Source organism: Pleurodeles waltl, chromosome 5, assembly GCF_031143425.1.
Source record: "Pleurodeles waltl isolate 20211129_DDA chromosome 5, aPleWal1.hap1.20221129, whole genome shotgun sequence".
NCBI classification, from domain to species: domain Eukaryota; kingdom Metazoa; phylum Chordata; class Amphibia; order Caudata; family Salamandridae; genus Pleurodeles; species Pleurodeles waltl.
Genome location: NC_090444.1, coordinates 568,864,160 through 569,152,517, shown reverse-complemented (window position 1 = coordinate 569,152,517; position 288,358 = coordinate 568,864,160). Strand labels below are relative to the sequence as shown.

The following is a 288,358-nucleotide window of genomic DNA, read 5'->3' as shown; positions in this document are numbered from 1 at the left end:
CACACATACATAGTATCCCTGGCGCTATAGGGATTCTGCCCCCCTTGGGGACAGAAAGGCCTAAAAAATAGGCATATCTGCCCCCTAGGGGGGCAGAACTGCCCAAAAATACATGTGGGCCCCTGGGGGCGACCCTTGCCCAAGGGGCCACCCCCCAACACAAAAAATAAAAATCAACAATAAAATCCCTGGTGTCTAGTGGCTTTCTGCCCCCCTTGGGGGCAGATCGGCCTAAAAATAGGGCCAATCTGCCCCCAAGGGGGGCAGAAACGACAATAAATACATTGCGCCCCTGGGGGGAGCGACCCTTGCCCAAGGGGCCACCCCCCAACACAAAGCACACATACATACATACTATTTCTGGCGCTATTGGGATTCTGCCCCCCTTGGGGGCAGAAAGGCCTAAAAAAAATAGGCCTCTCTGCCCCCAAGGGGGGCAGAACTGCCCAAAAATACATGAGGGCCCCTGGGGGCGACCCTTGCCCAAGGGGCCGCCCCCCAACACAAAAAATACACATCAACAATAAAATCCCTGGTGTCTAGTGGCTTTCTGCCCCCCTTGGGGGCAGATCGGCCTAAAAATAGGGCCAATCTGCCCCCAAGGGGGGCAGAAACGACAATAAATACATTGCGCCCCTGGGGGGAGCGACCCTTGCCCAAGGGGCCACCCCCCAACACAAAGCACACATACATACATACTATTTCTGGCGCTATTGGGATTCTGCCCCCCTTGGGGGCATAAAGGCCTAAAAAAAATAGGCCTCTCTGCCCCCAAGGGGGGCAGAACTGCCCAAAAATACATGAGGGCCCCTGGGGGCGACCCTTGCCCAAGGGGCCGCCCCCCAACACAAAAAATACACATCAACAATAAAATCCCTGGTGTCTAGTGGCTTTCTGCCCCACTTGGGGGCAGATCGGCCTAAAAATAGGGCCAATCTGCCCCAAGGGGGGGCAGAAACGACGTAAAATACATTTGCCCCCAAAGGGGAGCGACCCTTGCCCAAGGGGCCGCCCCCCAACACAAAAAATACAAATCAACAATAAAATCCCTGGTGTCTAGTGGCTTTCTGCCCCCATTGGGGGCAGATCGGCCTAAAAATAGGGCCAATCTGCCCCCAGGGGGGGCAGAAACGACGTAAAATACATGTGCCCCCAAAGGGGAGCGACCCTTGCCCAAGGGGCCGCCCCCCAACACAAAAAATACACAGCAACAATAAAATCCCTGGTGTCTAGTGGCTTTCTGCCCCCCTTGGGGGCAGATCAGCCTAAAAATAGGGCCAATCTGCCCCCAGGGGGGGCAGAAACGACGTAAAAAGCATGTGCCCCCAAAGGGGAGCGACCCTTGCCCAAGGGGTCGCTCCCCTACACTAATATTCACTCACACACACACACATACAGAAATCCCTGGTGTCTAGTGGCCATTCCTGCTGCCCGATCGCATCGCGATCGGGCAGCAGGAATGCTCAAAGAGACATCGAGGGAAAGGAAAACCCTTTCCTTTCCCTCGATGCCTCTCTGAGAGCACCCCCACCCCGCACGAAGGTGAAATACTCACCTTCTCCCTTGACGCGCTGGAAGCAAATGGCTTCCAGCGCGTCATTCCCCGTTTCCATGAAATCAGCGCGCGATCGCGCGCTGACGTCATGAGGGGGGGGGGGCGGGGGGGGGTGGGCGTGAAAGGGGAAGGGATTCCCCTTTCAGCCCTGGCCTGGGGGTGTTGGGGGGCGGCCCTCGGGGGAAGCGCTAGCGCTTCCCCCGACTGCCAGTCCCTGGACGTAATGGTTACGTCCATGGCGCCACACGGGCGCTGCCATGGACGTAACCATTACGTCCGTGGCGGGGAAGGGGTTAATAAGAAAGATAGGGCATGTTTGCAAACATGAAGATTAAAAATAGAACCTTTGGTGCAAAATTAAACACATCAAAAACCTATCAGATATTTGTTGCAAAAAGATATTAGAAACAGTTCAATATAAGTCAGTCTAAAAAAGGCTACAGTAGTTCAGAACCATTCAGAACCATTCTAACTTTTCTATAATTATCTAAGAAATGCAAACAAATAGTTATATTCTTTCTGCTAGTCACTTTAAGGAAGAAAAAATGGAGGTGAAGAAAACAAAGCAAAGCAACATTTCATTTTTGTTGCTTCTTGACCAAAGAAAATACTGGTTCAGGCAGAAAGCATTACGGCACCGACACTCAACTGTACTAACTTACTATAGTTGAGTTCTGGCATCTTTTCCTTATAATTGTCGACTGTGTGTGTCTCAAGTTGCCAAATATGTATGGGATAAAGTACCCGCGCTATGCATTATAAGGATATTGCAAGTCACCAAAAAGTTCCATGACCATATAAAGGAACGAGGCTGAAGGTTCCTATATAAGGTTAGGGAACTCTGAGGTGATTTACAAAATCCTTATGATGTATGACAGGGGGTACTTTATTCCTTATAATAAATGGTCATGCAATCATCGTTCCCACAAACCACTGAAATCCTTGGCGTGTAACTCCTTCATAGAAGAAAATTCATGTTTGCAAACATGAAGATTAAAAATTGAATCATAGAGTCTCTAGTGCAAAAAAAGAAAAATACAGAAATATTCTAACTTTTGTATACCTACCTAAGGAGTGTAAAAAATAAATATGTTCACATAATTTTCCCTTTTTTGATTGTCACTGTAAACTAGAAAAACAGAGCAGAAGAAAGAACAGTAACTCTAAGCAGCTGCTTTAATTATGCGCTGTGACCTGTCCTGCTTTTTACCTTGGCTGCAGGCCCTCGCAGCAGTTATCGGGACCTCAGAACTCACCTGAAGTTATTACAGTTGACTTCTGACGTGATTTCTTTATAATCGGAGTGTGTCACAAGTCGCCACTTATAAAGGAACTAGAGACAGACTTTTAATACAGGGGTTGCAGAATCCCATGTATTATAATGAAATTAGAGATATGACTTTATAAAGAGATTGCAGAATCTCATGGATTTTACACGCATACACACACACACACACACACACACACATATGTTGAGGGGTTTTGGGTCAGCATTCATCATCCATTGGTGTTTCAACAGCAATTTACATATTGATTCCACCCACCTAGGCCTACACCATGGGACAAACTTCAACCCAATTCAGCCATTGGATCTCTTGCACTATGGGTTACAACATGTGACCTGATTACATGTGCCACCTGCCTAAAAGAAAGTGCACTTCAGTGCCAGGACTGATGGACAATACTTTTCTTTGCCAATGTCTTTCTCTTACCATTCACTGTCCTTTTAATTATTTTCTACCTCTCCTCGAGTGTTTAAATAACGGGACCTATTCAGAAAGGTGAGTTTACATGTGAGTAAACCTTCAAGAGCAAGTTTACTCTCACACTTTGTAGTCATTTTTGGCTAATCACCATTTCTGAGTGTAAACTTACTACAAAATGTACTTTTACATGTATCCATGCCACGAATTTGCAAAATGCCAAGGCCAAGTGTTGAACTGTTAGCATTATAGCTATAGCTGTCTGTAGTCAGATGATAAAAGCAGGTGCTTGTTTTTAAGTCTGAAGTTAGCCAAGACCTTTTATTTTTTTAATAAACATATGTATGCCAGGCATACCTATAGGGGCTTTCAAGTCACCCAGTTTTATCCATTGGTCTGCCATTCACAATTAGCGTTTCACTGATCAGAGCATCCAGCATAGAACAGAGGGCAGCCCACTTTAGCCATCTGCTTATCTGACTGTGAGAAATGAAATTTTCCTCTTGCACATCATGCAGATCTGTACAATAGTCTCATTCAGTGCGAACGCTACTAGTGCAATGTGTGCTTTTACATAAAAATATACATATTGTATTTTAGACAATGCTTGTTTTCATGCAATGCATGCTTTCATACAAAAAACCTTCACAAACAAAGTAAGCATTGGCAAAGTTAAAATGGTGGAAGTCAACACTACACCGATTGGCTTTGCAACGGTTCTTGTTATTCAATAGGGTTTTACAAAGAAGGGTCATTTAAGGCGGGGCTTCTATACAGAGGAATTTGTATGGTTGCCTTTCGACTGTTACATTGCAACTGGCATCTCCCCAAACCTATTGCAATTGTGTGGTATCACAAGGAACTTCTTCGCTTCCTTTCATGTTTGAGCTCTGGTACAGTCTGCAGAGCAATGGAGTCTTTGTTTTATCTAAGAGCATTTGATGTTTTTGCATCTAACTGCTCGAGAGGCTTGCATTTGTGGAATAGAACATAATAAAGATCTTATTTTTTAAGGGTACATCATTGTAAAACAGATTGTGAATTGGGCTGTTAACTAATCGTGACTTTGAAAGCAATAACAAGTGGAGATTTTATACGAAGTTTACGTGTTGGCTTTATTCCAGCTAGTGTTTGTGCTTTTAGCCACAGGGCATACTGGCGATGAAATTTGCAATAGACAGTTGCTGTGCAAACAAACCATGTGATTTAATACTGTGTAGCCTGACTGGCCGGATGTGCCCTGTTAAATCATTCTTCAAGTTTCCTTTACTATTAAGGAAACTTTTGTGCCTGATTACTCTCTATAGACATGAATGGACATTTAAGGGGAATCGTCTTAAATTTCATCTCTTTGAGTACCATTTCTTTATCTATCTGTAGAGATGTGTATCATTACAAAGTTCCTAAACTTTGTCAAGTTTTAACTAAACGTTTGTTTATGTCATAATGGCTGAGAAGTTTACAAATAAATTGCGTGACAAACTTGTCACAAAATTAAATTTGGCAAAACACAACTTTGAAAAACAAGTTTTATAGAAAAAAATCCTCTAGAAAAAAATTTTTTGCATCCAAATTCTTACTCGTTTTTTTGGCAGAGAAGTTTTGCGAAGTTAACAGAACTTCACGCACACTAAGAATTTTGGAGTTTGTAAACTCATTTAAAAGTTAACTGCAGTGTAGAATTGTAAATTATAGCAAACTAAGACAGGAAACATGTGCATCTTAAACAAAACTGGATAAAAGAAATGCTACAAAAGGCTATATTGGAAATAAGAACATTTATCTTTTGAAGACTCGATTGAAGACAAGGGAGGGGCAAAAGGTCCCCTGTGGCTGACACATGCCTTCTGCACCAAGGTTCGAAACATTAAAAAGAAACTTTAACTTGTGATTAAATAAAAGAAACAAGCATTGGCAAACTGATTCAACAGTTATTGTTTTATTTTTTATTGAACGGGTGCCCCAAAAATAAACATATAAAATAAGAGATGCCTCCTCCTGCGTGTGGCTGCCATAAGCTTGCAATAAAAAAAATTATATTAAAAAGTACTGATGCAGCTGTTTTACCAGCAATTATTTTAAAGAATAAGACTTGAAGTTATGCCATACGTTTTATTATTATAATTAAGGGTCAATAATAAATCACAGTCTAACCAAGAATTAAAATCTCAGGCAGCTACAAAGTCAAGAAATACTTTAGAACAACAAAATCACCATCTAGCTGGACACTTGAATTGCAGGCAAAATAGGTAGCTGGTACTTAAAGTGAATAAAAACATGAAACCTACATTTTAAACTACCCCTCTCACTGTGGAAATAAAGAACAACATTTTTTAGGTGGATGTGAAGTATGTGCTCATCCTTTGGGAAGTCTCTCAAAGTGATGAGAGACAAGTGGAAACATGGGCTGACCCATTGCCCTATACTGTATGTGGTGGTGGGTGGAAGCAAAATGTGAATGACAGTTTAACAGGCCAGCAGAAGAAGCTGCAGACCAAAAGCCCTTCCAGATGTGTAAGTTTTGTGTTATTTTCTTTTAAAAAAAGAATACTCTGATGAGTCAGAAAAAGCGGCCTCAAACACAAGACATAAAAATGAGTGCTTTTTGTATGCGTAAAATCTATGAGATATATATTTTAATGTGTGATGATTCAGAGTATTTTTTAAAATCTAAAGTGCTTGCCCCTTTGCATTGCAAGGCAATCATTCCTTAAAATGCAGCACTATATTAACAGAAGCAGAACACTGTTCAGACAGAGCAATTCCTCACTCCACAGAAAAGTGCAATACAATCAACCTCTTCTTCAGTGAAAAGGTGTAGAACATCTGACAGTATATTGAGGACACAAAGGCTGTTTCACCTCTTTTATACCCAAACCCTTCCAAAGAATCCATCAATGGCCACCAGACTTCAGAGCCCTATTTCTAACAATCCCACTAACATACTCAACTCCCTCAATTCCACTTTTTATGAAGATGATGTCTTACCATTGTCCATCATCAAGCTGTCTCTGGGGACTCTCTCTTACTCCTGCTCATTATTGTCAATGCCTCTCTAACTCATGGCAAATTACCAGATGCTCTCAAGACAGGCCAGATTTAACCACTCCAACACAAACCTGAGCTAGACCCTGATGACCTAAATCCACACCACTTAAGAAACTACTCACAAACTGCACTTTGAAGTATATATAGTAGTAGGACAAAAGCATCACTCATGTACTACAAAATATTATTCATAAACCCACATATTGAAGTCTACGCCTCTCTCATCTTTTCACTGCAGAAGTCTCTGCCCCGTTTGTGGAGTTCTCAATAAAGTATGCCGCACTTAAAGCATGGATCTAAAGTTATGGGACTCGACCCCCTGAACTGAGAGGGTGGAGAAATGTAAGTCTATATCTAGGAGTAACTATACACTTAGAAATGGTGAATAGCAAAAGCAGTAAAGTTAATCTCTGGTGTAAGATAACATTTACAAACTAGTACATTTACGCATATATTTATCTTCCTGAATAGAGCCCGCTATCTAGTGGCAGCATAGCCTGCTGTAATCTGAAATGAGTCAAACTGTTCATACTTTATAATCCGTCAAGATAACCAAATACATAGCCACATCGGTGGTCATTATGACCCCGGCGGTGAGGACCGTCACATTATGAATGTGGCAGGTTGGCCGCTGCCAACCCGCCACCTCACCACCCATACAGCCATGGTGGTATGAATAGCCAGGCCAGAGATGTTCATCTCTGACCCAGCGATTCACAGAGGACTGCCAGCGGTATTAGAGCCGGTCAACCACCATGGTTTCCGCAGCCGTAGCACTGCCATGAAAACCATGGCAGTAGGGCTACCGGTGACAGGGAATACATTCCCTGTCATGGATAGATGGCTCCCCCCAGCAAGCACCTGACCTGCCCACCCCTGACAGTCACAGCGCCCCACCCCACCTACTCACATACATGCACACAGACACCCACACGCACCACGCATACACCCACTCACTCATATCCAGACATGCATCCACTCACATTCACCCATACACACATTCACTCACACACATCCATCCACGCATTCACTTACACATAATCATACGCATTCAGGCACGCATACTCACAAACATCCAAACATGCATCCTCACACGCATACACAGTGACAAACAGACATGCACTCATTTCAACATTCATACACGCATTCACTCACACGTATTCAACCACGCATACACCACAACACACACAGTCACATTCACACATGCACACACGCATGCACACACACATGCAGACACCACACACTCAGACTTGAACACACAACACCTCCCACCGTCCCACCCCTTCCCCTGTCGGACACCCGACTTACCTTGTCCGGCGAGGAGGTCGTCTGACAGGAAAGGGGCGCTACTACCGCGAGCAGCGCCTTGCCATCAGTACACCACCAGGCCATATTAATGGTCTTAATACAGCTGGCGGCGTCCTTCTGGCGGGTCAGTGCAGGTGGTAGCAACACCAGTGCGCCACCGCCCGCCAGCATAGTTACTGCTGGATATCCACCCAAAGTGTGGCGGAAATCCAGCAGCACCCATTAAATGGCGGGCGGAAGACTGCCAGCACTGGCGGTCTTCAGGCACCTGTAGCTTAGGTGGTCTCGCTTAGAGACCGCCAAAGTCATAATGAAGGCCATAGTCTTAAATTTGGTTATTCTCAAACTCACGGCCAATAATCTGTTAAACCTAACTACAAGTCACTGCTGAAGTTTAAATCTCATGATTTATTTATCAATGTATTTCCAAATGGGAACCCAAACACCCTACTTGTTACAAATAATTTTATTATGTACCATTAAAATCTACAGTGATTAAAAACATTTACTTCATTAAATTCACCACAAACAATTATAAAAACAACCTTTATACAAAAATATATAGCATGTAAGCAATCTAAAATTACCCACCTCAACGATAAATATCACAGATTGGATGTTTCACGGAAAGCAAACTCACATCATACTGGCATCAGTGCTTAATTTGTGAAAGAAAGAGTGCTGGTGCCTGAAGCTCTTCTCAGACGCAGGTGGCCAGTACAATTAGACATCAGCTAGCTGAATACCAAGGCTGGTAATCTTTAATTCACTCCCAGACACTCCCTGTCCCTTTTCCTCTCTTTTGCAGGTTCCTGTTTTCTCTCTTTGTCACAGTTTTGCTGTCTTCTCTTCCTCCATCTTTCTGATCTGTGTAACTATACCTTTCTTGCACTTGGTAAATATCTGATGGGAGAAATAAGTGTCAGTGCCCAAAAATAAGTGCAGACGCTTCCCTCTGGCAAATACTGGCTCAAATTAAGCACAGACAGGCATATTGATGTACAAACCCAAAATTAGCAGAATGTGAAGAACAGCATCCATTCTGTGTGATGTTCAGTTGTCATCAATGATTCAGCATGAGCATTGTTGTTGGCCAGGAAAGTCCTATTTGAGTAAACAAAAAAGTAAGTAATAGCTGGCACGCTTTGAAATCTAAAAAAGGCACATGCAAGGAACCTCAGATTGTTACATTTACATAAGTTAATAAACAAGGGCAAAGTGAATGCATCTGGGTTGCCCTGTTCTAAGATCTTTGAGGAGGGTTACATGGGGAGAGGCACCTTCAGAGAGAGTTGGCTGGGTGAGTGTCAACAGTGAACATCTGAGCCTCTCGTCTGAAGTTTCTGCCAGGAACAAAGAAGCTGTTTCTTCCGCTGAAAGATCTGCACAGGCAATGCATGCAGTAACAAACTATTTTGTCAACTTTGTCACATTGTGAAAGCCATAATGAAGTCAATGGCACAGTGTAACTATTTGCAAAATCCAAGGCCCTATCTGGACCATGTTAGCACTCACACCAGACAGCTGTAGCTGTCTATAAGCAGATTCTAGAAACAGATGTTTTATTTTAGGTCTGAAGCTACCCAAGACTTTTGTTTAAATAAAAATATGTATACCCTACGTAGTTACAAGGATTTTCAGTCAGCCCTCTTCATCCATTGGTCTTCCAGTTACATTATGCTTCTGCCCACCAGGGCACAAAGCATGGCATACAGGGTCACCCTATTTCAGTCATTGGTTTGTCTGACTGTGACTGATGGAATTCTTCTCCTGCACAACCTGCCGATCTGTACAATATGTACTCCCCTTTGGTTCCAGGAATTCCTGGCGCACTGCGCATGTTTACTTAAAAAATATACATATATTGGCTCTTAGAAAATGCTCATTTTCATCCAGTGTGCCTTCATACTAAAACCATTCACAAACCAGATAAGCATTGGCAAAGTCTAAAGTGCAGACACCAATGCCAGATCATTTAGCTTTGCCATTGCTTGTTTTTTTCCAATATGAAATTACAAAGAGGGGGCATTTGAGGTGGGCATGCTATATAAAGGAATCCTTATAGCTGCATCTGGGTTGTTGCATTGCACCTGGCATCTCCCCAAGTCCATTCCAGTTATGTGAGATCACGGGGAAGCACATCACTCCCTTTAATGTTTGAGCTCTGGTACAGACTGCAGAACAATGGTGTCATTGTTTTATCAGACCTTTTAATGTTGTAACATTGAACCATTGGAGAGTTTTGTGTTTGGTAAATAGTATTGAATAAATATCTTGTTTGTAAGGGTAGATCCTTGTAAAACAGATTGCCGAATTGGACTGTTAACTAACCAGGGGTGGCTCCTCCGCTAGGGCGGAGGAGCGTCACCCCCTCACCAGCAGCAGGAGCTGCAAACCTTTTATAGTAAAAACATAATAAACATAGTTTATTATGTTTTTACTATAAAAGTGGGTGGGGCCACAGGCATGACGGGGACGGGGGGACTGCACAGCACTCCCCCTCAGTGCGCATGTATTTTTAGCCAGCCGTCTCGGGCCGGCCAAACATACATGCGCACTGTGGTCTCTCAAGCCCGGCACTGTGTTGCTGGGCTGGAGAGAGCAGGCACAGGCTCCCAGCTTTGAGCAGCGTCAGGCTTGGCCGTAGGCAGGCTGGGAGCCTGTGCCTGTAGCGACAGAGCAGGGAGGATGGAGCGGTGCAGGAAAACTGTAAGTTTTATTTTTTATTTTTTGGGGTATGCCACGCGCCGCCCTGCCCCTTTTCCCTCCCGCGAGCCACACCAGTAACTCACTAACACTTGGAAAGTAATGACACATGGAGATTTTATGCAAAGTTTACATTCTAGCTTCTTTCCAGCTAGTATGTGTTTTTATAGCCACTGGTCATATTTGCAATGAAATATGCCATAGGCGGTTGATGTGCAAACAAGCCATGTGACTCATAGCCTGACTAGCGGGATGTGCCCTTTCAGATATTTCTTCCAGTTGTCTTTACTATAAAGGAAATGTTTGCAGCTGAGCGCACTCTACAAACATAAGTAGACACTGCAGGCGACTCTTCTTAAATTTCATTCCCCTGAATACAGTTTTTGTGAATGTCTGTAGGGGTGTGTGAAGTTGCAATGTTAGCTAAACTTTGTGAAATTTTAGCCAATTTTTAGCATTCTTCTAAAGGGTGCGACGTTTAAAAATAAATTGTACAACACATTTGCCACAAACTCAGGTTTGGCAAAGAAAAACCTTTAAAAAATAAGTTATATTAGAAGAATACTGTTGCAAAAAAAGTTTTGCGGCACAAATATTTCCCATTTTTGCAGAAAAGTCTAGGGACATTGACAGATCTTTGCAACCTTTGAGAATTTTGAAGTTTGTAAAGTAATTTGGAAATTAACTGCAATGTAGATCTGCAAATTGTACAAATTAGGACGAGTGTCCCATTGTATGCAAAACTGGAGAATAGAAATGCTACAAATGCTACATTGGAAATTAGAAAATTGGGCTGTTGAGGATTCCATTTAAGACGTTGGAGAGGAAGAAGGTCAGTATTGGCTCGTACCTACAGGCCTTCTGCTCCAAGGTTCAACTGATTTTCTTATTATGTTGCCCTGTCCTTCAATTTATAACATTCTACCATCATTGGGTGGACTGACTAACAGACTTATAGACCTTATCCCTATGGGTGTACTGTTCTAAAATGTCTTTTTTTCTGTTGTAGACCCTTAGCAAAAGGGAAATTAATAACTGGTAAAGGATTTGGCAGTGTGCTATGAGGCTATAATGATATTTAATTAGCAAATCATTGTCTGTTTGTTGTGATGGGGGGATGTGGCTAAGCCAATTAAGGAATAGCCTCTATTGCTGCGCTGTCCCTCAGCTCGCAGCCCCAAACTCTCACATGTTGTACATGAAATGACTCTTGGGTGGCCTTCGTAGGGTCCCCTTCCAATGTGGAGGTGAGTGCTACAGATGTACCCTGTGGTTCCAGGTGGTTTCTGGGGAGCCGGCGTCATTGTTTTGTTCCCGGGAAGTGCAAAGATGAGGCAAGATGGAGATAACAGGAACTATGCGACTGCACTGAGACCATTGGAAGAGAGGAGCCTGGTGCAGAGATACTTGGGGGCCCTGTAGAGTAGCTTCTGCCCAGCTTTGGAGCTCCTCAGTGGGGTTCAGAGAGCCTAGCTTGATGGTGAAACCCAAGACCCCGAAGCCACATACTGCCAAGGACCCAAACATGTCTTCCCCCCAGAAACAGTACTCTGCACTTCTTCTTTATTAGAAGTTGTGTCCAAGCTGAAGGAACATTCTTCCAAACTCGACCAAATCCTGTGAGAAATACTCAACATGAAAGGCATGCTAGAAACAAAAGTGATGCAGTATCCATCAACATAATCCTTCTGAGAGAAGGTCACAAGAAATTGAAGGTGACAGCAACATTACTGTAAGTCTCTCCAATTATTACTAATTTACAAAAGACAGTTACAGAGGAACAGAAAGAGATTCTATATCATGAAGCTCAAGCGAAGGATGCTGAAAATCCCTAATGATGCCACAATATTCTCATTGTTAACCTTCAAGAGGGAATAGGGGGCCCAGCTCGGAACTCTTTTTGGAAGACTGGTTGATCACCAGCATTTATGACAGCAAACTTGCCAAAATGCTATCCATTGAGAGAGTTCATTGGGTCTCTGATTAGGAGACACCACTGAGGGACCCTCTGAGGGCCATGGTTGCCACCTGGTCAACTACAGAAACAGAGATCGAATATTACATACTGCCTGAAAACATGTACCATGAAAGATTGGGGCGGAAAATGGTCTGCACATCTTTTGCAACTACACTACGGATGTTCAGAGGTTAACTGTAACTTCCATATGGCCCTTTGTTTCCTGCAAGGTTGCAGGTGGTACGAGATCATGCAACTCATTTCTTTGTCACACCAGAAGAGGTATGGAAATGGTTAGAGGCGAAAGGTATTTCATATGACAAGCCCACATTGACGAAAGATGGCAGAACACTTTTAATGAAGATCCTTTCCTTATTAGTTACCCAGGTGATTGTTGTCCTGATAAGACCCTGATACTCTCTGGTAGGGTCAAAATGTAATCGGCAGTCTAATTAGACAGACCTCCTTTGCTGTGTTGTGACTGATAAATCAGTGTATGGACAAATGTACTCAGTAATCCAACAAGAGGCTGTCTTGTTGAGATACACTAAGAATTACAGAAATACAAGCGATCCTTTTATTGCCTTTTGTTGTGCTGTCTCTTGTTCACTTGAGGCACACTTCCTTACTACTTCTCAACACAGTCTGATTACATAAAGGATACTTCATGTCATGGTAATATTTCTTTCATACTAATAAACTTGTGTTGTTACATATGTTTGGGTACTGGCTTTAGTGGACCAATTTGAGATGTTTATGACAGATGATGTTCGTCTTTATTCAAGAATTGTGGAGCGATTAAGTCAGTAGCAAGAAATTTCTGCTACAATATAAAAATGTATTGAAAGTGAGTTTCATGTGAATTTGTTTTATGTGAGAAAGACGGAGAGAGCCACCGTATGAACAGAAAATTGGCAAAAGCCCATATTTGAATAAATGATGACCGTGCACAGGTGATCATAGAGATGGGGATCCTCTTGGGGTTCTCCAGGAACCAGTGGATCTGCCTTCTCCAGCAAAGGGAGGCCCTGCATGAGATTAAGGAGGACATTCTGGATGCTGGGCCGACTGTCACCCAAATGTCCTTTGATGCTGTCTAAAGTGCTGAGAATGTTTTGCAGCACTGTGTTATAATATGTGGTACTGTGACACGGGGAAGGGTGATGTGTTCGGTCCTGTGTTTTTAAATGGTTCTGGAACATACAGTCGGGGCACTCTAAAAGTTAGACCAACTTTTCATTAGGTAATGGAAGTGATAATGAACCCTGGTGTGACAGAGTTCATAGTGCCCTCCAGATAGTGCAGTGTGCCCAAAAGTGCTACTCTAGGTGATTATGCTGTTGGTGTTTCTAGTACCTCAATCAATACTCTTTCTATCGTTAGCCAGTATTTTTGAATTTAAGTGCACTTCCAGGCCACGTGGAAAATATCAGCATTTTGATATGTGCAGCAGAAACAGGATGAGGTAGCAAGCCTGTTTGTGTGCCACGATCATCAGGGTTTGAAGTATGCAGCATGCAAGTATTTCAACTGAACTTGGTTGGAATAGCAATTTCGCAGGTAGTCATCCTGGCCATCCTCCAGTAAGTGTCATGAAGGGGACCAATCCATTTGGCCCATTTCTCTTTCGGTGTTCGAAATCTCTCTGGGCCATTGATCACTAAAGAATGGTAAATCTGTGATATTCTCCCTTCCAGAATGGTCAGATCAGGGTTTTAGCCTCCCGTGGACTATATTCTGGAAGATCAGATAGGGCAGCCTGGTGACCAGTGAGGGCATAATAGAACTGTAGAAGTTAACAGAATTTAGTTTTATTTAATGCAAAGTGTGTTTGGAGTTCTTAGAATGCTCTCATATGCAACCCATACCAGACATGCTCCAAGTTAGTGATGCCTATCATATCCCTTCTACTAAAACCCTGCAACTGAGTAGTGTGTCCAACCATCTTTCCAGCCATAGCAGAGTTTGCTATATCAATTTTCAGTCCCACCCAGTCAAGCGCCAATTCAAGAATACCAAGTTAGTTATTTCTGGCAGGTGTTGGGGTATGGGACTACTATACAGAATACCCATAATGTTGTTTGTGTCCATCAGGGACAGTTCTGAGTGGAAGGCTGGGTCATCCAATCCTCACATAGCCAGTCATTGATTACCAAAATTTGTGCTGCCCAGTAGTACAGCCCTAGACCAGCCATGCCCATCCCTCCATCATAAACTGACTGTCGACATTTGTCAGATGCAATGGGAGGAAGGCTACTTGCCCAGAAAAAGGAGTGAATTATAAACACAAGGTTTTCACCATTGGTTTAGGATTATCAGAAGAAAGCTCTGCAGGACATAAAGAAATCACTGCAGGATCATCATTTTAAAAATCGCTGCTCTTCCTAAAATATGCAGTGGGAGTTTGGTCCATTTCTGGAGATTCCTCTTCATTTTAGTCAGCAAAGGGGAGAAGTTAAAACTCCATGTCAGGCTAGGTTCTACGGCTATGTGGATACCAAGATATTGAAAGCTCAAACATGTTATTGGATGGGAGTTCTGCCAGTTTATGGTTTCATTATCACCTTTAGTGGAAGTAAGATGGGCTTAGATGGATTTAGTACAGTTGGCTTTCAGCCCAGAGGCCTCTTTGTAGATGTGCAAAATTTAAATGAGGTGAGGTCCTGACAGTTGGGGACTGGTCAAAAAATGCAGCACGTAGCCAGAATGTAGCTTTATCTGAACCTCGGTCCCACCTCCCATCGGCAGCCCCATGCTTGTGAGACACATCGAATCCAACATGCCAGGGGGTCTATTGCCAGGGCAAAAAGGAGTTGGTACAGTGGTACAGTGGACAGCCCTGCTTGGTCCCCCTGTGGATCAAGAACAGCTTTGTAACACAGCCATTCAATTGCACCTCTGAATACAGGATCTTAATGTATTTGCTAAATCCCAGTCTGAAATTTTCCAAAAAGGACCAATCAAGAGAGTTGAACACATTCTCAAAATCACTGAGTAAGAATGTACAGGGTCTTAAAGTTGATAGAGTTTGGCCAGTACCACATGCACCCAGTGGATACAGTATCAGGTACTGCAGTTAGACATACATCTGTATGATCTGGATGAATCAGTAATGTTAGAACTTGCAGGAGTCTGTTTATCAGGGCTGTGGCAAATATCTTGACCTCTGTGTTTATCAGAGAAATGGGTGGATACAGGGGAAAGTTGACCCTCTTTGTGAATGACCACCATAATGGTCAAGTCTACATCTGGGTTAAAGGAGCCTTTTTTCCACCTCATTATAGAGATGCAGCAATCAGTTTTATCTCCTCACTCATAGACCCTTCTGGTGGAATCATCCAGTACTGGCAGGCCTCTTCCAAGGAAATCTACTCAACAGTAGCTCTATTAAGTTTAAGTTGGCAGTGGTGGGAAGACAAAGCTTCCACAAGACATCAGCATTCCAGAGCCAGGTTCTTGGACTCTAGCTTGAATATTTGATGGGATGATGGAACTGAGCCTTGGTTTCTATCAAACTAGGATTGCAGCTCTACTGACAGGAATTCTGAACATTTATCATCCACCAGGTACCCTAAGTTGCCATATTGGGCATTGGTCAGTGGTGGAAACTACCAGTTGACCAGTGACCACAGAGTGGTGAGAAATACCGCTAAGAAGAATATTTGCCTATGTCATGTAAATAATATCAGGGGTGGGAAGGAGCAAAAGACCTATGCGGGATAACGTTTTATGTGCAGTAGAAGCATGGGTGTAGATGATATACATTCAAAGGCATTACAAAGTCCGAGTAAGGTCAATCAATTCTCCAGTGATTTAGCTCTCACTATTTTCCCTGTTGTGAAAACTCCAGTGAAGATTTGTCTGGATATGGGAGACATTGAAGTCATGTCCTGTAATAGAGATGCCCTGCAAGAAATATAGTACTAATGTTTCAACTGCTTCAAGTGTAGGCTTGGGAAGGTAGGGCAGCACATAAAAGCTTAGAAAGTTCTAATGTATTCCTTCAAGGTGGCCCTGCAGCCCATGTATCTCCCATGAGAATCCTGGTAATTTGTGAGACCCCTAGAGAAAGCTCCTATGGTGGAGTATCGCCACCCACCTAGATCCTTTAACAGACTCCCAATGGACACCCTATCATGCCCATCAGATGTGTTTCTTGTAACATGAGGATAACAGGTGCATTACTTTTTGTGTATCGGAGAACTGTGGACCTCTTGATGGGTCATTCAGGCCAGTAACATTCCAGGACATGACTAGAAATTCAGTCAAGGGCAGGGCCACTGGAATTATGGACAGGGGAGTTCAAAATTATGCGGCATGGTTCAATAAAATATGAGACAAGAAAAGGCAAATTATGTGGCATAATGTGGCACATCTTGTGATAGTACTAGGTCATTATTTTGACATTTTTAAACCGTCTGGGTATTGGTTGCACTTCAATAGTACCAGTTTAAAACCCAAATGAAGCAATAAACAATAGAAAGTTTACCAGTCAACCTTTTCATTGAGCCTTCCACTTCCCAGTAACACTTGTCACTGAATTTTAGTAACTTTTGAACCATTTGAGCTAAAAACATTTTTTTTTTGTTAAAATCTGCAGATGATGGATTATGTGGCAAATGCAGCAAATCTATAATCATGCAAAAAATGCCACAGCAGCACAATCGCAAAATTTCAGTGGCCCTGGTCATGGGGTTATGAAACCCAGTTGGACTTCCTGTCAATGGGCAAACACAAATTCTTCATTTGTAGATGCTTTGATGAACGAATCCAGCTGCACAATTTGAGCATAAACACTCACAATTTCCCAATCCCCAACTGCCCCACCACATTCTTCCACCCAGAAGCATCTGTCACCTTTGAAAAACTTAACAAACACACCATTATATTCAGCTATATAAGGCATTAGCAATGTACCTCCACCGACTGAGGATTTCTTAAGTAGGATATATGTAACCAATACATATGTGGGACCAACATTGGTCCCTGCAAATAACAAGATAAGACTGTTAGGAACATAAAAGATCCTTCCTCTACCCCTATTCCCTACCCAACCCCACCAGGAAGCACAAGCATTAGTGTGTCAGGGGGGCCGTTGGACATTGTTTGTGCTTCTTCTGAGTCTTAGCCAGGTTGGGGAACTTTATTGGGCCCACTGACAACGGCTACATTGTTACATTATTTACAAGCAGAAGTCCTGAATCTGATCTCCTTTTAATTAATTTGCCACTGAAAATATGTAAGCCCCCAGTGGATGACTTTTGAGATTTCCCCATCTCCCACAAACAACAAAATATGCATTTCAACACCCTGCTTACAACAAAATGACATAGAACATTAGGTGCTTAGGCACTCCCCGTAAGAGGCACCGAGTTTCCTCCTTCTCGAAATGCAGGAGTGTGCATGTAGGCTATTTACAAGAAACGCACCTGATTGCACATGAGCTCTTGAAATTGAAGAACAGAGGGCAGGGACAAGTGAATCGTACACCATACTCTGTATAGTCACAGGGCACATTAATCTGGGTAGCACCAAGTATACCCTTAATAGTCCAAGCCACTCACAGATGTGGAAGGGAGATACACAGTGCTAGATGCAATTTTAGATGGTGTTTTGGCCAGCATTTATGCCTCTAATACGTGGTAGCCATTGTACTCGGACTCCTTTGAATCCAGTACTTCTAAATTATCTACTTGCCCCGCACTTATAGAAGTGTAGCTATAATATGGTGCTGGAATGTGTGATGGAGAGATAACACCCCTTTTTACTTGGGTAAAAGCCTAGGTTGATGGCCCCTAAATGTAAATGATGGATTCTGTAGAGGCAGAAGCTTGGTATTTGGCGCAGTCTACACCAACTAGACTGTGAATAGTCATCTTATTGTGCTTTTTTCTCCCTTTTCCGCCTATTTCTCTCTCTCTGGGACAAGATCTCATGATGAAAAATGAGTCCCGGTCCCCAAAGATGAGCGCTGGTGCCCACCACTGATAACCATCAGCACCAGTGAAGCACTGTCTATTCCTCCCAACATCCAGACTTCTTTCTAAAGCAGAGCCATACCCATTTTTACACAGAACAACATGTACAAAGTCCTATAAACAAAAATGTGTTTCCTAAATGCATTTATTGATCACTGGCATTTCTTTGGACAATCGTACTTTACTTTATTGTATGTCAACTACATGGAAGTACATTTAAAATGGGGGATAATAAGTAGTGGGACATTTGACAAGGCAAATATGAAATGTAGACTGTATTTATGTAATAGCTCTAGTCTTAGGGGTTAGAGTGGCGAAGGTATCAAAATTGTGGTAAGGGGGTACACGGGTATTGAGGCTTATCTGTTAACATTCTTGATACCCAGATGGTGGATTCTGGGTCAGAGAGGGCTAGGGAGGGCAACATGAAGACACTGAGAAAATCCAAGGGTCAAAGCCTTGGCGACACACAGGGTGGCTTTACAACTGTGAGAAGAATGTGTTTATCAGGGCGTAGACTATGAGCTGGCATGCGACCTGTCAGGAGAGGATGAAGAAAGGCGGTTGATGTAGTTTTGCGCCCTTTGTGAGAAGTCTGCATTGGGCCTGGTGTCTGGCCGAAAGCCAGCATGTTGGAAGTTCCTAGAATGAAGTGGGTGGATGCCTGAGGAACTTGAAAAGTGTCTCTGTAGAGAAAATGGTGATGTCGCGGCAGGAGGTAATCATAACAGGGACAGATCAGTTTAGAAGAACTCATTATTCATCAACCCAAGAGGTGTTCTGAGGACATGTGAAGTTAATCTGGCACACAAACAGATATTTTGGTGAGAACCCGACAGTGAAACATCCCCTGTGTCACAGAATACACTTGTGCGGATTGCGGCACAACCTGTTGAGCCTGACTCCCTCCTGACTGATGAGTTTGTACATGGTCTGATGCCCGGACCACGCCCACAGATCGGTGCTTTCCTGCAGAGTGATGGAGAAGCAGGGGGCATTGTTAGGAGGGCCATAAGTGTCCCAGAAGTATATATTTAGCAGTAGAAACCTAGGGGCATGTAAAGTAGTTGTTACATCAGCAAAAATCTATGATATGCCTAATGAGCACCCTTCACAAAGGTTGCAACGCTACCCAGTTTACCTCTCCCCCCAAAAATATTTTCCATAAAGAATAACATGATCATTTTCATAATAATTGGATCCATTGAAACTGGAAAGTATCTGTAGAATGTGTCTGTGCAAATGTATTTATTGTAAACTGTCCTATGCAATTTGCAAAAGTACACAGAATTTGTTTGTAAAGATTTTCTTAGTACAAGGGCATAGTTAGGGAAAAGAACAATAAGAGCGTTATTCAGAGCCACATGTTATTTTGAGAGGTAATACCGCTCACAGTAAACGCCGATGTTGCTAGGTATGTGAAGCGCAGCATTAATGCCCAAATCGGAGTTGTGCCCCTGCGGGTAGAGGCTAATACAGTGATGCAAAGTTTTCTGTTTTTCGCTGTTGCAAAAGTCTAAATATGGAGCATTTTGGCCACACAGATTCCGCGAGTTTTTGTGTAGTGAAACATGCCCAAAGAAGTGCAATATAACTTCAATAGCTCTTATATCCTTTAAGGTGAAAACCCCTGTGCACTCAAAAATTGGGATTACTGGCCCTTCTTGACCAAGAACCTATTCTCTGCAATATTTGTCTTATGGACAACCATTTTCCTAGTGTTTTTTAACCCTCTTTATTTAGTTTTTGCATAAAGAAACAAACAGCTTAATACACACCCCAACGTTCGAGGACATGCAGGTAAAATACACAATTAGTACTACAGTTAGTCGCCCAAGGACTAGGCTGGAACAGGACAGCATCACGGCCGATGGTGCCTTTCCCAGGGTAGTGATCACAGCATGTGTGGGCTCCTTCTTTTTCAACCTATGGTTGATGCACAGTCATGCACAGTCCTCCCTTTGTCAGGGAAAGCACCCTTTGTCCTTCCCTAGCCAATCTCCTCTCACCTCTTTCCAGGGGCCCCAGATCTTTTTCAAATTTGTGTGGGAATCCTCTTGCTTGGTAAACTAGTTTTTCTGCTCCCCGGCACCAGTTTAAACCTTCCTCCCATTGCCTAATTATTACACCCTGCAGTGTATCAGAATATCCCTGCTGGCCAACATCAAAGCCAAGTTGCAGAATAGTAGAGCATAGTGGTCCAGAGTTTGTTCGCCCCAGATTCCCAATGTGACCAGTGGAGGGTAAGTTTCACTTCATCGCCCAGGGTCTATCCTATTGCCTACCTCCTTCCAGTAGGCCCCTATCGTCTGGCATTTCCAGAGCATGTGAATTAGGGTGCCTGTCATGTGGCAGCCCCTTATCCATCGATCATCAAATGCCTGACCCATTCTAAACAAATGGGTCCAGGTGTAGTATTCCCTATGCAGTATCTTCAGTTGGATCAGTTGGAAACCCACCAAGATCACAATTACTGTAGGGTACCCACACACCTGACTCCAAGCATCCTCCAGTATGACCACATCTCTCTCCCACCTTTGCTTCAGGGAGTCTAGTGTGGGAAGACAATTGTTTAAGTCTGTGGAGTAAATCTGGGACACTGCATGGTTTGTCATGGGGGAACCCAACACCCTGCACTCCAAAGGGGATTCCTCCTCTGTCTCAGCCAGCAGTACCCCGCATTTTCTGAGTAGAAACCTAATCTGTTGTGTCCTCAAAAATTGACTCCCTGACAGTTTTCATCAGTTTGTAGGTCATTAAAAGGAATTATTGTTCCTTCTCTCCAGACGTCTCCCAATTGGGAAATCCCCAGCAAATCCAGTTTTGGATGACCCTCTATGTTCCTTAGGCCATGAAGAAGGTCCGAGTCCCAAAGGAGGGGGTAAGAGGGGGTCTGCAGTGTCATCCTATCCAGCCATCCCAGTACATGTGTCGCCCTCAGGCGGAGGGGAAGCCCTCCTCCATAGAGTTGATGAAGGTATGCCTCTGGGGCCATGGCATTACGATCAGCTCTGAGAGAGGTTTCTGCTGGGATGAAAAGGCCCTTTCATCAACAGTCAGTAGTTGTGAGACCAGTATTAGAGTCTGGTGTTCGGGAAGGCAATGCCTCCCATTTGGCGTCTAGTCAGTAGTGAAAGGGCTATCCTTTGATTTCCACCATCCCAAAGCAACACTCTTGTCACATTGTTCAACCTGCGAAAGAAGGTATCGGGGACCGGATAAGGGGTATTCTGTAAGACGTACAGGAATTTGGGCAGGCAAATCATCTTATAAAGGGCTGCTCGACAGAAGAGGGAAAGTTGTAACTTCCTTCATGTCTCCACGTCCCTATAGTAGGACTCTAGAACCCTCTCCAGGTTTACCAGCTAGTATAATTCTTGGTTAGGTGTTACAAAATACCCAGATACCAGAACCCCTCAGTTACCCACGGAAAGGGGCAGTCCCCTACTGCTGCCGAAGCACCCACTCCCACAGGAAAGGCTACTGACTTATGCCAGTTAATACCAAATCCCACGTAGGACCCAAAATTTGTCAAAATGTCCAGGAGCCTCTGCACTGAGCATGGGGGGTCCACAAAGTAGAGAAGGATGTCTTCAGCATATAATGAGACAACATCCTCCCGCCCGGGTCCCACCGGAGGCCCCTGCTTTGTACATGTATCCTGACCCACAACACCAAAGGTTTAAGAGTGATTGCAAAGAGTAGGGGTGAGAGCGGCCAGCCCAGCCTGGCACCCAGGAACAGTCCAAAGCAATCTGTAAGGACCGTATTAAACCAGACTCTCGCCACCAGGCCTTTATATAGTAGGCTAATCCAGAATTTAAAAAATGGGCCAAAGCCCATCTTCTGAATGATGGCCATCACGTAGGACCACTCTAGAAAGTCAAAGGCCTTCTCGGTGTCCAAGGCCTTGAGGTTCCCAGGTCTCCGCAGGCATCCATTACATGCCAAGCAACCCGTCAACCTCCTCAGATTATGCCTCGTGGCCCTGTATGGCATGAAGCTGGACTGGTCAGGATCAACAAGGGAGTCAGTCACCTGTATCAGGCAGTTTTCTAGAATCTGGGCCAGGATTTTCGTTTCAGTATTGATCAGGGAGATCGGTTTATAAGAGTCACAGTCTCCAGCTGTCTTTCCCTCCTTATGGATCAGGACAATTGTGGCTTCCAAGATGTTGTGACACATATGTAGAATTCTACTGGGAAGCCATTGGGACTGAGAGTGTTTCCTTTGTTCAACGGTGAGATAGCCTCAGTCACATTGCCCTCTGTGATCTTCTCTTCCAGTGCCTCAACCTGATACGGATCCAGGCGGGGGCTGGAAGGTCCCTCATGAAGGCCTCCAAGTCTCCCCGATCAGAAGTAACCCGATTCTGATAGCCCTATTCTAGATAGTGTGCTAATTTCCTTACAATTACCCAGGGTGCCTCCCTTAGCTCTATCTGGATTCCTCTGACCCAGAGCTGACCCTCCTCCTTTTCAGCCAACCATGCAAGGAGCTTGCCTGCCTTGTTGCCCACCTCATATATCAGACCCTGAATGGCTTGAAATTGAGCACTCGCCTCCAGTTGCACCAGAGCAACATATTCCCACCTGACGTTTTCAATGTTATGGGCCTGATATCCATTGGGGGCAGCCATGTATTCTGCCTCAAGCTGCAGTAGTTTCTCTGACACTTCCGACACTCCTCTTCTCTGTCCCTTCTCAGGCCCACCATCAATACAATCAACTGACCCCTCAAGACCACCTTATATTCCTCCCACAGATCAGCTGTGGACTGGAATGAGCCCTCATTCTCTGCAAAATAACTGGCTGTTGCCGTAGCCACCATTGTTTTGGTTTCCCTTCCTTTCAGTGTCCAGTTTGGTATGCCCAGATGAACCATAGTGAGCAGTGATGAATGGTCTGAGATGCCCTGGAAAAGGAAGGTAGTTTTGGAGTGTCCCAGCTGGTGCAGAGGTACAGGAAATAGTCTGGTCGGGACATAGTCCCCTGTGATATGGCAGCATGTGAGTATTGACGTATATCAACTTGGTATCTCCTATGGCTGCCAGTGTTGCTGCTTTGTGGGCCTGCAGCCCCTCACCTGGCACAGGACGGGCAGGCATTAGAGCAATTTCCTGGTCAATCTGCCCAGCATGTGGTGGGCCTGGCCGTGATTGTTTGTTGTGCACCACCTTGCTTGCGGGGTCTGTATCTGGTGCTCTCAGGAGAGTTATTTGTGATGGCAAAGAGCATGGGGACTGCCTTGCGCCTGAGTCTGCTATCACCCCAAAAGAGTTGGTTGCCAACTACCCCAGCCCCTCCCCCCACCAACAGAACCAACACCTTATCCCAAGGGGGGGGCACCCAAGCCGCAACGCCAACCGAACCCCTCAAAGAGGCCGACCGCATCCCCTATCTGACACACGCGCACCTCAAAGCTTGTTGCCACTGGCAAAAATGACATCTGCAGTGGAGTGGCCAGCTCTGGACAGTGCCCGACTGTCTATCGTAGTCTACAGCCGCTCTCCTCCTCTCACGTAGGGCCAGCAGGCTCACCAACCCCTGGCATATCAGTCCAGCATCTTGCCTTCAGGAGGCCAGGGTGAGGCGGGGATCACACCTCACCCAGTCCAGTCCACATGTTCAGGGACCATAAGCCAGTGCCCCCGCTTCTGACTGCAGGGCTGAGTGAGCCACAGTTTCTCAGGGGGGTGGGTGGCAGGCAGCTTGGGGGTATGTGAGGGCACCAATTCCAGGCATGATGCCCCTGTTTGTTTAGGCAGGGGCCCTTCCTGGTCTCAGCAGTACATAAGCCATGGCAAGCGGGCTCCACTATAAGCACAGTGAATTTAGCCCATATGTAGTTTGGGCCCCTGACCTGCATTCCCTGGGAGCAACCCACCTGCTGCCATAGTGGGTCTCCCCCACTACATAGGGCTGCTTCGGCAGTCAGCCCACCAGACACAGGCACCAGCAGGCTAAGTTCATATGACTGGACTCCTTTGGGCCCCCGGTCAGGCCTCCCACCGCACTACCTCTATCATGGGCTGCCAACATTTTGCTACAGACCAGTGTGGAGGGCCCGCCGACTGGGGAGAGAGAGTAAGAAATGGGGGGTCCTCCCCCAGTAAGCACTCTGTCAAGCTCCACATGCCGTCCCTCTTTGCCACTTTTGAGGTGGGTAAACCTTCACCTTTGCTTCCCAGGTCTCAGCCATGGGCAGCGGTCCCCTCACCTCAGGAGCCGCCCTCTGGGAGAGATGCACAGAAGCACCGAGTGCAGGATACTCGGGGTCGATCCGGCACCAGGTGACTCACGGGGTCCATTGGGTGTCCTGGAGCCCCTGTATCATGTCCACCCAGGTCCTGTGCATCATGATTGCCACCTCTAGGAGGGCCTGTGATGCAGAGCTTCACAGGCTTGTGTCCAGCGCCATCTTAGATTGGTCACGTGCCCCCATATTGCTAGAGTTAAGGATGTGTGACAAAAACTGTATCAAAAGTCATAATTTTCATACAAAAGTTCCAAATAGAAAGACTTGCTGGCATTCACGGTTTTTGTGAAACGTTGCACGAATAATTGTGATGTTACAAAATAAAAACCCTTGCATCTTCGCATTGGAGGGGCCCGCAGAGATGAGACGCACTCTAGTCTCCGCTGGCATATTCGGGACTGGGGAAGTGACATAGGGGAGTCAGGACAGGATATGGGTAAGCGGGGGAGGGTCTAGGTATAGGGATAAAAGGGGCGCGGGGATGAATCGGCCTCTTTCCGCACCAGACGAGCAGAGGTGCGGAATTTGGCCGAAGGGTGTTTTTTCTGTAGCGGGACTGGTGTAGCGGTAAGAGGAGCGCTCTGCAAGCATGTCTTGCAGGCTCCTGGTGCTTTATATTTGGTAAAGTTTTCAGCGGCTTTACCGCTAGCGCGTCAGCGCCATGGCAACGAGCCATGACGCTGAGGCCGTCAAGGCCACGCTTCACCTGCTCAGCGAAGCCGGCCGTTCCGATCTCCTCAGGCCTGGTGTGCTTGACCAGGTCTGGGTCGGCATGGTGCGGCTGACGCGAGTGGCGTCGAGCCGGGTAGCGGCTGTAGTTGCCGCATGTGTATCGCCAGGGATATCCCCAGAGAGGGGAGGGGGGGGCAAACGGTTTAAAAAAGCAGCGGGAGGGTGGGCGCGAAGCACATCCAGCCCGTCCCAAAGGCAGGAAGACGAGGATAGTGAGCAGCCAGAAGATGAGGCTGCCAAAAAAGCGGAGTCAGTGTTTGTTGAGGAGCAGGCCCCTGGGGACCCACAGGAATTTTTTAATATTGCAGGGCCTGTTCTGGATCTGGACAAAGGGGACCAGATACTGCCCGGGCCCAGTCATGATTGGGCTCCTTTGGACCTTTCCTGTCAAAAAGGGGGGGCAGCACACAATATGGGCCCGGGCGCCTAATTAAAAAAGGGGGCAAGGTTAACGGCAAGGCGAAAGGGGGACAGAGTAAGGCAATAATTAGGGGCAAGCAGGCCAAGAAGGCTAAGGCAGGGGGCAGGCGTGGGCTAGCAGGGCAGGGGCAAAAGGGAGGGTTCAGACAGGCCAGGTGGGACCAGAGTGAAGTGGATGATTTAGAGGCCACGATTAAAGAGCAGCAACGCGTTGTGGCAGAGACAGAGGAACTGTGAGCCCAATTGTGTAGGGACAGGGAGGAGGTAAGGCTACGAGGCAGGCAATGGGGGGGGCAGCTGAAGTTGCGGAGGGGATGGGCCACCCACCTACTGGTATGGGGCCCGGCAGTTGGGTCTGGGTGCCCCAGGTAGAGAAAAGGAGGGGTCAGGAGGCTTGTCCGGCCGGAGGGCGTTCTAGCGTGGAAAGTCCCAGTGGCGCACACGGTCACGTTGGGCAAGGACATTCAATGCCAGTGGCAGAGGCTGGAGGAAAGAAGGTGACACCAACGGAGCGCAACACGGCCCTAGCACATTGGTTCGAAGCACTAGAGGGGTCTTCGGTGGCCTTCTCTACATCGCAGGAGCGAGGGGCATGCAGAGGTGGTAAGCGCCATGAGGGCCAGGAAGAAGTTTTGGCGAATAAGATGCGTAAGAAGGGGAGTGCGGGCATTGTAAGGGAGATGACTGAAGATGAGGTGCTTGACCTCGATTACGAGGAGGAAATGGATGAATGGGAAGAGAGAGAGATACGTGAAGCGGAGGTGAGCAGTGTACAGGGGAGGGGGCAGGGGCGCAAGTGCGGCGCAACCCCTTCTTCTGCTTTTGCTTTGCAGGATCTCATGTCCGTTGGCAGGCCGCTGGAGGTGCGGCACGGCCCAACACGAGGTCCTGGGGCAAAGAAAGTGGCACGGCCCCTGGCGGGCCAGGACAGAGGTAAGGGGCAATGGTGGACAGTTTGGGGAAAAAATTCTGGTAATGGTGGGACAGGTACGAGCAAATCCATAGGGTTAGGGGATTTTTCAGTACATGACACAGCTACCGAGGCAGGGATACACAGGGGTGAAGCGGGTCAGGCTAAAGCAACTCCGACAACGAAGGACACAGGTAATCAGATGGCAGGGGAAGCTACTGGGTCGGAGGACAAGGAAGGGGGGGGACACAAGAAGCGGCTCCCGTACATGGGTCTTGCCATGCCCTTGGGTTCGCACATAGCGGAAAAAACTAAAGCCAGGATCTGGAAACATGAATGCGTGGATGTGTTTAAGCTGTTACATAGATACATACAGGCTAAACAGGGTTCCAAGGAGGAACTAGCGCGCAGACCTAGGGTGCCGATCACGATGGACAACTGGACATCAGCCTTTTTGATTTTCGCTAGTATATATTGCGAGAAGTTCCCGGACAGGGCCATAGCGCTTTTCAAGTATATGGATATTATAAGGAAAGCCCAGATGCATTTTGGGGGGTTCGCCTGGCTGAGCTATGATGAAGAATTCAGGGCTAGGTTGAGCGTCAATCCTGACAAACCCTGGGGGGATGTAGACCCTGAATTGTGGATGCAGTGGATGGCATCAGCACAGTCCACTGCACCTACGCACACCGCAAGTGGTTTGCTTGGAACCTATAAGCCTTTTCAGGCACGTCATGCCCAGGGAGGGGGGGGGGGGGTCAGCGGACCCCGGTGTCCACAACAGGAGCATGTTGGAACTTTAATAAAGGTTTCTGTTCCAGACAGCCCTGCAAATTCAAACATGACTGCTCCAAGTGCGGGGGTCGTCATCCAGTCACACAATGCTTTACTCTCTCCAGCCCAGCCGAACAATGAAGAGCGTCCAAAGGGCGAGGCATGCAGGGCACTTCTGCACCAAAGGGCTCCTACGCCAATTAGGTTGGGGACCCTTCTGCCCTGGTTACGCAGCTATCCGGATAGGGACACAGCTTGCAAGTTGGAGTGGGGTTTTAGAGAAGGTTTTCGGGTGGGTTACCAAGGCCCGCGAATAAGTAGATGGGCGGACAACCTGCGGTCCGCCAAGGAAATGCCACAAGTGGTGCGAGAAAAGGTAGACAAGGAGGTGTCGCTGGGCAGAATTGCAGGGCCTTACTATGAGTGGCCAAGTGCGCTATTGATGATATCACCTTTGGGGGTAGTGCCTAAAAAGGCCCCTGGGGAATTTCACTTGATTCATCATCTTTCCTGGCCAGAGGGTACCTCGGTTAACGACTTCATTGCACCCAAGGGCACTAGGGTGGTTTATGCATCTGTAGATGATGCCATCAAGCTGGTCAGTGGGTGCGGCAACCATGCCGAGCTGGCAAAGTGCGACATTCAATCGGCTTTCGGGCTGCTGCAAATACACCCGGATGATTTCGATTTGCTAGGGATGCAGTTCGAGGGTGCAATTTATGTTGACAGGGTGCTTCCCATGGGCTGCGCCATGTCATGCGCACTTTGCGAAGCTTTCAGTACCTTCCTCCAGTGGGTTTTTGTCAAGCTGAGTGGTCATCGGACGGTGACACACTATTTAGATGATTTCCTTTTCGCGGTGAACGTCTCTTCTGGAGACCGCGGAAGAACACTGACGTTGTTTCAGGATCTAGCCCAGAATTTTGGGGTGCCTTTGGCTCCAGAAAAGACAGAAGGGCCACAGTCAGTTTTAACCTTTTTAGGCATAGAACTGGACACAAACACCATGGTGGCTAGATTGCAGGACCTAAGGTGAAAGAGATGCTGGATTTCTTGGGCACAGTTAGGGTACTCCGCAAGATTGATCTGGGGTCAGAACAGAAGCTTTTAGGCTACCTAAATTTCACGTGCAGGGTCGTAAGGGGAGGTAGGACTTTCTGTAGGCGTTTAGGGCTAGCTATGTCGGGAGCTGTGCTGCCACACCATAGGATACGTGTTTCAGTAGGTATGAGGGAGGATATCAAGGTGTGGGAAACATTTTTGGCAGAATTCAATGGTGTGTCCATGTTTTTCTGCGAAGCCAATACTGTTTGGCAAGTGCAATTTTTTTCTGATGCAGCAGGAGCCGCAGGTTTCGGACTTTTCTGGGACGGGAGATGGTGTGCTGAAACATGGCCACCACGGTGGCTGCAGCAAGGGAGGAGCATTGCGTTCCTTGAGTTTTTTCCCCTATTGGTGGCATTGGCAGTGTGGGGGTATGAGTTAGCAACAGGACAGTGATTTTTCATGTGGACAACATGACAGTAGTTAACCTAGTTAACAGACAGAGAGCGAGGGATCTCAGGGTTTTGCGCTTGTTGCGCCAATTTATGCTTCATTGTCTATCATTGAATGTTATTTTCAAAGCTGCACACATACCTGGGGTGTACAATGAGATTGCAGATTCCCTGTCTCGTTCACAGTGGCAACGTTTTTGCACTTTGGCGCCAGGAGCGGAGCAGAACAAGACCACGGTCCTGGCAGACATTTGGGAGAGGGGGGCGTGATGATCACTGGGCTGGTGGAGATGTCCTTAGCGGAATCCACTGGGCGGAGTTACAGGCTGGCATGGTTGGATTTTCAATCCTTTGAGTCCTGTCAGGGCAAATTTTGGTCGCAGGGAACTGAGGCGTTAGAGTTAAGCGTGTTGCGCTTTGTGCTATTCCTGATTGGGAAAGGTTTGTCGCTCGCAACCATTGGTGGCAAGCTGGCAGGGGTATCCTTTTACGGGAACCTCTTTTTTGGCTGTGACCCAGCACGCAATGACTTGCTAGGAAAGATGCTGAAAGGCTGGGGCAGGGTTAGGTCGAGTTCAGCGAGGTCAGTTAGAGAGCCCATCACTTTTGAATTGTTACTGGAGCTTTTGCATGTGTTGCCAGTCTGCTGCGTTGACGAATGGGAGTTGGCTTTATTTCGGTTGTGCATGGTATGGATGTTCTTTGGGGCTTTTCGGGTATCAGAATTGTTAGGTGTTGGGAAAGGTGTTGGGTTAAGGGTTAATGAAGTTTGCCTGCATGGGTATCGTTTAGGGATTTGGCTCCGGCGCTCAAAGACAGATCAGTTGGGGAAAGGGAAATGGGTTTGGCTGGACAGAGGTGGTAATGAGGCGGCGTGTCCGGCAGTAGAATGGACAAGCTTTCAAAGGGTGAGGTGCTTGGCAGGGGAGAGCGGAGTTTTTGTGCACAAGTCAGGGGCAAAGCTTACTAGTTTTCAGTTGCTACAGGTTTTACGTATGGCTTTGAGGCGAACGGGGTGCCAAGTCTTAGATTTTGGCACTCAACTCCTTTAGGATTGGGGCAGCCACTGCTGCTGTGCATTTGGGTTGGGACTGGATGAATATTAAGGCTATAGGGAGATGGAAGTCTAGATGCTGCAACGTTATGTGAGGCCATAGCAAGCTGTAGGAGGCAGGTTCCATGGAGGATAGCCAATTTCCGGCAGTGGTTTGGGGTTTTTAGGTTCAAAGGTAGAGATCGTTGTTACAGTTCTTTTTCTTTGCAGGATATGTATATGGACCACAGAAGGACAAGACAACCACATGGCTGGTCGGCCATTCTTTTATCCATTGGGTGGCAAAGTTTGCAGAAAAGCAGATTTACGGACGAGCTTTGGGACTCCCTGGCGATCAACACGAAGTCCTCTGTTGGCGTAAAAGTGGCATGAGGTGGGGAAACCTGCTTCCATTTATTACTTCGAGCATGCCGAACTGGGGCTGTCCGGACTTATTGTTGATTCACCGTGGGGAAAATGACCTTGTGAAACTGTCAGGCCTCACATTGCTGCAACACATGCAGAGAGATCTGGAACTCCTTAAGCAGAAGTTACATGGTACTTGTTTGGTTTGGATTGAATTTGTGCCTCAGCAAACATGGAGAGGGGCAGTTAGACACGGAGCCATAGAGCGGGCTCGCAAAAAACTCAATAGGGCTATGAGGGTTTTCTGCTGGTCACAAGGGATAAAAGTTTGAAAACATGAGGATATTAAGGAACAGGATGAGGCACTTTTCCGGGCAGATGGGGTGCACCTGTCGCAGTTGGGGAATGCATACTATTTGACAGAGTTGAGGCTGTTGGTAGGAGATTTGTAGGGAGAGAGGATGTGGCTCAGAGAGCAAGTGTGATGGAATAACAGTGCAACAACATTTCTAAAAAAAAGAAAAGTGGGTTTATGCTGGTTGGCAGTAGATAAGGGAGGGTGGAGAGTCAGATGCGGGTTTGGCCACCCTTCCAGGAGAAAAATAAGCAGGTGAAGGATCACAGCGTGGGGGATGCACGAAGCAAGTAGGGCATGAAAGGAAAAGGGGAGTGTTAGCGGAAAAGGCCGGGTTTTTGAAGTAAAAAGATGAGCGGGGAAATGTTAAAGGGTGGGATCTGTAGAAGTTGGGGTGTATGCGTTTAAAGTTAAAACATGTATTATTGTTACAATCCTGTCCTAATAAATGACCTTTTACACTAACGACTGGTGTCACTGAGGTATGTCCTGAAGACTTTTAAAACCATTACACTATTGCAATTGGCGAAGATGTCACAAAAATGCAACCACTGATATTTCAAGTAATATAGGGCAGGCATTCAGCATTTTTTTTATATTTTGCAGAAACAAACCCACAAAGCAGGGGGTTATTTGTACTAAACAAACAATCACTGACCTTGTATGTTTTTCCTCAGCGTCCACGGCATGAGGTAATTTCTTTTGAATCCCTGGTTGTCTTGAACAGGAAAACTATTTGTCAAATGGACAATCCTCAATAGGGTGGACCTTCTGACATACACTGACTTATGGACCCATGGTGGACTGGATGTCAGTCAAAGGTTTCCATCGGCAGAGCCAGCTAAGTCTCTGGATGTGGAAACCTGACTTTTAAGTTCGCAGTATGTGCGGACAGTGCTTCGACTGTTTCTGATGGATGTCCCGCATCCTACCAACTGTATGGGCCTGATTATGAGTGGCTCTGTTTATTTGACCCCTTCATAAAACCATGTTTAGGCACGGGTCAGAATTGCCTTTGAAAGCTATTTAACGTATCCAATAATTATCAAATCCCTTAAGTACCTAAAGCTTCGTTAAATTTCGGCAAGTGAAAACTGCCGAAATGTAACTGCTGAAATTCGACAGGGGAAATGTGTATTGTATTTACCACACCATGCAGATTTTCGTGTGTTAAACATCAAAATCTACATGTTATTCCCCTACAAACTTGTAATAGGTGCTATATATCGCACCCATAAAAACATACCCCGTCCTATTGTTATGAGGTGCACTAAATAGTGCCCACACTTGTAATGGTGGCCTAAATAACCCACTTGTCTTTGGAAATTGTAATCAAGCGAATAAGCGAAGGAGAATTTCCCAGAAGTCCATTCCTTCTTACCCAGGCATCGAAAACAGACAGGGTGCAGTGAAAACACACAGCAAAAAGCTTAATACAAAAACAGGCATTTGCATTTTATAGAGAAAGTTGTCACGATAAACGAAATAAACAATGACTGCAGATCAAGCAAAGAATGCTTGCACAGAGAAAGCGCAACCTGAGATTTCTACTGGAGTGAATTAGAATAACAAGTTCACCATTGACAGGCTATCATGGCAAAAGTAATAACATGAAAATGCGCATTTCATATTTGTCTGGGAGGTTTAGAAACGCAGGCCTTTTTTAGATTGATTTCCCATATAAGGCAATTTAAAGCAGAAAATGTGCTGAGTCACAAATATGACTGTCACTCGTATTATCAGGGTTGGTTTTAGCAATATGGTTTCCATTGTGTTTAACAAAACATGCCTTCATTGGCCTAGTTGGCCCATCACTGTACTATATTGGTGAAGCAAGTACTTTAATACCAAGAGAAATAGCAATTTTGATGAAAAATAATGTAGGAAGGGAAAGTGATGGAGCAGCTGTATACAGAATGCATAATTACATCTGTCCTGTATAGAGTTTTAGCTGTCTGTCTTCGAAGCCTATTAAAAGAAATACACTTGGCACTCTATTGGTCACATCTTTCTCTTAAATTGATGGCTTTCTTTACTATCTCATTTCCCTGCTTGTTATTTGATGGGTTTCCACTCTATTATTTGTCTGTTGCTGTTTTACATATTTTTATTTTTTTACCCCCAAAAATCGTGGCTGCGTCATGCACACATATATGTCATCATGCAGTGCTTGCCGTAAAATCATTAAGCATTGGTGCACATGTGTGATGACGTATGTACGCATACACATCCCGTATATTTTTTCTCTCTTTTTGCTGATGCTAAACATCATCAGCAGAAAAAATGGCAAAATCAATAGGTCTGCCTTGGAAAAGCCAAAATGAGAAAATAATAGCCATTCCTAATGCTATTTTTTTCAAAATACCGGGCCAGATGTATCAAAAAAATGTGCACTCGCAAACGGCAAAATCGGCCGTTTGCGAGTGCAAAATAGTGGTCTGCAATGCATCAAAGGCACTCGCAGACCACAAAATAGAAATCGCAAAAATTGAGATTTTTTGCGTTGCGACCTGGATTTTGCGGATCGCAATTTGCGATTCGCAAAATCCAGGTCGCAACGCAATTCTGCAAAAAATCACAAATTGCGATTTTTCGCAGAATGGTATTTTGCACATGCAAAATACCATGGTCTGCAACCAGGTGGTAACCTGGTGCAAAAATTAAAAATGCAGTAAAACTGCATTTTTAAATGTAACATGTAAAGCACACATGCCCTTTTGGAATGTGTGTACTTTACATGTTAAAAAAAAAAAAGGGGTGCAGGAGAGGGGGCCTTAGGCCCCCAGCACCCTGCCCTTTTGCATTTCCAAAATTGTGATTTCTGGTTCAGAAATCGCTATTTTGGAAATGCAAAAAATTCGCAGCTATGGGCCAAGAGGCCCATAGCTGCGAATGGGGCCAGTATCGCAATTTGCGATTCGGTAATTGCATTTGCGATTTTTAAGAAATCGCTATTACCGATTCGCAAATGTGATACATGGCCCTTTGCGAGTCGGTAATAGCGATTTCTTAAAAATCGCAATTACCGAATCGCAATGGGCCAGAATCATACATCTGGCCCACCATTCTCAGTTGCTCACTGTTGACCTCACTGACCTTATACCAAAGAGCAACGGTTTGATAATAAAGGCCGTGCTATCCAGCCTGGGTGACACTGGCTGGAGCGGAACCTGAAAGCCACATGTTCAACACGCTGTGGGCCAGCTCCACTTTTCATCACACTAAGATTGCTAAAATGATCACCCCTGCAAACTATGCCAACTGCTAATTGGCAAGGCAAGAGATAGTTCACTTTGTGGTGTGCCTATGAAAGGTCAGGCATATCTGCCATGTGACATCAACCAAAGAGGCAGAGTTGCCAATAAATGACTGGTCTGTGGTGTGCCTAAGAACTCTGAATGATGATGCATAGTTGATAATGAACACCCCTTTCAGATGATGCCATTTTATATTTGATAGCTTTGTCTATTGGCAATGTTTTCTATTTATTATTATGTTACATTTTAAACGTGTTTACAGAAGCAATTCATAACACTTTGCTGTCAGTGACTTTGCATCATTTACAATAGAGGTGAGCAAGCAAGAGAGTCAAGAGTCTAGATGGGTACTAAGAGCTCAGCCCTGAAGATACCTGGAATGTAAATCATGCAACAAACATCATGTGAAAATATGAGAGTCTCTTAAAAACAGAAAAAGATGTTTGCTTAACATGCAGAAGTGTTTCATTTTCAAACATCAGATTTTTTTTGTTCTGCTCATACTATGAACTCACGTATCCTATATGTGATCACAGAGAAAAAGGAGGCTCTCTAAAATAAATTATTTGCACCCAATTTGGTCAAATGGAGACGCCAAGATTGGGCCCAGGCTTTGTGGTTTCACATCATGCAATTCCCCCACGAGATGCTACCGCTTCATCTCCTTTTTAACACCAAGCATTTATGCATTGTTTTTAATTCTATGCCCATGATGGCAGAGTATGGGTGGCAGGCAGAAGCCACGTAAAAGCTTGGCTTGTTTTGGGCTCGAGGGTCCAGAGGACCTCGAGCTGAGTCAGAGTCAGGTCTCTGGCTCAATCCTTGCTTCAGTCTTAATGATTTGCCCACCTTTAATTGAGAAGGCCAACCACACCAGCAACTTGGACTATTCCTCCAAACAGCCCTCCCTCACTATCTTCAGAATCACATGCAGCTTAAAAATGATAAAATAGCCTCAAAACACAGAAAAAACACTCTGAGAAAACAGGCTTTTTACTGCCAGGCCTTGAACATCTGGAATTCACTTCCTTTCTGTCTGCAACTGCCCCCATGCTTTGTCCTTCAGAAAGGAGTTAAAGGCAGGGCAGGAGTGGGATAGAAAATAGGCCTGGACATAAAAATAAAAGTGGCCCTCATCATAGAATCAGATAGCTGAAAAAACAAAACACATTGGCAAAATGGGTGTTTATTTTCAAAGCTGTGCTCTCAGAACCCAGCTAGAGTCTTGGCTTTGGCTTAACTCTCCCTGTTAATTTGTTGGCTTGTCCACCTCTACTGTAAATGATGCAAAGCCAGTGGGGGGCGAGGGGCTGCATGCATTTTTCATTACTGCATGTAATGTATGTGGTAATATCAGGGAAATCAACAGTACCAATGACCATAAAACAGACCCACACATAGCCAAAAAGGAGGACCTCATATGACAGGCCAGACCAGCCCTTCTGGCATACAGGCTAGTCCGGCCCAGACTAAAAACCTGCTCTTCTCTGATACTCCCAGATTTGGCCTTTGGGTGAAAACAAAGTTTATGTCCCCTCCCTCCTGTGGTCTTCAATTGTTGGTGTGTTGGAAAAATGGGAAGGATATAGGGGAAGGTGAGTGGGGCAAGGTTAGTAGAGCCAAATGATAAAAAACACACACAAATGTAGACAGGGGTACTAGCAGCCTTCATAAACAATGGTTAAAACACTTTTCTTTACCGCCAGGTCAGAGGGATACTAAGGCAGGCAGCCTATGCGCGCCTCTGAAAGTCAGCACCCTAAGCATTGGCCCAGCTCACCTGTGCTATAGGCCAGGCCTGGATACTTTCTATAGCTGATCTGCGCCACTCCTCCTTTCTGACTCCATTTTCTCAGTCCTTCTTTTCGCTACCCACTCCCTGACTCTGTGTGCTGAATTAGTTTGAATCCTAAGCCTGCAATGTTATTTTTCACCTTGTTATGTTGTAAACACCCTATGTATAATTCTGCAAAACACACACACCTACACCCACACACACATATACAAATACACATTACGTAACGCTTGTGTATGTAAAGAGCTCTGCTGGTCCACTGATTAAGTTTGTGCTATAGTAATAACTTACATTAAAATACAAATACAATAAGTGTACATGAAGCAGTTTAAGGTGGAAATTTGCATAAAACATAACCAAATGGTTGCTCCTGTCTCCCGCTTTGCAATGGCATTTCTCATTCCAGTGCAAAGCGTGTTCACGTAGGGTAGAGTAGGTGTGCCTCACAATGGTTAGGTGTATGTGGGTCTCATGTTGGCAGTGTCAGTTTGACTCCCAGTGAGCAGTTCAGGGGTGTCAAGCGCAGTGATGGGGCAGAGAAGTGCGTTACATGGTGCAGTTTAAGTGTGTCTCTTGCAGGGACAGTATAGGCAGGGCCACTGGAATTATGCGACATTAGAGGGACAAATTATACAGCAGGGTTTAGTAAATTATCTGACAGGAAAAGGCAAATTATGCTGCATAATGCAACACATTTTGTAATAATATTACTGAATTATTTCAACATTTTTAAACTTGATTACACTCTCTGAGCATTGGTTGCACCTCTTTAGTACAATATTAATACCCAAATGTAGCAATAAGCAACAAAAATGTGACCAGTTCAGTTTTGCGAGGGGCCTTTCACTGAGCGGCAACATATGTTGCTGCACTTTTAGTAACTTTTGATCTGTTTGAGCAAGGAACACATTTTTTTGATTATGCAGCAGATGATGGATTATGTGGCAAATGTGGCAAATCTGCAATTATACTAAAATCGCTGCACAATCGCATAATTCCAGTGGCCCAGAGTATAGGTAAGACGATCCAACATCCCGGGTTTGCTCAGACAGTCCTGTTTTTAAAAGATTTATCCTGGCATCCAGAATCTTTTTGTTCACATAAATATATGTCCCAGTTTTTGAAAAAGAGTCCGGTGAACAGGCACATTGATCACGGTTGTGCAGTTTTCATGTTTCCACTGGGCTTCACAATGAATCAGGAACAGAAGTTCACTTGTTTTGAGCTGCCTGCTGTGTTGCCTTGCCTCATTCATGCAGCATTGCAGGAATTAGTGTAAACCTAGGGAGCCCATTACCCAAGGCCTGGATCATTAGCAGCCTGCCCCTGGAGTTCATCACTACAACATTTAGTGGGGTGGGTATTATGACATTTAAATCCAACTGAGAATAGATACATATGAATAAAGAAATATGTACAGGGCCACTGGAATTATGCAATTTTGTGGCTGTGGCATTTTTTGCATAATTATGGATGTTCTGCACTTGCCACATAATCAATCAACTGCGGCATATTCTGCAGATTTTAACAAAAAATGTGTTTCAAGCTCAAATTGTTCAAAGTTACATGTGTTGCTGCGCACTGAAAGTCCTTTGCAAAGGATGACTGGTCACCTTTCTGTTGCTTATTGCTATGTTTGAGTGCTAAACTGGGTAGCAACCTATGCACATTGTTAACAAGTGTAAAGTGTACAAATGACAAAATAATAAGGCAATACTATAAGAAAATGTGCAGTATTATGAAATGTAATTTGCCTGTTCTTGCTGCATAATTTAGTCAACCCTGCAGCATAATTTTGCCACCTTCTGCCACATAACTCTAGTGGCTCTGAATATATATATATAATTCACTGAAAAAAACAAAGGTTACAGGGACGTTATAGTTAGGTTCTGAATTTACCTGTACAAAACCATAGAAATTCAGCAGTTATAGTTAGAGTTCTTTCAAGTAACTAAAACTCGCATCCTAAGGTAACTATAATTTGTGCCCTCACCATGCACAATTGTCTCATCAATAACTTTATTGCAGATGTTGCAGTGAGAATATGAAAGATGGCATAGAATATGTCATCAACGATATAACATGTGGAGTAATTAGCAGTGCAGTAAAGGTCCTGTTATCAAAATGATATAACATGTGGAGTAATTAGCAGTGCATTAAAGGTCCTGTTGTCAAACAGCAGAGTGTTTGCTGTGGCTTGGTTTGGCTGCAGCACTGCAGCCAAGCCACAGCAAACAGCTATATTCTGGGGGTCGGCCCCCTCAACATTACAGGAGCCAGCAGTGGGGGATGACAGTCCCCAGGGCAATCAGTGGCTCCAAGATGGGGGCAGTGCGGCCCCCTTTGATTAGGACATAGCCCCGAGGGGGTGCTGGTCCCTGGAGCACGGTTGTCCCAATGGGATCCCCTTTCTTTCTTTAAATATTTGACGCAGGGGTTGTGGTCCACGGGGCAGTGGGGGTCGCTTGTCTCCTGCAAATTCATTAAGGAATGCCCTGGGGATGTGGCGCCCCCCAGGGCAGTGGGGAGGGGGCAGGCCTCCTCCCCACATATTTTAAAATGAAAGCCATGGGGAAGTGGCGGGGGGGTCCCAGGGCTCCCCCACATATTTTAAAATGAAAGCCCTGGGGAGGTGGCTGCCCTGCCAGCATGTTCATTAAGGAATGACCTTGGGAGGTGGTGGTCCCCAGGGTAGCAGAGGGCTGCAGCTCCCCCGCATATTTAAAAATGAAGGCCCTGGGGAGGTGGTGTTCCCCAGGGCAGCAGGGGGCACCACGGGGCACATAAAAAGGAAAGCCCTGGGGAAGTGGCAGTCCCCAGGGCAGGGGGGGCGGGGTCACCAGCCCCTGCGCATATTCAAAAATGAAAGCACCAGGGAGGTGGTGGTTTCTGGAGCTTTGGGGGGGCTTAGAGGCCCCCACACAAAATTTTAAATGCCCCCATGACCTGGCTTTCCCGGGGGCCTATAAAAAACACAAGTGCTGGAGCCTGCGCTTTTTTTTTTTTTTTTAATTTTATTCCCGCAAATTCAGGAATATCGCAAACTTGCTGCAAAAAATAATTTACAAAAATGTTTTTTTGCTCTGGGGTGGTCCCTCTGGGAACCCCCACCAGTGCTAAGGGGTCAGGGTAACTCTGCCCTGGCCCCTTCTATTTTACTTTTAGTGTTATTTATGGAACTTGGTGTCCCAAGATGGCTGCCAGTACTTCCTGGTTTTAAGTGTTGGCAGCCAATCAGAGCTGTGCTTTTCCCTGCAGGAGCTCGTCTTTGTTTGCAAATACTTTGTGGCCAGAGATTTACAAATTTGACTTTCCCTACATTTCTCACAAACTACTGAGTAGATTTACTCCAAAAAAGGGAATATGTACCGACAGCTAGTTTTCTGCCAAATGTGGTGTAATTCACTCCAGTGGTTCGGACCGTAGTGATGTCTAAAGAATCCTATGGGAATTAACATGGGAAAAGCAATATTTTTTTAACTTCCTTTTTCAAGGCTCCCACTTGACGGATCACCCCCAAACTTTACATGTGCAACAAGAATCACTGTGACACTTTTTTTTGGAAGATTTGTCAAAGTGTGCCACAGATATAGGCAAGTCAAAAAACACTTTTTCTATGGAAACATGGTCCTAACTATAACTCCGTAGTGGTGACTGCCACTAGGTGAAAAAAAATAATTATATATATATATATATATATATATTGTCCGTATCTGTCCCTGTTTTTGATTCTGAAACTCTGGTCACCCTAAGTATGGGTAAAAGTTTCATGCAGCAGTTAAGGTATGTCTCACTGAGGGGCACTGCAGATTTGTCTGTTGCAGGGTGGTAGGTGTGATTCTCGCACAGAGGCAGGGTAGGCATGTCTCTTTCTAGGACACCACAGGTGTATTTTGCATAGTCTACCGTAGATGGGCCTCATGTGGGATCAAGGAAGGCGTGTCTCACACATGAAATGTAGGTGTGTTTCAAGCACGGGTCAGTATAGGTGTGTCTGAAACAGGAACAGTGTAGGTGTGCTTCATGAGGGGTGTATAGCCGTGTCTCACAAAGGGGGGTGAAATTGTTTCATACAAGGCCAGTGAAGATTTGTGTCACGCAAGGGTGGTATAGGCTTGTCTTATGCAGAAGTGGGCGAGCTACAGAAAGCCTTAGCCAGGCTCAAGCCACAATGCCTATCTCTGGCTCAGCTCGATGTCCGCTTGGACCCTTGAGGCCAAAAAAAGTTGCGCCTTCAGATGGCTTCTGTTTTCCCTGCCGCCCACTCCCAACTCATTGAAGAAACCTGCCCTGCCAACTCCCTTCTCCTATTACTGTTGCTACAGAGGGTCTGCCCCCGTCTACCTCCGGGCGTAATTCAAAATGAAGGACAAGCACTGCCATGAAAGTCTAATGGCTGAATTGCACATACTGAATCCAGGAAACTTGTGATCTATCCGGGCTTCCTCATCTCACTTTAACAAACTGTATGATACTAGACAAATATTTTATTTCATTGTACCTCCTTGTCCTTTTGGCATTTGACAGCAACTTAAACTGCATCAGTTCAGGATGTGCGCTGTACAAAATAGACCTTTGTACATGAGTTACATATAGGAGGCAGATGACACGTGACATGCCAAATGGTTTTCTACTGGCATCATCATCAGGGAGGGAGGGGTGGTGGCATGAATGTTTCTAAGTTAATCTTAAGAAATGATAACTTCTGGCAAATGACTCAGTTCAGCTATATAAACTAATGTACTAAAGCGAAATGCTTCCACGTTATGAAACAAAATGGAAATGTGGAACTTCTTTGTTCGGTGTTTGGATAAAGTTTGTTGCACAATTTACTTGCCAAATATTTTGCTGGCCAGGTCGTGCAGGGGCTGTTAGAGCCCAGTCTGACCTCTGGTTCGGCTCTCCCTGATAAGATGCTGGCTTGCCGGCCTATAGCGTTCTGTGGGGGGGGTTGTTGAGGAGGGTGTGTATGTGTGTTTGTGTGTGTGTGTGGGGGGGCGAGTTCTCTCTCGCACAGGGTCAGTGCAAATGTGTCTCATGTGGACAGGGTAGGTGTGCTTTAAACAGACACATTGAAAAGGTGTGTCATGCAGAGCTTAGGCATGTCACAAGCAGGAGTGTTGTAGATGTGTCTCATATTGGGTCAGTGCAGGTGTATCACAGAGGACCAGAGTGTAAATGTCTAAACCAGGCACAATGTAGGTTTTTCTGGCTCAGGGTAGTGTATGTGGGTATCAAGCAGGGCAGACTAGTTGTGTCTCACAAAGTAGTACTTACTGTATGTGTATATCAAGCAGAGCAAGGTAGGTGTGTTTAACACACGGGCCCTGTAAATGTGTCTTATGTGAGGTCAGTGTAGGTGTGAAAGCCACTGAAGAACAATCCAGTTCATTACAGCAACAAAAGCAGCTAAATCTATATGCTGTTTACTTTATTCATTAAAGTTGTAAGAAAAGCACTCTCCCACCTATGAAAGTTCATCTTCTCTACAGGGGATAAAAGCCTAGGAAACAGAGCTGCAAATAAAAGAATAGGCAGCTATAATTGTAGAAATGTTCTGAATAAGTTACAAACTTTTATTCATAGCATGTCAATCAATCAATCAATCAGTTTTTGTAAAGTGCGGCTACTCACCCATGAGGGTCTCAAGGTGGAGGGGGGGACTTCATCCGAAAAGCCACGTCTTGAGGAGTAGTAGTAAAAACAAGTTTATTCGTTAATTAAAACCATAAAACTTTTCCTTCCACGTAAACATTTAACAGAACAATTTTAGTGCAAAAAGACAATTACAGTTCTTTGGCTTAGGGTGAAATGGTAAGTAAAATTTCCTTCCACATAAAAAATTTAAGAAAAAAAACATACTAGTGCTAAAAGGCATTAATAATAGGGCAACAGAACAAACTTATTGAAGGTAAGAAAAATACAACGCCAAATAAAATCTTGTGTTTAAAATGAAATAATATATAAAGTTTCCTTCCACAAAGAAATATAAAGAAAACAGTAACAGCCCAATGAGGTATTGGTAAAAATGGGACAAAGTGGGAAGAGGCCTTCTATCGATTTTATTTACCCCTACTTAAGTCTGGTTGTTGGTACCAGACTTTATTATGACACAAGCTAAACAACCCAATGGACTACCTAGGAGCCTTCCCTTCTTTAAGATGTTTAAAGTGGGTTATAGGGATTTCGCTATCGTTTCCGCCCTCCCTCAGAGTTGGTTATTTCAAGAGGCTGTGGTTTTTAGAGTGAAAATTTCCAAAAATTGAACCAGCCTAATGTTCAATATTGTATTTCGAGGGTTAAAGGCTGCAATTAATGCTTGTCTGCATGATCTAATAGTTAAACCGTTAAATTCTTTTTTTAGTAGGAGTCTCCTTTCGGCCGCCAGGGCTGGGCAAATGCAGACCACATGCATCAAGTTTTCATCTGCTAGATGACAGAGACGGGACTCCCGGGAGCCTACTTGTCGCTCCTTCTTCCATTTTGGCATGAGGTCTAAAGTAGGGACTTCACCCAGCCTAAGTCTGAGAAAGGATTGCTTGATTTTCCGTGAGTAGGAGCCAGCCATCTGTGGTGATTCTTTAAATGTTTTGTAGGAGTTAAGGATCAACCAACTATGCTCCCTTTTGGCCAATGAGATCTTATCTTCTAACAAGCTCTGTAATTTACTTGCTTTATTCACTGCTTTATTGAAAACGGGGATGGGTAGAGACCCGTTCCATACCTCATCTAAGCTCAAAAGATTCTTACTTTTTTCTAGATACCTTATGTAGTTGGGGTTCCCTCTTTCTAGGATAATTTCCTGCCAGACTAGATTGGCTAAAGACCCTTTTGAAGCGCGGCTCAGTTTGTAGCAGCATTTAATGTATGCTGCCGGTCGGGCTAACGACTGTTTGACTAGCATAAATTCCAGTCTGACCTGGGCTGGCGATGCACGTCCGGGCAGCCGAAAAACGTGCTTATATGTTTTTATCAGAAGCTTATCCAGAAGACCTACTTCCATCCCCCTCATTATTCCGGTCCCATAGGTGATAGTTGGAAGTAGCTTCGCTCTCATTACTGCTGTTAATGGGTTCAGAGCATGACCACAGATTGAATTTGCTAGCTTGCAAAAGGCGTAAGTAAGGGCCTGCGTCTTGTTTTTTATAGCCTCTTTTTGTGGCATGTAATTACCTCTAGCATCCACCACCAATCCTAGGTATCTGTATGATGTTACTTCCTCTAGGGTTTTCCCATTCATATGCCGTTTACCTTGGGTGGTTGGCCTGCGGTTTAAGGTAATCATTTTAGATTTTTAAGAGATTAATTTCTAAATCATTAGAACCTGAGTATTCTTCTAATGCCTTTAACAATTTCTGCATGCCTATTCTGGTATTACTGATTAGTAGTAGGTCATCTGCATATAGTAGGTTGGATACTTGTTGACCGCCCAGTGATGGAGAGTGGGATGAGTGACCATTTAACTTGGCGGGGAGATCTGCTATGTACAGGTTGAAGAGTGTTGGAGCCAATACACAGCCTTGCTTCACCCCCACTGTTGTTTTGACTGCCCTAGATACGTGAGAGCCTTCCCCCAATTTAACCTTTACCCAAGTATCAGAGTATATCATTTTGATGGCATTTAAAATAGAGTGTGGCAGCCCCCACTGTAGTAATTTGGCCCACATTTTGCCGCGGGAGACACAGTCAAAAGCAGCTTTAACGTCAACAAAACATAAATAAGTTGGAGTCCCCTTTGCTTTTGCTCTGTTTATGATCAAGCCTAGCCCCATAAGATTTGTTAATGTTCCTTGGTGCTTGGTGAACCCGGTTTGATTAAAGGGTAGAATATTGTTCTCTGTAATCCAGGCTTCTAGATGTTTTAGCACACAGCAGGAAAAGTACTTGAGGTCAACGTCTAAAAGAGCGATTAGTCTGTAGTTGCTTGGGGAGAGCACGCTCCCACCCTTATACAGTATATGGGGTGGATTATTGAGCCTTTCCAGGATGCCGGGACAATGCCTGTTGTGATCACGTCATTAAACGTTGCTGCCAGGAAATTGGCCCATCTTTCCGTGTCTTGTTTAAATAGTGCTTGCAGTAAGCCATTGGGGCCAGGGGCACAGTCCATTCGTGACTTTCCAATGATTTTTAATAGTTCTGGTGCCGTAAATTTCAAAGGTTCAGGAATGTTGGGATCCCCACCAATCATATGTGACTGCATTTGGGGGCCTTCTTCGATGGTCAATTCTTTTAGATGTGACTTTAAATGGGATACCCATACTTCCTCTGTTATGTTTGCGTTATTGCCTGCTTTTTCACCATTGTCTATTGTATTGATGATTTTCCAGAATCTTTTGGAGTCAGATGTTTTGGTCGCAAAGTGTAGTTTGGCCCACAGGGCCTCCTGTTGGCCTTTTTTAAAGGTCCATAGATCCCTTTTATACAATTTCCTTTGCTCTCTAAGGGCGGTCAATATTGATCCATTATCTGGGCATTTACGCAGTGACCTTAATAATTTACCTACTGATGCTTTCCTTTTGTGCACTGGCAGCGGTAAAAGTGAACTTTGGCGGTGATTCAGTTGTGCTCCCTTTCTCGTGTTACTTAAGGAATCTTTTTTTATGAGGTTGAGCGCAAAGTTCTCCCAGACTGTTGTCAACTTTGCCCCACTTGTGATAGTTGATTCTAGCTTCCGTAGGGCCTCTTCTGCCTGCCTTTCAATGGTGTCAGAGGACCATTTGAGTCGCTTTAGATTTTCGGTGCCTAGTGTCCCGTTTAGGGCTGCCACTTTCTCCGGTTTTTGTGGTGATGCACAGATCCCAAAAACCTGTGGTTTGTGGTCGCTTTCCGTGCGGTCCATGATGGTAAAGGTGTTTACTAATTTATATAAAGCAGGGGACACCAAAGTGTAGTCTAGATAGGAGACCGACTTCCCGGAGAATCTTGTCCATGCCGGTGGAATTTCCGGGCACTTCCGTCCGTTTAGCGCGAAGAGGCCTACTAATTCACAGGTGCGTATGAAACTCTCCCCAATTTTGTCTTTCTTACGTTTTTTGGGGAGGGTTTGGCTGGGCATTCTTACAACTGTTTGGATGTGATCCTCACTGGGGTTGTGGAATAAGCCGAGATTGAAATCGCCGGACATTAACCAGAATGCTGATTTTATTGTACCTTTTATCCTTAATAGTTGAGTTAAAAGTTTGTTTGCTTCAATTTTTTGATTTTTAGGATTGATGTATGTGTTGACCAGAATCAATGGCTCCTGAGTGTTTTTCCCCCAATCGTCTAGCTGGAGGAATTGGAAAGGTTGGTCTTCCTCCTTATACTCAGAGATTTTTACCAAAAGGCTGGTGCTAACGTAAATGGCAAGGCCTCACTTTGGCCTTCCAAGCCTATTTGTTTTCGTTGCTGGGCTAAGATATTCCATTAATCCGATTATCGGTATTGATTCCATTGCCCAGGATTCCTGTATGAGTAAAATGTCGAAGGAGCTGAAAAAATTTATTACTGCAGGATCCTCCAGTTTTGACCGTAGGCCACCGACGTTCCAGGAGCAAATGGATAAAATGCCATGTGCGGGTTGATCCTTACCAATTCAATTGTTGCCCATCAGTCTTGGGGGTAAAACCGTCGCTACCCGTTCCCTTTCTGGATACTTTTGTTGCCCCAAGACCACTCTTTCCCTCCCTTCTTCTCTCCATACTTGGACTGTCAGCGGGTGCTTAGGTGGATTCTCCTCACTACACCTTTCTTCAATGGGTCTGCCGGCCTGATGTACTCCTTTCAGAACCGACCATGTGCCTTTGGGAGTTCCCAGGTATTGTGAGGCTAGTAACGGAGTTGGGTAGCGGTCTCCTTTGTAGGTGGTTACCTCAATGCCCAGGCTTTCAATAGGTCCTTTCTTTTCAAGATCCGCTTTGGGATATCTGGTGCCGAGAAGATGGTGAGTGTTGGATCCGTGTGTTGGTTGCCTCTTGCTTGGATAAATTTTATAGCTGCCAGGTCCTCCGAGGCTACAAACTGAAGATCCGGTAAGGCTTTTATGATTCTTAAGATCGAAGAGCGATTAAGAACATCTGTGGGGGACCTGGAGGTGAATTCTGGAATCCAGAGTAACTGGAGGGTATTCGTGTCTGTTATACGTGACTGATTTTGCTCTATGCGCGGGTCTTGCTCCATATAGCCATCTTCCCTCTGACTAATGGCAGACTTGCTGCCCATATTGACCAGTGTTAGTTGGGGAGCCAGCGCAGGCGTAATGGGTTTTGGTTTTGTGCTCTGCTGGTCCCTTGTGGGGCTTGGTCTTAAGTTCGTTATAGTGCCAACTGCTTCGGGAGGTCTCAGGGGGACCTTGTTGAGTGGGTGATGTCTGCTGTGGCGGGGAGTGTTGTCACATCTATTATTGTGTTAGAGCTTGTACTTGTGTGGGTAGTAATGTCTCTCTTGAGGAAGATAGTGAGCGACGGGCTTTGTCTGAGGTGCAAGGGGAGGTTGTTTCAGTTTTTAGCTGCAACGTAGGTGAAGGATCGTCCTCTGGCTGTGTTTTTTTTGCCGGATGCGAGGGATGGTGGCCAGGGTCACTTGGGCGGAGTGGAGGGATCTGGCGGAGGTGTGGAAGGAGATGCAGTGGTTCAGGTAGGCTAGTCCTGCATTGTGTATGGCCTTGTACGTGTGGGTGAGTAGCTTGAAGGTGATTCACTTCTCGACTGGTAGTCAGTGGAGGGTCCTCAGGTGGTGGGAGATGTGTTCTCAGTGTGGGTGGTCCACAATGAGTCTGGTGCGGGCGTTCTGGATGATTTGTTGTTTTTTGATGTATCTAGTTGAGGTGCCAGTGTAGAGGGCGTTGCTGTACTCAAGCTTGCTTGTGACTAAGGCGTGGGTGACTGTCCTGCCACAGTCTGCTGGGATCCATCTGAAGATCTTCCGAAGTTTGCAGAGTGTGTGCCAGCAGGAGGAGGCGACTAAGTTAACCTGGTGGGTCATGGATAGGGAGAAGTCGAGGATAATGCCTAGGTTGCGGGTGTGCTCAGTCGGTACGGGGGGCGCTGAGTGATGTGGGGCACCAGGAGTCGTCCCAAGCTCCAGTGGCATTTCCGAAGATGATGTGCTCAGTCTTGTCGGAGTTGAGCTTGAGGCACCTTTCTCTCATCCAGCTGGCGATGGCTTCCCTTCCTGAGTGGAAGTTCCTTTTGGCAGTGTCCATGTTTTCGGTGAGGGAAATGATGAGTTGTGTGTCATTGGCATATAACACAATGTTCATACCGTGGCCTCTGACGATGGCTGTGTATACGTTGAAAAAGTATGGGGCTCAGTGAGGATCCTTGGGGGACTCCGCAGTTGACTCCTGTGGGTCTGGATGTGCAGGGTGGGAGTCTGACCCTCTGCGTCCTCTCAGAAGAAGGAGTGGATCCATTCTAGGGTTCTTCCGTGGATTCCTAAGTTGTGGAGTCTGGTGTGCAGGATGCTGTGGGAGACCGTGTCAAAAGCTGCTGAGAGGTCGAGGAGTATGAGAGCTGTGGTGTGGCCACAGTCTAGGAGTAATCAGATGTTGTTGGTGGCTGCCAGGAGGGCTGTCTCTGTGCTGTGGTTGCTGTAGAAGCCGGACTGGGAGCTGTCCAGAGAGTTGTTTGCCTCGATGAAATTACGTAGTTGTATGTTGATTGCTTTCTCCAGTACTTTGGCGGGGTAGAGTAGCAGTGAAATGGGACGGAAATTCTTTAGTTATGATGGGTCAGCAGAAGGTTTCTTTAGGAGAGGACGTATTTCGGGTGTTTCAGGTCCTCAGGAAAGGTGCCAGTGTTGATGGAGCAGTTGATTGTGTTTTCCGGAGCTCGGGCGATAAATGCGCTGGCTCTGATGTATATGTAGTGCGGTCAGGGGTCTGTGGGGGCTCCGGAGTGGGTGCTGTTCATGATGCTGACTGTTTGATCTGTGGAAAGCGTTGACCACCTGTGGCCGGTGCCAGGATTTCCCGTGAGGAAGCTGTTGTAGATGTCTGAGATCTTGTGGTGGAGAAATGTGGCGAGTTTGTCACGGAGGTCCTGTGACGGGGGATGCTGGTGGCTTCGGAGGGGGGATCTGTGAACTTGTTGATGACTGAGAAGAGATCCTTAGAGTTGTGTACGGAGGAGTTGATGCACTCCCAGAGTGCGTCCTTCCTAATGTTCTTGATTTTTCGGCAGTGGGCAGTGGTAGCGGCTCTGAATGAGGAGAGGTCTTCGCTGGTTTGGCTGTTCCTCCATTTTTTCTCTAAACGTCTGTGGGTACGCTTTGATTCTTGGAGTTTGATGGTGAACCAGCTGGCTTTCTTAGGTACGTGTTTGGCTGATGTCAGCCGGAGGGGGGCTAGAGTGTCGGTGCATTCGTTGATCCATGTGCTGAGATTGTGCACTGCTGTGTTGGCATCATCTGAGGGACTAGGGAGGGATTTGGCAAGCGATGAGGTTAGTTGCTCGTTGGTGATTTTGTTCCATTTCCAGTGGGGGGCCCTGGGGGTGCGGGTGCGGCTGCTGGGTGTGGTGACTGTGAAGTGTATTCAGCGTCGTCAGTCCAGTCTGGGGTGGAGATAGTCTTGATGGTGATCGGGTTGCTTGAGGTGAAGATGGGGTCCAGTGTGTGTCCTGCGATGTGAGCGCAGAAACAAGCTGTCTGAGGCCGAGGGTGGCGAGGTTGTTCAGTAGAGCAGTGGTGTTTGGATTGGTGCGGTCCTCGAGGTGGAAATTCAGGTCGCAGAGGAGGAGGTAGTGTTCTGATGCCAGAGCCTGGGGTGTAGCAATGTCTACAATGTCATTTATGAAAGCTGGGCAGGGGCCGGGAGGCCTGTACACCAGGGTGCTGTGGATGGATGTTTGGAGTGGATCGGGAAGTGAAGGTGTTCCATGGTAGAGCATTGTTCTTCTGGGACAACCTTGACAAGTAGTGAGGACTTGTGTACGATGCGAGTCTTCCGCCCAGCTGAGAGGTCTGGTCCCTCTTTAGGCTGCTGTATCCATCAGGAATGGCCATGGCGATGTCTGGTCCAGGTCTCAGTAAGGAAGACGATGTCCGGTCGGGCAGTGTCAATCAAATCACAGAGTTCTGTGGCGTGCTTGTGGTGAGAGCGGATATTCAAGATCAGGCAGTTGATGGGGTTGTGGAGGTTGTTGGTATCTCTGTGTGTGGAGAGTGCCTTCAGCTTGTTGAGGATAGGGCTGAAGTTGCAGTTCCTGCAGGTGAAAGGTCCATGGGTGTCCTTGGGGGAGATTATGCAGCATTTGCTGAGTTGTCTGGTGTTGAAGCTGAGGAGGGTCTTGGTGTCGTAACGGATGCAGGTCAGGGGGTGGTTTAACAGAGATCCAGGGTTCCTAGTGCCAGGGCGCGGTCCGGGCGCAGACAGGTGCAGCCACCATTAAGAAGGGTAGGGAGGCAGGGGGAGCGGTCAGCTGGGAGGCAAAAGGAGGGCGGAAAAAGGAGCTTTGTGGGGGAGGGGGCAGAGAAAAGGAGGGGATAACGGAAAACAAAAAGGAAAAACTAGTGAAAAAGAAGAGGAAAAACGAGTGAAAAAAGGCAGAAAAAGCAAGGGTGAAAGAGCAACAGACAGAAATACTTACTTGTGAAGGCCACTAGACCATCAGGGATGAGGCGCAGGGATGAGCCTGCGGGTAGAGGAGGGCCTCGAACTGAGAGTCAGGAGGCTCTCAGTTCGTCCCACTCAAAAGGCAGAGGCAGCAGCAGCCAGAGGAGCTGGGGAGCGCAGCAGACGCTGACCAGGAAGTCAGTGCAGTTGCCGTCTTACAGTTCTGCGGCCACAATTAAGAAAGGGAGAGGGGCAGGTGAGCAGTCAGCTGGGAAGCGGAAGGGCAGGAAAATGAGCTTTGAGGGGGGAGGGGGCAGAGGAAAGGATGGGAGAAGGGAAAAGAAAAAGTAAAAACAAGTGAAAAAGAAGAGGAAAAACAAGTGAAAAAATGCAGAAAAAGCAAGAGTGAAAGAGCGACAGAGAGAAATACTTACTTGTGATGTCCACTAGACCACCAGGGATGAGGCGAAGGGACGAGCCTGCGGGTAGAGGAGGGCCTCGAACTGAGAGTCAGAAGGCTCTCAGTTGGTCCCAGTCAAAAGGCAGAGGCAGCAGCAGCCGCAGCCAGAGGAGCTGGGGGGGGCAGCAGACGCTGACCAGGAGGTCAGTGCAGTTGTCCTCTCACAGCGCTGTGGCCGCCATTAAGAAGGGGAGGGGGCGGGGGGAGCGGTCAGCTGGGAGGCAGGAGGGTGGAAAAAGGAGCTTTGCGGAGTGGTGGGGGGCAGAGCAAAGAAGGGGAGAAGGGAAATGAAAATGGAAAAACAAGTGAAATAGAAGAAGAAAAACAAGTGATAAAAGGCAGGAAAAGCAAGAGTGAAAGAGCGACAGAGAGAAATACTTACTTGCAATGACCACTAGACCACCAGGGATGAGGCTCAAGGACGGACCTGCGGGTGGAGGAGGGCCTTGAACTGAGAGTCAGGAGACTCTCTGTTCGTTTCAGTCAAAAGGTGGAGACAGCAGCAGCCAGAGGAGCTGGCAAGGGCAGCAGGCGCTGACCAGGAAGTCAGTGCAGAGACATCACTTTGGTGTGCCCAAGTAGGGCAAAATGTGCCTGTGATTGGTGTCCATTTTTTAGATGTCTGCCATTGGTTGACAAAGTCATATCTGTAATAGTTCTGCCTTGAGGTCAGGAGATGATATCAGTGTTTTAGTTGCAGCCAAGAATTAGAAAACAAAAAGCTTTGCATGGTGAAAATCTACATACCCAAAGCTTATGCAAGAACTTTGATTCAGGCTGCTGAATGGTGAGGCCCTGTGGTGTGTGGGTTTTCGAGAAGAATACTGTGCACGAGTGGCAGGGACCCTCAGCATCAGTCCCCTCCACAGCATCACTAGTTGGGAAAGTGTGCTACCAATTAAGGGATCAGGGGAGACAGGGGCCGTCCGCATGCTCCTGTGGCAGCAGCCTAGGGAATAATAGGAAAATGATGCAGAACAGGCAAATGACAAAGTGCTGAGTGCTGATTTATGGCAGAAGCCTCTGGTCATTTCCATATATTGAAATGCGCCCAAGCGGCCAGCCACTCAATTTCCTTTGAGCTGCTGCTGCCCGTGGGCTGCCCACGTGACCTGTCCGTCTCTCCCCTTTCTATTAATCTCTTTTCACCCCTCCCCCACAACGCCCCCCTTTCCTGTACTGCTTTACAGTTTCTCCGTCTGTCTGACTGTCTCACGCTCGCTGACCTACCTTCCTTCCTCCCTCCCTCACACTTTTAAATCATTTCATTCGTTCTGAGCCTCCTTTCCCCTCGCTTTCTTTCCTCCGCCTCCCGCCCTGTCCACCAGGCTTCATCACCTCTGCTCTCCGCGCTACATTATACACACTTCCCCCACTCATGCTTCTTGCTCCGCCCATTCCCTTTATTGGAATCAACTATATGCAGCTATGTAAAGCCAATACAACGCATACAAGGAACAGAGACGTGGGGGTGGGGGGAGATAGAGTGGGTTATGTCTTATGGTCAGACCCCCGTCCCCCCTCCAGCCCCCATGCGTAGAATGATGGCCCTGGCAACAGTGAGGAATGCTTAAATGTCAATACAATACAGATAACGTCCTCGATAGAACAAGCCGAGAAGGAAGTACCAAAGCCATTGGTAGCACATACAGCGCCAAATAAATTTGCATTTCTAGCACCCAGAAACGTAAGCAGGCAGCTCGTAGCACTATAAACATCACAGTACTAGAATCAAAATTTTTGTAAATATATTCATCTCTCGAAAATACTTGATTGCATTGTCCGTCGTTTGGCATTTTCTTCCCTGAATTATTTCATCTGAAGAAATTGACCATGCCCGGTCTTCCCATAACAGCCAACCCAAGCAGTGTGTCAAACCATTCCTTATAAGGCGCAACTATGCTGAAGGGACGGGGTATGTGTGTGGGTGCACGTGCGTTTGCAAACCTGTGATTGGTTCTTGGTATGTGTGTGCATGTATATGTACATACGAGGGTATGCATCTAGTGAGAAAATGTATATGTGCAGGCGTATGTGTGTGGTGTGTGGGTGTGGGTGATGTATTCTGATGCATAGGGAAGTGTGTCAGTGTGTTTGCAAGGGTTTGTTTGAACTGTATGTGTCTGTTTAAGTGTGGGTAGATTAGGTGTGTGTAGACGTACCTGGTGTGTAGGTGTATGTGTGAACCATGGCTGTGGGCGTTTCCTTAAGTTTTCTACTGAGTGTCTACTTAGGTGCATGTGCTTTTATACCTTTGTTTGTTTATAGATGTGATGTGTAGGGGTATAAGGTGTGTGATTATTTTGGCCGTGTATTTGTGGAGTGTATGCGCGTGTCTTTGTGGATGCCAGGGATGTTTGTCAGTATGTGAGTGGACATTGGGCAGGTTTTTGTTTGCGCGTGCGGGTGTAAGTTGTGCAGGTGTGTATATAGTATGTATGAGTATGCATGTTTTTGCATTGCCATGTATGATTCTGTATTGGTCTGTAAATCGTTGTGTGTGTAGCTAAAGCATGTTTTGGGCAGATTTATGAGCTATCTAGGTGTATGTGCGCGAGACAATTGACGTGCGTGTTTTAGCCCAACGTTTCGAAATGACTATGTCCCTATGTCCCTAGGTATGTGAGCCTGTGCAGATTTGCGTACTTTGGTGCACCTGATTTTATGTGCATCTGCATTTTGTCCACGCTTCTATGCCGTTGGTCTCACCTCCCGCCTGAAGGCGGTATGGCTGAAGGTGAAGACATGAAATGGCAGCCTTCTGCACGCAGATCTCTGGCTGCCTTAGAGGCTGGACGTATTTCCATATATTGAAATGGGCTGCCGGGCCCGGCTGCCCTGGGAAGAGAGTGATCAATGCGCCGAGCCGGCAGGGGGAGGGGGAGGTGGGGACTAACAGGCTGGCACCAGATGGAGCAGGGGCTCGGCCAGGGTCAAGGTCAGGAAAGGCCGCCATTGCCTGGGCCGTGGCCTCCCGGAGCGCGCGCTAGCTCCCGGCACCCACCGGGGCCGCCGTCTCGCGGCTAATGGAACAGGCAGCCTGGGAGCCGGCCGCCTCACTGAATGCTGAAACTATGATTAGGGACATTATGGGCATATCATGCACGTGATGCAAATTACCAAAAAGAAGGCGGCTTGACTGTCTTTGAAGTCAGAGCTATGACTGCCCCCTTCGTGTACAGTACAAACCTGAATGCCCAAGTTTTACACGAGGCGTATTTTCATTTTTAAACCTACTGCCAAACGCCTCGATTCTTCAAGATAAGAGCGCCGAACTTAAATCGATTTGCACAGGGTTACAGAGTTTACACAAGCAAGGATTGAAAGGTAAGTCTTTTTTCTGCACAAATAGTAAAGCATTCGTCACACACATCTCATGTAGTGTGGGCGCACATGAGCCAAGGACTTGATCTTCCCTCAAACTGCACATGGACTAATCAGTGCATCTGTCTTTTTGCTAAGGATAAACAAATAACCAAAAACACAAAAAATCTTGCCGATTTCCCCATGGTGGTCAACAGTCTTGGTGGGTCTTGATCTAAATGTGAAAGTAGCATTAATTATGGTGCCACAGACGGGCATAACAGTGTTATGTATTGTGCACTATTATGTGAGGCATGCACTTCTTATGTGCACGCATGCGTTCATAATTACATACGCAGATACTTTGAATTATTAGAAAGGGACATAAAGGACTATAGGAAACTCCAAAACACATCAATTAATTATTATAATGAGAAATAGTTTGCCCACGGAGAAACAAAAAATAGAAAATGTGGGTTTACACAGGGCATCTTTTTTCCTCTGTGGGAGTTCTCTGCTATGGAAATCTCCACACAACAGGAATAGGATCCTGCTGGGAATGTTAGATGATTATCACAGGAATGGTCATCGGAACATAAACCTGCCACTGATTTCCATGAATATTAGTGGGAATTACTGTAAATTCCAGAATGTTGTTAATCTGCGCTTGCACCTAGGAGTAAATCGGCAATTACAGATTTAAGACTTTCTTTGTAAATGAGGCCTACTGTGAATCAGCGAGCAACAGATACTGAAAGGGCAAGGAGTCCCTGACTACAGAAGTCATTATCGGAAACGCGAACGCTAAAACATATTTCAGTCCAGTTCTATGCTACATTTTCTATAGCATGCATCCCAGTACATTAAGGGGCATGCATAACAGTTCCACAAATAAAACATTTCCCAAGATCTCCTATAACATTTTTAGGTGTGACTTAAAAGCATTACTGTCTAAAAGACATACTATTACCAGTGCCTTAAAATATACATAGAGTGAGCCTTGGCTCCATCCAGAGGAGTATTTCACTCTGACCTCATACTATTGACTAGTGTATTAGTCTCCCTTCCAGGTGGGCCTTCAGTTGAGCTGCACAAGGAGCTATTTTACATCTGAAAGTTCGCACACACCACGCTGTCACCTTCAATTCTCTATCATTTATATGCATTCTACACAGAAAGCAATACATTTTTTTGCTACTTTTTCCCAGCATGGGTAAAGGCAATAGGGTAGACCTTCAAATGATAAACAGCATTTGTGCATGCAATACATGAGGATAGCATTTGAGAACATCCCTGTTATATATGTGCAACATTAAAGTCAGACCTATTGGCTTTACCAATGCTTGTTTTATCTATCTTTGAATAACAGTGTGTGAAATCTTTCTCTCAGAAAACATAGATATGCCAATTCATGCATCGACTAGATAGAATACATGCTGATACTTTTTTATATGTGTAGGGATGTTGCAGGGTTTTAGTAACAGGGTTTGATTTAGATATGGGGTTTATGGAAAATCAACAGATTTTGCAGTAAGTGCTAAATCGTGAGGAAAATCCAACATAAACATTTCCTCTACCAAAGAGAAAGTATGTTGGAGAATAATTCCCTTGATGATTCTCCCCTACACCACTTGTTTCCCACGAAATCGGAGTTTGCCAATATCGCCAAGTCACCAATCAGACCCTTATTCTTCACCTATTTAAAGTCCTGACAATAGCATTTCAAAGTAAATACAACGTAAATCAAAACACAAGGAGTTGTCTAATTCACTGATCAGGCAATTTCTCTTGTATATCTTTGAACATGATGCTGTTGTGCCTTTAGGTGTTATTTCTGCAAAGTGCATAGTTGGTGTTGCTGGGAGACCTTTGGCAGGGGATCTAGTGAGACCTTTGGCAGGGGATCTGGTGAGACTACTGACACATTTTTGCCAGAAGTAAATTAAGACAACGAGGTTCCACTTCGAGGCCCATTTTAATCACGTTGTTCCCCATTTGGGGAGCTTTAAGTCCATAGGTCTCAAGTCTCCACTCCTCTACAACCAACAGGTACATACATACACCTGCACCCCCATCTGAGAGACACTCAACGCACAAACACACGAAGAATGATCAGTGGCTGCATTAAAATGTGTAATTACTATTTTAACTCCACACGCACCCAGATTATGAGGTAAATTAATGAAAGGACATGTTCACTTTTTTAAACACTCCCCGTGTGCTATCTATTAATACCAGAGAAACACACACACACAAAGTCTCTCTCACACACATACATTCACACACACACACACACACACAGTCTCTCTCTCTCACACACACAATCACACGCCCGCTGTGTCTCTCTCTCTCTCTCGCTCGCTCTCTCACTCACACACACACACACGGAGTCTCACACACACACACACACACACACACATTCACACATAGTCACACTCTCTAGCTCGTCCTCTGAGTAGGTTTAATGAGTCTCTTTATCTACTGCAGATGTTTGTGTATAGGCGTGCTCGTTGAAGCAGGGTGCCGCTGTGCGTACTTTTCTGGGCATTTGCATAAATAAATATATTTAATAATGGCTGCTTAATATACATCGCTACCGCGTCTTAAGACTGAATTAGGTCTTGTAAAACTAACGCTGGCCACACTAGATTAAACACGATGACTGCACTCCAAGGGTTAATAAATGTAGAATGAACAGATCAGCGCAGCTCGATAGAGCTTCTACAGATGATTTAATATGCAGCAGAAACGAGTTGGCAGTCAGCTCAGAGACGCAGATAAGATTGGACGGCCTCTCGACTCACTGCATGAGGTGGCTAGGGCGAGAGTGTGGGAGGTAAGGTTAGTGTGCAAAGAGCGGGACTGATTGGCACACAGAAGCTCCCTCCCACCTCCAATGGTGTGCAGGGACTGGCACAGATAGGCTAATACTAGAAGGAGTAGGCAGAGCCTGGCACAAAGGATCCCACGCCAAGGGGTGTGCAGGGCCTTGGCACAGAATCCCCACTGCCAGAGGAGTGCTGGGCCTGGCACCCATTCCAGTAGATGTCCGGGGAGTGTCGCAAAGAGGTACCCATTGAAAAGGGTGTTCTGGGTCTGCATTTAGGGACTGTCACCCCAATGAGTGTGCAAGGCACGGAACACAGAGTCTGGCACGGCTAGGGAGGTGCAGAGCCTGACACACAGCCATCTCACCCTAAGAAGTGTGCTGGAACAGATACACAAACGGGCCAACTTCGAAGGAGATGCAGAGCCTTGTGCACAGAGGCTTCCACTCCAAGAGGTGTGCCGGTCCTTGCATCCAGAGGTAGCCACTCGAAGGTGTCCAGGGCATGGCACACACTTCATACAGTATGCAGGGCCTGGCACACAGAAGCAGCATCTCCAATTGCTATGCAGTGCCCAGCACACTAAGGTACAGAAGAAAGGCACACAGTATGGGTAATTGGTGCTCCACTGGAAATGATATGTAGTGCCTGGCACACAGAAGCTCTCACTCACCAGGACGGTCACACCACACAGGAGCTCTCACTATAAGGCCTGTGTGCAGGTGTGGCACACAGGGGCTCACACTGCATGTGGATGTTCTGGCACATCGAGGCGTGTGCTTAGTCCGACACTCAGAGGCTCCCACTCAAATGGATCCTCAGGCCTGGCACACAAGGGTTCCTGCTCCAAGGAGTGCAAGGGGTGTATGCAGTGCGTGGCACACACATGTTCGTACTTCCAGGGTGTGAATGGATTGGGACACTGAGGGTCCCATGTCAAGGCTTGTGCTTGGGCTGGCAAACAGCAGCTCCCACTTCAAGGGGGTGAATTGGCTGGCACACAGAGGGTCTCACTCTAAGGGCTGTACAGAGTCTGGCACATAGAAGCTCCCAATTCATAGAATGCACAGGGCAAGGAACACATAGGTACCAATGTCAGGGATGTACAGGGCGTGGCACAAAGATGCTATCACTCCAAACAAGCACAGAGGGCTTGACACACAGGGGTCTTCAGTTGAAGAGCCATTATTGCATATTTTCCTGGAAACGACCTCTTTATTGAACTAAAATCATAGGTTTCTGGATGCAGGTTTTGGATAGCACCAAATAAGAATGCTTCCAGATATAATAAGTAATATGTTGCAGTCACCTGACTTAGGTCATGAATTCTCAGAAAACAATGTCACTATCACAAATCAATTAATGTACCACTTATTAATTTACTCAGTGCCAACAGATCGGTTAATCTACCTGCCAATATCCATGGGGCTGTCTCCTATATGTGCGTGCATGTGTGTGCGCGCATGAAGGTTTGCATATATATGTGGCACATTGATGAGCACTGCTCTGCTAGACTACCTGCATGGCTGAAAGTCATTATGCCAGTGAGGCTTTGTCCTTCCTTGTTTTACTGTATCAATGAAGATAGTTTCTTATTTACCTTACATGTCATAGAATTGTTCATCAGGGAAAGTAAGTATTATACAAATGCTATTATAGGACAATACACTTTGGCTGCTCTTGTGACATTTGCAGCATATGGAAAGAAGGTTTTTTTGTGGTCGAAGGCCCACGGTCCTAGGGAACTGCAGACAAACCGGCTAGCTCTCTGTAGAACACCAAATACTGGGTTTATCAAGTGTGCGCACCCAACTAGGAGAAACGCTAGAAAGGACGGGGAAACATTCAGCATAGATGTGCTTAATTTGTAAATAAAAACGTGCCCAAGGCCCTCTTCTTAAACATGCGGCTGCTGCAATTGAATGTGCGAGCACAGGATACTGAGGCAGCGTAATCCTGAAGCCACCTCGAGCCTCTTCAGTCCATTTACAGCCACTCCCTGCAGCCTTAGCTCACTCCTGCAGCTTTCTGCTTTCTCCCACCGTGACACTTTTTTGTTTTTCTCTTCCTCTGTCTTTCCCATATGTGTCTTTTGCTTGCAGTAAATACTTGAGGCAGAAAAATAAGTGCCGGCCCTCAAAAATAAGTGCCGGTGCTCCACACCGGAAACAACAAGCACAAATTAAGAACTGCAGCATAGATGTTGTGCTCTTGGGGGTAGCACATATCTGTGAGATATTAATAGGGATTCTAGCCAACCTTTAGACCTTTTCAAGTCTATTGTACTTCTGAATATCAAGGACATTGTGGACAAATATCAAAGACCAAACTATCGAAATGTAAGTGCAAATTGAGGAAGTATAGATTTACTTTTCCTAACTTCACATCTCTATATACCTTGAAATACATATATATCATCAAGGTAAATATATGTGGAGTCAGGTATGGAAAATCTCTACTTGCCTTTTAATATGTTGGATTCAATATTTTGGCCTCAATATTGTTATACTTTGATATGTCATCTTCGATATTCAGTGGGAATGCCATTCTAGTCATGGCTTCATGATTGTTAATTCACCACAATTGCAGAGAAGGCATAAATGACATCAGACATGCATTTTTCCCTGAAACCATCACAGGTTTGATCCCTTGTCCTTTCTTTTGGCACTCAACAACTGCAGATAAGCAGCTTTGGGCTAGTGTCAGGGAAAAGAAAGAAAATTACAGATCTCTCTTTTCCTGCCTTCTAGACACCTGAGACCAAGAGTAGCACGACCAATGGTAGAGTCACCAAAGGGCAAACTAGGGGTAGCAGCCGCAATTCTACCTATCCCTATTTGACGTCTGTGCTTAGTTTGCCTCACCCCACTGGATGCTGTCCCAAGGCCCTCACTGCCACACCCAGTTTTTAGGAGGGCTGCGTTTAGGGTCGAGCGCAAAGCGCTCTGTCCATGATGTAATCTCTCTATGAGCTTTTAACCACACCCATCAGTTTGATTGGTTTGTGTGCTTGCTTTTTACAATTCGCTTCATTTAATTAGTGAAAGGCATGCATACGTCATGCCTTTTCTGGTGTTTAGCCCCCCTAGAGCGCACCAACCAACTACTGAAAACATACGAGGCTCCATGTTTTCCGTGTGGTTTCTGGACTACTTTTTCTGTTTATTTCGCAGGCAGCACATTCTCGTTGGGTAATAGTCAAGCGCTTTGCATGACATCGACCATGTTACATGGCTAATCGCACTTTTGCCGGTTACATGGCTAAATGCACTTTTGCCGGTTATGTGGATAATTGCACTTTTGCCGATACGTTTCCCTGCAAGCGAACTTCTGTTTCCTTTTGTGTGTTTCCATCACGCTTCATGGTGGCCGTGGGCTTGCTTATGTGAAACTGTTTTACTTTTCAGTATATGTGGCAAGAAAAGTCTGGTAAGGAGTTTAAAACGTGAATAGTTCTAACTCGAGCAAACGTGAGACCCGTTGAACTGCAAATGCTTGTTGTATTTGTTATTATAGTTATTTCATTAGCTGCATAGTATAAATGAACTGAAGAGATGATAATTGGGAAAAACGTTTAGGGCCTCAACTTTTTTGAGGGCCACCTGTGGCTTAAGCTACTTGAAGTAGGTTCCACTCTGCTCAAGTGGATGAAAAAATATACCCTTGGGGCTGAATTATGTTCTTGGTATCGGTGCTGGTGAAAAAGTGTACCGCCCTTTGGACTAACCAGTGGTTCAGTATTTGCGTTTGCACTAGTCAGTATGAAAATGTATTTTTGCATTTGTGAGGTTAAAATGTTGAAGCATAATTGAACTGGGAACACTGTATGCTCAAATGTTATTGCAAAATTGCAGTGATAAAAGAACAGTGTATGCAATATGCCCCTAATATGAGAATCTGTACCACTCAGAGCCAGGTTACATAAACTGGCAGGGTGGTGCTAATTTGTTTGGAGGTGCAATTTAGCACCGCGTTACACATTGCTAGAGAGTTTTATTTGTGATATTTCTTTTCGGAGCAAGGTAACACACTTTTACAGTACGAATTATTGGGGCATAATAGCACCTGTGTACAAATTAGCACCACCTGGGAAATTTATGTAATCCAACTCCTATTAGCTAACTATCGAGAGGTTGAGATGTGCACAGTATATGTGGTCCATGTCATTTGTTATTATATATCGATAATGGTCACTGACAAGTTAAGTGAACTTGACCAGATGCTTCTTCAGACTATGAAATCTGATAAACATTAGTTAGAGGAAAGCCAAGCACAGCGAATGATTTTCTTCCATGTTGATAAGATTGTTAATAAAGTATCACAACTACAGTAAATGAGATACAGTAAACGCAATCAATGTGATTGTTGAATATAGTTTCGTCTGATCTTTTATTGTTGTAATTGCTCCTATTTCTGGAGGTAAGATGTTCACAAGACCAGCACCGGTACAATAAAGGGCTAGCCGTCCAAGAAAAAGTCCGAGCTCTGCCCCTGTGTGTGCATACCGATGCTTTTTAAAGCCAGTGGTCAAGAAACCGTAACTATCCGGGGGAGGGGCTGGGTGGAGACAACAGCGGCTGCAATACTGCAGTGTAGTTAGGGATCTGGGCATATGGCCAAGTGTGATATTAGAAATATGTCAATTGTGGCAAAAGAGGACGTAAAAGTTCAAATTTTAGAGCTGAATTGTGACGACACAATACAATACAATGCAATACAACATTTATTTCCGTTTCTCCGTACAAACGGTGCATACCAAACATTTCCTTACATATGAACCATTTTTTCTCACCAATATATCCTGCAACTTCACCAGTTTTATGCCTCGCAACATTGCTCCTCCCTCTGAGACATTTCTCACAGCTCATATTTTACAGCAGAACTCTTCCACAACCCCTCTGCCTACCCATTCCAAAATGACTGCCATACTGGTAGGCCCAAGGAGCCCATCTACTCATTCTAGACTAACCCTTTAGTGTCACAATCCAGATTGCATAAATTAAACCTCAAATGCAATTTTATGTCTTGTATCAGGGTACCGTCTCTTTTGCCACATTGATGTGGTTCTAATTTCACCCCTGGCCATATCCCTTACTAAGTTACAAATATCTGTAAACTATTTATGCCACCTTCAAACAGTTATGAAGTCAAGGCACAAAACAATTAAAATCTAAAACGTATTTAAAAATACAGTAAACTTTAATAAATGAAATAATATAAAAACAACAAAAATCCAATTAGTAGAACCATAGTTATGAAAACTTTAAGGTTAAAAATGTATCCAAAAAACATTAAATACCAAAAGTGGTTATCTGGTTGCACTTAACAGGGACAACAATAAGGTTTAATGCCGACCGCAATAGAGTGCAGGTTGGATATAGGGACCATGTTTGTCCTGGTGAAAAGTTTTAGCTTCGGATTTAGGAAAATAAGTAAAAAATCCTCAACAGGGCAAGTGTCAGCAGCACACAGACCTGCTCTAACCTGTGTTTCTGAGCCAGCAGACACGATGGATGAATACAGTATGTCCTCTCCCCCCAATGCTGTTCCAAGGAAACAGTAAAACTGCTCACTAGGTAAGTCACCCAAGGGAATAGAGCTATGGATAAAATAACATAAGGCAGCCGGCTGATAATTCGCGTACTGGATTGGATTCTCCTTAGATTCACCACCAAGATTCACCTTGTGCAGAAGCAACTTTGGACTGGTAGGAACAAGAGAGGATTACCCTTTATATTCTTGCTCAACAAAGGACAGCATTAATAGCTTTCACATAAGCAACACTCCCACTCCAATGCTGAGCATGGGTTAATATTTTGTCAAGTCACAGAATCTTTATGGTTGTTGACAGTGATTAATTGGTAAAACAAATTATGTGCTGGTGCTCAAGACACTTCACAGGAGTCCACTCCAGCTGGCACCACCAACAACCCTGCCACTACTGCTAAATGTCAGCACCAGCATTACATATACTTTAGTTTTACCACTGATAAATTCAGCAGAAGTTTAGACATACAGCGTCCTTTTGTGATGTAATCCCATGATAAGTGTCAGTACCAGTGCTGGAAAACACCAGCACAAATTAAGTAGTGGTTGTTCAGGTTTGTAGCAATTTTAGTAATATGAAGCTCTGCAGTTTTCATGGGTTAGAGCTCAGCAACATTTCTTCTAGTGGATTGGAACTTTTGCGTAATTTAACCTATTCACTTTGGCTCTGTTTATTCTAGTTTGCAACAATGTAAAAGTGAATAAGAATTCGTTATCCAATCATGATGCTTCCTGTGTAATTGCTGCAATTGCCAGCTTGTGCACTAGCCCCGTGATGGCAGCCCAAGGACAAAACTCTAGTAATCATTTAGTCATGAACATGCATTCTTTTACAGGCTTTTGCACTTAAATTTGACTTTCTTCTTTTCAGGGTTGACCATAAGCAGCCGCTGAGTAGGAGATTTGTGGAGGTGTGGCGCACTGCTGCTTCATCAGAAACATTAAGGTAAGTTGAATCATTGGATTAGCCTGGTAGTTTCTGAAGAGATGCGATGGACCGTCTTTAGGAGGAGTCACACGGAACCCTCAGTGTCACAGAGAGTCAACAGGAGCAGAGGCAGCCCCCACAGGAGTCTAATAGGACTGGGACATAGGAGGCGCAGAAGAGGCTTATGCAGCACTACAAAAGAGGATCCTACACCGCTGGAGAACCACGCAGAAGTTTGGGCTTTGCAGGAAGGAGTGCTGGAGCCACACATTGCTTGAAGATCCCTTGGAGGAGATGCAAACAAGCCTTGGCAGCGGCAAGAGGTGTGGTGCACGGGGTACTGTCCTGCATGGAAAGGCAAGGGCTTACCTTTGCCAAAGTTGGACAGCTGGCAGAGAGGACCAAGAGGACTACTCCGTACCACCACTCATGATGCAGGATCCACGCAGCACAAGATGAGAGGAGATCCAAGCAGCCGGTTGTCGCTTGCTGTAGGTGCCTGCAGTTGCAGGGGAGTGACTCCCTCACTCCAAGGGAGATTCCTTCTTCTTCTTGTGCAGGCTGAGGAGTTGCAGTCTTCTGAGGATGCACAGCGAGGGAAATGTTGCAAAGCTGGCAGGAGTCCTGGAAACAATGTTGCAGAAGACTCCTTTCTTCTTGGAGGCAGCTTGTCGGGTCCTGGAGGTTCCAGTCGCAGTTCTGGAAGCCAGAAGTCAAAGCAGAGGTTGCAGAGGAGTCCTGCTGGAATCTTGCAAGCTGAATCTGATGACCACCCGAGAGAGACCCTAAATAGCCCTGAAAGGGGGATTGGTCACCTAACAGGTAAGCACCTATCAGGAGGGGGCTCTGACGTCACCTCTCTGGCCTGGCCACCCAGATGCTCCCAGAGTTCCCTGAGAACCTTGGAAACAAGATGGCAGAACCCAGGGACCCTCTGGAGGAGCTCTGGGCACCACCCTTGGGGTGGTGATGGACAGGGGAGTGGTCATTTCCTTTTCCATTGTCCAGTTTCGTGCCAGAGCAGGGACTGGGGGTCCCTGAACTGGTGTGGACTGGCTTATGCACAGAAGGCACCAAATGTGCCCTTTAAAGCAAACGAGTGGCTTGGGGAGGCTACCCCTCCCAAGCCAGTCAAACCTATTTCCGAAGGGAGAGGGTGTTACATTCCTCTCCTAAAGGAAATACTTTGTTCTGCCTTCCTGGGCTTAATCAGATCAAGCAGCAGGAGGGCATAAACCTGTCTGAGGGGTGGCAACAGCTGGACTGGTTGGAAAACCCTGTAAGACTGATGGTAGCAATGCTGGGGGTCCTCTAAGGAGCCCCAAGAGTGCATGGATTCATACTTTCAATACTTGCAACAGTATTGGGGTATGATTCCGACATGTTTGATACCAAACATGCCCAGGTTCGGTGTTACCATTATGTAGCTGGACATAGGTAGTGACCTATGTCCAGTACACACATAAAATGACATATTGCACTCACAAAGTCCAGGAAAATGGATCTGGAGTTTATGAAGGGAACCTCTGCTAGTACAGGGGTGCCCTCACACACAGTTACCTGCACCCTGCCCTCAGGGCTGGGAGGGCCTACCATAGGGTGACCTGTAGTGAAAACAGGTGCATGCACCTGTTTCACTCAGGCTGCAATGACAGGCCTGCAGAACCCTTTGCATTGGCTCCCAATGGGTGGCAGAATAACTGCTGCAGCCTATAGGGATCCCCTGGAACCCCAATGCCCTGGGTACCTAGGTACCATATACTAGGGACTTACATGGGGGGACCAGTATGTCAATTGAGGGAAGAAAAAGGTACAATTTAGAGGAGAGAGCAAAACTACTGGGGTCCTGGTTAGCAGGAACCCAGTAGACACAGTCAAACATACTGACAACAGGCAGAAAATAGGGGTAACCATGCCAAGAAAGAGGGTACTTTCCTAAAGGGGTAAAGAGCAGAGAGTCGTATGGCTAGCAAAAACTGTCGAAACAAAAATCTATGGCTACACCACACACAGATGGTAATTTCCAACATTCTTTATTAGAATCACATACTAGCCACATTTCCTTATAATAATGTAATTTGACGGGGAGGTCTGAATCAAAACTTTAAAAAGCTTAAATTCTCAAGCTCTATGGAAATAAAAAACATGATAACGCACTACGTCTGGCTTTATAGATGGTGCCACAGAAGAAATTGCAATTTATGTAATTAATGATACCACAGTCACTTTCTTTCAACTCACTTCTCCCTGTCTTCTCGCAGTCTACTGGTCCATTTTTTTATTGATTGGACAGCATGCGACTTATGAAATGAGTCTGATTCTGCAACTCAACAGTCAATACCCAGTTTTTTTTCTAGATCTATCATGATCAATCCCTGAAACTCACTAGCTTCTCTCCCTAACTCTCAATCATTAAGTTAATTTTACATTAGACCCCACCATAGCCCCCATACCACACATCAACAATGTGTCTTAATCTGCAAACATATTTGTCCACTTCCTCAAGAAAGTTAAACACAGTCAAGGGTATTCACAAAGGTAACTCACACTTGTGAGTAATTTACATGTATATGTTTACTCTTACACTTTTGAGTAACTTTACTACTTTTGGCTATTCACAAAATCTGACTGTAAAATTACTCAAAAGTGCACTTACATGTCTCCACTCCCTAAAAAGGGGTGGAGCCAAGTTCCAAGTGTATTTTATTACTGTCGGAAACAAACAGAAGTTAGTCCAGCACCACATATAATTGAACACTGATACTGCAACACCTTCCCATAGAAAACAATGAAGACAAGGACTTGAACTAAAACCCCATAAGAAACAATGTTCATTATTTTAATTTTTTTAAATAGTTTAGAAATATAAATAAACATAATTTAATGGCTTAAAAACATCTAACAATATAATATAGTTACTATGTAAGTATAACTTTTTTAACCACGTTTTGGGATTGATACATGAATGTAATATTACTTTTTAATAAAATATATTTGAACTACTTTTAATTATTTCTATTTATCACTTTTATTGATTATTAATGCATAATAAAAACATATTTTTTCACTATAGGTGTGTAAGGAAATGCCTCCTTGGCATGGTTGCCCCCTGACTTTTTTGCCTTTGCTGATGCTATGTTTACAATTGAAAGTGTGCTGAGGCCTGCTAACCAGGCCCCAGCACCAGTGTTCTTTCCCTAACCTGTACTTTTGTATCCACAATTGGCAGACCCTGGCATCCAGATAAGTCCCTTGTAACTGGTACTTCTAGTACCAAGGGCCCTGATGCCAAGGAAGGTCTCTAAGGGCTGCAGCATGTCTTATGCCACCCTGGAGACCCCTCACTCAGCACAGACACACTGCTTGCCAGCTTGTGTGTGCTAGTGAGGACAAAACGAGTAAGTCGACATGGCACTCCCCTCAGGGTGCCATGCCAGCCTCTCACTGCCTATGCAGTATAGGTAAGACACCCCTCTAGCAGGCCTTACAGCCCTAAGGCAGGGTGCACTATACCATAGGTGAGGGTACCAGTGCATGAGCATGGTACCCCTACAGTGTCTAAACAAAACCTTAGACATTGTAAGTGCAGGGTAGCCATAAGAGTATATGGTCTGGGAGTCTGTCAAACACGAACTCCACAGCACCATAATGGCTACACTGAAAACTGGGAAGTTTGGTATCAAACTTCTCAGCACAATAAATGCACACTGATGCCAGTGTACATTTTATTGTAAAATACACCACAGAGGGCACCTTAGAGGTGCCCCCTGAAACTTAACCAACTATCTGTGTAGGCTGACTGGTTCCAGCAGCCTGCCACACTAGAGACATGTTGCTGGCCCCATGGGGAGAGTGCCTTTGTCACTCTGAGGCCAGTAACAAAGCCTGCACTGGGTGGAGATGCTAACACCTCCCCCAGGCAGGAGCTGTAACACCTGGCGGTGAGCCTCAAAGGCTCACCCCTTTGTCACAGCCCAGCAGGGCACTCCAGCTTAGTGGAGTTGCCCGCCCCCTCCGGCCACGGCCCCCACTTTTGGCGGCAAGGCTGGAGGGAACAAAGAAAGCAACAAGGAGGAGTCACTGGCCAGTCAGGACAGCCCCTAAGGTGTCCTGAGCTGAAGTGACTCTAACTTTTAGAAATCCTCCATCTTGCAGATGGAGGATTCCCCCAATAGGGTTAGGATTGTGACCCCCTCCCCTTGGGAGGAGGCACAAAGAGGGTGTACCCACCCTCAGGGCTAGTAGCCATTGGCTACTAACCCCCCAGACCTAAACACGCCCTTAAATTTAGTATTTAAGGGCTACCCTGAACCCTAGAAAATTAGATTCCTGCAACTACAAGAAGAAGGACTGCCTAGCTGAAAACCCCTGCAGAGGAAGACCAGAAGACGACAACTGCCTTGGCTCCAGAAACTCACCGGCCTGTCTCCTGCCTTCCAAAGATCCTGCTCCAGCGACGCCTTCCAAAGGGACCAGCGACCTCGACATCCTCTGAGGACTGCCCCTGCTTCGAAAAGACAAGAAACTCCCGAGGACAGCGGACCTGCTCCAAGAAAAGCTGCAACTTCGTTTCCAGCAGCTTTAAAGAACCCTGCAAGCTCCCCGCAAGAAGCGTGAGACTTGCAACACTGCACCCGGCGACCCCGACTCGGCTGGTGGAGATCCGACACCTCAGGAGGGACCCCAGGACTACTCTGATACTGTGAGTACCAAAACCTGTCCCCCCTGAGCCCCCACAGCGCCGCCTGCAGAGGGAATCCCGAGGCTTCCCCTGACCGCGACTCTTTGAACCTAAAGTCCCGACGCCTGGGAGAGACCCTGCACCCGCAGCCCCCAGGACCTGAAGGACCGGACTTTCACTGGAGAAGTGACCCCCAGGAGTCCCTCTCCCTTGCCCAAGTGGAGGTTTCCCCGAGGAATCCCCCCCTTGCCTGCCTGCAGCGCTGAAGAGATCCCGAGATCTCTCATAGACTAACATTGCGAACCCGACGCCTGTTCCTACACTGCACCCGGCCGCCCCCGCGCTGCTGAGGGTGAAATTTCTGTGTGGACTTGTGTCCCCCCCGGTGCCCTACAAAACCCCCCTGGTCTGCCCTCCGAAGACGCGGGTACTTACCTGCAAGCAGACCGGAACCGGGGCACCCCCTTCTCTCCATTCTAGCCTATGTGTTTTGGGCACCACTTTGAACTCTGCACCTGACCGGCCCTGAGCTGCTGGTGTGGTGACTTTGGGGTTGCTCTGAACCCCCAACGGTGGGCTACCTTGGACCAAGAACTAAGCCCTGTAAGTGTCTTACTTACCTGGTTAACCTAACAAATACTTACCTCCCCTAGGAACTGTGAAAATTGCACTAAGTGTCCACTTTTAAAACAGCTATTTGTGAATAACTTGAAAAGTATACATGCAATTTTGATGATTTGAAGTTCCTAAAGTACTTACCTGCAATACCTTTCGAATGAGATATTACATGTAGAATTTGAACCTGTGGTTCGTAAAATAAACTAAGAAAAGATATTTTTCTATATAAAAACCTATTGGCTGGATTTGTCTCTGAGTGTGTGTACCTCATTTATTGTCTATGTGTATGTACAACAAATGCTTAACACTACTCCTTGGATAAGCCTACTGCTCGACCACACTACCACAAAATAGAGCATTAGTATTATCTATTTTTACCACTATTTTACCTCTAAGGGGAACCCTTGGACTCTGTGCATGCTATTCCTTACTTTGAAATAGCACATACAGAGCCAACTTCCTACATTGGTGGATCAGCGGTGGGGTACAAGACTTTGCATTTGCTGGACTACTCAGCCAATACCTGATCACACGACAAATTCCAAAATTGTCATTAGAAATTGATTTTTGCAATTTGAAAAGTTTTCTAAATTCTTAAAAGACCTGCTAGGGCCTTGTGTTAGATCCTGTTTAGCATTTCTTTTAGAGTTTAAAAGTTTGTAAAAGTTTGAATTAGATTCTAGAACCAGTTGTAGATTCTTAAAAAGTATTCCAACTTTTAGAAGCAAAATGTCTAGCACAGATGTGACTGTGGTGGAACTCGACACCACACCTTACCTCCATCTTAAGATGAGGGAGCTAAGGTCACTCTGTAAAATAAAGAAAATAACAATGGGCCCCAAACCTACCAAAATACAGCTCCAGGAGCTTTTGGCAGAGTTTGAAAAGGCCAACCCCTCTGAGGGTGGCAACTCAGAGGAAGAGGATAGTGACTTGGAGGACAATTCCCCCCTACCAGTCCTATCTAGGGAGAACAGGGTCCCTCAAACCCTGACTCCTAAAATAATAGTCAGAGATGCTGGTTCCCTCACAGGAGAGACCAACACCTCTGAAATCACTGAGGATAGCCCCAGTGAAGAGGACATCCAGTTAGCCAGGATGGCCAAAAGATTGGCTTTGGAAAGACAGATCCTAGCCATAGAGAGGGAAAGACAAGAGATGGGCCTAGGACCCATCAATGGTGGCAGCAACATAAATAGGGTCAGAGATTCTCCTGACATGTTGAAAATCCCTAAAGGGATTGTAACTAAATATGAAGATGGTGATGACATCACCAAATGGTTCACAGCTTTTGAGAGGGCTTGTGTAACCAGAAAAGTGAACAGATCTCACTGGGGTGCTCTCCTTTGGGAAATGTTCACAGGAAAGTGTAGGGATAGACTCCTCACACTCTCTGGACAAGATGCAGAATCTTATGACCTCATGAAGGGTACCCTGATTGAGGGCTTTGGATTCTCCACTGAGGAGTATAGGATTAGATTCAGGGGGGCTCAAAAATCCTCGAGCCAGACCTGGGTTGACTTTGTAGACTACTCAGTGAAAACACTAGATGGTTGGATTCAAGGCAGTGGTGTAAGTAATTATGATGGGCTGTACAATTTATTTGTGAAAGAACACCTGTTAAGTAATTGTTTCAATGATAAACTGCATCAGCATCTGGTAGACCTAGGACCAATTTCTCCCCAAGAATTGGGAAAGAAGGCGGACCATTGGGTCAAGACAAGGGTGTCCAAGACTTCAACAGGGGGTGACCAAAAGAAAGGGGTCACAAAGACTCCCCAGGGGAAGGGTGATGAGACAACCAAAACTAAAAATAGTAAAGAGTCTTCTACAGGCCCCCAAAAACCTGCACAGGAGGGTGGGCCCAGAGCCTCTTCACAAAACAATGGGTACAAGGGTAAAAACTTTGATCCCAAAAAGGCCTGGTGTCATAGCTGTAAACAGCATGGACACCAAACTGGAGACAAGGCCTGTCCCAAGAAAGGTTCCACTCCAAACTCCCATCCAGGTAACACTGGTATGGCTAGTCTCCAAGTGGGATCAACAGTGTGCCCAGAGCAAATCAGGGTCCACACTGAAGCTACTCTAGTTTCTGAGGGCGGGGTGGATTTAGCCACACTAGCTGTCTGGCCGCCTAACATGCAAAAATACAGACAGCAACTCTTAATTAATGGGACTAGAATAGAGGGCCTGAGGGATACAGGTGCCAGTGTCACCATGGTGACAGAGAAACTGGTTTCCCCTGGCCAATACCTGACTGGAAAAACTTACACAGTCACCAACGCTGACAATCAGAGAAAAGTACATCCCATGGCAATGGTTACTTTAGAATGGGGAGGGGTCAATGGCCTGAAACAGGTGGTGGTCTCCTCAAATATCCCAGTGGACTGTCTGCTTGGAAATGACCTGGAGTCCTCAGCATGGGCTGAGGTAGAGCTAAAAACCCATGCAGCAATGCTGGGTATCCCTGAACTGGTGTGTGTGAAAACAAGAGCACAATGCAAGGCACAGGGTGAAAAAGTAGAGCTGGAGTCTGGAAAAATGGCCCAGCCTACCAAGAGAACAGGAAAGTCAGTTGGGAAGCCAACTGCAACACAGCAAAAGAAAGGGAACCTCTCTTCTCAGGAAGAAGTTCTGCCCTCTGAGGGAACTGAGCCTTTGGAGCTTGAACCTTATCAGGTTGAGCTCTTAGGCCCAGGGGGACCCTCAAGGGAGGAGCTGTGTAAGGGACAAGAAACCTGTCCCTCTCTTGAAGGCCTTAGGCAGCAAGCTGCTGAAGAGTCCAAAGGCAAGAAAAATGGAACGCATAGGGTCTATTGGGAAGATGGACTCCTGTACACTGAGGCCAGAGACCCCAAACCTGGTGCCACTAGGAGAGTGGTAGTGCCTCAGCTGTTCAGGAAGTTCATCCTAACATTGGCCCATGACATTCCCCTTGCTGGACATTTGGGACAAACCAAGACGTGGGAGAGGTTAGTCAACCACTTCTACTGGCCCAATATGTCCAACATGGTTAAGGAGTTTTGCCTCTCCTGCCCCACCTGTCAAGCCAGTGGTAAGACAGGTGGGCATCCAAAGGCCCCCCTCATTCCACTTCCAGTGGTGGGGGTGCCCTTTGAAAGAGTGGGTGTGGACATAGTTGGTCCACTAGAACCTCCCACAGCCTCAGGAAATATGTATATCCTGGTAGTAGTGGATCATGCTACCAGGTATCCTGAAGCTATTCCCCTTAGGTCGACTACTGCCCCTGCAGTAGCCAAGGCCCTCATTGGTATCTTTACCAGAGTGGGTTTCCCTAAGGAGGTGGTGTCTGACAGAGGTACCAACTTCATGTCAGCATACCTAAAGCACATGTGGAATGAGTGTGGAGTGACTTATAAATTCACTACACCATACCATCCACAAACTAATGGCTTGGTTGAGAGATTCAACAAGACATTAAAAGGCATGATCATGGGGCTCCCAGAAAAACTCAAAAGGAGATGGGATGTCCTCTTGCCATGTCTGCTTTTCGCTTACAGAGAGGTGCCACAGAAGGGAGTAGGATTCTCACCCTTTGAACTTCTGTTTGGTCATCCTGTAAGGGGACCACTTGCCCTTGTTAAAGAAGGCTGGGAGAGACCTCTCCATGAGCCTAAACAGGACATAGTGGACTATGTACTTGGCCTTCGCTCTAGAATGGCAGAGTACATGGAAAAGGCAACCAAAAACCTTGAGGCCAGCCAACAGCTCCAGAAGTTTTGGTATGACCAAAAGGCTGCACTGGTTGAGTTCCAACCAGGGCAGAAAGTCTGGGTTCTGGAGCCTGTGGCTCCCAGGGCACTCCAGGACAAATGGAGTGGCCCTTACCCAGTACTAGAAAGGAAGAGTCAGGTCACCTACCTGGTGGACCTGGGCACAAGCAGGAGCCCCAAGAGGGTGATCCATGTAAACCGCCTTAAGCTCTTCCACGACAGGGCTGATGTCAATCTGTTGATGGTAACAGATGAGGATCAGGAGGCAGAGAGTGAACCTCTCCCTGATCTTCTGTCATCAGACCCAAAAGATGGCACAGTAGATGGAGTGATCTACTCAGACACCCTCTCTGGCCAACAGCAAGCTGATTGTAGGAGAGTCCTACAACAGTTTCCTGAACTCTTCTCCTTAACCCCTGGTCAGACACACCTGTGTACCCATGATGTGGACACAGGAGACAGCATGCCTGTCAAGAACAAAATCTTTAGACAATCTGACCATGTTAAAGAAAGCATCAAGGTGGAAGTCCACAAGATGCTGGAATTGGGAGTAATTGAGCGCTCTGACAGCCCCTGGGCTAGCCCAGTGGTCTTAGTCCCCAAACCTCACACCAAAGATGGAAAGAAAGAGATGAGGTTTTGTGTGGACTACAGAGGGCTCAATTCTGTCACCAAGACAGATGCTCATCCAATTCCAAGAGCTGATGAGCTCATAGACAAATTAGGTGCTGCCAAATTCTTAAGTACCTTTGACTTGACAGCAGGGTACTGGCAAATAAAAATGGCACCTGGAGCAAAAGAGAAAACAGCATTCTCCACACCTGATGGGCATTATCAGTTTACTGTTATGCCCTTTGGTTTAAAGAATGCCCCTGCCACCTTCCAAAGGTTGGTGAATCAAGTCCTTGCTGGCTTGGAGTCCTTTAGCACAGCTTATCTTGATGATATTGCTGTCTTTAGCTCCACCTGGCAGGATCACCTGGTCCACCTGAAGAAGGTTTTGAAGGCTCTGCAATCTGCAGGCCTCTCTATCAAGGCATCCAAATGCCAGATAGGGCAGGGAACTGTGGTTTACTTGGGCCACCTTGTAGGTGGAGGCCAAGTTCAGCCACTCCAACCCAAGATCCAGACTATTCTGGACTGGGTAGCTCCAAAAACCCAGACTCAAGTCAGGGCATTCCTTGGCTTGACTGGGTATTACAGGAGGTTTGTGAAGGGATATGGATCCATTGTGACAGCCCTCACTGAACTCACCTCCAAGAAAATGCCCAAGAAAGTGAACTGGACTGTGGAATGCCAACAGGCCTTTGACACCCTGAAACAAGCAATGTGCTCAGCACCAGTTCTAAAAGCTCCAGATTATTCTAAGCAGTTCATTGTGCAGACTGATGCCTCTGAACATGGGATAGGGGCAGTTTTGTCCCAAACAAATGATGATGGCCTTGACCAGCCTGTTGCTTTCATTAGCAGGAGGTTACTCCCCAGGGAGCAGCGTTGGAGTGCCATTGAGAGGGAGGCCTTTGCTGTGGTTTGGTCCCTGAAGAAGCTGAGACCATACCTCTTTGGGACTCACTTCCTAGTTCAAACTGACCACAGACCTCTCAAATGGCTGATGCAAATGAAAGGTGAAAATCCTAAACTGTTGAGGTGGTCCATCTCCCTACAGGGAATGGACTTTATAGTGGAACACAGACCTGGGACTGCCCATGCCAATGCAGATGGCCTTTCCAGGTTCTTCCACTTAGAAAATGAAGACTCTCTTGGGAAAGGTTAGTCTCATCCTCTTTCGTTTGGGGGGGGGTTGTGTAAGGAAATGCCTCCTTGGCATGGTTGCCCCCTGACTTTTTTGCCTTTGCTGATGCTATGTTTACAATTGAAAGTGTGCTGAGGCCTGCTAACCAGGCCCCAGCACCAGTGTTCTTTCCCTAACCTGTACTTTTGTATCCACAATTGGCAGACCCTGGCATCCAGATAAGTCCCTTGTAACTGGTACTTCTAGTACCAAGGGCCCTGATGCCAAGGAAGGTCTCTAAGGGCTGCAGCATGTCTTATGCCACCCTGGAGACCCCTCACTCAGCACAGACACACTGCTTGCCAGCTTGTGTGTGCTAGTGAGGACAAAACGAGTAAGTCGACATGGCACTCCCCTCAGGGTGCCATGCCAGCCTCTCACTGCCTATGCAGTATAGGTAAGACACCCCTCTAGCAGGCCTTACAGCCCTAAGGCAGGGTGCACTATACCATAGGTGAGGGTACCAGTGCATGAGCATGGTACCCCTACAGTGTCTAAACAAAACCTTAGACATTGTAAGTGCAGGGTAGCCATAAGAGTATATGGTCTGGGAGTCTGTCAAACACGAACTCCACAGCACCATAATGGCTACACTGAAAACTGGGAAGTTTGGTATCAAACTTCTCAGCACAATAAATGCACACTGATGCCAGTGTACATTTTATTGTAAAATACACCACAGAGGGCACCTTAGAGGTGCCCCCTGAAACTTAACCAACTATCTGTGTAGGCTGACTGGTTCCAGCAGCCTGCCACACTAGAGACATGTTGCTGGCCCCATGGGGAGAGTGCCTTTGTCACTCTGAGGCCAGTAACAAAGCCTGCACTGGGTGGAGATGCTAACACCTCCCCCAGGCAGGAGCTGTAACACCTGGCGGTGAGCCTCAAAGGCTCACCCCTTTGTCACAGCCCAGCAGGGCACTCCAGCTTAGTGGAGTTGCCCGCCCCCTCCGGCCACGGCCCCCACTTTTGGCGGCAAGGCTGGAGGGAACAAAGAAAGCAACAAGGAGGAGTCACTGGCCAGTCAGGACAGCCCCTAAGGTGTCCTGAGCTGAAGTGACTCTAACTTTTAGAAATCCTCCATCTTGCAGATGGAGGATTCCCCCAATAGGGTTAGGATTGTGACCCCCTCCCCTTGGGAGGAGGCACAAAGAGGGTGTACCCACCCTCAGGGCTAGTAGCCATTGGCTACTAACCCCCCAGACCTAAACACGCCCTTAAATTTAGTATTTAAGGGCTACCCTGAACCCTAGAAAATTAGATTCCTGCAACTACAAGAAGAAGGACTGCCTAGCTGAAAACCCCTGCAGAGGAAGACCAGAAGACGACAACTGCCTTGGCTCCAGAAACTCACCGGCCTGTCTCCTGCCTTCCAAAGATCCTGCTCCAGCGACGCCTTCCAAAGGGACCAGCGACCTCGACATCCTCTGAGGACTGCCCCTGCTTCGAAAAGACAAGAAACTCCCGAGGACAGCGGACCTGCTCCAAGAAAAGCTGCAACTTCGTTTCCAGCAGCTTTAAAGAACCCTGCAAGCTCCCCGCAAGAAGCGTGAGACTTGCAACACTGCACCCGGCGACCCCGACTCGGCTGGTGGAGATCCGACACCTCAGGAGGGACCCCAGGACTACTCTGATACTGTGAGTACCAAAACCTGTCCCCCCTGAGCCCCCACAGCGCCGCCTGCAGAGGGAATCCCGAGGCTTCCCCTGACCGCGACTCTTTGAACCTAAAGTCCCGACGCCTGGGAGAGACCCTGCACCCGCAGCCCCCAGGACCTGAAGGACCGGACTTTCACTGGAGAAGTGACCCCCAGGAGTCCCTCTCCCTTGCCCAAGTGGAGGTTTCCCCGAGGAATCCCCCCCTTGCCTGCCTGCAGCGCTGAAGAGATCCCGAGATCTCTCATAGACTAACATTGCGAACCCGACGCCTGTTCCTACACTGCACCCGGCCGCCCCCGCGCTGCTGAGGGTGAAATTTCTGTGTGGACTTGTGTCCCCCCCGGTGCCCTACAAAACCCCCCTGGTCTGCCCTCCGAAGACGCGGGTACTTACCTGCAAGCAGACCGGAACCGGGGCACCCCCTTCTCTCCATTCTAGCCTATGTGTTTTGGGCACCACTTTGAACTCTGCACCTGACCGGCCCTGAGCTGCTGGTGTGGTGACTTTGGGGTTGCTCTGAACCCCCAACGGTGGGCTACCTTGGACCAAGAACTAAGCCCTGTAAGTGTCTTACTTACCTGGTTAACCTAACAAATACTTACCTCCCCTAGGAACTGTGAAAATTGCACTAAGTGTCCACTTTTAAAACAGCTATTTGTGAATAACTTGAAAAGTATACATGCAATTTTGATGATTTGAAGTTCCTAAAGTACTTACCTGCAATACCTTTCGAATGAGATATTACATGTAGAATTTGAACCTGTGGTTCGTAAAATAAACTAAGAAAAGATATTTTTCTATATAAAAACCTATTGGCTGGATTTGTCTCTGAGTGTGTGTACCTCATTTATTGTCTATGTGTATGTACAACAAATGCTTAACACTACTCCTTGGATAAGCCTACTGCTCGACCACACTACCACAAAATAGAGCATTAGTATTATCTATTTTTACCACTATTTTACCTCTAAGGGGAACCCTTGGACTCTGTGCATGCTATTCCTTACTTTGAAATAGCACATACAGAGCCAACTTCCTACAAGGTGCAAATTATTTTTTTAAATGTTGAACAAATCAAACAAAGTACTGTTCTGTGACTATTTGCTGTGTTGGGACTGAAAAGTCCTTTACGTGGCAACAGGTAGGCACTTCTGCCCTAAGTGCTGCAGCTTCAAAAATATCTGGATTTCTGGTGATGATTTTAAGTCATGGGTGAACATGGATCATGTGGGTGCAACATTTCCTAGGCCTATCTTTTTGGACCAGGAGGGGAGACCAAATCGCTATCCTCATAAGTGGTAAAGGGGAACTGTCCTTACCAACGAGCTAAGTAGCATGCATTCAGTGGTGGCAACACACCGTGTTTTTGTAATAGCAATCAGTGAACAGGCCTCTTTACCTGTGTCACTGGAGTGAAGTCTACCAGCCCACTGATGCTGTGTGCTTAGCTCACCCTTGGCCTACATAGTGTTAGCACATAGTGCTGTGCACTGCACATGTGTTCATGTGCATGCTGTGATGTATTTGTGCCTTTGAGTGATATAATTCATGGAGGCTTGTGGTTTCCATTTTTTGCATTTCGCAAGCAAGTGATCTTGAGAAATGTATGTGGAGAATATTTGCTTCACTAGTCAGTGGGTCATGGGCATCTATCAGGTAGGAGATGGGTTGGTACTGGAAGTATAAAGAATAGGACTGAGGGCCTTTGTAACCTGTTGATTGGCATTTATCAGTGATGCTGAGATCTAGATGTGATCCTCTAGTTGCTCCTATGGCCTCAGTTGTGAGGCTTCGAGAGTGGAACCCCTCCTGCTGTGACAGACTCCTTCCTGGACAAAGAACAGGACAGAGGAGTGGGCACTTCAAAGTAGGCAGCCTCCACATCATGAACTTCAAAGACTAAGATATTAAATCGCATCTGTGGCTGGAAATGGATTATAAAGAGGATTAAAAGGGGAGCTTGAGCCTCCCAAATCAGCATTGAGACGGTCAGCACGCCTTCTAGCTGTTGTGACCACGACTTGAGACAGGTCTGCTAGTCTCCCTGCCGGATGAGGGAACATCACTCAGGGGAATCAAGAACACTTGCCCTGGAACCTGGAGCATCCGTATCTGCCTGCAGATATCAGAGGACCCAGTGAGTAGGATGAGAGTGCCTGGAGAAAGCAAGCCCCCCTGGGGACCCTGATGTGTGGATCTCTGAAGCAGAGTGTGAGGTTTGGGTCAGCAATGAGGGCTATTGCATGGATCAATCTGCCCAAGTGCCGCTGCTTGTGACGCCTGTATGCCAGATGGGGACCATGGTGACAATAAGGGTTGCCACCCTGGTCCAACGCTGCAACAAGAAAAGAGCTGTCACTCTCTGTAGTGCTTTGACCCTAAGGAGTGTCGCCTTTTGTGTGCTGTTTGTGACCCCCAAATACCAGGTGAGGGTTGCAGTGAAGATACGGGCTGTCGACCTGGTGCAGTGAAGTGACAAGAAGAGGCCTGTCACCCCTTACAGTGTTGTGACTTAAAAGGGTCATTGCCTTGTGTGTGCTGTTCACAGTCCCTGGATGCCCGGTGGGTCATCTGTAAAAAATGCGTACCGTTGCCCTGATGTAGCAGAGCAACAAGAAAAGGGCTCTTGAGTTGTACTGTGTTGTGCTGCAAAAGGGCAGTCACCTAATGTGTGCTGTTCACCACCCCCTGTATGCCAGGGGGCTGTGGGGAAGATAAAATAAGGGCTGTCACCCTGGTGAATTGCTGTGACAAGAAGTGGGCCATCACCCTGTGCAAGGTCGTGACCTGGAGGGCTGTCAATGTAAGAGCAGTGTTTACGACCCCCGTAGGCCAGGAGGGAGCCATGGTGAAGACAGATGGCCTTCTCCATGGAATAGGGTGCCATAGTGAAGTGTGAGCCATGGTAGAAGAGCATTGATTCAATCATCTGAACTCACAAGTACCCTGGACTGACCACCACACTGAGGAAGACTTACAGCGCAAAGTAAGCATCCAGACCTTTGCTCACTGCCAGGCCATTGACAAATGCCCGGCCTGCCGAACCGCAGCTTCATCGAGAGCAGGTAAGACTGATTGCCAGGCAACCAATCCTCTGAGGGGGCTTCCTCTGACTAAAAGTGCTACGGCACTGAGACACTTTGACTTTTAAGATATAATCGTGGAACTTCTAGGACTTCTACCTGAACGTTGCCTCACATAAATGGGAAATATCCATTGTCCACAGGCTTGGAGTGGGAGTCAGGGAATTACCCAGATAACTCTAGAGTGCAAGCCTTACAAAGACTGTGCATGTTATTTGTTGTGTGCTGTATTTCACTTTGTGTTCATAAATGAATACTACTTTATTTTGTGAAAACATGAATCTGGGTGGACATCCATTTTTTGGGTCTGCTCTGCATGTTTTTGAGTTGCGAGTTTGTGTACAAATTGCACCTACCTCTCCCCTGGGAAGTCTTAGACTGGTCAACCCGCACTGCCACTGAGAGTCAAGTGCTGAAGGGGTAGTTCTTTACCCTGCTACTCAGGGCCCATCGTAGGTTGGCCATGGAACATCAGGAGAAAGAGTCCACAACCAACACCATTAAACCCAGTAGTTCCTGCTTGCACTATGGCCCTCTGAAAGGAGGCCTGGCAGGCAGGAACTCCGTTTTTCTAATTTTCAGAACTTGTCTCTCTCTCCTTACATTCAGGAAACATTTAAACAGTTATCTGTTCTGCCTTTTTTTGCTGGACCAACAAGGATGCTTCCTCCAAATAACCTTCAGTGAGCATCCATTAAAAATGCTAGTTTGTACTCTATCCTGGACTAACATGTTTGGACCCCTTCCAGAACTTCTTTTCTCACAATATATGATGCTGTCTCCTGTATGTGATGCTATTAGTCTCCCACGCTGGTAGATCATCTCTGAATGTCATGTTGCTGCTCTTCCTTGTTCTTACTGCAGTTGTAACTTAGTGCCTAACCCGCTGAGTCTTCCTTGGTTGTCCATATATGGGTTCTGCTTCTTTTTTGGCCTAGTGTTAGCCAAGACGTTTTGGTTTTAATAAAACTTGTTTACTATAAATACTTACAGAGGCTTCCACCGGTTTGCTGTAGTGTAATTCACATTTTGCCTCTGCCTACACAGCATACAGCAGGGGGCACAGTGTCAGCCTACTTCACGATTGGCTGACCTCACTGTTGAGTGATGCTTTCTGCTCTTGGACAGTGGGCAAATACACACAATAAGTAGTCCACTTCAGTGGAAGCTCCTTCAGCAGCAAATCTTGCTTTGCTGGAATTCTCCTTAACCTGTTGGCAATCCTGGATCCACTCTCATTCTGAGCTGAGTTCCTGGTATTCTTCTTCCTAGGATCTTGATACTGGCATTGTTATCTCCTTTATCTAGCCACACAGATGTAAATAGGTAAATCTCTCCCAAATGCAAAGAGAGCAGAATTGTCATGATTTCCAGTTTCTTCAGCGCTTTATGGAAACCCATTCATGTTTCTCTAGCTGTTCTGTAGCTCAAAGTTATGTCAAAAGCTGCTAGGGCTTCCTAGAGTTTTATTAGGTATGGTCAAGGTACAGATCTCTGACCATTTCACATCCTTGTTATATCCATATTGTCATTGCAATATCCTTTTGGTTGCTTTTTGAAAAGGCTGCAGCACAATAGTTGCATGTTGTATGCCTTTACATATCTCTGCCACCTGTCATATGGCATATGGATAGTGCATTGGCACATGACTGCCTATCATCAATAGTTCTCCCAATTCCTGAAGGTTCTTTTCCCAGTTAGAGCCTTCAGTTACCTATCAAGGCACGTGCTGTTATTGGACAGCCACATATAATTTGTGGTCTGGTAGTCCCATTCCATCCCCTGCAACAGCCTTTTTTAGTGTCTCCAGTGCTGTGTTTTCCAACCCTGCTAATGATACCAGTAAGCCCTGGGGTTTCATTGGTTGCAGGATTTTTTTCTCCATGGGGCATTGTTTTTCTTGGCGCCAACTTATAGGCCGGCACTCTGATATAAATCCCTCTCTCTTTTTCAGCTATGCTCAAATTAAAAAGTTTTTTGCAGGGTATAGGGAAGGTAAAAAAACAATAGCGGATGAAATTGGTCAATCTTATTTTATTTCCTCGATTCAGGATATCGAGAATTGGTACAGAGAATTGTTTGCAGCAAAGAATACAACACCGTAAGTGGATGGCAAATGCCACAGGCTGTCATATCAATTACAAGCTATGGCAATTCTATAATCAGATTAGTTGTAAGGCAGTCATAGCGGCCAATTTGAGGAGAATTGCACTATTCAGTAAGTGGATGACATACTTTACCCCAGAAAAGCTCCATAGTATCTACTCTTCGGTGTCTCCACTATGTTTCAGGTGTGGCCAGGGTACAGGAGACTGGCTGCACATGATCTTTACATGCCCTCTACTGAAAGAATTTGGGGAGGATATTTTTTGCGAATTAGAACATAAACGTCAGTTAACTCTTGTTCCCAATGTCCAGATTACACTATTTAGCTAGGCAAAGGTTACTTTGGGGTTGACTATTGGACAACAGCAGCAAGTCTTCGTTGCAGCCTTAGTGACTAGATCGTTGGTTCTAGGCAATTGGAAATCGATCAAAATTCGGTCAGCTTCGGATTGGCAAACAAAAATGAATAGAGTGCACTTTTGAGAAACACTGTATGCCAAGAGATTGGGATCAGTGATTAGATTTAATAGAATTTGAAGGGATTGGCTCAATTAAGTAATTGATCAGACTGGGGAGAACAGGAGATGCTATACAGCCTAGAACAAGGTTGGTCCACCGGGACTTTGGATGTACTGTATGTGATCTTCTCTTTTTCATTCTTTATGAGCTACACATCAAGAGAAATTATTAATTGTTTTGCTTTATCTTGTTTTTTTCCTTTTCCTTTTTTAATGAACATATTTATGAATATTTATGTACATTTTTGTATCATTGCTAATAAAAAAAGAAATCATACATTGAAGATATTATTTGTTGAATGTAACTGTTCAGTTTATACTGGACTTATAAGTATGCTGTTTTTTTCCTATTTTCCAGTTTTTTTGGTAGGGGGAGCAAAAACTACACACAGGTGGCTCCACACACAGTCCTGATGAAGAACCATACAGATGTTGTTGTTTATTAACCACAATACTGGAGAGTCAAACTTTGACGATGTAATGACATTGTCGGTACTGAATTTCTTTTCTGGTGGCCGTCAAAACAGAAATAATCATTGCCCTCTCATATGTGACTTGAAATAGCAAAGACCTGGACAGACTGATTATAATTTGTGAATGATTTTGTTGTGAAATTCAACTTGTTTTTGGTTTATTCACATAGTAGTCATCTGTTACGGAATGCACTGCATGAGCACCTGCACGTTGCCCATATGAAGCATCCATCCTGTAAATTGATGTACTTAATAATTCATTGAATATATGAAAGGTTACAAGCTCAAGCCAACCTGTGCTTTGTTTTGTTTGTTCTATTGTTTTAGTGTTTTCTCTATGGTGATTCAAGACCTGCGTATGCAGCTTTTTAGCAAATTTATACATATTAGTTGCTTTGCTGCTACACACCCATTTGGTTTTGGCGGGATTTGGAGGCTGAACACAGCCCCACTGACACCTAAATAGCCTGTGCTCTGCCTTCACACATAGGGCCTAAAGACCCTGCATTGTCACTTCAACCAGCTTGGATCCAGGGCAGCGGAGGAAATTCCATGAACTTCAAAGCCACTGTCTAAAAGCTGTCTAAAAGCTTCTCCCACCTTTCAGAACCGGGGCACCAAGGTATAAAAGAAGGACCGCAGACACCAGTTTTTCAGTACTTTGCTGGACCTCTGTATACACTGCCAGGATGAAGGACTGCTGTGCTACTACACGGCCTGTCACTCTGCTGGACTGCTGTTCTAAAGGAACTGCTGACCTTCTGTGCTGACCTGATGCTCTCTTACCTGGAAAAAGAGCTGGACCTGCAACTTCATCTTGAACCCAGGACCCCAGAGTGACTCAAAGGGCTAGTCTGCTGGCCTCCTGATCTGAGCCTCAGGGACAGAAAAGGCTCCCCTAACAGCTTCTGGACCCTGTTGCTGCAAATTTCTGACCCCCAAGTGGTGCCTCTCAGGTCCTGGACCCTTGGTGTGGCTCGTAGGCTCTTGAAATCAAGCTTTCGAGCTCTTCATGACCGAAACTTCTTTGTACAGGAACAGCGCCGCTCACACAGAAATTCATTGCGAGCTGTTGACATCTCATCTCTGGCATGATGTCCAGGTTGTGTTAACATTTGTGCTATAAACATGTTTTGTGAAATCTCCAAATTACAATAGTTATGTGGTGAATGGTGTGGCAAGTGCAGGAAATTTATAATTATGCAGTAAACACTGTAGCCACAGATCCTCATAAATTGACTAGCCCTCAACTTTCTCTATTCTTTTACGAAAAATGTATTCATGCAAGGCACACAATACCAAAGAAAACATTATAATTCCAATCAAAGTCCACTGTTGGGGGCACTTTTAAGAAAACAACCTTTTCAAGCTAACAACCCCAAAATAATAAACCCCAAATGTTGTGAAAAATACATGACATGTAACGTTCATGGTGTGGGCCTATTGCCATCTCACGGTTTTGTGACATTTATAAACCACTGGGCCTTCGACCTTGTGGGTTATTAATATCCCCAGAAACCCTCAGGAGCAATATTGGACCACATTAAACAGTTACTTGTTACGTTTCCCCTCTCTCTAGATGTGTGTGTGTGTGTGTGTTTTTGTTCACGATCCTATCTAGGGAATACCGTTCCGCCTGTAGAAACCGCATTCTTTTCTCGCCCAAGTAAATAATGAAAGGTGTTGGCCCTCCTGGCCCTGCTGTGAAGATTTTGTTGTAATCTTGTCACTTTTATCCAGCTGCCCCTTTAGCCCGTTCGCCTCCGGATCACAGGAATCCGCCATCCAGCGCTGGCAGGGCCTGTACTGAGCTCGCCTTCTGAGGGTATTTGTTGACCACGTTCACGTCCCGAGCCCTGGAGCTAAAAGCACTTTACACCATAAAATAAAAGCACTGTCTTTTTTTCTCAAAGGTTACGTCTGGAGGCCACGCGGCTCATACTTCACACGGAAAACTACCGAAAGGGCTGTGAAGTCCTGCGTGATTTACGCCCTCTCGGTGCATTAGGATATAGATCTCTTCGACTCTAAAAATACCGTCGAGTTCCACTGCAACGTGAATATAGATGCGCTTTATTTCAGAAAGTAGGTTGGAAAAACTTGTCAAGACATTATAAAACATCCAGCAGGAGGGGCTGGGGCTTAAATGCTGAGCTCGGAAAGAGTCCACACAGCTGGGAGGACTGTAGAGAGAGAGCGTGCAATACAGGTTCAGGAAGGTCGGATCCATGCCATATTTTCATGATAGCCAGTCAGCATGTAATTGTTTGCTGTTGAAATTAAGTGAAGGTAAATCGGTCTTATTTGTACAATATGAAAATACGACATGTATCTGGCTGTACTAGATTCCTTAGTGGAACATCCCAACACTGGGTGCAATGTGGCGGCGGGACAGTGTCACCTGTGACACCCAACTCTGAGTGGTGCTTGCAAAGTTGAGGCAGGCAGAGGACACCAGGGGAAGTGGGTACGCAGAGTGGGGTGGATGGGCCCAGACTTGCTTGTGTAATGACATTTTATCACACAGCACCGGCGGGCCGTAGATTTGCGGGAGGTGGGGGGTGGGGGGGCCTTTGGGATGTTGATGTATCTTCTGGCAAATAATCGGGTACTGGTGCTTCCAGTCGGGTATGGTGAGGTCGGATTTCACCCGGAATTCTTACATAAACACAGACAAAAACGCACACACACTCCCCTTTCTGCTTTGAAAGTCTTCAAAAATGTTACTTATTTTACAGAATATTGTGTTCTCTCTCACTCACTACCCCTGCCAATCCACGCTGTCTCCCTCTCCGCTGCCCCTGTAGACCCTCTTATGTGCCCTGCTGGTCCTATGTGTTAGAAAATCTGAAGCTCGCGCCCCACAAGTTTTACTGCCTAAGCTACGCTCCTGGGCAGAGGTAGCCCCTGGAGCTCAGGCTTTGTTACTTTGGGACTCTTTGATAGGACAGTCAGCAGCACTGACAACTCATGACATTCTCAGCCACTCACCCATCTCCTGATCGATGCCTTATTCATCATCTCTACTTGATGCTGAGTGTTACTCTCTTCAGTATTAAAACCTCCACCCTCTTATCACCCTTTCCATGAAAACAGTGTATTAATGATGCATTTAAGCTTTCTCCCAGTTCACTCTCAAACCCGGCAATCTTAAAGTACAAAAATGGCTATAAATCCATCTACAGCTTCCAAATAAAATGTTATAAATTGTTGGTGTGTTACAAAGTCTACAAATGCTGGGCAAGGAATGTGTAAATATTACAGATCGAGAGGTGAAGAAGGTGGATGAGATACTTCATTCATATACAAATGCATCGAAAGCTTTACTCTAAATAGATTCTTGCTTGATTGCAGCATACATTATAAAGGCCGATTAAACCATTTATAAAACAAAAACTCATTCCAATATCGGTAGTGATGTTATTCACGTCCTGCTGTTTAAAACCATCCAGAATGTCCGATCTCAAGTTTTCTACATAGCGTGATACATTTTTGTCTCAAAGACAAAGAATACTTAATATCAAATTTACTAAAAATGTAATGGACATGTTTACATGGACATCAGTAAAAAAAAATATTGGCAACATTGTTTCAGCGTAGTTTCCAACATCTTTCTCTGGGACTTTTTATATTGTCTTAAAATCACACATTACAAAACCCATATGAAGATAATTTAGCCTGAAGCATTTCAACTGGATAGTCAGATTTGAATTCTCCAACCAGATATGTACAATCTAGAAAAGAAGAGGCAAACGTTGTTAATTTTCTGTTGGTTGTTGATCATCAGATTTGGCACAAGCACATTTGAACTGAAATAGATATAATCTCATGGTCAGGACATCAGCATCCTGCAGCGAAATTTTCAATTACAATATTTCTCAATAGTTAGTTGCTCCTTGAATATTCTGCTAGCCACATATGGGTTCTAGTGAAATGTTTGCTTTGTTTTGTTGGCGTATAAGTACCTGTCTTCCATTTGTAGGATGTCCGTACCTTTCTTTGGCAGTCTCAATCGAGGACCACCATTTCCAGGAATAGTTTGTTTAATTAAAAAGGCTTTGTAAGACCTGCCCCTTTCAGCAGGGTCACCCTAGGTATTTTTCCTTCCTCTGCTTTCCTTTGCTGAACCTGTTTTGTTGGCTTTTAGGACTGTGCACTTTTTCCAAGATAACCAATGGTAACTGGCTTGTGCTTGCTCCCTAAAACACAGTAACATTGGCTTACATTTGAATGGTACATTTAATTTACTTCTACGTCCCTAGTATATGGCACTACATGTACCCAGGGCCTGTAAATTGAATACAACTATTGGGCTGCAGAACTTATTGTGCCACCCACTCACAAAGCCTTTAAAAGAAGTCTCAGGCCTGCCACTGCAGCTTGTGCTGCCTTTCTGACCTGGCAAAGTAAATCTTTTGCCAGACCTCAACCTTTCTTTTTATCAATTTTTATAATTCATCCCTAAGGTAGGCCCTAATCACCCCTAGGACAGAGTGTATGGTATTTACAAAGTAGGACATGTTGGCTTAAGGTTTACATGTCATGGCAGTGAAAAACTCCTAAAGTCATTTTTCATTGCTGTAAGGCTATCACTCCCATAGACACTGGGTTACCTTATTACACTTAGTAAATGCTAACTTCAGATTAGGAATAAATAGAGAAATTTCAGTACGGCTATGCAGAGCCAGAAGCTACCTTCACTTTACATCTTTTGAGAGGGGATTTCTCATGATTTTAGAGCAAGGTATGAGCCCCTTACTTGGAACTTGTTTCACTGCAATTTTGCTCTTACCCACGTAACCTTATTTATGCGTTTTGCCTTTAGGTCTAGGCGTACCATGGCCATCCTTCTCTCCAGTAAATTATTAACTTTCGAACGACATTAATGCAGAATTCTGACAACGTATTCACTTCTCCGGTATTCACTTGCAGTCCTTTTTGGGGGTCTTTGGGTTATCTTCACTCTATTCCGGATTCTTCCACAACCATACTCCTTTCACCCTTTATGTGCACACCTGTTTACTATGATTTTAAGGGTTCCACACTTTGTTTCCTGCTTGATCACTGTGTTGGACATTCCTAGTTAACCTTGAATGCACAATATATGGTGCAATGGCATGTCTCCTGGTGTTTAATTGCAGCACTGTTGGTGTTGATATTTGGCACACCTTGTAGGTAGGTGTTTTTTTTCTATGATGATGACACTATTAGTGTCGTAACCTGGTTATTCTTTTGAATGGGAAACTAGCTCAACTTTTTAAACACTGTGTAAAAGTAGGGTGTGGTTTGGTATGGTATATATATATATATATATTTATATATACACATACATATATATATATATATATATATATATATATATATATATATAAATCAATCAAAAAATGTATAGAGCGCGCTACTCACCCATGAGGCTCTCAAGGCGCTTGTGGCAGGGGGTGAGGGGGGGTTACTGTTCGAACAACCATGTCTTGAGGTTTTTTCTGAAGTTTAGGAGGTCTTTGGCTTTGCGGAGGTTGGTGGGGAGGGAGTTCCAGGTTGTGGGGGCGAGGTAAGAGAAGGCCCTGCCTCCTGTGGTAGTTCGTTGGATGCAGGGGACTGTGGCTAGTGCAAGGTCGGCTGATCGGAGGTTGCGGGTGGGAGTGTGGAAGTTCACTCTTTCGTTGAGGTAGGTCGGGCCGGTGTTGTGGAGGGATTTGTGCGCGTGGATGAGGATCTTGAAAGTGATTCTCTTGTCTATGGGGAGCCAGTGAAGGGATTTGAGGTGTGGTGAGATTCGTTTGTGGCGGGGAGGCCAAGGATGAGGCGTATGGCTGTGTTCTGGATTCTCTGGAGTTTGCAGTTGAGTTTGAGTGTGATGCCGGCGTAGAGGGCGTTACCGTAGTCTAGTCTGCTGCTGATGAGTGCATGGGTGACTGTCTTCCTGGTCTCTGGGGGAATCCATTTGAAGGATTTTTTTAGAGTGCGGAGTGTGTGGAAGCAGGAGGAGGTTAGTGCATTGATTTGCTGTGTCATGGAGAGGGAGAGGTCCAGGATGATGCCGAAGTTGCGTGCATGGTTTGCGGGGGTGGGTGCGGGGCCTAGGGCGGTGGGCCACCAGGAGTTGTCCCAAATGGTTATATATGGTGTTTACTTTTGTTGTTTGACATTGGGAGCTATGTATTTACATGGGTTATTGTATATACATTTTGCAGCCTTGAAAACGTCCATGTGATGAAACATGTGTTGACTGCTGCATTGAGAGGATGTTATCATCACTTACTCTTCTCCTAAGGATAAACCAGCACGTCAAAGAAAAGAACATGATTGTCTGACTTTGGACTCAATACAGATATTTTCAGTGTATTATGGGACCTTTGGATATTGGCTCGCCATTGTAGTATCCAGGCTGGGCCGTTTTCACCCACGGTGGCAGGGTGATTTGTATCCAGTAGCACCTGCTAGTTATTACTATAGGACATTACAGGACTCTTTCGTGTTTATACTTAACCCCCTTATAGGAGGCCTTTGTTTGATGTGCAGGTTTTCAGCATTGTCACTGATTCTTTGTATAGAGAAATTATGTCTGCACTCAAATGAATTGTAATTTTAAATCCCCCTTTACAGTAAAGTCAGATTTCAAGTCACAGTTTTGAAAATGCCACTTTTAGAAAGTTGGCATTTTTCTGCCCAAAACAACTATGCCTTCCTGCCCGTGTCCTGGGTCACATGACTGTGAATGGCTCTGTTGTTGTGGTTTGTGTATTGCTTTCAGACAGTGAGATAAAGGAGCTGTACTCTGCCCTGATTGCACTTTCGTGCAGCACACACAAAGGAACCTGACACCAGGCCTGCCCTTGCCTTTGTTCCTCTAGAAAGTGTGGAGCCAGGACCCGGGCAGGGAAAAAACGGACCAGGACCATGTTTGGGTGTAGTCCAGGGAATTCCCCCACACAATGGCTGGCACTAGGTATAAAAGAGGGTCCTTCCAAACCTCTCATGAGAACATCCTGGACCTGTGGAAGATTCAGAAAAAGGTCTGCCCTGCTGTCTGAGGAAGAGACACTGCCATGCTGACTGATGAAGAAATATTTGACCCATCTTCCTTGAATTCATGGTATCCAGAGTGACTCCAAGAGTCATCTGGTTCGGCCTCCTGTGTGAGCTACAGGGACTCCACAAGTTTCTATAGGGATCCCTTCTACTGTGCAGATGGCCAGCACCAACTTGATCTGCTTGAGTCCTCCTGCTGGCCTCTGCTGGGATCAGTCGTGTTTCCCAAAATTTGTCCCCCAGATCCTAGACCCGTGGCTGGCACCAGTGAGAAGTCCTCTTGAAGGAAAGGTGAAGTTACAGAACTTTTGGGCTCCTTGTGACAATGACCACCAATGCAAAGCTCCAGTAGCATCTGCTCTTTGCGCTAACAGTGACCACCGTGGCAACCAGAAATGTAAGATCTGCACATTGTGCCAACAGCAACCGTCTGTGATGATCAACCAACACAAGGCTCAAGTGACGACCGGCTCTTTGTGCTACACTGACAACTGTCTGTGACGCTCAACATGCTCATCACTCCGACAGCCTCCTCCTCGCGGCCCCTGCTAACACAAACTGCACCCTTTGCTCTGGACTACAGAAGAAAACTCTTCTGCTTGACTAATCTGGTCCCTATCTCCGATCTGCACTCTATTGTGATCAGCCTGAACTTGTGACTTTCCCGTGGTCCATCACAACCAGATAACTGCAAGTGTCACTTCTTCCTGGCAATATTTTCGCCAAAAACATCAAAAACTCTTATCTCCAGTTCTGATTGGATTTTTACCATTTTTATGTCATTTTGCTTATTAAAAACGACTCTATTTTTCTAAGTTGGTTTAGGATTTTTCTTGTTTGGTGCTGTCACTGTAATAATGTTTGAGTGCGGCATAAATACTTTACACATTGTCTCTAAGTTAAGCCTGACTGCTTTGGTGCCAAGGTACCAGAGGGTTGAGCATGGGTCCATTTAGCGACTTTTGTGGCTCGCCCTGACAAGAACTGTATTTATGATATGAGTGGTGCTTCCACCCCTCTTGACTAATAACCCAATTTCCTTCAGGCTTCTTATGTTGAGTTTTTTGCCAATAGAAAATGGCTTTAGAAGCAATAGGCCTGATACAAAACTGGTCTTGCATATGTGTTGGGCACAAACTTGTAGTTCCTCTGCCTAAAGAGAAGCAAGTACTGCGGTATCACTTAACACTTTTGGCCTGGCTCTCCATGCATAAAAAGCAGAGGGAGCACACCTGTTGCTCTGTTTTCCATTGTCCCCACTGATCTACATACATGGGCATGGTGATGGACACCTGCAGTTATCTCATCTGTCTACCCACATTAAACAGCTGTATTGACAGATGTAGGCCTTAAATAACACGTACATATGAGTATTTCCATTTACTTATCTACCTCCCCAAGATGCCTAGAACTGTAAATCTGCACTCCATCATACTTATATTTCTTGTGCAATGGAGCACAATGGTCCCTGTTTTGCAAAGCAAACTTGACATTTCTGCCCTCTTCTTACATTTGACCTTCCCCAGTGGCAGCCCTGCCCTAGGTTAGAAGTGCATTAGTGGAATGAGAGGTGCTTCAGGCAGAGATTCATGTGCATTTCTCTGTAAGTGAAAACTATGCTGGAATGCATGCCTGCCACTTTCCAGCATGCCCCTAACACGCAATTTGTGCAGTAACAAGCTGCCTATACTCTACTCACATGTGTCTTATTTTGTGCACGCACAAATTCTATTTTTTATGCATTTAATTGCTAATTAGGGAATTGTTGGAGACAAAGAGGGCATAGTAAAAGTCTACATTGAAATACAAGAACCGGGCATGTTTAGAGAGTAGCACAGTCAAATGTGCAAATGTCCACATCTTAAATGCAGGCCTGTCACTTAGGAAAGGCCCACCCTAACAGCACACCTTTTGAGTCAGAAATATTAATACAAATATTTAATTTGATAGTGTTGCCAAACATAATAATCATAACTGGAGGGCTTTAAGTGGGTCAGGATCTGCCAGGTCTGAGCACTGATAGTTTAAATAACTGTTTGTTGAGATGGCTCCCTTTCGGACCTTCTTTCATAGCCACCCTCAGAGTAAACCAAAATTAGATTAGAAAAAATAAAAAAAGAAACCAGTTTCACCTCAGAAGCAGGAAATGCTGTTCTTTAGCACTATATGGCTGCTGCTGCTCTGCTGACTTATTACTGCAGCTGAGAGGTGCAATGCCCATTGGACAAAAAAGGCTTTCAAATACCCTGACCACCCATTTTGGGTCTTAGCCCAGACTGACTCAGCTTCCACCAAGACACACACAATTCTTTGGCTGATGTGTGCTACACTACACTGAAGATGGGGCTTCATTGATAGTCCCTTGCACAGTATTGCACAGGTCATCCAGAGGTTGAAAATAAACTGAAGCATAAGTTATCCGTGGGAAGTGCATTTATATGTGTATTTTAGCAGGCAATCACAGAACTAAATGATGATAGGTGCATTGGGGAATAGAGGCATGTGTATTTATAGTGGTACGAGGTCCCAGCATGTGACAAGAGGCACTGTGACTATCCTAGCCATTATTTTAAAATTCTATTACACACAGTATAAGATAGGCTGTCACAAAATGCGCAAAGTGGTTTAGTGTTTAAGATAAAACAAGTGCATTAAAACTATGCATTTTTAGTAATATAAACACGCATTCAGACTGTACCTAGTGCAAGTTTCCATTAGAAGGACACATTCGAAATCTGAGCTGATAATATCCTTACATTATCTCTCAAAAATAATAAATCTTTGTCACCATAAAGCCTTGAATGATTCCATCAATTAAAAACATATGCTGGCTTCAAAGCAGCATTTAGATTTGCTGATTAACCAATTGCACACATTGACATTTCTTTGCAATAGCAGGCACTCTAGTGAGAAGGTTTGTTTCTTCCTTTTGATGTCTGCCTTTGCCTTGGATTCACAAAATAGGGATCCCCTTCTCTTTCAGCCAGAAACACTAGAAGGTTGGCATTACCTGTTCTGGAAAAGAATGTTGTTCCTAACAGATACAGCATAATTCAACCATCAGAGTCATACAAAAGACTTTTACAGCTAGAAAAAGGTGCATTTGTTTTTTCATGACTTCTTATGCTTCACGGTGTCATGCCATCTCTGCCTAATAAGCCCACTTGCAGTTACGCATAGAAGATATAGACCCTCATTAGGAACTGTGTGGAGCAACGTTCTAGTGTAGAATTCCATTCTGCACAATTATAAGAGGTCCAGAGTTCCTGCATGTGGATTTAATGGCTGCTGGAACAATGAACCCAATTGTACGTGCCAGAAACTCCAACAGGTAAACTATCTATGGCAAAGCGCTGCATTGTAGCCTGGACCCCTTCTGTGACTCTGACTTGACCTCAGACATGGCAAGGGGTCAATATGACATGCTGGCCCCTGCAGCCAAAATTCTTCACTTTTTCCTTCACCCTTCTCACCCCCTCCCTCCACTCCCACCTTACAACATCCACCTGCACACATGTACCAACTGCTTAGGGGAGGTGGTAAATGTAAAAGGAAATTTAATGCAGAATACCACCTGGTAAATCCGAGTCTTCAAAGTAATCCCCTGTTTCCTGGGGTTTAACTTGAAATAGATGGTACTAGTGGGTTGTTACAACACATTGCTGGTAATTACTTGTGTGGAATTTCAATCACACTTGTACCTTGCAGCTTGTAACCAGGGCCGTGGTGGGCTAGTCAAAGTATCTGAGGCTAGATCGACAGGGATGGAAGATCCAGTTAATTACATCCCACCGTATCTACAAATACATAGCATATATACTAAACCACACTTTAACTTCAACAAAAGGCAGTGAATGCATGATACCATCAGAATGTAATAGTGCTATTGTATACTGTTATCATTAGCATTTTCCTAAATTCTGAGGGGCCCAAAGCGCAGATCTGGCAGAAAAGTTACTTTGTTTTATTTTCTTAATTCTTTGATGTCATTCATAATATATTGCACTGTTTAAGCAGAAACTGAAAGAACTATGATATATTCTGTTGTCAGGTTTAGGAATGATTGTAATGAATGTGCCAGCCTTCCAAAGCCTGCCTGCTTTCCTGGTCTCAGGTAATTGTTGCCTTAAGCAAAGTGTATTGTGGGTTCAGTTAGACCTACTGTACTGAGAAGTTCATATGGCTCTTTCCTTACACACAGGGTGTTTTGGGGTGAATTGGATGCACTCTTGGGACTTATAATTGCCAGAATTCCTGAATTTGGATCTCACAAGGGTATCTTCCATCATCTCTGTGCACTCTCTCAGCCTCATAATCTACTTATTTTGAACTGTTTATACACAGACCATTCTACAGATGTCAGGTATTGGTTTGTGCGACCATGTCTTTCTTCATACTTCTCTACTACACCCATGAGTAAGTACAGATATATGCTTGTTCACTACATAATTTCAGCATATCAACACACCAAAACACTTCAGACATAAGCCAGACTACACTCACACACCTTTGTCCATCAATTAGAATAGAATGCTTAAGCAATTTAATTCACACTCATTTTCTCTTTAAATTCACACAGAGGTGTGGTAACAAAATGTATTAAGAGCATAACTGTAGTCCTGGTCATAATATAGAAAACTCCCTACATGACAAACACTCACTACAAGCAAGCACTATTCCATACAGGCACTGCACGGGATAGAGTGCTTCCCCTTGGAAATGCGGTTGGTACCTCCTTAGAAGTATGAAGTTCTCTGTAAATACAACTACAATAAAATACATCATACTGGAATCCTACAGTACTAAAGGGCCACAACAATGGCAATACAGTGCTAGCAAATCTCTATTGACATTACTATTTCTACCTTCTATAAAAATAGACTTTACTGATTCAAAGTTGTATTTAAAATTTCGAATCATGCACAAATGGATGTTTGCACACAAATTGGAATTATGAGTTTTACTTTAATTACCACATTCTGTAGTGCTCTACTGACAGATTTTATCGGTAGACGTCTGAGGAAATCTATCAGTATAAAATGCTAAGCAAAATACAAAACATGCAACAATTGGTGTGGAAAACACTTTTCCCAATACAGACCACAGATGGCCTGGCATGCAGGGAGCTTTTCCCATGCATGTGATGACTATAAGAAAATGATCTTTTTCACATCGTCATCCCCATTTTTTGCTAAATTGGTTTGCTGTTTTTTGACTCTGCACACTGCAACACAGCTGTCCAGTGCCCACTGCATGTGCTATGACTCTTAAAACATGTCCCAATTGGCTGTACTCCTAATTAGCAAGTTTAACTAACCTATATGCCCCTAGTTTATGGTATAGAGTGTACCCAGGCCTGTAAGTTAAATGTCAGTAGTGGAATGTAGCACATATTTGCCCACCACTTAAGTGACAATGCAAAACATGACTGCAGGCCTCCTACCACTAACCTTGCTGTGCAGGTTTAAACTACAAATTCCACCTGTCAAAATAACCTCTTTTCACAGGCCTAAGCCCTCCTTTTAAATATTACTAAATGACCCCTAATGTTAGCCTTAAGTACTCATTAGACAAAACATATGGTATTTACGAGTAGGGCATGTAAAGGTTTAAAGTAAAACGTCCTTACAGTGAAGATGCTTGAAAAGCTATTTTCACTGTAGCAGGGTTAGCTAGTCCACAGGAAAGCATTCAAAATTAATGTTAAAATGAAATTATATTATCTCCACCTAGAAACCATGTAAAAAAGTTACTTCTTGGACTTTATAAACTATTTGTTACAAATTCAATTCATTGGTAAAGTCAGACTTATAACAAATATTTTATAAAAGGTCAATTAAAAAAGTTACCTTTAGTCTGAATAAAGCTTTTAGAAGCCATTAAAAAAACTTCCAACTGTCACACAGGAGCTGAATATGTCCTTGATTATGTGTAAATTGGCTCTAGACCTGAGAAAGAGGCCTTGGGTGTGGTGAGAAGTTGACCTGCTGTTGACAATATGGCCTGTGCCTAGCCCTAGCATATCTATAAAGGATACCCATGTTGTCAGTGGCAAATGTAGCTCACAACTGGGCTTGCCTCCTTTTTGTCTACCTAGCCAGTCAGGCCCCCAATACCAGTAGGAGAGGAGCTTCCCCTAGAACTGGTTTGGACTCACCACTAGAGAGAGTTTGCTCATTTCCCTGGTCATACCTCTACAATGGGCCCAGAAGCTCTGCACAAGGGTAAAAGGTTCTACCATTTTGATTTTAGGTAGAGAGGGGCACTGTGTGTTTGCCTGGAGTAGGCCACACAGGAATATAAACTAGAGAGGTTTACCCCATGAAACATTTTACCTATTAGTCATGTAGGAGCCACAAGTCACCCCTACCCACAGGCTCATGCTAAGTATAAAAGTGGCATCCCTAGCACCCTCTTCAGAACCCTACTGGACCTGTGGAAGACAGGAGAAGGACTGCACCTGCTGTTGTAACCACTGAGGAAAAACCTAAGGGCTGAACCTGCTCCCATTTGTACCCAGGACTAATATGTAGGCTCCAAAAGTAGGTTTGCTGACCTCCTGTTAAGCTGCAGGGACACAAAAGCTTCAAAAAGCCCACTTTCCTGGAAGCTGGACCTGCCCTGGACCATGCTGGTGACTTCTGTTTGAAGTGAGGCCTGACCCCAAGTACTATTCCTGAAGTCCTAGAGCTCTTGGCTGTTTTCAGAGTGTACCTCTCCTTCCTAACCCTAAAAACTGGGACTTAAAAGATTTTTCATGGTGTTTTGCCTAAAAAACTGAAAGAAGACCATGACAAACCTGCTAAGTCAATCCAAGAAAGGTGTGTTGCAGATGGACTTCCACTTGCAGCTTTTCTGCAGCAGCAAACTCATTTCAGCGGGACATCACGGAGAAGGTATCTGGGCTTGTGGAGCCCCGTCTGGCATTCAGCTTTCACCCTTGCCCCAGTAGAGGCATCTGAGCTCCAAATAAGTGACAAAGGGGCCGAGTATGAGTTTGGAGGTCCGAGGAACATATCTTGGGTGATGTAATATGTGAGCAGTGCATGGTGAGGGCATGAGTTATGGTTACTTTAGGTAACATGTTGACGTGTGGGCCTGGTGCCCAACCCCCATAGTGGCACACAATTGAATATAAAACATATCATTTTAAGTAAGACAGACCTGCCGACTTTGTCAAAGGCTCAGAGCATCAAAATAGAAAAAGTGGCCCTTTGGCTTTTATGAAGGCTTAAGGACATCAACATATGTGAAGCACATGTATTGTCTTTATCAAAAAATCACAAATACTTATAACTATATATTGCATTAATTTACACAGTGCAATGTTTAATAAAAGTGATTATCATAAAAATAAGATAACGTTTTATTTAAAAAAAAATTAAAAGCACAAACATGCCTTTGAGTCTTTTATAACATTTTTCAAGCTACAAACTGCAGCCATAAAACTAACCACTAGGGCCTCTGCACTCCAGCTGAAGGGCATAGAGTTCCAGCCAGGAATAAATATGGTAAGCTCCCATAGAGTCATAGATTTAATGACCCAAGCGACTTACTGTTTCTTTTAATAATGTTGGGGGGTGGTGCACTGATAGCAGCCCCCACAATGTTGAATAGAAAAGCTTGGTAGTACCACTGTCTCTTCTAGGGACACCACCAGACTCCAAAATATATGTTTAAAAAACTCTCACAGGGTATTATTTTTTTTTTTGGGGGGGGGGCTCATAGCACAGACAAGTGAGTAAATGATGAATGATTGACTTCTGACCCTTTTTTTATTCACTTATTTATTTTTTGGGTGTCCAGGTGCTCACTCAGGGCACCCCACACTATTATTTTTGTTAGGGGCCAAAGAGTTAACCACAGGACCCTCACGACCCCGCCGAGTCCCTGCTACAGCATAGAGAGAGAGAGAGAGAGAGAGAGAGAGAGAGAGAGAGAGAGAGAGATATTCATTAAAAAAAACAAAGGTGTGATAACAAGTTGTGCTTTTGTTTAAAAAATAAACTTAGAAATTTACTAAAAAACAAATGTTGAAGTAACATTGTAGTTAGGTGAATTTGTCACTGGCAACATTAATGTTTTGAACTGAAAAAAACACAGAACTTCACCATGCACTGCTTATGAACTCACTTATTGCATCATTCATGGCATGTTCCATGAAATAATTTATGACATCACTGATGACAGCTCAAATACATAACTGATGACATAACTGTACCTATCCCCCAGGGCTGTTTTTCAAGATTGAAGGGTAGAGGGCTGCATGGGTCCCTTCCCTGAGCCTTATTAGGCCCTGGGGACCCCAACCACCAGGCCATTTTTTTAAAGAAAGGAGATGGCCCCCCTCCCCGAGCCTTGTTAGGCATGGGGGCCTCACCCCCCAGGAGGATTTATTTAAATAAAGGGGACAAGGCTGCAAGCCCTCCCCTCGAGCCGTTATCAGCCCTGAGGATCACATTCCTCGGGGTCCTCAGTACTTAAAGGTGGACACCCAGGTGTCTACCTGGGACACCCACCATATAAATGTAGAAGGCCGCAGGGGGAAGCCCCAAGGCCTCCCTGGCCCTAGCCGGCTCCCTACATATAGTGCTCTTCCCTCCCTGGAGGAAGCATTACTAATGCTGCTGATCTCTGGGTGGGAGCAATATTTTGATCTGCTTCCCTAACCCCATCAGTGCAGGCAGGGAAACAGATCAAAAGTCTGCCCCCAGAGGGTGGGAGCATTTCTAAAGCTGTTTGCTCCTGCTTGGCGGGACATGAAAAAATGCTCCTGCCAAGCAGGAGCAAACACATGTTCCAGTGCAAGCAGGGAAACTGCTATGTCCTGGGGGTTGGCTCCCGGGGATATAGCATATAAGATGGCCCCAGGTCATGGGGTCCCTGTACCCATTAATGGCTCCTGGAAGGGCCAATAATACACACAGTTACATACCCCTTCTATTCAGTAATCGAGCCAGTAAGCAACTCATACAGCCGCTTACATACTCATTTAGAGACCCATAGAGTTACTAAAAGAGCCAGTCATATACCGGCATATTTACTTCAACATCTGGTGACACACCTATAGAAGGACCAATGCACTCATTCAGATATGTACTCAAGTACAGAGAGAACTTAGACACCCATCCAGACAAGTAGTCCTTTAAATATGGCTTGGGCCTAGTATTGCAGAGCCTGTGTGTGCAGTTTTAAATGCTAGGTCGGTGGCATTTAAAAACCCTTTGCCAAGCCGTAAACTCTTCTTTTACTACATATAAGTCACCACTAAAGTAGGCTGTATGTAGGTCATAGGGCAGGGTGCTACATCCTTAGAAGGTAAGACTTGCACTTTGAAGTTTCAGTGAGTCAGATGTACACTTTCAGACCAAAATGCCCCGCTAAACATCCAGGGTCCAATGTATAGTGCAACTCACATACGTATTTGTAAAAGCATAGAGGCACTCACTCACTCAGTCAGACAGAGACAGAAGCTCTTTCACATTCAGTCACATCTCAATACAGCACTTCTGTATCCAGCGGTGACAGAGCCAGTTACAAACACAGTTAAAAACCCAGTACTCAGTACTACAGCACCTAAGTAATCCATACAGCCAGTAACATACACAACGGCATCATAGTCATTTACATATCCAGGGTCATATCCAGAGAGAGACTAAAAATGTATTTAGATATGTACTGAAGTACTGATAGTACTATTCACCAATGCAGACAATTAGCCCAATAAAAATGTTTTGGGCCTGCTGATGCACACGCTATGTGTGCAAATTTACTGTTTAGGCTGAGTCGGCATTTGAAATCCCTTGTTAAGCCATAACCTCTGTTTTTTTCTAAGTATAAGTCACTTCTAAGATAGGCTGTAGGTAGACTTACACTGATGTATAGACTAACACACTCAGATACACTCTAATATACATATTAGCACACCCAGGCACACAATGATGTATAACCAAAAAGACTGAATCACACACTCATGCATAAACTAACACACTCTTCACAAACTGATGTATACAGTAAGACATGCAGGAATACAGCTATGCATACACTGAAACGCCCAGATACATACTGATGCGCACAGCGAGACACAAAGGCATACACCTATGCATATAGTAACACACCCAGGTACAGATACAGACTGAAGCATAGACTGTTACATCCTAGAACACAATTATACGTACACTAACACACCCAGGTACACTAAGAGGCATATAGTGACACAACCACATATATACTTATGAATACACTGGCACACCCAGGCACACACTGATGCACCCACTAACACACCCAGTCTAACACTGACCAATATAATAAGACACCCAGGCACACATTGAAACATACATTGACACGTCCAGACACACACTCATCTATACATTAATACACCCAGGTACACACTTATGCACACAGTGACACAGTCAGACAGACAGTGACAATTACACTAATACACCCAGGCACACACTTAAGCATACACCAGGACACCCAGTTACACTCTGATATATATAGTGACACAACTACAGATACACTAAAGCATACACTGAGACCCCTAGGGATGCACTGATGCACACATTACCACACCTAGTCAAACAGTGACCCATACAATTAGACACCCAGGCACACACTGATTCATACACTGACACACCCAGACACACACTGATCCATACGCTGATACCCAGGCACAAATTGATACATATGCTTACGGACCCATGTACAATCTGATGGGTAGAGTAGCACACCCATGCACACACTGATATAGATACATGCACAACCAAGCAGACAGTGATGAAGACACCGACATATGCAGGTACATACTCATGCATACACTAACACACCACATGATACTTATGCATATACTGAAAGACTCAGTCACTCTTCTCCATACAGTATCACACCAAAACAGTCATTTATGCATACTGTGAGACACCCTAACACACACTGACACATATGCCTGGACACCCAGGAACAGAGCTATACATATAGTAGCATACCCAGGCAAAAACTGTAGCATACACTAACACAGGCAGAGACACACAGATATAAACATGAAAATTAATACAGTAAGAGTGGCTATAATACAGTAACATAACAGTTTATGTCAGCAGGTAAATACTTAAAATATGTAATTTAATAGTATGTAATGGAAAGCTAAATGTAGTCATATGTTTTTTCTTTCCAGACATCTACTTCTACTTAAATACAGACCGTTACAAAGCCTTCAAAAAACAAAAGATAAAATAAACAGAAACAAGGATTCTATCTCCTCTCAACTGAGAAACAAAAGGGGCAATATGCAGAGAGTGTGGTGAAAGAGAAAAAAGCTACTGGTAAGAAAACAAAGAGGTTTCTTAAAATAGAATGTGTGAAACTGCAAAGTGAGCAAAATCAGGTAAATAAAAGCACAGTTGCATATCAACTATGAAAGAACAAAAAGTACATGACATTAAGAGTAAAAAATCGAAAAATAAAGCAGATACTTTAGGCAGAAAACAGAGGCAGTTTAAGGAAATAAGAGTGAGAATTTTTTATAGTAGGGTAATTCAGAATCTCATAAGAACTATGAAGCAGTATAAAAGGAGAAGAGAAGCAGTCAAGCAAAAAGAATGTGTTGAGGCTGTAGTTGATAAGGCCTTTGCCCTCAAGAGGAATCTATTTATCTTGATTCTGAGCAGAATGAGAACACTGGATAAAATAGTGTTGTCTATGAGGAAAAGAAGCCAAAAGAAAAGACTTATGAATCGAGGTAAATTTTGCAAAATTTTCAGTGGCAAATGGAAGCATACTTCCAGTACTTTAATGAGGCTACTTCCAAGAGAACACATTAGTGCATGCAGTTGAAACAACTGGACATTGTTATGAGATGAAGGATGGGACTCTCATTCCAAAAGAGGTGATGGTTTCTAGGAATGTTGAATAAATTATAGTTGAAGAGGTATAGAGAAGGTGTAGACAGCTCCCTGTATACAAATGGAACTGTAGCAGTAGCAGTATTTGTAGTGTTTTGGCAGGAAACAATTGAAATATTCAGAATTTTCCTACTTAACTTTACATGCAAAAGTGTGAACCAAAAAAATGTTCTTTTGCAAGGATTATATCCATGCAAAGTAAGGAAGTATACTAATTTACAGGAACATTCACTAGCATGTCTATCGAAGAAAGTGTCCCAAAGCACTTTTCATCACTTTAGAATGTTAGCTGTACACCACTCTAAAATGTGAAAGTTAAGAGAATTTATTATGTCAAAACTCCTGCCCTGTGTTCAGTAGAAATGACTAGAGCTCTATTGCATGGTACACTAGCATAGGTAGAAAACTTTTGTGAAGATGTTTAGCAAACAATGAGGAGTTGGTATGTGCAGGTGTAGAGGAACAGGACACAGGTATTAGTGTTGAGAACTTTACAGAAGAGATTAGGATGTTTAACATACTTTCTTCAGAGAAACCAAACTATATTTGTATATCATGTTCATGCACTCACTACAAAAGTCAAACTCGTAATGTAGTGGGTATTTAAAAACTGAAGAAGAGAGCAGGGATAAGTGCAAGAATTTGCTGCTTGCTTATTTGTGGAGTAACGGTTTGATTTGTCAACATGGCAAATTATATGTGAGTACTGCTTTGATAAGTTAGAGGATAGTAAAATGGCAGGAGAGCAGTACATAACAAGTTAGAATTAGTTTCAATTCCACAAGAATTTTGAGATTTAAATGTTTATGAATCAATTCTCATGCAATGTATACATCATTTTCAAGCTATAGTTCGCATGGAACCAAAGACCGGGAATATCCTCTAAGAGAGCTACAGAAAGGTCTTACAGGTAGCATTGTGTACTTGCTATTAGATTTCAAAAAGAATATTGAAACTATAGGGGTACAGAGATATTTTATGACCAACTTATTATTCTAGTAAATGGTGCCCCTACGAAGAACAAAAAAATATGGCACAAGTTAGTGGATGTTAATAAAGTAAAAAATCAAAATTATACCAGGCAGAAAATAATAATTAATTATAAAAATGCTGATGTTGTTCAAGATATAAAACATATGTAGGATGAAACATTACCTTTAAGTTGTCAGACTGAAAAGGTGGATCGATTGAAATCGGAAGAACTGTATTAACACTACATTATCCATCCTCTGCATTCTAAAGATGTTATTTGTGATGTTATTGATCTGTTTCAAACGAAACAAGAAAAAGGTGCTCCCATGAGTTTTGGGAGAAAAGGTTAGAAGCTTGCTGTTTTCTACAACTGTTTCCCACTGTAGCAGGTGGACACAATGTTGACCACCCTGTAGAGATACCAGCAGCTGAATACTGTTCACCCAGATTAGATTCAGAGGATCCTAGATTTCGCCCATGTATTCCATACATATTCCATCCTCTGTTTGAGAGTGACTTATCTGGATTTTCATATGCTGTAAACCATATACTAAAGTCAGAGGTTAATCTTCCAAACCTCTCTGCAAAGGAATTTGTTGACAAACTTCATGGAAACAATGAAAAGTTAGAATACAACTTGATTAATTTGATGGCGTGCCAACGTGGTCCCAACGAGTATTGGTATTGTTGTCATTGTGAGCTGAAATGTATGTTAAGAAACCTAGGTGCACTTACTTAGTTTCTGACACTCAGATGTGCTGAGTATGTGTGGGATGACCTACTTGAATTTTTGAGAGAAGCAATCTCAAACATTAAGGACATCAAAGTGAAGCTATCCAGAGAACTTTGCTCCTTGGATCCTGCTAATATTTGGACATATTTTAATCACATGTTGCAAACTATGATGACTTTCATCTGAAACAAAACAAATCCTCTTCTTGGTGAAGTAACTGATTTATTTTGGCGTAGAGTACCAAGCAAGAGGTGCTCCTCATATTCACATGCTTTTCTGGATAAAGGATGCACTGAAATTTGGAACAGACAGTGATATGTGTGTCCTCTCTTTCATAGAAGAGTATGTGACATGCGCCATCCCAAAAGACGGTGGTGAAGAAGGCCTGAGACAACATGTTCTGCCCTTTGAAACTCATAGATGTGGGAAGCACTGTCATTGAAAATACAGATTCAAAGGAAAATGTTACACAAGATGTTGTTTTGGATCCCGATGACCTGTCATTTCACAAGAAAGAGTAAACAGCTTCTTATTTGCAGGCAGACATACACTAACATGAATATCACTGAAAAACACATACAACCTGAGAACAAAGGGCTTCAAGTATAATAATGACTATAATCCAGTCACTCCGAAAATGTGGAATGCAAACATGGACATACAAATTGTTGCAGGCAACTCCATCGCTGAGGCATGCTGAATCAGAATTACTTGGAGACTATGACGTCTATGAAGACTTTTTCAACACTGTGAAAGACAGCATTCAGTGTTCACACTTTCCAAACTCCTTGCAAATGTTGAAAGATTTGATAGAACAGGAAGAACCCATTGCGGCTGAGATAGCTAAGGAGATTTCAGAAAGCAGGCAAAGTTCTAGACCACTGAGTCAAGATCCTCTTGGACAACCAGTTATTCAAATGAAGCAGCCATAGCCATGAATGAGGTGAAGACTGCAATGCAGCAAGTATGAGAGGAAAGTGTTGAACACTTAGTTGCACAACTGAACGATGAACAGAACGAAATTTAAATTGAAGTAATGAGAAGAAATAATGTAATGCTCCTCGTTTAAGCCAATACTATTATACATCAGTGGTCACGTTGGCACTGGGAAAAGCTTTCTAATCGAAGTTCTCACTGCTTACCTACAGAGGACTACTGAATCAAATTTATCATGTGTATTAACAGCGCCAACTGGAGTAGTTGCACACATTAAAGGTATTACTTTACTACTTATGCTACCTGTTGAACATGGCAATAAACTGGAATACCAGATGTTACCTGGTGAAGCTTGTCATGAAGTGTCAAGAGTATTGAAGAAACTGAAGCTTTTAATCATCGATGAGGGGAGCATGGCTTCAAGCTTAATGCTAGCCTTCGATTTAAGAATGCAGAAGATTTTTAAAGGAGATTATGGTGTGCTGTTTGGAGGAAAGCCTTTAATTGTCTTTGGTGACCCACTGCAACTTACCCACGTCAAAGAACAGCTTGTTTTCAAGACACTTCTTCATAATGAAACAAGACATTCTTTGGGAAGTGTTGGTAATATAAACATCTGGTTAACCTTCCATTACAAGGAGCAAGTGAAGAATATGCATCAAGCATCCGATATGGAATATGGAAATATTCTGAAGGATATCAGAGTAGGAATTCTGACAAAGGAGAGGAAATGTGCTTTGGAAAGTCCACTTATCAAGAAACTATTTTCATCTAACAACACAGCAGTAGAACAAATGTACAATTTCATTGAAGATGACAGACCCATTGTCTGTTTAATGTCTACGCTTCAGGAGTGCTCAAACTTTAACAAACAATTCCTGAAACTGGAGAAAGAAGATATTTTGAAAATTACGATAACGTGGAGCAACAGGGAGTAACAATAATGCTAACTGAAAAACTACAAGCAAAATTAGACTCTTTGGAGAAGTCTGTATCCAGGACTGCAGGATTAGATTACACATGTGCAAAAACTGTCGAGTAACTTTGTGGTGTAATTTAAATGCTGAAGAAGAGTTATTGGTGGCCTACCTCCCTAGGAACCGCACCCACACCCACCATTCAAGCACGCAACCTAGGATTCATCCTGGACTCAGCACTCAGCAGTCAGCATGACTCAGCAGCTCAATGCAATCTCTTCTTCCTTCTACAACACCTTCTGCATGCTCCGCAAGATCTTCAAATGGATTCCCGTTGAAACCAGGAAAACAGTCACCCATGCTCTTATCAGCAGCCAATTAGACTACGGAAACGTACTCTACGCGGGAACCACGGCCAAACTCCAAACGAAAAGGCAACGAATCCAAAACGCATCCGCCCGCCTCATCTTCCAAGTCCCACGCCGCGACCACATCTCATCCCGCCTCAGAGACCTACACTGGCTACCCGTAACGAAGAGGATCACCTTCAAACGCCTCACCCACACACACAACGCCCTCCACAACACTGGTCCGGCCTACCTCAACGACAGACTCACCTTCCACACTCCCACCCGCCATCTCCGCTCAGCCAGCCTCGCCCTCGCCTCCGTCCCCCGCATCTGCCGCACCGCTGCCAGAGGAAGATCCTTCTCTCACATCCCCGCCAAGACCTGGAACTCCCTACCACTCCACCTGCGCCAGACCCAGGACCTCCTGACATTCAGGAAACGCCTCAAAACATGGCTATTCGATCAGTAACTTCATCCCCCCAGTGCCTTGAGACCCTGACCGGTAAGTAGCATGCTTTATAAATTGCTTGATTGATTGATTGATTAATAAATGGTGCTATGGGTAAAGTTATTGATTTAATTAATATTCCAAATAGGGATGAGGTTGAATATTTGGCTATAAAATTTGATCAGATTGATGGCATGAAGCACACTGTACATTTTATGCTTATAAAGGACTTATATGTCCGGCAGTGGCAAGAAGCAGATTGTCTGATCTATTGTATGTTTTTGCTTGTAAAGGACTTATATGTCTGGCAGCAGCAGTTCCCACTGTCTCCTATGTATGCTGTAACTATCAATAAATCTCAAGGTTTAACTGTAGATGGAAGCACAGTATTTAAAGAAGGTATGTCATCTGAAGCATTATCTTAACTTAGAACATTGTCCGGTTTGTTTTTGGTTGAATTTGAAGATATGAAAGTTAGTGCTGACGCAAACTGTATAAGAGAGTACAATCTGATAAGAAGTCTCTATACTCCTCATTTTGGTCAGTACCCTATTTATAAGCAATTGGTAATCTGTTTGAAGCGAAAGCTTACAAAAGAGTCAACGGATGTTCAAGAAAAGAAAGAAAACATGAACAAGTTTGAAGGCGTTAAAAAAAAAGTGGAAAATGAGGGAGACATTGCAGGTTACCAGTTGGAAAACAGTGTCAGTGTCAACTGCTATGCAAATGTTGCTCTCAATGTACTCTTTAATTTACCACATCTTATAAGTGAAATTCAACAAAAAACAAATAACAGATTGTGTTCGGCACTGTATCATTTGCTCCAACATTTACTCAGTGATACAACTCTAATACATTCTGCTTGAGGCATTCAACACCTTGTAGATACATGTAGTGGATCTTTAGTATTTATTTGGCGAACAAGATTCACAAGAATTTATAATGGTCATCCTTGGAGTTTTAGAAAAAGAAGAAGTAAATATTTATGAGTTATTTGCACTGAGTTACAAATGGAACCATGACTGTGAAGATTTCTCTTTTACTTCCGCCACGCAAATAAATTCTGAGCGATCTCAGTACTTAACAGTACCGGATTGCAAAACTGTGCCTTTTCACAGATTGATTAAGAATGCAAAACAAAATATGATCTGTCCAAATTGTAGATCAGATGTTATGTCTATGTTCTATCTACAATGAACTGGAAGTGCCTTATATTAATGTTACAACAATGCAGAGCAGATGGATCTAAATTGGAAACTGAAATTACAAACTTCAAAGCTGGACAAATATCAGTTTCTGGAAGAACTTATACTACTTTAGTTTTTATCTTTCACAGAGTTAATATAACATCTGGACACTACGTTGTCTAAAGAGTGATACTGAATAGACGGAATGCAATGACAACAACCTTCAATTCAAAGAAAAACTATGAAATTCTTACCCTTTGTTTCTTCAACCAAAGTTTTAAGGAATATTTCTGGAAAAAGTAATATAAGGTGTTATTGCTACGTGGATCGTCAGTGTTTTAGATATAATTTGGCCTACCAGGGGTGATGTCTTCAAAAATGTCTCCAAAATTCAAGTGTCCTTTTATCTTTCACAAAGGAGTTAATGTAACATCCAGACCCTACACTGTCTAATCAAGGAGTGAAATTAGATGGACACAATGCAATCATATCTAAACTGCCTTTCAGACTACAAAATGTTTACCTTTTGCTTCTTCAACTAAATTTCTATGTAGGATCCCTGGAAACAAAGTAAAGTATGGGATTTCATCTACATGGATCATCAGTGTTTTAAACATAATTCGGCCTATCAGGGGTGACGTCTTGAAAATAGGTCTCCAAAATACAAATGTCCTTTATATCTATCAGTGCTAATAAATAATAAAATAAAAAAATATTAATTTTTGGCACATGCATGTTTAGATTAGCTTAGTAGCTGTTGGTAAAACAATTAATTAAGTAATTGCAGTGAGTGCAATGCATAGTGTCACTTCTTTGTAGTGATATACTGTGCAGTTTTTGTTTTTTTCTACAATCTATGTTATTGTTTTCCTCACTGTTCGATGATGATTCTTTATACAGTACAACATTTATGTTGTACAAGTATAAAAGCTGAGAACAGAAAAGAAGGGAAAATGAAATGTTTTACTATAATATTGTATACTGTAACAGCATAAGTAATGCACACTGTTTTGTTTTTGGAATTTTGTAAATGTAATACTAACCTACATGTATGATATTTTTCCTTTTTAACAGTGTTTGGAATGATATATCTTCAGGTGTGTCAACATACTTGTAGTGCCACACAAGTATTTGTTTGTGGTACTCCTGGAGAGGGTCTTCTCACACTTCACATGCTTTGCCACTACTTTCTATTGTCTGGAAAGGATGATGAAAAACTCCTATGCAATGTATTGCTGCTTTGCTGGGGGTTGTTACTCAAAAGAACCGTGTTCAACAGGGTATGGCAACTGATCCTCACTGCAACCAAAACCCATTTTATTGGCAAATGCAGGAAAAAGCACACACATTTAATTTAGAAAAATAAAAGAGCAGGTGCAGAATTGACAACAGTTTTTTTTTTACAATCTTTATGATTGTTTTTCCACACTGTTCAAGGAAAAAACCTTATGCAGTACATTCATTATAGTGTACAAGTACAAAAGCTAAGAACAGTAAAAACAGGAAAGGGAATGCTTTAGTATAGTGTGAAATACTATTTCAGCATAATAAATGTTTACTGCTTGGTTTAAGTATGAACTTATGCATTGCAGAAACAAAACAAAAAATCATGGAATTTTGCAAAAGTAATACTAATTTATATTTATGTTTTTCTTCTTTTTAAACAGATGAATGATACCATCTATGTGATTAAAGTAATTTCCTAATTACTTCTTTTGCAGTAGTTCTACTAGCTAAAAATGTAAAGATATACACCAAGGTACAGTTTCATACAGCCACTCAGACATCCAGACACACACTGATAGAGCCACTCATACACCCAGTCACTCACCCATTTCACCACTAACACACCCACTCAGTCACTGATGTAGTCAGTAACATATTCAATCACTTATGAGTACATCTACTACTATATGCACTCTCTTACCCATACAGATACTCACACATTCACTGACTAGTGAATTCAGGTACCAACACATGCACTCACTCACTCACATAACCACTCACTCACACATACAATCAGTAACACGCCCAGCTGCCCTCCAATGCAACTACTGATACACTCAATCACTGACCTATACATCTAGAAAGACATCCACTCACTCCTCTAAACAGTCATGTGTACACTCACTCACTTACGCAGTTACTAACACAGCCAGTTAGTCACTTATACAGCTAGTGTCATACCTACTCAGTATTACATACAGGCATTAACTTAGTTACTCACTCACCTCTATAGACACCCACTCATAGAGCCACTTACTCACTGTTACAGACACAAACACACCCTCTTACTCACCCTTATAGATACTCACATGTCAATTAACTCACCCATATACTCACTCATGTACCCCTTCATTCACCATTATAACCACTAACACAGCCACTCACTTACAAATACAGATACTCACACGCTTATTCACACATTGATACAGACACAGACACACCCATGCAGATATTCATGCACACACTGACATACCCAGGCACACACTAATAAATACATTGTCACTCCCAGGCACACACTCATACAGACACTTTGACGCAGGCACACGCTCATGGATACACTAACATATTCAGGCATACACTGATCCTTGCGACTAACACAGGCAGGCATAAACTGAGCCATACACTGACAGAACTAGGGATATACTCTTCATTACATGAAGACACTCAGGCACACAGTTATGCATACAATAACACACCCTAGTACACACTGATCCATATAATAACACAGCCAGGCAGACACTGAGGCAAACACTGACAGAACCAGGGAGACATTTGAGGATACCCTAACACACTCAGGCACATACTGATACATACACTTACAGATCCAGAAACACACTTAAGCATATTCTAACACAGTCAGGTGCACAATGATGCATGCATTGACACATCCATGCACACTCTCATGAATACACTGATGCAGCCACTCACTAACCCATACAGCTCCTCACACAAACACCCATATAGACACTCACACAGTTACTTAATCACCCATACAGTCACTGACACAACCACTCACTCACCCATACACCTACATATTCTCTTACCTATACAGTCACTCATGCACCCACTGACTCACCCATACAGATATGCATGCAGTCTTACTTACCCATACAACCATCCACACACTCTCACTCACCCATACAGCCACTAACACACCCACTCACTCAGCCTTATAGCCACTTACACACCCACTGAATTATTCAGTTGTTCACACAGTATCTTAACAATACACCCACTTACACAGTCACTCACTTACTCATACAGGCACTCACAGAGCCACTTGATCACTTTTACAACCACACACACTCACTCCCACAGAGCCACTCACACCCAGCGTCTCACACATACAGCCACTCACTCACCCATTCACTCACTCATACAGCCACTAACACAGCCAGTCAGTCACCCATACAGGCACTCACTCACCCAGTATGTTATTTATACAGCTGCTCACATTCCCAGTCAGTCACTCATACAGCCACTCACACAGCCACTCACTCATTCATACAGCCACTCACACACCCACTCAATCACTGATACAGCCACTCGCACACCCACTCACTCACCCATACAGCCACTCACAGTCACTCAATTCATACTGCCACTCACACACCCAGTCACCCATACAGCCATTCACACACCCAATAACTCACTTATATAGACACTCACCCACCCAGTCACTCAGACATACAGCCAGTAACACAGCCACCCAGTCACCCACACAGGCACTCACACATCCAGTAACTCACTCATACAGCTGCTCATGCTCCCAGTCACTCACTAACACAATGTCTCACACAGCCAGTCACTCACTCATACAGCCACTCACACAGCCACTCAATCACTGACACTGGCACTCACACACCCACTCACTCAACCATGGAGCCACTCACACGCCCAGTCACTCACTCATACAGCCACTCACACACCCAGTTAATCACCCATTCAGACACTCCCATACCCAGTCACACACTCATACAGCCACTCACCCACCTAGTCACTCACTTATACAGCCACTAACACAGCCACTCAATCACTCATACAGGCACTCACACATCCAGTATCTCACTTATACAGCTGCTCACACCCCTAGTAGTTCACTCACGCAGCCACTCACATAGCCAGTCACTCACTCCTACAGCCACTCATCCATGTAGTCACTCACTGATACAGCCACTCACACACTCACACATCCACTCACACACCCACTTATTCACCAATACAGCTTCTTATTGACCCACTGACATGCCCATACAAAAACTCACACATTCATTGGAGAAAATATGCATGCACTGTTACACCCATTCATTCGCCTTCGTACCCTCTCACTCAAACACTTACACATCCACTTACTCAATCATGCACCAACTCACTCACTTTTACACAAACTCACTCACTCATACTCTTTCTTATACATACGCACACATACAGTTTTTGTAACCAAGAAAGGTGGTTCTTTTTTCTTATTTTTTTGAACTTTTTTTTGTTTTTTTTACCATTTTGTATTTTTTTTTTCACAAATAAAATGGCAACTGGAAAACTTTTAACTGAAGAAACTCAAAAATGGGGTACCAAGTGTTATGTACAGAGAAAATGAAGACAAAATTAACATGTGGGTTCTTTGCTGCTTCTAGAACTGCGGCAACCAATTGTTCCCTCACTGTGAGGACTTTTTTGCAGTCCAAACAAAATGACTAAAATCTTCTCAACTCTGGGGACTTTCCTGGGAGATTTTTCTGTACTTGGGTGGGAATTGGCTCTCCTAGTGTAAGCGGTGTTGCAGTTGAAGTAGATGGTTCTGCACTGCGCTCTCTCTCCGCTCTAGGCAAGTGTATGCTGTGGTATGTCTTCAGGTGGGTCAACATACTTGTAGTCCCACATGAGTATTTTTTAGATGTCCCCCTGGACAGAGTGTTCTTGCACAATGAGCAATTCACATGCTAGACCACTGCTTTCCTTCTGCAGAAGGAGGATGGTAAAACAATCCCAGGCAATAGGTTCTAACTCATCAGAAGAATTGCCCTCTTCAGGGTGTGGCTCCTGCTGTTCACTGCCACCAGGTGCTATTGTTTTCAAAAAATGAAACAAAAGAAAAGCAGAAAAAATAATTAACAAAATAGTAAGCAAAACACTAAATACACTTCTCAGGTACACAGCTGAAAGGGACCTGAGACCACTAGCGTAGGTAAGAATGACTCCCATGGGTAGAAGTGGTTGCAGTGAACAGCATTACAGGGCAATGACGTGGGTATATATCTTGATAGCGTTTTTAATATCTTTAACATTTTTTTAAACATTTTATAGCACCCTATTTTTTATTGTAAGTAATGCAAGTGTAAGATAATGAATTAGATAGTAACAGGGATGTCTGTCACAAAATGAAATATTTTAGTACTAAACATACAGAAGTCACTATTTTCAAATGTTGCAATTATAATTCGACTCTATGGCTCTCTGATGACAGACACAGACATCTGCAGTGCATTAACTAATAAGGGAGTAATAAAAGGAGATTATAAAAAATAAACAAATTCCCTAAAAAAACAAAGATTCATAGGGACATTATAGTTAGGAAATAAAATATTTAAAAAAAACAGAAATTCGCTGAAAAAAGGTTACAGGGAAGCTATAGTCAGGAAATAGAATGTAAAAAAGCTTAGAAATTCACTGAAAAAACACAAAGGTTATGAGCACCACGAAATAGTATTAAAAAACCCTAGAACTTCACTGAAAAAGCAAAGGTTACAGGGACATTAGAGTTACGCTCAGATTTCCCTTGTACACAACCATAGACATTCAGCAGTTATAGTTAGCAGACCTAACTATAACTTACCCCAGCAATGCACTGCTTATGACTTCACATATTACATCACTGATGACATCTCAAATTACAACACTGATGACATAATTCACCTAACGACTCACACCCTGAGTCAATCCCCCACATGCAACCTCTCTTACACCTACTGACACACACCCACACAACCATCCACATACTCATTCTCAGACCCATACAAGTACCCCCACTCCCTCATTCTTACAGGCACTCACACACCCATTCACTCACCAATAGAGCCGTTCACAAACCACTCACTCGCCCATGCAATTATTAACACACTGACTTATACAACCACAGAGCCATTCATATAGCCACACACTCACCCATACAGCTGTTATTAACCTCACTTATTCTCCTATGCAGCAACTGGCAGAGCCACTCACACACCTATACACCCACTCACCAATACATCCACTCAAACCCAATCATAAAGACAGACAGCCACTCAGACAGTGAATCACTCACCCAGGTAGCTACTTACACACCCACTCACTCACCCATACAACCACTACCACAACCACTCACTTACCCACACAGCTACTCACACATCCACTCACTTAGTCATACAGATACTAACACATGTACTCACTCACCTATACAAACACTGACACAAGTGCACACTCACCCACACTGTCAATGACACTCACTAACTCACCCATACCGTCACTGACACACTCACTCATCTATACAGAGATTCACACATTCTCTCACACACCCATACAGCCACTCACACACCCACTCACTCATCCAGCCACTCATACACTCACTCATTCATCAGTACATCAACTCACACAACCACTCACTCACACATAAAGCTACTCACACATCCTCTTGTTCACCCATACAGCCACACACAAACCCACTCAATCACTAGAGCAGCTACTGACACAGCCCACACAGCTATACAGTCACTCACACAGCCACTCACACACAAATTCAAACACTCACACATCCACTCAGATGACATACTTATCATTGATTAGTAGTACTGCAAGAATACTAATTTAACTTATGCAGTAACTTTAGTATCTATCTTTAACTCTCATATACATTTATGAAACATACTGGCTGAATTATGTCATCAGTGATGTCATTTGAGATGTCATCAGTGATGGCACTGACCATGTCATGATTGATGTAATTTGTGAGCTCACAAGCAGTGCATTACAGAAGCATAAGTTATAGTTATGTCGGGTAACTATAACTGCCGAATTGCTATGGTTTTGTACGAGTGAAATCTGAGCCTAACTATAACGTCCCTGTAATCTTTGTTTTTTTTAAGTGAATGTCTATGTTTTATTAGTTCTATTTCCTAACTACAACGTCCCAGTCACTTTTGGTATTTTTCAGTGATTTTTTTTATGTATAGTAATTTTCATTACTATACGTTAATCCAATCATTGCTGTGCATGGCCTTTGGCCATGCAAAGTGGGGGTTGGCCTTAGAGCCTGGCTGTAGGCACCCAACCTTTCACCATGCATGGCCTTGCTCCGTGTACGACCCAAGCACCCAACCTTGCACCATGCACAGCCTTTGCCTGTGCACAGAGGAAGTTGTCTACAAGATCTGGCCTGCTGCCAAACCCTGTGGCCAACCCCCCTAACCACCCAACCCAATGGGTGCGTAACTGTCTGAGTTGGTCTGTGAGTGGGTGCATGAGGGTCTGACTGGGGCTGTGTGTGTGTGCATGAGGGGCTGAGTGATTCTGTGAGTGGATGTGTAAGTGTCTGAGTGGGTATGTGAGTGGGTGCATAAGGGTCTGAGTGTGTTTGTGAGTGGGAGAAAAAGAATGAAAGAGAGAGAGAAAAAGAGCAAGAGGGAGAGAGATTTTTTTTAGGTTTTGATGAATGATCTACTTAGAAGGAGATATTTCTGTAGAATTTAAAACAAAAATGTATCTGTCATTTTTACAAAATAAAATAATTTGTAATTTTAAAAAAAAGGAAGCAAGTCTGTCTCGACTCAAGCCTTGAGTGCTCTGTGTGAAGGTCTGTAACCTTCACATTGACGTATTGTTTTCTCTTTTCTTAACCCTTTGAGGACTATCTGTGACCACTAGGAAGCCCGCAAGGGCTCTCCCGTGGCCCCTCCTTATTTATTCATTCATTCTTTTTATTTTTTACTTTTTTAAATGCCCTTTACGGGCTATCTAGCACCTCACGGTGCCATTGCTTCCGCAAGCAGGGAGCTGCTTCTCTGTGCTTGCTGAAGCATTTCATCTCTGCCCCTGCACACACGCAGGGAGATGAAAGTTTCGGATTTTGCCAGGGGGACCTGCTTTACAGGTCCCACTGTCAAAACCTGAAGTGTTTGCTGTGGCTTGGCTGCAGCTGCAGAGCTACAGCCAAGCCACAGCAAACAGCTATGTCCCGGGGTGGGAACTCCAGGACATAGTAGGAGCAAGCCCTGGGGGGTGGCGGTCCCCACAGTCATCTGTGGCTCCACAAGGGGGGGGGCACGTGGCCCCCCTCCAATAGGCACACAGCCAAAGGGAGGTGGTGGTCCCCAGGGCTAATGGGGTCCTAAAATGGACCCCTCTTACATTATTGATTATGTGACCCAGGGGGTGGTTATCCCTGGGGATGGGGGTGCCTTGCAGCCCCCCCACAAATAATTCAGTGTAGACCTAGGGAGGTGGCGGTAACCGGGGCTGTTGGGGAGGTTATCGGGCCTCCCCCACATATCATTAAAAAAAAAATCCCCGGAGGTGGTGGTCCCCAGATCGTGGGGATCGCATGGCCCCTGGCTCATAATTCAGTGTAGCCCCAGGGAGGTGGTGGTCTCCGTGGCTATGGGAAAGGCCATTGGGCCTCACCCATTTAGTTAAAGCATTTTGCCCAAGGGGTGGTGGTCCTTGGGGCATGGGGGCTGTGTGGCCCCGCTCATATTTTACAATTCGCCCATGGGAGGTGGTGGTTCCCGGGGCAGCGGAAGGGGGCTGGGTGCCCGGGCATATTTAATTATAATAATTACATCACTGGGCAGGTGTTGATCCCCAGGGCAGAGGGGAGCACACGCCCCCCTGCACATGAATCATAAGCCCCGGGCAGGTGGTGGTCCCCGGGGCGCAGAAAGGGGCCAGGAGACACCCCCTGCGTTTTTAAACAAATGCTGCCGGGACTTGGCCCACCCACGGGCTTTATAATAATGAAGTGTGGGAGCCTGCGCTTCATTTTCTTTTTTTTTTCTTTTACTTTTTTACTGCGGAATCGCAGATCCATTGTGACTCTATCCGCACAATAAAAAAATGTTTTTTAGCCCTGGGGGAGTCCCTTTGGGAACCCAGCACCAGAGCTAAGAGGTCAGGGTGTCCGTACCCTGGCCACTTTTGTATTCTTTATTCTTTTTTTCTGGGAGTCGGCTGAAGTCCCAACATGTCTGCCAACACTTCCTTGTTGAAGTGTTGGCAGCCAATCAGATCTCAGCACTAGAGCGGTGGGGGATCGCGAATCCTGTGTCTCCCTACATACACAAATTGATATTTCCTTTAATTTTTCTAAAACTACTGAACGGATTTACACTAAATAACAAAGATGGCTCTTTCTGGACCAAGAGCTATCTTTCTACCCAATTTGATGCAATTCAGTCCATTAATTTTTACACTATTGCTGTTCGATTTTTCCTATGGGAATTAACATTAGAAATGCTCTAAATTTCATCCCCCCTTGATCTCGACCCCCACTTGACAGATCACCCTGAAAATTTCAAGACAATATTTCACTTGTCAATTTTTTTTTGAAACATTTTATGAAGATTCACCAAGCGGCGCCAAAGATATAGGCAAACAAAAAATCTGCTTTTTCTATAGAAACTAGGTCCTATGTATAACTACCTAGTAGTGACCACCACTAGGTAATATATATATATCATACAGAGAAATTCACCAGTTATAGTTTGTGAATAAAACATGGATGGATATATATATATATATTTTTTAAAGTGACAGCTCTCGTGAAACGCTTGCAGGAGCCGGATGCACAATTCCCTGTATGAACTCTGAGGGGGCTTTTCTTGTTGTTTTGCTCTCATGACCCACTTGGGAGATCTTACTTTTAGAATTAAGTTATTTATAGTGTTTTACTGTAATTTTGTATCAAAATAGAACAATACCGTGGGTGTGGAATTTAATAAAAAATCTACTTGTCCAAGGGACAGGTTGCTTCTTTAATTTACTTGTCCTCTAAAAAAATCTACTTTTCCCTTTGGTGCCATGTAATGTGGTGACAAATTATGGCAGCAATCTCATTAGGTAAGAGCTCTAATAATAGCCTCTATGATTATGCCAGGGCTACTACCACAGTAGGGCTTGAATACTTGCAATTTCAATCCCTTCTATAGCAATTTCCTTATTTTGCCACCTTTCCGCAGATCTACATACTGGGGCTGGAGGAAGCAGTAAGCATTAGTTTCAGGGCTGTAATGCCTTTGAGTCTGCAAACCTACTAACTTACATGTTTTAAGTATTTTCACCAGCTCTTCACTAATCTCTTCCCATAATGAGAATGTCAGAAAGGTTGAAAATGTACTCCTGACAATGGCAGAAGTAGAAGTTCTTCCAGGGTTGGGGGAAAAGTGGTTGGAGAAAAAGTGAAATTTCAAATGCTCAACAGATTTTCCAATTAGCAAATCTGCACATGTATATTTGCTTGTGCTAAAATACAGTTCACATATATTTTCTAGGAGTATGATTTCCTGGACTACTTCTGTAAGCTCGTTTTAATTCATGAAATCCACTAATTCAAAGAGTATACCATGGGTGCACTTTTATGACTTTCTTTAAGAATTGGGTCCCTAATTAGGTCTGGCATTAACAAAGACATTTTGTTTTTATTAATCTTCTATTTCTCTCACTATCGACTGGCTTTACTGTGAGTGTTTGTATTCTGCTCTTCCATAAGGAGCATAATGGCACACAAAATAGTTTTGTTCAGTGCCAGGAACTATTTTGGCAATCAGTGGTGTAATGAAACTGGAGGATCACCCTGCAAAGAACACAGAGGGCTCCCACCTCCAGACTCACTCAGGGCCCCACTAGAGGGGTGGCTGCAGGGCCTTTGTTACATCACTGGTGGCAATGTGTGCTTTATGAGATAAAAAAACTTTTTTTTTCTTTTTGCTAATGTTTGTTACAGTGGTGAGAGCCTGGCAGCTCCCTTACAAATAAAGTGTTACAAAAGCCATGTCAAAACAAGACACGCATTGACAAGACCAAAAGACTCAAAAAAATGTCGGATTGGTTGGCTTTGTCGGTGCTTATTTATTTTCATGCTTCCCATAATCTTGTTGAAAATGGTTACACTGATTTTTCATTAGGACTATAAAAACTAACACGCACAATCACATTTTAATAAATGACGCTTCAAAGAAATAGCACCTAAAATGTAATTGTAGCGAAGCGTTTTTTTCATTCTTGCATTTTTTCTGAACATTTTATTTTGAAAATAAAGAATCATCACTCTTTCTTACAAGCTTCTGCAAGCATTTGCATCTAATCAGAGAGCATTCTGGGAGCATTATACTTAGCCTCATATTATTAAACTTTTCAAATGTGTGTACACTTCTTTCTTTTACTGGAACCACTGTCAGTATGGCAGTGTGACCTAAAAATGTTTATTTACAGCGCTCACCCTTGTATTGAAGGCTTTTTATTAGTGAACCAAAAATAGAAGATCAAACAGCATTAGCATATAGACACACATATTACCTCGACTGCACACAGTTCCCTTCTTTGTAAACTGTCAGCTAAAGGCTTTGTACTGAAAGGGGTTGGGTGTACTTGCCCTATCATGGACACTTGTTGCCCTTGACTCTAAACAATATGTCCCAGGTGTCGGGCTACAGGAATTCCACATCCCTGAATACACATGTTGTTTAAGGTAGAAAAATGATTTGTGTACTGTTCTATAGAAGATATAAAGGAATTCATTTTTATGGTCTCACAAGACGCCCGCAAGACAATTGTGAGCGGTCCACAAAAGAAAACACACTGTAAGGAAGAATTCTGATTGGTTCATATGAATGTCTTTATTTAAAAGAAGATTCTATCCTTTTTGCTTTAGACACACACCCACACACTTCTATGCAAATTCCCCCTGCACAATAAGAGTAGGTGCTGAGCTGTGTATATTCAATTTGTCAACTGCAGAATTCCGCAGCTTTAGTTATCTCAAGTAACTATAACCTGTGCCCTAAAGTTACCTATAACTATAACTTGCCCCCTCCATGCATAGATAGATTTTAAGCAAATGCCACTGCTTTGTAATGAAAGGCAGTATAAAAAATTAATCTGTATTGCAAGATGTAGTGTTTTTAATCCGTTTCACCACCTGGCACACTTAGTGGCTGTGGTGGTGGGACACAAGAGAGGGAAGGAAACATCGAACTGGTGCACAGACCCCATCTTGCCCAACTCCAGAGGCTCAGCTGTCATAAACCAAAATGACAGTGGTGCGAGGTACTATGAGTGTGAAGAATGAACTTCACAGCATCAACTTAGACCCCCCCAAAGGCAACACAGTTTCAAATGGCGTGACAGCCTCCTAAATGCTGGACACTGCCAAGGGATCATCTCCAGTGGAAAGCCATTAGGTTTTGGCTTAGATAACAAGATGAACATGGATCAGCATATGAAAACAATGGCAAAATGTGTCATTTCACATTGCAACAATCCCAATTCATGAAGCTTTTTATACCCTGATATTACGTAATGTTCTGTGTATATCCAAGCTGGAACGATGAATCACTCTTTTGAGCAATCTTCCTGCAAAATCACTGGCTCCTGTCACATTGGTTCTACAAAGGAAGCCAGTCTTAATTCCAACTACAGGAAGAGTAATTGTTTAGCATCAATACTCAGATCACTAAAATAGTTACAACTATAATTCTATTCGTTCCTGAGATATGTCTGTGCCACCTTTAGAGCTCTGAAGCTAAACATTATCAACTACTTGATGGACAACTTCAAAATCTCTGTGGCCACAAAATATTGCACTGGAAATGTTTTCTCTGTCTGGACTTTCTGTGATATAAAAGAAAGTAAATCCTGCCTCGTTCCTTACCTGGCTTTGAACCAAGTATTTGGAATGATATTCCCAGAGAAATCAGCCAAGTTCCCTCCATATTGGTGTTCAAAAACAGACTAAATTAATACCCCTCCCTATAATACAACCTCTCTGCATTATCCTTACCTCAATCCCTTTCACTTCACTTCCCCATGCCTTCCCTCCCCACCTCTTCTTATCTTTTTTTGCTCACATTTTTATATAAGACTACTCTCACCCCTTATAATCCTCTGCTGAATCATCCCCATGCCCCACACTGGTGGTCTCTGTATCCTCTAAATGTTACTCTGACGTGCCACAGTCAATTCATATAGTGACAATATATCAGCATATGTGCTAATCTGGGAGTTGTTCTGTGTATATAACGCCTCTGGTTTTACGTATATACATTTAAGATCTGCCCTGCTGAGTGTGCTAAATGTTATTTTTCAATGCATATTACTGTTTGCCCACTGTGTACCTCGTTTCTGGCTTATAAAGTGTTTTGAAGTCTGCTTAGACCATATTTGCACTATATACAAAAATAGAAAAAAAATAAAAGTTAGGCAGTACAAGTCAGCATGGTACATAAGAGAAATTGAGAGGATTAGTGTGAAATAAAATTATGCAAATAAGTAGAAAGCCATCTAATCGCTCAACTCCTCGCTAAATCACTGAGGATAATGTCATATTATGTTTTGTCCTTATCTAAGTCATCACTGATTAATTACCAAACCACTATCCTTTCTACATATATGTGCACCCATTTTATCATACCTGCACCACTATCAGTATTCCTTTTCCTATCAATCATTTTGGTTGAGAGAACAGAGCAATGTATTGATTTGAGCAATTGTTTATTTCTACAAGGAACATCGCATATAAGCAATAAAACAACAATTGTATGTAGTTAAAATGCATATATGTTGTGTCCCGGAAAATGATCTGCTTATTCTGGATCACGTTCCAAAACGCGTTAGCTCCTTGAAAAGAAAGCACTTTAACACTCCTGCACAAAATAAGCACAAAAACGGCTACTCTGCATCATATGCCACCATGAACAATACGTAGGATACCATCCTCGCTATCAAAAGAACAGGATCTGTTGGAAAATACAACTCTCTTATAACTTTGGGGGGAATTAATCGTGATCCGGGCACACTGGGAGTAGAAAAATTCTAAGCACTAAAAAGTGCCTGCAAAAAAATATAAAAGCACTACAATAAAAGCATCCTTTACCGAGCACATAAGGGTATATCCTCCTGCGTTTGAAGCGTGTGGTGTAATAAACACAGACCCAGTTGAAACTCTTTGCTTCGGTGCAGGTGTAACCATACACGGTGAATGACGGACACCGTGCATGGCGTGTGCCTAAGAGCACACGGCGAGGGAGAGGGATGACTGGGTCCTCATCGCTTGCTATAAGGCTGTTTCCGAATAGCAGTCGAACAGTGTGTGTGCAGCATTTCTGATACACACTCTTAGCAAATAAATACCTGCAAACGCAAATAAATATATAATTGTCTCCTACGAATCTAAACACAGACTTTGTACGGGAGACAGGCGAGGAGGGGCTGCTGTAAACATTTAATTAAGTAGCAAGAGGGGAGGTGTACGACCTGCGCGGATTAATGCTGGAAAGCCATCATAAGGACGCCGGCAAATGAACCATTTGACGATTTTACGGGGTTCGGGGACATGTTCAGCTGTCAGATTTACAATGCAGAAAGCGTATGAGTAATGTTCCTTCCTGTTTCACAGACACGCGGAAATAACAGCGTTTTATTGGGGGCGGAAGCACAGACCACGTTTGGCGACTGAGAGAATAAGAAGTCAGTTTCATTAGCGTATAGCACTGAAGTACGGGGTGTTGTGAACACCTGCAGCCTTATATGATCGCCTTCATTTTAAGAAAATTCGTTGTGCGGGCAGTGAGGGGCACAGCCCCTAGCCCGCACCATGCAGCTCCCTCCCCCCGCCCTCCTCCAAATCAAGGTGCAGTTGACAGCGCCCCGGTCTGTGATTAACGAGGCTCGGGGGTGTCGGGCACCTGAAGTCCTGTATTCGTGGCAGGTTTTTATTGCAGAGCAAGTTACCGCTTTCAAGTGTCCTGGTGCTGAAATATCCCCCCGAGCGACCCTGCGGGGCACTTCAGAACTCGCATACCACAAGGTCTGCAAACAGTAAGATTCCTACAGAGAAAACATCGTTTTAATCTAGTCGAATGTTCATGTAAAAAGGTGTTCGTAGCCAAGACAGGATGAACATGCTATAACAGGTAGCCGGTAAGGTATAGTAGGAATCAAGCACTTTTTCCTTCACTTCACTGTGTGTGCTGTTCGGTGTTATAAAATGTACAGGAGGTTTTCAAAGTAACGTGCTTCGCTGGCAGTGTGGGTCCTCTGCCTTTGTGGGCACACAAGCCTAAATGTACAGTCACCTGGACACCTGTGAGCACCACGTGTGTGCCACCACTTAAGACGAATCCATCTTTCTATCTATCTACCTATCTGTCTATCGCGAGAGGGGGGACGCTTCCCCTCCCACCTGGCTCTAGGTGTGTGCAGCGCGCCGCGCCCTCGCATGCTCCTGCCCCTCCCGGTTGCTGTTTCCTGGTTGCCTTTCGCAGCGGTTCTCTCCATCCGTGTTTACATTTGCATTAGAAGCTGTCACTCATCTTTAGACCGCGGTCCTTCCCTGAAAGGGGGAGATAGGGGAGGAGATGGCATGGAGACCCACTCTCTCTTTTCGTTGGGATGCCCCCGAGTCTCTCCCCATGAAGGGGTATTTTCACACGTCTATTCCGCGCACTTGTGCTCGGCACCCTCTCCCATGATGTAAAGGAGGGGGTTTCCTCTCTCGCAGCACCCTGCTCTCCTCGGATAACTCCCTCCTCTTAGACTTACAGTAGCACACTCCTGTACAGTGCTTCCACCCTCACCTCATACTCCTTCTCATGCTCCCTTGCTGTTTCTCCTTTTTTTCATTGTCGCTCCCCTTCCAGGTTCCCTTTAACTTTAGTTTCTTTTCTCATCTACTTTACCTTTCTCGTGTCTACCTCCGTTTGCCCCGTTAGGGTAATCTTCGTTAGTTCTCTATCTCTCTGTCTCTAAGCCTTTCTTCGCATTGCCTGTGGCTACTTCCTTCTTCTTTGGTCGCCCTTCCTGGACACCTTCCCACACCTTCCAGCGTGCCCCTGCCTGTGCTGCTTCAGCCCCTCTTCTCTTCCTCAGCCGTGCTCCGGGCTGCACTGGCACTTTCCCATCTCCAAGCCCTTCCCTCTCCTCACTTTCCTCCCCCCTCCTCCATCTCTCACAGCTCCTCTGCCTCCGCGCCCAGTTCGTCCTCTCTTGCGCGTGAGCTTCCCTCCTGGGTCTCTTCTCCACTCATCTCCTTGCAGCCTGCAAGGCTCCGCTTCCTGTCCTTCTGCCTCCCCTTTGCTCTACTCTCTCCAGCTCTGGCTCTCTGCCCACGGACACTTGTGCCCTCCCTGCACACCTGAGGCTGTCCCTCCCCGTGTCTTCCTCGCTCATGATGGCTCTGCCCTCCCCGGCGCCTCCGGCCCCTTCCAACCACAGGGGCTGCCTGGCACCCCCCACCCACTCCCTGGCGTGGCTGCCAACCCCTGGTCACCCCTCAGCCCCGCGCCCCTCTCCTGGGCAGGCCGGCTCATCTCTCCCCGTGCATGTGTGTGTGCGCTCCGCCCCGCCCCTGCCTCCTCCCCTATGCCGTCCATTGGTTTCCCAGGCCCTGGCTCCCCGTCCGGCCCCCGGCGGCTGTCCATTGGCGCTGCGGCCCCTCCTCTCCCTCCTGTGCCCCCACCCTCCTGCCTGCCCGGCCCTCCCCCGGCCCCCTCCCGGCCCGCTCCCCCCGGGTCTGTCCTCTCAGCCCAGGCTGACGTTCAAGTTCGCGCTGGCGGCGGCGGGCGGGCACGTCACGTCCGCACTTGAACTTGCAGCTCAGGGGGCTTTTGCCATTTTTTCCACCTCCCTCTCTCGCTTCCTCCCTCTCTGCTCCCTCTGCCTCTCATTCCTCCGCCGACCCTGGGAGAGAGGTAAAGGCACACCGACAGATCCCGGGAGCGGGGGATGGCGCTGCCCCGCCACCCGCGCCATCTTTGTCTTATTTCTGGTTTATTCGGAGGCGGGAGGCTGGGATGAGGCTGCCGCCCCGAGCCGCCCGGGAGAGCGCCCCCGCCGCCCCCGACCCCGTGTGAGCAGCGCCCCAGACCGCCCGCGCCCAGGACAGCCGCAGCCGGGGCTCCAGTCATGTCTCGCCGCAAGCAGGGCAAGCCCCAGCACCTGAGCAAACGGGAGTTCACACGTGAGTACGCGCGCTGTGGGCACCTCGGGCACCGTGCCCCTGTCCGTGCCTCTGTGTATGGTGCGGTGCTCCCTGCATCTGTCAGCGCACTTCCCGGTCTTCCTCTGTACCTTTGTAGTGTGCCTGTCTCTCTGCCACTCATTGCACCCTTGTTGCTGTACTTTTTGCAACCTATCTCCGAATCCTTGCCACCTCACTTTAATCTTTGTAACTAACTGTGCTAAAGTGCTTTTTTCTCCACTTCTTTTTGACTGTTCCTTTTCCACTGTGTCTTTGTTTCTGTCTTGTGTCCTTCTGTCAGTGTACATCCTTTTCTGTCGTTCCGTGACTGTCTGTACCTTTGCATCCGTAGTATACTTTTGTTACTTCCAACACTTTAACTTTCACCCTCTACCATTCTTTACATCTCTGTTGTTGTGCCGTTTTTAGCTCTGGCACGTATATGTCTGTCAGCGTGGCTACGCGTACCGATAACCCTGCATCTCTCTCTTTTCTACCCTCTGCGGCTCAGAGAACAGACCTCGATTTACCTCATCGCATCCTAAGTGACTACCCCACTCGCTGTACCGCGTGGCATTCCTCGCAGTGCTCCAGTGCCCACTCTGTATCACGATCCGCTCTGTGCCTCATTGCATTGCACCCCTCGATGTAGTACGGCTCCCTCGGCCCCCATCCCTGCGCCACTAGCGCTAGCATCGCCCCTGTGCGCTCTTTGGAGCGTGCACACTGCACGTACCTTGTCTTTCTTTTGTAAGGCGGAAAGAGAAACCTGACTTTCTTTTGAACTAAGTTGTTTACTTTCCCCTCGCATCCTTCGGCTCTTCTGTCTGTATTCTTCCTTATACTACTTAGCACGATGGTTCTCTTCTGCTCCGGTGCCCTTTGCTCCGCGGCCATGCTCACGGACAGCCAAGGAGCGGCCGTGGCACTCGCGGTGACCCCGGCATAGTCAGCCTCCTCCGGGCTTCTCACAAGGCGCTGCAGCCGGGCAGAATGTCAGAGCCCGGGTGCTATTTACACACGGCAGCTTCCCTTACGTTGCACATTTCATGTACAGAATCAGTGCAACGCACCTTCCGTTCACTCAAAATACAAAACACGCACCTTCCTTTAACGTATTTTTACACTGCATCTCGCCTATGGGTGTATTGTGCACGGCCATTTTCAGTAGCTCAGCTATTTATTGTTTAACTTTACAAGCACATATATTTACACGCTTTCCTTGAGATTTATTTGCAGCATGCACCTCCACTCACAGATATTATGGAATGAGCATCTTTCCTTCAGACCATTAGAAAATATATACGCTCTTTTGGTACAGTTTGCACCGTGCATCTTTATTCGCTCTATTACTTCCATTCATTGCACATCATATGCTTTGCACTGTGCACATTTACTTGGCTACTTTTTTTGCTGGGATAAAATTGCACCGCTCATCATAACTTGGCTACATTTTGCACCACGCACTTTATGTGGCACAATTAACCTATTTCCCCTGGATACATGTTGCACTGCTTTGTTTTTTGTAGCAAGCGTCTTCGCTTGGGTGCCTTTTGTAATCTTAATTTCCCCCTTAAATATTTTGCACAGTGCAATTTTAGCAACATGCATTTGGCACCACATACACCTTTCATGTGAGTATTTTGCATTGTTCACCTTTGCTGGGATAGTGTTTGCAGCGTTTCTTTCGTCGGAAATAGGTTTGCACAGTGCAGTCTATCTTTGACATGTGTGGCTTTCCGCAAACCGAATTGGACACAGTATGCAGAGTGCATTCATGGCGGAGATTGTATTTGCTCTGTGTCCTTCTTTACCTGTTGTAGCATTACCTCGGTGGTATGTGGCACACGTCCTCAACCCCCTTCTCTCCCATGCCTTTGCACGCGAGATGTTTCAGAGAGGGTTCTGGTGCTGGGTGGAACTGGGCAGAAAGCGTGCCAGGCCCATCAGCGAGAAACACATCAAATGTGTTCATTATTGTTGCATAGAATCACTTCGAGGAAAACACGGGCCCCGAAAACGCTTTCCTGGAGCAGGCTCTGCCGTCGCTGCCCGCGGAGGGCTTCCCTCCCCCTCTTTACTATTTTTTGGAAGAATTTCAAAAAAGCGAGGAAGCGGGTTTTGATTGGGAAAACTCCGGCGTGTGGATGTTTACAAGCACCGCGTGCGCGCGGCGGAGCCTCCACAACAGGCGGGGGAGAGCGCCCCCTCCCGCTCCGAGGCTAGCTCCCTGCCGGGGAGGCGGGTGCACGCAGGGGCCGCCCGTGTTTACCTGCCGGGGATTGAACCGTTCCACGGCCTCGTCCTGCCTGTACACGAGCAAAAACAAAGGCGACGTAGAAAGGCTGCTCTGACGGGAGCCCCCACTCCCCCTTCAAACGCACCGGGCGAGGCGAGCATTCACGGAGCTGGGCGCCCCCCGACTAAAGTGTGCAGTCACCCCTGGAGTCATTTCACTGGGTCTGCTTGCAGAAAGTGTTTTCAGAGGGGGTGTCGCATTTCTCCCTGCGCCCTCGTATTGGTAATTTTCTCTCTTCGCGGTTTGTGATGTCCCTTGCTATCTCCAGAATGGACTCCTGCATGCACTCTGCATGTTGTGTGCACTGCTTGTCACACGGATCACTTCGGGGCGCTTATTTACTTACACTGAAGACCTCTACGAAGGATTCCGATGCCTGTGGTTTGACAGCGCTTTACAAACAACGCGGAAGCGCCCTAGAATGGCTTAATCTGGGCACATCTGCCCCACGAGGCGCGCACCGCAGCCACCCTCTTTTTGCCTTTCCCTGTTTGTGTTTGCACGGCCCTCTTCCTCGTTCTCGGCTCCCCGTGCCCTCCGGTCTGCAGCCGGCCCTTGCTGTCAGCGCCAGGGCGCAGCGGCCACTCTCAGCCCGTCGGCCGCTAGGAGGCACACGGAGATCAACAAACGCAGGCGAACTTGAACCTGGTTTCGCCTCCTGAGCGCGCCTTCATTTTCATAATTTCCCCATCTGAAGGGGCTCGGCTGCTGATGCTCCCCATCCCCCACCCCTTTGTTCTTAATTTTTTGACTTAAGGGAGAAGAAAAAAAACTTTTCTAAGAGCACGGTCCGAGACTTCCCTGTCCCACGTTGGTGGATAGTAGAAACTCTCTTGTTGTCCTCTGTGTCCCCTGCCCGTGTTAAGTAGGTTTAGCGCAATGTCTTGCCGAGGAGGCACATTTAGTAAAACACACATCATACAGGGCGGGTGCCCAATCAAATCTAAATCAAATCCATTGAAAAAACCATTCGATTGTTTCTGGCCCAGTAGTGATCATAGGGGCGCGCTATTTGTATATATTTGCACTGCAGAGGGCTGTGAAACACGCACAGTGCTTTCTTAAACACGACAAATACCCGCCTGCGCAAAGTGGCAAAAAGGGTTCGAGCCTCTGTTTACTTCCATGCCTGCAATTATGGTTACATATTTTTTGCTCTCGAAACCTGAAGTTCCAGTGTGTTTCTTTATGTTGAAAGGAATGAGTCGATTTATCCACGGAAGATGAAAAATAAGGTTTCTATTAAACAGAGGCTTTCTGTTGCCAGCCTGACATGCCTGCTTTTCGTTGCACGTGTTTAAGAAGTCACAGTGAAGGGTACCAGAACCCCCCCCCGTCCCTGCCCCCTCACTCTCCCCCTAAGAAGTATTGGGAGTAAAACAGAAGAAACAGGCATTCGGTCAATATGCCCTTACGTAATGCAGTGCGGACCATGGCAGTGCGAGGGGATGGTTCCGTATGGTGGAGACCGCAAATCCGAGTCGAAGCTGGAGCTGTTTACGCAATCATAACGTCTGAGTTTTATAGTTTAGAATCTGACGTAGTTTATCTGAGAATAAAATATACATTCAAATATATATGTGTATAGGCATAAACTGCTACATATTATGCATGTGGATAAAATAACGTGGTCCACATGTCTCAATTCACGTTTATACATTTCCCTGTTTTACGAGCATTTTCTGTAGGGGCATACATGCCTGCATATCAGTGTCCTCTCCCATTCATCCTACGTGGGAGAGTACAAATATTTTAAGACCGTTGTTTAAGTGGGGAAATCAGTTTGCCCAATAGTTATACATGCTTGAAATACTCGCCCGTTCTGGCCACTCATGAATAGTAGGAACTTCAAAAAAAATTGTAATTTTAAGAGCATCTGCCTGTTTATCTCTTTGTCTGTCTGTCTGATTGTCGGCTTCCTGTAAATTCTCTGTTTCTTAACACTCACATCTTCAAGGTGTCATTCATGTCAATTAGGAATATTACAGTAAGAGTCTTGAAAACGCTAGGGTTACGGGTATTGCTTCTGTGCATCTGATCTCCTTGTTATTTTCAAGAACTTTGCCTCCTGTAAAATTAATTGGATGAACTGTTGGAGGTGTGGCTGTCAGTCTCAGAATTGCCACTTGGTTTTCGTTGTAAATCACGCAGTCATTACATGCAGTAGGTTTTGCCTCGATATTGGTGTGTTGTCTTGCATATTAACCCCTGCATGCCTGCTTGTAACAAGAGTAGTCCTGTTTGTCCACTGCTGCTTCCCAGTTGATCCACAGAACGACATGCTACGTTGATTTGGGGAGTGTCTGAAATAAGACGATTTAAATAGAAGTTTTATAATTTTAAAGACTGATATTTTAATTCACAGCAGCGTTCCTTTTTGAATTTTACAAACCCATGTGTGCCCTGTGTAGTCATAAGTATAGGTGTTTATATGTATCTCTATATACACATTCATAAACATCTATCTATCTATCTATCTATCTATCTCTCTCTACACCAACATACAGCTGTGTGTGCGTATATATATATATACATATATATATATATATGTATATATATATAAATACATATATGTATATATAATATCTTGATGTCAAAATTTGAAAGTAGACAGTATGTGTTTACAAATAAGAAAAGCTGTGAAATCCAATTGGCGTTTAGTATTTTATTAAAAGAGGACAGTGGCTTTCAAAGCAATAATTAATGAAGCAAGCCAATCCAGTGCTCTCCTAATTTCTGCCAGAGGCGGGCCGAGAACTAGTTGGCCAGTAAGTCGGCAAGCCCGGTCCGTTTCACCCTTATGCTGAAGAGGATAGTTTTGTTACCTCATCTTCCTTGGCATGACCTTAATATTAAGTGGAGGGTAGTACTGGAGGCAAGAGAGGATGAAAAGCCTGCACCTGCTCAAGTTGAATCTCTGGTACAGTGAACTGGGGGCTCCTTCCATGTTATTTTACCCTGCACATCTGGGAGATCTCCCATAATACCCCTCCCTTCCCTTCAATACTCAGCCCGTTTAGACGCTTTTAACCTGGGTTTACCAGATATTTGCAGTGTATCAGGAGTCATTCCAATATTCGCCCTGTCAAATTAAAATCTATTTTTTGATTCTCTGTGGCTTTAAGTTCATTAAATTGCGAAATTGCCAGCCTCTTAAAGAAGGTCAGGCTGATTAAATGTTGCCTAGGTCTCCACCGCCACACCGTCCTTCACAAGAGGTGTCCTTGATGTAGTTTAAAGTTTTTTTAAGACCATCACCATTTTATGATCATCTTTTTTTAGAATGAAGGTAGAGCTGAAGTCAGAATATTTTTTTTGAAAAATGTAAAATGAAGGCTCCCACCAATGAATGCCAAAGTACAGTAAATTCAGTCTGGGTATATAAACGTATCCAGCAGGAAATCAAGGTGTAGCATGCTCTGGTGCTAATTTTCAGTCATTGCGTACAGATAGCATTTCTCAGTTAGGGATTTTTGGCTCAGGAATGAAAAGTTGCAATCGAGTTGCAGCTTTGTCTGGGAAGGTGTTCAGAGCTCAGAGAAGGCTCTTTCTTTTTCTGGTGTAGAGTTGCAGTTCCCAGAAGGCCTATTCTGATGCCTGTGTACCAGTGCTGACATGTTTGGAAGAGTTGAGGCATTCCTGAGTGAGAACTAAATAACAAATTGCCTTTCCTTTCCAAGTACTCTCCTTCAGTGTCAAATTTTCAGAGCAATCTGAATGTCAGACTAAACTTACCTCTGCACAATAATATAACCCTGTATTTCTGTGCCACACATGATGGTAGCTAAGCACACATTTCCCTGTGCAACATAAGTGCTTTTACATTTCGGTTCCCATCGCCATGATAACGGAAGAAAGAAAAAAATGGTGCAGTGGTCTAAGCAGCACAACAATGCCCGTTCAGAGAATCTCTTTTTTAAATATGCCAGCACGATAGTTCTGATCTTCCTGAATTTGTATCCATGGTTTTCTGAGCTACTTCAGTTTTTTCCCTTTGCATAGATCAAGGCCTTGCATAACTCAACTGTAATATCTTTCTCGTTAAAACTTAAAAAAATAAATAAAAGTGTTCTGCTGAGGACTGATGCGCTTTCCTTGAAATTCTGAACATTAGTATTTTTTATTTACATGTGTTGTGCGATTCTTTCCTACCTTGATGAATCGGTTTGGCCATCTCAAATTGTGAAATATCATAAAAAATCACTTCAGTAATCCGTCAAGTATGACTGTGTTTGTGTGTCTATCACATGAGCGCACTGGCAGAGACCACAAGACACACAGTTTAATAGAGCTTACTTTGACCTGTTTTTTTTCTTTTTCACATAAGGGTTCTGATGATTCTTCTGTATGCTTTCTTCCTACTGCAGCTGAGCCTCTCGAAGCCATTCTCGCTGATGACGAACCTGAGCACGGCACACTGGGAGCGCCCGAAGGGGACCAGGACCTACTCACTTGCGGCCAGTGCCAGATGAACTTTCCACTGGGCGACATCCTTATTTTTATTGAGCACAAACGGAAACAATGCAGCGCCAGCCTCTGCCTTGAGAAGTCTGTGGATAAGCCACCGTCGCCCTCACCCAGTGAGCCCAAACGGGTGGCCCAGCCTGTGGAAGTTGGCATCCAAGTCACGCCGGAGGACGACGACTGCTTGTCGACATCGTCCAGAGAAATCTGCCCCAAACAAGAGCATGTGCCAGGTAAAATGAAGCCCGCAAACGCCTTTGCATTCCTCCATTAAGTGGTCTTAATGCCTTTTGATGATGGGTCCACTCTAAGTGCCTTGACAGCCAAACAATGCTGCATGTTGTCATGTCCTGAGATAGCTTCCCAGCAGTGAAGGAGGTGGACCCTACAAGCAGGTGCCTGGCCTAGGAGTGTTTTCAGCCTTATTTGACGTGTATTAGCCATAGTAGGCCACTGTGGACCCTTTTAACATGACTGAAGCACGGTCCCCCTGTAGGCCATGCAAATTGTGCACGTTACAAAGTATATACCTTTGTTGACACTTGCTATATCTGCCTGAAGAACAAGTATTTTCCAAACTATGCCAAGAAGGGGTTAAGAGAGCTTTCCCCTCCTCAGCCTTAGATCCATACTGTCTGTCAGCAGCATGGACTGTAATTAAACAAAGCCCTGTGGCAAAGTGACACCACCGACCTTGACTTTAAGATGCCATTTTCGGATAGCCAGGCCAGAGTCGAGAGGGCAGCCGCTGAAGCGCACAGACATGCTCAGTCGAAAAGTTTAAGGGCATGTTGGAAATTTTCAAAGGTTGGTGTGACAGGAAGGGCTGTTTGCTGCAGCCGGACTTTTCACCCACATGATAAATGTGACTCTCTCTTTCACATGCTTCTGATGTGGTCGTGACAGATGCATCTTGATTTTATTTGTGGTTTGCAGAGAACATCTCTTGCGCGTGAAAGTGGCCAGGGTTCACAAGTTATCATCTACAGCCACCAGAAATTAGCAACATTTATTAATGTATTTGTGCAATGCATCTCTTGAGTCAGACAATCCGAAGTGAAGCTAAAGATTGGAGCTTGTGGGTATATAGGCAATAACGTTTCAATACGTTTGTCTTCCAATCATTGTGGGAAGGCATTGTCTAAATAGCAAAACCCTTTAATACACAAGAAAATGGCTCTAAATGCCAAAATGCAAATTCCATTTCCATTCATTTGCATGATTTGTCACAAATGCTTCTTCAGTGTTGATGAAACTTTCCACTAAGGCGGAACACAAAAGCCCCACAAATGTCTATTCAGGCCTTAGCTGTTGCCAATATAGCTTATATGCTTGTACTGTCTTTTAGGTTGCTAGAATATGGAACGGGTTTCCTACAGACAGCCAGATCAAGAAGATGTACCATAGTTTCTATTTCTCTAAATCGAGGTACAACCTTTACCTGCCAGAGTGTGAGTGCAGATGTAACGTGGCAATCAGCCACTAAAATTAAAGTAGCTATTTAAAGTTCCTGCACATATTTCTAGCCACTTAATTTAGATAACCTAGTTTTTTAGTTTAAAGATTTGGGATGCTCAAACGGGGTCACTAAATGGTGGGTTCTGTTTAAAAGCAGATAGTAAGTCGCTTTGCACGTCACCATTCTGTAGTATGTAGGTTAGAGGCGGTTTTTACTCTCGATTTTCAGAGTGGTGCATGGCAGTGACCATTTCCATGTGCTTTCTGTGATTTGAAGGAACATGAACAAGAGTGTAGGGCATGATTAATGAAGTCAGTGCCTGGCAGGAGGGATTTGAGGCCCTCAGAGATCCGAAAGCCCTTCTAAATCACCTAATATGGAGTAGCACTCGGGTGATGTAACATCGTATTTACATATTGGACAGCTCTGTTTAAACAACATAACACAGTGCTGTCAAGCAAGAATTGGAAGCATGCTTCTTGCCACGGTCCCAAATAGGTCATGTGCCTGGGACGCAAGACTGTGAAAGAGTTATGCAAGGGCGGAAATGTGTTCAGGTCCATTGTTGAGTTTAGTTGTGCAGATTATTGGTTCTCGATGCAGAGCATGTTGGAGCAGCGTGGTAAGAAGGTGATCTGCTGTGCTCTTGTGTCTTGAAATATGTGTTAGGAGTATGTTTTTTTTATTTATAACTTGCTGTTAAAATATTCACACTGTCCAGTGGTTACCAGTATTATTTTAAGAGTACCCTTTTCATTGAGTGGACGGTCAAAGTCCTGCAGAGAAAAGAACCCTGCTAATTTTTTACTCTGTTAATTATTGGGTTATTTTTCTTTCGGGGTCTAGTATTTTGTCACATTTTTTCCCTGGCCTCCAGTGGAATCAAATAGGCGCCTTTGTCACATTACTGAAAGGCGTGCTTGGCACAGAAGGCAAACCTTTTGATCCTTGCCAGCAATGAATGTTCCGGGTCCTCTGGGACGTTAGTCGCTGCACATGGTTTCTGTGATTTGTTGTTGGGTGTATTACTACTCCCTGAAGTGAACCGGCGCCAATTTATTTGCGGCACTTTTTAAATTCATCCATATTTGTTCTGCTTAATGTACTTGCAGGGACCATCGGAGAAAACATTTCTTTAAGTCTTGTAATGTCGTTTTATGCTTTCCTTCGTGAAATGTGTGTGTATTTGGACACACACACTCACATTTATGTTTGATATAGTGTATTGTTAAAAGCAGCAGATAAAAATCTGTGCAATGTGTAGTCTGAGAAATTAATTTACCACCAGAAATATCCGTCGTTGCAGAAATCCGTTTACCACTGGACATATGTGGAGGTTGTGGAGTCAGTGAAACAGACTTGCAAAAACAGAGCAAGAGGTAAAGAGAGAAAAGAGATATAAACATCTGGCGTGTGACTAAGCTAGTTGCCTTATACCGCAACACAAGATCTATTTGTAAAGATCAAGTAGTACAGAGAACTGATGCAGAACTTCCGGTTTAAACTGATTTTATGAAACCAGACCAACATCTTTTTCTTTTAATGTGCGAGACAGACAGTGTTCATGCTTAAAAGATCCAATAGCTATTCCCTGTACCTGGGTGTAAATGTGTTCATTTTCAGACCTCTGGGTTGCTTATGAGTATCCTTGAAGATTTAACAAAATATACATGAATTAACACAGAATATATCTATAGCTTGCTATTGGTAATCACAGTGTTCACACAGTCAGTTGATCTGTGGAACAAGGGCTCATCGCATTCATGCAAAAACACTGAAAATCCTGTGAAACCTGGTCTTTGCTGTACCCAGTACTGTTTTCTAACTCGGTAATCAGCTTAGGTGTCATGTAGGGCTCAGAACAAACTCTTGCCTTTACACACGCAGTCCTTCGAATTTTGTGTTTCCCATCAAAAAGCGCATTAGTGGTCCACTTAAACATGAAAAATTCAACCCACATTCTAAGCAAATAATATTTAAAGAAACATTCCTGCACATTGGGTTATCAGCCCTTTCTGACAAGCTACCAATACTTTTAATTGAAGGAAGCTGACTGCATTATATTTCTGCATATATTTTTAACTGTCTTGTGTAGATGGGCAGGGTGAATTATCAAAGCTTACATTATTAAAATATATATCTGTACTCGCACACACACACACACACAAACACCCCCAGCCAAACATATTTGTCTTCAAAAAATGAAGACGTGCTACACTCGAGGCAGGATTGAAGATAAGTATTATTTTTCTTGCCCACTTGATTATACTCCCTATGTCATACATTTTAAAATGATGCTAGAGGACCTTTGTGTGGTCTTTACAGTTATGATTTGAGATTGAAAATAACCGTGAGATGCTTTGTGGGATGAGCAAGCCAGAATTGATTGGTGATATTGCCGACACCACAAGGCACCAGCAGCCTGTACAATGATTGCCATGGCAGAAACATTATTTATGGGACAGCTAGCAAATTCATTCTTTACCCATAAGGAGAAGTGGGGTTTGGGTGCTATGCAATAACACTTCGTGACAAAGGTGTAATGGAAATGAACATACCTGTGCATGGAACAGAAATCAGTGGAATGCAAACAACAATGGAAGCCTTAGAAGATCCCTGAGCTGACAGACTGGCACCACACCCAGTTTAGACGGATCTGAGCCAGGAGGGAGTCCCATCCGCTGCTGCCGCACCGAAAAGGGCAGAGACAGTCCGTGAGGCCATTGTGCCGGCACTAATTTTATAACATCTATTGGGCAAGGACATGCTTCACCCTCAATTGAAATGGGCCACTGACACAAAATGCATCTTCATGAACAGCAGATGCCAAGGCATAAAATTATAGTTGCTTAATTTCATGGTGGCAAAGGATCGCCAATCCTGGGCGCAACCGCTCCCTTTTGTTCCCGCTCCTGTCACACAGACAAGGTCTTTAGTAGAGATGCAAATATTTTTCAAAAGTATCTATTTAAACTGTCAGATGCTAACAGCTAATCATTCAGTTGTTAACACAATCTACTCCACCTATTTATTTTCTTAATCAGGTGCACTACTACCCATAAGAACAGGCAGCCTTAGATATAAAGTTTTCTTTGCAACGACCTATTCCTTTGCACAGTTTCTTCGCAGAGCAAAATTGTTACATAATAATGTGAGACTGTAGTAACGATTGCCAGCAATCTGTTTAACATTTATTTGCAATACGTTGAAAAGTAAGGCTACTCATGTTTGGTGTTGGATTTAAACAATCTGACAGAATGTGAGACTCCATCGGGGACAAAATATTTTTTTCAATCCATGGTATATGCATGCAGGAGCCTTGGAGGAAGAGGGTGATTTGCATGTCGCTTACTTGTGTGCATTTTTTTTTATTGTATGCTTTGAAACAGTTTCAGAGCACTGTAGCACATTACACCCTATCTACATATATACACACAGAACACACACATATATACAGTTCAGCAATAGGCAACACCGGCATCTTTCAGTTATTTAGATGTGGTAGACCACGGAGAAAAATGGTCTTATTCAGTCCTCAACTGCATCCTTGACCCTACCCCCAGCTGAACTCCCACTCCATTGTTAGTATTGCCCAACAAACAGGTTTGACTCTCAAGCACTATCAAAATGTAGGGAAAACAAATACTGAAACAGCCTTGTATGTAGTCCATTCGTAAAAGCAGTCCAAACTAGAGTATGGTGTACAATGGTCAAACGTATGTGCAGTTTTGATTAGTATAGATAATTCTACTTTATTACTCCAGGGTCCATCATCAGTAGACTGCGCTTAAATAAAAAAGTGCACCCTGGGAATTAGCTCCTTGTATGTTCTGCGCATGTCTCCGTGTGTCCGTTCCATCATGTTTTGGAGCATTTCCGTTTTGTTCTGAGATTTGAATGATTGATTATCGCTCATGAATAGCAAAGGCATGAGGCAGTAATTTAATCATTCACTGCGGAAAAACATGCCGATAACACTCTGAAGCAATGGCTTCATGCTATTGTATGAATGTGCAATTAGGAGGCGATCGAGGGCTGAAGGCGCGCTCCTGTTTTCTGAGCGTGAAGACGCTCACCTGTCCCTTTTAGAATAGTCTCAATTCATTCTCTCCCTTATTGTTGGGGTGCATAAACTACACCCTTGTTTCCAATAGATATATTTGACATATAAATTAAATACCAAATTTTTATTTGTGAAACAGTTGCCTGTATGTATGTTTAAATATACATATTACGAAAGGCTGCATACATGTGGATACTGTACTATCTCATATAATTGCTGGGTCAATGTTGGGAGCCACTAATGAGTCATGCATTCCCCCCTCTTCTAAACGATAAAATACATGCATGTGCTGCTCATATTGTATATGGCTTGTTTTTCGTCATGGTAAAAAATGTAGTCATGTGATTTATCACAGTCTTTCATCCTTATTTACGTTGGTGTGTCAATGATTAGCAATATAGGCGTATCAATGATAGGATGCTGTATAAAGTATGACAATATTACCGAAACTTAGATTCGACATTATAAGGACATAAAGCAATTAACAATGTTGTATGTTTTATATAACACAATGTAAGTTTTTTTGTTTATATTTACCCACTTTGATTACTGGCTTTAATGTCACTGCTAAACATTAAATATCCTAGTTATTTGATTTTTTTAATATATAGATTTCTTAGTCTTTTGGCTTTCTGTTTATCCAGGGTAAATTGTGAGTACCATGTTAATGGAATGCTGTAGAGTGTGTTCAAAGAAAAAAAAATGATGAATGCTTTATTGAGGCAAAAATGCTTGTGATATTCTCTGAAGGTTATATAGATACGAAAGTTAGAGAACTTTCAATAAAATTTAACTGTCTTATTTTTTTCTCTTTATAAGTTTTCAAATAATGTTCTTTTTTCATAAAATGACTGCTACACACTGGAAAATATATATGACATAAAGTTTTTCTGTCTAGTTACACATAAAATGTGTATTTATTGAAAGAAATTGATGCAGTAATGTGCCAACAGACAGTTACAGGGGCGTGTCAACCTATTTCATCATTCTGGAGTAATACAGGCCATCGATATCTGTGGGAGAAGGGCAAATGATCTAGCGCTTAGATGGAGTGTAGTCTAGGCTTAGAGTTCTCCGTGTGATCTTAAGTTTGCGAATAATGCAATGGACGGATGGACAGCATGGGTAATTTTATGAAATACACAATCTTGTCTTAGAAAAATTATAAGTAAAATGGGTACTGTGGATGTTGATGCTGCAGAAGGACTGTCAGTAGTTTCCATTGTTTGGACTTTTCAAACCTAATGAAGCATGGGGGGAGGGTTGTGGCTTATAAATTTACTCCTAAAAAGAAAAATGCTAAAAAAACACATTGGGGGAAAGAAGTTGTGTGTCAGTAGACTAATTATAATAATTTGTAGCCTATGCCACTGTGTTCTTGTTACTTGTGTTCAGGTTCGCCTTAGTAAGCCAGCAGGCTGCATCAGTGGGTTGGATGTTTGTAGCAGACATCTGCGGATAATGTGCAGTTCCGAGATTGGAATCATGGCTTCCACCCTTTTATGATTGATTGGGTCATAATGATAAATGGTATTTAAGTGCAAAGAATCATTTCCGATTGGGCCAAATAGTATCAGTGGTCTAAATATTACATCTGCTGGCAGTGTCCCATGAGGACTGTGGTTGTCTGAGGCGGTGCAGGTCCTCCTTTCTGCCGCAAAGCTATTTCTTAAAAATAAGCCTAGCATCTGTACATTTGCCACAGAGCACTGTCCACATAACCCAGGAAAATATTTTGAAAACAAAAATCTGATTTTTGGCAATTACTGTAAAGATTTCCTGATTCCTGAGAAGGTGCCATTAATCAGGTTATGTTTGTTCTGTCCATATATCTGGTTGGCGGTACGTTCTCCAGAATGAGTCAATTGACTCTGTCCATGCCGTGCATTCCTTGTACACAGATGTAACTTAAATAGTGTAAAACAGTGGCAATTCGGTCTATCGAGGCCTGGAGTTGAAGGCAAGCGAAGAATGTCTGTGATAAGGCTGGCCTTATTTTACTGGATCCGCGATATAGGCACGAAGCAAGAGAAGCCCTTTGATAACTAGCTAGCCACATGATACCAAGTCACTAGCATCGTGTGCATTGTCTGTGTTGCACACATGCACAACCCTTGCAAATGTGGAGGGCGGCAAAGCGTGTTTATACTTGTGAGCAATGTGTCGAAATGTAAGAGCCGGCTGCTCGCTAACGTTGCAGCGTAAACTATTCAACTGCAGAAATTATATAGCAAGCCTTACACTGAAAAAGTAAGTTGTATTTTAACATGAGAGGCCAAATGAAATGCAGCAGACTATCCTCTACCAGATGCATTTTCTCCTGGTGCCCTTCTGGTTTCCGGTGCGGTGCCACCAGCATTATGTAAAAGCCGTTGGCATGAAGACGGACAAAGCTTGGCGCCCTGCCACCCTTTTAGCATGAATTAAGCACTCAGAATCTTTTGTTTCCTATGCCTCTGTATCTTGTATGTGTGCCAGGGACATGCGAAGAAAGTCCAGTTTGTGTTATTTTTCCCAGAATGACACGTGGAACGCGGTGCCCGGGACAGGCTTGTGTGCATATGGTACACATATGTGAGCGCCCTTGCGTTGAAAGGAGGGTCCGATAACTGCTCAACAGCAGGCCTTGATTGATGGAGCCCAGTATTCATATCACCTCAGCCAGCCTCCATTTCTGCGCAAATGTATTTTCTCATTAACTCTCACGCGTGACCCGCGCGCGACAGGCCGTTCCTCGGCTACATGTGCCACCGTGTTTGCCATGTGATAGTTCTGGCAGGCCTTCGGGCAGCTGCTTATGGTTCTGTTGCAGACCCCGACCCGGTGCCGAGTTCCGAGGGTGGGTCTCAGAAATGTACAGGCCCTTTCTCCCGGGGTCCAGCGGTAAAGGGGCCAGAGCACCTCGGGGTGCGGCGAGCGGCGTCAGTGAGGCCGGGCTGCTAAACATTCGTGGTGCGGGGCGGCCGCGAGCACGTCCTGGCGTCGAGGAGGCCGGGGGTGCGGGGTGTGGTGAGGTCGGGCCTGGTCCCAGCAGGGGCCTTGTGTTCTTCATTTGCCTGTACATTCGGCGCGCGGCGGCTGCACCTCGGAGCAGCCCCCAGGTGCGAGCGCAGACGGGCGCATGTAAATGTCCTGTCAGGCACAACAGCAGAATATTAATGCCTCTCCAGCGCCGCTGCCGCACTGTAATAAAGCTGTACACTGAAAGCTTAATGTGCAGCCAGGCTTTGGGAATTGCAGAAAACTCCGGTAACCTGGTGTGAATGACAGCGGTGTGTAAATGTTCAATATGCCTCAGTATCCGTCCCCGTCCACCTCTCGTCTGATGCGCGGAGTGAACGCTGGTCTCCTTATTTCCTTCACCCGGGCCCTGTTGGCTCGCGAGCCGATTCATTCTGACATCAGTGGTAGCGAGCAGGGCGCGCAACCAATCCATTTGGCAGCGCTGTGTGCAGGAAACGCGCCAGGCTCGCACCCGTGTCATTTAAGACTCTTTAGCAGAGCGTGGTCCGAAGAATCGAAGTAAAAGTGTTTACGGAAAGCTGGAAAATCGGAGCTAACAATCCCATGCGCACCGCCCTGGGTTTGCTTGTACCCACATTTATTTATCTGGCTTACCATTTAAACTCCTGTTACTATTAAGCTTTTCCATGGGCATGTTGGAGAGTTTGTCGGGGGACCACGTGGCCTGTTCATCTAAGAGAATCAACAGCTGTCAGAAGCGGTTGTAGTAAAATTCACACAATAAGCAAGGACACGGCGTGCATGCTTCCTGAAAAGACGCACACGACTGAAGTTTGCTGCCAATTGCTGCTGGATTAAAAGGGCTGCTGACAGTGCACACCACAGTTTCTCTTCTTTGGCGCAGCTCACAATCCCTCCCAGCCAACTCTACCTCTGAGCAGAGCCTAGCCGATGCTGCAGTCTTCCTCCTTGCAACCCTGAGGGGACTCGAACCAGTCCGCTGCCCCTCTGCATTTATAAAGGAACTGCTTTGTACTAAGTCTTTGCCTGACAAGACCTCAGCTCCCCGGCACATACCGTTTTGGAGCCAGTTAGAGACGTTGGTTAGCCACAAAACCTTATCATAGGTTATTTGAAAAGAAGAACACATCAGTGCGAGTCATTCACAGCATCATAATATGTAAAAAAACAAATCCCCTCATCTCAGTCACACACACAGTGACCTAAATACCAGCATTTGAAACAAGACAAAGTATGGGCACCAGAAAAGAGTGGCCCTGAATCCATGTGACAGTCACTTGCATGTGCTCATAGGACTCGGAGGCCGCCATAGGGGCCTTACCCCAACACCGGTCATACACCAACCGACAAGACAGTTTTTGTTTGATGGAAGAAGTATTTATTTTAAATATACTTTCATAGAAATTCATAAACACAATTCATGTAAGTCATCATATGCACCTTACTCACTAAAACATTTCACTGCAAACTTTAATATATATAAACTGCTATAGTCGCTACTTTGTAACCATATTTTATTTTGACAGGATCCCTTCCTGTCCTGAACCTCCTTTGGACCACACAGGGACTGATTGTCACCTGTATCCTTAGGGGGGCGGTATCCCTGCTTCCTCTGTTCCTTGCCCCCATGTTCAGGGTTCCGCCCCCTCTCCAAACACCAATCAACCAAGGGGTGTACCAGGGCGGCCCAGGGCATGAGCCCCGTGACCACCCCAGTGATCTGGGCTCCCTACCCCCAAACAGGTGTGTCCATCCGCAGGTTGGTCCAGGACTTCAGGATCCTATCTCTCTTGTTATACCGGGGCCCCCCCCTTGGGGTCCCCTCTGTTGCTTCCGGTTACTTTATTCTTTCTTTCTGCGCCCTTCCTCCAAGCCTAATAATAAGGAGAGGGTGGGTGGGAATCGCCAACAGGTCTGCCCGTCCCCGGCCGCCGCGCACGAAGTAAGAAGGCCGAGCCTTCTGGGGGGGGCGCTTTTATGCCCCCCCACCAGTGCGCGGCGGCCCAAACCGGTCCAGCCCTGCCCCGTCCACCGACGCTCTCCCAGCGTCGAACTTCCGCCCGCGCGTCTCGCGAGACGCGCGAGCGGAAGCCCATGGCCAGCCTGCGCACAACTAGTGCGAGGCTCGGCCCCGGCGTCCCCGATCCCTAAGGGGCCGCGCCCCCCCATGTTGGGGGGGGCGCTCTTCCAAAGTCTTTGCCATCTAGACTGCAGAGACTAATACCGATTGATATTATTGCCTACTTTGTTCTGGGTGGATCACATCGGAAAAAGACTAGAGATTGATGCAGTTTCATGGTCTCAAAACACTATTGCATTAGTCCAGCAGTGACCATTCAAGCAGATGAAACAAGGAAGCTGATCACTGGTAGTAGTAACAGGAACAAATACAAAACCAAGGGACCATTTCTGGTAATGTGTAGCTTCACAAAGTTTTCCACTGACAAATCTTCCTACCTACATCGCCTTACATGAGGGATGTTCAAACCATATGCCCTCTCCTGCGTGAACACACCTTCCGGGCACTTATAAGTGCAGATGCATTATTTTTCTTACGTTACAATACATATTGTTATAGTGAATCTATGGCTGAATAGCTGAAGCCTTGGCTGGGTGGGGTCAGCTTGATATTTGTTTTCTGGTGCAAAAGGTTTGAATGGCAAACTTCAATCCGCTTGCCTGGTCTGCATTCTATGAAGCTTAGGTAGGCCTCATGGTGTAATAGCAGAGGCAGGAGGAGAACATGCTGGGACTAGCCCCACTTTTAGGCTTCTTCTCTGCACATACGGTTTAAGAAGAGCTTTAGAAAAAGAGTTAAGGAGCTGCCATGCAAGATCAGTGTCAGTTCCTCGGTGATATGCTTACACCTATGAATGGCTGCTTTTTTTGTTAAATATGTTTATTGTATTTTGCATGTGTAGAAAATCCACAAATCACTTACAGCACCAACATCCTGTGAATGACTGCTTAGTAGGTACCTGAGCGGGGTAGCCAGGGAAAAGGGGCTCCACATTGGACTGCATTTTAGTGTAAACTAGTTTCAGATTATTGACTTGTTGCCACAGCGGTGAGAGGGGGGCAAGAATGAACTCTTTCCAGAAAGCACGACTGCCGCCCCACACATGAGGGAGCTTGACCTTCATGTGGTAAAAGCACATCAGTGAGATGGATGCTAGATTTTTATAAACCATCTCATTGTATCTACGCCTGCCCCCATTAGGAGATTTCAGTATGCCTCCCAAAGGCCCGGAGAAAGGCTGAGCAGTGAGAAATTGTAGATTGCTAATAAATGCTCAATGCATGATAGTGCCTGGAAAATGAATGATTGAGTTCACATACAATGTAATTCCTTGGCTTCCAGTTTGGGGTCACAATGACTTGCTGCTTCCACTGATAATGCAACTCCACTTTCGACAGTACGCATCTGTGCAGACTATAATTAATGCTCATTCTTGAACTCCACACCTCAACACAGTGCCTTGGATAGTTCACCCCTGGCATAACTGCACATAAACAAACTGTAACCGAATGTTAGTGATGTTTCACACTTCATCATACTGTAGCTGTTAGCGTGATACCGGCAGTTCTCGCTGAACGGTTGACTTTAGCTCATGCTCACACATTTTACAACTCTCTTCTGTAAACTCACATCAGCTGAGGGTATTCAGTATAACAGTACTTCCTTCCATTTGATAAGCGGGGTTGCTGTCACCTTTAAAGGATGATAGGTCTCTCGAAAAGTGCTTGATGCCACAGAAGACAGAAGTGCAGGCGCAGTGAGACCCGTCCCTGCTGCCCAGTGAATTCACTGCATGTATTCAGTGGTAGCCCGGCACCATATACAAACTTGTCGGACATCACACATTTTATTGGTGAAAATGCCTGCAGAAAAGTGGTAGGTAGTCAGGGTACAATGGCACCCTCCTCTTGATGAAGAGACAGTGAAAACAACAGGCCCTCCTATTTCCAATATACGTGCAGGTAAGATGGGTTGTCACTGAATAGTTTCGCATTTGTGTCACCCTCTCCTCTTATTGTAGTTAATGAACAATTATACAGATGACTTGAGTTTGGCTTTGAGTGAGAGCATCCTTCATTAGGGACAAAAGAAGCAGGATATGTCTTCCACTGTGTGTAAGCGCCTGAGACAACGAAGACCTCCCTTTGTCATGCCTACTTGTGAAAACTGTAAAAGGAGAGATTCTGAGTCTTGTATGAAATGAGGCCTATTATCGGTCGTTATGTTAATAAGTAGTTAAATACAACGCACAAACCTACCTCCTGGTGCCATGTACCATTAACTAAGCAGAGATAACGATTTGCTTGGATACACTGTTCAGCTCATAACTGGTACATCAGATGCTGGCTATCCTCTTTGGGAGGCTTGCTTTTTTCGGCCATTAAGTTTATTTGTTCTTGGAAAAATGACAGACCTGGGGCTTTGCACTTAAGCCAGTTTTTGCTCAACATGCATGATTTATTTGCAGATTTAAATTTAATGACGATTAGCGTTTGACTCTCAGGGTTGCCCTTCACAATTTTGCAAGGTTCCTTGGCAATAGAAAGTAGGAAAATGAAAACGGGATTAAACATCTGGGGCACGTTTAAACTCTAGAAGAGCGTACACATTTCTTTATGCTTTTCATTTGAAATAATTATTTGTAGACTTTTTTGTTTTTCTTTGCTTGAGTTTTTATAAGCATTTATGTGTTTTCTTTTGATATGTTAGGGCAAAAAATATCAATGAAGGGGGAGCGAGGGGGGTGGGGAATTAAACCCTGATAAAGATATTCTTGGATCTTTGAAAATAACTGCTAGCCTTTTAACTAAAACATTTGAGCGTCTTCAAAGCGTTCGAGTTTCTTCTGATCTTAGAGCTGTGCGGCTGGTAGCTGCAGAAAGAAAAACCTTATTCTACACACAAGTGGATTGCTTAACAAGTCTGCGCAGGCACACACTTGTTTGTACAATGGAGATAAAAATTCTTGTATAAAAATAATTCGGTGGCTTGACAGCAGGCATTGTGTGGGGCTGCCGCCTTTGTGCAAGACGTGGGGCTGGGATCACGACTCCTGTTTTCTATGCAAAGCGGTTTGTCCCAGTTGCTGGCCAAAGTCTGGCTATGGTACAATTGTCCCCTCCCTTATTTTTAGCCATGTTCAGGAACATATCCCCCACACATGCATGCTTTTTCTGCATATGTCCCTGTACGTTAGAGCAACATCTCTGTGAATGTTACTTGTTTCTTCTGTTAACCGGAGTGTATTGTTATTCAGCCGTAAGCAGTGTGGCCCATTTAAGGGGTCTTTGTTTGTCTATGTATTCATTCCCACGTACAATGTATGTGTTTGACAGCCGACTGAATTATAGGGTTTGCAACTCAAAATAGCAGCTTAATTTGCCACATGGTGTGGGAAAAAAGCATTTAATCAACCAAAACATTTAATACTTGACATTCAGGAGCACTGGAAATGGAGAAGCCACCATTCCAGTAGACTTTTCTTCACCTTCTATAACTTTCTTTTGTGTACATGTTGTCTTAATGCTTTTTTATGTACCACTCTTCCCCCCACAAATCTGCTAGTGTTCACCCCCACCCGAATAGGACTGACAGCCTACCACTTGATGCAATATTTTAAAGTGCATACTACGACAACCAAAGGACATCATACTTGCCTTGTGGTTGTTTGCAACAACAGAACTGCTTTGTGCTGTGACGATATTGTCCAACAAGGGGTGCAGATCCTGCCCTCATAAGTATACTAGTGTGTTATGACCACCTACCAACAAATTTCCATACATGTTCTTCAGTATGTCAGCCTGTTGCATTTGGTTCATTTTTTTGATTAACAATAACCACATTATTGTGAAAGTTGACACAAGAAACAAGGCCAGTGAGCAGGCCTGGCCTTGACGTGAGCTCATTTTTGTGTTGTTTCATTTGAGCTTCTGCTTCTTTCTGTGAGGATTTGAACATATATTAGGCATGTGCCCACCTCTCATTGTGAGCACTGGCACTGTGGAAATGTAGCATGAATGACTTTCACTCTTTGGATGGCAAAGAGGTTGTTAGTAGTGTCAACCAAATGGACAGGTCTACGATGTACAGCAGTGGATCTGTATGACTGGCTGCTGTCAGGTCAGGTGCGTCCACAGACAGGATTGCACCTCCAGCTATGAATGGAAATACCGCTGTTCGCACACATCGATCAATTTCATGGTCCAGGAAGAGGCGTCTACTAGAAAAGTGGTTCTTTGTCCACAACGAAGATGGCACTACTCCTGAATTGCAAAATATATGAGCAGTTTTAAGGATAAAGTATGAACAAAGTGTCTCTAATGAAATATTATAAGAAGTAGATCAACTTTCAGGCAGTGAGGCTTATTGCAAGTAGCAGAGGTGTACATTTTCAAATATGAACCGTATACTGACTGCCCAAGCAAAATCTATTTCTTACCTTGTTATGGCTGATAAGGGTATGGACATATTTGGGTTCAGATAATTTTAGGCCAGTACAAATCAGTTTGTATTGAGGAATTTGCCCTAAGTGAAATATACATACATATATGTGTGTTGTTGAAACTTGGGGTCTGTGCGGCTCACTCCACAACATGTAGTTACATCTCCACAAGAGAATCTGGGCTGCTTTCCATAAATTACCCTTTGCACATAGAGACTGGCATCTTCAGCTTGCTTCCTTTTTTCCTTTTTTTGCACAAGCCCAATACAATGGTGTCTGTGGCTACTTTGCCTCCAGCACACTGTGGCCCAGCAGAAAGCCTTCTGCTGGTAGGATAAAATATAGAAGAAATGAAAATGTGGCATATATAAAGGAAACCTTAGCAAGAAAAACCCAGTGCTTTTGGATGAATCTTACTGATAATTTGCTGAAGCTCATTTGAATTTTAAGCACTTCTTTAATCTTCAAAGGCTAAATTGCTTTATGAATATGCATAGTGTGGGCAGACTTTAGTTCATTACCTAGTTGTAAATTCTAATGACCATTAGGTCCTTGCAGTAATTGCGAATTGTTTTGCATTTTTGATTGGCCTATTAACATGTGCATTCGGCACACATCAGGCCAGCTTGTCAGGCAGCTGAAGGAGAAAAAAAAGGTGAAAATTGTTTATAGCACCGAGATTTCTTACATTTTCGATCTTGGAAAATTGATGATGTAAAAAAATAATAAAGCAGAGTTTTTTTTTCTCCCCAAGATTGAAAGTTCACCAAGAGATTTGACATATTTAATTTACATGATGACTTTGCACTCCTTCATTAATGCAATTTGCATATGAAGCTGTTGTTAATCACTTTTGATCATGTTTTGTGTATTAGCTGCCTCAGTGGTTCCCTCTCCCGGCCTCCCCCTCTCTCTGTCTCTCTCAGGAGTGAGAGAGAGAGGGAAACCGGGCCTATTCTCTACCTGCCTTCTGCAGACGAGCACAGGGTTCTACCCTACAGGGTTTAGCAGTGATTGGTCACATTTTTCTTTAATTGTGAATTATGAGGACGTGAAAAACATAAGCATTTTTCTGTCTGCGGCTAAAGGATCTTGTAAAACAGTATGCCAGTTTGCATTCTGTAATTTTCCTTTCCAACTTGGTCCAGTTTTTATACAGTACGTAAATCTTGGGTAAGGTTCCTTAGAGGTGTTCATCATTTCTGCTGATGAGGGGACTGACTATGTTGGTGGCAAAAGGTTCGCCCAGGAATCCATAGTTTTGGTTGGTTGGAAAATCTCAGACAGCACTATAGTCAAAAGATCACATTTCTTCTCTTGATTTAACTTAACCTTGCTATGTTTTGAAGTCAATAACTTTCGTGCTGGCCCGCTGCTCCCAAAGCTCTTTTTTACATCCTACCTAGCGGCATAGACTATGCTGCCAAAATCACATAGAAAACTGCAGCGTAGAAAAAAATACCGTAAGACTCACGACTTGTGTGGGGCAGTAAAGGTAGTAAGTCTGTTTCAGAGGAGCACAGAGCATCTTATTGATTGGTACGTTTCTGCTCCTAAAGTTCAGAATCACAATATAATTTACCATGTAGGAGGGTCATGTGTCCAAGGTATCTGGGACTCTTTTTGCGACCACCACCCATTCCCCCTTTAATTACCACCAAATGCCTACAGCCAGCAGGTAGAGTACGTCATGTTCCTTGCTGCGGCTGATTCCCACCAAAACCTTGCTGCGCCACCAAAATAAGTTAGGCAACGGTCACATCCTGCACATGCTGTCCTTGCGTATTACGAAGAAAACCAAAGTGCTCTCAAGAGTTTGTTTCCTTCCTTCAGTGATATGTTCTTGGGCATCCTGAAATCTGGCATGTGCCTTCCTTCTTGTGTGCCCTTGTGTCATAACGGATGCTTGCATTTCTGTTTACCAGACTTTCCTGACCTTAACATGTGGCCAGGGTATGCAGAAACTGATACCCCAATTAAAAAGGATATCTAACTAAGGAAAATAAATGGCGGTCGTAGAGTGGGGGAGGGTGGGGAGATCATGTACGAAACATTAGTATGTTTTTAACCTTGCGGGGACCTGGTGTGCCCTCCTGTGACTCCGCCAGCTCTGGCTGGAAGCGTACCCGCAGTTCAGCATTGTTAATATTCAGCTGGGAAACACTATCCAGAACACAAATAAATTATTAAGTGCATGAACTTTTTAGGCAGTAAGATGAACTGATGGGGTCCATCTGTGAGATCCAGGGGCTTTTTATTTGTGTGTGTGTGTCGAGCGGTTCTGCCCTCTCCGACTTCATAGCCTTTGGTCTCTGGCCAAGTGCATGCATAATTGATTGCACGCGCACTATCATTTTCTTGGTGTAATTGCTTTAGTAAGATATGAAGAAATCTAATGGATGATTCACCATTTGGGAAATTGGCAAAAAAAAAGCTAATTTCCAGGCTATGTGTTGGGTCAGTGGGGAAGCGTGGCTTACCGCTAACAGACAAAGAGCTGTTATAGAAAGAGGCGAGGCGCCCCTCTTCACCCAGGAATTTACAGATTCAAGCCAGTGGCAACTTTACTGCAGCCTAGTTTATACCCACTGTCATTTTGTTGTTGTATTTTTACCACGGTCCAGTGGGAGATCTCTCCATCGTGCATTTACAGGGAAGGATTGGACAGTGCAGGGGTTGCCTCTCTTTCACCCACCATCTATTTGCAGAGGGTTGCCAAATAGATGTTTTAGGAATGCAAGCATCGTCTCGTTTTGGAAACAACAGCAATGAAAACACTGTGAGTGTATAAATAAAAAGAAATCCGTCCTAGAATAACCCCACAATGGTTAAGAAAACCCCGACTGAAAGATTTGAGATGAAGGTCATTAATGCCATGATCTTATAGTTGTGTAGGGAGGACAGTTCCAAGTGCTGTGAAAGTGCCTTTACAGTCAGTTTAGTTTTTTTGCCTGAATTGCCGGTTATACCAAGCCTGTCCTGTAACAAGTTCTATGGGACAGACGGGCACAAGCGGGCAGAGGGCTTTGACGTGGTCGGCATTGTGCTTATGAAACGCGCGCCTGATTGGCACTGGTCTGTTCACAGGTTTTGGCTACACCATCTGCATTTGTTGTTTCAAAATCAACATTTATACACAGAGAAAGAACTAAAGGAGCCGGTACACGTCAGGCGCACGTGAATAGGTTATATTGGGCACGCACTTCTTAACCTGCATCAAACAAAGTGGTGCGTCCATAAGGGAGACCGGGAAGCATTTGTATTTGCACTAGTGCAGGTCCCTTGTGCTCGGATTTAAAATGGCTCCGCGGTGATTTTGAAACCGAGTAAAACAGGAAAGCTGTTGCTGTCCCGTGTGCAGAACTGTCTGAAGCCACCCCCGCGCACGCGCCCGGTTGTACTAGTGAGTAGCTGCTGGTGTGTAATACGATCGGCAGAGGTGATCTTGTGCCAGCGAATATGTGCCATTCACAGACCCGCATTCTGTCAATGAGTTAAAAGCCGCGAGGGAGCTCTCGGTGGCGCCAGCGTTTGGAGGGCCTGCACCAGAGGCCGACCTGCACCATGGCGCCCCCCCAAGAACACATGACCGCAACATGCTAGCTCACCGTTGTATACACGCATTGTGCCTCGAAGGTATCACTGCGAACAAGAAATACTCATGCAAGGAAATAACACATGGGGATCCTTAGATGAGTTTAATACTACTTAACAAAATATATTTACACCTTGTTAGATGTTTTGCCTTTACAGCCCCCCTCTGGTATTATTTGTGTATATATACACATGCTCACATTTGTTTGTATCCATGTGTGGGGTAGAATGAAGAATACATGTGTGTGGATGTTAATACTTGTATTCGGTTGGTTTCACGGTTTCAGGATGCACCGGGGAGATGAAGTTGATTTTTTACAATTTTTTCGGAGGAGCAAGATGGGGATTAGAACTCGGGTCTCTTTGTTCAAAGTAAAAGATAGCGCCTCCAAGAATCAAAACAAGCACTACACTACAGAAGAACAATAGCGCTGCCTGTAGTAAATGTGCTAGAAGCTGATGGTAATAGAAAACACATTTCTCCTTACAGAATCACACGTCACTATAGAACCTGCCTTACTTTGAATTCTTCCGGGCAAACCAGGCTCTTACCATTCTCTGGCACTTTGTTGCTTTGGTGAGTTGCCAACATTCTTCTCATTGCTGGGGAGGGGGTGTCAGTTGTTTCTCAAACGTGCCACAGCTGCCAGAAGACGGTTTCAGGAGCATTGCACACTCGTCCACAGTGAGGTGTTTCATAACACTACAGGTTTTGTTTTATCTGCATGTGCGAGTACTGTGCAAGCGAATGCAGACCGTGTGATATCACATTCAATTACCCACTGAGAGAAAAGTATTCATGCTTCACGAGACTTGTGGGTCTGAGTAAGGTTTTTGACCATTGCAGCACAATGACTTTCCTTCCTATGCTCTTTCTAATAATTTTTTATACATTGTAACAAAAACAGTGGCCAGATTTATCATAATAAATTGCTCCCATTCAAGCACTTTTTCTCTCACCATAATTGCTGCGTTACATTGTTTCTCTTTATCTGCCAGTCAAGCCTTTTCTATATCTGTCTAACTTCTTGTCTACCCGTTTGTCCTCAGGTCTCGCTGCATTATAGGTCTTATCGTTGAATTGTCTGTCCACCTAGACATATTTCCCTCTGGCCATCTCTTTTTTATTGACAACAAATAGAGTAATGTTGAGCTTAGGACACAATGTTTAAATAAATATTTTGTGGGTTGCTACCCCTAAAAGTGAGCATCGCTGCCTTTAGTGGTAGCATGACATATCAACCTTCTGTATACTCCTCCACCTTGTTGTGTGCACTGATACAATGGTATGGATGTGCAATATTGGACCAGGATGCCTGGACCCATACTAGAATTTCAGAATAAGCATTATGTAAATTAATTCCATTTCATATCATTTTACTTTAATGTATCTTATGCGGATATGATTGACAAATCCCTAACACCTTACTTTGACATATTTAGGACTTATTATAAATGAACATTTAAGTAGTTTTAATAGCATATCTTATTAGCAAGGTTAAAGAAAATACCGAGTACATTGGCCTCTCCTACCCCTCCCCCAGAAGTTGCATAAGGTTGCATTTGTTGTTCAAAATTGTAATGGCCAGTGAATATGAAACCTGAGGGCAGGTTTTTTTCAGAGCGTTTCTCTGCACAATCTTGCCTCAAGGAACCTTAAAGTAGTATAGGTTGTGTTCAATTTTAGATATGGTTCAGCGCACTGTATTAGAATGATAATGGAGCTGATGTTTCTACAGTGTAGGCCTAATGTTGTTGTGCAGTGGAAACTCATCTTTTAAGTTACTTTTCTCAAATCCTGATGCACTCTTCACAGCATTTTAACGAAACACACTTCAACACATTCGCCTCCTGTTGTCTGTGAAATTTGGTGCGAAATGGAGCAGCTGTGTTGTTACATTGCATGCGAGCAGACTTGTGCCACTGAGAAAGGATTCACAGTGATTTGGCTAGATTTATTTAGGGCAGAAATGGGTCTTTTAGAGAGTCAGTTCTCTCATTGTACATAACAACCACTGTGATATGTTTAACCTAGAAAATAATGCCCGAAGTTTCTACACTCTTGACTCCCAATTCCGAAAGAGCTGAATTTGTGAATTAAAAAAATTGCAGTGTCATTCTCCCATTAGCAATGTTAGTTGATTCTGGAACCCTACATTTTACATAGCCTATTCCAGCTCTCACTGTTACATTTATTATGTATACACACACTCACATGCATGCAGTCACACATCCATGCGCAACATACTGGAACATGCATGCAGTCACACATCCATGCGCAACATACTGGAATCCATTGAAAAAATATATGATGCTGAGCTTGTTCGTGATCTTACCAAAGGCCACAATGAAGGTACGAGTCAAATCTTACAAACGGGGCAGATTTGAACATAGTGCCTGGTCGGTGCCCCTAGTGTGAATGAAAGTGATATTTTGCTACAAAATCATCAGCAATTGTTACTGTAATGTTCTCGCTTATGGAGGCATCACAGACTCACAAACACAGGCACAGAACTAAGCTGCTTAAATTGAATCAGTGACAGACATCAGCAGATCATTTTTGAAGCAGGATTGCTAACTTGCAGTAATTGTTGGGGTTCAGTGAGTATCTAAAAAATAGAGCATGCTGCACGTGCTGCAGTAATGTTGCTATGTGTTGTGGATGAACCTATAGGTAAAGGTCATGGCTTGCATCGTTACTTTATGACATTGAGGGCAATCCGTGTCCATGTTGGCCATGTGCACTTTAAAGAGTTGCCTCAGGAGGAGTTGATATTTGTTCTACTCTTGGTAACTGGTGGCTGCATCAGCCTGTCAGGCCTCTTTACTCCACTCACACCCTCCCTGCCTTAATTGACATATTGGGTTATATAAAACAAATCTCTCCGTTGTAAAGGGCATTGGTAATAGGTTTGTGAAGAAGTTGGTGTGCATATTTGCTAAAAGAACTGAGTACGTATATGAAAATCCATCTGCGTCTATATCTGTGCAATGTGCAGCCGTTCAGGTGCTACAAGCTTGAAATCAGGCAACATTTTCATTTTGATAGGCCTTTTAAAAAACTTTTAAATCCGAAATTTAACCTGGCAAAGGCCAAAGACAAGTTGCATCCCTAATTTATTGAAGATAAGTGAAGAATTCAAAAGCAGTGAGAGAAGAAATGTTTTAATGGTCGTAAAGTTATAAATTAATATTCCTTTGAAATGTTTTTTGAATAATACAATATGTAATTTGAGGACATTGCATCTCCTGCCAAAATATGTGTGCAGCCCGCTGATTCCAGGTCCCTTTTCACATGTGGATACTTACTAATATACTGAGTACTGTTGAGTTCACGGTAACAGCTATGATGTAGTGAAATAACCTGTTTTAGGCAGACCGATAACGTCCATTGCCATGTTTAATTCAGAACCTGCTGCCTGCCTTGTCCTTCCAGTGAAATATACACTGGTACAGCATCACACCCCTTATATTATCCTTCTATATTTTCATTTAATTTCAGAATCCTCATTTTTTATTAATATTCATTGCTCGTTGTCTGTGTAGTTTCGCAGCAGATGGCGCCAAATATAATCCTACAGAGTAACCAACCTAATTGGCCAGCTGCACCCACACAACCGGCCCCTGTCGACAGTAGGAACTTACTGCACATATAAAATTTAGATGTGAAGTATTTGGAAATTTCTGCACAGTTGTGTAATTTGGGTGGAGAACTTTTGAGGTAGTCCAGTTGAAGGCCTACTAATGGGCTTGGATTTTTACAGTTTTTGGTTCACACAACTTGTTCTATCATAACATACGTAGTGTCATAGCATTGCAACATAACTTCACAGCATAACGAAAAGCAGTATTACGTAGTACCACCTTTGAATTCTTGTGCTCATCCGCAGTGGTTTTGCGACCGGTACCCTGGCTCGTTGTAAGGAGTGGTAGGTGGGTTTTACATCTCTTCTCCCGTATGTGTAAGAAAGGTGTAAAGGAAAGCAAGAGAAGGAGGGGTCTGGGCCTGAAGTTTTCAGACCCAAGGGGTTTTATGCCCTTTCCCCAGCGTGCGTTGTAGGATGTGCTGTTTCTCCTAATTTATACAGTTTTGGCTGCGAAAATTTTAATTGCAAGTCAGAATGAATTAGTACTGTTGGCATGGCCTACCAGGGAAGATTTCTGCGCTAAATTCGAACAATTTGAAGTAGAATGAAAAAAACACAGCTATTGTTTCTGGATGTGCGGTTTCAGGCAGAGCATGAGGCTCATTTCTCTTCCATTCTCTAATGCCTGTAGTTGCTTTCATTCAAACAAATGAAAGAAAAAACTGGTCAAGCTAGGAGGGTCTTGAGCAATGTGGTCAGACTCATCTGAGGGAGGGGGCCCAGGAGGTGGTAAAAGAAAAGATAATTGTGGAAGAGGACAGCAGCACAATGGTAAAATTGTACACTGCAGGCTGTAGACTATGCAGTGTGACCAGACTGGTTTAGCAGACAGCTTGATAGATTGTTTTGTCCAGGGTCCCAGGGTGTGCCCTGAACTTGCAGCACTCGGTTTATCTTGAATAGGGAAGGCAACGACGCACAGCCATAATTGATGTCTCATTTTTTGGAACGAGGAAGATATAGGGGTGGATGGTGGGGCTGGTTTGGAGGAGGAGGCGGGGGAGCGACGAAGTTCATTCTGGAGTGAGGGGGAGGGCTAGAGGGGTAAAGAATAGTGAACAGAAACTGTGTCGATGAGCAAGGAGAGAGAGGAGTGGCTAGACCAGGAGAGGGTGCCTCTTAAAAGATGAACTTGGCTCAAGTCCAAATTTTGAGTGAGTGTCACACAGCACTGGAGTAGGATAGCATTTCCTGTTTCTGTGTATTTTTTCCCTGCTGCCTGCCTATCTAAAGTTCACAGTTTAAGTTAAGACAAGAATACAAAGAATAAAGACAGCGCTTTTTTGTTAGAACCAGTTGAGGCTGGTATTTTGGCCACGCAGGCACGTCTCTAGTGTTTTCTGGTATGCTCCTGGAGGAGAGACTGAGGCTATGATAGCTCTAGTAATCCAGAGGCATCTAGAGAAAAGAAAAAAGCGGGGTAAAGCTGTTAAAAGCAGTATCTCAGACAAGAGAGGCACAAAAAGAGAGTGCAGATGAAGGGCAGGCTTGGGATGTGAGGCAGAAGAAAACCTTTCATGTAGCAACACACACTGCACGAGAAAGTGTTTGGAGGATGAAAAGGGCGTGTGTGTACACGCATAGCCAAGGGCCCTAGTCATAAGACTGATTTTTCCCAGAGGAAGTGTGATTTTTTCTAAGAAATTCAGAGGTAAGCCAACCCTAAGTGTGGAGTCAAGCTAAACTACTCACGGAAGAACGGCCTGTGAATCGGATCATTCAGCCTTGATTTTAATGAGAAGAGGACGAGAAGTGAAGGAGCCTTCCCCGTGTAAATAGAAGGAAAGGGTAGTTGTGCTTGTGTTTGTGAAACTTGATCTTTCTAACAGTGAGTAATGTGGTCCATTGTTTGTGCATGGGAAAGACCCATCTCTGTGTGTATCTTTCTATATGCTTGTAGGCGCTTAAGGGCGTTTGCAAGAGTGTACGTCTGTGTGCGTGCTTGTGTGTTTTTTTAGGGTGCTTGCCTCTCTGTGAATGTGTGTGGGTGCTTTTATGTGCTGCAAGTTTGAGGTGCATGTATTGTCAATACATGTGTTCATGTTTGGATGGCGATGTGCTTGTGCGTTTGAGAGATTAAGTGACCGCACGATGGATAGGCTTAGTGGTAAGACTGAAAGAAGGGAGTTTTTAGAGCCATATCTGAGAACGCAGGTCCATAAATTATTTGAATCAAATCCTTTGCAAATGCCGACGTGGAATGGCCACTTATAAAGTACAGAGAACACAGTAATTATTCCTTGTGGCAGAATCCGTAAACTATACGCACACAAGGTAATTTTTTCACTCGTTTCTGTTAGTTATCTAGCCCTGGCAGACTTAGATTTCTTTCTTTTTTATTGTGGGATTAATCAACCTCGTGCAACTCCTAGCAAGAGGTTCAGCCCCTAGTACACAGATATGTTTGTGCCTTTCTCTGACTGCTGTTTGGGGAATTAAACATGCCAGTTTTGATTTCTCAAAATAATATTAGTAAAACCCTGGACCAAAATCCATGGTGTCACAGCCTCCTTCGATCAGTGCTGCTGCGCTCCATAAGAAAATCTTCCAAGAGAACTCAGCAGGTGACCATCTCCGTAGCCCTCATCAATAAATTGATTGTGCTCTTGATCTTCTGATGACATGCCAGTAACGTAGAATTTCAGGATAGCAATAATGTGTGCTGCACTTTATAATCCAGTTGGATGTGCGGTTCAGGATATACCTTCCCACTTCTTATCAGAAAGAGCATGGGACGGGAGACAGAGCTTGTACTAATCCATATCAAGAGGGGACCTTGCTCGCCTCTTGATGGTTGGTTGTTCGGGTTCCTTCTAATAGGGAGCTGTATGCTACTGGTTGGATTCAGAGTCCTTTCTAGTTGTATGCCTGGCTCTTGCTCTCCCATTTTTCTTAATATATTTGTAGTGAACAGGCTTTGACTCCAATCCCTTGTCTTTGTCTGGGCCTGATCGTAGGTGATCATCACAATGTAAAGTTTGCAGAGTAGACTGTTATCTGCTGGTTTTCTCAAGAGTTATAAGACAATGTTGCTTAGGTTCTTTATAGAAGCAGAATCTCGTATGTTGGTTGTGTGAATAAACAAACTCTGTCCCTGGCCCATGCAAAGTGTGTTGCTTTGATCACACCCCGTTGCCAGTGGTGACTGCAGGAGCGTGTGTGACCCCGTTGCCCGTGGCTGCAGGCGCTTGTGTGAATGTCAAGCTTGTGAAAGGTGGTGGGTATAGAGGTGAGTACAGAGAAGGGAATGTTGGGGCATGGAATGTGTGTCCTCCCCTCGCTGCCTGCATGCCGGGATGACTACTTCCTGGTAAAGGCAGAGAGTTGTCATTCACGCACCTTAATCTCTAAAATATTGGATTCTCAAGAAGTTTCCAACTGTGCATCCATTTTTTGTGGAGATGCCTGCCTTCTAGGAAATGGATCATGACCACTAACACAATTTACATAGGAGGGCAATAAAGCTGGCAAATAGCAATAGATTCTGTGTGTTCACGACCAAAGTGGAATCAAGCCAGGGATCTAGACATAAAAGGCTTAGCCCAATTATTAGTGTGCACAGCATGTGCGGAAGGAGAGAGATAATGATCCTCATTTTCACTGTAATCTCTCTACAACTCTAGAAGATGGCTCATGCCTGATGATATGTGCCACACAGATGGGACACTGCTCATTATTAGCTAAGGTATTTAAAAAACAAAAGGTTAGGGTTGACGGCCTGTAAAAAAATGTAAACACAGCTTAAACCCGAAGTAGAAAATGAAATGTTCCTACAATAATCTACACATCCGGCAGCCCTCTAATTCCTAAATTCTGGTCCAGGCAGGAGGATGGGTACGGCGATTTTTAATGGAATCATCTCCATTTAATATCATGATTTGAAGCAAAAACTGTGTATGAGGGTGTTTGTCAACCATACAGTTAAAATTGTGACTCGCTCAAATCTTTTGGCACTGAATCAGCCAGAAACGTGGTAAGTTAGGGTCCTCCCTGTACCCTGTCAGAGACAGGCAACAGTTGACTTTCCAACACCGTTTATGTGGTAGATAATGCATCAGGTCAGGTCGAAGGCACAGCTGCATTCAGAAACAGTTCAGTCGAAGATCCACAGACACTCTCATTGCAACATCCTCTCTAGGCCCCTGTTAGCACTGAAGGTAGTTTGTGCTTTTCCTACCACAGCAAATACCCAGCAAAGAACACACTGAAAACCTTACAGGGAGATCCTCTCTTCAAAGGAGAAAGATGAAACAGAGTAGGCAATGTGTGAAGACCTTTGTTAGCATAGATCGTACGAGAGAGCGAGCACTATGCTTTTTGAAAATTGTTTCAAAATGGCAGTGGTGTGCCTTTATTAGCGTTTGGCTGCATCTTATTTTATAAGTAGTAGGACGAAGAAGAAAGGGACTTGAAATAATGATGATTATCAATAAATATAGGAGTTTATCTTAATCATAGCTTGAATGAAACAAGGAAAACCCAAACACTGTAACAAGCAGGAGAAAAGATTCCACTGAGAGTCCCCTCGCAACATAACCTCCTTGCTGCTTTTTATTGTGGTACTTTGCATAGGAATTAAAGGATCCATCCAGCTAAAGGAAAAAAAAAAATCTCTTTAACCAGTCCTGAGTTTCCCCCAGAATAAGCATTCTAGTGTGTTGCTTTTATTTATTTATAAAGCTGGGATTTTGAGATGTATTGTGGGATCATTCTTTGCATGATCACTTTAAGATGTGAACAGAAAAAACTAGCTTTGTGTACATTCTCACTAATCCAACGTCCAATTTTAGCGTCTGACGTCTATTCTTCGAGTTGAAGCTGGTGGTTTTCCCATTTCACACCTGTCACCATGACGATCATTTAGGGGTCGCCAGGGGTCGCAGCTGGCACTGTCTCTGTGATCCCTGGCCCCAGAGGTGGCAAAATCAGTGCCAGGAACACAGGGGAAACTCGTTCTCATGGACGTTGGTTGGGGCTCCACTTCCTTGTTTTCAGTTCGTTGTTTATTACACTATAGTGAATAGTGAATATTAGATTGTTCACTGTTAATGTTATAAAACATTAGAGTACAGTCCGCTGGAATATGAACCTACTTGGTAGCTGAGGTAAGTAAAAACACCTTTAAATTTATGATGTGTGCGTGCTCGTGGGTGAGTTTGTTTATGTAAAAAGGGTGTGTGTATGAGTGAATGTGTGTTTGTGTAAGCACGAGTGTTTGAGTGAAAGTAAAGATGAAATGGAGTGTGATGTCACTTCCGCTACCCCTGGCATTTAGGTGATTGACGTCCATGGACGCTGTTGGTGCCTTAGGTTCATATTTATGGAAATTCCCTCCGTCCCTGTTGAAGAAGGGCATTATTTCAGTGTGCATTACGTTGTGTGCATGGAGATAGCAAAGACGTGCTAAGAACAATGCTAATCGTTACAGGTTTAGATGAATGTTGTTTCTTTCTGCTGTCTGTTTTTGCTTGTTGCAATGAACCTCTGAAACCCGTCCTTGAGAGATGTAATGGTTCTTATGCGAGTTCTTTCACTAAAATGCCTGCAGCATTTTTGCATGATTAACTAGAGCTCTGTCATTGATAATTCAATAGTTAATCAATGCCAAAGGCTTTGGTGGACTCCAGCCATCCTGGCTCGGAATGTGGGGCTCGGAGCAACAAAGCGAGGGTTGCTAATGGGCAGATTTCACCTTCTCCGAGATGGCAAGCTCTGTGGTCCTCTTCATTAGCGACCACTCCCGTAAAGTGAATTAAAATTCTAGTTCACCAAATTTTATCCTTCTTGTTTTCCGGGGACTGCTATTTCATGAAATGTATTCCACCAGTCTGTCCACAAGATCAGAGAATACAATTGTAATGGTTATTTATATAGCACTTTCCATAGTCCTTGTGAGGCCGAATTTGATTTCCCAATGAGAAGTTTTAGTCGTTTGCATCATAGTACTACTTATAAACAAGAACTGTATATTTACTTATCATAGTGCATTCGGCAGGTCTATAAAATCTTAACAGCAAAAACAGAAAACGACATACACTTGTTGTTTGTCCTTCTTCTGCTGTAATTTAGAAAGCAGTGGTATTTTTGTGATGTGGCTGGTGTCTACTAGTGAATGCTGCCTAATTTGCATTGCAGCATATTTCAGTGAAGTTGACGACTTAGTGGTGTATATTTACATTGCTGAAGGGCTACAGAGTTTAAAGGAGCTGTAAGTAATCAAAATTAAGGCTCCAAGTTTTTCTGTTTTTACTTCTTTTTTCAGATAAATATAGACAGAAACCATCGAGTTCTTTGTATGTTTTTTTAAATAAGGAAGATAGGTTTTCTTTAAGTAATCTCCGAAGTTGTCAGTCATGGTTGCACCCTCATTAGTTGTGCAAACTGACACAAGGGGATTAAAAAACAGGACAAGTTTTTCTAATGAAACGTTAAACAGTTACAAGTGTACTAAAATGGTAATGCCATATGAGTGTACTACATATGAGTAAGGCGTTATAGATGGCCCCCTGCAACACTAAAACCCATGTAATTGTACCTTTATTGGTTAATTAAATACGGAAGTACGCTAGTTTCAGATTTATATTTTTCGCAAAACATAACGTACATATGAATATGCCTAGTTAAAAAGAGCAAAACATAAATAATGGGCAATTTCCAACGGAAATGTCTAAAAGGTAAATACTATGATACTTGGTGCCTAAATCGAAATGTACAGTGGGCGTTTCAGTCTGCCTGCCTTCTCCCTGTTTGTCATTTATCTATCTAAAATTAAACTTTTGATCATAAAATAACCTCCTCAGCACCTGGCCAGGATTATTTAAATTAATATTGACTATTAAGTATTAAAAAAAAAAAATAGCACACATGCATGTATATAATGCATATATGTGTTATGTACATGTATGTATATATTTATCTGTATTTATTTTAGCGTCACGACTTCAGTTTACTACTACATTTTCTTTTTACTTTTTGGAAAAGTGTGGGGTAGGCATTTGAATAACCTACAGTTAATGTTATATTCAACTTACTCTAATACATGACTCATCTGTAAATTGCCGCCACTTGTGAGCCATATCCCGCACCAGATGTGTACTGGCAAATTACCCATGTTACAACAAAAGAAGTGTATGTTATCTTCTCTCTGCTCCCCTTTCTTAATGTGCATATGTGTTTATATTTATGTGATATATGTGCACCAATATATGTTATCAAAAGTATTTAATTTCTCAGAGAGTACAAGGTAATGGCTGTGTTCTAAACCTTGAAGTCCTTCACTTCGTACATATGCATATACATATAGGTAAAATGTTTTAAATTAGACTTAAAAGACCACATTTGCAGACTGCAGTTAAAAAAAGATGTTTCAGAAGTACTGGAATACGTAAGGCAATGTGCTTTTAAAACTCACAGATCTATAAAAAAAAACATAACTCACCCTAAAAATGTACTGCCATGTTTTGTGTTGTTGTGTCGAGTTGAGTTAGGATTTTTGGGATTAGTCCCAGGATTTTGTTTTTGTTTCCTTTGAACATTTTAATTGGTGTGTGCAGTGCATCTGAGAAATGTCCTTTAAGTATTGTATCATGGACCTGTTTATTGTGGTGTCTTTGTTTTATGTGCTTTTTGTATAGATTTTATTGTTTTGCACTTTTGCCTGCACCTTGGAACTGTACTCTGCATGTCGTCCTTAACACCTTAGAAACTGATTTTGTGAAACTAGTGCACAATGTGGAGGTGCCTAGATCAAATATGAAGTTTTCCCCTTTCCTATGTAGGTGCAAATGTGCATGGCCAATATCCCCTGGCCAAATGGACTGTTTCGTTCAGTTCATGCATGTTTACTTGGCTCCTGTGTATGTAAACTTGTGGCAAGTACTGTACAATAGTATTTCTGGAAATCTAAAGTTGATGGACTGAATGTGCATTTGTCGGTGTTCAGTTCTGTTTGCTCCTAATGGATATGAAAGAGATATGGTAGGGGTTTTTGTACTGGCTTACAGCAGTTTGTGGACTGTTGTTCCTGAAAATGTTCCGATACCCTCCAAATATGACCCACGTCCTCACTGAATTGTAAATAAAACTTGATCGTGTTTAAAGTATTTTACTTGAAACTGTCTCGGGTTACTTTTCTCCATTTTTTAAGTGAATACTTGTTCCGAGTAGATTGTATGTCTTTTCTTTTTATATAGATGCCCACATCTGAAAAAAAATGTGAAAACTTGCTTGAAAAAAAGGTGTTCTGATTTATCAAATTGATATTTTACAATTGATAATCAAATTTCACGTTGTGTGGCCAATCCTACTAAACGATTGGTGATCCTGAGTCAAAGAGTTCTAAGATTATGGCTAAAAAGATGATTTTGAATTCCCTAAGGAACGTGTGTGTACCATTATCTATAATAATGACTGTTGTACCACTGTTATATCTTCTAGGCCCCAGGACCAGCACTGTCTTTTCCATTTTTTTTTACGTCATATATACATTTTGTGTTATTACATAATAATGCTTGCCTATCCCAATGTAAATGCCCATCTCTGCTCCTCGAAAGTGACCACCCAGTTCTGTGCTCAAGCCCCATGTCCCAGGCTGGGAGACAGACGCAGCACTCAAGTGCAATTTAGGCCTCCATTTAAAGACTGCATATGCGGGACATCTGCCAAAATGTGATAGCCTTTAAGGGTGTATAGCAGTGTATACACTCTAAATAGGGCAGACAGGACATTTGTGTGGTCCCGAGGTCTTCTGGGTTATGGCCTTGGGTCTGGTGACACACTGGGAGCGGCACCCCAGCCGCCAAAGAGAGGTAAAACACCAGATCTACAACTAAGTGACTGACTGGCAAGGAAGCGGCTGCATGAGGCATGCAGGATTTCTACACCAGAGTGATTGAAACGCCGACTTAAAAAGGGAAGAAATCAATGATGTTGACTAGCGAAAATTTACAGCGCTCACGGTGCTAAATAGTTCCCTGTTTCGTAGGTATGAGTGCTGAGGCTGGGGATGCCACATTAGGAGAGGGCGGGCCAGCCTCTCTTTCATTTGCTTCATCATGACTTCCACACTGTTGTCACGTAATTTATGGCAAGCTTTCAGGTTGTCAAACACTTTCTCGTCAGCTCCATCGTCGCGCACACCGCTGACACAAACACGCCAGTGTAAAGGCAATGTATTGTTTCATAATGCCGGGGGAGGGAGGGGCCATAAAGCAGCAAATTGCAGTATCTTCAGGCCAATTTAAATGCGCTGCAGATTGGAATCGGTGCCGGTTTGTCCCTGATGCAAATTATTAAGTTCTAATTATAAATATCCATTTAATTACCTCATACATTTTTATTTCGCAGACCCTTTTCGGCAGTTCAGCAGGAGATGGATGCCTGCTGTAATTAATTGTGCATTTACCGTTGTATACGAGACACCATTGTAATAGAACGCATGTGCTTTTTTTTTATTAAAGCCTTGCATCATACTTCTAATAAAGACAGAACATGAGCACATTAGGGCTCCTCGTGGTTAGCTCTGGTCCTCCTGATTAAAGGTAAACGTTTGTTTTTGCAGTTAAGGGAAACCGAGGCACAAGGCCCTAAAATTTTTTTTCCGCAATCACCTTAATTGTTGGCCGTTTTCAAAAGAAAGCATTAAAATTGAGCCCCCGTGGTTCTGAGGTGCCACGACCCCTTCTCCCACTGATGTATCTTGCTGTGTCCTTAGCGGTTGAGGGCAAGGATTCAGGTTGATTGCCATCTTTTACTCTCCCATTTGTCAGTTCAGTTCTCCTGGACCTTTCAGCTCAGGGCAGGGAAACAATCCTAATAACCAGCTTTGCTGCTGTCCCTGGGAATGTTGAAAGCAGATAATACTGCAAATTCCCTGAAATCCCAAGTGCCTACTTTCTGAGGTTTGATTTTCAGGTGGTGGGTTGGTTGAAATTAAAATCTGAAGGCTTACTCTTGGAGGTTAATGTGGGGATACATCTCATCCAGGTAGCATATGCACCACTCACTATAAATAGGTTGTCCAAGCAGTGGTATGATTTTGATAGAAAGCAATACATGTATTTCCAAGTACTGTACTTTTATGGGGAATCAGTGGTTGCAGTGTGCAGTCTTCTTTCCGGCAGCCCCATCTCCATGGTAACTGTTTGGGGGGAATGTGTTGCCTTGTCTTTTGTGTTTTCAAATTAGATCGTTTGTGCTCTAACCACAGAGCACAAAATGATGGGGTGGGCCATTAGCTAGTTCTTTTTTCTCTGATGTGTGCCTAATTTTAACCAACCCCCCAGGCCAAAATCTAAGTATTGCCTACTTTCTGGTAAGACCTTGACTTACTAGAAATGGTTCATTTTCTGTCAAAGCACCAATGGTCCTTGCTGGGATTGCAAATTGGAAGCCAGAGAGTACACTTGGCTTTACAATGAATTTCAGTGGGAGCAGAAAACTGCAGGAGGAGTGCAGAGTGACATGCGGGAAATGAGAACAGCAGTTTCTGTGTAACCCCAACCTTTAGTAGCACCGTACACCTTTTTTTAATGACCACATTTTATTGTTTTAAAATGACAAATACACCAACCCTATGCCTTCAAGGGTTTCATGCATAGAGGGGGCACTCCAACCTTAGGATCCCTCTCACATTCATGCTGAATATCTACTCTCTGGGAGTGGGGGTCCAGTTATGTCCTACTACAGAGGTTTGCTAAGGAGTTGCAGTATAAAATACCCTCGGTGTCAGGTAAAGAGAGAGTGTACATGGCTTCTGGAATCAGCCGCCGTCAACTATTACTAAAGTCATAAGTTAGGAATGAAGGCATTGGGTGGACACCAAAACCCTACTAGAAGCACAGGTTGTGATCTGCGCATTGTGCCAGGGTCTTTGACCATACACCTTGAATTGCAGTTAACATTCCTTTGTGAAAATATATCTGCACCAACTGATAGGAAATAAATAAGTAAATGGTGGAATTCACCTTTTAGTAAGCACTTTACAGCTATAATCCATGCATAGGGAGCCACTATTTTCTAAACTGAATTGGTAAGATCCCTAGTGTATTCCCTTGAAGTTGCAATATTTTTCTAAAATTCTTCCTGAATGGTTGTGACCTACTTAGTTGTCTCCAGGAAGGACTTTGTGTTTTTTATTTATAACATGATTTGCCAAAAGTTTCCATAAAGTTCTTTTTAATCTCCAAAACTTAATTATTTGAGTGAGAAGAGACTTGAGCTCAGTAATCCAGGCATCTCCCTTCACGTGTGGTAAATATGATGCTGGAAACAAGACTGAAGATGCAAGGGTGTCTCCTGTAGAGGAGGGTATTCTTACATTTATCGTAATGTTATGCTTTTATTTCTGCCCCTGGCGAAAGCTTCCATTGAAGAGGATGGAGCTGTGTTATCGCTCTAAGCTGGGACACATTTGCAATACTCCTAAAGTTGCTCTTGCTTGAAGGCATGTGGAATTAGTACTGCTTAATATCCTAAGCAAAATAATACGGCCTTTGTTTTTTGTCTGTCAGGAGGTACTGGTAAGAAGCTTCTGCACTAGACACTCTGCTCGGAGCAGCTTTGAATTAAGAGACACATCAACATTTTCCTTGCTGAGGTTGCCAAGATGCCAACATATGGTGAATGCCATTTCGGCCCAAATGAAGTCTGGTAAAACTGATTCTGTGCAACTTTTCCCTTTGAACAATTTTCCGTAAACTTTTCACAATTAATGCGTTTTAGAAGGCTCGCATACCCAACTTTGTGAAAATTCTTGGTGAAAAGTTATGTTCTGCAGGTTTGTTTTTCCTCAGCTTCTCATCGGCATGGTGAATTTTGTTTCTTTTTCATGTGTTAGCTACGCCCCTCTGATTAGCACCCTTCATTTTCACGCTGTGTCCCCAGTTTGTAATGGCCTTTTTTCATGGAGTAACCTACCTCCCTCCACGAACCATGTTGGCACATCCTTATTTTATGTTTTTTCTTACTTAGGCTCCCCCTTCACTCTGCCCTCTACAGTTTCTTGAGGGGGGTAGGGTGCTTCCTCATCATCCTTCCCTCCAGTATGCACTCCATAAAATCTGTTTTTCAGTTACATGGATTCACCCATTCTTTATTTCTCAAAATTATTATTCACCAATCCCACATACTACATTGAACAATATTAGAAGTGCCAAATGCATGTAAAATGCCTTTCGCATTATGACACTGTGACACTAACACATATGGTGTTCAAGAGAATTTCTTTTTTGGATCAGGTGGTACACGCAGTTAACCTTCTTGCAGTTCACGTTTAGAGGGCTGAGTGTTCCTTAGTAACTGAGGATGGAGTCAGTGTAACCCAGATCTGTACCTCATAATTCTGAAGAATGAACCTAAGCAGATTGAGCTGAAGTTTTTAACGTAGGTTTGTTTTTGACTCGTCCTGTTTCAAGGTGCATCTACTGTAGTAGGACAGTCTGGGTTCTGATATGGCATCATTAACATGAAACATAGAACCATTTGCTTGCATTCGTGTCACTTGCCCATAGATTTGGAACCAACTTAATCAAATGCTTGATGCCAACTTATCTAACACTGTCACGTTCACATCTATAGCCTCCGATGCACGGCCTTCTCCCCCTTCTCATGCACGCCCTTGGATATCATTATCAGCCATCTTTAACTGAAAAAACACACAGACTGAAGACTGTTGTCAGCTGTTAGCACCACACAGCCCTTACTCTCCCTTGGAATGTTCTACCATTTTCGACATTCAGTCTTTTCTTCCTTCGCACTGTACGTGTGAGAAGGACAAATCATGAGTAACTCAAGTACAACTGGACAACAGAGTGTGGCATCAGCTCTCTTGTCTCATGAGCTTGCTGAAGGCTTAGAAACCTTGACTAGGCCAGAAGGTGATCAGCCAGAAAGTGTTGCTATTTAGAACTGAAGAATGGCAACATGATAGATAGTGATCATAAGAGGTACAACAAAGTGTCACCCAGAGCGCTCTTTGCCTCGGGCTTTTATAAAATCGCAGATCACTCGTGAGGTTTCTCACTCCTAGGTGTTGCTTTCAGGTGCACTTGCCATTTATTCGGCTCTTCCACCTGCAAGAAGACTCAAGAAGACTCAGTAGTGCAAGTTAAATCCTGAGGTCAGCATTCAAAGCTTCCAATCAATACAACAACTTGAAACTGAATGGGGAGGATTCAAAACAATTAAATATTTATGAAAACAAAATGTCCGCAGATGAAAGAAAACTTGTCTCCTCGAAGGACGCCCCTTCATTATTCTCTTAAGGTGCCGTGGAATTGTACGTAATACGCTTGTGAAGCCAATATGGGCACAACCTTGACTGTAGGAATTCCGGTTTCCTCTACATTGGGGTTTAGATGATGCTAATGTGACTGTGTTCCGGCTTGTGGACCCAGGTGACTGTGTGTCATGCTGTAACCAGATTCAGACTGAGCTGAACTCTGTTAACTCAGATGTGCTTCTGGTGTTAGTGCATCTTTTGCAAACATAGTGCTTGCTTTATTAAACAGGAGATGTACCTTGTGTGCATTTAATTGACTGAGCCTCATGTGAGCCTCTTTTCAAATGTAAACGTATGTTTTTATTGAACCCAGCAAGCTCCATTTCAAACACAGAATACAAAAAATCACCTGCAGTGGCAAGAAGTGACTAATGTGCCTGACATTTAGGAGGGCTCAGCTTTTTCTGATTTTTAGGACATTGGTATTAATTTTTATTGACAAAGAAAGCCGATTAGCTTGAAAAGCAGAACAATTTTCAGAAAATGTATTGGTTCCCCCTGCCACCTAGGGATAGTTAATACCTGGGTACCATTCTAAATTCCTAGGCGGCATTTCGTGACAGTATTGTAGATGGCATAGGAATATTTTACATGCAGTTACCTCTGTCAATAGAGTATACATTTTAAAAAATGCCAACAAACCCCTGTGCAGTTGCAAGCGAACAACACTTACCAAGCGATTTCACATCTAGTGTTGGTCACTGGCCTCCTGCGTTAAAGGTTCAGGTTCTCATGCCAGACATTCTTAACCCTGGAAGATCCTGTGGTTTACAGAGTTATTTTCTGTAAGTGTGGCTCTCTCCAGACCTATGTGTTTCTCCATGTGCCACTTAAGTGCTTTGCTCTGGTTCTTCGACTCTTTTACCCATTCCTCAGCCTCTTGCCACTTCATCACATTTTTGTTTATTTGTTTCTTTATTTTTCTCCGGGACTATAGATTGAGCTCTCTAATTATATTAGATGTGCATCAGCTTTGCTAAAATAAAAATAAAAAACACACAACTGTACTGAAAAAGGCTCTTGTAACTAACTGGCGTACCAGCTTTCATTATATGATTTTAAATAATTAAATTCACTTGAGTTTTTTTGCACCATTCCCTTTTGTGTTGTTCATCTCTCCTAATTACAGCACTAGAGTAAATACATTAAAACACAGCTAAAGTGAAGTTCAGTGAAAATATTCAGTGCACATTAACCAATCACATGTGGCCACTAATCACCAACAGCCATCTTTGCTGCTTAAGGCTGTCTGATTGGGGTGTGACATTTTTCACAGTGTGGCCTTTTTAATGTTTTTATGTCCCGATACCTGTAGTGAGACATTCGCTAGTAAAAACCTTTGTTTGTGGTGGGAGAATGAGTTGGCATAATGCAAGCTGTTTGCAAGAGTTAAGCAGTGACCCTGCTGGTATCTGAGTTTACCCTGAGCATGCCCAGCCAGGAGGCCACATTTTAGCGAGGCTCTGGTCCGGTGGGGCGGCGACAACACTTTCGCATCCCTACTTGAGTTTTTGCCACACTCCTTATCAAGGTACACACGTGTGCGGCTGTCTGGTCACTCCCTTCCTGCTGGACAGATAGCTTACCCGACGGGTTCTGGCACATTTCCTTCAATGGCACCAGCTCTTCCTGAGCTATCTGACATTAACCTATGGAAATTCTAAAACTACTTACTCTTTCCTGATAGCTTAATTGATCAGGAACCCTTTTTTCATGTAAAAACTCACAGCCTTCTGGGGCATGCATTTCTTTCACCCATTTATTTTCTTATGCCTAGGTTTCTTTTAAACCAGTCGCTTATTTCTGTGCTTTGACTGCAGTCTCTCTGGGTTTACAAGCATTCACAACCCATGAAATCGCTTTTGCAGAAAATCGTTCAAAGAAGTTAAAGCCACGACACTTCAGTATTGGCCACATCTCAGACCAACAATAGATTCATATGTCTTTACTAGAAAATGTGTTGAAACAAGAGACCTAACTATTGTATACATCTGTAAATAGCCTTTGTATGTCACCTTCCTAATCCTTAACCACGTGCATTTGTATCACACTTGCTCTCCAAATAACAAAACTCATTTAATATAATATTATCTGTTTTTCTTCTGAAGTGGAACACTGTATTTCATTTATAAACGGTATGTTAAAGTTCATTCCCATGCTATGGACATTGCAGTCATGCACAGCAGAGGCCCTCGCTGAAGCCAGAACTGGCCACTTTGAAGATTGTGCACATTATACACAACTAGATTATATTTTTTAGGGGGTCAAGATTAGATATCCTGGAGGGTGATGGGTACATGCAAAACCCCCAATTTTCATCTGTGGTAGCCCCCAGCCCATAGATTTAGTTGTAATCAATGAGCGAGATTTAGATCCAATTAAATTTTTTCCTGGTGTATACTGCGGCAGTTGAAGAGGGAAAAATCCTACTGAAGCTACATGTCCAGCCTCAGACTGGGTAGTTTTCTAATTGAAGAATATTTCTGTTATATTTTTAAAGACAGGTACCTTTTCTCGCTTAGGGCGGAGCCTTTTTGCAGGTCTCTCATCTGGACTTGTACCTTTGGCCGGCTTCACAGGTCACAGCAGGGTTCTTTTATCGCATCTCTGAGATTCTGCATCCCTTCCTAACATTGTGAAGAAATCTCATCTGCTTCTCAGGCACCCCCGCAGATAAGGGCTACGCGTGGTCTACAAATGCTGCTGTTCCTCACTCGGTTCTTTCCCATGTTCAATGGGAAGCAGATCAGATAGCGTTCTGCAGAGTGGAGATGCTTGAATACTCAGGGACTGTATGCCTTTATTAGCAAATAGTGGCAAATTTAATTTATGTTCTGATGTTGCACACTGATCTTTTCGCCTGTTCCTGTTAAATAGGACATTCTGATTGGGCAGCCTTTGCCTGCAAACAGGGCTCCACATGTCCTTGAAAAGTTTACAAACTTCTTATTTCAGCATGTATTCTATGTGGGTATGGCTGTAATTTTGAAAGAAGGAGATGGACTAAGTTAACAAACAGTTTTGTTCAACTTCCTGCTGATCACAACTTCCAACCCAGGTGTAAACTCAGTAGTAAGCCCGTACACCTACTTCTGAATTGTACAGTGACGATTACAAGTTGTGTGGCGGACAATTCTAATGTGAAATTCTGCCTTGCCCAATTTTAAGTGGGTTGGTATTCTGAAAATGTGTGTGTGCAGGAGCACATGATTTGATTTTACCGTCCGGAAATTCCAGACAGAAAATTTGCTTTTGGAACAAGCAGCATTGCAGTCTGTACCTTTTCCCTGTTCCTCACACAAACCTCATCTAAGATGGAGGGGCAAATGTAAGTCTCACGCCTGCCAGACGTCTTTCTCTTTTTCCCTTTCTTGCCCTCCATAAACTCCTCCCTGCACAGGAGTCACTTGTAGTGGGTGGTAAATGTCTGCATTAAAACCCCGGGAATCTGAAATTCTGTAAGGAATTCTGCCCCATAATTCCTGGTCTGCATGGTTATTTCCCATTTCAAGCAGTGTAAATTATAAATTATAAATGGAGGAATTCTGTGTGGAGTTCCTGGCAGATACGAGCAATGAAATCTCTATGCACAGAATCCCTTCTTACTTGTAATTGGGGCCTGCATCACATGAACGCATGTGTTGGACCCAGAAAACAGTTATGTGCTGAGGAGAGTACCAGTGTTGGCTGATAAACTGCACATGGAGAGATCATCTTCTCCTTCCATTCCCGCCTTTTTTTTCTCTTCTGCCTTAGAAAGGTATTGGTTGACCCCTGTGGACAAGTGTCACTGTGCACATTTCAGATCATAAATGCACTTTGCCCCACAAAAATATTGGCCCTGCAATAACAGTTGATTACTTATTCATCTCTGCGACGATAATCATTAAACTTCATGAGATTGTTTATGGCAGGCGTGTGATCCTGGTAGGTAGGCAATAGAAGCCGAAAGCAAGGCCTCCTGGTGTCGTCCACGTAAGAAACTGCTCAAAGGCCCTTCCACTAGCCTCAAGCTGTCGTGCACATTTGTACTTCTGAAAGGGATGCTTGGTGCACCTCTCTGCCATTATTTTCACAAAATACCAGTCTTAAAATCTTCTGCCCATCCCATTTCCTCCCTCTTTTGAGAATATACTTTTGTGTATTGTGTGCATATCTTCTCTGCCATGGTTTGGCGTAAAGAATTATGTAAATTTACTTTTAGCGTTTTTATAGCTTTAAGTTTCACTAAACATGAGCCTGTTATTGGAAATAAGATGCAAATGGCTGAAAATAATTTAAATAAATCCAAGGTGATACACTTCATCTAAAAGTTAAATGTCTGTAGTGCCCAGGGGCTTCTTAGTTTATTTGGCCATACAATGAGGTAATTCATGCATCTGTATTAGCCTTAACAAACTGCAGGAACTTGAGAAATGTAAGTAAGACACAGGCACCAAAATACCTAAAAACTTGAAGTGCCTTTCTGGGGCTCTGATCTTCATACTGCAGTTTGTCCTTTCTCAGATGGCATTTTCCTGGTTCAGTCAGACAGTTCCATAACTGTGTGGACCAGTCTAGCTCCCAAAATATGTTTGATTCGCATGTACGCCCACACACACATGTGCATATATACACATACACGCAGTCACCCCCGCCAACATCTAAGAATGCCTGCTCAGCATCTAGTTGAATCAAACAATGAATGCTTAAAAATCGAAACCCCATAGTGATGCTTATGGATCAGATAACACAGTAAAACTAGAAATCACTTAACCCATATCCCAGAGGCTCCTGTTGTAAATTGTATTTTTTGTGTCTGGTGTGTGTCTACGTGCATATATATTTATTGTAGTCCTTTGGTTATTCAAACCCACACAGTCCAGGTAGCACAGATGTAAATATATGTTACCAATTCTTTAAAAGTACACAAAAAGGGCTTTGGCTCTACCCAGTAGAGTAGTTGTAACTCATTTCATGCAATGGGCTGTTTGGTGTATCATTACGCCCCCTGTCTAGTGCTTGCATTGTAATGCACTAGGGACTAATTGACATCAAAAGGTGCAGTCAGTCATCACACATTGAATGTAATATCTACAGAAATGGATTGCACAGAGAGAAATGTTTTTTATTTGTTTTTTCACTGCAGTAGGCTTTTAAAAAAAAGATTTTATTCAAGATTGAAAATGCTAAATCGTTTTGCCAGTGCTTTTTTTAATGTGACGTTCCTTGGAAGGTTTTGTTTGTTAAGTAGTGGTGCTTAGCAAGAACCTATCTTGCAGATTACCAACCACGGTCAGAACTTTAAAACCTATTATGTGACGTTAAGTGAGGCAAGGGATACATGATCACGTTTCCTACCCCCTTTTTTGTCTCATGTGTTCCTCTTTAGAGATCCATAAGCTTCAGTGGCCAGTCTCCTAAACCTTTTAAAAATATGTTGAGGAAATTAAACATTGGCATCCCATGCCCAGGTGCTCCCCAGCACAGGTCTCCTTGCAGGCAGCAGTGTATTATTATTCTCGGATTCTTCCTTCCTGTGAGCAAAAAAGTAACATAAAACCTTTCTGGATTCTGTGAGCATGATGATTGAGCACTCGACTTGCTTCTTGAGTTTGTTAGTGCTGAGATTATTTCGTCTTTGGTGTGATATCCTTGTACTATTAAATGCAATTTAGCACCCCACTCTAATGTCCAAGCATCTCAATAGAGTTAACAATTGTGTGCACTTAATCAAGGCTTGTGACTAAGTCACTTGAAGCATGGTTATTCTATCGCTTGTTTCCGATTTTGCATCCTTCGTAACTCTGAAGAAATCTCATCTGCTTCTCAAACACCCGCGCGGGTAAGGACTAACCCTGTACCTGGTGTACAAATGCTGCTGTTCCTCGCTCAGTTGTTTCCCATGTTCGATGGGTAAGAGATCCGATAGTGTTCTGCATAGTGGAGATGCTTGAATACTCAGGGACTCCTATGCCTTTATTGACAAACAGTGGCAAATTTAATTTACGTTCTGATATAGCACACTATGTTTTCAGCTGTTCTTGTTTAATGGGATATTCTGATTGGCCAGCCTTTGCCCGCAATGTGGTGCCACATGTCCACAAACTTCTTATTTCAGCATTCATTCTTTTTGGGTATGCCTGTACAATTGGAAGAAGGTGATGGACACATTTATCAAACAGTTTTGTTCAACTTCCTGCCGATGTCAACTTCCAAACCAGTTGTAGACTCAGTAGTAAGCCCATACATCTACTGCTGAATTGTGCAGTGCCGATTACAAGTTTTTCAAGCCTCTGTGGTTCCTCTGAGTAATTCTTCTGAGTTTTTTGTCACTTGCTTCTGTTTGATGGCTTTCGATCCAGTCATATAAACAGTGCACAGATGTTCTGCATGGCGGTTTTCTAGTCAGTGGATCCGGTGACCAGATCTTGGACATACTAAGGCTGCTTCAGTGGTTGTAACCCACTTTTACGTGGTGCCTGTTCTCTTCGGTCACAGAAGTGGGATCCAAGACACACAAAAAACCCTTAAGTGTAGCATCCAAACCTCCAGTCCCTTAATTTGGGAACTGTGATCATGAATAGAAAAAAACAGCAGCTCAGCATAAACCAAAGATACAGTTAATTCTACCCGGAAGCTGTACAGCCAATAGTTGTACTTTTCAACATTAAAAAATGCTCTGTGTCCCCAGAGGCTTTAATAGCCTCCCCCCCGTGTACTCATGTTACATCACATGACACAAATGAAATAATGTAGTGCATTCCCTCAAAGAAACATATCGAGATAAAAATCAAGGCTGGAATGTGCTTGTGGGCAGAAATAACTTAGAGACTGTCAGATTTACAACCTTTCATCTCAAAGGGCATTGATGTGTTCTGTGGTCAGATTGCTCTTGTTTGATGAAAGTGTGACAGTATTTTTGGGTGAAAGTTCCATATGAGTAAGACTTTTTTGTGACATTCAGCATCACAGAATAACTGCAAGTCCTCAGTTGTTGCTGTGAAGACTAGAGGTGGATCTATCATTGAGGCAGTTACGTATCCAGTAGAAGTCCCATATGCTTGAAAGACTTCAGATGACCTAGTCTTCTTGAAGATACCCCACCTCACCAAACATTAAACGTCTTTTCAGCACCGTTAGAGTATTTTGTCACAGAATTATGTTCCTTATATGTGACTTAAGTGTGTTATTTAACTCCTTTTTCTTCCTTCTCAATATTATACACATAAAGGTTATATAAGGTTTGCATGATATGAGGACAATTTTATTTGATTATATGAAATCAAGAGAAGGAAGGGCAGAGTATCCAGGATAAGCAATGTGATGTTTTTTTATTTACATATAGAGGGCATTTGTTAATATTTAAAATTGTCTTTCTGGGTGTGGAGACTGGGGAGCTACAGCAGAAGGAAGAGATGAGACAGCTGGAATTATGGCAGCTAAAGACTGTGTAGTAGTGAAGGCAGAGAACATGATATTATAGTTTAAGCCTGCCTGCCCTCATTTGCCAGCATATTCTCTCTTTTTGTATCCTCTCCTCTGTTAATGTGTACAGCAGTAAGACAATTTCACTTTAGCACACTAATGCATTTGCATAGGTCCCTTAAGCACTCAAAAAATAACATACAACAACCATTAGCAATGCAATGGGTCTGACGTTTGCTCGAGTTAGAGCTGTTAGAGTTGTAAATTTATTACTGGACTTTTCTTTCCACTTAAATTGAAAATGAAAAGTAAAACAGTTGACATAAGCGAGCCAATTCAAAGCACCATGGCCACCATGAGCATGAGCGCGAAGGAGAGACACAAAAAGAAGACGAAGTTTGATTGCAGTCAAACGTATCAGCAATCATGCAGTTATCCATGTAACAGGGTCGATGTCCAAGGAGATAACCAAACCACGCCAAGGAGGCAAAAAAGGTTGAAAATTTACCAATGATAACAACGGATTTTTGAAAGACAAGCCCACGAATGACTGATAGTGATGGGCGTGCAGTGGGCGTGGTTAAAAGCCCACAGATAGATTACTACAGGTCAGAGCGCTCGACCTAAAAATGAAATATGTTGCATGGAACAACACAGGCTGATTGTTTTATTCAGATTTGGGGAATCCTTTGGTGACAAGTTGATACTGAAAGGTTGAATGAATGAATTTGCATTGCGCTACATAGTTCTTTCTACAAACTGGATCTCTTGAAGGTGCTTTTTCATCTGAAGGTGGTTTTGGGCTTTTTTGTGAAGGAGTTATGGTTTATCTCTGTCGGCACACGGATATTTATTGAGAGTTGTTTCAGGTCTGAGGTCTTTTGTCTGCAAATCATTACTGCAGCTTGCTAAGGGGACACTGGACAGCGTTGTTTGGAAGAACAACTAGCGTACAAATGCGCTGTGGGGTTCTGGTGGTTGCATTTTTCGGTTAGTCAGAGGCCTCTGGATTGGCGGACAGGAATGCCAAGGAAGTGACCTCCAGGTTGCGGAAGTTGAGTCACGCAGCATCATTTCATTCACTAATCTGGTTTAAATTTCTACCGACGCAGTAAATACTTATATTTAGGAATCCCATTTAAACTTTCGAAAATACAGTATACTGCAGCAAACTCTCAGCAAGAGGCGACATTTAGTTGCCTTTCCAGCATGTGTGTGTTTTGGCGGCCTGTTGCTCGTCAGCGTGATGACGCTTCAGCCACACGCTGGTGTTTGTTATTTATTCCTGCGGCACGCCTCGCCTCGCCTGCGTCTGGCCGGATGGGCTGCCGTAATCCACACGCAGCGACTGCGTATTTTATCTCCTGAAAGACGTTAAGACCAATACACGCTCAGCTAGAGTGTCCGAGGAGGAAGCGGCCAGGCAATTGTTTTGCTTCAATCTAGGAGTCTCACCGAAACACTAGATCCAGAGGCTGATCGATAGATTTTATTGTAGCCCTCGCGGTCTCCGAGGGCTCCATGACCTTATGCCGGCTAAAAATAGTCTTGCTCTTGCAGCCGACAGAACCTTGACCCGCGGAAACCCATTTGGAGCCTATCTGACACATCCAGTCGGCTGAACATCCCAGACACGCTCCGGGCGGGGATTCACTGGAGCCCTCCGGCTGCGCCAGGGCACTTTCTGGGCAGGGGAGCACTACATGAGCTGTTGCTATTCGGAGTGACGATAGGCGGGCGTCTACCCCACATGCCTATCTCTCCTCAGTCTGCCGTCATTTTTCTGCAGGGATCTTCGAGAATTTGGTAGTTTGTTGATAAACGAGCGTCTTATATACTTTTAACCCGATCTCCATTTTCCAGCTGTTTTCTCGTCAGAGAATACAATCCTCTTTTCTCTGACAGCTGCATGCAGAGGTTTTGCCTCGCGACTGCTTTTGCATCTTTTACGCGTTCTCTGATTCCCAAACAATAACACAAAGAAAAACACATTAAATTTTTTACTGCTTATAACTGGAAGTAATGGATCTTGGTCACACGTTGTATACAACCCTGATTGTTCACAAATACAAATATATACATGGTATTAATTGAATTTAAACTTGAAAAGGTACACCCGAGTCACTAACACACAGCAAATATGCCTGGGGACTGGAGTCAGAGTTCTTACAGGACGCGATCAATGGGCGTTTTGTTGCATCCAGTCCGGACCAATGTAGAAGTACACCCTGGCAAATGATAGATGAACTTTTTATCTATCTAGCTGGCTGCTAAATGCAAATAACGCTCACCTGCGAGATGTAACCTGGCAACATGCAACACGGTGTGCATCCACCTTAATGCAAGCACATGTGGTCAGTGCTTCATTAAGGGAATGGCCCAGTACTAGGCTCCGTGTATTCTTTGGATATAAAGGATGGGATGCGCCAGCTTAAGTGCCAGTTCAAAACTAGGCAGGGCAGACTCCTCCTTTCATGCTTCCGAGGTCAGTACTTTTGAGTGGGGCACTAATAGCATCTATGATATACGCACTGATAGGCAACTGAGCCTGTGCACCCTTCCACATAAATGGCTAATATTAGTATCACCAAACTCTGCTCGGAAGGAGTCAGCATCGCACGAGTTTTTGATGTATCAAGGATGGAAAAAAAATGTTTTACAGAACAGACCCCTTTTATTGGGGTCTGTTCTGGGAGACAATGACCCAAAGATGGCCTCTTGCGGCAGCCTGACCTGTTCCTTTGTTTGGCTTCAAGGGAATCTCTGCAGCGTGGGAAGAACTCATCTGCAAAATATCAGCCTCGGACAGGAACACCTGGCCAAAGGATGGTCTCTTTTTTTGCCACGAATTTCAGCAGATCTTTTCCGTGAGCAAATGGAAGGTGAAACTGGTGAAAAGCCAAGTGGTGCTCTTTGTCACGAGTTTGGTGCAAGTCCCTTGGAAGATGAAAAGAGAGATAGGACTGCGGTGCTGTGAGAGGTGGCGTTTGTTCCCCCTTTGCAAAAGCCGTTGTTGCCTCCACGCTTGAAGGTCGCTGGCGGTATTAGCGTAGCTAATCACATAGGAGCCAGGGTGGGCTCGGCCTGCACGCTGCTCCCCTCGCCCCAGGACCTGGGACTGGCCACGCCGCTCAGTTCCCATACACTGCCCCCTCTTTGGTTACAGAAAATGTCCGCCCTTGCCCTCTTAATGCCGGGGCTATTATTAGCAAGTGTCACTCAGTTATCTGAGAGAGGCTCTTTTAGCTGCCATCTAAGTGCCTGACACTTGGGTTTACAGCAGATTAAATTAAATTTTAGGCCGGTTTTGCTTCACTGAAAGTAGACAAAAGAAGCAGCTGCTGTGGAAATGTAATCTGGCACCGACAAGCACAGGGTGCCGTTCCTGACGCCTTTCTCTCTTTCGTCTCTCCGGAGGTTCTTAACCTGCAGGTGACTATTTTCAGATTAGGTACCTGACAAGCTGCTCTCTGCAGCGCTGGAGAGTAGGCTGCATTGTCCTAATCTCACCGCTGCTTTCCCTCGACGCCGTTTGTTCTGAGAGACGGGTTTTTAGGTTGTAAATTCTTAGAGCAAGTAAGCATTTTCTTTCTGAGCGCCATTATGACGGGCCTCCTTTCACAACAATTAGCGGCACTTCCGTTTAAGCCGGAGGAACCTTCGAGGAAATTACTTTCTGAAATGCACACCTGTTCCTAAAGCTTCGGGTTGAATCTGACCTTAGTAGACGGGGATGTGGTCAAACGGCCAAAGCTGCCCACTTCGGAATTGGGGAGCACGAGACAGCATTGTGCGATTCTGGGTAAATTACTTAATCTCCATGTGCCTGAAAAAACGTATAACTGTAATTTGGTTCTCGTGTACAGCGCTGTAACGCCGACGTGCGGTCTCAGAGAGCTACACGTCACTGCAAGAAATGTGGAGCGCGGGCACCCCTCGATCCATGTATATTGTACAGGTCGGCTGTATGCTGCACATATGGACTCAGCCGGTCATTTGTGTGGAAAAGGTAGAAATACTTAAGGGGGTCAGGATGCGTGGTCTGTACGTCTGTTAGCAAATACAAATTTCTACCCACCATTCTCAATGTAATGGCTAAAGCTGGATAGCACAGCAAAACGATGCATTTGAATATAGTCTGCGTGGTTTAGATTTTTGTGTGACGACATCCACTGCCCACAGAAATGTGGTTACTTGCACTCCTTGCCACTTGCAAATATGGTGTTGGTCAAATTACGTATGATGCCATGTGACACACCTGTGAAACCTATCACACACTACCTACAAATAGGGCCACTGGAATTATGCGATGGTGCGGCCGTGGCGATTTTCACATAATCATAGATTTGACACAATTGACACATAGTCCATCATCTGCTGCATTATCTGCAGGTTTTAACGAAAAACAAGTTTTTGTTTATAGCTCAAATGGTTGAAAAGTTACTAAAAATGGAGCAAAGGTGTTGCTGTGCAGTGAAAGGCTCTTTGCAAAGCTGGAATGGTCAATTTTCTGTTGCTGATTGCTATATTTGGGTGTTAACCGGTGCTAATGAGGCGTACCCAATGCCAGAAAGCGTTACCAAGTTTGAAAATGCTTAAATTATGAAGCAATGCTATTAAAAAATGTGCTGCACTATGCCTCATAATTTGGCTTTTCTTGCCGAATAACTTACTCAATCCTGCCACATAATTTGGCCCTCTCCTGCCGCATATTGCCAGTGGCCCTGCCTACAATATATCACTGTTTGCTTTGTGAGGGTACAACTGGCTTTTTTTGACATAACTCCTACGGTGCTCTAGCTAGATAAATGCTTTCACCTCGAATCTTTCTTTAAGTCTTTTACACCACAGGCGTCACTCACAACTATAAGTCCATGGAATGCTTTCCCAAACCCAGGCACCCATTTCAGTGAGACCCAAACCCTTTAATAAAGTGCACTTTTCAGCATCATCAAACCTATGTGCAGAAGGAGGTGCTAAAGTAGCTGCTTGTTTGAGAACCTGAAGCCTTGTGTGTGGACTTGGAGGGGACGAAGTTTGCAGCCTTGGTCGCTGGAAATTTAAGGCACATGGGTTAAGAGCGGTATCTCCCTCAGTCATGCCTTTCATGATGCAGATGCTTCCTAAATGTATTAATTTGTGTTGCTAGGTAGCAGTGCAAAGGGAAGACTGTTCTTCCTTTGAAAAGCTGATTACAATTTGCAGTAGTTTGTGGCAGATCGCCTAGAATTGTAGGAGGTAGTTATTACGAGACGGCGCCCTCACGCCTATTTGGGAGTACAATTTACCATACTTTTTTCAACTGTTTTCAGCTGTTCACCACCCTACTAATAAAATGTTCCACAGCACAGCGTGATGGGGACTACAGCTGATTCTCTGCCAATGCTGTTGGAGTGCTAGAAGATGGGACGCTTTCTCTGGCTGTGTTAGTTTGCATTGTGCAGGATTATATTCTAACTATATCACCTGATATGGCTTTCACTTAAGACGTGCATATGCACATGCTGACTTGTAGTGTAGTACAGAATCTGCTATGTGCCTGTGGTTGTGAATTTAGTTTGCCTTTGATTGGCATTCTGTGGCATGGAGCTACTTGTCTTGGATTGAGGCTTTCTGGAAGCTCACAAGTTGCTGCCTTAAATCTCTTAGTTAGTGGTGTATTAGTATCATATTTAGGGAATTCCTGCTGTCATGAGTCGGAGGGTTTCAGATTAGAGTCGGCTCCTTTTAACCAGCTGCTCCCCTGGGCCCATTCACAGCAATCCCTGCAATTCTGTTCATTAGCCAAGGGAACCAACTTCCAAATTCATGTCCTTTGGAAAGTCTTCCTACTTTTACAAACTGAATGCTGAATAGTGTTTACACGTGTGCTGGTGATGGCACTGCTGGACTACTGCAATGTAGTCTACACCAGTTCCACAAGAAATACATCACCAGACTGCAAAGAATTGCAATTTGAGGCAGTCAGAATGTGCCAGAATGTACAAAAACATGAACATGTGAAGCCAGCTGTGAAAGTTTTCGATTGGCCCTGAATTGAATCCAGGATCAAGTTCATTGCACTATGTATTTTTCCCAGAAAGTACTGGCCAAAGATTTCAGCTGTCACCACGATCTGGCATGAAAACTGTACCTGGGAACAAGTGTAGAAGGTCTGATCTAGATTCATCCTATGCATGCACAGGACTCTGCCTTTGAACTCACCAGATGTTCTTTAGACATTTTTATTTTTCGCGGTCGGCTCTCTGAAGTCACTGAGGTGATTTGCAACGCTTTCCAGAACTTCTAAATAAATAAATACTTTGATAAATATGGGATCCACGGTAGCTATGCTTTTTGTGTGTAAACTGCAAACCTCAGATTCAGATGCAACAGTTGAAACTACTTCTACTTCTGCTGGTTTTCCTACTCCTTTTTAAGCTCCTACACTAAACAACTTTGGATGTTTTATGTGCCAGGGTATCCTGGCATGAAGATAGTCAGTGGTGTGAAACTCAATCCTGTACTTGTCTTTTGATATTGTAGCTTGTTTCCAGTGCTGCCCAATCGTAAATCCAATGAGCTCTACTTCACTTTTTTGTGGGTGTAAAACCTAATCTCGGTTTGCTCCTGTCTTTTCCATGCCTTAACTTAGCTATCTGTTCAACTATCTCTAGTTATTTACTTTTCCCTACTCTGCTAAGTTTGGTGACTTTTAGTGGTCAGTGGTTAAACTCTGGCAGAAGGCCCTGATCATTATTGAACCACCACAGATTTTTTTCTTGTCCTCTCGCTTCTTGTCTGCCATTTCACCTTCTTCCTCCCCACTCTCCTGTGCCACTGGCGTTAAATAGACCTGTTATAAAGAAGAGGGGGTATAATAATGCACTCAACCAACCCTTCATTACTTCTGTTGTAAGAAAAGCACATTGATAACACGGCACCTGAATTACAAACACCTCAGAGTTTGGTACATCGGGTGCTTATTATCAAGTATTCTGATTGGTCTGGTTAGCAATGGAAAATAATAATGGAAATCGATGTTTTTGCACAACTTCCTACAGGTTTCCGCCCATTCTGCAGCCTTTTTCCCACACGGCCAATTTATAGTTTTTCCCTAGAGAAAAGTGAGCATAAAAGGGACCCTGAACTCAAATGTTCGAGGATATCTTTTAATTCCGACTCAGCTGTTAAATGAAGGCCTACATTTCTTCCATTCTTGTCAGAGTGGGTGTATTTCAGGCTCTTGCGATTCTAGAGTAACACAGGGTTTGAAAGCCATTGTTCTTGCTATGGAAACAAAAATAGGAAGCTCAGTCTGCCACCTTTCTGTGGTGGACATGCTTCCTGCTCAAGGAGATTCCCTGGTGATGTACCTGCAAGAGGTAGAGAAAATCGTTGAAACCCAACAATACATTTTCTGCAGCTGCTAATACTTTTCTAGTTGGTGCCATTCGCCCTTACCCAGTGCAGGTTAGACTGCAATGAAATTCATAGTGACGTTCAGTTTTCTTTTGTACCCTAAATCATCCATAGTGCATGTCATCTGCTGGATCAGTGGTTCTTAACCTTTTGACGACTGTGGACCCCCACTGAATCACAGCTCAAGCAAGGAACTCCCACTTAACAAGTTCTGTGATTTGATCCTTGAAATAATGCAGAAAATACCGAAACAAGTATACTTCAAATGGATGCACAAATTAAGAAATATTTAATTCACAAACAAAATATGCAGACATCGAAATTCTGAGTTGAATCGAAACGTTGAGGCTTTTCAAAATGTACCTTTATTTTTAAATTATGAAGTAATGTTCTAGACTCTAGCATATCACTTTGTCATATTTTGTCGTGTACATGCTCTCTTTATCAGCACGTAACAGTGCTTCAATTGAGGCCAGCGATGGTCTATAGTAGAATCCCTTTGCTGTTGTGCCCATGAATCAAGATAAGGGCACCAACTCAACTTTTAGCCTCCAATTTCACCTTCCTTTACACTTACAAAGCATTTTAAAATGCCCAATCTTCAATTGTGCTTTTTGTGTATCCTTATATAATCTACTGGTATTTTATTCTCTAAAAAGTTGCGGACCCCTGAGTAGGTGTCATAAACCCCTAGGGGTCCGTGGGTGACAGGTTAGGAACGGATCTTGTGGATTATTTTAAAGATTGTTTGTATCAGGTACAACATTTGTAAATTATTGTTATTTTTCTGGAACTAAAGTCGCATTGACATTGTCTGGAACGACACAACTACACCTAATTAGCCTTTTTGACAGTCTTTGTATAGAGCAAAATGTGCAGTCTCTACCTATAGAGTCAAACATGCAACCTGTGCCTATAATCCGGCTGACTTTGAACTCAGTGAGTGAGGCATGGTAGCTACATAGAGGAAGATTTGAACTGAATACAGTATCCCTACTTTGTTTGAACTTCGGTGTAATATACCCCCACTTTAGGATTGTTGGAATTTGTATTGCTGTTTAGTTGCAGGGTACCACCTTTACCTCAGGCATTCTAATTTACACCTCCATAGATCAAGGAGCTGTAGAGTTTGAGGGTAAGAGATGTCACTGCTCTCCTGCTTTTACCTTCTGTTAACTACGGTAGCCCTGGCTACTACGACAATCACTTACTGTCAGCCACACACTGACGCTTTTCACCCAAACAACTGCCATGTCAAAGTGCTCTACGAACAACCTGACACAAGCAGTAGTTTGCTGGTTTGACAAAAACGCCTGGAACCCACCTGCCATGTATAGTGCAGTTAAACGCTGCACACCACTGATCTCATGCCCTTAGTATACATGTAGACATGTTATGAAAAACGCATTGCTACCCCCAAAAGTGTTGGGGAGACAGGAGAGTGCCACTTATTTCTTAAGTTTTCGTTTATTATGAAACTAACAGCTAAAAAAGAGCAAACGTTTCTCATTTGGTGCTGTCCTCCACCTTTCTGCATTTAAAGGGCAGCCTTATCATGAATAATGCATAGAGTAGTTTAGAAAAGGTAGCAAAAAGGTCTACACCCGAATTAGTGGCGCTGTGCAAACAAAGTTTCAGCTTGCTTGCATAGTCCTAAGGTTGGAATAAGAGGAGCTGGCCGCGGCAACAGTGTTTCTAGCTTGTCTCTGAAATTGATCCTGAAATGTTGTATCTTACATGGTGTGCACAACATGTGCAGGGGAATCTCATCTGTATAAAGTAAAACAGGTTCTGCCGAGGGTGTGCAAATCTGGAATATATGCGATGGGTGGGCAGTGAAGAAAGAGACATTAAATCTCCGTGTAAATCACATGGGCCATTCAGCATCAAGCAACAGGCATTGAGAACAAAATATAGGATCTGTCTAAGCTACTGTAGGCAGGCAAATGCGGGAACCGATGGGCCCGGGTAGATTTTATTTCACTATTCATTCTATGGATCTGTTTACTCACTCTGAGGAGCTGTCTATGTAACTTTGGAATTACACTTTGTAAATTGGGCACAGGTGGCAAACTGAAGACACAATGAAATGACTGCCATCAGTTTGACACAGGCCCTCTCAAAAAGTCTATCAGACTACCGTTTCCCACAGTGGCCTCCTCTAGAAAATTGGCCTCTATCAATTGCGTTTTCCGTTTCTCCCAGTTGAGAGCTGGAGAGGACATAGTGGTATCCAAATAGGAAAAGATTTAGCAAGGCCTGTTTCTTGGTGCAGATGCTAACTGCTCAGTTAAGGTTCAACCATCTACTAGTTGTCTCTTTGTGAATGCCTTGAAGGAACAGCATGCTGAACAGCAATGGCGCTCAGTTTCCCATTTTGCCAGCTACCCCCATGAAGAGCTCAAACCACAGAGTCTAATGTGTTGAAAGGAGAGTATAGATTCTAGACGAAAACGAGGAACACCGTGGCATGAAGCTTCCCTGTTGGTGACAGAGATACCTTTAAGACAGGGGCTAGGCCAGTATTAGTCCAGGATGACCTGAGCTGTGCCATATGTGGAGAATGTCCTCAAGAGGCAGACAGAGAGAACTTTATTCTAAACGAGAATCGTTTACTTACTGGTAATATAGAAAATGTGGTATTCTTCATCCCTTGTGGAGCAACATTGGGCTCTAATTCTTTAAAGTGGCCACCCTAGAGATGGGTGTGCTTAGTCTTATATGGAATAGTGGGCGTTTTTGGCAGTATCTCTCTGTCAAGGCCAGCGGTTGCTTCTGTCTTAGCTAAGATTTTTTTTATCCTATTCGTGATAGGAATATTTTTTTTTGTGCCAGCTGCAAATACTAATACTACTATACTTACTATGCTAGATTTAATTTGTTCTGAATAGATGTTACTGTAGCTTTCAAATGTTTTTATTGAATTATTTATTTTTGGTTTCATTTAGAACAATTCAGACTCCAGATAGTCCAAATGTAATGTAGTTAAAAGAGCAGAACTGGGGTCTACACTCACACATATAACACACACACACACATATATATATATATATATATATATATATATATATATATATATATATATATATATATATACACACATACATATATATATATATATATATATATATATATATATATATATATATACATATAATTGAAGTTAATGAAGTGCAATAATATACATTATTTTGTACAAATAGAATTACACATGCAAGACATTTGAGCAGCAATTGCGGAACCCAGACCTAGATCAATGCTTCCCAAATGTTTTAGAACCATGGCACAAGTTTTAGAATGACAAACGTTTGCGGCATACCTACTATTAATGGACATGAGGCAGCCATTTTTTATGGTAACTAAAGCATCATGTGGTAGCACTGTCATCTACAGACAGCACATTTTCCATTGACGTGGTCACTAAATTTGCACAGGTATACAGTTTTACTGAAAAATTAATTGCACACTAATGATTATGTGTGAAAATTGGGTTTCTGTGAATATTTATTATTTGTGCATCACCAAGTGTCTTGATTTGTTATCATCTTAGTAACACCTTTATTTGCATCACACTTCAGAATTACTATAAAAGTGCTTAATTTTTGCTTTCCTAACTGCTAAATGTGTACTGTTCATTTATAGGTATTTACATTCTGTTGTGAAAAATGACATCCTACAGCCTTTCCTTTAACACTATCTGTAGCTGAGCAAGATTGTTACATAATTCACTTTACTTTTCTTTCACTGACTGCACAAAGTTATAGGTGTAGGTAAACATCAATCCCCTTGCTAAAAAATAATCAGCAGTTTGCCAGAAGACATAGTCTGGCATTCGACCTTTGTCTTTGAAGTGCAGAAAATGTGGCAATATAAATACAGAATTAAAATGCATCTTTTTTTATCACATCGACTTTCCCGGCCCGCCAAAAATCGGCTCGCACCTACCAGTGGGTAGCAATCCTACAGTTTGGGTTACGCTTCCTACAGTACATAGAAGAGAGCTGTCCCTCAACCATAAAGTCTTTCGGCTCTCCTATGAATGCTGCACGGGAAGTGAGCACATGGAGCTCTGAGGAAGATTTTGGAACTTATCAGGGCATAGTTTTATAAAGACCGTTCCAGGATGGAATGGCTCTTAAAACCCACTGTCTTTACAAGTGTGTCTGAACTCCAAAAGTATAATTTTTTTCACCAGACCATGGGAATATTACACACAGGACGGTATGAAATATGTATCATTACAATTTCATATTATTAAATTATACACATACTCTTTAATCCTGTTTAACAAATGTATATTTACTCACGGTTGAATATATATATATATATATGTGTGTGTGTATGTACATGTGTGTGTGTATATATATATATACATATATGTATGTGTGTTTAGACATATATGTGTATAATATTCTATGCATAGCTCCTACATAAGTTGTTATATTAGATACTTATGAAACTGTGCTTTCGTTTTTACATCACAATGAGCAAATGTAATCTTAACTATCCAACAGCAAGCAAGGAAAGATAAATGAATGTTAGAAAAGTACACTTATTAATAAACTTCAAATATTACAAATCTTGAAAGTCTGTGTTTATACAATACTACTTTTCTTCTCATATTATTATACCCATTATTATATTCCTTGCACATATATTTCCTTACTGTGTATTTACATATCTATTAATGTATTACTCTAGTCTTACTGTACTAGAGAAAAATAAATATAAATAAATAAAATTATATCTATAAATAAATGTAAAATTATAAATAATTAAACTAAATAAATGTATATATAATAAATAAATAAAAAATAACTTAACTTTTACTCTCTCGTAAGCTTTACTCTGTCTCCCCATCACCCTATGTCTCTATCAATCAATTCTCCGTCCCATTCTGACTCATCCCAAACCCATTCTGCTACTTTCGTCTCCAAAATAACCCTGCCTAAGCTCTCCCCTCCTCTACCGCATCTAGGTCACCCAAACCTCAGTTTACTACCATCATCTCCCAAACAACCCTACTGAAATTCTCCCTCATTTATCTCACCTTTGACGCCTCCAAAACCCTTCCTGCTACTATGATCTCCCTAACCCCTTTCCACAGACTCTTCCCTCCTCCATCTCTCCTTTACTCATCCCAAGCCTCATCGTATTACTATAAACTCCCTATTAACACTTTTGGATTCTTCCCTCCTCTAGCCCTCCATTACTCTAGTCAATCCAACTGACCAACTCACATAGCCTCTGCTCAAATTAACTCATAATAATACTAATACTGTACTCATATTTCGCTATACTAATCCACCACTAATTCCTCTTGGGTTCCGGAGTAGCGTGCTACTCGCCGAAAAGCGATTTGACGCCTCGTCAGGGGTAGTAAGCGCTATACAAATACAATTACAGTTACAATTACAATGAATCCAGCAGGCATTTTGTGGATGTATGCAGCATCGATAGGTGGCCAGTGTGGGATGATGATAAGGAAGTTACTATCAAATTATGGCTTTCTGAGCTAAGTTGGACTTTTGCCATACGAACAATATGCACATTAACAGTGTAAAGGTGTATGGTTTACCTAATGATGAAATGTGTGTTTGCTGAGCAAGGGGTTGTGAATGATGTTCTGGCTGGTCTCATCTGATTGAGAAGACTGGAGCCTTATGGTGTCTTTCATTTCTCAATCTTGATGCATGCACAACCTTCCTGTCTAGTTTGAAAAGGTACTCTTGCGTGCACACTCACATTTGTGACTTTTTCCTAGTACACGTTCATAAAAGGAGAGCTTTTGCACAGGGCCTTCCAGGACAGGCCACAAATGGTGCTAGAGAGGGTTAGGTCAAAGACACAATTGTGCGCTAAGGGCACTCTTCCCTCCCCAGAGACAATAGACTCTTTCTGAGAGAAGAAAACTTTAGTGCGTAGTTTATTTACGAGAGCCAGTTGGCATTACAGTGCGGCTTTGTTTCCTTGGGTGACGCTGGCGCATGTCGTGCTGCCTGCTGCCCACTGGGAAGCGAACTGGAGAAACTACTTTTATTTCCAAGAGAGAAGCCTTTCTGATGCCGCCGCCCGGGTGGAGATGTTTGGTTACAGTTTTTATGCTTCCCTTGCCAACACTTTAATTTTTTATGTTTTGTATCTTCTGTGTTACATATTTCTTGTAGAGAGGCTCTCTTGTTGGAGGTCTGACATTGGTACTGGGCCTATGTGTTCGGACTTGAGTTGATGCAAGCATGGACCCAGGAAGTATGGTGCTCTGTAAATAGGATAATGCATATCTGCTGAATGTTTTAACTCGCTTGCTTCTCTGCTTTATTAGCGCTTTGTTGTCATTACAGATCATTAGCGCAATACACTAGAATGTTCCTGTCAGCATAGTGCCTTACATAAATGATATGGCTTGAATGTTGTCTACAAAAATATCGCCCCATTGGCGTTAGTGATGGAAAATCTACACCTGAGACAATATTTTGTAAACGGAATGGAGGACACAATTTGTATCAGATTATATTTCTTTGTACAATATATTCTTACATACACCTATATATTAGTTTTTGAAAATAAATGTTTACAAACGTGGACAGGATGATTTTGTATTTTTCTGCTGACTAAACTGTGCTTGTCTGGAGTGCATCTAAGTGCACATTAAGTCACACTATTAACTCACAACTGTGCTTCCTGTACATTTTTGCTGCAGGATTCACTCTGTTCTTGTTGCAGTTGTCTGTATTTACTGCATTGTTGTATTGTTTTGCATTTCTGTAAGCGCCTAGCTCCAAAAGCAACAGAGTGCTTTACAGGGAACATTTGGTTTTTACTGGAAGCATCTCAAACATGAGGTCCTTTGCATATCGAGATGTGACCCTGAGAAGGTAAAGAGTGGGGACTTGAATTCTGGACAGCACTGGAGGAATTACACACCTCGGAGTTTATTCCCTTACATTTTGTAGTGGAAACTGCATGGCACAAATCAGTGAAAAGAGGAATGAAACACTGTATTTTTTACATATAAAAAGGCCCAGTGGCACAGTGCAAACTTGCAGATGTGCGGATCTTGGTAAATCTAGGCCCAAGCTTCCTGGCATCGGGCTATATTTCATATATAATATATCCCTTACCATGTGTTAGACCTGGCACCCTTGGTGTGGTAACCCTTACCTATTTGCCTCTACCTCCTGTATTTTTGACTGTGTGCTGGAGTTCGTTTTTGATGGTTTTTGGCACTTTATCACTGCTGACCAGTACTAAAGTGCAATTGCTCCCTGTGTAAATTGTGGTTTTGATTGGTTATCCTTGATTGGCATACTTAATTTACTAGTAAGTCCCTAGTATAGTGCACCATGTGTGCCCAAGGCCTGTAAATCAAATGCTACTAGTGGGCTTGCAGCACTGATTGTGCCAACCACGTGAGTAGCTCTGTAAACATGCCTCAGGCCTGCCATTGCAGTGTCTGTGTGTGCAGTTTTAAAATGCCATGTCCACCTGGCAAGTGCTTCCACTTGCCATGCCCAAACCTTCCCTTTTAGTACATGTAAGGCACACCGGAGGTAGGCCCTAGGTAGACCCGTGGGCAGGATGCAGTGTTTTTAAAATGTAGGACATGTACTTGTTTGTTTTACATGTCCTGATAGTGAAATACTGCCAAATTTATTTTTCTCTATTGCAAGGCCTATGTCTCCGATAGGTTAACATTGTAATTGTCTTTAAATACCTTTTAAGTGTAATTTCCCATTGGGAGCAGAGAGATACAGAGTTTGGGGTATCTAAACTCACAATTTAAAAATACATCTTTTGGTAAAGTTGGTTTTTAGATTGTTAGTTTGAAAATGACACTTTTCAAAAATGGGCATTTTCTTGCTTAACCATTCTGTGCCTCTGCCTGGCTGCTCAATACACGTCTGGGTCAGACTGACAGTTGGGCTGTTAGTGAATTCACTCTAGACAGTAACACAAAGGGAGCTGAGGTGTGTCCTGCATATCCTGATGGATCTTCTTGGGACAGAGTGGAGGAAGGAGCTGACACTTGCACCTGACTAGGGCTGTGCCTGTCCTTACACAATACAGTCTCCAACCCTCTGGACTGTGTCTGGTGCCAGGATAGGGAGGGGCAGGGTCTTGGGCACTACAAAGACTTAACTTTGAAGTTTGCCTACTTCAAAGGCAGAAATGACCCCACAGACTGCTGACCCCACAACATTAGAACCCTTCTGGAGCAAGAGGAACCTCTGCCAAGGAGAAGAGCTGAAGAGCAGGAGGAGTACTGCCCATTTGCTGTGTGTGCTTTGCTGGGTTGGCCTGCAGTTGCTTCTTCTGCTTTGGAGAGAACAAAGAATGGACTTTGCTGTGTATCCTGTTTGTGAAGTTTCTCCAAGGACTTGGACTGAGCTTGCCTCCTGTTAAGAAGTATCAGGGACAGCAAAGACTTCACCTACCAGCCTCTGGGTTCCCGTGCGGAGGACCCTGACTCACCAAGTGGTGCCCATTCCAGTTCCTGGGGCCCTGGGAGTAAGAGCTGGCCTAAAAACAAGAAGAACCAGGCACATCGACTCTGGACGACTCCAGAAACTGCTGCTGCCCGACTCCGCCTGCACTGAAGCTGTGGTCCCCTCTAGAGAGCGCTGACTGCGACTGACCCCACCGACCCAACGTCGCTGCAGCTTCTGTGAAGTCCTATGACAGCTTCTGTCCAAATGCTGTGTCACTGAGTTCGTGACACCCCACGCTGCCGCCTTGCCTGTGGCCCCATGGTCTGACCGCGACCCTGGGAGGTCGCCCCATCACGCCTGGACCCGCCTGATTCAACGACCCTGCCGGATCGTAAGGAACCGACACCTCCCCACCGATGCCGCATGACCTCCCCTGCAACCACAAGGAACTGGCACCTCACCTCCCCGGCATCCGTAAGGAACCAATGCTGCACTGGCTCCAGTGACGCCCAACCTCCCCGACTCCGTGCAACATCTTTGTTCCATCATTTTCAAAGGTACTGTACCTGGGTCTGTGCGACTCCGTGACCGGAGCTGCACTTTCTCGCGAGTGGCATTGGACTGTTGAGAACGACTCCATCAACAATGTCGTGGTAGTCCTAGCTGGAGCTATTGTGTTCCTAAGTGCTTTATTGGGATTTAATCTTTAAAAATGTATATCTTTGCGTGTGTATGTTGGATGTTTGTCGTTTTGGTCCTGTTTTACTCAGATAAATATTAGCTATTTACTAAACTGGCGTTGAGTGCTTTTCTGGTGTTTTCATTGAGTGTGTGAGATAAATCCTGACTGCTTGTGCCAAGCTACCAAGGGGGTCAGCAGGAGTTATTTTAGGTGTGTAACTCCCTTACCCCGACTAGAGTGAGGGTCCCTACTTGAGCAGGGTATCAACCAGTGCCAACTAGAGACCCATTTTCTAACACCACCGAAATCAATGAGGTGGAAAGGGCAATAGGACCACCTTTAATGGTTTGTACCTAGGGTTGACATACTTCTGTTTTTACCCTCAAAGGTTAGGGTGTAGGCTGATTTGTTCAGACCAGAAGCAAGACCTCTTGAAAAGGAGTCAGTGTTGGTTCTAGATAATTCGGGGTTTTGGGTCAAGATGCCCTTTTGGGGCCTATACTGACTTGAGAAGCTTAATAGAGCATTGTCTAGGCCTGGCTTCAGCCGAAGGCGGTTCACTTATTATCACATCATACAATAATGCTAGCAAATCACCCTTCCTGTTGGATTTTTTCGTTGTTGTGCTGAATGGTTTGAATACAAAAAGTGGAAAGGAGTGAATATGAAAGCTAATCAGTCACTAGACGAAGGAGCTAGACGGAGTTAGTGAGCTAGACTATGCAAAGTAGAAGGAAGCAGCAGATGAGCGAACAAAAGAAAGGAGGTGGGTTGAGGAAGCCGGTGTTCATGTTTTTGTGTGCAATACCTGAATGAATGAATAATAATAATAAAAGGCAGACGGACTTACTTGTGCAGGGTCGTTTTCTGCACTAACACTCCCTGCCCAGTTGCAGAGTGGCCTTTTTGCAGTTCCGTCTGTGGTGCACTTCCATGTTGGTGATTAATGCTTCACAATTTCGCACACCAGAGTATGATGATGTCCTGGCACGAAAGTGAAGCCTTTTGCAGATCCCTATCTTCAGGACTTTTACAGCAGCGCACAACGGGGTGGCGTGGATTTCCTCCAGCCATGGCACCGCAGCCTTTCCTCAGGACACAGCACTATCCTGAAACTGGCCCCGTGAAAGACGATCTCGGCACGCTGCAGGTCACCAGGTCAAAGGCACATGTGAGAGGGAGCGGAGGCGGCCCTCAGACTCAGCAGGTAACATTCCTCGTGCGAGATGCTGCAGGGCAGAAACACAACCCACAGGAAGCTGGCAAGAATTCTCTCAAATAGCTTGTACGGAGAAAGGGAAAGGTGACGAGCGAGAAATCAGAGATGGGCACAGGCTATGTGATAGCCGACAGGGGACGGATCCAGCCTCGGCCTGTGACCCTGCCCGGAGGCCCACATGCCCAACTACCAGATAAATAATACTCAGAGTAGTTCATTTGTATGTTCCCATGTTACAGTGTGTGGATGATAGAAGGATTCCATGAGGCTATCCGTGGACTCACGCTCCATCAGTGCACTGTAGTAGTAGACCCTGTGTACTTTCAGGTGGTAACAGATATTCATCTGTGTGTAGATGGACCCACCAGGATTCGAAGCTTTGACCAGTGGGTCAAATAGTGATCCCTGGACGTGACGATTTAGTAGTCCACTTAGCCACCAGACCATGATGGAGTGGGGATCAATGAGGAAGAACCATTGCTGCCTTTGTGAAGATTTTCACCTGTGCAGATGTCCACCAGGGACAAAATCACCAGGGCAGTGGTGGCAGCCCAAGCACGGAGTGAAGGCAGTGCTTACCTGCAGCATGTGCACTGTGATAACTACAAACTACCATGTAGTTGGTAGTGGAAACGTTTCAGAGCGTGGCTCGTGATCCCAGCAAGTAACAATCAACAGTAGTTCACAGACAGCTGTCCAGTAAAGCAGTTGCTAAGTAACTGTGTTGATTTTGCTACTTCGAGGAATCATGTGTGGTTAACCTTACATACATATGTTTATTCTTACTGTATTTTGATTGGAAAGAGATCTGATGCTCACAGGAGTTGGTGGCCACAGATCACTCAACTGGGGCAAGTTTAAAAAGCGAGAATGAAACTCTGGATTTCATTCTCTGTGTTTCAGAGCTGCCAAGGAATCCTCAAACCCTATTGTGCCAATCCATAATTTCCCCATTATTTGTTACCAGTGTCCTTTTTTCATTCTTCCTGTTATACCACCCTGCCTGCTCTTTGTACCTAGAGATAAATCTTGACCTTTGCATGTGGTGTTGCGCAAGGCCTGGCCAGCTTGGCCATACCTTTCGATTGTACAGTTGTTATAACTTGAATCTGCCTCCTTCAACATCCCACTTCTTTTCCATGACTCGGATTTGTGCTGAACTTAATATAAATATATATTTTCTTAATCATTCTGGAGCAACGGGTTGCAGTAGTATCCTTCATTAACCATGATTTCAGGTTGTTCCTGTGGCTTGTGAGGTACAGCCCGACTTAATAATGGCTGTTTTCGAGAAATGCTACTGCAGGCGAGGAAAAGCGCTCCGATCAGAGTGCGGTTGGGCAGGTTGGCATTTCCAGGCTTCAGTTCTGAGCCAGATTACAGCTTTTGCTCATTCGCAATATCAGGAGGAGGCCCATCTGAACAGGGAAAATATTAGCGTTCTGAAACATGTTAACAAGTAGCCATTAGCGCTTTATGTCTGCATGAACAGCACGGTGAAGTGTTTCACTGCTGGCGGAAGGGGCGCAGATAAGGTGGCGCGAGCTCTCAAATTGGCAAGTCCTTGCCATGCAGGGCTCTGTCTCCTAGTTATCACCTCTTGCTTGTCATTTCTGCCTTGCTCTTCAGATCACCCTGCAGAGCAAAGATATTCAGGGCCTGATTGTTTGGCACATGCAAGCTTCTACACTGGAACCTCTTGAAGGACCATTATATCTCTGGGGCGGATGTATGAATTGGGCTTACAATATTCGTAGATTCACATTAGATTTCTATGGCTTTGGTCAGACCTCGTTGCTTATGAAAGCTCACCTTGTTAACTCAATTCTTGCACTGAGGCCCAATAAAGAACACTGTGTGGGTTGCAATGTAAACACCACTTTTGGTGTGCCTTGCTAATCCTTTAACCTGTTTCTGACATCCAAGCCCGAACTTTTCCTCTAGAGACATTGCTTCAGCTTGGATGATCGCAATCAGGCGTCCAGAAGATCCAGAGATTTTCACTTCACCTGCTTTGTTCTGTTTCAGAGCTGCACGCCGTGACTGGACGGCAGCGCGAGAGAGGGCGAGAGAAAACCAGTGCTGGGGCTTGTTTTCCCCACATTTCAGTAAAAAAATATTTCAGGTGCCAACATCCATGATCCGCCAGGCTGCTGGTGTCCCTCTTATTCTCAGATGTGTACTTTGTTGGGGTTCACCTGCTTGTCTAGTGTGGTGGAGACCAGCACACCACCTCCCTCAGTTGAAATACTTCTAAGTCAGAAGAGTAACTTAAAACATTCTCTGACATTGTGTGCTCTCTCACATGCCTGAAGCAACAAAGGAACGCAAGGGCATGGCATTGCTTTGTTTCTGGAGACGAGCAGTTCTTGGAAACAAAGCAGCAAAATAAATGACCAGCCATTTTACACAATAGCTTGCTGTCACACCTTCCTGGAGGCGTTCTTGCCCTGGTGGTAGCTCTTTTCCCTTTCCTCAGCAGCACCGTGTTCCCGGTAGCTTTCTTTCCTAGATCCTCTAACACTATGGCAATTGGGATGTGCTGATTCTGCCTGGCTGCACAAACCACTGCCCTCAGTGGGGTAGAGACTTAGCTGAAACTGCTCTGCAATGCCATGACAATGATCTTCTCTCTCCCTTCACAAGCACATTTGTGAGCACCAAACTGCTCATTGTGCTTTTGACAAACTGCAGGCATTGGTGTGTCTTGGGCTTGCTACCTTTTAAACAAGTAATGTTGTGAATATGTGATGTTACTTTGGAGGTGGGGCATGGCTTTGAATGTTGCATTCTCCTTAAGGCTAACTCCAGCACACGTGATTTTCAGGGCAGCTCTACGGGTGTATTCATATATTTATATATTTACTTTGGAAAGCACTTGATTATCGAATGGCTTTTTGTTGCTCTGGAACTTTGAAAAGAGGGAGTACAGGGAGTGCAGAATTATTAGGCAAATTTGTATTTTGACCACATCATCCTCTTTATGCATGTTGTCTGACTCCAAGCTGTATAGGCTCGAAAGCCTACTACCAATTAAGCATATTAGGTGATGTGCATCTCTGTAATGAGAAGGGGTGTGGTCTAATGACATCAACACCCTATATCAGGTGTGCATAATTATTAGGCAACTTCCTTTCCTTTGGCAAAATGGGTCAAAAGAAGGACTTGACAGGCTCAGAAAAGTCAAAAATAGTGAGATATCTTGCAGAGGGATGCAGCACTCTTAAAATTGCAAAGCTTCTGAAGCGTGATCATCGAACAATCAAGCTTTTCATTCAAAATAGTCAACAGGGTCGCAAGAAGCTTGTGGAAAAACCAAGGCGCAAAATAACTGCCCATGAACTGAGAAAAGTCAAGCGTGCAGCTGCCACGATGCCACTTGCCACCAGTTTGGCCATATTTCAGAGCTGCAACATCACTGGAGTGCCCAAAAGCACAAGGTGTGCAATACTCAGAGACATGGCCAAGGTAAGAAAGGCTGAAAGACGACCACCACTGAACAAGACACACAAGCTGAAACGTCAAGACTGGGCCAAGAAATATCTCAAGACTGATTTTTCTAAGGTTTTATGGACTGATGAAATGAGAGTGAGTCTTGATGGGCCAGATGGATGGGCCCGTGGCTGGATTGGTAAAGGGCAGAGAGCTCCAGTCCGACTCAGACGCCAGCAAGGTGGAGGTGGAGTACTGGTTTGGGCTGGTATCATCAAAGATGAGCTTGTGGGGCCTTTTCGGGTTGAGGATGGAGTCAAGCTCAACTCCCAGTCCTACTGCCAGTTCCTGGAAGACACCTTCTTCAAGCAGTGGTACAGGAAGAAGTCTGCATCCTTCAAGAAAAACATGATTTTCATGCAGGACAATGCTCCATCACACGCGTCCAAGTACTCCACAGCGTGGCTGGCAAGAAAGGGTATAAAAGAAGGAAATCTAATGACATGGCCTCCTTGTTCACCTGATCTGAACCCCATTGAGAACCTGTGGTCCATCATCAAATGTGAGATTTACAAGGAGGGAAAACAGTACACCTCTCTGAACAGTGTCTGGGAGGCTGTGGTTGCTGCTGCACGCAATGTTGATGGTGAACAGATCAAAACACTGACAGAATCCATGGATGGCAGGCTTTTGAGTGTCCTTGCAGAGAAAGGTGGCTATATTGGTCACTGATTTGTTTTTGTTTTGTTTTTGAATGTCAGAAATGTATATTTGTGAATGTTGAGATGTTATATTGGTTTCACTGGTAATAATAAATAATTGAAATGGGTATATATTTTTTTTTGTTAAGTTGCCTAATAATTATGCACAGTAATAGTCACCTGCACACACAGATATCCCCCTAACATAGCTAAAACTAAAAACAAACTAAAAACTACTTCCAAAAATATTCAGCTTTGATATTAATGAGTTTTTTGGGTTCATTGAGAACATGGTTGTTGTTCAATAATAAAATTAATCCTCAAAAATACAACTTGCCTAATAATTCTGCACTCCCTGTATATGGGAGGTAAATTACTCAGTGAGCAATCAAGTTTTCAACTAGCATCAAAGCAAGAGGTGGCTTCTGTGGTGATGCACGTGTTGGTGCAAAGAATATGAATTTATCTGATCTCCAGCTAGAATCAACTTAAGAAGGGACAGAAGACCGAATCTTCTAACATTACCCCTTTGAGTTACTGAGCGGTAAAGGTTTTTCAGTATATGGAGTTGAAAATGGACCTTCCTGGTAATTACATCAATTTGATAGGCAAGCAGTTTATCATCTACCAAGTCACCTTTATTCCTGATCGTAGTTTATGGAGCAGGACAAGGTTCCTAGCCTGAAGTCTTGGGATTAGAACTGTTTATATCCTATAATTAGAATGTCAGTCTTACTGCAACTTATTCTACACCCAGTCAGGCGATGGCAATAAGACAAGTTTTGAATGTGTAGGGACTAGTTTCTTGTTTTAGTCCTTAGTAAGAAAGACCTGTACCCATCACTAGAAATTAAGCTGACAGGGGTACTGAAATATATTTGAAATGGGCTGCAGAGGCAGCCTTTAAACCTTGGCATGCCCACAGCCGCCTTCTATCTCTTATTGCGAGGTTTCTTTAAAAAGAGGCAGATGTTACTGATGTTTTTCCTACATTCCGTAATGTGTTTCATAGAAAAATACCTTTTCACATATGAGCCCTAACTGAGCTGCCACAGTATTATTCAGTGCATGATGCTTGATGAAGCAGAAAATCTGGCCCTCTTCTTTGGAAAATAAACCTTCTTTAGCCTTTTAAGATCTGACGACAGACAGTTTTAGTTATTGGAACACCTCATGTTATTATTTTTTTCAAAAAGTACAAGAAGTACAGAAATAAAGTGTGCATTGGATCAGCTCCCTTCAGCCATTGCCTTTCATTAGTTTTTTACTGTTTTGTCAGTGGAAGAATGCACTGTGCATCAAGACTAGAGGTGGGTGAGCTAACTGATTTACAGGGAGAGTTGAGCCAAGGGTCTGGCTCAGATCCTAGAGCCTGTGTACGAGCCGAGCCCTGAAAATGTTTGCTATGTAAATCACATAACAAAGGTCATGTAAAGTATGTATGATAAAGCCACTTCAAAATTCAAGAAAGTGTAAACATATGAAGCTTTGACATTAATAAATCACTTTACAGCACTGCACCGAGAGGTATGTATTAAAAGGGATAGGTTTTAAACCTAAACCATTAGTGCACTAAGAGGCAAGACAATTGTCATGTAAACCCTGTGCATGGTCCAGATTGTTATAGAGAAACATTACAATCTGTTAAATCAAGCACATTAGGTTTTTGTACAAGTGGTATTCTATGCTCACATATTTAAAAGGATTTTCATATGAGATAATGAAGAAAGCAGAGATTTAGCAAAATAAAATATTTGCCTAAGATCACACAATTTAAGCAGGGAAGAATTTATCCAGGTTTTTTGGTTTCCCTTTCTGCAAATCAGCCAATAAATTGGTACCTCTTTGTCTTTCCTTAAGTTCAGGATTTATTTTTACCTCTTTGTGCATTTTTCTGCAGGTTTAATATAGTGGGGACTCTACCCAAAGGCATTGGAGTGCTTTACATGAAGGATACTTTAAGTACACACCATCACATTCGTTTTTATAGGCCTAGGGAGATGAAGTGATTTGCCCAGAAACACAGGATGTTAAGCTGACACAGAGACTTGAACCTGGTTAGCAGCACTGGCTGTAAGGCCACATCCTGGGTAGAGGGAGGCAGACAAAAGCCACATGAAAGCTCAGCACATTATGGGCTCAAGGTTCCAACAAGAACTCGAGCTGAGCTAGATCCAGCCTGGCTCAATCTTTCAGTGGCTCCCCCACCTCTAATCACGTCTGCTGCATTTAGGGCATGGTTATGCTTTCCTGTTTGTGTTGCTATTAGATTTTGGCGATCAGACTGAAGAAGTCCTGTTCTTAGAATGCATTTGTGAAACGTAGCTTGAGTTCCAGCATGTGTTCTTTGAATAACTTACTTTGCTGACATGGCAGCCTTTTCATTATTGGTTTATAGCTTTTGTTTAGGAAGTGCTTACTATTTGGATGGCTTAGACTGTCATAGATGAAGCATAAAGAGTGATTAAGAAATAGCATTGTCTTTGTTTATCCTTGCTGCCATTACATTTGGATGGATTTACGGCTTGTTTATAAAGTAAAGATGTGCACACATGCGCTTTCTTGCATCGAAATATCGGTCTCTTGTCAAAAGTATGTTCTGTACAATATCTTGCTATGTGAGTAGTTTAAGTTTACCAATTTCAACAGAGACTTCATCTTTGGCTCCTTTTCATAATGCTCTTCTCTGAGAATACAGCTTGTCTGTTCAACAAAGGGCCCTAGTCTTAGCTGTAGCCCAAGATGTGGCTTTATTATGGGATTTTTATTTTTCTAGGACAGCTAGGGGCAGAACACACAAAGTCGCCCGAGTATTACAAGCCATTATCCTTAGGAAAGCCAGACCTATTGGATTTTCCAAATGTTTGTTAAAGCCCTTCATACTGTAGAATTTGGTTACCGCCATTTACATTTTCCTTTGCGTGCGACTTCACGCCTTTCACAAGTGAAATTAAATCCCTTCAGGCTACCTTTATGCTCGAAAAGATTGGTTGTAGAGTCCCAAAATTGGGCAAAGAGTTCCAGTATAATGCTGACAATAGAGCTGTCAGAGGCGGCTCTACCGGGGCTCAGAGGCTGCAGTCCTTTTAGCCAACACAGGGGTGAGGGGGACACTGACAGGGCCAGACCAGGATTCCCCGGAGAAAAGCGCTCGCCGCTGACGTCTGATGCTGGCCTGTCCCAGCGCTGCTGAAGGGAAGGCCCTCTGCCAACGCAGGCCTTCGCCGCATCTGATATAACCGTACAGTTGCTGTAGATTTTTTTTTTTAAATGTGCGTTGTAGATGTTTGTCTCACAGCAACCGCCAGCCCTTCTTGTTTGTGTAAATGTCAGATTCTATGTAGTTATTGACTGCACTGCCGGGCCTGCGTGTCTCACTACTGTAGAGGAGCTGGCCTGGGGCGCTCCGCTGTGTAATGAAGCCTTCTTCCAACTCCTCACGCCGACCCATTTTTTTCTGCATTTTAAGATTGTGTGAGTTTTCTATCCGCCCCCTCCCCACCCCCTCTCTCCCTTACTGTGTAATTTCTTGGTCGGTGATCCCTTAGGCAGGCGTGATGTCACGGTGGTTCTTGGCGTAAGCTCCCTGTCCCCCTCGCTCCGTGTGTGCCTACCCCGTGTCTATGTTTATGAAACCTCCCTTTGTGATGCCCTGTTTCGCTTCGCTTTTTTAATCAGTTCACTGACTCGTGGCAGCTATTTCAGAGAGAGTCCTGTGATTTCAGAGCTGGAAGCCGCGCGTTGTGCCCGTTAAGTGCTCGCTGATGTCTCTCATGAGGCCTGGCAGCGGGCCTGCCTTCCCTGGCGAAATAGCAGGGTGGGCCTTTTTGCTGGATGTGAGACTTATTTGTTCACCTACCTGGCGAAATTGTATGTCCCTCCTAGGGTCATTGTTACGAAGGAAGAGTAGAGTTTCGAACAGGCGAGGCCCTTGCCTGCTAAAGGATTACCAACATCGGGGATTGCGCGTACTCCAATATGCTGGGCATCCTTTGCCAAACTTGACTTCCTGTGCGTCCTCTGGTGCGTAATGACGAGGCGTTCATCCCTTTCCCTCACTCCTCGCGTTGCACTCTGCTCTCCTCAGGAAGCAGTTAATCCCCTGCTTGATGTCTCCTCAGATCTTATGTTTTTTAAATGGTGTTTGTTTATGACGAAGGTCAGAGGCAATATTTCGGAACAAAAACGAGTTAGTTACTAATTGAGAATATGTGTACGCTGGTGTTTATTTTTTATATTTGTGCTAATTTATTTTTCAGCTCGGGTGGCTTCCCTGTTCCTGGCCACCATGCCCGTCGCGTGCCGCCTTGCCGTGGCTGCGTTCGTCAGCCGCGTGCATCCCAGGGCCTCGGATGGTGGGTTCAATGAGATAATGCTGCCAGGTAGCAATTTAATTACTCGAATTGAATTCTTCAGCACGAAACGCAGCTTTGCAAATGCGAGAGCGGGATAACATTTATAAATACACACACATAAATCTTGACACCACGGTTATTATTTGGAGGTGCTGACAGAAAAATGGAAATACGTCAAGTGTTTTGAAGGCGAGGTGCTCGCTTTTCTCGTCGGCAGAAAGATGCTTTCGAAGCAATTTGTCGATAACATTTGGCGCTGCATTTCTTTACTGAATTTCCCTCCTTGGCCTCGGAAATATACAAATCGTCTCTAAGGCTTATTTGAGGAGGGGCTTTTGGTGCAGGTTTGCAGTTTTTTTTATGTAGGTCAGGGAAACAACTTCGAAAATACCTCATTTATAAGCGTACAAGTCCTAATAAAAGAAGTGGGGCGACTAACCAAGTTAGGCAGAATACAAGTGACATCGCGGCATGTGACATTACCCTTGGCATCACAGGAAGTGACATCACCAACCACATATGCAAAGAGGAAATGAGGAGAAAGAAATATATTTCTCCTCTTTACGCCAGCCTCCTGTAGGTGCACAATTTCAGCACAAACCCATGTTTGTAAGTCGTAGATATGTGTTTATGTCGATCTACGTGGGTGCACAGGAACGCCCATGCACGACCCATGTAATGCCTACCTGATGCATGGTAATACAAGGCAATGCTGTTTGCTGCGTTGCTTTACTTTTTTCCCACAAAGTCATGCTGATTGTGATTTGCATGGCTTTCTAAATCCCAATATAGATTTTGCTTCAGGGCTGCACCAAAACAAAGACACAACTCTAAAGCAGAATCTTAGTCAATTTGGGCCTCAGCATATACATTTATTTTGTAACTAGCAGAAATGTGATAGTAAATCTCTTCTAACATAATTAGTTGCAAAGACTGCATTTAAAAAATCTTATGGGGTTAAGGCACCTGCTGCAGAGATCTTTGTGTGCCCAATACATCTCTGGGAATAACAATATTGGTAAGATAACTAGTGGCTAATGCATTTGGTGAAGAGGTTTGTGTTTTTCCTAGTCACACTTTGGTACTGAGGGTTAATGTGTCTCGTGCAAAGCACATTGTAGATTGGTGTGTGGGTTACTGCTTTTATCACATAATTTTTTTTGTTACTTGCAGTTCGTAAACAGCAGTTCTTCTAATGCAGCACAGTGAGCTATGAAGGATGATGTGTGACTTCTACACCTTGTAATTAACAATAATGTACATTGATTTACTACTTGCATGATTTATTGTCAATGAATAATATGTGCAAGTGATGTAAAGCACTCTGATACCCTATATTGGGATGAGTAGCGCTATAACAGACATAAAAAATATAGTGGGATTCAAATTGTTACATGTGTAAATATTTGTGCAGACCATCGCATCTGAGATTCTTGCATTGCATGCATATCTCTTACCTACGGGGTCTGAACAAAGTAAAAAAAAAAGTGTCTCCAAATTGTACTTTGCCTTAAGTACTAGTTAGGTGAGAACAATTTGTGTGCCTTTGTTTCCCTCTAATGCATTGGAATCTAGGTGTGAGGCTTCGGATATTTCCAGACAGGATTGTACTAAAACAAAAGGAGATCTGATGGACCTTTAAACCAGGCCTTGGCTTTCGGCTAGCTGGAGGTGAAAACACAAGGCCCCCACTTGCCTGCACGTTGCTATCAGAACTGAAAGCAGCCAACGCCCAGACGCTGATGAATGTGTCCCGTGTTGGAAAATGACACCAGGACCAGTTCAACATATTTCACTGGGGCACAGACCTCTTGGCAGGGAGGATGACATCCACCGTGTGAAAACAGTGGGTGGACGCTTTCTACCCACATGTACCTCCAACTTCTGCAATGTAATTTATCCCATGATGCACTTCAACAGACTTCACCACCACATATGACACTAAGCAGATCGTTGTGGAGGAAGCATCATTGAATGAACGGTAGTAACCAGTGAATTGTACAGAGATACACTGGATGCACTTCATCCTGGTGGTGGAGGAAGAATTATTTGTAATGAGATCTAGCCAAAGTGTTTGACGTGTATGTGTGTGTGCTTGTGTGGCTCTATTATGCAGATAATATTGCTAGTTGCTATTTAACACATTTGGGATACAATGGGCCCTAGAACTATAAGCATGGGATGCAGTTAGAATGTCAATTTGTGCATTTTGATACAACCCAGTTCTTTAATGTTCCTAAATACATCTGGTTGAAAAGTTATTAGTTGGGGGTAATATTTAGGTAAATGAATATAGATACATGGAATCCCACTTGTCTGCAGCATTTAATCATACTCCCTTAGGAAGGCAAAAATGAGCTCCATAGAAATACTGCTGAAAGCCAAATTAATAATTACTTGTAACTGTGAAGGGTATTAAGTTCCTTTTTAGTAGGGTATACAGAGCAAAAGTTGCAGTGCCTTTGAAATATCTCAACAAACATTGGGAAGCAGAGGGGTAGTACATTCTGCGCTGCTTGTACACGACTCGTTGGAGCGTGATAGACTTTACAAGTCTATTCAATTAGAAGTTGTGATCCAGAGACAAACTACCATTGACCACCCCAGTACAAAATCAGTGTACACTGCTTGGTGTTTAGGGTCAAAACATTGGCAATTTTAAAGGGAATTGTTTTTCATGGAGTTAAACTCTAGAAAAGGAAACATCAAATGCATTTCCGACTGTTTCGTGTATATGGAAATTTGGAGACATCCCGCTTATACATATGTATCACTTTAGGTGTTGCACACCACTATACATTTGAGCACTGCACCATCTGCACTTTATTTTTCGTTTTAAGTGATAAACTCCATCCATTTGGGAGAATAAATGAAGTAAAACGCTTTCTGTATCAAAAGAGAGTATTACATTGATTGAAACGAGACCCCCACAGAACCATTTTGTTTAATTTCACTCTGAAATATGGAAAACAAATCGTAAATAACAAGTGACGTGAATGTATATTTAGATTGTGTGTTTTAAAGCAACTATAATTTATTTGTAAATAAACAAAAAATAATGTTTTGCATTGTTCGCTTTTCTCAAGACCTCACAGTAAATTGTTTCTTTCCACCCTGGCTGTCTCTGGTCACAGGAAAGTTTTGGAGTTTCTCTTCACTTCGAGGCATTGTTATAAAATTAACGCTAAAAGCGTCCTTCATTTTTTTAAAGCAAACTTTGTTATGCACAATTTAGAAAACTGTTTAAAAAACGTTATAATTTCTGTTGGATGTGAAATTATAGCAAAATATCAATGTAAGAAGCACAAAGAACCATTTGACATAAAAAGCCAGTGAAATTGTCAACATCGTAAATACCATTTTAATATTTTTCATTCATTGATAAGAACATCCCATTAGTGTATTCATATATGCATCTACATCTAGCTGTTTGGACATTCATTCATCCACACACTTATGATTCTACCTATGTAGTGTGTATTTAAGTGACTTCTTGTGCATGTATTTAGGTACATTTCTTGCTCTGCTTACGTCCATAGATGCCCAGCTGAGTCCATTTAAACCACGTGCCATTGTGTGCGTGCTCTATACAAAAGCAAACCACTTGACTGTGCCAATGCTAGTTTTCTTTTGTTTGCTCTCAGTGCATTTTGAGTATTAAAAGAAGCTAAAAAATGAAAAACTAAAAAAAAAAAACGGCTCATAATCTAGTAGTTCCACCTTTGTGCTTTGAGATACCCTATGGGCCCCACTGCAATTTGTTCATAGTTTTTGGGATCACGTCTGGATCTTCTTGAATTGTTCGGCATTGGTCCCTTGTATCCCATTGTGGGATGTTGGAATATGTCCTGTCCAGTCAAGCACATTAAGCAGGATATAAAAAGCTGGGTGGAGAGGGGGCCAGAAAGGGGTGTGGCCCAAGAGATGTACTAGGGGTCCTTTCCGAGGTATGTCATCCAAAGAATTAAGGGTGGGGCAGAAGCATATGAACTTGAATGCTGTTCTTCACAGGGCATGTCTCTAGAAAAGATTTTGGGCTTCATGAGCTTTCTGTTATTGAATTAAAGCATTTCACACAACGATGAATACATACCTAAAACAAGCTACACCTACTGGCTTTACCAATCCTTGTTAGTAGTATCAGGAAAACAAGTAACAACCTTGATATTTTTGTGAATAAATAGAATAGAAAATGTTTCAATACTGAAAATATAAGATTAAATTAAAAAAAAATGTACTAAGGTATGTGAAAGTGGTAGTGGTTTTCACTGTGTCTCAAACTCTTCTATTCTCTCTTTCATACCACTCTCCACTGCAGCCTCTCACTCTATTAAACACTTATGCCCATTTTCTCTCTGCGCTTTTCTTAAATCCTCTAACTGCATATCTCACATACCTTCTTCCTCATCAATCTCTGCAGTCTGTTCTTCTGCAAGTTCTTCCTTGCGTCACACCTTCACCATTCCCCCTCTTTCTCTCTCTTCACATGTAAACAGTGTTTTTTCTTTTAGCGCCATTAATATTTTAACAAATGTGTATAACTTCTCCACACTTTCACATAAAATGGTAATTACAGTTGCTGCACATTTGACAGCTGCGCTGTGCGTTCTGCATGGAGGCCCATGATTTTAAGAGCATGTAGTCCGAACACCCTTAAGAGCTGCTGCCAGGCACTGTGAGACACTTGCATGGCCTTCAGCCATATTTCCAGCGCTCTTAATTGTGCACTGTCACAAATACCCGCCATGGTCTGAACTCACCCAGCCACCTGGAAGCTGCTCACTTCACAACGTGGACTATGCTAGTAATAAGTTGCATCTAAACACAACATCTGGAAAAACAAATATACTTTGGGAATTCAAGATGGAGTAAAACATAAAACATTAATAGGGATTGCATTGCTGACATGCATTACCTTAAGGGTTTTTAAAGTCATTGTTGAGAAAGTGATCAGTGCTTCTTTCTTTTAAGTTAAGGACATTAATGTAGGGTCCATTAGGGACCTGTTTCAAAGTCTGTCTTTAGGGTCGAGCCTGCAAGCTTGCAAAACTCTGTTGTGGACAGTAAAGAGCTTGGAACCCACCTGTCGCTCACCATTTGTTGGTTTGCGTGGCACTCTTCTTTCCAGCCTCGTAATCTGTCAAGGCAGGCCCATGGCATTATTTCCGTTCCTCTGTGTGGAGCAGGGACAAAACACTTATTGATTCAACTTAATTAGTGCCCCTTTGTTGCCCCCAACATTATTGAGGTGCTGTTTGGCTCCTTGTAACTTCTAGTGCCCTGCAAACAGAAGGATTGTGACTGGCAAAAACGTGCCCAGCAGGACAAACAAAATTGCAAAGTTTTATCTTTTGAAGCTATCCTTCTTTTATTGTGCGACATCATTTTTTCCTCACTTTCCTCTCATGATTTCTTTTATTTCTACTCTTGGGCGCTCTTCTCAAAAGGGGATCATTAACTTGTTTGAAATATTGATTGTTACTTTATTGTATGTAATTTCTGAAATGATGCTTTAACACATAACCATGCAGTACACCCCAGGCCACCTCGCTCCACTCTGCCCCACAATGATCCACCACCATCCACCTCACTCTAAGCCACTCAGTCCCAATCCAATTCACTCCAACCCACCCCACTACAATCCTCCCAACCCATCCCAATCTAATCTGCCCCACCTGATTCGACCCACCCTAATAAAAAATAATCTACACCACTCCAATACAATTTGCCCCAATCCATTCCAAAACAATCAGTCCCTCTCCAATCTGCCTCACTCCAATCCAAAATAATATGCCCTGCTCCAATCCAAAACAATATGCCCCACTGCAGTCTGCCCCACTCCAATCCAAAACAATCTGCCCTACTCCAATCCAAAACAATATGCCACACTCAAAATTCAAAACAATCTGCTTGCTGCAATTCAAAACAATCTGCCCCACTCCAATCCAAAACAGTCTGCCCCTCTCCAGTTCACCTCCCTCCATTCTGCCCCACTTTAATCCAAAACAATCTGCCAACTTCAGTCCGCCCACGCCCACATGCCGCACTTCAATCTAAAACAATCGGTCCCACTCGAATCCGCCCCACTCTAGTCTGCACCACTCCAATCCAAAACAATACAACCCACTCCAAATCCAGTCCACCTCACCCCTCCAGTCCACCCACTCCAACCCAATCCACCCCACTCCCATCCAATCTACCCCACTCCCATCCAATCCACCCTCCAACTCAATCCACCCCACTCCTATCTAATCCACCATACTCCAGTCCACCTTTATACAGTCTGCCCTGCTCTAATTTGTTCTACTCAAATCTAAAACGATCTGCCCCACTCCAAACCATAACAATCTTTCCTACTCCAATCAGCCCCACCCAAATCTGATCCATTCTATTCTAAAACAATCTGCTCCACTCCAATCCAAATCAATCTGCCCCATTCAATCCAAAACAATCTGCCCCACTTCAGTCCAAAACAACTGGCCACACTCCAATCTGCCCCACTTCAATCCAAAACAATCTGCCCCACTCCAATCCATTTCAGTCTCCTCAACTCCAATCTTCCCCACCTTAATCCAAAACAACCTGCCCCAGTCCAACCTGCCCCAGTCCAATCTGCCTCACTCCAGTCCAGTCCACCTCACCTCACCTCATTTCACCCCAGTTCAATCCACCTCACCTCACCCCACTACAATCCAGTCCAACCCACACCAATCCAATCCAGCCCAGTCCAGTCTACCCCACTCCACTCCAATACACCTCACCCAGTCTACTCCAGTCTGATCCACCCCACTCCAGTCCGATCCATTCCATCCAATCCACCCCACCGCACTCCAGTCCGATCCACCTCACTCCAACCCATCCCACTGCAGTCCAACCTACCCCAATCCAGCCGACCCTGCTCCAGTCAAACCCATCCTATTCCAATCAAGTCAACCACCACCCAATCCACCTCACTCCAATCCAATCCACCCACACACCCAGTCCATCCCACTCCAGTACAATCCACTGTAATCCACCCTACTCCAGTCCAGATTAGTCCACTCTACTCCAGTCCATTCCAGTCAACCCACCCCACACTAATCCAGTCACACCAATCTAATCCACCCCACACCAATCCAATCCAACCCACTTTAATCCAATCTACCCCCACTCCAGTCTTACCCACTCCAATCTAACCCACTCCAGTCCACCACAATCCACTCCACTCTAATCCACCCCAACCCAATCCAATCCACCCAATAAATCCAGTCCACCCCACCCCAATCCAATCCAATCCACCCACCCACCACTATCCAGTTCACCCCAATCCAATCCACCACAATGTATCCAGTCCATCCCACTCATCCAATCCACCTCACTCAATCCAGTCTAACTGATTCCAATCCACTCGAGTGCAATCCGATACATCCCAATCCAATCCAACCACCACTATCCAGTTCACCCCACCCTAATCCACCCCACTCAGTCCAATCCACCACACTCATCCAATCCACTTCACTCAATCCAGTCCAACTCATTCCAATCCACTCCAGCGCAACCTAATACATTCCAATCTGATCAGCCCACTCCTGTCCACCCCGCTGCAGTCCACCCGTTCCAGTACACACCACTCCAATCCACCCTTTCTCCACCCCAATCTAATCCATTTGACCTCAATGCAGTCCACCCCACCCTACTCCAATCCATCCCACCCCAAAACAGCCCACCCCAATCAACCCCACCCCAATCCAACCCACCCCACTCCAATATGACCCATTCCAACCCAAAACAATCTGCCCCACCCCAGTCTGCCCCACTCCAATCCAAATCAATCTGCCCCACTCAAAACAATCTGTCCCACTCCAATCCAAAGCAATCTGCCCCAATTCAATTAAAAACAGCCTGTCTCACTTTAATCCAGTCCAATCCGCCCCACTCCAATCCAAAACAACCTACTCCAGTTCAGGCCACTTCACCTCACCCCAATCCAATCCACCTCACCCCACTACTGTCCAGCCCACCCCACCCCACCCCAATCAAATCTATCCCACACCAATCCAGTCCAGCCCAGTCCATTCTACCCCACTCCAATACACCTCACCCCAATACAATCCACCCCACCCCAAGTCACTCCAGTCGAATCCACCCCACTCCAATTCAACCCACTCCTATCCACCAAACTCCAATCCATCCCACCATAGCCCAACCCACCCTAATCCAATCAAAACATCCCACTCCAATCCAGTCTGCCCCACTCCAGTGAGGTCTACCTCTACCCAATCCACCTCACCTCACCCCAACCCAATCCACCCACACCACCCCAGTCCATCTCACTCCAATACAATCCACTTTAATACACCCCCCTCCACTCCAGTCTGGTCCACATTAATCCACCCCACACAAGTCCAACCCACCCCACACCAATCCATTTTAGCCCACTCCAATCCAGCACAACCAACCCCACTCCAGTCCACTCCAACCCAATCCACCCCAACCCAATCTAATTCACACCACCCCTATCAAGTCCAGCCCAATCCAATCCACCACAGTTGGTCCAATCCACACCACCCACTCAATCTAATCCACCCCACTCCAATCCAATCCACCCACTCCAACCCATCTCACCCCAATCTGATACACCCCAGTTTGATCACACCACTCCAGTCCACCCCAACCCAATCCACACCACCCCAATCCACACCACCCTTATCCAGTCCAGCCCATTCCAATCCAATCCACCCCACTCAATCTAATCCAACCCACTCCAACCCACCCACTCCAATCCACTCCTCCCCACCCCATTCTGATACACCCAATCTGATCACCCATCTCCAGTCTACCCCATTCCAATCCACCCACCCCACTCCAGTTCAATCCACCTCACACCAATCCAAGCCACCTCACTCCAATCCACCCTACTCCAATGCATCCCATCCCACCCAGTACAATCCACCTCACCTCAATGCAATCCACCCCAGTACAATCCACCCCACCCCACCCCAATTCAGCCACCCAAATCTAATCCACCTCACTCCAGTTAAGTCCACCGCTACCCAGTACACCTCACTGCAGTCCAGTCACCCACACCACCCCAGTACAATCCACTTTCATCCACCCAACTCCAGTCCAATCCATCCCACTCCAAACCACCTTAATGTACCCCGCTCCAATCCACCCTAACAATTCATTCCACACTGCTACAATCCGCCCACTCCAATCCAATCCAAACCACTCAATTCTAGCCCACTCCAATCAAATCCACCCGAGTCCAATCCACCACAATCAAGTCCACTCTATTCCACCCCACACCACTCCAATCCAGTATACCCCAATCAATCCAATCCACACCACCTCTATCCAGTCCCCCTAATCCAATCTACCCCACCCCCAATCCAGTCACCCGATCAAATCCACCCCACTCCAATCCACTCTGCTCCACCTCAATCTGATATGCCTCAGTCTGAACACCCTACTCCAGTCCACCCCTTTCCAATCCACCCCACCCCACTCCAATCCAATCCACCTCACCCCAATGCAATCCAGCACACTCCAATACCCCCCTTATCATCCCAGCCCAATCCAAGTCAACCGCACCCCAATCCAGTCCACCCCCTCCAGTTCACCCCACCCAACCCATTTCAATCCACCCAACTCCAATCCAGCCCACTCCACTTTAATCCACCAAACTCTACCCTGATCCACTCCACCTCATCCCTGTTCAGTCCACTGCACTCCAAACTAATCCATCCAGCCTACCCCACTCCAATCCACCCCACCCCACTCCTATTAAATCCACCCCATTCAAGACCAGTCCACTACAATCCACCCCACCCCACTCCTGTTCAATCCACCCCACTCAAGACCAATCCACTACAATCCACCCCACCCCAGTTCAGCCCACCCAACTCCTATCCAATCCACCCAGCCCACCACATTCCAGTCCATCCCACCACATTGCAATCCACCACATTCTAATTCACTCCAAACCAACCAAATCCAATCCAACCCACACATCCCACTTCAATCCATCCTACTGTACATCACCACACCCAAAGACAATCCATCCCACCCCACCCCATTTCAATCCACCCCCCTCCAATCCACCACACTCCAATTCACCCCATCCTATTTCAGTCCACGCCACTGCAATCCACCCCACTCCAGTCCAATGAACCACACTACTCCAATCCATCCACTCAATCCCGGTCTAATCCATCCCACCCCATCCCAGTTCAGCCTGCCCCACTCCAATCCATCCAGCACACCCCAATCCAATCCACCCCACTCCTATCCACCCCAACCCACTCCAATCATATCCACCCCTCTCCAGTCCAATCCACTTCATGCCAGTTCAAACAACCCCACTCCAATCCAGTGAATCCGGTCCACTCGAGTCCACTCCACTCCATTCCAGTATAGTCTACACCACTCCAGTCCAATCCACCCCACTCCAGTCCAACCAAATCGACCCCACTCCAGTCCACTTTACCCCACCCCAGCCCAATCAGTCCAACTCACCCTCCTCCATCCAATCTAATTCACCGCACTCAAATCCACCCCAATCCCATCCACCTCACCCCATTTCAATCCACCCCACTCCAATCCACTCCACCCTGCACCAGTCCACCCCACTCAGCCCACCCAAGTCAGTCCACCCCACCCTACGCCAAAACAACTCACCCCACTCTACTGTAACCCAATCCACCCCACTGCCTCAGTCTACTCCAAACAACTCTACTCCAGTCCAATCCACCCCACTCTACTCCAATCCAATCCACCTCACTACCTCAATCCACTCCAACCAACTCCACTCTATTCCACCCCACTCCATGACACTCTGCCACTGAACTCTACTCCTCGCTACTCCACAACACTCTCTGCCACTGAACTCTAGTCCCCTCTACTCAACACTACAACACTCTTCTCCACTCTGACATTCCGACAAATCCACTCTATAACACTCTGCTTCCCCACTCCGCTCTGACACTCCATGCCACTAACTTTTAGCCACACTGTACTGCAGCCACACTGGTGTAAGACATGGCAAAACACATTGCCAAAGCTAATAGCGCTTGTATAGGCGAGACCTTGTGGCACTGTCAGTGCTTGGTAATTACGGCATGTCTGAGCACTTGACAGGCCCTACCCAACTTAAACTCTGCCCCAATCCATATCAGTACTTTTCTAATGGGTAGCATGTAGCTATGTGGATGTAGCACGGCTGCCTGTGAGATTGGATGGTCACCACTGGGGGCATAGTTGGGGAAAAACATGGCACATGCCTGAGTTCCTCTGAGGGCTTGTGACCACCCCACCCTCCCCCTGTGGCAAAGTCTCTGAGAACCCAGGAGGGTCACTGATCATATGGACTTCTTGGTCTTGAAGGAGGCCACACTTGTGTGTTACTTACATGCTGCATAATACCAGTTTAGACACTTTAAAGCTTTGAATGGCAAACTGGGATTTTTCATTGTAATGTCAATTTGGCGGCCCTGGAATAATAAAAGGTGTGGTCTCGTCAGATTTCGAATGTAAAATCTGCAGACAAAATGCCCGTAGCGGGCGCTGAGTTTACTGAGCCACCTTTATACAAGTCTGTGCAACACTCCACAAGCGACCCAAGCACGAAGCACAGCGTTCGTCCTTGAATATCTTTATGGCAGTAGCAGCAAGCCTAGCATCACTGTGGCCTGATTTGACTACAGTTTCATGGATCATCATTGACAGATGGAAGATTTGACAAGCTATGGCAACTCGCAGTCCAGGGCAAGGACACATGAGTCCTTTACAGTTCAACTCTCTCGTTGAATAGACGTGTTTTCTATTAATTTACAACACTTGCTTTTCCCAACAGATGGTCCCTACATTGGGTCTCTTTGCCATGCTCTTCCTCAAATTAGTTTCTTCCCTAAAACAACCTCACATTGGTTTTGCATGGATATAAAAACGTTGTTTTGTCAACAGAATCACGAGGTATGGCAATTAACATTGTATGTTTGTCTTCAGGAACATTTGTGAAAGAATGGGCTACAAAATGTATGTAACTGAAAACTACTCACTTTTAATTCTGGAGTTTAAATGCTTGCTGTGATATTGGCCCTGAACCACATTCCACTGGCTGCTAGTCAGTAGAAGATAGGCCAGTAGGTAATCACCCCGGACAAGATAGTCCAGTAGATAAGCCCAGTTGTCACTGTTCTGTGGGGAGGCTGGGTTAGAATATCAGGTCAGTGTTCCTTGGATCCTTGCCCTTGATGCAGCCGCTCCAAGAGGAGGCTGAGGCACAGACCCTGGCTGGTGGCGCCGCTCCCCGGGGGAGAGCAGAGGCGAGGGAGAGACGCAGGCACGCTGGGCGTGTCCACTGCACGGCCTGGTGCACTCTGGGCACAGAAGGGCCGGACTGCACCCTTTCGCCTGTGTGGAGACTGTTTGCACAGTCGAGGGCGCAGCCAGAGAAAATAACCACCTGTGCGAGGAGTTGATGGACAGATAAGGCTGGCGAGGAGTTCGTGAGCTGGCGCTGCACAGAGGGACAGAGAGTTTCCCATCGGTCGACGCAGAGAAAATGTTTGTCCAGCTGAAACCGATCCCACCCAGCTCGATACCTGATGAGTGATCTCTCGGGCCCGCAGCTGCTCTCCCGGATTGTACCTGCAAGTCCTGACAGGGCATTGTTCTCCTCCTGGCTGCTGTTAACCTTTGCAAACTCGACTCGGAAACCTGCGGCCCGGGCTTGTCAAGGGGAGGAGACTGCAAACATACCTTCTCGTTTCCCTCCATTTCTTGTCCATTTGTTTTGTTCCGTTCCTCTCCCTCGTACTACTTACCCCCTTTTATTGTAGTTCAAAAACAGGGTCTTTACAGCACACGACAGGCAAAAGCTTGGGAAACGTAGCAGCCTGCACAGATTCGGCCAGTGCCTCTCCCTGGGAGCAGAAGGGAAAGGCCGCGGACTTTTGAGTTTTAAGGATAGGGCGTGGTGGCCATGCACACAGACCGTGCACACAGTTCACACGGCAGTATACCAAGCACATGAATGGTTTCAAACACCACGACCTGCTATGTTTTTTCCTAGCCATGCATTCTAGCCAATGTGCCTAAAAACGCCAATCAACCCATCCCACCCCCCATTGGCCAGGCCCATATCTGTTGGAATGTCCACAGTTTATTTATAGTTGTTAAAACAAAGCCAGTTTGTGGGTGGGCAGCAATATACAATAAGCATCGCGTTTGCTCGAGTTAGAGCTTTTAGCGTTGTAAACTCCTAACTAGACTTTTATTGCTACATGAAATTAAATGAAAAGTAATACAGTTTTACATCAATGAGGTGATTCAAAGTGACACACCATAAGCGTGAAGGAACACACAAAATGAAACAGAAGCTCGGTCGCAGTCAAAAGTATCGGCAAATGTGCAGCGAGATCGCGCTGCGTAGGAAATAAAAAGAGAAAGTAGTCCATAAACCATGCTGAAAACATGGAGCCTCGTATGTTTTCAATAGTTGGCCAGTGTGTTCAAGGAGGGCTAAACACCGGAAAAGGCATGACATATGCATGCCTTTCACAAATAAAATCAAGCGATTTTTAAAAGGCAAGCCCACAAACCAATGAAACTGATGGGCATGCGGTGGGAGTGGTTAAAAGCCCACAACGAGATTACAGCAGGCTAGATTGCTTGCGCGCTTGACCCTAAAAATGTGTTCTTCGTTAATTAGCAATTGGCGATAATCAAGTCTATTAGTGTTGTTAATTTGTATGGTAGGATACCTGCCTTGTCAGAGAGTAGGCTTATCTCACAACCTTTGGTAATTCTTATTAGGTGACTATCGAGCATGCATGGGCTGAGTGTCTTATCATTTATAGCTAATCCCATTTCATTTTAATGCTAGTTGGCCCTGCCATTTGGCATCTCAAGGGTTACAAAATTTGAGACATGCTATCCGCCCACCCTTCCTTCTTTCTGACAGGAAGATGCCTTTATCCGTCTCCTAATTGTGAAATTACCACTGTCACTGGATTAATTTCACCATCACCTTGCTTCCCATCTATTAGGCATGGATGAATGGGTCCAAATCGCATGCCGCCAGTGATGCTGGTTGCCACCAAAGGAGGCCTTAAATTGCCTCCTGACCCGCTCTAATTGGGCCAGTCACAACTTGCCTGCACTTGAATCAGGTTTTGCTCCCTGACTGCTCACCACTTCCGGGAGGAATGTGTTGTTGTTGTGCCTGTGCTGCCATCATATTAACCTCTCCACACACCTAAGTGGATGGGCCTTTGTCACGTCTCTCAAACTACAGGTGTGTCACATAGACTTTATTTCAGCGGTGTCATCACTTTATTGATCTCAGCTAGCAGCCATAGCAGACTTCTCTCACACATATGCAAGAAGAAACGTATAAATATCAGTTAAAACCAACTGGTACTGTTTGTATAAAAAAAAATAACTGCATTGCATTATTTCAGCTGTAATTTTGTAATGTTTTCATTTTTGCTCTCAAGTGATAGTCATATGCTTTCCCAGCTGCTGCCCCAAAATGTGTTCCTTTATTAGCTTACACCATTAAATAGGAGAGTTTAAGAGACCAGATCAGTGAAGTTAGTGCATCGCCCCTCATCCCCAGCTGTGCATCCTAGCCAGCATTTAAATGGTCATTATTAAAAATGCTGCAGAGTTTCTCTGTAGAGCGCATGTCCGTGTGCTATCCTCACAACACGGATCTCTTGTTGAAAACTGTTGGTCAGGTGGAGAATCTGCATATTTATGACAATGCGGATGCCTTCTGGCTTAAAATGTTCTGCTGGAAGGGCCGCCTACCGTTAGAAGCACATGAATGTGAGTCAGATACTGGCCTTTCCAGGCGCAGGCTTGGCACTTCACAAATTGCGTGATTGTGGGAAAGGCAATTTGTTCTTGTGCAGCTTTTCCACCCCTACGTAAAGACAGCCTAAAAACTGTGTGCTCTGTTTCGTGTGCTCCATGAATATCAAGTTTCTTTTCCTTAGTGAAGGGGTGAGGTTTTACCCAAAATATATGCGTTTTTGTGGGGGGGCTGCAGCTTTACTTTAAGGAATGTCATTGTGACTGCTTTGGTCTGTATGTGGCCAGTGCCTAGGTTTACCTTCAAGGCTCTGTGGATTCCTGTCTTCGCCACCTCAAGTTCTGGCCAGTGGCTGATTTGTAGTGACCAATGCATACACTGTACATTTCCAGATGGTTTAAATGTCTCGAGTACACACTTGCAGCATTTCTGTGTGATGCTCACCTAACTATCATTTCCCTTTCACATTTGTGCCCTTCAAGCACCTCTGATAATTCTAGCTGGAAAGGTTCTACTGAAATGAAGGAAATACTTGTGGAAAACTGCTTCTTACTCAGCGACGTACAGATAGATTGCCACTTTGTCAGATACTACAAGTTGTTCTTGTGATGTCAGGGAAGTGACGGACTCTAGGGCCTCAATTCTTGACCCAACCATTTCCACTACGGGACCTTGCAACAGACAGCTAGAGAGAAAAGGTGGTAATGCTGGGAGAGAGTAGAGAGAAACAGAGTGATACGAACATGGCGAGGAGGAGAGTACGTGCACATTGGTGTCCGCGCACGGGCACACATCACTACAGGTGCCAAATCCTGAGTATAAAACGGTTCAATCAAGTATTCGCTACAAAGTACTGTGCAATGATTATAGTAAGTTGCAATTTCACATTAAGGTAATGTGAAGTAACAGTAGCTAAAAAAAAGTCACCAATGTCAGTGCTGAAGGATACATGTTTCACGACCAAAACAAAAGCAAAATACAAGAGCGCTGGGTTGGAACAATAGGAAGGGCTTTTATTTCAGTTTACCAACAAAAGGTCCTCGTCCTTGTCATTCAGTGTAGAAGAAGGGTTTTGCAAGGCTACTGGGCAGGCGTGGACTTGTATTTTAAGGTACAGAAATTGACAACAGGTATTCAGAAGCCTCGTTCTTGTTTACTGGCATCTTAGGAAGCGAGATTCCCTGGAGTGATAAAGGAACCGCCCTGACCTTATATAGTGGTTTCATGTCATTGTGTTCTCTCTTGAGTCCACCTAACACGATTGGCTGTTTACAGACGCGTAAGCCTTGTTCACTCTACCTGGAGACTCAAGCGACAACACACTGACTAGGCCCAGTGAGGCTGAAATGTATCTGCTGTTCCCTATTGAGTTGTGCAGCGGTATTGGCATAGCTATCTTTTTGTTGGCGGGTCACACATTTGTTCTCTTTCGGTGCCTACAAGCTAACCAGTTATGGCCATGCAACTGAGACCTTCCTATTTTATGCTGTTCCCAGATTTCAAAAGACATGCATTTTCAGTTAAGAGCTAGTAGCTTAGTGATACCACTTAAATTCTTATGTATAGTGACTCTCCAGTTACACGTATCAACGCTTGACTGATCTATATATATGCACACATTCATTCATTGAATGCCATCTTTGCGAATCTGGCAATTTCACTGCATGACATAAAAAATGGCGATCTGACCTATAGGTGTGATATGTTGAAGTAAGAGCATAGTTTCTAGATAAAGGTTAATAATACAACTTGAAGAATAACATTTACGTTTCTACATATGTACACCTTTTGTAGAAGAGACTCCCAAATGTTACCTAATTCACAGGAGTGATAGCCTTGCATGATAGGTATCTGTGTTCAGACCTGTCACTCAGCTGTCTCCTCTAACCCTGGATGTGTATTGTCTGAGTTGTGCAAAACGTGCATGCTTATTGTGAGCACATATTTGTGAAATTTCACACATATCTTATTATTTGTTTGACCTAGAAAACGTTTTTCACGGGAAGAGTGTCTTGTCTTGTACACTACGGAAGAATCGTTAACGAGGCTGTCGCAAAACTACAGTGACCCTGCCTTTGCAAACCTAGATCTGATTTGTTGTGTGCTTGTCTTTGTTCATGCATACATCCGACTGTCGCATGGATACATTTTCGTAACTTGGTCCCCATGGGTAATAAACAGCTGTGTCCACCTAGCTGGTTCTCTGTGCCGAAAGACCCTACCAACAACCTACATTGAAATATCCACATTTCAGTACCCTAAATGGGCGACCGATGTCACCAGGGCGCCTTCGGGAGCTTCCGCGGTCGGGAGAATTAGACAAGTTTGTATTTCCGGTTTCATGCCATTCTCCTTCAAAGGACCGGAAGTGATCCGCGTTTGAAAGCAATAGCGCACTCTACCAGCTCTAACAACTCACGCTTTCTTTGCTTCATTTTGCATAATAGACGTTCAGTGAAAGAACTTCAACAAAATCTGCCAGCAGGGTCCGTATCTAGTAGTTCCTTTGATAAGTGTCTGAGTAAATATTTATTCAGATCTGATAGCTTCTGGATCGCGTTATTACGACACTGTGCGCTGCCAGGTAAAGCGCCCTTCTGAGGAGCACTTCCTGGTGTGAGGGAAGGGAAGGCCCGAGAGCCGCACACAGCAGAGGCATGGCATGCACTTACCAGCCTGTGTGTTGAGCCTTTTCGAGCTCCCATCTGGGTGCAGGCACCAGAGGCGTATCACAGAAACGTCGCACGTCTGTAAGAATATCAGTCCGCACGCTTCAAACAAAGACATCCTAATTCACGAATAACCTTTTTAAAAAAAAATAGATACATAATAAATCCACTATTTTTGCTGCCTCCCTAATCAAAAAGAACAAACTGCCATACTTCAAACACAGACCCTTATTTCATAATTCCAAAGTGGAGACAATTGTATCAATTTCTGCTATGCAAATAGAAAATCTAGCGCCTATGCGTTTCACCAGGCTTTGTGCAGATGCAGCTATTTGCCTCATTCAATATAACACGAGCAGCAAAAATGGCCAAAGGGATTTGCATTTTTTTGCACAAGTGCAGGGTGTCTGTAACATGACACCATTGGTTTCAGGCCACTTAGTGCGCGACGCATGTTGTGCGTAGTGGAACTGGTGCTGTTATGGTGTGCCACAGGGCTGCTCTAAGAAGCATAGGATCGTAACCCGATGAATGAATGGTAAATACCATCTGGCCAGTCGGATCTCTACATTTCTGCTCCTTTTTGGTGCGCAGACTAGATGGTCTCCAGCTTCAAAAGAGGTGTTTCCTTGAAGTTATGTAGATGTTTTTAAAACAATATGCCAATTCTTCGCTGCTTCACTGCACTTTAAGGTACAGTAATCACACAGAACTTCCAAGGATTCAGAAAGTAAAGTCCGAGTGTACGATATGAATCAATGTTGGTTGTAAAGAAGACATTAAGCTAATGCCACGTCAAGTAGTGCACTTCTGTCCCCTTCTGATCTGCAAAGCTTCATAGCGGTTTGATTGAAAATGATTGCTAGATCCCTGTAGCCTTCCCATTTCCATTCCCACCACGTCTCCAGCTTTAATGTGTCTGCTTCTGGACTTTGTTGTTTTTCTTAATTCTCATTGTTGTTTTAATTCTGCTATTGTGGTTTCCCTTAATAGTTGCACTCTCTAGCAGGCTCCCATCTGTAATAATAAAGTAAGTAATGCAGATACATCACCAGTGCCTCAACACTTATAACTCGTCATATTCAAACTCAGGCACACACTCAGGGTTTTAAAAATGTGTGGCTGTGAAAAATACAGTCCTCTTAGTTTTTCTGCCAAGGCTATAAAGCTGCAAAAAATGGACTTCCACTGGCTCCCTGTCGAGAAGAGGATCTTTTTCAAATTCAACGTACATGCTTACAAGGCCCTCCACAACCTTGGACCCAGCTACCTCAACCACTGTATCTCCTGGTACTGCCCCGTCAGACCTCTCCGCTCTTCCCAGCAGTCGCTTGCCACCATACCCCCAAAAAGAAGTCCTCGGCTGGAGATAGATCATTCACCTACCTCGTGGCAAAATGTTGAACACCACACCTCTCCACGTCAGACAGTTTCCATTGCTACCTCAATTCAGGAAGGACCTTATAACCTGGCTCTTCGACTGAATCCTGAGGGCATACCCCACAGCGCCTTGAGACCCTATGGGTGAGTAGCGGGCTCTAAAAATGACTGATTGCTTGAAAAGGGAGTCTACAACAACAGAACCCTCTCTAATGCTGAGCATCCCAACCTTAGCTACAAAGGCAGACTGAGGTGTGCTGTAAGGCAGTCTTTGTTTCTAATAAGATTCCTGCATATGCAGAAATCAACCTTATGCCTATGCAAGGATGGGTACAGCAGTTTACTCAGTCAGGCTCAGCATTTGCTCCTGCCCCCTTAAAGGGGCCATCTGGGAAGTCATGTTCCAAAAGCGCTCAAATACCCACTGAAACATTATTAGACATGTGGCCACTGCAATGGCGATAGCCCTTCTGTTGCCTTCATCGGTGCCCTCTCTGGCAGTCAGACCCAAGCATCAGAAGTGTTTTGGTCTAGCCCCAGAGACACCCTGCTGTTACACCAAGCGCACACGTTTCACTCGGGGTGCAACCATGACCCTGTCTTTCGGACACAGGGCTCGATCACTCGGTGCGGGGAGAGCAGACACTATTGTCTGCCGGGGATGCATGTTCCGGAGCAGAACGCTCGTCTGTTTGGAACCGAGAATTGTCAGAACATCAATTCATCCTCCTTTCAGCACTTCCTCCTTTCGGCCACTGTTTTGTTTTGGAACAAGTGTTGGTCAAACAGACTTTTGTTTGTGGTCAGTCGCTTGGCACACAACACAACGTCTGGCAGGGGACAATGGGGAAGCTGTTTCAGTGGCGGCCAGTGGCAGCTGGGGGAGCAGGGCCCACCGCTTGTGAAAGAGAATGCAGATTTCAGGGCGGCCCGGGGGAATGGGGAAGTCCGAGGCAGGGGAAACGCCACTGCCGAGGGGAAGCCGAAATGAGGCAGGGTCGGGGGGTGGGAGGGTGCTGCTGCTTTCAGAAGAGGTCTGCGCGCTTGATTGCCACGTAGGCCGTCCTAAACCCATTTGTTTGCCGCTTAATAATACTAACATCCAATAGTAGCAGTTAAAAAGCAAGGCAGGAAATAATACTGTACATCATAATGTCGGAAATAAAACGCATCAGCAGTATTTAGAACACTAGCGCCGACAATAGAATATTATAATTATTATTACTACGACTGCTGTTCTTACCACTAACCAAATAATAACAGTAATACTAATATTGCAGCAATACGGTGATACTGATATGATAACAATGCTATCATCTATTCGAATGCTTCATGATAAACGCAGACGCTCTCCATACTTGGGAGCAGAGCAAAGGCAGTGACCCTCGAGCAGGACCTCTGGGTAGGCCAGGAGTCCCCCCTATTGGGTGGATCAGCTTATGTTACGGGGCCTCGTTTGTTATGAGTTCCGAATTAGGGGATCATTGGGCATTCCATTCCCGCGATGCTCAATACCCCCCAAACTCCCATTCACAGCTGGAAAGGTGTCCGGCCCGGTTGTCACTGCTGTAGCATGGCATCAGCTGAGGGGTCACCTGGCAATTCATGATGTGCGCCCATGTCCGTGGCCCCCACTGCAACAGGAAAATGTTGCACAACTCCTCTGGTTCGCAGCAGCACTGAGGCGATGCCCAGTAGATGTGTCGTGCACTGGTGCAGTTTGCTTCCAACTACGCACCGCATTGCATTAGAACACATCTCATCCACACTGATACAGTGCACGTCAGTCGTTCGTCGTGGTTGCCTGGGGAGAACTTCTAACTTGCAAAAAGGGGATTCGACCACAAACCACTGGCCACTGTTAACGGTTTGATGTATCTGATCCAACGTTTTTTGACAGCTTTGAGGAAATAAAATATTTTGTTACAGCACAGACAGTATTGTGCATACTTAAAACAAGAGGCGTGCTACTTATGTTCGAAATAAATGAACCAAATCCAATGTGCAGTTTAGCCTATGGGCCTGAAGCCCGGCAATGTCACGAAGTAGCTAACAGTCATGATGTTGCAAGGAATTCTATTGACGCTCATCATATCATCTTTTCATGGCGGGGGTTGGCATCTAGGGTGAAGGTGAAAGACATAACGTACCTGGCAGAAATGTTAGGGTAATGTGTATGACAGTGTGCGAAGCCACAAAGCGTGCCTGCTGGGAGCTCATATCTGGGTGCCTCCATACAGACTCCCATTGCACCAGATCTACAACACAAGGCCTTTCTACTGCAGAACCCGTACTCCCCATGTCAGTACATCCTGTCCTGAGGAGGGCAGATGCATCACCTCTCCCATCTGTACCTAGAGGAGGCTTATCTTGTAATTACCGAAGGGTGTGTTCAGTCGACATGCTACTTCCTGTGCCTACTCTTATGTCACCACACTAAGGGCCAGATGTAGCAAGCAGTTTTGCCCATTCTGTGTCTATGGGAAAATGTGTTCGTACATATGGCCCTAAGATCTGCTGCTAGCTATTTAGAGCAGTGGCTCCCAACTTGTGGTCCGGGGACACCTGGGGGGGCGAGAAGCCTCCTCAGGGGGGTTCGTGACTGCTGAGAAAATTAAATAATATTAACAGATTAGGTCCCCAGCTTTCAGTAATGACTCAGTGGGGGGTCCCCGGATTTCTATAATGACTCCGTGGGGGTCCCTGGGATCCAGTAATGATTAAGTGGGTGTCCACAGAAGTCAAAAGGTTCGGAACCACTGTTTTAGAGTATCTGACATGTGTAATTTCTATTTCCGTTTTGCTGCATTTCTTGCATGCATCCGTAAAACATGTTGCGCTCCCTCACCTTCCGCTGTTGTTCTGTGCCATGAAACCCGATCACTTTAAGAGGTGAAGCCAGGGCTACTTCCTCCTTATCCTTCAGATCTTCTCGGCACCGAGAATGTTTCTGGTCGTGAAAAGTAACTGAGGCGGGTTCACCAGAAGTCATTTTATGCAGTAAAAGATCATTGATCTGATAAAATAGTATCAAAAATAATTTAGCCTTATACCTTAACTTGCCTACAGCTTTTATGTGATCCATGGCCTGTTTCTTAGAGCGCCTTTGGTCGTGCCCATCTCCCTACACCAGAATTTCTCCTCTTTTTTAGCAATGAGATCCCCACTAATCTTGAAAAGAAAATACCAGCAGTGCAGAAAGTGGGGAATATAAAGAGAGTAGTGGGAGAGGCCAAACCTGGTGTGTTACGAGTCAGTGGTTATGGAACTAGTGCCATTTCTTTGCAGTATATTTCAACCTTTTGAGGCTGTAAACACCATTTGACATCAATAATGTTGGTCTTCATAACCCACCAGAAGAAAATAACTATATCAAGTATGGACTGGTCTAAACTGAAAGGAGGAGATATATGCTAAGTACTGGAAACAACAAGGCCAATACCCAAAGACATTCATGAGTATACAAAGAAGTACTCTGGTAGTAATCTTTTCCATACTCTTCCATATCTTTGTAAATTAGCTCTAAGACACCTAAAACGGGAATACGTTGTATATTATGGTAAAATGAGAAAAGATGTTGCCTTCTTTGCACTTTTACTATTAGGGAGTAGGAGTCACAGGGGCATGTAAGAGTACATACAAAACGGAAGTCCTCATCCTCGGCAACACCCCGTCCGCCTGGGACGACTCCTGGTGGCCCACGGCCCTCGGCACCGCACCGACCCCCGCAGACCACGCCCGCAACCTCGGCTTCATCTTGGACCCTCTTCTCACCATGACCAAGCAAGTCAACGCCGTGTCCTCCGCCTGCTTCCTCACTCTCCGCATGCTCCGCAAGATCTTCCGCTGGATCCCCGCCGACACCAGAAAAACCGTGACCCACGCCCTTGTCACGAGTCGCCTGGACTACGGCAACACCCTCTACGCCGGGACCACCGCCAAACTCCAAAACCGCCTGCAACGCATCCAGAACGCCTCGGCCCGCCTCATCCTCGACGTACCCCGCAACAGCCACATCTCCGCACACCTGAGACACCTGCATTGGCTCCCAGTCAGCAAAAGGATCACCTTCCGTCTTCTCACCCACGCACACAAAGCCCTCCACAACAAGGGACCGGAATACCTCAACAGACGCCTCAGCTTCTACGTCCCCACCCGCCCCCTCCGCTCCGCTGGCCTCGCACTTGCTGCCGTCCCTCGCACCCGCCGCTCCACGACGGGTGGGAGATCTTTCTCCTTCCTGGCGGCCAAGACCTGGAACTCCCTCCCCACCAGCCTCAGGACCACCCAGGACCACTCCGCTTTCCGGAGACTCCTAAAGACTTGGCTGTTCGAGCAGCGATAACCCCCCCTTTCCCCCCTAGCGCCTTGAGACCCGCACGGGTGAGTAGCGCGCTTTATAAATGTTAATGATTTGATTTGATTTGAGTACTACTTCCATGCTCATAAATGGTTTTGTGAATCGGCCACAACCTTTTGACCTTCAGAGCAGTTATTTATTGGAATAGTGTTCCCTGTGAAGTGGCGCAGAGACCAATGCAAGGCACCACAAAGCCATTGATAAGGTACCATGCACGAGGTGTTGCTACATGCCACTGTGTCAAGTCCTTAGCACAGTGCTTAATTTGTGCTTGATGTTTCCGGTGCTGAGCACCAGCACTTATTTTTTGTGGCCGGGGCTTATTCTTCTGCCTCAAGCATTTGTTGCGAGCAAAAGAGACATATGAGAAAGACGGAGGAAGGGAAAAACGAAAAAGCCTCATAAAAGGAGAAAGTAGAAAGCTGCAAGAGTGCGCTGAAGGGACAAGGAGTGGCTTTATGTGGATTGAAGAGGCCCGAGATGACTTCAGGATTATGCCGCCTCAGTATTCCGTGTTCACACATTTAATTCTAGCAGCCGCGTTTTTAAGAGGAGGGTTTTGGGCACTGGCACCTTTTTATTTACAAATTAAGCACTGCTTTAGCATAACTCCAAGTCTCACCCACACACCACCAAAGCACTCTAATCACAGGCAGCACTCCAACCACAACTCACCCAACACTCTTGTCCAAGAATGCACAGCAAGTGGAGCAGCTATTTACTTGACCAACCATAAAGCATAGGAAAGCGCTTCAGAAATACATTAACAGGGTCCTAGACCGAGTGGTTGCTAGGGTCAGTTTCAGATCTGTAGGTTTGTGTTTCAATTACACTATGTATAGCTAATTAGTGTGACATCAGGCAACTCGCTGAGTAACGTAGGCCCCTGTTTAACGCAGAGGGGCGCTGTACCTCCAGGCATGATTGTTTTTTACTGGACCGTGACTGGGGGTAGTGGTAAAGTGGCACTTTTTCTGGGGGGGCAAAAACACTTACACTGGCCTGTGTGCAATATTTTTTTGAACAGGCTGCTCAGCAGTGCAGCCGGAGCCCTAACTCTGATGTCTGATAATCTCTCATTTTGAGATCTTTTACCCTGAACAAATCAGACCTCAAATGAAAATTCTCGAGGGGCAGCTGTGCCCCCGTAAGGTATGCAGTGCTGGCGTGGTACAGGGATGAGGCAGCCTGTGTGGCTTGCAGGGTTCAGATCGGGAGCAACGATCAGAGCTTCCGTGAATAAGGGGGTGGCTTCAGAACCCCGCTATCTCGAATCACGCCAGGAGCTGTGCAGGCGAGAGTGGGGGTTGATTCACAACAGGTTGCATAGGGCAGGCAAAGCGCCCTGGACACGCACTGCAGGAGGCGGCCTGAGCGTCCAGCACGAGCCGCGAAAGGGTTTAATGCTAGTGGCAGACAGGACGGGGGGGGGGGGGGGGGGGGGGGGCATCCAGGGAGGGGCAGAAGGACTGACAAGAATGAGCAGACTGCCCAGCTGCTTAAATCTGAGGAGAGCGTGGGAAGCTTCACCAGCCCATGAATATTCATGCTTTACCCGCCCGTTTTTTACGAGAAGGCTCCAAGGCCTGTTGGTTTATGAATATTTGTTCATTGGGATTATGCGACCACCGCTGAAGATCTGTGCATGGACGTCTGCTGTACTCATAAAAAATAGTCAAAATCCAGAATGAGCACGCGGTTTTTAGTTTAAATGTTGACAGCAGATTGATGTGCACCGAGGCCTGTGACTGAACTGTACCCTTTTCCTCCTGAGTCGTTGTCACGTTGCGGTGTTTGGAGGCGCTGCTTCCGGGTCTCCCCAGATGTAGGAAACGTTTTGCTGCCACACAGATCCCATTCTATTCCTCGCCGCAAACTTGCCTGGCAGACGTGCGTGCCCATTGGTTATATTCCGAACAGCAGCAAACCCTCCACCTCACCGCGTCCCCAAGCCGGCAATGACAATTTCAGAAATAAAAGTGAGACAAAAATGCCAACCGTGAATGGTCTGGACTGGTGAAGAATATTGTCCTAATGCACGGAAGTTGTAGCATTTGTATAAAACTTGCTAAATGTTTTTAATTGTAAATGCAGAGCAAACATCTTCTTTGTCTACAATTTGTTTGCGCTTTTAAATGGAAGCAGAAATTGTACAAGTGGCACATGTAGCAACTACCCACTGACACTGGCTTGGTTTCGTTTTGTTGCACTGTTTGTGCTATCCTGATGCAGACCAAACACGATCACGGACCATGCAGACCAGTCTCAACATAAACACATGAAGAACTGCTTTGTTCGAGGGTGCATTCCTGGAATTTACAAACTTATGAACTGTGAATTCGGATTTGGTTAATCCAACGTAATTGATTTTGGGAATTCATCTGAGCTTATATAACGTCAATGATATATTTTTAGATATTATACATTACAATGTGATAGAATAGTTCCGCAATTTACTAGACTTGCTAGCACAGATTAACTGGTATGATTTTGCTTTCACTTGACAACTAGTCAGACTTTAATATAGGGTTACAGGTAGGGGATTCAAGGGGCTAGGAAGTGAACAGCCCAGCCAAATAATGGAATGACTGAAATCCCTTTCACGCAGACCCAGACAGTTTGACCTCCAGAGCTATGTTGAGAGGGAGTCCTGCCTGAAAATTAGTGCAAGGCTATTTCAGCATTTGGTGCTAGAGCAAATATGACTTGCTTTAGATGGCACTCGGAATCATACCTCTTGCATTTGGCTCAGGACCTTAGTCGAGAAACGTTCAGAAAGTCCGTCCTTTGCTTCGAGCAAGGCTGACGATAAAATGTAATCCACCGAACTAGCATTTTAGATTCCCTACATTTATAGAGTGTGATCTAGGGCTGGCCCATGCTATGCGCATTGTGCTAAGTGACATTGAAACAAGACCATAGGAGATGGAGAAAATGTTTCGTATAATTAGAGTCCGTGGCCTCTCTAGCACATTTTGCCAATTGGAAATTACAAATTTCCCCCCCAAAAACATGCAGGTCTAACACCACTGGAAAGAAGCTACATGAAGTAGTCCTGATTTCTGTGCTGCTCTTCTTCCTCCATCCTTTCCAGCTGGAAACCTTGATATTCTTAGCTTTGGCTGATGCAGACTTCGCCCACGCTTGTGTTATGTGAGGAAAAAGAGACTATGAGTTCTGCAACCTTACTGCAACCTTACTTGTGGCTTCTTGGTGAAGCTGGCAGCCGTGATTGAATTCCTTGACACTGTAAGACTCTGCCCAACCCTGCCAGCTCGCGGGAGGGCAGCCTGGCAACTGTCACACGGAAGGCTTTAGATGCTGGGTCCGCTGACAGTGACCTGCACTCGCGGAAGAATCTGAGGGCTTTCTAATTAACTGAGGAGCTCTAAATTAGAGAAAAGCTGCTCGACAAGCCCCTTCGTATGCCGCCAGTGTCAAGGCACAGATGATCATTACATCTAACAAGCCTCTGATTTTTAACAGGAGCTGTGAGACTGAGTCAGCTCGTAATGTCCTCGTTTCCAAATGTTACAGTGAATTTAATTTTCTTCAACCCTACGCCCCTTGGGTTTATCTTCCTGATTCCCCACGAAAGCAAATTGGCTAATTGAAGAGGGTGCCAGGACGTGGGGCCGACTGGAAGGGCGTGCGTTGCTCGTGTTACCAGTGAAGGGCCATTCCACTTTTTGAAGTACTCTTGTTTGACGCTCTGCCTTTGCCCAAATTCATAAAGAAAAATATAACTGCAGTGAGAGCTCAGCAAACTTGTCTGTGGATTATGCAATTTCCTCAAAGTGACCGCTGAAGCTATTGTGCAAAACATTGCTCATGTTCCTGTGGTTCCAGCCAGTCACATGAAGGGATCAGTCAACCTGTTGTCACTTAGTGCCGTAAGCGTGCTTTGGTTGGTTTGGTGGTCTGATGAAGTGATGCAGCAAAGCAAGAGCACACAGCTGTAATATATTAATTTGTTTGCATGTGGCATATAGAAATCGCTGGGGACTGAAGTATTTCTTTATTTTCCTTTATTTGCACATGTATCATGCATGGTACCTCTAAAGTATAAGACAACCACAGTTATATTTCTGGTCAGCATTTTGGCTATCAGATCATATTTATGGTCGCATAACTCCTGACTGTGCACATTGTCAGGCCTAAATTATTCTGTATAATATGTAAAATCTAATCCTAGGATCAGTTGCATGTGTTTATTCCGTAAGTAAGTGTATTGCTTCACTATGTTTGTTACTTTGTTTGAGTTTTAGCAGTCTTTATGGGGATATTTGGTCTCTGTAAATTGAATGGCGTATCAGACCACTTTCTTTGATTGCATTACTTCCATTAGGACTGTATGACAATCGTTGAGCTGCAGAGTCTATAACAGTATTGTTGCTATAAGCCTACGTAAAGAAATTTTACAGGAGTATAAGGGCTTAAGATATATACATATCTAGTACTACCGTGTATTATAGGGGCATATATATATATAGCTATACATGCCTTCATCAATACATTTTTCACAACAAGATCCAGGTTACCAAGAAAGGTTGTAAACAACCTAATAAATTAGAAATTCGTTTGGATTTGAACAACAAAAATGACAAAAGTTAGCACATTTGTTTATCATGAGTAATAAACACAATAAAAAAATTAAACTTTGGAAATGTGCTTTTTCTATTAGTAGTTACTCCACCATTGTATGGTTAGGGTCGGTTTTAGGCATGGCATGAGGCTTAGAATTGTGTGAGGGTTTAGGAGTGTGGGTGGTTTTTGCTAAAGCTTACTATTTGGATAAGAGATTGAAATTTGGGTGAGAGGAAGAGAGTGGGGTTTAGGAACGGGAAAGGATTCTGGCCAAAAGTAATGGCTAGCCTGGGTGCGGCAAAGGAAAGAATGGATAGGGATATGTTTGCATTCACGATTTAGAGTTACGTTTTGTTTTTGGCGTTAAGGGCTCTGCTTAATGCGGAGAATATAGGCATGTTTAGGATTATTCTGTTATGGTTAGCCTTCTTGTGAGAGTTTCTTCTTTCTGATTTTCTTCACAATAGTATGTTCATGGTTGTCAATGCAGTAGAATAGGTTCTTCACAATAATTTCTTCATATAGGTATTGCTTCTTTTTTTGTGTTCTTCTGTGTCACAAATATAATTTTACACCATTCTAATAAGAACAATAATATTTTTCTCAGCTTTTGGTTCTGATGACAAACACAAACTCCTCAACCTTCTGCCTTGTGCTCTATGCATATTCCAAGCCATTAACTGATATATTAGATTTAAAATGTCAACGAGGTGTATTCTGTCCTACACTTTATTTCCCCTGTGGAGATGGCCTCATTTCATTGGCTAACAAAGGACGAATACAGTTTTTTTTTCTTACAAGCCTTTCAGGTTGGACCTCAAACTGAGGTGATGTTGCAATGCTTTTCACGGAGATGATGTTGTCTGTGTAGCAAGTGATTCATCATTGTTAGGAAAACTTCCTACGTGAGCCAGCCAATAATCTTCCCTAGCTATCAGGTATACTTGAAGTTAGCTGTCAGAAATAGGTGTGTGCATATTACACAAAGGAAGGTGCTGTTTACTTATATGCGCTGGGGTGTTGCAGAAACATGTCATTTGGAAGTTTGACATTTCCAGAAATGACTGAAACATTTATTTGTGTACTTCTTTAAGAAACTTGACACTGTCCCTGGGATGTGAACTGCAGCCATAGGACGTGACACTGTAATCAGTTGATAAACCACTACAATATGGTACCTGACTTCCAACATTCTGTCTTTGCCTTTTTTTAAATCCTATTCCTACTACAGTTTTTAAAGCAGTAATGGGTCCAAAATCAATTTTGAATCCAGGCTCATTTTTGCTAATGTGTTGCCAAGGGGTACCTGCCGCTACGTCAGCTGTGCCAGTATTTCTTAACCCCTCTACCACGGTGCTAGCTGTGAAACACATCCGGTACTTCTCATATCAGGTCCCCTTTATTTGATCATTAGCAAGGACCCCACCGCCCAAAAACAAAAACAATGAATACAGCCACTTAACAATGTAGCAGAAGCCCTCAAAGGACCCTATGAATTTAGTTATAAAAAGAGAATAAAGGCAGACTCTGACACAGGGTGCACCTCCCTAAAATGTTTTTGGTTTAATTCAATCCTAGGGCCCAGAAAACATTGATTTTAGAATGTATACTAGTTTTTAAAACGTGTTGGTAAACAGTCTTGTGATAAATTCAGTAGGGGGAAGAAGTAATGGAAGTGTTGTGGTAATGAATAGTGAAGGTAAACGTGGCAACGTATTGAGGAAGGGAAATGGAAGCAGAGTGAAAGACAGGGGACCTTTTTGTAGCAGGGGATTTCTAAAATGTAATTATGCCCCAATTGTTGCACTTCTGTGATGAAACATACATTTGTTGTCAAATTGGGGGAACGCTGAACTTCTATCTTTCTGTCTACCCCTTACACTTCACAACTCTCTATTTTAGACATGTGAGTGTGGGGATGTGTGATGGGGAAGGGGTGAGCCTGACAGACTGGTAAATGAACCGGCAGTGAGGAGGGATAGTTTAGATGATTGAGACTCGGGTCTCACGAGCGAGAACGGAGGACTCAGCCAACAATACCGGGATTCTGGTGGCGGATGTGCAACTTGTTAAGCCTGTTTATTCCTCCTCCATACTCCGATGTCATCACTAGACCCAGCAAGGAAAACGCCGGATAAAAGAATATAACCAGTAGCACAACTAATTTACTGCGAGGATAATTTGGCTACAGCACAAAATTCACAAGAGTCTTAGGTGATGAGATTTGCACGAATATATGTTTCCTGGTGCGTGCAGTATGAGGAGGTGCAGCCTTACTAGCCCCCCTTCACTGCTTTGCATATTGATGCAGACTTTAGTACAGCTCTCTATTGATGCAAATAGGCAATGCATGCAGAAACAATTGGGGTATCCTATAAGCACCACATTCAAAATGGCAGGATGTTTGTTGGTGCGCATGCGCAGCTCACACCGTGGCATGTGGATTAGCTTCCGAAACGTATGCTAGCAGGTGCCTGTGCTGTCTGTGAACGTGGGAGAGTGACCGCCCCCAGGCACACACGTGCACTCGAATGAGAATGACCATTAGTCTGCTGGAAAAATGGGAGGTTTATCCTATGTGTTGTGAAAGCTGATGGAGCATCTACATTGAAACCGACAATGGAAAGTATAGTGCATGGTGTGTTTTTGCAGCTTTCTGTATATAAATTGCAGACATTTGCTTTTTTTTTGTAATTGTATATTTTATGTTTTAACGCCTTAAACAGAAAGACAGTACTGTACCGGTTATTACATATGCCTGTGTATTTATTCAATTTAAATAGTATGAAATTAGCCATGAAGCACCGCAGAACTTTACACGGAGGGCGCGGGGGGCAGGGACGAGAATGCCTCCCAGGGAGAGCCTCTTGCGTTGGAAATAGAGCAGCGGTGACAGAATGTAGCTAGCCCCCCCGTGTCTGAATACCAGGTTACGGGTTTTGGGGGTAAGACAGAATGCTTCTTTTCATGGTGTGTCTTAGGAGCACCGTCCATTGACAGGGTCGGGTAAGATTACATGGATGCTACATGCATGAGGAATAATCACACACCTTACACATTTTCCTGGCTGGAAGCCCTAAAAGTTCAGCTGTGCCTCCTTCGTCAGGGGGTTTCCCACCTTCTGCAGAACTGAGGCCTGCCGCACTAGACGTTACAATTTTAGTGACCTACACACAGCCTTTGCGTGTTGTACTACACCCTGTGACAGGCAAGGACCTTTCCCTCCCACCCTCCCCGCTCGGTTGTGAATTCTTCTCCTGAATGCACAATGATGGACCTGCATGCCTTGCATTCTTTAACCTCGGTGCCTTAAAAGCAGAAGAAAACACAAATACGCAGCGTTCGATGACCCTAGAAAGCCCAGAACTGTTCGTGGAAGAAAGTAACTGGTGTGTGGGAATCTCACCACCCTGCCGCAGATCTTGGGTTTACAACACCATCATGATTTAACTTAGTATCGCATACAATTATGTTTAAATTGTATTTGTATGGACATGATCGAGTTTGGCAGACTTTAACAAGAACTTACTTGAGTGGGCATCGTGGGCCACTTGAGCTGACAATAAAGTCACCTTTCCTGGCACTGACATATTCAGTGTCTGTTTTATTCCGTGTAAATAGAACTTTTGGAAAGGGCCTTAGATCTGGAACGATACCAAGAGCAGAAAATCTGAAACACTTTTCCTGAATTTGATCTAGACCTATCATCTAATCTGAAACACAAACTAATGAATGTGGCCTGGGAGGCTGTTCTTTTTGTGCCTGTGGGTCTTTTGTGTCACTCAAATCAGTTAGTGCCTAGACTTTGTCTTTGTGGCACTTTCATAGCCAGGTCACGTCTGCCTGAATGTGTCCTTATGGCAGAAGGAGGCTTTCCGCGTCCTTCAGCACTGAACTTTCCTGCAGCGAGAACCAGTTGCCAGGCGAGGCCAACGCAGGCACATTTTCCTTTCCTTATTTATGAGCAAGAAGGAAACATTCCCAGTCAGATCTGGGTCATCGTGAACTGTTGCTAAAATCCAATGCTCATATTGATGAGCAGATCTGTAGGTCAAGCAGCCATTATTTTGTACTTGTTGGCAAATTGGTTTCAAATTATAGAGCAGCTCAGCACACGTGTCATACACAGGCCTTTTTTCCCTCACGCTCTGAATGTAATTTCTAGAGTATGTGAAATAGACTACTATAAGGCACAGGTTCACTTTTCCTTTGGTTTCCAGGACCCAGAAAGCATACATTTCTCTAGACAAAACATATCTTCCTTCACACATAGTATTTATACAGCCCTCCACCTGCCGAAAATAACGCAAAACTGAGTTTTTCACAAACCCCTAACTAGTTCGACCTTTATTATTTAGCCAGAATCTACCCAAAGAACACATTGGATGTAAGATACAGCAAAAAGTCAGAACTAGAGAACTTGGAAGACCATGTAAAAGATAAAATACTTTGTGCTGTTGGGAGACCAAAGTGAAGAGCTGTCCACTCGGGACCTCCCTGGCACGAAAAAGGACAGGAGCAGGTATGGTCAACGAAGCAGGAACTGTGGCAAGTGGGGTTGGAGCTTATGAATAAAGCAGGAAACACGTACAAGGTAGGGATCAATAGCTGATCTGAGAGGACACTGACTAGTGCTTTCTGCCCGGCGGATGCAGACATCAAAAAGGAGGCAATGGTGCCACTTGGACAGCCTTCTACAGATCCGATCCTGGAACCACATGTTGCAGAAAACACACACTCTAAAAAGAGAAAGGTTGGGTCATGGAAGATCAATCAGCAGAAGGGGAACACAAGTGACCAGGAGCCAAGGTCTTCTATGCTGGAATCAACAGACCCAAGACAAAAGTCCACCCGAAAAGGCTTGCAGTGGGTGAACTGCCTGGAACTAAGCTGGAGGGAGCATTCGTGTAGCAGGGAAGTTTAAGGCAATAATTGATGAAAATTGTTTGAGAATGTATGGGGTTCCCGAAAAAATGTCTAAAGAGGACTTAGAAACAGAGCAGTTGCTGGCCAGGTCTCCATCCAGTTGGACAGTGTGACTCATGGAGTGTTTGCTGATACTTTACGTTTTGCCAAGTTTACTTCTTGTCAGTTTCTGTTTTTAACCTGTTTATGTGAACGTTGGTAAATATAATTTACCAAGGACCTTTTTGGGAGACAGATACACCTGGGAAACAGTAATAGGCATATTATTAACTATTTGACTGAATAACATGATTCTAAGTTTGCTTTAAAGAAGATTTCCGGAAGATGCCCCGTTGTTCTGCATACAATCACCTGAGCTGAAAAGGGGGTATCCGTGCGGCCGCAGCACAGAGACAGAACATGTGTACAGATGTGAACCGCCAGGCCCATACGGCCAGCCATCACCTAATAAATTGACCACACATGGTTTGCAGCTTCAACTGTTCTGCTTCTTGATTATTCAGGGCGCACAACAGCGACATGCTTGCTTTCACTACAGCTACACCCCTACTGCATGCAGCATCAATTCAGAATTGCTGGTAGTGGCTTTGAGCAGAATCAGAAATTTCTAACCCACTGAAATTTCAAATGTCATTCACATTTCACATGGTCATGAATGGGTAGTATGCATACCCAAGCTTTAGGGGTTGTTTTCCTACCATACTGTGCCTGTAGCCTGGCATGAAAACAATTGGACTTTGTAAGATCAAGGGCAAGCCTCCCCTGCGCCTGACCAGGCATGCGCCTCATTTAGAGATGGTCGTACTTCTTCCAGCTGCCTCTCTCTAATTTTCACTTTATTCCTCACAAATGCTACCTTATAAACTGCCGTGGAAAGTTGTGAAAGTACGAACGTTGTGACAGACTGACAACACATTTGCTCTAGTTCCAGTGTTTCTCCACTAATTCTGACGGGAGAATAATCTGGTCTGATATATTCACATGATGTACAAATAAGCAGAAACGCCTACATTCCATCTCTTCAGAATTTCAGCAGATTGTGCCATCAAAACATAACTGACTGCTCACTCTTCTCTAGAGAAACATACTGTGTGTTTCATGTCACGCATGAGAAATTACCACAAAATACATAACATAAATAATTTTACAGTGGGACTAGCCTTGGCAATAAAAAAAGCCTGCATGTAGTTGTTGGTGCTGTTAACTTTATTTATCCCTCCAGTGGTTCATCTTTGAGTTACAGGTGCTAAAGTTAAGAGTCTATTTAAGTTCTAACACACTGAAAACTCTGTGCATCCCCTACCTGTTTTGTTTGTGCACTTTCATATTTACTGTATCAGGATTTTCACCTTCTAGGTAGCTAGCGGTTCTCTACCTCTTTACCCCCTTCCTGAGTAATATGGCCCCTCATTCTAGCCCTGACTCCAGGAGATCACCCAGAACAATCAATCCCACCGAAGGACTGTCCTTTATGTCAGATTGGTTGTAGTAAGATGGTTTGTGCCATAAAGCATATTTTGGGTAAGGGATTTTATGCCCCTGCCCTTTGTTTTTAAATAGAAACTCCTGCAGCCTGTGAAAATAAAATGGTTATACCTGTTCTTCTATTCCTCCACCTCCCAGGCATTACTTCCTCAGCTGAGACTGGTTTGCTATTCGCAATTCTGTTTCTTCCAGAGTAATGTTTGAAACTAGCAGTTCCCTTCTCCTGCCATTAATCCATTGCAAGCAAACTTATCAGACAACAGTGATCAGTTCCTTTCAGGGAAAATGTTAGCTCCAAAGATTTCTAAGGAGTTTATATGTCTAAAAACCTTTTAGAAGAGCAGGGATAGGGTGGCAAGGAACTTATTATCTCTGGTGGCGGAGTGCTTTGAATCTAGATACTCTCTGAGTGCAAGCAGAGTAGATAAAGTCTTGCCTTGTATGAGAGATGTTTTAGTTCAACTTCAAACCATGGCCCCTTCGCATGTCATCTCACTATTATCATCTGCTCTGTTCCTCCTGTCTTCCTTCCTAAAGAACATAAAAAACTTAAAGAAACATAAATGAGGTACAGTGGGAAACAATTAACTCTCCTTTTCTAGGAATTTGCTCTTTGACCAATCCTAAGCAATAGAGTGTCATACAAAAAGGTGGATCACTAGCGTTAGTGTTTAGGCGCGTAATTCTCCTTACGCCTGTAGTCCTCAACAAAACTCTATCTATTATTGTATACATGTTACTGAAGAAGGGTCAGTGGCACAGCCTAGGCAAAGATCAGCCACTCTCGATGTGGTAAGACAACCGGTTCCGTATTTCTCCAGGATATATATTTGAACCAATTAGACCCCTGAGTGGTATAAGCAGGCTGGCCTTTGTTTCTTTGCAGCAGCGTACATTGGTAAAAAAACTTTACTCGCAGGGCTGGGTGTAATAATCGTAAAAGAGGTTGGTTTTGTTTGGAGCCTTTTTATAGACACAGTCCTAATGGACTTTATTCTGCAGAGCCCCATGGCCGGCGTACAACCACGCCTCATTGTTCCAGGCTGTGAGACGAATAGTGACCAAGTTAATTTAAAAGATGCTTGGCCTGTTGAGCAAGAAGCAGTCCATTCAAGTTTTTCCTCGCACACCTCCTTGCTTAACCCCTTACAAATTTTGAGTATTATTATTTTTTCCTAAGAACCACCAACCCTTGGAAAATTATAAATGGTGTGAAGATGCATCCATGAAGCACAAAAGCTAAGTACTTGAACAGTGATAATTGTTAGTTGATTGGAAAGGTTGGCCATCAAACCTGAGATTAAAGCAGATTCACTGTTGATTGTTTGTCTCTAATATTCGTGTTGTAACAGATGCGTTCTAGTTGTGCCGGTAAATGAAGCATAAGTAGCTTACTGGGAAGTAGGTCAAAATAAGGAGAGCAAGGACTTTCTACAGGGAGTGGGGAGGCAGTGAATGGCAGCTGCATCCTGGGCGCCAGAGCTGTTGGCTGCTATTGTGTGTATCCACAAAAGAAACAAAGTGCGAATGGGTATGTAAACATTTTTTGGAGAGTACCCTAACGTGAATGGATTTTGCTGCCACCTCCCTTCTATTCAAGTAATTGATTACGAAACATAGTTTGTATCGATGATATGATTTGCTGGTTCTTGGACTGCAGTCGCAAGAACATGCGATGTGAAGACTGTAGAGTTGACTACAGTGTAGAACACAACCATCCTATGTGGCAAAGGTGGTTCTAGCCAACATATTTTTATCTTGCTTGAAACAAATGTTATTGTTTTTATGGAAACGAGAATGTTTCACCTTTTTTTCCGGCTAATTTCTTAAAATACAAAAAGTCAACCATATTTCTGCAGACATAGGTTTCATATTTGTGGATGTAGAAAAATATTTAAAAGACATCTTAATGCATGTATGTGCCCTGCTCCCACTCATTCACTGTAAGTGGTTAGGTTCCCATTTTGAAAATAGCCCTGTAAGCTGTGGTCATAACCATCTGCTTCTCGCATCTTCAGGCCTTTTATCAAAAAATGGCTGCCAGGTGGTGGATTGTGGCTGAGATCAATTTCTGCGTCGGATGCAATCAACAGCCGTCTGCTTAGCCATTTCTCCAGACTCGTGGGCAAGTGCAACATGTTTTTTTAATTAATTCTATGTGCCTCAGCTGAGCTTAACTGAAGAACTCACTCAGAGTAGTGAGTGATCCCTTCTACAAGTTATGATGAATTAGAACAGTGGTGGTATTTGCGCATACATGTGTGAGTGCATGCATTTACAAACAGATGCACCAACAAACTTATTTGTACAACTCGTCACACATACAGAAGTAAAAAACACAAAATCACACTGAGACTCGTTTCTGTTGAGTAAACTAAATCAGAAGAATCTTTTCATTCTTCTCGCAACCAATTTTCAGATCCATACATTAAGTAGCAGCATTAGAAAGAAATAGGAAAAGATAAAGTAATGAAGGCTTGATTTCAAGCACCAATGCAGAGAGAACCTCAGGTGTAGTGGTTAAACAGCACATTCCAATCTGGAGATGTGGACTGCAATTACAGTTGTAACTGATGCAGTTTTGTTTTTCGTTTTTTTTTTTTTTGTAAGAGACAACATTTTGTAAGAAACAACATTGTATAAAAAACATTTACAAGTATTATTAGGGAAACATCACTAGCAACTATGAGGTCTGTCTGTGACTCTAAGGTGCACTGCAGACAGACCACAAGGGGAACACTTTCCCTGTGTTAAAAATCAAGATCCGATGAAGACACTAACTTATTTATCCTCACATTGTGGTTAAAATAAAAACGCTTACCATAACCATCTAAAGTGTGTTATTTTCGAAAAGGGCTAACAAGTCACAATGCTTGTTAGACAGGTTAACTAATTGTTAAGCACCCGCATTTCAGGGCAAACCCCCTTCTGCTGTTTCTCTGATTCCGAATTGTAAAGCTGACAGTGTAATGTTTTAAGTATCTTTGGGTCACTACTTTGTCAAATTTGAAAAGGGGTATGGTTAACTGAAACCACATAGGCCTTTCTGGGGTGTTGTGTTGTGTGGCCTAAGAACCAGTTTTATGTCTACAGACAAGGTAGTCCGCCTGGAAAACACATTTATTTGGACTTCTGAAATCTGATCTCACAGAGACATTTTTTATAGATCGTCAAGACCACTAGCCCTGGATAGCCCTACATCAAAGCCCTAGCATAACCTACATTTGGGCACAAAAGGGTGCTGTGTCATCTGGTGAAATTAATTAATTTTTTTGAAACAGTCAAAGAATTACTTTAGGTTCCAGGAAATACAAGCGCTCTGATTCTTTCGTACATCTAACAAAGAACAATGGATATTTTATTTAAAAAAAATAGCCATTGTTAGTACTCGCTTGTCTCATACTCTGGAAACAGTTGACCTGGATTCTTGTTAAGGTGTCCCCACTTGACCAAATAGATCTCTGCTGTGTAGATCACTTTATTTCTATGCCTCACTGCTCTTATCTGTTATAACTTGGGGCATCCTCGATAGATTCACTTTGTATTATCTGACCCGTCCAAGTCTATTATGCCAACTTAATTAAGGGTACTTTATGACTATTTCCACAAAACTGTTCCAGCAGAGCAGTTCACCACAGTATATTGAGCTGCAAATCGTCTTGCAGAGCTTGTGTTGAACAAACCAGTACCTTCTCACTTGCCAATCAATGCGCTGTGAAGCAGCCGGATGGCAGCCTAGAGTGCTATGCAGCGACTGAAAAATAACTAATATACATTGCTGCATATTCCCATTCATATTTACTTTAGGTTGTGGTTTACAGAAGCACTTCCAAAATACAGATTTCCTCAAAAATGATACAGATGTACACTCGCCTGTATTTCCTGTCACAAAACATGCAAAAAAAGCAATTCCCTGTGGTTTCAGTGCCCTCATTGATATTATCATTTGTCTTGTGCTCCTGTGATATCAAGAGTGATGTTGTTAATTATGCCATTCCTGATTTCTTCAGTGTTTTTAGAGAAACAAACTTTATATAAAATTAGTGTAGCAATACTATGGCATGCACACATTCATTGTATTTTATTGTGAAGTACCTCTGTTAATATACAGATGTCCTCGCGCTCTACACACAGAAAGAAATGCATATGCTTTCCACCATCGCCAAACAGCTGAGCAAAACAGCAATCATTTGTAACTTCAGTCACACTCTCCCTGATGTTGATTGGCTATGTGATGTCATCAGTGTCATTTGTGATGTTATTTTTGACATCTAGCTTGAACCTTTTGTGAAGTGCTTCTGGATTTTTGTTCTGTCGCTAGCTATAACTCGGAAAGCTCATTGTTTTTTGAGTTTTGTATAGCTGAAGTTTTCAGTGCAATTTTATGCTTTTTTAATGTACATTATTTTGTGTTCTGAAGAGACAGCAATTCATAGAGTTTTCCTAATTAAAATTCCTGGGATTATGTTTATGAAAACCTTGGACCCCCTTCCAGCAGCACTGGTATGGACATTATTTAAGTGTTGCCAGGGTACGCACCTGCGACCCCTGGTTTTTCCCTTGCAACCCCAGGCACTGCCTTTTCAACCCCTGGCTTCCGAGGTGGCAAAAGCAGTGGCAAAAACACAGTGCCAGCACGTCGTTGTGAACACTGGTTGGGGCTCCTTTCTATTTGTTTTCGCATATTTTTGTATTATACTGATAGTGAAAAATGTTTAATTATTCACTATTAGTTTAATAAAAAATTGAATACAATTAGCTGGGTTAAACCCTCCCTCACAGCTAAGGTAAGCTAAAAAATGCTTTTAAATGTATGTTGTGTGCATGCTTGTGGGTGAGTGTGTTTAGATGAGCGAGTGTGCTTGTAAGTGCGAATTTGTGTATGCATGTGTGTGTGAGTGGAATTGAAGGTCAAACTGGGTGTGTGACGTCACGTCCGCTACCCCTGTCAAGTTGGGCGTTCATGTGCACAGGGTATTTAATCTTGCGCTGTCTACTGGTCATGGCGGTCAGCCTACCCAGCCGATACAGCACAGGGTGTGCCGCTTTCTTCTACTCGGCATTGCCTTCGGAAAAGCACATTTTTTTGTTTTCTTGAAAGTCACAGTTTTCGGTCTCTTTGTAAACTACTTGTGCTCTTCCAAATGTGCACTAAACGTGGTGCTTAAAAGCTCTGAGTTAAGTCTGTGGTTTCTGACTCACTTCCTCTGCATTTATGGGCTTGTGAACGTGTCTCAAAGTGAATGAAGTAGCTTTTAATACACTGAACAGTTGCAGTCGAATTACATTCACTCAAAGCAACACACATATGAGCTTGGGACTGAGACTTGAACCTGGAAGCTTGTGATTAAGTGCCACATGTGGAACCCCAGCCTTCCTATTGTTAAATTAATTTCATGAAGTCCTTCACACTGAGCTTGACTGGATGTTGGATAAGAAAAGGACACTGAAGATTTGGGGTACTCTTGAGAAAACTTGAGTGGAGATCTTAAGGGAGGTCATGCAGACTTGACTTAAGGTTCAATTTTTTTACATACCTGTGAGTATTTATGACAGGTACACAGTTTCGAGCTTGAAAAATATTTAATCAGCTGCATGGACAATGTATTTTTACTTCATTTCTACTTACCTAGATTTACCCACTTATGTAGATGTTAGGCCGATGTACTAGATGTAGTATTGATGTCATGCGACATAGTGAGGGTATACCTACGTGTGCTATTTAGTGGTGGTCAGATTAAATTAATAACAGATAACACCCCTGATGAATCGCCTGAATCAGTCTTCCAAAGAAATAATTTTAGGAAGTTCTTTTTCTTTTTTTTCTATCATTCTTTTAATGCTGTGGCAGAAAAGTGACACAGAAATATACCAAAGTTCACCCAGATGCCAGAACCTCATGTGCTATTGCACCTAGGTCATCTTGTACAGTTTTCCCAGTTTTTCCCTAACTATTTGGATATATTAAATGCCCGACCCTCCAGTCAAATGAAAACCATTGTTATAAATCAGCCAGTCAGAACAGCCCATAATAACACCATGCAGTAAATCAATGTTCATCATTAACCAGTGAACAATGTAATTTTGAAAATTATCATACGTAACACTTTTATTGATGACTTCAGTGCGAGTAGTTGAAGCTAGAGCGAGCGTAGTGTAATACAATATGCTGCCCTGGCAACAACTGAGTGAAATACAGATTGCATGATGAGACCGTAATGCATCATTTGCCATTAGTGGACTGGTAATAATTACCAGTTTCAAAGCGGCCCTCTTGGTAATCTGCCGCCACCGTTGTAGCGGCCCTTCTCATTGACATTATGATTTCACGGGCTGCCCTTCTGATCCTCAATATGTCGTTGATGGGAATACTAAAATGTAATCGTGAAAAACTATATGTATGTTGTACGCTCATTATAGAATGAAATACCATTTTCTCTGACTTGACGTTATGAACATAGAAGTATGGCAGAATTACGCCTGTTAGTGTTGCTAGGGATCATGGTGCTTTTTCAGTTGCTGATAGAACGAAACAAAATGAATTGCTTGCGTTTCTTTTGCAGCTCCGCGCGTATGAATGGAGACAGCGGCAATGCAAAAATCCAATTGGATTTCATTTTATGTCCTTGCTCAGGCCACCATCCCTGCCTGCATTCAGTAGCACATTATGCATACAGCAGTGGATCTGCTCAGATTCACGGTACTGCTTTTATGTTTTTGCTGTTGTTGTGAGACAAATCGTGGACCAAAAATGAACCGGTGGATCATATTTTAAATATTTTTCATAAGATTTTTCTTTAAGGCGTAAAGATTCAATTTCTGCAGGCGTGGGCCAAACCTATTATATTCTTATTTTGCTCAAATGCAAAATGCAGCTCTATAACACGTAGCAAACTACAGATGTTAGAATATCGTCTGACATAAATATCTTGCTCTAAACATCATTTACAAAAACATTGTCCCATTTGAGTTTAATAATCATAAATTTACAACCAATGGGACAACACTATTTTGAGTGATATTTAGAGCACTATAAGTATGGCTGTCATAAATACCTTGTCCTTAAATTCATCTACAAAAATATTGATGTTGATAATAGAAAATCTCCACCTATTGGGATTATAATTTTGTAAAGGATATTTAAGAAGAAATATTTATGTCAGATTATATTTCTGATCAAGGATATTCTGATATACAGCTACCAGGGACCTTATGTCTACCCTGCTCACCAAATTATAACTCAGTAGAATTTCCAAAGCAAATAATCATCAGAGTTTTTTCTTCGAGAAGAAAGGTAGAAACCTGAGTGAACTGGACACTGTAACAGTGATGTCAACAGTGTTTTCCCTGAATATCAGTCTGCTTTTTCACATTAAGCAAATGTTTGAAACCTAATTTCTGCATCTATTATCTAATCTTGTAAAGAGATTTATCCAAGAGCAGGATGCATTCAATGAGATTAGGAGCGCATTGTAAAGTAAATTACAGGTCAGGCCCGGAGTGCAGTACATAGTCAGGCCCGATTGTGTTGCAAGTGTGGCTTAATTTGTACTGTGGTTACGTCTGCTCTTCAGCAGATTCCAACCACTTTTGTTTTTGATCGTTTTTGATCTGCAAATTGTGGCTTTTGTGGAAATTGCTAGACTGATGTTAGCAGTATTTAGGCCTGTTTTTTTACCTTGATAAATGTCACTTGACAAGCGATAGCAATATCAGCATAATAGACAAAGGGGCCACCCAACAAAAAATTGTTATCTCTGTTCCCGAGTTTCTTCTTTACTTTCCTGTGTGGTGGCACATTTGCCACACCAGTGGCCCACTTGAAGAAGAAACCTGCATCATTATTTCGAGTGAAAAGATTAGTATTATATTTTGCAAACCTCTAATGCTAATGAGTGTTTTGTAAGCAATAATGAGAATGACTGAAGCAGTGAAAATAGTTAGAATTCAAGCATCAACTACTGTTTACTGCCTGCAATCGAAGGTTAGTGAGAGAGTAAACAGGAACACGATGCAGAGAAAGGGTTTCATGTGGCTCCTTTAACTGCTTGTGAAGAGTCAGATTTGGAGGATGGGTGCTAAAGCCTTATAATCAACATGTTTTTGGGTGTTAACAGCTGTCGACTGCCTGACACCTTCTTTCTAGGCCCTTGCTTTTGGCTCTGGCCCTTAATTGCAGGGCGGACAATTGATAGCCTTTAACACCCTCAGTGGAGGGCATTAACAGTTTTTACCACTCTAAGCATGGACAGTAGCATATAAATGTATTGATGTGATTTTTTTCTCACACCACTTTCAAGTGTCCCCTAGTTAATTTCTTCGTTTCTGTTTAGTTATTGGAATTTTATAAATTTTTTTGTAAACAGACCTTTTTATTTTCAATTGACATGAGTACCGGACCCATGATCTCTCAAAGTACAGTAGGATTTGTTTGTAAAGTGAAGGCCCCCGCGCATTAGTCAGTGTAAGCTGTCATCTTATTAGAGTCATTGAGAACCCCCTTGTACACAGCCTGTTTTTTTAGCATGGCACCATATCTCATGATCCTTTTCTGGTCCTGTCACCCTGCTTCCTGCATGATATCTGCTGACTCATCACCTGCACACTCAAGGCTCCTGAACATAGAGGGTATCTACACACATGGCCACGCAAAGAAAGGCGTGTTGTTCAGAGACTTCCATGAACGTCTACCTTTTATAAATATTATAGCCTACATCATTAACTACCATCTTTCATCTGCATTCATCTGTGACCTGCAGTCTTTTTCGGATTAATGAACACACTCATGTGCACTGCTCTTTACAATGTGTAGACATCTAAGCCAGGAAGCAGGAGATGTTCACAATGGAAAGCATCCTTTTACCTACCATAGGTGTTAGTCAGGACCAAAATAGAATGCCATTCAGATCCACTGATTTTGCAGATCCACTAGGTTGCTGTCCATTTTAGTCCACCATAGAAGGAACAAAATAAACCAACACAATAAGAATGATGACTGTGCTGCATTGAACAAGAAATCCTAAAATTGGTGGAGTATTCTCTGCTTAGGGATATGGTGTTTTTGATGACCACTCCATTCTAGGGCTAGGTGCTGTTCTTTATCTGCATAAATGGTTCTTCTATCTTGCCTAATAATGTGAAGCATTATGAGATGATGCGATGACAGCGTTTTCCAAAGTGGTAGTCGCCATTTTCTCTTTGAGAGAAATACAGTGACTTCTGGTTGGCAAAACTTGGCAGCCAGGCGTGCTGGCCACGAGCCAGACTTTTGGCTCACAAAGTTCTTCTCCAAGGATGTCTTAAATAAAGCAGGATCATGTGATACCTTGCATTCATTGTAAGCGTCTTCACAAAACAAGGGACACATGCAGCTGGTCTATGCAGTGGTGTTTTTAAATGTGTTTGCGAGGGTCAGACTGTGTATGTTTTTCATTGAGAATACGTTACAGTCGATAATATTGTTTTCTTCAGAATATTTATTTTCATACAGATTATTAACCCTTTTTAATAGGTGCAGTGTCAAGGACTTTACTAGTTGCATCTGTTCCATTTCTTTTGTTTGTCGCACATCTATCTCACAGAAAAAGCATGTTTCCCCTTAGTAAAAATCTCCACAGCTTTACACTTTGAGATTTTCTGTAATTTGCCTTTTCTAATTGGAACTGTAACAATCCAGTGGAAGCTGATAATATCAAATGCACTAAATCATTTGATTACCTGTACCAAAATCACCTCATTTTTTTGTGCAAGAGCAGTGGAATAGTAAATGTATGGCAAATATACGGTATGGCAAGTGTGACAACATTCTGCGAAGTATAGGCAGACAAATGTACAACATTTCAGTATGTTCAGGTTGATTTTAAGAATGCAAAGAATGAATCTTAATTATGCATCTTATTCTGAAACAGTTATTATTTTAGCTAACGTATTAAATGTTTTGATTAACATAAAAAGTTAAAAGTAAAAGCAACAACTATAAATCTTTGATAAAACACACAGTGATTAAAAATTGATGTTGCCATTGTATTCTTTTCCAGGTAAAGAAGAGCCCAGCAGCTACACGTGTACAACTTGTAAACAGCCATTCAACAGTGCATGGTTTCTCCTGCAACATGCCCAGAACACCCACGGCTTCAGAATCTACCTGGAAAGTGATCACGGCAGCCCCTTGACACCGCGGGTAGGCATCCCATCAGGACTGGGTGCAGAATGTCCCCCACAGCCACCACTCCATGGAATTCACGTTGCAGACAATAATCCCTTTAACCTGCTGAGAATACCTGGATCAGTGTCGCGAGAGGTTTCTGGTCTAGGGGAAGGCCGCTTTCCACCCACGCCTCCTTTGTTTAGTCCGCCTCCAAGGCATCACATAGATCCACATCGCATAGAACGTCTCGGTGCAGAAGAGATGGCTCTTGCTACCCATCACCCTAGTGCCTTTGACAGGGTGCTGCGACTGAACCCACTGGCCATGGAGCCACCAGCTATGGATTTTTCCAGGAGACTTAGAGAGTTGGCTGGGAACACCTCTGGTTCCAGTCCACCGTTATCTCCCAACCGGCCCAGTCCTATGCAAAGGTTACTGCAACCATTCCAGCCAGGCAGCAAGCCTCCCTTTTTGGCAACACCTCCCCTTCCTCCTCTTCAGTCAGTTCCCCCACCTTCCCAGCCACCGTTAAAATCTAAATCTTGCGAGTTCTGTGGCAAGACATTCAAATTTCAGAGTAATTTGGTAGTACATCGTAGAAGCCACACTGGTGAGAAACCCTACAAGTGCAACCTTTGCGACCATGCATGTACGCAAGCCAGCAAACTAAAACGCCATATGAAAACACACATGCACAAATCCTCCCCCATGACAGTTAAATCAGATGACGGTCTCTCCACAGCCAGCTCTCCAGAGCCTGGAACAAGTGACCATGCTGGCAGTGCAAGCAGCGCTCTTAAGTCTGTAGTAGCCAAGTTCAAGAGTGAACATGATCCCAATATGATTCCAGAAAATGGGGACGAGGAGGAAGAGGAGGAGGAGGAGGAGGAAGAAGAGGAGGAGGAAGAGGAAGAGGAGGAGGAGGACTTGAATGAGAGTGACAGTAGGCACGATTATAGTTTTGGTATTAATCTAGAAGCTGCCCGCCACCATGAAAATAACTCCAGGACTGGTGAGGAGAACCGCTCCATGCCAGACATCATGCAAGGCATGAGCCTGAGCGTCATGCACCACTTCAGCGAGGCCTTTCACCAGGTGCTGGCTGAAAAACATAAAAGGGGTCATTTGTCTGAAACTGAAGTCCACAGAGACACTTGTGATGAAGATTCTGTGGCTGGAGAATCTGATCGTATTGACGATGGCACTGTTAACGGGAGAGGCTGCTCACCTGGTGAATCGGCCTCTGGAGGTTTATCAAAAAAACTGCTGTTAGGTAGTCCCAGCTCCCTGAGCCCCTTCTCCAAACGCATTAAACTTGAGAAGGAATTTGACCTGCCTGCTTCAGCAATGCCTAACACAGAAAATGTTTACTCCCAGTGGCTGGCTGGCTACGCAGCATCCAGGCAGCTCAAAGATCCATTCCTCACCTTTGGAGACTCCAGACAATCGCCTTTTGCCTCCTCCTCTGAGCACTCGTCAGAAAACGGGAGCTTACGTTTCTCCACGCCTCCAGGAGAGATGGACGGAGGGATTTCAGGCCGCAGTGGCACAGGAAGTGGAGGAAGCACCCCACACATTAGCGGCCCCGGCCCTGGCAGGCCGAGCTCAAAAGAGGGCAAGCGCAGCGACACTTGTGAGTACTGTGGGAAAATCTTCAAGAACTGTAGTAACCTCACTGTTCACAGGAGGAGCCACACGGGTGAAAGGCCATACAAGTGTGAGCTTTGCAACTACGCCTGCGCCCAGAGTAGCAAACTCACCCGGCACATGAAAACACATGGTCAGGTGGGGAAGGACGTTTACAAATGTGAAATTTGTCAGATGCCTTTTAGCGTGTACAGTACCCTGGAGAAACACATGAAAAAATGGCACAGTGATCGAGTCTTGAATAATGATATAAAAACTGAATAGAGGTATATTAATACCCCCAATCGGTCCCCTGTAGATTTTTTCTAGTGCCCTGTGATTTAAAATAATAAAAGATAAGGATATAAGACAGTGCTTTTCACCAGCACACATTTTTTTTTCTTTTTTACCCTCACCGTTTCAGTGCATGATCTGTATTGGGGCAATACTATTGCATTTTACGCAAACATTCAAGCCTTTCTCTTGTGCAATAATTTACATGTTGTGTATGTTGTCTTTTTGTTTTTGTTTTTTGTTTTTTTAGTTAGACGGCATGTATGGTATGCTATGACTATTTTTAAATTGCCCTACCTCCCACCCCCAGTTAATTTAATGGAAAACATGTTGCTGTTTCCAGTTCCCTTCTGATAAACGACCATGCTGCATAGTTCTGTCATACATATCATGTACAGTTTTGTTTTTGTGTCTCACGGAGGAACAGAGTTTTTTGGGTTAACTCTCTACAGACAGGAGGGCAAGGACAGGCAATACATCTTGAGCCTCCTTTCCAGTCTGTAAAAGGTTAACTATGTCCATAGGGCTCATATTAGAAACAGTAAAAGCCCTAAAATTTAGAACGAAACATTAATTTATCATACCATTTGGTTTAAAAAATATCTTTGTGCCTTCTGTCTAAGTGAACCATATCGATGGTTCGTTCTAATTCTTGGATACTTGTAACTCAAAGCAGTAGTTCCAGGCATGAGGTCCTTAAGCACCTAGCCTGTGATTGGCCCAATACTTATTACCCCCACCACCACGCCCCCAACAACAGCTACCTAAAAGTATGACCCAGTGATTTCCAGATCTCATTACTCGAATGAGAAATTAAAAGTTTCTAAAACGAAAACTGATTATATCAGTATAAATAAATGCCTTTGTAACCCTGATAAAACCGAATGGTAAACTGAGGGTTTCATTTTTTGAACCCCACACCCCTCAAAATTAAAAGCTTTTCTTAAAAAACAAACCGAACATACTAATTGTTTTGCCATTGAAGGTACCCCCGTCAAACGAAACAGCGTTCGATGCACTTATTCATTAGATTTACAATTAATCTCAGTGGTTGAGATGGTTCTTCGGCCACGGAAAGATAGGCAGTGATATTTTACAAAGTGTAACGAAAAGGAAAAGAAGTGTATTTATGGCTCATTAGCACAACGAGGTGAACTTTGTCACTGAAAACCACACGAGGTATTTAAGCTCCTATTCTCATGGCGGAGAATAGGTTTCATCTCCCGAATCTTGCCTCATAATGTGATCCTCAGAACAGTAGACAGGAAGAAAGTGACAAAGAGAAATCACTTCCGGGTCAATAGAGGGCCTGAGCTCCATACAGGCAGCATTTCACTGTTACTCGGGTTTGCTGTGTTATTTGTGTAACGCAATAAAAGCATGTGTTGTTTTATTAAGTGAACATCCACCCCAGAATGGTGTTCAAAAAGCACTTGACTCTGCCTCTGATAAGTGTATCAATTTTGTTTGTTTAATTCAGAGGTACAGAGGTTGAGTAAAAAAGAGACAGATCAGATAGGATATTTGCCTGCATTGTACAATTTTCCTAGTTTACAGGCCTTTCAATAAGGGAAACATTGTACAAAAGCTAAACTAATTAGCACGATCTTGATACAAATAGACATGCATATACGAACATTTGCTATATTAGAAATGGCACAAGTAATTCCTAGTAACGGGTTACCTAAAATCCAACCGAAAATCCAGTTCTTGACATCCTGCAAACTTATCACACACACAAAACGCACAGACTCATTGTACATTATATATATATATATACACACACACCCTTGCATGTATACATTGATATACTTGCAGATATGCATTTTTACATGTTTAAATGTGTATTTATGCATCCATATTTTTAGTACATGCTTACACAGATGTATAAACATACATATGGACATGGATGTGAACATGCAACCATATGTCTTGTACATATGCATACATTGGTGTGATATATATGAAAATGTATATCTAAATTTATATTTTTAGTAATTCTATGCAATCTGAGAATACATGCTGTACATATATCAGACAACATACAGAAACATTGGTGCACTGTGAATCATCATGAATGCTGATCACCTTATACCATTTTCCAGCTCACTCACTGAGAAAGCATGAAATCTTTTTGGGGGATTTTTAAGTGAAAATTGGCCTTAGCTGTTTTTTTAAAAACTAATTTAAAGACAATTTAGGCTTAGGAAAACTCAGCAATCCTTTTTTTGGTGTGCCACTGAAACCTTTGATGAGACTGATTGGCCACTTTCTACAAGACATTTTAGATGACACCTCATTTTTGTAGTTAAATATCTTACTATTGCTATAGCATCACGTGTCTGGGCCTAACTCGTCTACAGGGCAGTCACTGTAATATCAAATTTATTTACCTACTTAGTGATTCAGTGAACAGGGCACATGATGGCATTTTCGGGATTGAATCATGACAGTTATGCCTTCCTATATTGCACTTACTACTAGACCTGCAGTAAGTGTAAATAACACGTGTTAGTAACAGCCTGACTCAACAGCAATTTATGAACGGATCAAACTCAGCAGCAATTGATGAACTGTAGAACAGACCAATGTCTTGTAGGTAACTAAGATCATTTCAGCAGGTGGGATCCATTGCATAATGTACTGAGCTACATTGCAAGCTTCGAACTTCTCCAGTGGCTGAGCTGATTTAAGATATACATAACTGAAGTGTCAATAAATCACCTTATCGTTAGCAGTTATACCCCACCTGCTTTCACACACCTTTATTACCACAATGCAAAAGTCAAATTGAAAGCTACAATCATAGTACAGGCTAAACCTGGTCCCGTTAAATTAACTGTAGGAAACAACTGGCCCCATAACCACAACCATAACCCGGTTTAATGAATTAGTAGCTCACTGTACTGTGTGGTCTGGTAAAATATCATCTGCAAGGAAATGACAGCACATAATAAATCATATTTACAGATTCACAGAGACTAATATGCTGTTTTTTATCATTGTTGAGGGATGACTTGAGGATTCTATTGTGAGGGTCATGACCCCGCCCCACTCTGAACAGTGGTAACACAGGGCACTTGGTGCATCTGTATACAGTGCACATGCAGATAGAGAGAGTGCACTACCATTGTTGATTGTAGAGCAAAGCCTCAAGTGGGTCATGCTGCCCCTCCTACACTCAACAGTTGTAATAAATTGCGTTTTACTTTCAGCACATCTGCATATATTGTTTATGTCTGCTGGTAAATGTTATAAACAAAAGCGTGTAATCAAAAGCAGGTCATAGCCTGATTGATAGGCTTTGTGAGAATAAGCTCAGTTCTTTTCATTGTACAGTGATTCTAACATGGGCTTTGTGAAGAAACATAGCTAGATCCACTAGATGTTCCATCGCTAGATTCTGCACATCTACTGTGTCAATGACATGCTCCTTTGCACCATAGTCATGTTTGAATGTTATCCATTTTTATCTTTGCTGTTGTGTATATAGTATATATGCAGATGTGCAGTGCAATATACTAATTATTACCATCGTTGCGTGTGGGGATGTGCCATGACTCACAATACGCAACGCCTCAAATGAGTCATGAATCTCTTCTCTGAACAATGATAATAATTAGCATGTTATATCCTGAGCTTCTGCAGATATGATTTATGCCAGTGCATTTTTCATGTGTATTTGTTGTAACACAATATATACATAACTAAACCAGAATACAAGGGGTAAATTACTTTAGTAAGGTACGATAACATTGGAAAGTCCTTGTGACTACTCGGAGAGTTGTTTCTATACATAAAGTAATTGTTACATGCACTCTTCGATGTATCAATGCTTGTTTCGTAGTACAGTTGCTCTTAATAACTCATGGGCCATATTTATTTTCACTGCTATGCATATATATACAAATATATATGTCTGTGTGTGTGTGTGTGTGTTTGCATATATATATTTGCCATTTACACACACACGCAGTGCAGTATTTATTTTCCCCTGCATTTTTTGTTGTTGTTATCGCTAAGATTTCAAACATTATATGAGAACAGTGTATCTGTAGACAGTTATAATGTTACAAGAACACAGTGGAATATATTTAAGCCGATAAATATTTCCCGTGCCTCATATTCGCACCTCTCTCCAACAGTGATTTTGTAGGTGCATAATTAGTTTGATGCTACAACTCGTCTGCATTATGTCCTCATTCCTCTCAGTGTCCACTGAGGCGAAAAAAAAATCATACTTCTATTCTTGATTCTGTATAATACATACACATTTAAGTATAAAAGCACAAGCAGTTGCTTAGAATAATTGTACATCTTTCAGTCATGGTGTTTGCACCTAATGTGCTGCTAACCATTATTATTCATACAGTGCATAGGACAGTGATGACATATGATTATCATCCAGACTTGCTAGCCTAGGCAAACTTATCTTGGTGCTGTGTCTGTTTGTTCCCCACTTCTTCTTTGGTTCGTACCTTTTCTGTACCTCCTAGTTTTGTGCAGCACATTCAAAAAAAGAAATCACAACTAAAGTGATCTGATCAGTAAAATTATTTGTTGAGACATAAACTTGAAATGATCTAGCTATATAAACAACTCGAGAGGCAAACTTGCTGTCTCGCCCGCTTGGCCTCTCGAGTGCTCCCCTTCATTGTGGGAGTCTCTTCATCTCGCTGATTTGCTACTATAAGCAACAAAATACAAAACCCAAGCACTGTATTTTCAGTCTACACAAATTAGCACGATTCTTGGTAGTTCACTCCATGTTGCTTCATGCAGTTCCTGCAGATTGCTTGTCACACCTATAATATAACTTATTTGATTATTGATCGCTTAAAATCAGTCTTTCCCAGCGTTCGTTTGAGACCATGTGATCTCACTTCCTAAAATGTCGTAAAAATTCAACATGATGAAGTTAGAATACAAAGAGGTGTTATTATCTTAAACACAAAAACACAGTTCAGTGCCTGCTTTGTGACGAAGGTGTAAAGCAAAGACCGAATATCAAACTCATTTTGGCTCTGTCAAAGCCATTGATTGACAAGCTGCCGCACCAGTAGCAACAGGCGTTTTTCTTTAAGCCAAGTCTTCTATTTCAAATGAAAAGCCTGCCTACGTTCGGCCTTTTTATTCCTTGAATTCGTTCATTTGCAGTCTGCGCGTATAGGCCCATGGCTACTCGCCACTAAATAGCCTATGTTTTAAACAGTATTTTAATCCCAAGTAAACGTTATTATTAATATGAGTTTGTATACCCGTGTAGTAGTGTTGCTAACTGAGAAAAAAGTTCCACTAAAAAAGAACACTTTGCATTCTTGGTTTCCTATCATTTCAGTACTAATCCACAACGCTGTTTTGCGGTAAAATGCAATTATATTGTCTTGATATCACTAGCTAAAACAGCAATCGTCTTTTCAAAAGATTGCAGTGGTACACCCAGAGCAAATCCAGACACTTTGAGGAGGTTGTTAGCAGTCCCCTCATGCACCACAAGCTTGGAGGCACCGGATTTCCGGTAGAAGCACACAAAAACACCATTGTAATGTCAGTTCACCAAGGGTACCAAAATCCAAGGCCGGCCTCTCCTAAAGCATCGGATGTTGCTGTTTGCTGAATGTGATACAGCATGGATAGAAAATGTGATCGGTTCTCTAGGCAGGGGCCTTATCCTCACCAGGGTACACTGCCCCAAATAACTAATAAAGTAAAATAAGGCTGAAAAATTGCAGTAGAATGTCAACAAATGCTGCCTTATCAAAAGAGAATGATGCAACTAAGAGACAGATGTGTTTGTGAGTCTGAAACACAAAGTAGAAGTCATTCTGAATAGAAACTAATGCGAAATATATATAGTACGTGCCAGGAAAGGGAGAGACTGTCTGCCTTACTTATTGTAGTGTAACCTAACACCATGTCACTCAGTAGCGTAATACACGTGATTGTGCACACAAAGCTGAAGGCATTTTTATATAGAATCCAATATTCCCAGGTCAGTAAAGAAAGGAGCACGGGCTACTCGCCAAGCCTCTGCCCATCATGATCTGCGTGACCTTCATTCACTGAGCAGTGAACATTAAATTACAGGCACCCGAACATACAAGAATGCCCCTTGTCCTTGTTTGTGTATGTATATGTTTGTGTCTGTCTCTCTCTCTCTCTCTCGCTCTCTCTCTCTAATAAATATAATTTTACTGAACTGCAACATGAAATATATATTTCACTTCAGTAGTAAAATATAGACTAACGCTTACACAGAAAACGTCTCCTAGCAAAATAGCAGAATATTTAAGTACTAAAATCCAACTTAGTGCAACTAAAAAGAGCATAAATAAAAGCAAATCACAATTCTTGCACCTCCCATGTAAGAAGCATACAAAAATACACCCCGCCCCCGCAAAATCCACACACTCTGCTTTGACAATATTTTGAAACCTATGGTTGCTGTTAATCTTTAGAAGTTAGGTGAAAAAGAGGACAGCGTTGAAACTTTAGCTCTATGATAATGTCTTCTGAACTTACTCCTTTCAATCTTTGCAGAGCAGAAACCAAGGCACTTACCTTAATTAGTTAGTAATCATTTGTATGATAAACCCTGATCATTGTTGTAGAGTGTGTTTCAAATATTCACTCAAAATGTGCTCTTACAGTGACTTAGCTATAAACATCTGGCTATTACTCCAAACCTAGCACCCCTTGTACTTGTATCAGCTGTGTGTCTCTGCTACATCTCTTTTGAAGATATGCACTGCATTTACTTTTATTTTATGTTATATGTTGTGTTTTTTAATACCATATTTGACTAGAAGGTGCATAAAACGCAAGCAAAAGTGATATTACAGATAGGGAAATGTCAGGCTTAACCCTTCCATAAACTCTTTCTCAAAACGCAGAAACATTGTTTGTGAGGGTGAGCACTTGATGCCTGTTTTCTGTATTTTTAATGCCCATTTATATGAGAGTAAGGAGGACCATATCTCAGTATCTCATCCCTGCTGCTTACTAAATGAGTTATGCCGATACTCATAAGGAGTGAGAATAAAGAGCATCTCCCTGTACTCTTTGTCTGTAGAATTACTATATATATATATATATATATATATATATATATATATATATATATTTGTATATATATATTCACATGTGTGTTATGCAATGCTATAGTAGATTCATTTAATCCCCTAACGTCAATAAGCTTTGTTTGAAACATGAAGAGGCTCATACATGGTAACAGCCAAGATTTTTCTCAATACCTACATTTACTGGGGTGAAGTATATAATTTCATCTCACAAATCATATATATATATATATATATATATATATATATATATTTTCACACATATACAGCTCAGGGATTTCCAGTGACTGATTTTACACTTCATAATTCACTGGATGATTTAGGGACTTTGAGATGGAGCTCATGAGAAAAGTATGCTTTTTCTTTTTATTCTACCATCATCTTATTTTATTGCTTTTTAAAAAAGCTTTGTTTTTGTATTGTTGGTGACTCAGTTTTGATCTGGGGTTTAACTACAACATGACCCACAACATGTCAATAATATCATTAGGAGTTTATGTGATTAACTACTCCACATATCATAGAATACTCAATAATAATCCGTATATTGTCAAATAGAGATACGCTGGTGTGTTGGAGTACACACACACAACACACACACTTGCTTATGTGAATTACTTTTTTTACCTTGGGATGAAGCCATTTTAAAGCTGCTCATCAAATTTATTATAATAATGTGAATGGAAATTAATTACACTTGACGTAAATACAATAAATAGTGTTTTTCTTCAACAGTTCAATGATACATATAAATAATACATTTACCTTTTTTTTTGTAATTGCATCATTATATTTAAGGGAACTGTATTATATGGTTCCATTGTCTTAGAGGTATCTCATTTGTTATTCATGCAAGAAAAAAGAAATATAAGCCCAGCACGGAGATGTTAAGATTTTTAAAATTGCAGCTCTTTGGGTAGTATATAAGGTATCAGGAGAGAGGCTTAGGTTCTATAGTACATAAAATAGGAAAGATACGCACACTTATGTCAGGTGTAAGCTACATAGAGGGTCTTTTTTCTGGACCTCTTGAGTGATATTTGGAGTACATGTTCACTTAGCTTAGGCACTACAGTATTTATGTTGAAATTGTACCTTTCTCTGTTGTGAGGTCTCTGAAAAGGGGCATGCCTTTTTGGCAGTGAATAGAAAATACACAAGCTGCCAAGGTATATATTTTTATTTGGCAGGATAATAAAGTAAACATTATTTGTATGTTTCAAAACATTGGCACTGTTCAGAAAAAAAGCCATGAAATGGCTGTTTTTGGGGGCACAATACTGCGAATGTCACGCTGATAGCCATCACAGAGGCTTGTGCATTTTTCATTGTTTTAATGTTATTTCCTCAGTTCCTTTCTCCTTGCTGCCATACTGTGTCCAGTGATCCAGGATAATGTTGTTGGTTCATTCTTTAGTGTGCATTTTGTCTCTTTCTTTCACACCACATTCCAACATATTATTTTCTTATGCAGTAAATTCGAAACATTGTAGAAATAAAGGTTTCTGCAGTTCTTTTCATGCCAAAATCTAAATGGTGCTCTATATTTAGATTGGAAAGAATTTCATATGCAAAGCATATAAAAAGAGAAAGCCCGTTTTACTCAATATCCTTTTGTAAATGGCAATGCAGAATATTTTGTTATTGGCCTTTTATATTCCTGTATTGAAAGCTGTGTGTCATAACTTGAAATTTTACCTTTTACTATAGGATTCACTATTTATTGTTGCTTTTGTGCTCTGTTCAGAACAGGTGCACGTAATTGGATTTTTTTGTTTTATTTCATTGGGGTCTTCTTTTTTACTATTATTTGGATGACCAGAGGTCATTACGAGCATTTTTTAAATGTATTTGTTTCTGCTCCTTGTCAAGTTTTATTGGATAAACCACTGTCTGTGTTTTTGGCAGTTGTCTGCATTATCCTGTTCATACACCCATTTTGTCCCTTTTATTGAAAAAATAAAAACAAATTAAAATTCACGATAAAAGACTCTTGTGTCCTTATTTGACACATTCTTCAAATTCTATAAGTTAGTAAATCATAGCTCAACCTTATTCCATTTTGCCTCAATATTGAATGGTAGGCTTTTTGTGCATGTGTTAACGTCCGGAAGTAGTGCCACCTTAAAAAACAGGATCCCATAACAAACACCCAACAAGACTAGCTTCTAGTTGTTTTAGCAATATCATTGTTATAACCCTAAGTTGGTAGATGTGATAAATGCCCTGTCTTAAGGTTACAGGCTGCATTGCAAACAGTAATACCAATATTTTAACCCTTTCTCAAGGGTATAATTAAACTCTAAAAATGAACATGACTTTACGAAATAATCCCCCACTGCCTAGCCCTCAGACCCTCAAGAAAACGCGCAATATAGTTGAAGCTTGGGAAAAGACAATTCCTGCTGCATTTTAGGATCAGTTGATAGTTTTGACTCCCAAGCACTTGCTTGCAGTTCAGCCACTGCTGCCTGCTTTTCACCCACTCCTGACCACACTTCAGGCTACCTCGTTTGTATTGTGCATACTTTTATACAACATATATGGATATCTTGTTATGAACGTATTACATTTCAAGTCCATTTTCATTTTTAACCTTTCTTGTGTTCTGATTGTGCTTTCTGTTTTTTTTTTAATAAACACTGCATGTTGTGGCATCCTTATGGTTTAAGAAAACATACCTCTGTGATAGTGCTTTTCGTTCCAAATACCTCTGATTGACTAGCTGCCAAACTTCACCCCCTCTATCACTGTAAAAGGCTGACACTGTTATTACACCCTCTTGCCATTTGCATAGCTTGTTACCCTTTTATATCCAGTGTCTTCCAGGGAGTATTTTTTTTTACTAAGAGTGTGATTTGTATCCCTTTTTTCTAGGGGGAAAATACAGCATCTTTAAATCTAAGAACAGAACAATCAAATATATATGGCAAGAAGTCTGAACAGATATGCAAAAGTGTTAAAAAGTATACCTACTAATTATGGGCAGGAATAAGTAAGAGGCATAGCTCTCATCGAGAAGATGTCAGAAGATGGAGAAGAAGATGAACGTGCTGAATCAAGCAGTCCAGGTGCCTGCAAACAAGACACAATTGAGATGCAGCCTGTTCTGTGATTCCTAGCCTTACCTTTCAGCCCACTGTACCAGACAGAAGTACTCGAAGCACTTTGCCTCTCCATAATATTACAACTTATGATCTTTCGCCATTAAATGTTGATTAAAAACACTCAAAAACCTTTCAATTAAAAACAAGTTCATGTGGTGGAATTTCCCTCTGTTACTAATTTAATGGAAGTGGTTAGTAGTACAGAGTTTAGAAACTCAGCGGAAGACTTTTTTTTGAAAAAAAAATATCTGTTATGTGTCAATGGAGTTGTCGCAGCAGTTTATTTGCATTCTAATATCTTTTTTTCAATTTATTAATCTAATGCTAAATCAGAAAAAGATAAAAGAGACAATGGATACAAGGACACAATATAATTTGATGAATTGCTTATGTTACATGAAACTGAAACAAAATGAATTTGGTATGCTAGTGTGTCACAATTTTAGAACCCTGTTGTGGGCTTCTCGGTCCTAAGAAAATGGCGGCCCTGCAGTGCTGTTATTTCCAATGGTGCTTAGGCTGGACATTGAGTTTGTAGAGGGCCATGACTTACAGCTGCATTATTGCTGATAACCTCTGCCCGTGTTGTGTCGGACCCGAAGAAGCCCTGCTTTCAGAGATAACGTACAGCATTGTCTCAACGACTGGAGATTTATAAAAACGAGTCAACAAGGACATAACTTACGGATGACAACATGTAGCCGGAGCACTAAAAGAAAAAGAATAGTAATACAAAATGTGACATTTTCTAACAGTGTGATAAATTAATGGTGGTATAAAACCATGAACCATTGAGGCCTTTTCAAGTTTGTTAGGATTCTGAACCAGATTTATATGGCATCCATAATGTGTTCTTAAGCTGCTGTAAAATTCCATGCAAGCATGACCCAGTGTCCTGAAAACTTTTATAGATATATTTCAATGTGGAAAGATGTCGAAATGAAAAGAAAAACAGATATATATGTGGGTTACATTCAAGTGTCCATTGTTAGATTTTTTCAAGGCCTACTGTATAAAGTTTAAGTACAGAAGCATTGTCACTGTATAGTCATTGTTGTTAATATGATTTAAGTGTAATGATTTATGTAATAATAATTGAGATGCTGACTGGAACAAGGCCCAGAATTTAGGCTTCTGACGGATTCCTATTTATAAACTTCTCTGAGATTAATAAATCCTGAGGCAAGACATACAATGTCACTGCTTGATGTTCCCAAGACTAGGCACTGTATGAACAAGCTGTTGGGTACTGGGAGGGTTCCCCTTTTGCTGCCTAGTGTTGGTTTTGCGAATGGACTGCGAAGCAAAGCTGATCAGCCACCCCATAATCTACACTCAATAGCTGGGTCCTGGTACCACATGCAGCTGCACTTAAAGAACCCAGAAGCTTACTCCAAAGCCTTTAGGGATTTTGAATTCCGAGAGGCTTTTAAAAAGTTTTTATTTAAATCCCTTGGGGGTGGGAAATAAACTCCCCCACTCTAGTGCAGTGGAGCAGTTCCTTGCCATTCCCCGGCGTGACAGCACACTGTATGCAGAATAGTATGTCCGCAAGCGATCCACTGATCCAGCAATCAGAGAGGCCGCATGCCCACCAGTGCTTTTCACTGTGGGATCGCCGAAGCAGGGTTCCTCTTGGTGCAGAGTTTGCACAGTCTTGCACATCGCAGGAAGACCACCAGCTCTTATTTTAATAGCCCCCTCCCCGCCCAAAATAGGTTGAAAACATTTGTGTGAATATGATGTAAAATGTTCTTATATACTGCAAGTATATTCTAAGAATCGTTGTTTCTACACATAATACACTTGCCTTTAAAAAGGTGGTAAAGCTAAGAAAAGGAACTTGAAACAATAAACGTTGGAGCGCTCAGCTTTGTTTGTCCTTTTTTCTGTTGTGCGTACAAAGAAATACAGCCAATAAATGTGTTTTGCTCACTTTGCCTCTATTGGTGCTCTGGCGAGTCCTCATTTGACAAAAGAAAGGTGTTTACATTTCCTGGCTCTGAGAGGGCAGATCACAGACAAAAATAAGTAAGCATTTTGTGTGGATGACCCTCCATAGGTAAACAACGGTACTCATTGTTGGAGAAATCACTTGAATGCTGAGGGTGGTTTGACTGCTATTTCTAGGAATTTTGCTGAGTACTAAAGCAGGACATGCATCCGATAATGATTGCATGTATCTCAGCACCATCAAAGGCCCTAGTTTTGTACTTGAACAGGTTGACGATAACTGTCAAAGGCAAACAAAAGGTCAAAACCCTAAAATCACTGGGGGTAATTCACTCTTTAAGACTCAGAGAAAAGTTGGCAAGTTTTACTGGACTAGACCCTTGCATTCTTTCCTTTCTTCAACTACCAGTGCTTCGAAATCCAATTTAATGGGGCATTTATGTTACGTACTAAACACAACCACTCAGTTTCATGTTATATCCATTTTCATTATCCTATGAGCTCTTGGAAGAATTGCACATGCTTTTAATTTTTACCCTATTAACATTCATGTCATACACATCAACATTGCCTTTTTATGCAACAGGACCCTTTTCCTGGAACATCCACCAATCCTCCTAAACTAGCTCTTTGGATGGGCAAACTACAGCCACACCTTTGTTACCCAGAACACTTATCTCTGTTTTCCATGATCTAATTTTCCAGTTAAAGGTACTATTTAAAGGCCAGTGGCTCATGCAAATGGCTGCCGTTCTACAAACCTTAGTCAACTTAAGAAGAGAAAAAAGCTTTCTAGGTGCCTCCTACATTATATACCGACCTTGTGTGACCAAGAACTTCAAGAGCTTCCACTTACATGCAAGCCGTTCCCTCCGCAGAGTTGCTGAGCTCCCACCCTGACCTTATCGAATATCACACCCATCGAACATGCTATAAAAATGCGGCATTTAGAACAGTGCTTCTAGTAAATCCAGTTACTGGTAGTAGAAAGTTGAGGGCAGGTGAGTCAATCGGATTAATTCCTGTTGTGAACAATACCAACCATTATAGGTTCGCCTAGGAAGGACTCTGAAGCCAATGGATCCCTGCCCCTACTTTTTGTCCTGACCTGTTTGCCTCAGGTGTGGTCCCTATGCCGTTCCCCTGGACCCTGACCTTTATAGATCACCTCTGAAAAGTCCCAATCTCAGTTACTCAGTTGCCATTCAGACACCTTCCTTTACACCTACCGGGACGCTGCTTTATTTGACATGAACAATTAAAAGTTGAGATTCAAGTGTAGATAACTAGTTACTAACATACCGGCCTCATTAACATTGGCTGCTTGTAACGAGCACTGGTTTCCTTAAGAGTTTCAATTTAAAAGCCTAATCAAGAAAACCTGGTATGGTCATAGTTGCAACAGAAAACGACAACTGTTCGTGAGATCTTTTTTTTTAAATCCACAAAACAAATGTCTAGGAAGGAGCGAATTTTGAAAATGAGTTAGCAAATATTGTGGTTTCTGAGTGTTGAGACCACATAAAGGAAGCAAAGTCTCACATGAAACAGGGAACTCGAGTCTCCCTTTTTGCCATTACTTACCTTCCAAAGTTTTGCACTGATTCCTGGGGAGGCAGCTGTTGCACTGCACTTTGTAAGTTCTCACAGATGCCCCTCGTGTGGCACTTTTTTATTAGCTCAGCCTGTTAGCTGACACCCGAGGTTTTATCAACACTTGCCTAAAACAGTTTACTAAAGTGCTATAAATTATTTTAACAGTATCAGATTGTCGGTAATGATTGATATATTTCCTGCATTGTAATAATTTCGAAAACATTCATGTTTTATTGTATTTTTGCTTCAGCCAAGAGCAAAGACGTCCTTCACAAAAGTTGGTTGTGTTACACAAAGAGTTTGGCTGAAACCTTGGCAAAGGCTTGGAGCATGATCTGCTTGTTCATTCATGTAACGGATATAAAAACATTTCCTTTCCAGATGTGTTCTTCACTTTTTTCTCACATTAATTCTCACAGTGTGCATGGTGGTGACTTTCAAAATGTTTGAATCCCTTTCTGCATAAGGCATCTAACCTTTCCTGGCTTCCACATTCGAAGTCGGCGCCTCAACAAGTGCACCCTAATATACTAGACATGTAGCTAATTCCAAATCCGCCATCTCAGCGCAGACATACGTCACCTCCGTCCACCAAGACTACACTACTACAATACTGAGGGAAGTGCACAAACAGCAAAGCCACAAATGGTGTGTGCAATTCTGTTGATGCATTAAAGTGCGGCTATAAATTGGTTCTGTTGTGCCAAAGTGACATGTTTCTAAGTATGAATAGCTTCTGCCTCCGATAACTACTTAACACAGACCAACGTAAAAGTAAGTACATGCCTATTTCGGTGACAAGATAGGGGATACCTTCCATCTCTTCAACATTAAGTGTCTTCCATTAGCTTGGCTAAGTGTTTTTAATAATATCATCTTTACCTTGCACCATCCCCTCATTTTTACCTTGTGAGTAATGCCTACCCTTAAACATACATCTTGCCAATAATAAATATTCTGTCATTTTAGTATTGATTACATTATGTTAATGATACTAAAAACGTGTCCATAGGTTTTGAGATATATATATATATATGCATATATGTATATGTATATATTTATATATATGTATATATATATATATATATATATATAAAATTATTTGCATGTATTTATATTTAATTTATCCCAATTGAAAATACATTAAATCCACGTTACCTTCTTCTCTCTAACCCCTTGTCCTGACAATAAATTAATCTAATCGAAAGTAAATTAAGTGCCATTTACCCCAACGCTAATGCTAAGGGTAACCAATGTTTGTTTTTAGTTAAATTCGTTATTTTTTGCTCAGTACATTACTTGTATTCCTACTCTAATGCTAATCCTAACACTAAACTATGCCTTTTTATTTATTTATATTAAATTCAGTTAAACTATATTGATCTCAAGCACAAGGGCCCTAAGCCAAACCCTGTCAATGTTTCTTTTGGCAACTAATGGTTAATTCTTGTACTTCATTTATGGAGTTATTCTATGCCCAATGCTGCTCTTAATACATACACTAGCCAAAAATAAGTATTTGAATGTATTGAGTTTATTTGTTTTAATTTCTGGTAAATATAACTATATGAAATAAATTATGAAATATGTAAATATTCCTACTCTTTTACACTTTGATGAAATCATGGTGCACAGTGAAACACCAGACATGGTGAAAATGTTGTGGAGGTAAGTTTAAACAGTTTTCGTCAGGAGAGGTAATGTTGGCATGTCCCTACATCAATTGTCACCGCTGTGGGTCATTAAACTGCTGAGCTACTTGCAAATCTAAAGCAAGTAGTTCTCAAGTTTGACCTTATAGATGGCTAGCGATGTTTCAGGCATTTCGCTGCTTTGAATACATGATCTTTTTTTCTAAGACCACTAGCCAGGTAAAGACATGCATAATAATCTATCTGTAGTATACGTAATTAGCATAGTTATTCTGGATTGACGTTTGGTCCAATAAGGATTGGCCTGTGGTAATTATGAAAGCTATTGCCCAATGTTCTTTGTGACATAATTAATTAGGGATCCCACAGTAACATTTTCATCAAGAGAAAAATACCTACATCTTCCTTTTTTGCATATTCATTTGGCAGAATTTCTGTTAAATTGGCATTGAGTAGGCTTTTGCAAAGATTTGTTTTCAGAAACATTTTTTGATATTTACAATTTGCAACATCCTTGAAGTTGTATAGATTCCCGCTTTGACTCTGTTGCAGAGTTTTTCTGTATATTGTTAGATATAACAAAGAGTTAATATTCGCTCCAATCGGTGCAAGCCATTCTGAAAAGTGTATTCAGTCCTTTTCCCCAGTTACCTTCTGCAGAGTTTTTTTTATGTGTCATGGAATTCTCCAGGAGAACACTACCTCTTTTTTGCAAGGTATGACTTAAGCAGGGCTACTTTGTTAGTAGTAACAATGTGTGCAACATAAATTGTTGCACAAGCCACAATTTAAACACACTTCTGGCAAAGTAGAAAAGCTTGCGACATTCTTGATTTTGCAGTGTTCCATATAACTACTCCGAAGGGGCACCAACACATTTCAAATTCCTAAGTACCAAACACAATTACTAAGGCTTGGCCCTAAAGATGGAACTGTGTTTGGGTCTTACCTGAGTCCATTTGTGATGTATTAGTCTTAATATGTTTTGTGTTTCACCAGTATTGGATTAACTTTTCAACATTTGCAAATTAAGTAAAGCAAAATATTCAGATAATCGTGCAGGGCAATAAAGAGAACATTGACAATCTACATTTAGTGGGCATTGGAATAAAAGCCTGGAACCTGTCCAGTTTAACCTTTTGGATATGGACTTGCAAGATTTGGAGAACATGTGAAGGGATGATTTCCTAGCTTTAATGATCGCTTTGGGGTGTTGATTTAAAAGCATATGGTCCACTGTTTTGCATGCTGATCAGAGTTTTAGCAAAATTATAATTGCAGTGTTATCCTTTGCACTATTTTTGACAGATTTGCCCATGATTTCTGCCAAGGCCATCTTCATTCAATGCCAAGTTTGATTGCTGTTAAGAATCCCAAACTTGCTGAAACCTTTAAATTAGGTTTTTCACGAGTGACATGGCTATCATTTTCTTTAGCACTCTTTGATGGGGAAGTTGTGAAGGGAGGGAAGAGTATGGCAAATAGCGTAATAACTAAACTGAGGTGGACTTTAATCAAGATAATTAACTTTTGCTTTGGTCACCTAGGAGCCCATTGCTGTCACAGTGGTTGGTTTATGACTCACCTCTTGTGTGAGTGGAGCTATATCACAGGGCTCTTTTTGGTTTTTGGATAGTTAGGGAAAGCATATAGTTTGCCAAGATCCAGGATACTGAAATTAAGCATTTGGTAGGAGAAGCATGGAAGATATTCGAAAATAGATGAATCAATTCCTGCACTGCACTTGAACTTTGTTATCCTTAGGTCACAGTGCACTCGTCTGTTATCATCAAATAATGCATTCCTACTCTGCATGAATCATTAGCATTATTTACCCTTTTCAATTACAACTGTACATTTCAGACGTGTAATACGATTATTTACCAACAAATTGTGCTCCTCTTCAAGCAAATGGAAAGGAAAATATTATCTTGTGCTCTAAGTTTCTCAAGCTTGTGAAACTGGTTGGATTGCCAACATATTAAATAGGACCACGCGTCTGAACTACAGGGGTGTATCCACGCAGACTGCAGGTGAGTACTGGCATCACTGGCCACCGTGGCACCTGCTGCTAAACCACATCCGAAGCTGTAACACCTCTATTATCTTCAAGTTCACTGACCTTCTGCAAGATATAGAACATATCTGAACTTCATAGAGTCTCCAGTCCATCATCTGACTTCTAAGAAGACGGAGGGGGAGGCAATGCTATTGCTCATTATTTTCTCTTTAAGTAACTATGACACTTTCACCTTTGCATTGATTCAGTTAGCGTAGTGTGTTCTGAGGAATCTCGCTTTCTATCCCATGCAAGAGTATTTCAATATGCCTTGATTTGCGAGTGATGCAGCTATTAATTGCTGTCAAGAATGAAAACAGAGCAGCAGTGCTTTCCTGAAAGATCGGGGCCAGATTTACAAGACCCTTGCGCCCCTTAGAGCCACATTTGCGGCAACATTTTGGCAGCAAATGTGACACTAACGAGCCACTACCATAGTGCCATATTTATGAGGTGGTGCAAACTAGGTTTGCGCCACCTTGTGAACCATTTGTGCCACATCATACATAACATATGTATGCAAAGGGGGAGTTCCCTTGTTAAAAAGTCGCTAAAAAATGATGCAATGGAATCTACAAGATTTCATTGTGCCATTTCTAGCGGCATTTTTAACGCCTGCTTAAAGCAGGTGTTAAAATGAGGCTCCCGTCATTTTTTTCACTAATCCAGTATAGTGTTACAATACCATACATTTTTTTACACTATTGCCACTACCATGTGCCATGGTGCACCGTATTATAAATACTGCACTACCATTGTGGCGTTAGGGGATGCAACGGGGCCAGAAGATAAGTGGCGCATCACTAGTGATGCACTACTTTCTTGTAAATATGACCACTGGCGGGCAGTCACAAAAATTTCACATGGCTGGCCACTTAACTGATAAACAAATACAATGAGTAGAGCTAGGACCCTCTAAGGGATCAGTGACCACCAGTACTGCAGAGTTTCCAAAACTTGCAGGATGCTACATCAGACGCCCAATAGTCATGTCTACCAGGCAATGCTTAAATGGAATATTAGTCTTGGTAAGCGTGAGAGAAGTAAGTGTGTGTGTGCGTGCGTGGATGCATGCGGATGTGTGCGTGCGAGTGTGTGTATGTGTGTAGTGAAAGGTTTTAGAGAGAAGCCTCTTATTTTCTGTTTTATCTACTAACACTCGCAGAAGACTTCAATTCAAATGCGTTTTCTTGGCCACAGTTAACAACGTGTGTGTCTTGACCAAAATGGTGTTATCAATCACTAAACTTTATCAGTCCCAAACATCACCAACGGCATGTAGCAAACCATCCATACTTACTGCTCTGTGCATCGTTCAAGTGCAGATTACATTTTTAATCGAGATGAGATTCTTAGATGTCAATGCATTTTTCTGGAAGTGATATTTAAGATCAGAAGTATAGTTTCTTATTTTTCATTCTGGTTAAATAAGGAAGCTCAGAGTTTCAGTATAACAGTCAGTGCTTAATTTGTAAACAAAAAGGTGCTGGTGCTCAAAGCCCTCTTCTTAAACACGCGGCTGCTGCAATTAAATGTACAAACACGGAATACTGAGTCAGCGTAATCCTGCTGCCATCTCGGGCCTCTTCAATCCATATAAAGCCACTCCCTGCCCCTTCAGCTCACTCTAGCAGCTTTCTGCTTTCTCTCATCGTGACGCTTTTTCGTTTTTCTCTTCCTCCACCTTTCCCATATGTGTCTTTTGCTCGTAGTAAATGCTTGAGGCAGAAGACTAAGCGCTGGCCCTCAAAAACAAGTGCCGGTGCTCAGCACCGGAAACAACAAGCACAAATTAAGCACTGATAACAGTTTATACTAGGGTGATGTCAGTGACTGCACATCATCAGCCTAAATCCGGGGTGCTAAATGCAGGTGCTGACTGAATCCAGATTTTCAGGATAACCCCTACACCAATAAGCATCATTTAGATTAGTTCTATGTATTGCATTCTGACATGGCTCGGACCCTCATGGATCTACGATGGACACTCCTGACCTACATCCATTGTGGCTAAAATGCTGAATTGAAGACCCTCAGTGAGTGAATGGTAACACTTCCTTGCAAAAAGCTATGCAAGCAGTGTAAGTAGCTGTTACTCATAGTGTCTACTGTTTTTCTGAGTCGACTGCTTCTCCAGCATGGAGAGTTGCAGAGTAATAGGTCACTGAAGGCAGACCCCTACTCAAGTGTCAAGTTGTCTGTTCCCGCCTAAATAACTTTGGGTGAGGGAACAGATGGCCTGGATCAGATGCCTTTCGGTTTTCACCACTGAGGCTCATAAGATTAACACATAGAGTATATTTCACTGAGGGACAAAGAAAATATATTCTCATAGTGACTACGTAGTGAGACTCGTAGATTTTTCATTTCTGGCTTTCCTTCTGGTCCCACAACTGGGTAAACAGTTGTGTGATTAATACTGTGTTATGCTTTAAATTTCCAGTACTCATCCTTGTCAGAATTTGGTTAGTCGTAGATATATTGTAACATGGGAGCTAGCACAACAGCACAGCCAAAACAGAGCTACATCTAAGAGCAGAGATAAAATTGTGCTTGAAGATTGGGGGTGGGGCGGAGGATTAGAAAAGCAGAGCGAAAAGGGAGAAATACTCGTGGAGCAGCGATGGGAGTGCAGGAGAAGCTTGGCATGCTTTGTAAATTGAAGTGAACAGGGTTCTGATGATCAGGGACGAATGAAGTCTGGGGAACAGATGTAAATAACCAGGATTCTATGAGCAGGGCACGGGAGGGCAGAGCTCAAGAAGCATAGCAAAGGAGTGGGGATCAGGGGATGGTTCACAGCTCAAGGCAGTACATTGTAATGGAGGTACAATTCAGAAGAAATAAGAGGCCATGTGTAGCAGAGCAATGGCCCATGCGATGCGACCACATATGACTCAGATTAATTCAACCTTTTCTTTTAACACTCGAAGAGTTAGGGCATGGGGTGGAGAGGGTTTTAGGAGAGTAGGAGAGAAGGTTACCTTTGCATTAAGGCCCTATTGGAGTGATTGGTTCCAGTGCAAAGACATGCATCTGGCAAGAGGATAGGCTCGGCCTGATCTCTGTGATTTTCCTTTGAATAATCAGTCCCCAGAGTGGCTGGTGTTAATGTTTAAACAATATGGGGAAATAGAAAAAGCAAGACGCAATCTGGAGACAGACTGAAATGGGTAGAAAAGGCAATCGACTCTGTCCTTCGACTCCTTCTAGGAGAAGTTGGTGAGTGTAGTAAATGACCAAATTACTGTATCTCATACCAATGGTGTTCAGTCATATGTTCTGAATGTTGGCTTAAAGTCTATATTCAATCGAGAGTCGCTAATCCAGTTGGTCTGAGACCTACTAAGAAGCATGCAGAAAACTTAAACACCAGTCATTTCGAAATGTATAAGGTCAAATCCATGGATATGGAGAACCTCATCGTCAAAGATGACAAGAGTCTGGCTGTTACATGGGAGCTACATGGAAAAAAAACAATTTGCTCCTCTGTCTTGGATAAAAAAATACTAAAATCCTAGAGAACTTGGACGCATAACTGAAGGGTTTATTGGACAAGCTATACCCAGGTTTGAATATGTTTCTAGGAGGTGTCTTCCTTTGTACAAGCTATTCTGCATATATTCCTTCTTGAGGTTGAGTGGAGAGTTCCAACTAGAAACTTGTCAACTGCACATTTGTGTTCTACTACTACCAACTCTTCACTTGGCAATAATACTAAGAACCCCAACAGTTTTCAGCATCTTCGATTCAAAAACAGCTTAATCACAGGTCCAGCAAAATGTGCTCAACCTAGAGGCAGCCAAAGAAAACAGGAAGCGTTCCATCTTCCAACAAAAGTAACTCAGTTTGTTTCGGTCGTGGTAGATGTTCCCCTAGAGACTTATGACCAGTTGAAAAATAAAGTGGTTCATTGGTTAAACTTTAATATGGAGAGGGATGGTGGTAGCCACAAATTGGATTTTTTGGACATAAAAATGGTGAGGTGGGTGAGAGAAAAAAATAAAAACGTTTATTAAAATTAGAAGGTGGCGCTTTATTGGACAGCCTTTTTAAGCTATTAAGGACGAATTCTCTCCATCAGTAGCCAAGTACGAGCTGTGCCAATGGGGTTCTTTTATAAGCCAAATTCTAACAGATAAGTGCTTAGCAATTCCATGGGAGGGGACTGTTCGTCCAGTATACTGCCAGCGCCTACTCCCTTGGACGAACACATTCAGGGCTGTTCATTCAGGCACTAGAAGATGTTTACTGACTGACAGGAAAAAAGGAATACCATTAGATTACTCAAATCAGGGTACTAATGATTGTTTACCGTAGATTATGACGCCTTTCCTGAAACATGGAGAGCTTGAAGTCCAAGCGAAGTTTTAATAATTGGTTAACTTGTATTCGCCAATTGTATACCGTCGCCCTGAAAGAGACTTGCTGCCGCTTGGCATTTGGATTGGCATGAGCCGGAAGCAGCACCAGGTGAACCTCCTGCTCATGGCAGAGCAAAGGGAGGGCTACTAATTCTTACTGCTATGGCTAATAATTGTGAAGCTGTTAGATTGTGCGGCGCTCCCGTTTTCAGGCTCCCAAATCGAAGTTCAGCAAAGGTGAGAATGATTTGCTCTTCATATATTAACATTTTTACACTTACGAACACAACGAATACTGGAAAGCTTTCTAGTACATAACCCACTCTGATTGAAAGGGCAAGCAAATCACGTAGACTCACTTTTATGATCCTTATAAGGGATAATAATATGACATATAGCTATGGATATTGTTAGTAAATCATAATTAACAATGTTCACATCAACCCATAATAGCAGGCTTGTACATCTTTCAGGGGAAATATATTCCCGACTCTCTTCCTTGTAGAATGTATTGACTCAATGGAATCTAAGGAATGCTAACTACAGTTCTAGTAAGTTTTTAGTTACTATATTCCTATTAGTATATGTTTATATACTTCACAGGCTGCCAAGAAGACCGCTCTGGTAATTCCATTTGCAGAAGATGTTAAAAGTAATGGTATGACTGAGCTGGAAGTTGGTTGACCCAGTGGGAATTCTAAAAACAAGGGTCTCAGTTTCACTAGAAGATGCCGTCTTGTGTTTAGATGATGAAGCTGAGGCGTTGGTAACCACAAAAGCTTTTCATTTGATCACTACCACTGTAATGGACAGCTTGAAGACCTTTATGCATACCTATTCTAATTGTATCAAGGGAAGTTGTTTGATTGACATTGCAGTAAGGTTGAATGGGTTTTACTGCCAGAAGTTGATTACTAGTAGTAAAGCGTGTGTTGATATTAAAGCAGCTATGGACAAGAACTATTCATTCTGGAAATTGGAGTTAATTATACCAGATGGATTCAGTTAAAACAATACTAAGGATCCGTAAGTCTGGAGATTCATGAGTTGCCCCCTTTAACCTGATATATGGGTGTCAGTTAAGGCCCTGTGTCCAAGACCTCTGCTTATTATTATGTTGAATGCAGTTTCCACTATCAATTTTCCTCCATCTTGGCTACTGTCTGTTAGTATCCCGATTTTTAAGAAGGGCACCAGAGGCAACCCTAAATGTTACCACCCAGTTATTTTGTTTGATGGCACATTGGGTTAACGGTTAATGGTTGAGGGAGGTGGAAGTCCCACTCAGGCAACAACCACAAAGCTTATCAGGGAGAACCACAAAAGTCACTAAATTAACCTGTGCTTTACCATCTGGTAGCTTGGCACAGAAGCAGTCAGGCTTAACGTACAGGCAATGTGTAAAGTATTTCTGCAGCACACAAACAGTAATAAAGTGGAAACGCAATACAAAAAACAACTTAGTAATTTAGACGTACAGGGTAATTTTTAAGAAATAAAATGACACCAGGGTGACTAAACTTCAGTCAGTAGAAACAGAAAAGTTGTAATTTGAAAAGATTTTAGGAAAAATAGCACATAAAAGCACAGAGCCCTAGATCATGGGAGAATCACAAGTTTATCCCGACCATGATGTAGCACAAGTTGGATAAAGGTACCAGGTTTGTCCCACTGAAAAGCTACATCTAAGTCCATTGGAAGATGCTACAAGGAGCAGGTTGACAGTTGTCAGTGTAGCGCAAAGAGCAGGTCAGGCATCGCAGACGTTTATATCTCTGTAGTGTGAAGAGCTGGCGAAGCATCTCTGATGGTCATTGCTGTAGCTTCGCATTGACAGTCGTTGCGGGCTGTAGTTGTTGTAGCATGAAGTGCAGGTCTCGTGTTGCCGGTTGTCACTGGCAGTCACTGTCTACTCGAAGAGCAGGTCTCACAGAGCTTCTCTTTAGAGGTTGTTACAGGTGGCAGATTCTTGGCATAAACAGGCCTGTTTGTGGTTGTGAGGAGCCCAAACGTCAGGCCTTTCACTTGAGGAGGAGTACAAACTGATGGCAGCGATGGGTGCAGGAATGGGGGAGGCAACTATTATAGATTAGGGACTAACTCCAGCAGAGGTCAGCAGGGCTCAGCCAGGAATAGTTCAGGTCTAGTTGGAGGTCTGTGCAGGTCCAGCTGCAACCGGTCAGCTCAGCTGGACAGTTGCAGGGAGGCCTCTGAAGCTTGTTGGGTCCCTGTAGCTCACACAGGTCAGCCAACTCACCCTTGGAGTCACTTGCAATGGTAAACCTTGGATGAAGGTATTGCAGATTAAAGTCTTCCTTCTCAGAAAGCAAGGCAGTCCTTCAAACAGCAGGGCAGTTCTTTGGCAGCAGGGCAGTCCTTCTCTAACTTCCAAGGGCCCAGGAGTGTTCTACAGGGTGTCTCTGGATGTCCAATTTTTATACTGCATGCTAGCCTTGGTGAGAGGTTTGCGTCAAAAAGTGTAAATCAGGGCCTAGATTTTGATTGGTCTGGTGAAGGCAGAGAGAAATCATGCTTGTAGGCCGCACTTATATGGTGGTGCAACACGTGCAACCAGCGTGTGTTCCAAGACTACCCTTCTTAAATAAAGTGTCCGGATTCTCATGATCCGTGATTTCAGTGGGTCCACAGCAATCCTCTATAACCAGTAAACGTACTAATTATTTTAGGGCAGCCCTGTTGCTTGCTTTGACCTAAAAAACAGAGCTTGTGTAGAAAATCCAATGTTATAGGCAATAAAAACTGCGAACAGCTAACACTTCAGCTGTTGGATGGGCAAATTGTGGACTAAAATTGTGTGGTCCACACTCTTTAATGTTGTTGCTGATGCAAGTGTATGTAGTGTGAAAAGGACATCACAAAAATGGTGTTATGGAGTTGGTGGTCACCATGGCAACTGACCTAAACATGGTAGAACGAACCTACGAGAGGGCTCAGGGCATTCTTACTTCTCACTGGGTTGACGGACAGCCTCAGAGACTGACTTTTTTTGGACTTGGCAGTTCAAAGATTGGGGGTTCATGAGCCAGGAATCGTCTGTGAAAGTGCAAAAACCAGGTATAAGGCAGTCAGAGACAGCAGTAGTATGGGAAAGAGATGGGAGCTGAACTGCAGCTTCAAAAGGCAGCGGAGGGCTGGAAGGGGAAACAAAGAAGAGGGGTAAGAGCTGAGGCGCAAGAGGTTAGGTTGATGGCACCGGGTCAATAGTCAGCCTTTGCTTTGTTGACCATAAGGAAGGCAAGTGCAGTTGACTTAGGGGAGAAGAGGAAGAATGTCCTAGAGTTGCATGATGAACCAAGGCAGAGCAGAGGTGCCTAGCAGAGTGGAAGGAGGTGTTGCAGGGAACATCTCAGCCTGCCAGATGCAGAGTATGTAGAGGGGAAAATATGGAAAAGGGACACAATAACAAGATTGAATTCTGGGTAAGTGAGGATAGTGAGAAGGAAGGAGGCTTGCAAGAAGGGGAGTTCCAAAGTGCTATGGATGTAGATCAGACATTGGGAAGACTGCCTGAATACAGGGGTAGTGGGATCAGCAGAGGCTGGAAATGAAAGGTTGCAGAACCAAGGAAGGTTGCAGGCGAGAACGGAAATTGATTAGTGGCACATGCTAGTGAGTTGTAAACGTTAGCTGTTGGAGCTAGGAGAAAGTCACCATAATGTGGCAGCCACGTGTGGTGAGTGACAACCGTGTTGAAGGTGAGAATAAAGTACAAGGCCAGGTTAAGAAACCAATTGAATGGCGGGCTAGTGAAGGCCTGAAATGTAGATGGGGAACAGGTCCAAGGCACAGAACGGGGCTGAAATTACTCCAGGGAAGTACATGACCAAAGTAGCTGGGGGCATATGGGTAGGAGAAGGCTTTCAGTGTGGTAGAAAAGGACATAGAAGAAAGAAAAAACTAAAACGGAAAAGATGAAAGGCGTGCTGGCCATAGTGAGAAGGAAGGAGCTGAGAAGCATGCGACAATTTCTCCATTAGTGTCCTCTACTGAAGAAAAAATCTCTTAGATTGGTCTCTCACAGTCACTAGGATCACAGTTAATTCCGGAAACCAAATAAAATATTTGGTGGTGAGGTTTGTGGCAATATTTAAGCTGCTTGACAGAAAGATAAAGCACATGGAAGGGGGTCGAAGAAGGAGGATGGAGGGCGTTGACAAAGAGATCCTGGGCATCCATGACAATAAAAAATCAGGATAACTTTATACTAATGTATACTGTGAGACTTTTACAGGATGCAGTATCACATTCGAGAATCTGGATCTCATATAGAGCAAGCACTAGCTTTAGGACATGGGTTGGCTCTCATATGATGAGAGGATTCAGTCCTGCCTGGGGAGGACAAGGCTATGATGTATGGTGAGCTGTATTTGAACATGTGCCATAAGTGGATGACGTGCACAAGTCCAAAAACAAAGGTGGCCACAGCCAGTGAGTGACCCCCCTCATCCATGCATTGAGTGATCCATCCGGAAACTGTTGGGAAGACCGGTGGAACAAGGGCAAGAAGTACCTCTGAATCACACTAGACTCCTCAATATTTTACATCGGTTTTACCTACCTAAATTGCTGTCATTTTATTTACTTAGGAAAAATGAAAGAAAGAGTTGGTCCAACCGGCATTAATGATCATATCTGATTCATTGTCATTGTACAGCACTGGGGCAGTCGAGAGGGGTTTAAAATCGCTTTAAAAGAAGGTACTACAAGTCGATTAATCATTGTTAAACAACCTGCTATTGGAACAACATATTTTGAGTTTTCTGCCTTTCAAGGATGTGCCATGCTATGCAAACTGACAGACACGAAAACATTCTAAGATATATTTCAAAGTAAGGTACAACAAATAGGGCAGACCAACTCTGTCAGCCACCTTGGAACCATTCACTTGTCATGTGGCCGAGGAGCATCAAACATCCTGTTGGAAGCATTAAACAGGATACAAAAAATCCACGTTCATTTTTTATTACATCTTTGCATTACGTCCAAGTAGCCAACAGCATTTGGTGTGCAATACAAACAGATTTTTTTTTCCCGAAGGCAGTGCCATATTCCCTGAGGGTTATCTCAAATATATAATCCGTGTTTGCTGCTGCAAATATTTTTTTACTGTAGTTGTTAACCCTATCTTGCTGCACGTTAGGAGCTGACCTCACGTCCTTTATTATACTGAAGTATCTTGCACTTTACCAAATTATAAACAAATGCAAACGAATCATCTTCTCACTACATTTGCTCACTTTGTCGCCATTTCTTCTAGCGGAAGCATCTTTGACACTGCTGGATTGTATCTTTATTGAATTAATTGCAATTTCTAAGAGACATGAATGTTATAAGTGAAAGAATGTGGTAAATAGTGGGTATAACAGACACACAGGCAAGAAGAAGTGATTGGAACATACGTGCCTGAAAGCAACTTAGTGGAACAGTGCCCCTCGCCTCTCTTTTCATACATATCTCAGCATATTTTTAAATTCCTCAATATTGGGAACAATTGTTAATGTACGCAGGTATTTATGGAGTTTCAGAAATAATGTGGCTTTTCAATGCCTCTGCACTATTCTGTGATGATTATGTAAAAATGAACCCCTAAAAATGTCCCCATCAATCCTTGAAAATGAATGCCAATTAACAGAAAATGTGTGAATATATTAGCAAATTTATTTTTGACAAGTTTGCTCATTTGTAATTCCCTCATTCATAGGTCATGTGTTTACTGAGGGGATATTTAAAGCTAAGCAAAGGTGGGCTCACCAGGTAGAGGGGCGGGCATTTGCAGTGGAAGGCTGGAAGTAGGACAAACAATCTAATTCAGAAGAAGGGCCAGGTGGTGCCCTGTTTGTCAGCTTTGTGTATAAGATATGATGATTTGCATGAGCTGGGTGTGGCAACCTGGCTGCCTAGTATGAATATCAGGATGCAGGATGATGATTTGCATGAAGTGGGTGTGGCAAGCTAGCTGCTTAATTTGAATATCAGGATGCAGGGTACCCATTGCAGGATTTAAAGCCTATTTGAAGGAGGAGGAATTCAGGGGTAAACCCTGTGGGTTCCATTGACATTTCCTTTGGTTTCCTCAGCAGTTTGCTGCCTAAGGCCTTCAAGAGAGGGACATGTTTCTTGCCAATTTCACAGTTGTTCCCTTGTGGGTCCCCCTGGGCCCAAGAGCTCAACCTGATAAGGTTCCAACTCTATAGGCTCAGTTCCCTCAGGGGATAGAACTTCTTCCTGAGAAGAGAGGTTATTTTTATTTTTCTGTGCTGAAGCTGGTTCCCCATTCTTCTTTCCTTTTCTCTTGGAGGGTTGGGCCATTATTCCAGACTCCAACACCTCTTTTTCACCCTGAGCCTTGCACTGTACCCTTGTCTTGACACACACCAGTTCAGGGATACCCAGCATGGCTGCATGGGTTTTGAGTTCTACCTCAGCTCATGCTGAGGACTCCAGATTATTTCCAAGCAGACAGTCTACTGGTATAGCAGAAGAGCCTACCACCTGTTTCAGGCCAGTGACCCCTCCCCATTCTAAAGTTACCATAGCCATGGGATGCACTTTAGTCTGATTGTCAGCACTGGTGACTGGATAAGTTTGACCAGTCAGGTATTGTCCTGGGGAAACCAGTTTGTCTGTCACCATAGTGACACTGGCACCTGTATCCCTCAGAGCCTCTACTCTAGTCCCATTAATAAAGAGCTGCTGCCTGTATTTTTGCATATTAGGCGGCCAGGCAGCTAGTGTGGCTAAGTCCACCCCACTCTCAGAGACTAATGTAGCTTCAGTGTGAACCCTGATTTGCTCTGGGCACACTGTTGATCCCACCTGGAGACTGGCTATTCCAGTGCAAACTGGAGTAGCAGTTGAAGTGGAACCTTTCTTGGGACAGGCCTTGTTTCCAGTTTGGTGTCCATGCTGACTACAGCTGCAACATCAGGCCTTTTTGGGATCAAAGTTTTTACCCTTGTACCCAAATGAGGATTGTGACGAGGCTTTGGACCCACCCTCCTGTGCAGGTTTTTGGGGCCCTGTAGAAGACTCTTTACTTTTTCCCTTGGATGTCTCCACACTCTTCCCCTGGGGAGGCTTTGTGACCCCTTTCTTTTGGTCACCCCTTGTGGAAGTCTTTGTCACCCTTGTCTTGACCCAGTGGTTTGCCTTCTTTCCCAATTCTTGGGGAGAAATTGGACCTAGGCCTACCAGATGCTGATGCAGTTTATCATTGAAACAATTACTTAAAAGGTGTTCCTTCATAAACAAACTATACAGCCCTTCATAATCATTTACACCACTGCCATTAATCCAACCATCCAGAGTTTTGACTGAGAAGTCAACAAAATCAACCCAGGTCTGGCTCGAGGATTTATGAGCCCCCCTGAACATAATCCTGTACTCCTCAGTTGAGAATCCAAAGCCCTCAATCAGGGTAGCCTTCATGAGGTCATAGGATTCTGCATCTTTTCCAGAGAGTGTGAGGAGTCTATCCCTACACTTTCCAGTGAACATTTCCCAATGGAGAGCACCCCAGTGAGATTTGTTTACTTTTCTGGTTGCACACGCCCTCTCAAAAGCTGTGAACCATTTGGTGATGTCATCACCATCTTCATATTTTGTTACAATCCCTTTGGGGATTTTTAACATGTCAGTATTCTCTCTGACCCTATTTAAGTTGCTGCCACCACTCATGGGAGCTAAACCCATCTCTTGTCTTTCCCTTTCTAAGGCTAGGAGCTGTCTCTCCAAAGCCAATCTTTTGGCCATCCTGGCTAACAGGAGGTCATCTTCATTGAGGCTGCCCTCAATGCTTCCAGAGCTGTTGGACTCCCCTGTGGGAGAAGCAGCATCTCTGACTATCACTTCTGGAGTCAGGGTTTGAGAAACCCTGGGCTCCCTAACTAGGACAGGAGGGGGGAAATTCTCCTCCAGGTCACTAGTTTCCCCCTCTGTAAGGTTGTCTTCAGAAGGGTGGTCTCTAGCAAACTCTACCAAAAGCTCCTGGAACTGTACTTTGGTAGGGTTTGAGCCAGTTTTTATATTTTTTATTTTACAGAGAGTCCTTAACTCTGACATCCTAAGATGCAGGTAAGGGGTGAGGTTAAGTTCCACCACCATCTCATCTGTGCTAGACATTATTTCTCTAAAAGTTGGGATACTTTTTAAGAGTCTAAAACTATCTCAAGAACTTAATCCAAACTTTTACAAAACTTTTAAACTCTAAAAGAAATGCTAACAGGGACTTACATAAGGCCCTAGCAAGACTTTTAAAAATTTAGAAAAATAGCACAAATTTCAAAAATCAGTTTCTAATGAAATTTTTTGGAATTTAGTCGTGTGATCAGGTAGTGGCTGAGTAATCCAGCAAATGCAAAGTCTTAGACCCCACCGTTGATCCACCAATGTAGGAAGTTGGCTCTGTATGTACTATTTCAAATTAGGAAATAGTGTGCACAGAGTTCAAGGGTTCCCCTTAGAGGTAAGATAGTGGCAAAAATATATAATTCTAATGCCCTATTTTGTGGTAGTGTGGTCGAGCAGTAAGCTTATAAGAGGGTAGTGTTAAGCATTTGTTGTACACACACAGGCAATAAATGAGGAACACACACTCAAAGACTTACTCCAGGCCAATAGGTTTTTATATTGAAAAATATTGTTTCTTAGTTTATTTTAAGAACCAGAGGTTCAAGATTTACAAGTAATACTTTAAATGTAAGGTATGTCACTTAGATACTTTAGGAACTTTGAATAAAAGCAATATCACATACAGTCTTTGTAAAAATGGCAAAGCTATTTTTAAAGTGGACACAGTGCAAACATTATCAGTTCCTGGGGGAGGTAAGTAAAGGTTAGGTTTACAGGTAAGTAAAACACTTACAAGTCTCAAAGTTGGGGCCAAGTTAGCCCACCGTTGGGGGTTCAAGGCAACCCCAAAGTTACCACACCAGCAGCTCAGGGCCAGTCAGATGCAGAGGTCAAAGAGGTGCCCAAAACACATAGGCTTCAATGGAGAACAGGGGTGCCCCGGTTCCAGTCTGCCAGCAGGTAAGTACCTGCGTCCTCGGGGACAGACCAGGGGGGTTTTGTAGGGCACTGTGGGGGTACAAAAGAAGGCACAGAAAGTACACCCTCAGCGGCACAGGGGCGGCCGGGTGCAGTGTGCAAACAGGCGTCGGGCTTTAGATTGAAAACAATGGAGGGACCTGGGGGTCACTTCAATGATGCAGGCAGGCACAGGGGTGGGGCTCCTGGGGGTAGCCACCACCTGGTCTAGGCAGAGGGTCGCCTCAGGGTCGCTCCTGCACTGGGGTTCGGTTCCTTCAGGTCCTGGGGGCTGCGGGTGCAGTGTTGGTTCCAGGCGTCGGGTCCCTTGTTACAGGCAGTCGCGGTCAGGGGGAGCCTCTGGTTTCTCTCTGCAGGCATCGCTGTGGGGGCCCAGGGGGGTCATCTCTGGTTACCTCCGGGCTCGCAGTCGCCGGGGAGTCCTCCCTGAGGTGTTTGTTTTCTGCCGGTCGAGCCGGGGGCGTCGGGTGCAGAGTGGAAAGTCTCACGCTTCTGGAGGGAAACGTGAAGTCTTTAAAGTTGTTTCTTTGTTGCAAAGAAGTGGCAGGATTTTGAACAGAGCCGATGTTCACTGGAGTTTCTTGGTCCTTGGGTGCAGGGCAGTCCTCTGAGGCTTCAGATGTCGCTGGTCCCTGTTGGATGCGTCGCTGTTGCAGTTTTCTTCGAAGTTGGGAGACAGGCCGGTAGGGCTGGGGCCAACGCAGTTGTCGTCTCCGTCTTCTCTGCAGGGCTTCAGGTCAGCAGTCCTTCTTCTTGTTAAGGTTGCAGGAATCTAGTGTCCTAGGTTCTGGGGTGCCCCTAAATACTGAATTTAGGGGTGTGTTTAGGTCTGGGAGGGCAGTAGCCAATGGCTACTGTCCTTGAGGGTGGCTACACCCTCTTTGTGCCTCCTCCCTGTGGGGAGGGGGGCACATCCCTAATCCTATTGGGGGAATCCTCCAAACTCAAGATGGAGGATTTCTCAAGGCAGGGGTCACCTCAGCTCAGGACACCTTAGGGGCTGTACTGAGTGGTGGGTGACTCCTCCTTGTTTTTCTCAGTATCTCCTCCAGCCTTGCCGCCAAAAGTGGGGGCAGTGGCCGGAGGGGCAGGCATCTCCACTAGCTGGGATGCCCTGGGGCACTGTAACAGAAGGGGTGAGCCTTTGAGGCTCACCGCCAGGTGTTACAGTTTCTGCAGGGAGAGGTGAGAAGCACCTCCACCCAGTACAGGCTTTGTTCTTGGCCACAGGGTGACAAAGGCACTCTCCCCATGTGGCCAGCAACATGTCTGGGGTGTGGCAGGCTGGCAGAAACTTGTCAGCCTACACTGAAAGTCGGGTTGGTATTCAGGAGGCACCTCTAAGGTGCCCTCTGGGTGTATGTTACAATAAATTGTACACTGGCATCAGTGTGCATTTATTGTACTGAGAAGTTTGATACCAAACTTCCCAGTTTTCAGTGTAGCCATTATGGTACTGTGGAGTTCGTGTTTGACAAACTCCCAGACCATATACTCTTATGGTTACCCTGCCCTTACAATGTCTAAAGTTTTGCTTAGACACTGTAGGGGCATAGTGCTCATGCACATATGCCCTCACCTGTGGTATAGTGCACCCTGCCTTAGGGCTGTAAGGCCTGCTAGAGGGGTGACTTACCTATGCCACAGGCAGTGTGAGGTTGGCATGGCACTCTGAGAGGAGTGCCATGTCGACTTAGTCATTTTCTCCCCACCAGCACACACAAGCTGAGAGGCAGTGTGCATGTGCTGAGTGAGGGGTCCCTAGGGTGGCATAAGACATGCTGCAGCCCTTATAGACCTTCCCTGGCATCAGGGCCCTTGGTACCAGGGGTACTAGTTACAAGGGACTTAGCTGGATGCCAGGGTTGTGCTAATTGTGGAGATAAAAGTACAGTTTAGGGAAAGAACACTGGTGCTGGGGCCTGGTTAGCAGGGTCCCAGCACACTTTCAAATCATAACTTAGCATCAGCAAAGGCAGAAATTCAGGGGGTAACCATGCCAAGGAAGCATTTTCTTACACAACCCCCCCCCCCAAACTAAAGAGGATGAGACTAACCTTTCCCAAGAGGGTCTTCATTTTCTAAGTGGAAGAACCTGGAAAGGCCATCTGCATTGGCATGGGCAGTCCCAGGTCTGTGTTCCACTATGAAGTCCATTCCCTGTAGGGATATGGACCATTTCAACAGTTTAGGGGTTTCTCCTTTCATTTGCATCAGCCATCTGAGAGGTCTGTGGTCAGTCTGAACTATGAAGTGAGTACCAAAAAGGTATGGTCTCAACTTCTTCAGGGACCAGACCACAGCAAATGCCTCCCTCTCAATGGCACTCCAATGCTGCTCTCTGGGGAGTAACCTCCTGCTAATGAAAGCAAGAGGCTCGTCAAGGCCATCATTATTTGTATGGGACAGGACTGCTCCTATCCCATGTTCAGAGGCACCTGTCTGCACAATGAACTGCTTAGAGTAATCTGGAGCTTTTAGAACTGGTCCTGTGCACATAGCTTGTTTCAAAGTGTGTCAAAGGCCTGTTGACATTCCACGGTCCAGTTAACTTTCTTGGGCATTTTCTTGGAGGTAAGTTCTGTGAGGGGTGTCACTATTGGTCCATATCCCTTCACAAACCTCCTATAGTACTCAGTCAAGCCAAGGAATGCCCTGACTTGAGTCTGGGTTTTTGGAGCTACCGAGTCCAGAATAGTCTGGATCTTGGGTTGGAGTGGCTGAACTTGGCCTCCACCTACAAGGTGTCCCAAGTAAACCACAGTACCCTGCCCTATCTGACATTTAGATGCCTTGATAGAGAGGCCTGCTGCTTGCAGGGCCTGCAAGACCTTCTTCAGGTGGACCAGGTGATCCTGCCAGCTGGAGCTAAAGACAGCAACATCATCAAGATAAGCTGCACTAAAGGACTCCAAGCCAGCAAGGACTTGATTCACCAACCTTTGGAAGGCGACTGGGGCATTCTTTAAGCCAAAGGGCATCACAGTAAACTGGTAGTGCCCATCAGGTGTAGAGAATGCTGTTTTCTCTTTTGCTCCTGGTGCCATTCTTATTTGCCAGTACCCTGCTGTCAAGTCAAAGGTACTCAAGTATTTGGCAGCACCCAATTTGTCAATTAACTCATCTGCCCTTGGAATGGGATGAGCATCTGTCTTGATGACAGAATTAAGCCCTCTGTAGTCCTCACAGAACCTCATATCTCTCTTGCCATCTTCTGTGTGAGGTTTGGGGACCAAGACCAATGGGCTAGCCCAGGGACTATCAGAGTGCTCAATCACTCCCAACTCCAGCATCTTGTGGACTTCCACTTTGATGCTTTCCTTAACTTGGTCAGACTGTCTGAATATTTTGTTTTTTTGACAGGCATGCTGTCTCCTGTGTCCACATCATAGGTACACAGGTGTGTCTGACCAGGGGTTAGGGAAAAGAGCTCAGCAAACTGCTGGAGGGCTTGCCTGCAGTCAGCCTGTTGTTGGCCAGAGAGGGTGTCTGAGTAGATCACTCCATCTACTGTGCCATCTTTAGGGTTAGTGGAGAGGAGATCAGGGAGAGGTTCACTCTCTGCTTCCTGGTCCTCATCTTGTTTACATCTGCCCTGCCATGGAAGAGTTTTAGGCGATTAACATGGATCACCCTCTTGGGGGTCCTGCTAGTGCCTAGGTCCACCAGGTAGGTGACCTCACTCTTCTCTAGCCCTGGGTAATGGCCACTCCATTTGTCCTGAAGTGCACTGGGAGCCACAGGCTCCAGAACCCAGACTTTCTGCCATGGCTGAAACTCAACCATAGCAGCCTTTTGGTCATACCACATCATCTGAAGTTGTTGGCTGGTCTCAAGGTTTTTACTTGCCCTTTCCATGTACTCTGCCATCCGGGAACATAGGCTTAGTACATAGGCAACTATTTCTTGTTTAGGCTCATGGAGAGGTCTCTCCCAGCCTTCTTTTACAGGAGCTAGTGGTCCCCTAACAGGATGGCCAAACAGAAGTTCAAAGGGGGAAAACCCTACTCCATTCTAAGGCACCTCTCTGTAGGCGAAAAGCAGGCATGGCAGGAGGACATCCCATCTCCTTTTGAGTTTTTCAGGGAGCCCCATGATCCTGCCCTTCAACGTCTTGTTAAATCTCTCAACAAGACCATTGGTTTGTGGATGGTATGGTGTGGTGAATTTGTAAGTCACCCCACACTCATTCCACATGTGTTTTAGGCAAGTTGACATGAAGTTGGTACCTCTGTCAGAAACCACCTCCTTAGGAAATCCCACTCTGGTAAAAATGCCAATGAGTGCTTTGGCTACTGCAGGGGCAATAGTGGACCTATGGGGAATTGCTTGAGGGTACCTTGTAGCATGATCCACTACTACTAGGATATACTGATTCCCTGAGGCTGTGGGAGGTTCAAGTGGACCCACTATATCCACTCCCACTCTTTCAAAGAGGACCCCCACCACTGAAAGTGGAATGAGGTGGGCCTTTGGGTGGCCACCTGTCTTACCACTGGCTTGACAGGTGGCACAGGAGGCACAAAACCCCTTTACTTTCTGGGACATGTTGGGCCAATAGAAACGGCTGACTACCCTCTCCCATGTCTTGGTTTGTCCCAAATGCCCAGCAAGTGGAATGTCATGGGCTAAGGTCAGAATGAACTCCCTAAACTCCTGAGGCACTACCACTCTCCTAGTGGCACCAGGTTTTGGATCTCTTGCCTCAGTGTAAAGGAGTCCATCTTCCCAATAGACCCTGTGGGTTCCATTGACATTTCCTTTGGTTTCCTCAGCAGCTTGCTGCCTAAGGCCTTCAAGAGAGGGACATGTTTCTTGCCAATTGCACAGTTGTTCCCTTGTGGGTCCCCCTGGGCCCAAGAGCTCAACCTGATAAGGTTCCAACTCTATAGGCTCAGTTCCCTCAGGGGATAGAACTTCTTCCTGAGAAGAGAGGTTATTTTTCTTTTTCTGTGCTGAAGCTGGTTCCCCAGTCTTCTTTCCTTTTCTCTTGGAGGGTTGGGCCATTATTCCAGACTCCAACACCTCTTTTTCACCCTGAGCCTTGCACTGTACCCTTGTCTTGACACACACCAGCTCAGGGATACCCAGCATGGCTGCATGGGTTTTGAGTTCTACCTCAGCCCATGCTGAGGACTCCAGATCATTTCCAAGCAGACAGTCTACTGGTATAGCAGAAGAGCCTACCACCTGTTTCAGGCCAGTGACCCCTCACCATTCTAAAGTTACCATAGCCATGGGATGTACTTTAGTCTGATTGTCAGCATTGGTGACTGGATAAGTTTGTCCAGTCAGGTATTGTCCTGGGGAAACCAGTTTGTCTGTCACCATATTGACACTGGCACCTGTATCCCTCAGGGCCTCTACTCTAGTCCCATTAATAAAGGGCTGCTGCCTGTATTTTTGTATGTTAGGCGGCCAGGCAGATAGTGTGGCTAAGTCCACCCCACCCTCAGAGACTAATGTAGCTTTAGTGTGAACCCTGATTTTCTCTTGCGACACCAGGCCTTTTTGGGATCAAAGTTTTTACCCTTGTACCCAAATGAGGATTGTGATGAGGCTTTGGACCCACCCTCCTGTGCAGGTTTTTGGGGCCCTGTAGAAGACTCTTTACTTTTTCTTTTGGATGTCTCAACACTCTTCCCCTGAGGAGGCTTTGTGACCCCTTTCTTTTGGTCACCCCCTGTGGAAGTCTTGGTCACCCTTGTCTTGACCCAGTGGTTTGCCTTCTTTCCCAATTCTTGGGGAGAAATTAGACCTAGGTCTACCAGATGCTGATGCAGTTTATCATTGAAACAATTACTTAAAAAGGTGTTCCTTCATAAACAAATTATACAGCCCTTCATAATCATTTACACCACTGCCATTAATCCAACCATCCAGTGTTTTGACTGAGAAGTCAAAAAAATCAACCCAGGTCTGGCTCATGGATTTTTGAGCCCCCCCGAACCTAATCCTGTACTCCTCAATTGAGAATCCAAAGCCCTCAATCAGGGTAGCCTTCATGAGGTCATAGGATTCTGCATCTTTTCCAGAGAGTGTGAGGAGTCTATCCCTACACTTTCCAGTGAACATTTACCAAAGGAGAAATTACATTTCTGGTTGCACAAGCCCTCTCAAAAGCTGTGAACCATTTGGTGATGTCATCACCATCTTCATATTTTGTTACAATCCCTTTGGGGATTTTTAGCATGTCAGTTTTCTCTCTGACCCTATTTAAGTTGCTGCTACCATTGATGGGAGCTAAACCCATCTCTTGTCTTTCCCTTTCTATGACTAGGAGCTGTCTCTCCAAAGCCAATCTTTTGGCCATCCTGGCTAACAGGAGGTCATCTTCATTTGGGCTGCCCTCAATGCTTCCAGAGTTGTTGGACTCCCCTGTAGGAGAAGCAGCATCTCTGACTATCACTTCTGGAGTCAGGGTTTGAGAAACCCTGGGCTCCCTAACTAGGACAGGAGGGGGGAAATTCTCCTCCAGGTCACTAGTTTCCCCACTCTGTAAGGTTGTCTTCAAAGGGGTGGTCTCTAGCAAACTCTACCAAAAGCTCCTGGAGCTGTACTTTGGTAGGGTTTGATCCAGTTTTTATATATTTTATTTTACAGAGAGTCCTTAACTCTGACATCCTAAGATGCAGATAAGGGGTGAGGTTGAGTTCCACCACCATCTCATCTGTGCTAGACATTATGGGGGTTATTACAACTTTGGAGGAGGTGTTAATCCGTCCCAAATGTGACGGATATACCACCAGCCGTATTACGAGTTCCATAGGATATAATGGACTCGTAATACGGCTGGTGGTATATCCGTCACTTTACCGTCACTTTTGGGATGGATTAACACCTCCTCCAAAGTTGTAATAACCCCCTATTTCTCTAAAAGTTGGTATACTTTTTAAGAATCTAAAACTATCTCTAGAACTTAATCCAAAACTTTTACAAAACTTTTAAACTCTAAAAGAAATGCTAACAGGGACTTAAACAAGGCCCTAGCAGGACTTTTAAAAATTTAGAAAAATAGCTCAAATTTCAAAAATCTGTTTCTATTGACAATTTTTGGAATTTAGTCATGTGATCAGGTATTGGCTGAGTAGTCCAGCAAGTGCAAAGTCTTAGACCCCACCGCTGATCCACCAATGTAGGAAGTTGGCTCTGTATGTACTATTTCAAAGTAAGAAATAGTGTGCACACAGTCCAAGGGTTCCCCTTAGAGGTAAGATAGTGGCAAAAATAGATCATTCTAATCCTCTATTTTGTGGTAGTGTGGTCGAGCAGTAGGCTTATCAGAGGGTAGTATTAAGCATTTGTGGTACACACACAGGCAATAAATGAGGAGCACACACTCAAAGACTTACTCCAGGCCAATAGGTTTTTATATTGAAAATATATTTTCTTAGTTTATTTTAAGAACCACAGCTTCAAGATTTACAAGTAATACTTTAAATGTAAGTTATTTCACTTAGATACTTTAGGAACTTTGAATAAAAGCAATATCACATACAGTCTTTGTAAAAATGGCAATAAGCTATTTTTAAAGTGGACACTGCAAAAATCAACAGTTCCCGAGGGGAGGTAAGTAAAGGTTAGGTTTACAGGTAAGTAAAACACTTATAAGTCTCAAAGTTGGGGCCAAGGTAGCCCACCGTTGGGGGTTCAAGGCAACCCCAAAGTTACCAAACCAGCAGCACAGGGCCGGTCAGGTGCAGAGGTCAAAGAGGTGCCCAAAACACATAGGCTTCAATGGAGAACAGGGGTGCCCCAGTTTCAGTCTGCCAGCAGGTAAATACCCGCGTCCTCGGGGGGCAGACCAGGGGGGTTATGTAGGACACCGGGGGGACACAAGAAGGCACAGAAAGAACACCCTCTGAGGCACAGGGGCGGCCGTGTGCAGTGTGCAAACAGGCGTTGGGTTTTAGATTAAAAACAATGGAGGGACCTGGGGGTCACTTCAACGATGCAGGCAGGCACAGGGGGGACTCCTCAGGGTAGCCACCACCTGGTCTAGGCAGAAGGTTGCCTGGGGGTCGCTCCTGCACTGGGGTTCGGTTCCTTCAGGTCCTGGGGGCTGCGGGTGCATTGTTGGTTCCAGGCGTCGGGTCCCTTGTTACAGGCAGTCGCGGTCAGGGGGAGCCTCTGGTTTCTTTCTGCAGGTGTCGCTGTGGGGGCAAACGGGGGTCGTCTCAGTTTACTCACGGGCTCGCAGTCGCCGGGGAGTCCTCCCTGAGGTGTTTGTTTTCTGCAGGTCGAGCCGGGGGCGACAGGTGCAGAGTGGAAAGTCTCACGCTTCCGTCGGGAAACGTGAAGTCTTTAAAGTTGCTTCTTTATTGCAAAGAAGTTGAAGGATTTTGAACAAAGCCGATGTTCAGGGGAGTTTCTTGGTTCTTGGGTGCATGGCAGTCCTCTGAGGCTTCAGAGGTCACTGGTCCCTATTGGATGCGTCGCTGTTGCAGTTTTCTTCGAAGTTGGGAGACAGGCCGGTAGGGCTGGGGCCAACGCAGTTGTCATCTCCGTCTTCTCTACAGGGCTTCAGGTCAGCAGTCCTTCTTCTTGTTAAGGTTGCAGGAATCTAGTTTCCTAGGTTCTGGGGTGCCCTGAAATACTGAAGTTAGGGGTGTGTTTAGGTCTGGGAGGGCAGTAGCCAATGGCTACTGACCTTGAGGGTCGCTACACCCTCTTTGTGCCTCCTCCCTGTGGGGAGGGGGGCACATCCCTAATCCCATTGGGGGAATCCTCCAAACTCAAGATGGAGGATTTCTCAAGGCAGGGGTCACCTCACCTCAGGACACCTTAGGGGCTGTCCTGACTGGTGGGTGACTCCTCCTTGTTTTTCTCATTATCTCCTCCAGCCTTGCCACCAAAAGTGGGGGCAGTGGCCGGAGGGGTGGGCATCTCCACTAGCTGGGATGCCCTGGGGCGCTGTAACAAAAGGGGTGAGCCTTTGAGGCTCACCGCCAGGTGTTACAGTTCCTGCAGGGGGAGGTGAGAAGCACCTCCACCCAGTACAGGCTTTGTTCTTGGCCACAGGGTGACAAAGGCACTCTCCCCATGTGGCCAGCAACATGTCTGGTGTGTGGCAGGCTGGCAGAAACTAGTCAGCCTACACTGAAAGTTGGGTTGGTATTGAGGGGGCACCTCTAAGGTGCCCTCTGGGTGTATGCTACAATAAATTTTACACTGGCATCAGTGTGCATTTATTGTGCTGAGAAGTTTGATACCAAACTTCCCACTTTTCAGTGTAGCCATTATGGTACTGTGGAGTTCGTGTTTGACAAACTCCCAGACCATATACTCTTATGGCTACCCTGCACTTACAATGTCTAAGGTTTTGCTTAGACACTGTAGGGACATAGTGCCCTCACCTGTGGTATAGTGCACCCTGCCTTAGGGCTGTAAGGCCTGCTATAGGGGTGACTTACCTATGCCACAGGCAGTGTGAGGTTGGCATGGCACTCTGCAATGTCGGCTTAGTAATTTTCTCCCCACCAGCACACACAAGCTGAGAGGCAGTGTGCATGTGCTGAGTGAGGGGTCCCTAGGGTGGCATAAGACATGCGGCAGCCCTTAGTGACCTTCCCTGGCATCAGGGCCCCTGATACCAGGGGCACCAGTTACAAGGGACTTACCTGGGTGCTAGGAGTGCGCCAATTGTGGAGACAAAAGTACAGTCTAGGGAAAGAACACTGGTGCTGGGGGCTGGTTAGCAGGGGTCCAGCACACTTGCAAATCAGAACTTAGCATCAGCAAAGGCAAAAAGTCAGAGGGTAACCATGCCAAGGAGGCATTTCCTTACAATGAGTTGAAAGTTATGGTGGATAAAATCATTGGAGTAGAGTCACAATTGTGTGGAGCCCAAGTCCAGTACGTTCCTCTTAGAAGGAAAAAAATGAAAATGTGGGAGAGGGTAGTTGGCAGAACCAATGCTGAAGGCCCACCTTGCACACAAAGGAAGACACCAGGAAGAGGTGGCGCAACCTCAGGGCAAGGTCTGTTCCTTGGTTCCTTGGTTTCTTGGCATCAGCTTCAGGTCCTCCCAGTGCCCGATTACATCTCTTTCCCTGGGAGAAGAAGATCTTGGCCATCCTGAGGGCTTGACAGGAATACCTAGAGGAGTGGAGTCTGGTAACTCACAACACTAAAATTTTCACCAAAATGCTCTGTCATGCATGCCACAGCTCACTTTACCCCTAATTTACTTTTACTCCACTCACCAGCCCAGTGTTCATTCCCCCAAATACTCCTGTATGTGAACTCCCTATTGAAGTGTATCCACCTTGTGTTTATTTTTATGTATAGAGTGCGTAGTACAGGGGGTGATAGGACTGCAACTCACAGGAGGCACTGTTACTCCAACGACCAGCCCAGTGTTCACTGCTAAAAATACCCTTGTTTGGCAAGTCTCAAATGAAGTGTACTCACCTGGGGGATTCAAATTTGTGTAGTGCGTGTAGTACAGGGACTGACAGGACTGCAACTCCCAGAAGGCACTGTTTCTGTAACTCCAAACACCAGCACAGTGTTCTCTTGTCTAAATACCCTTTTGGTAATCTCTCAAATTAATTGTACTCACCTTGGGGGTTCACATTTGTTTAGTGTGTGTAGTACAGTGACTGACACGACTGCTAAGGCCAGAAAGACCCTGCATCTGTGAATCCAACCACCAGCCCAGTGTTCTCTTCCCAAAATACCATTGTTTAGCAAGTCTCAAATGAAGCGTATTCACCTGGTGGGTTCACATTTGTATAGAGTGTGTAGTACAGGGACTGACAAGAATGCAACTCTCAGCAAGCCTTGTGTCTGTAACTCCAACCACCAGCCCATTTTGCACTTGTAGAAATACCCTTGTTTGGTAACGCTCAAAGAAGTTTTACTCATTTGGGAGGATTCTATTTGTATAGTGTGTGAAGTAGAGGGAGTGACCAGACTGCAGCTCTCAGCAGGCCTTTTGTCTGTAACTTCTACCACCAACCCAGTGTACACTTGTCCAAAGACCCTTGTTTGGTAACTCTCAAAGAAATTTTACTCACCTGGTCAACATAGCATGATTTAGTAGCATCATTTCTTATTGCTGTGTCATCATGTATGTGACAAATACATTTGTGCATGACCTTGTGTAGGATCTGTGGAAATGCATTTTGGCATTGGCCTACTATTATATGGCAACAGGTGACTGAGGTGTTTTCTTTGGGGCAAAGGTTTGGAGTGATGGTGTCTCCTACTTGTTGATTGGGTATTGTACTTGCACAACTTCAGCCATGTAATTGTAGCAGTCTTCGATCCAGATTTTCCTGTGGGCAACTGTTAACAGTTCACATGGCATGCCGCATGGATGCGCCACTTTGGTTGAGTTTTTTCCTGTGGCCTACTTGCAATCATGGTAATGTGTACTAATCAGAGCTGTTGTTCAAGTGTGAGCATAGGCATGTGATGACCCTATTTCTCTTGGTCTTTGCAGCATGCAAAGGAGATGGGGCATAGCCGAGCGGGGAAGCGTCTGGCCAGGGGACCTTGGGTCAAGGCACCACCAACACAGAGGGAACTAGTGGCCTGGAGGGTGAGGGGACTGCCACAGGAGAGACCAGTACCTCTTCATCATTGTCATCAGATTCTTCCTCTAGTCGTCACTCCCGAGTGGTGGTAAAGCCATGGGGCATCCCCCTGTACCATCTTTGTCCATCACCCCTTGTTCTATTGCTGTCCTCCCTGTTGCCCCCCACCCAGTTGGCCGTGCCTGCTCCCTCAAGAGGGTGGGTGTCTCCTTTGCAGCAGGCACCTCTGCCCCAGCCCCTCTTACCCCTGCTGCCCTCAGTAAGGAGGCAAGGAGGCTATAGACCTCCTGAGAACGATCTCTGTTGGTCAGTCAGCCATTGTGACTGTCAACCAGGGATTGTCAACTCATCTACAACAGACAAATGCATTCCTGGAAGGACTTCATGGTGCAATGGCTACCCTGCAGAGATCATTTCAAGCTCTGGCCTCCTCACTGACAGCAGCCAGTCACCCCCCACCTTTCGCTCTCTCCCTTCACCTCCCTCTTCCCAATCCAAATCCCCTCTTACCCTACCTACCCAAAGCACACAGACAGATCTGTATGCATCCACATCAACACGCAAGAGGAGCACACACAAACACAAGCACCACAAAACACAAAGACAAGCAAGCCAACAATAGCCACCCACAGACACAACATCAGTCACAACTTCCCTAGACACCTCTACCAGCACCATCATTACACACACAACCACCATCATACCACAGACACCACACCAGCAGTCACTGACACACCCACCACACCCATAATTCCCGCAGACACCACCCCAGCAGACCCCCAAACATTAACCACAAGCACCATACCTGCAGGCACCACAACTACAGACACACAGACATCCACCACATCCAGCACATCCAGAGTCACCACCCCAACAGACACACACATACCCACCACTCCATCCTCCAGCCCTTCCACCTCCCAGAGCCACAAGACACACAAAAGCACTCATTCACCCACCCAACAGACACAACACACACACAAGCATAAAGCAAAATTAAAGAAGGGTGTTAATTGAGGAAATATGGCGCTAAAGGTGCCAATCTACCCTGAGTATATCATGGGGAACCTCATGAGGGAAAAACACCGTACCCTCTGAGGCAAAACAACCTCAAACTTAAGAAATTCGCACAACGAGGGTCCCCTCTTATAATCCAGAAACAAGAGAATTATGAGTAAGAAATTCA

General features: G+C 43.8%; 1 protein-coding gene across 5 annotated transcripts; it reads left to right on the top strand.

Annotated features, from left to right (window-relative positions):
* Positions 1-121,991: 121,991 nt before the first annotated feature.
* BCL11A (BCL11 transcription factor A) lies at positions 121,992-256,806 on the top strand. 5 transcript variants are annotated; one of them, XM_069234374.1, is made up of 4 exons: positions 121,992-122,599; positions 129,266-129,595; positions 242,721-244,743; positions 254,707-256,806. In XM_069234374.1, exons 1-3 carry the CDS (start codon positions 122,545-122,547, stop codon positions 244,739-244,741), a joined length of 2,406 nt encoding a protein of 801 aa, XP_069090475.1. In that variant the 5' UTR covers positions 121,992-122,544; the 3' UTR covers positions 244,742-244,743; positions 254,707-256,806. The 5 variants fall into 5 exon arrangements, with proteins under 5 accessions (XP_069090475.1, XP_069090478.1, XP_069090476.1 ...); XM_069234377.1 differs by having other exon boundaries at positions 122,157-122,599; positions 242,721-244,463; XM_069234375.1 differs by having other exon boundaries at positions 122,157-122,599; positions 242,721-244,615.
* Positions 256,807-288,358: the final 31,552 nt, after the last annotated feature.

Bases quoted from the DNA above. Each gene is read 5' to 3' on its own strand.
- BCL11A (XM_069234374.1), top strand. From the start codon at position 122,545: ATGTCTCGCCGCAAGCAGGGCAAGCCCCAGCACCTGAGCAAACGGGAG. The intron at 122,600-129,265 runs GTGAGTACGCGC...TTCCTACTGCAG, and splicing joins GAGCAAACGGGAGTTCACAC to CTGAGCCTCTCGAAGCCATT. The intron at 129,596-242,720 runs GTAAAATGAAGC...ATTCTTTTCCAG, and splicing joins CAAACAAGAGCATGTGCCAG to GTAAAGAAGAGCCCAGCAGC.